We start from the raw sequence: 288,358 nt of genomic DNA on the forward strand, positions 1-288,358 counted from the left end.
AATTTTGTTTCTTTTGTTGCAAATCACTGATCTGAGTCCTGGTTTCCTTCCCATCACTGCTGGTTTCCTGTATATTTTCTTTATTTAACTTTGTATAGCCTTCATTTCTTCCTCTATTTTGTCACCAAACTCAATTATTTCTGTGAGAATCCTGATTACCAGTGTTTTGAATTCTGCATCTGATACATTGTCTATCTCCTCATCACTTAGTTCTTTTTATGGAGTTTTGATCTGTTCTTTTATCTGGGCCATATTTCTTTGTCTCAGTGCACCTGTTACATTGTAAGGGGCAGAGCCTTAGGTATTCACCAAGGCAGGGCAACCCTCTTAGCTGCATTGTGGTGCTGCCAGTCTGGATAAATATTTCTCTAGCTCCTTAGCTGTTGGACTACCATGAAGTTTGATTTTCTGGAAGTTCTGATTGTTTTTTGTTTTCAAATTGGTTGTTATTCTTCTTTTGGTTATGTGAGGAAGTGAAACGTTTCCACCTATGCCTCCATCTTGGCCAGAACTTACTTCATTTAATTAATTAATTAATTAATTAATTATTTATATATGTATAGATAGAGGGGAAGGGAAGGAGAAAAAGAGGGAGAGAAACATCAATGTGAGAAAGGAAAATCAGTTGCCTCTCCTAAATGACCTGACTAGGGACCAAACCTTCAACCCAGGCATGTTTCTTGACTGGAATCAAACCAGCAAACTTTCACTTTAAGGTGGGACAGCCAACCAACTGAGCCATGACAGTCAGGGCAAACACTGCATTTATACTTGAATTTATGTTTGACATTGTTTGTATTTACTTTAGAAATGTGTTCAATTATAGAAATCAGAGACTCACATAATTTAAAAAAAACTATTTTTAATACTGCAAGAAAATAAATTAAGCTATTTTAGAAAAGTTCTTATAAATTTTTAAGTTTATTATCTTGAAGTTAAAATTCAATCTATTATGTTTATCTGATGTCAGAAAATGATATTTACTGACTGAAAGAAAGAAGTAACTTTTACTAATCAAAGATATTAAGCATTACACTGTTAACATCTATGAAAAAGAACAAAATAATGAATGGAAAGTTTTTCTTTTTTGGATTCTCAATTTCGGTTTGGGCTGTTAATTATTTTTTAAATTAAATATAAAATAAAATTATGGGAGTCTAGAGGGTCAGAGAGTAGTATGAACCAGGATCAGAGTGTGAAAGAAGATGTGTATTTGGGTAGGAAAATGGTTGGATGCAGTAGTGGTTGGGAATTTAAGATCAATTCTCTTTCAAATGTCAAAACATAGAGGGTGGCATTTAAATTGCAAGTGGAGAAAATGGGGGACATCTGTAATAGTGTCAAAATATTTTTTTAATTACAAAAGCATGGTGAAGTTGTTCATTTTGAAGGTACAGAGGCTGGTCCTGGTTAGCAGTGGGAAAATGGTGGCACCAGGTGTTAACCTCAGTTCAGCAACCTTAATACTTGAGTTTTAAGAGAGGAACTCAGAGCCCAGACTCAAATTATAAGAGAAAGTTTATTTGGAAAGTCACAGAGGTAGAAGAGACCCTGTAGAAAAAATGGGTTCAGTAAACAAGTTATAGCATAAAAAGGACACTTGAAACTTGAGAGAGAGGCAGAGAGAGAGTGAGAAGGAGAGAGAGAGAAGGGGGGAGAGGGAGACGGGGAGAGAGAGAGAGAGAGAGAGAATGAATGAATGAGCCCTGGAGAAAGAAGAAAGAAGAGGGTGGGGAAAGATAAAGATGTGGGTGCTCTGTAGAGACAGCTGGAACTGCAATGGGTCCTTCATCCTGAGGGTTTTTATCTGAGGTCTCAGGGGAAGATTTCAATGGAATATGCATCAGCTTCTCCAGGTATGTCCCTTCAGGGTCACAGTTTTCACCGATAGGTTAGTACCAGGGCAGGGGTGTCATCAGTCATTGCATCTTGTCATGATGTCAGCCATGGTGTGTTCTGCCTGATTTTGCTGTTCCCCTGGACCTGGAGTTCAAACACAACTGAGGTGTATATGTCATCTCCAGGGGTTAGTGCCTAAGGGAGTGGTCATGCAAGGGCTCTTAGTCTTGCTGGCTGCTAGGTACCTGGGGCTCTCCACCCTGGTGATGTTCTGGACCTAGCCCATCATGTCTACTCTGTTCATGCTTATCTAACAATCTACTACACTGGTACTGGGGTTGGTGAGAAAAGCAAAAGAGTAATTTGGGGCATGGCATAGCATGAATTAGTAGATTGCAAGTACTCAGTAAGAATAGGCTGTAATTAAGAAAAATTAAATGATAATAAGACTAAAGTCTCTAAAGGAAATAGAGCACAAAGTAGCATGACTTCATGGCCTTCTAAAAAAGTACTTCATAGTAGATATTCATTACCCAGCAGAATACAGAATCAGTGATTCCACAGCAAAGTAGGCTAGTACCAAAAAATACTATCTGGAGACAGTTTTCTTCCTATCAGTTCACTAAGTGATTTAAATACACTGTTTAATAGTTTGTGCAATGGTGGAACTATCCTTAAATTATAATAAATAATCATTTGTCATTTTTACTGTTTCTAGGAAATTTCTTTCTTTTATGTATGCTTAAAATATTACAGAAAAAGTTGCCATCCTTTATGCCTCTGACCTTGAAACAAATGCTGCTGGTGACACAAGCAAGCTAGAGATATTCAATTGAATTAATACTGTTGTGACTCTATTGTACCATCCAGTTTGGGACAGCCAGCCCATTTAGATTGTGTAGGCATTTTCAATGTCAATAAGTTAACAACACCACACATTTAAAATCAATTCTAAGTTTAAATGGTATTCTAGAAAAATTTCCGTGCAATTAAGAAAAGTGTCAGTTCCCCTACAAGGGTTTTTACAGTTGTTATGACATTCTTTATCCTGGATTCCCTTTTGGATAAACTACCTATCTTGTCAGAGCCTGGTTTATATTGGCCACTAGAACATGTTTATACAAGTAACATAATTATATCCTGAACTCAGCTGCCAGCTGATTACATTTTCATTCATAATGTATCTCAAATGCTGCACTCATTATTCTAGGTTAAAAGGCTTTATATAAAGAAACCTTTCATTTACTTACATGAAATTAGATCTGAGTTTTGCATTCTAACCTCCATTAACCCGTTCTTAAGCTTACCCAGAACTGACATATGAAATCATTTTAAAGTCATTGATACCCATTATATACTCAGCAAAATATGTAAATAAAACATTCCTAAGACTTTTGAGATTTTACAAGGTAACAGCCTCTTTAAGATGTTGCATCTATTCTTTTTTTAAAATGAAAATGCTTTTAATTATAAGTGCAAATAACAATGATTTCTGTGTCTTTCACTACCTATCTCTTGTCTTTCTATAGGATCTCATGTCATCAATGTGACTTCATTACACCCACTTACAAGAGGTTTATTTTTTTTTTGAGGGGAGGAATTAATAGTGTCTCCAGGAAAAGTTATATAATATTTAAATTAGAAGACTTTTTCAAGCAGAGCTAACCTGGTTCCTTTTCTTAATACACTGTTCAAACAAAATGTAAATTAATTTATTTTTATTTTTTCAGGTATTGAAACTTATTTTTTATTATCGTTCAGTTACAGATAGCCCAGCATTTTCCCCCATTGCTCTACTCTGCCCCATTTCACCGCACCACACTCCACCTCATTCTGTGTATACATAAGTCCTCTATTCATGTTCCTTGATGTACCCCTTCCTCTTCTTTCCCCTGTTATCTCCCTCACCCTCCATTCTGATTATTGCCACTTTGTTCTCTATTTCCATGTTTCTGGTTCTATTTTGCTCGTTTGTTTTGTTGAGCAGTTTCCACTTACAGGTGAGATCATATGGTATTTGTCTTTCAACGCCTGGCTTATTTCACTTAGCATAATACCTTCTGGTTCCATCCATGCTGCTGTGAAGGGTAGGAGCTCCTTCTTTCTTTCTGCTGTGTGGTAGTCCATTAATTTAAACTTTCCATTTTCAGTATTCTGAAAAAATGTCATTTATAACTTTATTTTGTAAATATATATTAAGGTCAGCACTTTCAGATGACCTTATAAATATATATAAAATACAGCCATAAAAAAGGATGAAATCTTGCCATTACAACACCAATGAGCTTCAAGCTCATTATGCTAAGTGAAATGAGTCAGAAAATGACTATACTATATGATTTCTTATGTGGAATCCAAACAAACAAAAGCAAAACAAAAATAAACTGATAGATGCAAAGAATAGATTGGTGATTTGCAAAGGCAGGGGATGAGAGATGAAAGAAATGGGTAAAATGGGTCCTAAGTTAAAAAGAAATGAAAATCAATAATAAAGTTAAAAGGCAAACTAGGAACTGGATGACAAAATTTCTACATAACACATTACATATTAATTTTCTAAATGTAAGAAGCATTTGTAAATAAATAAGGAAAATTGGAAATAATTTGGCTACCCCAAAATAAGGAACGGATAAAATAAATTATGGGCACTCATATAACAAAATAAAAATACATGGATGGGAAAAAGTAGGCTTACAGTTTCATCATGACATTCTTTTGAGTTAATAAGGCTATTTCATTAATCATAACCTCTATTTCTAATAAAAAATCTATAAACCTACTTTTTCCACCCAACTCTATGTAGTCATAAAAATATGGTTTTATATAGGACATGGAAAGATATTCATAATATAACTAAATGACACAGGCAGTTAGCTCTGACAGTAGGCTGTATAATATGATTAGTATATTACTATTTGTATTAAATGTTAATTGACTAGGGTAGAATTGTGGAAAGGTGAACAATAAAATATTTATAATGATCATAAAAAGTAAGGGCTTGTTGAAGATGATACTCTGTATTCACAGTGTTGAAATTGAATATGACTTCAGTTTCAAAAATAGGTGGAATTTAAACTGTGCTTTGAGGGCACATTAAGTGGGAAAAACAAAAAATAATAAATAATATAAAATCATAAAGTAAAATGAAAAGCTAAAAGCAATATAGACAAGAATGGGCAAGACACAGTAAGGGCAGTGAGGGCAGTGAGGGCAGTGAGGGCAGAGACCAAATTGAAGAGAAAACATTGTTGGGACTAGGGGGTAGTGAAAAATGATACTTTCTAGACAGTGGTGACCTTTGTTATTATCATTTTGATTAAATAAAAATAAAAATAAAAATAAATAAAAAAACTAAGAGTGGCAAACATTATTTTGCTTTCTCATTTTGTTTATTTCTTTTTAAACATTTTATTTATTTTTGAAGAGACAATAAGGTAGGACAAAAAAGAGGGACAGAAGCACCAATACGTAGTTGCCTTTCACATGCCCCCATTTGGAGACCTGGCCCCCAATCCAGGCATGCGCCTTGACTGAGAATGGAACCAGCAAACCTTTGGTTTGCAGGCTGGCACTCAATCCACTGAGCCACACCAGCCAGGGTTACTTTCTCATTTCAAAATATGTTTTACAAAAATGAGGGCTTAAATTTATTTACATATACTCATATGAACTAGCCAATAGCATTGGTGCAATTAAAAATATGAATGAGAAAAGTGATCATTGAAGAAAAGATATCAGAAGAAAAGAAAGAAGAAATGATCATGCACTCCAGTAGGAAAAAAGCTTTAGTTAGGAGAGAATGTATAATACTGATTTTATCAGAGAAAGGAAGAGAAGAAACCCACATAAGATATTCTTTCTTTTTAATAGTTTATTATAGTGGGCATGCAATATTATATTAGTTTCAGATGTACAACATATTTGAAATATTTCTGATCTTAGGGGAATAGAGAGGTGAGTGATGTATTCAGAGCAAAGAGAGTAGTAGATTTTTATTGATTTGCAAAGAATAAAATAAGACAACTGAAGTGTATATAAAATATAAGTGAAGTCAATTAAAAATTAATAAAATTACTGCCAAGATGTAATGAAGTCTCATTCAATATTTGATAGGCTAATTTGTCCTGAGCAAATTGAGTATACCTTATTACATCTTTAATTAAAATAATATGGCCTTATTTCCATGGTCAAAATTATGCTATCATCCCTTACAGTAAAAGTCACAGTAAAAAATAACTGATTAACTGCTGTATATTAAAGGACAAGAGAAGTAACATCAGGGAGGAACAGTAGCCTGTGAGCTTAGGTGGTGGGGGTGTAGAGGAACAGAACCAAAAAGAGCATTGTTGCCAAAAATGAGTCTAAATATATGTGAGGAATTGTGAGAAAAGGAGAAAATGAGAGATAGTAAGTTTTAAATAATTGAAGTATTTCTGGTGGGTGATGAGAGCTGTTTGTTGAATGTTTGTTGTTGATTACTTATAATTGGCTAATGGACAGTAAAGACTGGTCTTGAAGTGAGGAGAGTGAGAGGCTTTGCCTATCAGTGAGGCCCTTCTGAGCTTCTTTGCATTCTGAGGATGTCAGTGCCCTCTGGTGATTCTGGGAATAGTATGTGAAGGCTCCCAATATCCACAGAAAACATCCCATTTGGAAAACTTTGGAGAAATATTTGGTGTGAGTGCAAGATCCTTTTGTGACTGTGACTACGCTCCACTCAATTTCTCCTTTGGATTTGTATATTCTCCTCATGATGTCAGTCCAATACACTTTGGATTTCCTACACTATATGGAATGTAATTTTTTTCTTTCCTTTGGAAACTTTAAGTAAATGATGGTTGTCAAAGACTGATTGCATTGGTCAGATTTCAGATTCAAATATTTGTTACCTCTAAAGTGAGTTTAAGTGAAAAGTGATTTTCAAGGTTTTAATTGGATTAAGAATCATGAGAAAGGTGAAGACACAAATTTGAGAATGAGCTCACAGCCAGTATATGACCAAGACCACATTATAAAATTGGACAGAAAAGGCATTGCTCTTTCTGTAATAATTACAAATCTTCAGCTTATTAAAGAAAATGAGACCACGGTTGGCTTTATCACCACGTCGTTTCTGCCTCATCTTTTATTTCTCATATCACTGTGCTTGGTTGCAGAATTGAAATCACATCCACAACTTCAGGGACACAGGAATTTAGGAGAGTTAGTATGTCATGTTCTGTCTAGTCCAGAAAGAGATTTAGGATTTTGACATTGATGTTGAAAAACTCTATGGTATCATTAAAATTTCAATAACCCTCAGTCTCATTTGTTAGTTCAGATTTTCTAAATTTCTTCAGTACTAGTCAGGGTTGTCCAGATAAATGGAATCAACAGAAAAGATAAATGGGTACAAGCATGCATACATACATTCAAGAGGAGATTTATTTCAGGGATTGGCTTTCAGGGGTGTCAAACTCATTTTTACCAGGTTTACATCAGCCTCAAGGTTGCCTTCAAAGGGCCAAATGTAATTTTAGGATTATCAATGTAACTGCTCCTTAACAGTTAAGGGAGAGCTCAGTGCTGCCACCGGATAGAAATAAGGTGCCAAGCAGGCAAAACAAGGTGAAGGGCCAGATTCCACCCACAGGTCTTGTGTTTGCCACCTGTGGCTTATGTGATTAGGGAGAAGTCCCATGAACTTCCATCAGTAAGCTGGAGAACCAAGAAAGCCTGTGGTGTAATTCTGAATCCAAAGGCCTGAGAATGGGGCTTAGGGGTGAGGGTGGGCCATGGTGAAGGGGAGAAAGTCCCGGTGTGAGTCAAAAACCTAAGAACCTGGAGCACTGATGTTTGAGTAAAGGATGCATGAGGCAGAGAAAAAAATCCCCCCTCCCTCTGTCTTTTTGTTCTCTTAGGCCCTCAATGTATTGGATGGTGCCCAGCAAACATCTGTGAGGCCAATCTTCCTTCATCTTTCTATTGATTCAGATGCTAATCTCTTCCAGGGACACTCCAACACAAAACTTGAAATAATGTTTACCAGCTCTTGAGCATCTCTTATCAAAGTCGACACTCAAAAAAATTAACCATCAATATCCCCAACAAATAAATCTATTAAGAACTCCACCTGTGTTTCATTTTTACCTAGGTAATCTAAGTCTACTCTTGAGGTGATGCTTCTTTCCAATTTGTTGGTGGCACCATGAAAAATAGCCTCTATGGTAACAAAGCTTTACAGTAAAGAAGTATCAACGATGTACTATTGTTTCTATTATTTGGTATCTGAACAGAATTGTTCTTAGACATTCCTTCCTAGGTTCCAGCTGAGAAACATAACAACATGTTCTCTTGTGGTTAGGCCAGAATGTGGTTGCTGATGTTATCATGCTGCATTCACCATTGGCACTCCACTTCTCTGTCTGAGGCTCTCCTGATGACTCAGGCTCATTATATGTGACTACTTCTTGCCTTAAAATAATAGCTCCAGAAAGCACATCAGAATTAATATATATTTATAAAGTTCTGGCAAGCTTAGCCTCTCAGGATGCTATACATTCACAGAAATGTTCTTTATATGTGATATCAAACAAAATAACCCAAATAAATGTGACACATAGTTCCCTTTGTCCTAAATATTACATTTCTTTGCCCTTATCAACTTCTTAAATCCTGGCTTTCATCATGCCTATATCTATACTCACTATTCTTGCTTCCAGACTTGTTACCAGGCTTGACACAAAAAGAAACCTTTTAATCATGTGTCTGGACAAAGGATCTATATCTATATCTATATCTATATCTATATATAGATATAGATATAGATATATATAGTTGAAGAGCTGTGGTATTCAAGAAACTTTGTAAATGCTGGGAAAATGCCGAACTTGGGAAGGTAGATCATTTTTTCGAGGGTCTTAAAATCCAGTGGAGAGGTTCATTTCAACTGTATTACCAACTCTCCACCTTTCAAAGGAAAGGGAACAAAATGTAGGAAATCAAATAGGAAACTTTTTTCACGCAGTAGTGAGAATGCTTATTTTGTATTATTTTCTTTTTATTTGGCAAAGAAGCAATTAAGCAGGTGAGAGACAACCCCATGTAAACTACAAATGGTAGAGAAAACCTGTCTAAAACATCTGTTTAAAAATTCTGAAGTCAGAAAATTGGAAGTTGATAAAGAAAAATATTCTGTGTAATAGGTTTAACACCTGCTCATGGAATCCCCTAATGCTCTTTCTTGTTCTGTGTAGTGTTCTGGAAATCATGATGTCTGTCAACCAGGAAATCACAAGTGAGGCCAAAACACCTTGAGGCAAAAACAAAAGCATTAAAAACAGCAGGGACCAGGGAACCCTGAAACATCAAAGATGTAAAAATAAAGAAAAAGTACAGACTTTCAGTTATATTTTTTGCAATTCTTAACCATTCCTTCTCTTACTAATTTATTTTCAACAGAAAAGATATGTTATTTTCCTATTGAGACTCTTGTTTTTCCTTCTCTCTTGACATGTTACTGTGAGTTATTCTGAGGTTCATAAACAGAAATGGTAAGAGTAATATTTTCTTTGTACAGTGATCATTTCCAACTCTTTCTGGGATTCTGGTCTGTGGGCCCACTGTTCAACTTTATAATGCAGTTAACTTTAAAAACTGTTACAAGAATATTAAAAACAATTTACATATTAAAATTTCTACAATTCAAAAAAATGTTGACTGGTTGTTTATAAAACATTTGATTAATCTTCATGTGCAGTTTTACTTATTTATGTTTTCCATTTTAATGTTAACAACTGCTGAAATTTTGCCACAAATATTGCCATTCTGATGACTGCTGCTTTTGACCAAAGAAAAATATGAAGTTGTGTCAGTTTTCTAACTTTGTAGCTGTTTTGACTGTTTTAATTCTATTGAAATAATGATTTGTTTGTTTGTTTTCTTTTGTACGCAAGCAACAATTAAAAAACAGAAAATTGGTCCTATCAACCTTTGCAAACTTAGTAAGATTAAACCTGAGTTTTATTCTGTAAATATTTTTTCCTGTTTTTCAATTTTCTTACCAACAGGTATATTGATGTTTAAAGAAATTCTAAATTGATGGCATTTGGAGTTGATGTTTCAGCTATGAAAAGACCTTAGTAAAGAACAAAAAAAAGAGTTTAAGTGTAAGCATAACTATTTAAAATTGTCATAGTTGTTTAAGTTGGTGGGAATACAAAGACATTTTTTGTCTTACATTTTGGATTTTAAATTAATATTCATTTCTGAAAAGTTACCAAGATTCATAGAAATGGGCATAAATGATGCCTGTAAAATAAGACTTTCAGGAGAAGAGGAATTACATTCTCTATAATTAGCTGAGTCCTTCAGTGGAATAAATGTGGTCATGAGACAACTATTGGCTAATGCAACAAACACTAAACTGATGTCAGAATCACTGTGCTCTGGTCATAGCTCTGCCATTTCATCTCTCTAAATCCTATTTCAGCAGCAGCAAAAGTAAAGAATTAAAGTGAAGTTGGGTTTTACATCCTGTCAATATTATATGTATTTACTTCCCTCAAGCTGTCTTTTCTAGACCATTTCTTATCGTAGTTGTTCAACATGAGCCCACAGATAATAGAGAGAGAGCCATGCTAGTCTACTAAGTAATAAATAAGTCATAAATCAGAATCACAGAATATAAAAAACTATCAAGGTTTTTGAAAACTAATCAATCAAGAATGGGCAAACTTTATTGACCTCTGGCTTACACTGATGGTGGATGACAATCCTGCAATATTCCTGAGTGGTGTCCTAGTTGAAGTTCATGAGTACACTGGGTTGATACCTGATCCACTTTCTGCTGAGCTCTATTCTCTCCCCTGTTTTATACTTCAGGAAACTGGGTAAAGCCTGCTTCCTTCCTCAATACTGCCAGTTTCCAAAAATACCACTTATTTAGTTCTGATATAAAATTTAGTTATCTTACATAGTTAAGGAGGGAAACATGGGTTGCATGTAGTCCTATTGAACTTTCCATTCATTGATATTATAATTGGTAAATAGTAAATTGGAACTATGGCATGTGTAGTTTGATCCTGATTATATGTGCTTTACCTTACCCAAGAGAATTGCATGAGGTATAAAACATTACTATGGAAAGAATAATGAGAGTTGGGCTGCCTTTGAGCACCACCCATATTTTACCTTTCTGAAAACTTGAAAGTGGCAAAATCCAAGTTTGGACATTGCCATCTGTTTGTTTCTTCACAAATTTATAACTGTGATAATGTCTTATTCTCTTGGAAAATGCTTAATTAGATTACAAAATAAGGAAAATAGTTATATAACATTTCATTTTTACAGGCACTCTGCCTGACTTTCAGAATGCCTCTAATCTTTCAAAGTAAGTGTTACTAAGTCTTTTGAGGCTCAAAAATAGACTAAATAGTCCTTAGCTAAAAAGCAACTTACTGGTCAAGCAGATATTACCTCTGTATCTTTTTTAATAACATTTGTGTTGTTTTCTACTACCAATTTTTTATTCATTTTGCTTTAAAAAATAACTTACTTTCTCAAGAGAACTACCACAAATCTTTTTTTGTTTGCTTTTTGTTTGCTTTAATCATAGCTCTGTGCTTCTAGCTAAGTCTCCCTAGATCCTATCATGATGACTAATTATTATTATTATTTGAAAGCCTATGATTTGTTGTTGTTATTGTTGTTTTTTACCCTACTCATGTCAGTAAGGCAAGATCTTGATTACAGCAGTCTTTGCTGAGGCAGACCCATCAAGCAGCACTCCACGCAGGGCGTTGATTCTAACTGCCCTCTCTGAATCATATGAAGCAGATGCATGAAACTCCCATCAGTCTGACCAGGCCTCTTCTGTCTGCTTGCTAATAATCTTCAACTTTTGATGTCCTGCTTTCTTTCCCAGAAAAGAAATGGGTGACATTAGTTGCTCTTCCACTTGTAATCAAGGTCAAATCATTTAATCTTTTGGAGCTTTTTCTCCTATATTGGTGTTATGTTTTTCTTTAGAACACCATGAGAAGTGATCAAAGAATATCATTTGAGTGGCCCCCTCACATTTCTCTCATCCAACATTTTTGCTCCTTCTCAGGTCGTCTCTCCATATTTAGGGTCTATTAGAAATACATTGTTTCATGGTCGCTTACAATCACTATTGGGGCATAAAATAATATCTGAATTAACCTGGTAACATTATAAAGTGATCAGGAATACTGAGGAAAAAAGTGTTGGCACAGTCGGAAATAGTTTTAAACATTCACTTTTTATAAAATTGTACAACAGGTCCAGATTAAATAAAAGTTTTAGCAGTGATAGAGATAGTACAAAAATTTCATTGACATAACAGAATGTTAGGAAAGTAAATGTCCACAAATTATTTTTAAAAGAAAGTCCTTTTGCTGCCCAAGTCAACAATTACATTTATAATTTAACACTTCGTTCTGGTGTCTTCAAAAATTTCAATGAGTAACAATTTCAATGAGAAAGTGGAGTGAAAGGAGTTTGGGGTTGGGAAATCAGAAAAAGCATTCTTCAGATGAAGAATTCGGGCTCGCTTATTTTAGGGCTTCCATAACAAATGACCACAAATGAGGTGGCTTAAAATAAAAGAAAACTATTCTCTAACGTTTCCGGATGCCAAAAGTCCCACATCAAGGTGTCAGCAGGGCCAAACTCCCTTTCAAGTGTCTTGGGGGAAAGCCCTCTTTGACTCTTCTGGCTTCCTGGAGTTCCAGGTGTTCCTTGTTTTATGGGCACAGAATCCTAATCCCTGTCGTCTTCTTCTTCCTAGGACTTTCTCTTTCTTATTCATGTGTCTCTCCTCTTTTAAAAATGCTGATTGGATTTAAGGTGCACATGGATGATGCAGGATAATCTCATGTTGAGATCTTTAATTAATTAAATGAAATATGCAAAAATCTTTTTTTAATTAAGTCACATTCACAGGTTCTAGATGTTGGGATATGGGGATATCTTTTGGGGGAATACTTTAAAAATTTGTTAAGTCTGTTTAACAAACAGATTGAGTGGCTTAAAGAATATAAATGTATTTTCTCACAGGTCTGGAGGCTAGAAATCAGAAATCAAGGTATCAAGAGGACTAGTTTCTTCTGAGGTCTCTCTCTTTCTCTTATAGATGGAGTACCCTTCTTGTGTCTGTGTGTTTAAATTTCCATTTTATATAACTGCACTAATTATGCTGGATCAGGGACCATCTATATGACCACATTTTCCTTAGTTACCTCCTTAAAGACCTTATCTTCTAATAGAGTGAAATTCTGAGTTATTTGTGTTTAGAATATATGCAATTTTGGGGGGACACATTAACTTGTAACAGTGATCACTCGAAACTTAACTGATATCTCTTATTTTCTTACTTTATATTTGTATGACCTCAGCCTACATCTATGAAGCTCTGAATGAGAACAAGGTAAGAATAAGACAGATATACTTACTGCCAGGGGTTCTGGGAGGATGGAATGAGACATTAGGATAGAGAATCATCTTTTGGATGAAATCTGTGTCCCCAGAGTTGTTCTCATGTATAGTATATAGTAGGTAATGAATAAATATTAATTGATGAATCAATGAAAGATGGGCCTAACAAATATTAGTGCTTGATAAATAAAAATATTGCAGGTTATACTCAAACCTGATTTTAAAAAATATTTTCTCACTCACAGACCATATAGCGGTGGCAAAACATGAAAATAAAACACATTATGTGGATTAGGCAAAGCCCATGACACTCCCTATACTGTCTCTTTATATATTTAATCAATCAGAGATCCATTTGGGATAACCAAGCTCTTTTCTTGAGTTGCAAATTCCCTGAAGATGGTTCAAGATATAATTCATTTGTATTTATGTCAACAGCTTTATAAAGTGAATGCAAAGATGGGGTCAGCTTCAGTGGAAGTAGAAAAAGAAGCAGAAAAAAATAAAGCAAGAAAAATGAGTGTTTTATCTGGTTTCCTTCCAGTTTTCTCACTCTATCATTATTAGGAATACTTGATGGATTTTCTTTTTCCAAAGAAAGAAAATTAGAAGTTATCTCCAGAATCTCTGATAATATTTGTTGTTAAGCTATCAACAAATCATTTAATATTATTTCTGAACCATATGTAGGGGAAATAAAGTCATAAAGATTGACACATTAAAAAACATTGCTATTAAAGTAAGGGTTCATAAAGGTTCAGTAATACATGGAGGAATAATTGTGGAATGATATATCTTGCAAGAAATAAAACAAGACAGGACTATCTGGTTTGTATTTTGGACTAAATGCTAGATTCTGTGTAACAGTTCATCTTATTGATTTCTTTGGATGAACATCATGTTAGGTAAGTGGGAAAACCTTTATTTATATACCTAACTAGGTTAGAGAATTAATGCTATCAAGTGGTATTTATGAGACATTTTGAAATTATTTATTCATTTATTTACAATTTTGTAATCAGCATTAATAATATGCCATAGAAGAAATATGACAGAGAAAAAGAGTGCTTTAAACTTTACAAACACCCCATTGTAACTAAGAAATATAAGTAATCTTATTACACTCTAAAGGTATATGCATGGAGACTGCTAACTCAGAGTTTAATTCATTTTGTTGTGAACAGACTCCCAGGTTATGTTAGCATGGGAATTTGATAATCATGAATATAATTCTTCTTCCATTTGACTTTTAGGAAGCTCTATATGTATTCTCAGTAGAAAAATCTGCAAACAATAAATGCACAGGACTGAAGTAACAAACAAATGTTTTATTTACAATTATCTCTGTGAGCACGAAGAATGAAATTTATGGCTTTTGAAGAATGGACTAAACCATGGTATCTCAACAGAATGACCATTGTTACTCCATATTCCCAAACATGGGGTGTTTCTAGTGAATCTTGGATTAGTAGTGTGTTGTATACATTGCTACCCTGGCTCACGAGCAACTTGTTTTGCTCAGTTCCATTTTGTGCAATCTTTCCTTTCATAGATTTATTCAGGCCAAAGGTATCTCTCTTCCCATCACACACACACACACACACACACACACACACACACAATATCTAGGATTATCAAATGTAAATTGTTCATAGATGAAAATCAAGATGAAATGTCTAGAATTGAGAATCTCATCTCTGTTCCCTGCTTCTATTGATAGAATATCCTTTGTTCACCTCACACTTTAAGAATTATAGTCCTTCTTTATCATCCTTTCCATTTTAAATCATCTCTTACGTGCCCACCCTACTTCATTTAAAGTCTAATATAAATTTTGGAGGTGTAAGTCAGTACAGCCTTGGAAGGAGAACCAGAACAACCATCATCGGTATTCAAATGGGCAGAGGAGAAATGACAAGTGGAGAAATGTACAGTTTAACCAATTCAGCAACAACGACAGGCCACAGCATATTCTCCCAATTTGACCACATCTTCAGCCACAGACTCCTTCTCATACATTTCTCATTCATTTTTAAACTACCACTTAAAATGATTTAAGTGACTAAACACCACTTTTCTGAGGCCAGACAAAAATCAAAAGAAGTAGAAGAAATGATTTCTTACCAAAGGAAATAAAATAATCATGGCAAAAAAGGCAGTAGGGACATAATTCTTAAGGAGCACATTAGCAAATATATGAGTCTTACCATAATTTTGGTATGTATGTGTGTGTGTGAGAGAGAGAAAGTACTTTTAAAATGTAAGGTAAGGGCCCTGGCTGGCATGGCTCAGTGGGTTGGGCATCATCCAGCAAAGCAAAAGGTCATCAGTTCAATTCCCTCTCAGAGCACATGCCTGGGTTGAGGGCTTGGGCCCAGGTTAGGGCAGTATGAGAGGCAATGTATTGATGTTTCTCTCACATATCATTGTTTCTCTCCTTTTTCTCCCTCCCTTCCCTCCCTCTAAAATTAAAAACATAAAACCTTTAAAATGTAAAGTAAGAAATGAGAGGCTCAGCTAAAAACCAACTTCATTAATAAAGTCTTTCCCAATCTATGTAAGTCACACTCTTTGTGTATGTATTGCAATTCACTGTTTGATTCCTTTATGTGCTTCACATTTTATAATTACTGCTCACTTCTCAATGGTATGTATCTACCAGTAGATTATAAACTTCTTTAAATCAGGAATATTGTTTTGTTCACCACTGACCACCTAGAACCCAGCAGAGTTTTTGTGGCAAATAGTCCTCGTTAAAGTGATTGAACTGAAAAAGACATGGAATTTTAAAACTCATGTGGTTTTCTCCCTTCTCTATGTTGTTTATACTTCAAATGAAGGTTCAGAACACATTCTTTTTTAAATCTTAAGGTATTTATGTATGTAGGAAAAAAGTCACAGGTATTGCTACAGCTGATAACCTATTGCTTTGAGTGAATGTATCAGTACATTCATTCCTTTATTGAGTACTTAGAAATGGTTAGGCTCATGCTGTATTCTGAGTAGAGAAACATGCCTTCGCCAAAAAATGGCCATAACCAATGGGGAAGATTTTTACCTTTACTTTTGGTTATAAATGTTGAGCAAATGTTTTACTAACAGAAAGTAAGAGAAAGCACTCTCCAAAAACAGGCAGAAGAGTAAAAGGTATATCATATGCTCACAAATACCAAGGAATCTGGTGCACATCTATGAACATGCAGGATAGGTGGGAACAAAAAGAAAAAAAAATGGTTTGCTCTTCAATTATATTGGTGGCATTAATCTGCTGTTTTCCATCTTCACTAAGATTATGATAACTAGAAATTATTCAAGGAGGGGGAAAGCAAGTGGTTGTTGAATTAAGATTTTAATGAAGATTTTAGACTTCTTATCATTGTTAATGTTAATGAGCAGGACAGACAATCAGCCTCTTGCTATAATTTAGATCAGCTTGATAACAGAGAAATAAAATTCATATATTTCATCGTCTTTATTTCTTTTTAATTTTATAACACCTTATAAAAATAACTGTGATCAAACATATGAAACTCAAAGTTTGGGATTATACTTCTTAACATGTGTATTTCAAAAAATTGAATTCTTATATTATTTTTCTATAGCTTATATTTACATAGAAGTTTATAACTTAATGGTTGGAGTCCAAAGATAAAGAGTTATTTAAAAACAAGTATAAATATCTGTATGTCTTTTGTCACTTTCTACATGGTTATTAAAAACCTGAAATTTCAGAGACAAGCACTAATGCACTAAAAGTGTCAAATGCTGATTCTGTAAACAATTTAAAACTTTTATATAGATTTTTAGATAATGAATTATGTTTTTTCATATTTCATATTTTTTAAACTGTGGGATAAATAAAGGTCACTCCAAGACTAAATTAAAAGATTAAAAATTTACTGCCTTATAGAAAAATGCTGAAAGGAAAATAAAAATGCTGAAAGGAAAATACAATATGAATAACACAAGGTGAAGCACTAATTTGGTAGAAATAAGCAGACATAATGTGGAAAGAGATTGGGGCTCCCAGGGCCTGTACTACAGACCCACATTTCAGATGATGCAGAGATTGGCTCTAGAGCCATCACCAAATGGTTTTCCTCTTTTTTAACTGAGGAGATTAAAGATACCTCATATAATGTGCTCATGTTCTGTATTCCCCACATGCAGATTTTCAGTATATCAGTTATTATACTGTATGTCCCACAGGTCACACATGCACATCTTGCAATGGGACCATCCTTGTACTGGGAGAGCTCGTGGAACCTTGTCTTTGCTGCTTGCCCACATCCCTCCTCTCTGACATTCTACTTTCTATAAAATTGCCTCCCCATATCTATAGATTTCTCAGAGCCAAGTTTATCAACACACTTTGTTTTGAGACCATATGTGATAAGGAAATTCTTATTTTTTTTGTTTTTAAGGATATTCCAAAGATACATAAAGGGAGTTGAAAATGAGGCTTCCTTCAAGGGTCTTCAATAGGGTTTCTGCAGCATGTCGGCTGACCTGGCCTTGTACACTACCCAGGAAGGGCACATCTTTACTCAAATATTTATTCTCTCTGAAAAGCAATCATTCTGTTCATTACTCTTTCCCGTTCACTCTTTTCTGGCTATTGCCTAACAGTTCAAACTTTGAGCTCTCATTTTCCCTAGGAGTGGCATATCTATGCAAACACACACACGCATGCTCACACACATCCCACTGTCAACATTGTGGGTTCCTCATGTCTCTCAGTTCCTCAGCCAAATTTCTCAAAAGACACTTCTCGTTTCCACCTTTTTTTTAAAACCATCTGTGGCCTCTATAATCCTCACCCTAATTCCTCTGATGCTTGTCATTCAAAAGAAAGCAAGTGACCCACAAACTGAAAATAAATCCACTCCATGTTTCTATAACACTGTACTAACTCCACTCTAAATATATAATCTTCCTTCATTCCTTTCTTCCTATGTTGGGAACCTCCCTGCCTGGTTTCAGAAGCTGTAACCCCCCATGGCTAAGACTGAGTAAAGAGACCTTAGGACATAAGCCACTAAGGAGGCAAAGCTTATCTTCCTGGCAGGGGCACTGCCTCTGCCTCCTTTTATTTCACCCTGCTTGGCCCCAGGTGGATGAATGGTTGGCCAATAACGGGTGAGATTCTTCAAGGGAGGGGTGATCTAAGACAGGAATGGTCACACAGGGACCCTCAGGGAAGGACTTGGAGAGCTATCAAAAAAGGGGGTGATGGACTCTCTTTCCTTGGTTTTGACATAGCCTGAGTCCTCATTCTGTCTGCAAGAAGTTTCCTAATCTCTTAGGTGCCTTACTTCCCCTACTTAAGCCTGAAGCAATGTTGGGAGGGTGGTGCAGTCCTGGACAGGAACAGGTTTCCTGGGGGAATCAGGCCTAAGAAATAATGCATAAAATCCTATGAAGCTTGCTTTCCTCAATTTTCTGATAAGGGTCCAAGCATGAAATGAGTTTGTTTCCCAAACTTTTAAGGTCTTTTAGCTAATTGACCCTGACTCAAAATAAACCCTCACAGTTCTTTGAATGTTATCTATTGTTTGATCATTACTGCCTGACAATGATGAATAAGGACCTTCCTTGATGTAATGCTCCCAGGAAGCAATAAAAGCCTGTCCAGGCAAGGGTCAGGGTGCTCTCTCACTCAGAGAGTGGCCATGCTGTCCCTTTTCTCCATGCTGTCCCTTTTCTCCATGTGTGAATTTTCTCATTGCACCAACATCGTGGACACTGCTGGTCAGGGTCCACATCACATCTACACTTTTCCTTGGGGTTCTAGGAAACCCCTTGACCACTGGTTGAAAACCACCTCTACAGGTATCTTTCCTTCATGTCCTTAAGAGAAGGCAGCATACAAACAATATTTTATCCTTGTTAGGTTTTTCATAATCTTTCCCCTCCTTTTAGAGGCCTAATAGAGGATTTAGAGGCTGAAGTCCAAGCTCCTGTAACTCTGTGGTTATATTGTGAATATTTTTGAGAGCAATATAACCAAATGTGGCAGAATCAATTATTATGGTGGTTACATTCTTACTCAGTTTCTCTGTGATGACTCAACTACCCAACCAAAAGCCACATCAGTATAAATCTGAAAGAAGTCTTTGCAACTCAATTCACCTTTATAATGATAAAACATTAAGCATAGTCTACCCCAGGTTATTTGAATCCTCACCTACATATGTGTTAAAACAGAAGACAGGCACATGACATTTTACCTGCTCTGAGTTGAAATGTAAAAACTAGATACACAAACAAAATGTAAGACCTAAACAAGATCATCAAATGGCATCCAGAGAAGACATATGTGCTATAACATGTCAGTGACAAGAAGAAATGGAATCCAAGAGGAATTTTTTAAAACATTTTCTCTTAGGTCTTTAAAACAAATTTCTGTTTTTGGCACTTAAGTTTAAGAAACTTGCTTCAAATTGACATTTTAGAAATAGGAAATCTACAATGATAGCCATCTGCTAACTTCATACAGGGACAGTAACTTGCTAGATTATATTCTTCCTCATGACCCAAATCACTGTGGAGACAAAGGACTGTGAGGTCGACTAACACATAATGAAGATAAGTTAGTTGTTCTGTTATTACTATTGCATTTTTGTGGAAGATGAGGGTGCCCTCCAATCAGGAAAAAAGCTGTGTTGTATTTGTTACTAGTACAACATGTAAAAATATTTCTTAGACATTCAAAAAAAACCTATGAACTCTTATCTTTGATTCTTTACTATTTAAAAATAATTAAAATAAAATCATTGTCCCATTATTGCAGATAAAAATAAATATCACCATTTTAAGCAATCTATGCAATAAAAAATTGTAAAATCTTTGAGACATCTCTTCTTTTTGTATGCTTGTTTAAATTTTCCAGGTGTTTTAAACCAATAAGCAGACAGAATTAATATAGGCTAATATAATATTATAAGCATAAATATTACCCAGAACTTTTTTCTTATAAAACAGTATAGATTTCAGGAAAAATAATGTGCTCTTATGTATAATCAATTTTGTTAGATAAGTTAGCATCGCTATAGATTTCCTGTATTTCAACTAGAATAATGAAAATCTTTAATATTATCTCAAGGGAACATTTACTTTCTTTTGAGTCCAATAAATTTAAAAATTCTCAAAATTACTTGTCTACCATATGATTTAGATGAAATACACAGCAATACATTGCTAGGTATCATTTGCACATTCATTTAATATTTGCTTTTCAATTAATCTTTTTATGAAGAAATTATGTAATCAAAATATGAGATAACTTTATAAAACCATCTAATCAGAGAATACACGTCTATGTTTAGAATGAGTAAGTATGGATAGGGCACCACTTTGCACAGAGTGATGCCTAAAAATATGCTCATAAAAAACTTGATGTAAGTAAAGCAGTCAAAGGCATTGTGGGAATTGTGATGCATTCTGACTTTAATGTGATCCACTTGCCCACACACATGAGTCCACTGATATTCACAAAATTCTCTTAATGTTAAAATATCTTAGTAAAAAACATATATTTGCTTCCCACTAGTAAATAGTGATAATTATTCAATTTCAGTTAAAAATTTTATTAACATGAATTTTATTCAGTGGTAGGGCTGTTCAACTAACTTCATGAAAAATAATGTATTGTTATGTATGATGTCATTGACGAATATTCTCAGCATTCTTTTGTACATAATACATGTCCACCCTAATTTATTTACTGGTAAAAATAAATATAGTACTTGAAAAGCATGACCATTATTTGTTACTAATTAATTTGATCAAATATTGACTTCATGTAATGTGATAATACCTGCATCTACCCAGCAAAGCTATCATTTAGAATGGGAGGGCAGATAAAGTGCTTCTCAGATAAGGTCATATTAAAGGAGTTCATAATCTCCAAGCCCTTATTATATGAAATGTTAGAGAGATTATCTAAGAAAAAGAAGATAACAGATATGAACAGTAAAATAACAGCAAACTAACAATTATTAACAGCCATACCTAAAACAGAAGCAAAAGCAAACTAAGCAAACAACTAGAACAGGAACAGAACCACAGAAATGGAGATCACATGGAGGGTTAGCAACAGGGAAGTGGTAGGAGGAGAGAGGGGGAAAAGGTACAGAGCATAAGTAGCATAGATGGTAGGTAGAAAATAGACAGGGAGAGGGTAAGAATAGTATGGGAAATGTAGAAGCCAAAGAACTTATATGTACGACCCATGGACATGAACTAAAGGGGGGGAAAGTGGGTGGGAGGGGGTGTGCAGGGTGGAGGGGAATGAAGGGGGGGGAATGGGACAATCATAATAGCATAATCAATAAAATATATTTAAAAAGACAATTTCAATATCTAATTTTAAAATAATTACACCTTTAGGGAAATTAAGCATGATATGCAAGTTAAAAGATCTGTGTTTGCCTCACTTTTGGTAACACCAGAGTTGAAAGAAAGAGAAGGGATAAACTTCAGATGTGTCATAAGAAGAATTTTGCCCCCACACTGCATGATCCATTTTACCCAGTTGTCTCCCAGTTGTACCTGAAGCCAAAAGCAGATAAAATGTGTGTTTAAAAGGATAGTAGACCAACCAATGCATTGATATTTGAAGACAAAAATTAACTTTTCAACTCAGTGCATATATTAATGGTATGAAATTTATGAAGTCAATACCCCTTTGTATCTTTTTTAGGGGGAGGGTACTATAGAGCTTGTTGTTGTCTTTGTTTTTTTTTTTTTTTTTTTTTTTTCCATCCTACCAGGATTTACATTCTGCCCTCTCTGGGTATTTTGAAGACAAAAGTTATCTGTTTGATCATTCAATGCTAAGATAGTAATGTAGTATTTGTGATAGTTGGGTTGGAGACAAATTGATTTATGGCATCTTTTCTTATTCACTAGCTATATACCTCCATCTCTTTCCCTTATCTTCACTATAACAATACCAATCAGCAGAAAGGGAAAAATTATCTGGTCTTGTAAGCGTGTCATTTTAAGACTATAAAGTTGTAACAGTTGTTTCTTAAGATAAAACCTCTTAGACGTAAAAATAAAATGTAGGATGATAATTATATTGGCTTCCTGCAGAAATATGAGCATAGAAGCTTTGTGGTCAGTTTCTGGTGTAGAAGAAGAAATGAAAGCAATTCTGATCTTACTCTTTCTCATGGGAGTGGATACTGACATCAAAAGATTTAAACCTTTAGTTCCTAAACAAAAATAAAGCATAATGAATAATTCAATTAGCAACACTTTTGAAATGATTTTAAATAAATTTAGATGCATATTAATTTAAGTAATTATATATATTCCAAATATACTTTGACCCCCAATGTTTTGTTTATAACTATAAATTAATAATTTATAATGCTAATTTATTGAATAAAATCTAAGTTAGGGGACAGTTTTCTATCCCAATATATTTCTCAAGTAAGGTTTTCAGCCCTAAGTGAGAGAAATGATCTATATTGTGTTTATGGATATTGATTTGGTGGTCAGAGCAAAATTCAACTGAGAATGTAAAGACTGGGCACAGAGACCAGTTAAAAGGGGTGGTGTGTGAGTTAAAAGGACTCTACAACTTGAGAAAATCAAATGGTCAAGTCAAGGTTGAATTAAAAATGAGAGCATACTGGCAGTTTGTAATGTAAGACCACACACAGGAAAGTAATTTAAAGATGAAAATAGAATTTTGCTTTGTTTGCTTTGATTATTAACAGACTGAAAAGAAGGACAAACAAAAATTTTATAGATATTTTGGCACAAAAACTAAAAAGAACATTTATTTTCCATTAGAATTTTTTATATAAAATAAAAGATTAGGATTACTGAAAAGAAACATTTTTATATTTTTCTTATAGCAAAAAAGAAATTAAAAGGAACCAAATAATTTTTGCTTTTGCATTTTTTAGTCTACTGCTTTACTGGAATAATGATTTTGCACATAAAAATCATAATGATTTCAGAAATAGACTGCTTTTTCAAATGTAAAGGATGAATGGTGGTAAGCTACTAATTGCTTTAAGTAATTGAAAAGTTCTAGAATATTAATTATAATTCCTTTACCTTTATTTTAGTTTTTAATGAAGTGATTACACCTAAGGCAATGGGTACACAATTAACTGCTCATGTATTTGTCTCTCAGGGGATACTCCAACTCTCCATATATCAACCTGGGTTACCTTTTTTGTTTTATTTAATTAAACATTAGGTTTTAATTCCTTTTTTTTGTCCATCATATAAATTGCATAGAGAAACTAGAATTGCTGACAATCACTAATTACTTCATTAGATTTGAAGTTAATTTTATTTGCTATTTTCTCAGCTAATTACAAATATAATTAGACTCAAATGAAGCAACAAAAATATATCTTTCTCTTTATTCAGAAATAATATTTTCAGGAATGCCAATATTAGAGAATAATGTAGCTTTAATTTTATTAGTTCAAATATTAACCTTCATACATACATGTAGGTTAATATTACATAAATGTGTACCACCTAATACATACATGTGTACTACCTAAACAAATTAATCATTTTTCTATTTCATGTATCATTTTATTTTTCAAATAATTACTAAAAATTAAAATAAAACCTGTGATTTTATTTAAAAATATACTGAAATATGAGAATACTGAATATAATTATGGAGTGAATGGGCAATAGGGTGGGAAAAGCAAGGGAGTGAGGATGCAAAGAGAGTTAGTGAAAGTAACGTGATAGTTTGAACTGATTAACTTTACACTGAGAAGCAACTCCATGCTGTAGAATATACAATTTGCACCAAAACACTCTCACTGTTCCAGATATTAAAACAATCATTCTGCAGAAGGAAATATTTAAACATCAATTGGGTGGAGGTAAAACCTTCCATTGGTAATGGTTCAAAAGCATCATTCTTGTGTATAGTGAATAAATCCAATTTTCATAAATCCCAAACAATAAGGAAAATATAACTGCAATCCACTTTGAGGACAAAAATGAAGTACAAAAAGTCATATAATTATTATATTAAGCTTATAAAATATATCATAAAGAGAAGAAAAGTATATGTATATTCATAAATATATGCAAATATATGTACATATATATAAATTTAAAGATTAATATATTGTAAGTAAAATTATTTGTGTGTATATGTACTATATAAGTGTAATACATACAATATAGCAGAGTAATATAAATAATTCAAGTATAATATGTATATAATTTTCTACTTGTGTTTATGTTTCATACATAAAAGAACATATATATGATATGTATATTATATATATCTGTGAAGAGTGTAGCAAAAGGAGGTTTACAGTTGTGAGTACACAAAACAGACTTTATTCTTGTAATATTATTGATTATTGTATTATTTTCCATACAAACAGTTGTACATTTACTTTGCCCAACCCTGTACATAAACACTTTATGATGATGCTCAAGAGTCTCCATATGGTGATCCTAACATAAAATGCCTTCCTAGTCTCATCTTCAATTCTGTCCTTTATATTTCATGATCCATTTTAATACAGTATCAGAATTTCTCTAACTGAAAGAATTTTCATGTTCATTGCTAAAAATTTTTATTGGCATATAATTCCCTACAATTCTGTAAACAAGTCAAAACAAAACAAAACAAAACGAAAGCACATTGTATAAATTGTTTGGCGGGTTTTCAAAGAAGTTTTGCTCACACATTTATCATATATTTTATTATGTTTTTATTTAAATAATTCTACTTACTTTCTGAGACCACACTTTTTATTCCTGTTTTTGTTAGAACCTCTCATAATGCTATTATATATTTATAATCAATCATATTAAATTAATGAAACAATTGTATATAGGATTGAATTTTAACAGCATTTAATATGATAACAGAAGATATAGTGCCATTAAAAGGGATGAAATGAATTGCAGTAAGGACAGAAGAGAGTTAAAATAATATAGGAAATTAAATTCCAATGGAATTTTTCACAGAAATAGGAAAATGTTCTAAAGTGAATATAGGACCATAAAACACCTACATAGCTAAAGCAATAATTAAGCAAGGAGAACAAAACTGGAGGTATCACACTCTCTGGTCTCAAATTATATTACAAAGCTATAATACTGAAAATGGTGTGGTGCTTGCATAAAAACTGACACAGAGACCAGTGTAACAGAATGGATATCCTCAAAATACTCTCACACAGGTATAATCAAAGACTTTTTTGACAAGAACCCTAAGAATACAAGACTGGGGAATGGATAGTCTCTTCAATAAATGCTGTTGGAAAACTGGATATCCACATACAAAAGAATGAAATTGAAACCATATATTAATACAAAAAATCAACTAAAAATGTTAAAGACTTGAACATAACACCTAAAACCATAAAATATCTAGAAAAAAACAAGGAATATGAATAGAGGACTCATGGGCCCAGACAATGGCAGGGAGGGGGGATTGACTGTGTGAGTGGAAGGGGGGCAGGGCAGAAGAGAGCAATGGGGGAAAAGGCAAAACAACTGTAAATAAACATCAATAAAAAATAAAAATAAATTTAAAAATAAAACATGGGAAAAATCTTGATATTGATCTCAGAAACAGCTTTTTAGATATGACACCAAAAGCAGAGGCAATAAAACAAAAATAAGCAAGTAGGGCTACATCAACTAAAAAGCTTCCTCACAGCAACAAAACAATTCACAAAACGAAAAGAAAATCTACTGAATTGGAGAAAATAGTTGCATTCCATACTATCTGATAAGAAATTAATATCCAAGATATATAAAGAAATTATAGAATTCAATAAAAAATAGCAATAGCCCAATTAAAAAAAAAACAGGCTAAGGACCTTAAAAGACATTTTTCTCAAAGAAGACATGAAAATGGTCACCAGGTATATGAAAAGGTGCTCAGCATCACTAATCATGAGGCAAATATAAGTCAAAACCACAGTGAAATATCACCTCACAGCTATTAGGATGTTATTTTTTTTAAGTATATTTATGGGTGAGGATGTGGAGTAAAGGGAATCCTGGTGCCTTATTTATAGGAATGTGAACTGGTACAACCATTATGGAAAACAGTATATACATGCAATGGAATAATAAATAATTTAAAAATAATATTTTAAAATATTAAAAGAGAAGAAAATCCTGCCATTTGCGATAACATAGGTGGACCTGGAGAACATTATGCTAAGTGAAATAGCCAAAACAAACAAAGCAGTACAGTATGATCTCACTTATATGTGGAATCTAAAATAGTCAAATTCATAGAAGCAAAGAGCAGCATGGTGATTGACAGATAGTGGAGAGTGTGAAGCAGGGAGGTGATGGTCAAACAATACAAATTTTGATTATGCAAAATCAGTTCGGGAATCTACTATAACTAACAATACTGTATTGTATACTTACAATTTTCTAAGTAGGTAGATCTTATGTTAAAGGTTCTGACGACAACAACAACAAAATAATAGTAACAGTAACAGTAATAGTAATCGTAACAATAAGTTGGAGAAAACTTATGAATATGTACATGGCCTTAATGGTGGTGATGATTTCTCACAGGTGTATGTTTATCTCCAAATTCATTGGGTTGTGTACATTAACTATGTAAAGCTTTTTGCATATAAAAAACAGAAAAATAATTAAATGAAGACAATTAGAGTTTTAGTTGAAGATAATAACTTTATTAGAGCTTTGTGTGAGCTATAGTTGAAGAGGTTAGCAAAGAATGATTAGGCTAATGTATAGGGAGTTCCGAGTTTTCAGAAAGATAGATGAAATAATATTGTTGTCAAAATTATCTATTCTTGGGAGCACTTCATTTACCTAAATTTTCTCTAATATAGCCAAAGCTCAGTGTGGATATATTATAATCATATGTCCTTAAATATGATTGTTGTAGACATTCTGTGGTTAATGGGGGATGCATTACAGCTGTGGAGATGCTAATGAGGGGGTAATATTTGAAACCGATATGCTTTATTATTTTTAAAAAAGGAGGAACCAATGTCTAAAGAGTGTCCTAGTCATACATTAATTTTTGACATTGATATTAAATTAGAGACTACCTTATTAGATTCTGTTTTACATATATGTTAAGATTTCAATGCTTTTCAAGTTTTCTTGTGTAGTTGTACAGCTGGCGGTACTCACTAGCCACGTAGTACTTCCAATACTGGGCCCTGAAGGACATGTTTATCATTCTGTAAGATCACCCACCCCACACCCTCTCTTCATTACATGGAGGGAGTTGGAACTGTGGTTGCTAGGAGTATTTCATGGAAACTGCTCTTATTCTTGAATATTTAGCAATAATCTAACTTAAAAGAGGAGGGATTGTGAACCACATAAACATATGATGGGGCAGAAGTTCATTTACAGTTGTGAGTGTGTGAAACACCAAGTTTATTCTGTATTATTATTGATCAATTATTGTATTATTTTCCATATGAACAACTATAAATGTCCTTTTGCCTCACTCTGTATATGAAATGAAATTCAAACAATATGAATCCTGAACTTTATTTTATCAGCAGCCTCTCTAGTACCATATAGAATTCAAGAAAGTGTGACAGAGAGGAAATTAGAGTATAAAGAAGCAGTTGTATATCATCCTAGCTGTGCAAATTTTATGAAAACATATGCCCATGAGAGTACATTGCTGGAACTCCTCTTTGGTCCTAGAAATGGACTAGCATAAGTAAGATTAAGCTTCTTTAGCTCCAGAGTAAACAGACCTCTGAGCAGGAGCTGAAAATAGCTTCATTATTGAAGCAAACAAGAATGGGGAAACCATGGAAAAGACAGCTAGCTGAAAGAGGTTTAAACAAAGCATCTTTAAGAAAATGAACCAGTGAGTCTGGGGAGCAGAGTCTGCACAAGAGTATCACAGTTGAGGCATTTCAATTCTGGCTCTTCTGCAAAATTGCTTGGGTCACCTGGACATCAGGATAACATATAGTTTGTAGATATTTATTGGGTGCCTATTATGTTCAATGTACTGGCTATTTTTCTTAAATCTATACAGCAGTTTAGAGTAATGGGATTACATATTACATAGGTTATAAAAATAAAGGTCTATGTTTTAGAGTCATCGAACATAAGTTAGGTATGACAGAGTTGATACAATAAAGGAAATTATTTCATCTATTTGAGGGGATCACTTTTTAGGTAGTATGAGGAGAGACCCCCAAAAGTGGAATTTATTTATAAAAAATATATATATTTGTTCTTACCTGTTTAAACTTCAGTCATTTTCAAAGTGCTCATTTGATGCAATACAGTTATCAAAGCTTTTATTCTACTGCTCAAAACAGTTTTTGAACTTGTTGATTGTGATGCCTTTTGGTGCTTCTGCCATTTTGTTTCACCTCTTCCATATTAGCAAAACATTTTCCTGTGAAAACTTTTCATCCAGGGAAACAAAACAAAAAATTTGCTCGGGACAGATCAGGTGAATAGGGAGGGTGGGGCTCTGGGGTCATGCCATTTTTAGTCAAAAACTGCTGAACACTCAGCATGGTGTGGGCAGGTGTGCTTGCAAATCACCTCTCATGAAATGGGCAAATTGGTTGAAAAAGTCTAAAAAAAAAATTCACTGGGGCCAAAAGTAGCTTCTCACAACCCTGGCTGGTACATTGATACAGATGGATTCCACCTAGTGGTGGAAGCCTATACTACAAGGGGCCTGCCCTCCAGTAGATAATTCCTGTTTGGGGGGGTCCCCTCTCGTAGATAAAGTTTAAGGGATCTTAAAAGTTAATATTTAAGAGAAGAAAATCCAATAAGGATAATAGAGACCAACATGAGTAAATTTGTTTTGGAACTTAAAATTCATAGAGATATAGACTAGTATCCAAGATTTTTTTTGCAATTTCTGGGCAAATATCGCTTTATTGACTTCCAGCCACATTAGTATCTCCCACACGTGTAGCTCGCCTTCATCCAGACTCCTATCTTTCACCTTCATTTCCTTACACCAGGAGGGCCTCTCCATCCAGCTCTACCTAATTACCTCCCGTTTATCCCTCACATTTCACCTCAGTATTGCTTTCACGTAAACTTCCGCTTAGTGCACAACATATTTCTCCCTCCTGTGTGCTTCCATAGAATTTCACATGCCACATTTTATTATGGTAATTTTGTGTCCAATTCTAACTATTAAACTGAAGTTGTTGAGGTTTCAGATAATGATTAATTTATCTTTTTAACCCCTATGTGCTTAGCACAGTACTTTGCATTCAAAGATATTCAATAAACATTTGATGAATTAATGAAGGAAAATAATGTAAAAATATGCAATGGCTTTGCAAATGTCCCTTAGGTGTCTTCCTTCATTGCTGTTGTAGTCCTGAGAAAAATTGCAGTTAAATTTATTTAACTTTACACTGTATCTCACTAAAAAATAAAAACATTAAAGTCCTGACTGGGTAGCTCAGTTGGTTAGAGCACCCTCCTGGTACCCCAGAGTTGTGGGCTCCATCCTTGGTCAGGGCACATGCAAAAATCAATCGATGAATGTATAAATAAGTGAAACAAAAATAAAAACATTAAAAAACAAAAGCAAAAAAAAAAACGAACATTGAGGAAAGTTTTATACATATGTATATACACACATATTTGTATATACTAAAGGTCTAAATAAAATGTGTATCAAGAAAACATTTCACATAAACCAAGAATAAAAATATATAAATTTGTTGAAATTGCTAAATACTACAAATTATATGCAAGAAACAACAGAAAATGTTTAGTGGTCAAAAGGTGAAACATTCAGATATTCAGAAGGTTGGTGCTGGATTTCTTAATGGTATTAGATTTTTTTTCATAATTCAAATGTAACTTTAAAACTTCAACTTATAAATAATAATGTGACATAAACTGCATTATAATTAAGTACATAGGATGCTGTATTACTGTTATTACTGCAAGTGTAAATTCTTTGAGCAATAATCCAAATGTTCACAAAACTGTCTTATACTGCTAGGTAATTGGTAACATTAATTTTGTGAACAAATTCTATTCCCACATTGCTCTTGCCATATATCATGGACCTTAGCAACTTTATTTCTACAACTATCCCCAATTATTTTTATGTATAATTTAGGGAAGTCATGTTGTTTAGCTTCAGTCTTCTCATTGAAGATCCGCTTCCAACCTGAGTTCACTTGGTTGCTTTTGCAGCTTCTAGTGCCCTTGAAAAAAATGTCAGCCTTCTGACAGCCATAATCTCTGACCTGTGTCTACTGGGAGCTGTAGATTTCCAGGGCACTAGCCCAGCCTACAGTGTGCCATACCAGGGCAATGGAAAAATGGTCCTGTTCCTGACTCTTTTATCAGCATTCAAATCAACAATGCTTGTGCTTTAGTTTCAAATGTAGTCATCATAGATTCACAAGTTCACTCAAACCAGCTGTCATATGGTAGATCCGCAGCTCTCAGGTTTAATTTGTTCTGGAAGGTTGTTCAAGAAGCCATTTTTTTATAAAACCAAATCATTTTATCCCATTAAAATAATGCAAATTGAATTAAACCATTCCAGACCCCCAAATGATTCCATTTTAACCTTCCTCATATGCAATGCATGTCTAATGTACTATTTAATCTATTAATAAACACTTTAAAAACAAAAAGGGCATGAAATGTAAAAGAAAATTTAATGAAAAGGAAAAATGTATGGTAAAAAATGAAAATTTACATACACATTTCAACTTACTTTTAATGTTGAGAGCTATTGAAGATTGAAAATAAAAAGGAGAGATGGAGAGATGGAAGAATGTTATTGCTTTTAAGGGGAGTCCCCTTCCATAAAAAAATCAGGTTACTGTTCTTCTCAGGTTCTTTCTCACTTTTGTCTCTTTGCTCCACAGAACTTGCTTCAGGCTCACTGGGCTTCTGTCTCACTAAACACTTACCAAATGATGTTTGTTTTTGCCTGCATTTTAACACTTGCCTAAAGTGAAAACACTGCATTGTCATTGAACAATGCAAGTTTATGTCACAGTTTGCTACTTAGTTAGAGTGATATATCTAAAAAAACTGCATTTCTTCCCATTTCCCAAGCATTTCCTTAATTAATAAAGTAGGAATATCCTCCCTCCCCCCCTCCCCCCAGGAGAGCTTTCAGCTGCCATCTGTAGCTGCTTCCTCTGAAGGTCTTGGAGCTCATTGGTGATCAGCTTGTTGGGGTACTCCACCAAACCCTCCACGTCATCATCATCCATGTCCAAGCCCATGCACTTGCCCAGAGACACAATATCATCCAAAACAGACATAGGCTCATCCTCAAAACCCTTAAAGTTTCTTTCAGTAGCAGACTCAGGCTACAATTTCTTCCAGGCTGATTGCATGGTCCTGGAATACACTCTCTACCACCCTTGCCTATGAGTCTCAAGCAAGTGAGAATATTAAAATGTTCCTTCCCAAACTCTCTGAGGAATAAATTAGTTTCAGAGGTCACCTCAAAACACCTCTGAAACAGTGACTTTGTGTAGAATTTCTTAAAATTAAAAATGACTTGCTGGTCCTTGGACTGGATAAGGGGGCTTGTGTTAGATGGCAAGAACCTAACAATGATGAAACTGTACTCCTTCACCAGCTCCGCCTCCAACCTGGAGGGTGGGCAGAGTGTTGTCCATTACATGAAGTGCCATGAGTGGCAATTGGTTTTCCTGGAGGTATTTCTTCACACTTGGGGCAAATACTTCATGATTCCACTCAATAAAAATTGCCTGGTTATCCAAGCTTTGCTATTAGCCCTCCATATCACATTCAAGTTGTTTTTTATGACATTATTTTTCTTGAAAACTTATGAGTTTTTAGAATGGTAGATGAGAGGCTTTGATTTAAAATTCCCATTTGCATTTTCACTCAACATTAACGTCAACATGTCCTTCGGTGCCTTGTGTCCCAGCAATGGCTTCTCCTTTTGTGTGATGTAGGTCCTCTTTGACATTTTCTTCCAGAAGAGGCCTCTCTCATCACAACTGAACACTTGTTGAGGAGCAAATTCCTCAGCCTCTAGATATTCTTGAAATTCTGTCATGAAATTATCAGCAGCTACTCTGTTAGAACTGGCAGCTTCCCCATATCTCACTACACTATGAATGTCTCTTCTTTTCCTAAATTAATTGAACTGCCCCTTAATAGACTTAAACAAATCACTTCCTGCACTCATTCTGGGGGTATCCTTTCAGTAGGTCCGCATGCAGCATATTCATTTTTCCACATATCATTGCCTCTAGAATGCTATCACTTGCTAACTGCTTTTCGTTGATCCAAATTAACAATTTTTCTACCTCTTCAATGGCCTGTGATTGTTGTTTTCTGAGCACATTCAAACCCTTAGCAACATCAGCAATCTTGACTTAAAATTGGCCTCTTGATGGTTTAAAATTGTGCTAATCACTGATTTCACCATGCCATACTTTGTAGCCAGATTAGACACAGGAACACTTCTATCATACTTTGCAATTATTTTTTTAAAAGATTTTATTTACTATTTTTAGAGAAGGAAGGAAGGGAGAGAGAGAGAAAAACATCAATGTGTGGTTGCTGGGGCCCATGGCCTGCAACCCAGGCATGTGCCCTGACTGGGAATCGAACCTGCAATGCTTTGGTTCACAGCCCTCGCTCAATCCACTGAGCTACACCAGCCAGAGCTATTTTTTAAAGCTCTATTGTTCCTACAACTTTCTTTTCCACTTTGCTACTATCACTAACCTTCTTAGAACCCATGGTTACTTATTGTGCATATTTAGTAATAACAAACAGAAGTAAAAGCAAGAAAATACACAGATACAGGACAATTTTCTAAGATGTTAACAATAAGAGATACAGCTATCAACTGACTCCTACACTCACATTCTCTCCTTTGTTGCCTGAGAGAAGTGTGACTCATCACACAGGTATCAATGTGATGGAGTTGTTGGGTTGAGAACTGAAGTTTTGTTAACAATCAAGACATTTATCTGAGAACAACTTGGTTGAGAACCAAATTGTTCAAGATGGGGGACATTGGAAAATCGAGGCTTAACTGTACTTCAAATCTCTATAATGTGGCTAAAAAAGTTACTAAGATAAAAAACTGGCAGAAATGTTAGTATAATTTATACATATTGTCTGCTATCTGTCACAGTTTTTGAGTTATTTTTACATAAATCAGCAAAAAATAATAATAACCAAGTGAATTGGTAGGTCCAAGAGATAAAAAATTCAGCTTTGTTCATATCCATATTCATAACAATTGTTACATAGGTTTTGTAAAAAGATTAAATTACTTAATATTCATTAAGTGCCTATAAAAAGTGTCCGGCCATAGCAAGAGTTGTATATATGATATATATAGCAATAGTCTGATTTTTTTTATGCAGCTACAGCCACCCAGAGGTGTTTCTTCATTTCTTTGTCTTCTTATGACACTTGTCCAGTTTTGACATTTTGCTTCTGGAGTTTTAAAAATTACTCTCAAGCAGCAGATAGTTAACCATTTGTTGCTTTTTTGTTTTCATTTGTTTTGTTTTGTTTCTTTTTCAAAACACACCATTTCCTCTCAGACCTCTAACTTCACAAATGTGATTTGAGTTACATCCAAAGATTTTCAAATAAACTTATTCCTTAAAAAAAGCTTTAAAAGTGTATGTTTTCACAGTAATTTCAGCATTTTACAATTCCATAAGCAACTTAAGAGAGTTCCACTTGTTTGGGATTTTTTATTTGGATAATTTGATTTAGTATTTTTTAATTTTTATTTTCATTTTTTATATCACACTATTAAATGCACTATTGAGAGTTTAGAGCAGATATGAAACCTCAAAATATAAACTTGAATAGAAGTCAAGAATAATGCAGATTGAAAGAGATTTTTATATTGAATAATATTTACTCACAAACTGTATAATTTATCCCAACCCTTCTTTTGAATATGTTGTCTTATAATTGGAAAACAATAATAAACCATATTTTTATTTTTCTTCATGAATGATTTTCACATATGAGAAATTCTTACTTTTTGTATTCTTCAGAGGCAAATTTATTTTCAAATTGAATGATCAGAATTCTGTTTGATAGATTATTTGCTATACATTTAATAAAATTATACCAAAGATCTATATATTCATATTTAGGAACTGTACAGAAATTAATTCAGAACTTTTTTACATCATGAGTATTCAAAATTGAAGCTTTGATTTTTTTATTGAAATGTTTTCTAAGGGATGTAAATTGGGATGTACTAAAGATTACAAACTCTTCTAGGGTAACACTAATGCTTTGGGTAAATCAGATTCAAAATAGTAAAGGGTAAGATGTAGAATGTGAATAAAAACAACAAGTAAATAAACAAAATATTTAAAATAAGCTTGAAAATGGAAAAGTATTTAGTTGAAAATGTCTTGAATAACTGATAGTTTATTTTAATTGATTTATAAACATTTCTGGTATATTTTAATTAAAAATTTTAATTTCTTCAAAACATATCTTGATCTAATACATTGAAGTTTTGCATGTATAAATGTAATTTTACACAAGCACATGCAAATGCAAATGTGAATATATGCTTTCAATATATTCTTATTTTCTCTAACAGGAAGTTGCATTAAAACAAGTTATGAGGAATCCGAACTGTTCCCTGTGAATGATGAATGAGGTAACAATTGTGTCTTATGCACAAAGTCATTATATAACAGTTCCCATGGAGCCATCTGTAAACTTGCAGTTAGGGCCACCAAAGTTGCCTAGGGATATGTCATTGGTATGAATGATCTTAAGTTATTTCCAACATGAGAAGCTTAACAGATCTCAAGCTTGATACACTTGTGACCTGAACTTTTTTGTATAGGTTGGAGATAATTATTTATTCCTTTGAGTCAAAAAAAATTCCTTCAAGTTGATTTCAAGGGATTTTATGATTTTTATGAGCTTTGCGCAATATTATTCAGGAAAGGAACAACACAGGATTCTGTCCATATGTCCTTGTACACATGAAGAGAAAATTATCTATACTAGAAAGTGTTATATCCAGCTAATTCTTTCATATGAAGGCAATGACTTCATCTGTAGAGGGACAGGAGGGAAAGGAGAGTGACCACAGTATCCTGTGGTACAATCACTGGATGTAAAAAGTGGGTCACTGCCCTGTGCAGATACCCCAGTTGGTTAGAGCATTGTCTTGATACACAATACACATAGGCTGTGGGTTTGATCTGCTGTCAGGGCACATAGAAGAAGCAACCAACCAATGAATGAATAAGTGGAACAACAAATTGATGTTTCTTTCTCTCTCTCTTTTCCTCTCTCTCTCTGTAAAATGAATGAACTTTTTTTAAAAAAGGTGACTAATAAAAAAAGTTCATGATATCAGCAGTGACGAGAATAACCATTATATTGTTTACAGTCAAGTCACATAAAGAAATGTATTAATTAACTTTTCTTCTCTAAAGCTTATTAGTATTTTTCCTTACTGTTTTCCCAGTTGATTTAAGTTCTGTGCTAGTCTTTTAGTTTGATATATGAGGATATATTATTTTATATATTTGCATTATAGGAGAGTATCATAAGTGTGTAATCTCCTTGATGTCTATAAAATATTAGAAAGGCAATATATTATCTTCTAAATTTCTTCTATTATTTCTAAAGAAGAAAACAAAACAAAAAATGCCTCTCATATGGTTTTACAATAAAAAACAAAACCAAATTAAAAGTGTTTTAATGCTGAGTTCCCATGTTGAATTCATGAATGTCCAAGGTGTCATTTTATATATACATTATTATACATCATTATATTATATTATATTTATTATACTATTACTATTATTATTTATATATATCATATTTTGTGTGTGTGTGTGTTTCCATTTGGGAAAAGGGCCAGACCAACCATATAAAATTACCACATTAAAAAGAGTTAGACTTCTTCCCCCTGGCAACCAGTTTTCCATTTCCTAGAGATGCTGGGTCTAATTGTCTCACTGTGTGAAAGAAATATTAGTTTGCCTATAACTTAGACTTGTGTAAAAATTGTAGAAACATTTCTTTTAAAATTGTCTTTAGCTATTCTGTAGAATACAGTTTGTACAACATAAATAGTGAAACTCAAATCCAGAATATTATAACACCACATGTAAGTAAAAAGTTTTAGATTGTGACATTGTACAGCCTGAATGTATTTAACTTACAAGTAGTCATAGAAGCCTATATATATTTTTGAGAACTGCTTAAGAGTTAAAAATATGCCCAGTTGTGCAGCTTTTGGGAGTAAGACCAATTTAAGGGGCATAACATCTGCCACACTGTTAAAGTCAATAATAATGTTATGAAAACTTATCTATAAAGTTCTATTTGTCAAACAGGGTACTGGGTACCATTTTTCAATCCCAAGACAGGACTCTAAATATTTTAGCCCATTGCATCTTGGTACTGGAGTCACTAAGAAAAACACAATGTAGTTAAGCACTAGATGGAAAAACGTATAGTTACATAGAGAATAGACCAAGCAAAATCGGATTCAGTATTGTGTGTGGGTCACCATGGCCATCCCATCTCTCCTAGGGTCATCATCCATGCAGGGTGATTTGCTCCCATGCACCCGTCTTATGCCTCAGTGGACGAACCCAGTTCTTTACCCATTAAAGAAAGCTGTAACAGTGGGGTTAGCCAGGGCTTGCTTCAAGCAGAGACAAGAGAGCATTCTCTAATCCTGAAACAGGGAAAGATATTGCAACACAAGGTGCTAGGCCAAGCACAGGTTGGTAGGATCTTTTTCTCTTGTTTAAGGAAGAGTTCAAGCCTACTCAAGACATTATTATGTAGCTGAGTTGAGGCCTAGAGACTGCAAGAAAGAGACTACCTTTTCCAACATGTTTTCTGTTACAATTTTCACAGATAATCATAGAATTTCAATTGTCATTATATTAATAAACTTCATATTTCTTTGGCAGAACTTGTACATAAAATTATGTGGATCTGGCATTGTGTATATAATAAACATGAACAGATTTTAAAATATTTATTGACTCAAATCCTTTAAAATTTTAGGATATGTAAATGTCCTAAAGTGTGGTATATTTTCTTTAAAAAATTCATTTTAGGTGATTTTTTTAATTATTGAAAAAAAGATTCCCATTACTTTTTTTTTCTATTAAAATCTATGCTATACATCCTATTGTATTTGCTTTCTCACTATTAATGCTGTGTTAGTTATATTTCCCTTCTCCACTTTAGTACTGATAATCCATTGAGAACTTGGTTTATTTCAGTGTTCACCAAAGATTTAACTTTGAAGATTGCTGATTTATTTGCAGTATTTTCTTTATTTATTAATCTTTGTCCTTATGTTAGTTCCTTTTCTCTATAATACTTGGAACTGGTTATTCAGGTTTTGTATTAAGAATGTCTTTTCTTCTGGATTCAAAATGGCGGCTTTACTCTAGGCAGCGTGTTTCTCGGCTTCTGTGAAGAAGAGGGAAACTCGCAGATCGGTGGAGAAACAGAGCAAGTGGACTAGGTTACTGAATCACTTTTGAAAGCAGGACATCAAAAATTATTGCGATCATTGAAAAACCAGATGGTGAGGAGACTGCTTCAGGACAAAAGGGACCCAGGGATCAGCTCGGGGACCAGGGGTGTGCAATCCCCAGGCCCGGTGCTCCCAGTCTGCCTCAGGGCTCCTGAGAGAGGGGAGTCGCTACTCCCTCCCCCGAATACGGGGGTTGAGCAACTCCAGGGGAGAACTTGTTGCTTGAAGGCACGGAGAGGCCAATTGGACTGGGAAAAAGTTGCCCAGGGACTATGAACACCCACCCAGAGACCTGGGAGAAGTGAGAGCCTCCAGCTGGCATGACCAGGGGTGGCCTGGAAGAGTGCCCGCACCCCTAGCCCAGTGGGAGTATGGATCGGTGGAAAACCCAGAGTTGGGAAAGAGCTCGGGCCTTCTCCGGTTTCGGGAGCCTGCGGTGATGAACTGTGGAAGCGAGCACCGCATTGGGAATCCAGACTCTCGTGCTATGAACCTGGAAGGGTCCCGGTGCTTAGGGCGTTCCTAGAGCCCAAATCTCAAAAATTTGGTGGAGGGGTGCATCCTTTTATGATTCCCAGAGAGGGCACGATGAATCCCAAAATGTTGCGGGTGCCTCCTGAGATCATAACGCTGGAACCCTGCAGGGACCCTGGAGCCCAGAGCCCAGAAGACCTTGGCAGTGAGCTCTGGACAGCGAGTGTGCTCAGGAGTGCCCAGGGTACCTGAGAGACATGCTGAGATCTGGCTGGGAAGAGAGAGAAGCATTTCAAAGGTCCCTCAGCCAGCTGAAGCCAGCAAGATCAGAAAAACTGGTCTGACCATTTAGAAACCAACAAGAGGTTTTTGTTTTGTTTTGTTTTGTTTTGTTTTGTTTTGTTTTGTTTTGTCTTGTTTGGTTTGATTTTGTTTTTGTGGCTGTTGGTTGATTTTATCTTGTGTTTTAAGTGGCATTTTATTTTTCAATTCTTCTTATTTTTATATCTTTCAATTCCTTATGTTTCTCTTCCATTCATCCTAATATTATTCTTTCCACTCCAAATTTATCTCTCCTGCACTCCATCTTCTGCTTTTTTTTTCCTTTTTTTAAAAATCTTGCAAGTTACTGTAAATTTGTATTATCTTTTTTCACTTTTCCAACATTTTTTATTTTAATAGTATTTTGGTATTCTTTTTATTTATAATCTTCTTTGCTTGGCTGGCCATACTGTCATTTGATAGGTTCTCCCTGGTATCTCAGTCACAGTGTGTTGATAATTTACTATCCTTCATCTGTGTTCCATTAATACACCTCTCAAGGTCCTATACCCTTTATTCCTGTTATCTAGATCTCATCGATTCTGCCACAAGACTGTCACTTTACTACTACTGTTAATAAGACCTACTCCATACAATTGTAAATACTTCTCAATACCCCTACCTGATCTCAGCCCACTTTGCAATTCCCTGAATTATACTATTGTGGGGGTTGTCTCTATTCTTTTACACGCTACTCCTATATACTAATCTTTAATCCAACCCTACCTTAGAATCTGACCTCCCACAGCCTCACAGCTTTCTAGATCCAATTAACAATCCTCTCGTCCCCAATAGGAGTCTTACCTTCTTTCCATCCTTTCTTAAACGTGGATAGTGAGGTGGAGGATCATGGTTAACACTATAAGGAGCCAAAGGATAACCCATCTCTTCTCTACTGGCTGCTAATGTAAATATCATAGTATACTGTCTTGCTGTCTTAAACCATTTCACCTTACTCCTCCAACTGATCACAAAAAAAAAGTAGGGGGAAGCTGTGAACACCAGGATACATGAAGGAGATTGCACCACTGAATCTCACAAGTATTCTACCACAGAAGTTCACACCATAATTACAGGGAACAAGAACAGATCAATTTAAGAAAGAGGCTAACAAGAAGAAACCCACGAACAATGAGAAAACAAAGGAACAATCCCCAGTTGAAGGGAAACAAGGAAGCCTCAGGGAAAATGCTAAATGAAACAGAGGCAGCTCAATTATCAGATAGTGAGTTCAAAACAATGATTATCAGGAACTTCAATGAACTCACAATGAGCTTTCAGAAATTAGAGGGAAACTACATCAATCTCACTGAAAACTACATAAACATAAAAAAGGAAATAGAAACTCTCAACAAAGGCCAAGAGGAAATGAAGAATACAATTTCTGAACTTAGGAACACAGAAGAAGGAATGAAAAGCAGGATTGATGAAGCAGAAGATCGGATTAGCAAGCAAGAGGACAAAGTAGAAAACAACATCCAGAAAGAGCCAGAAAAGAAAAAGAGGCTCAGAAAGAATGAAGAGGGATTAAGAGAAATGCAAGACAATATGAAACATAATAATATTCGTATAATAGGGATACCAGAAGGAGAAGAAGAAGAACAAGGGATCGAAAACTTAATTGAAAAAGTAATGAAGGAGAACTTCCCTAATTTGATGAGAGAAAAAGTCACACAAATCCAGGAAACACAGAGAGTCCCAATCAAGAGGAACCCAAAGAGGCCCACCTCAAGACACATCATAATTAAAATGGCAAAATTTCAAAACAAAGAGAGAATCTTAAAGGCAGCAAGGGAGGAACAGGAAGTAACATACAAGGGAGCCCCAAGAAGGCTAACAGCTGACTTCTCAATGGGAACACTTCAAGCCAGAAGAGAATGACAAGAAATACTCCAAGTAATGAGAACCAGAGGTCTGCAAACAAGGCTACTTTATCCAGCAAGGCTCTCAATCAAGATAGAAGGCTAAATAAGAAGTTTCCCAGACAAAAGAAGTCTAAAAGAATACACCTCCACCAAACCAGCTCTGCAAGAGATTCTAAAGGGACTGCTTTAAGGAAGGGAAGGAAAAGAGAGAGAGAGGAACACACGTACATAAAAGACAACAATAAGTACCTATCAATAATAACCTTAAACGTAAATGGATTAAATGCTCTAATCAAAAGACATAGAATAGCTAAATGAATAAGAAAAAATGACCCACATATATGCTGCCTACAAGACACCCACCTCAGGATAAAAGACCTACACAGGCTGACAGTGAAGGGCTGGAAACAAATCTTCCAAGCAAATGGACAGGAAAAAAAAAGCCAGGGTAGCAATACTCATATCAGACAAAATAGACTTCCAAAAAAGGTCCATAAAGAGAGGCCCAGAAGATCACTTCATAATACTCAAGGGAAGAATCCATCAAGAAGACATAAATATTGTAAATATATATGCACCCAACATAGGAGCACCCAAATACATAAAGAAAATCTTAGAGGACTTCAAGAAAGATATGGACAACAACACAATTATAGTGGGAGATTTTAACACCCCACTATCAAAAATGGACAGATCTTGGAAACAAAATATTAACAAAGATATTGTGGCACTGAACAATACCCTTGATGAAATGGACTTTACTGATATATACAGAGCCCTCCATCCAAAAGAAGCTAAATATACATTCTTTTCAAATGTACACAGAACATTTTCAAAGATAGACCACATGATAGGACACAAAACAAGCCTCAAGAATTTCAAGAAAATTGAAATCATACCAAGCATTTTCTCTGACCAGAAGGGACTGAAGGTAGAAACCAACCTCAAGGGAAAAAAAAACCAAAACACTCAAATTCATGGAGATTAAACAGCATGCTATTAAACAATGAATGGGTCAAAAATGATATTAGGGAAGAAATCAAAAGGTTTCTGGAAACAAATGAAAATGAACTCACAACAACCCAAAACTTATGGGACACAGCCAAGGCAGTCCTGAGAGGGAAGTTCATAGTGATACAGGCCCACCTAAAAAGTTAGGAACATTCTAAACAAACAACTTAACCCTACGTCTACAAGAACTCAAGGAACAACAACAAAGACAGCCCAGAGCAAGCAGAAGGAAGGAAATAACCAAGATCAGAGCAGAATTAAATGACATAAAGACTAAAAGCACAATTCTAAGGATCAATGAATCCAAGAGCTGGTTCTTTGAAAAGATAAAATCGACAAGCCTTTAATCAGACTCATCAAGAAAAAAAGAGAGAAGACCCAAATAAACACAATAAAAAAGAGGAGAGATTACAATTGATACCACAGAAATACAAAGGATTGTAAGAAATTGCTACAAAGAACTGTATGCCAAGAAATTTGAAAACCTAGGTGAAATGAACAAATTTCTAGAAAAATATAATCTTCCAAAACTCAATGAAAAAGAAGCAGAAAGCCTGAACAGACCAATAACAACAAAAGAAATTGAAGCAGTAATCAAAAAACTCCCAACACACAAAAGCCCTGGAACAGATGGATTCACAGGAGAATTCTACAAAGCATTTAAGGAAGAGCTAACCCCTGTCCTTCACAGACTATTCCAAAAAAATCCAAAAAGATGGGAGACTCCCAAACTCTTTTTATGAGGCCAACATCATCCTAATTCCAAAACCTGTTAAAGACGCAACAAAGAAAGAAAACTTCAGGCCAATATCACTGATGAATATTGATGCTAAAATCCTCAACAAAATACTGGCAAACCGCATCCAACAATACATTAAAAAGATCATACACCATGACCAAGTGGGATTCATTCCAGGGATGCAAGGAATGTAATACATCACATAAACAAAAGCAAAGACAAAAACCACATGATCATATCAATTGATGCAGAAAAAGCATTTGATAAGGTACAACACCCATTCATGATAAAAACACTCGGCAAAGTTGGAATAGAGGGAGCATTCCTCAACATAATAAAGGCCATATATGAGAGACCTACAGCCAACATCATACTCAATGGGAAAAAATTAAAATCTTTTCCACTAAGGTCAGGAACAAGACAAGGATGTCCACTTTCACCACTCCTATTCAATATAGTACTGGAAGTTTTAGCCACAGCAATCAGACAAGAAAAAGAAATAAAAGGCATCCAAATCAGAAAGGAGGAAACAAAACTGTCACTGTTTGCAGATGACATGATAGTATACATAGAAAATCCTATAAACTCCACCAAAAAACTGCTTGACCTAATAAATGAATTTGGCAAAACAGCCAGATACAAAATCAATATCCAGAAATCAAAGGCATTTCTGTACACCAACAATGAAACAGCAGAAGCAGAGATCAAGGAAAAAATCCCATTTGAAATAGCAAAAAAAAAAAAAAAAAATATATATATATATATATATATCTAGGAATAAACCTAACCAAAGAGGTAAAAGACCTGTATTTAGAAAACTACATAATACTCAGGAAAGAAATCAAGGAAGACACAAACAAATGGAAACATATACTGTGTTCATGGATTGGAAGAATTAATATCATCAAAATGTCTATACTACCCAAAGCAATTTACACATTCAGTGCAATTCCTGTTAAAGTACCAATGGCATATTTCACAGACATAGAAAAAAGACTTCAAAAATTTACATGGAACCATAAATGACCCCCTAATTGCCGCTGCAATTTTGAGAAAGAAGAGTAAAGTAGGAGGGATCACAATACCGGACACTAAACTATACTACAAGGCCACTGTAATCAAAACAGCCTGATAGTGGCATAAAAACAGACACATAGACCAATGGAACAGAACAGAGAGCCCAGAAATAAACCTAAGTCTCTCTGGTCAATTAATATTTGACAAAGGAGGCAGCAACATAAAATGGAGTAAAAATAGCCTCTTCGACAAATGGTGTTGGGAGAACTGGACAGCCACGTGCAAAAAATGAAACTTGAGCACCAACTTACACCATATACAAAAATAAATTCAAGGTGGATGAAAGACTTAAATATAAAATGTGACACCATTAAAGTCCTAGAAGAGAACATAGGTAGGAAAATCTCAGATACTTCATGAAGAAACTTTTTTACTGATATGTCCCCTATTGCAAGGGACATAAAGGAAAGAATAAACAAATGGGACCTCATCAAAATTAAAGCTTCTGCACAGATAAAGAAAACAGTATCAAAATTAAAAGAGAGCCAACTCTATGGGAAAACATATTTGCCAATGATACCTCAGACAAGGGTTTAATCTCCAAAATATATAAAGAACTTACAAGACTGCACTCTAAGAAGACAAGCAATCCAATTAAAAAATGGGCAAAGGACTTGAACAGACACTTCTCCAAGGAGGACATACAGAAAATCCAAAGACACATGAAACGATGTTCAATATCGCTAGCTATCAGAGAGATGCAAATTAAAACCACAATGAGATACCACTTCACACCAGACAGAATGGCCATCATAAACAAAGCAACAAACAACAAATGTTGGAGAAGTTGTGGAGAAAAGGGGACCCTAGTGCACTGCTGGTGGGACTGCAGACTGGTACAACCACTATGGAAAGCAGTATGGAACTTCCTCAGAAAACTAAAAATGGATCCGCCTTTTGACCCTGCGATTCCACTGCTGGGACTCTATCCTAAGAACACTAAAACACCAATCTAAAAGAACCTATGCACCCCGGTGTTCATAGCAGCACAATTGACAATAGCTAGATGCTGGAAGCAACCAAGATGCCCATCAGTAAATGAATGGATCACAAAACTATGGTACATTTACACAATGGAATTTTATGCAGCATAAAGAAAGAAGGAGCTTCTACCCTTCACAACAGCATGGATGGAGCTGGAAAACATTATGCTAAGCGAAACAAGCCAGGCAGTGAAAAACAAATACCATATGATCTCACCTTTAACAGGAACCTAAACAACAAAACAAAGAAACAAGCAAAATATAACGAAAGACACTGAAATAGAGCACAGGATGACAGTGACCACAGGGGAGAGTAGAGGGAATTTCAGGGGACATTGGGAAGGGTTCACGGGAACAAACTTAAAGGACACATGGATAATAACTAGGGGGAGGGTAGTAATGGGAGGGAAGTGGGGAGGGGTGGGAGGGAGGGCTGGATTGGGAGTAAAAGGGAGAAAACTGTATTTGAACAATGATTAAAAAAAAAAAGAATGTCTTCTCCTAGATTGGCAATCGAGGATTTACATTTTCTTATAAATTCCTATTGACCCATAAACCACAAATGAAAAATACTATAGCATTTTTATTACTGTTCAGTTCTAAATTTTAAATTTTCATCATGATTTTATTATACTTTTGAGTATTTAAATTATGGCACTTCTTTATAAAATATTTAGAAAATGCAATTTGTTGAAATTTGTCTTTTAAGTGATTTATATGTTATTACGTAAGACTAGAGATTGTGGTCTGTCTCATATAATTCATTTAGGCTTGATAAGAATAACTTTATAGTCTTGTATATGATCATTTTTGCTATTTCATTCTACATAAAAAGGCAAAGGTATCTGGTATCACCACATTAATTCAACAGAGTGCTGTGAGTTTTCTAACCAGTGAAACAGGTCAAGAAGAGGAAATAAAAGGGATAGAGACAAAAAAGCAAAAAATAAAACTGCCTCCATTTGTGCTTGACATAATGTACTGTAGAAAATCTGAAGGAATCCACAGGAAGAAAAGAAGTCCTTGCCCTGTGTGGGTGGCTTAGGTTGTTGTAGCATCATCCTGTCACCAGAAGTTTTGTAGTTGCATCCCCTGGCAGGGCCAGTACCAGAGGCAACCAGTAGATGATAGATGTTTCTCTCTTATATTACTATATCTCTCCCCCTCCCAACATACTTCCTTTCTCTCTAAAATCAATTGAAAATATATCCTGGAATGAGGACTAAAAAAATGTTAGAAATAACTTATGAGTTCAGTAAAGTTTGTTGGATATAAGATAAATATTTTAAAAACTATTGTATTTCCGTATAATATTAATGAATACATGAAGACAGAAATTATAGTATAATATAATTTTAAATCACTCTAAAGTTAAATACTTATGTACATCTAATAAAATAGAAGAGAATTTTTTGTTGAAATCTGCACAACTCTGATTAAGGAAATTAAGAAGATTTAAATAAATGGAGAGACATGTTACATATTGTGTTACTGCATTAGAAGACTGGAAAGCCAAGATGTCAATTCTCCCCCACTTGGCACACAAATAAAACATAATTCATACCACAGCAAGATTTTTACAGCTATTGACACTACATCTTTATAAAATTTATGTGAAAAAGCAAAAAGATTAAAGTAGCTAAAATAACTTTCAAAAACAATATCAGACTAATTCCAAGACTTATTATATAGGTACAGTAATCAAGGAAAACATGTTCACATAGAAACCTTTACACAAATGTTTATAACATCTGTATGCACAATAGTAACAAATGGAAAAGAAGCCAATATCCTTCAATAGATGAAGAGATAAGTAGCCATGGGGCATCCATACCAAAGAATACCACTAAGCTATGAAAAGGAAACCAACTAATGGCACAACCACCAACCTGAAGAAATTCCCAGAAAATTATGCTAGGTCCAAAATGTTATTCAGACAAGTTACATAGTATATGGTATCAATTATATAACCTTCTTGGAATGACAAAATTAAGAGAAGGTGGTGTATTTGGAGAGAATCAGGTGAGGTTATAAAAGGTCAACAAGAAGGATTCTTGTGATGAAAACTCTCTATATCTTTACTTTATCAATGTCAATGCTCAGGTTGTGATATTGCAGCATAGTTTTGTAAGATGTTAGCACTGGGTGAATGTAGGTAAAGGGTATACATACAGGAACTCTGTATTTATTACAACTACATGTCAATCAATAATTATCTCAAAAGTTTTAATTAAAGAAAAAGCAATATTTGGCATATCTCATTCATCAAAGAGTCTGTGGGAATGAAATTGTTTGGCTAAATACTCAGATGCAACTTTTCATATTTAGGCAAAACAATTCTTGGTAGGTTGACAGAAAACTATTCATAGCCTGCTATTCAATTTCCAGACATAACAGTTCACAGATAGTCCACGGTTCCTTTCAGGAGGAATTCAACATCTCAGCCATTATAGTATACCATACATGTAATCCTAGGATTACTCCAGAGGTACTTTGAATGAGTTACCAGAGAAATGTTGCAAAGAGGAAACATCTAAAATTTCTAAGTGTTTTGAAATGCTGGCTTTGATTGACTCTAATTTACGTTGTCCTGAAAAAATCACTGTGGTCCAGTAAAGTAGAACTTCTTTATCCAGATTTAGAGGGAATTGTAGACCCAAATCTATCCCTTCCTCTGTTCCTGGGACCACAGATTTATCTGATGGTTATTTTCCATTCAGAAGGTTTACGATGAAATAAGTATACTTAGTACCTGGCAGAATCCTGCATCCATCCCCTGACACCAGGCATGGTAGGAAGGGACAATTGAAAGCCTGAAGAAAAGTCCCCCTCAATCAAAATAATAATCAAAGCCAATTCTGCATCCATGGGGGTGATTGCAGAGTTTAGTCCTATGACAAAATTCTTGAACATTGTAGGAGTGGTTGATACTACTAAATACCTATTTAACATGACTAGTTAGCTAAAAAAAAAAAAAAGATATGTTGTGAAGAAAGTCTACCTATTGATAATCTATCATCAAAATTCTTCCGTTTCATAATACCATATTAACCTGTAGTTATGGAAGTGACATATTTATTACAGGAAAACAAAGCACACTTTGGAAACTGGAATGTACTTATTAATCTAGTTTTATCATTATTAGTAAAGAAAATCAGAAGTGCTTTGTTTCCATACAGTAAAAACAATAATATGCTTTTGTATAATTGTCTCAAGTCATTTCCCTGTGCTTCCCATGCCAAGGGAATTTTAATTATCATAATATTCTTTTTTTAAAGATTTTATTTATTTATTTTTAGAGAGGGAAGGGAGGGAGAAAGAGAGAGAGAGAGAAACATCAATGTGTGGTTGTTGGGGGTCATGGCCTGCAACCCAGGCATGTGTCCTGACTGGGAATCGAACCTGCAACACTTTGGTTCACAGCCCGCGCTCAATCCACTGAGTTACACCAGCCAGGGTTAATTATCATAATATTCTTGATAAAATGATGCAAGTCTATTTCATTGATGAGATTATGCTAAATCCTGGTGAACAAGAAGTAAGAAGCACTTTAACTGCCCTAGTAAAATACATGTCTGACAGAAGATCAGAGATGATCCGCTGGAAACTACAGCAACTTGACACATTAATTAAGTTACCAAGGCTCCAGGGGGTTGTAATATGTTGCAATATTACTTCTAAGGTGAGAGACAGTGATGAATCTTGCACTGCCCACCATGAAAAAGTGGCCCTTTTTGGAGTTTGATGGCAATATATATCACATTTGGAATAACCTGTAAGGCTGTCAGCTCTAAAAGGTACATTGAGAAGGGGGGAAAAAAAGAACGCTTTTCATCTGTTTTAGCCAGGGACAGAAACCTACATTTTATATGCAGGGATCACAGATAGGCTCTTCAGTGTGCCAGATGCCTAGATTATCCATGTAGGAATATTTATCAGCCACAACTTTTGGTGCTCCTATCAATATTTTCAGTGGATAGCTCCTCATGGGGTAATAATAACTGTGCAACTCATATGTTTAAGGGGCATTTTTCATAACGTGTCTTCAAAATGAAGTGGGTGTCAGAGTTTCAACATTGTGCCTGTTGGAAAACATGTTGTCCTCTTCAAAACTCTCTGTGACTTTACAAAGACTTTTGACTCTAAAACAAATTAAATCTGAGTCAGATTATCATCAGAAGATTTCATTTATACTCATATGAAAGCCACTTCATCCCCTTCATCATCTTGGCTGCCCTTCCGTGACCCTTCCCAACTCTATTACATCTGTCTGATGATATGGCATTAGTTCATAGTTTGATTGAGGGGTTTATCGATTCTAGCCACTTCTCTCTACTGTATATGAATAGGTTTGAAAGCAAGAAAATTTGAATTTGGTAATGGAAGAGAAGGCACATTCATGACATCCATGAGGCTTCTTTAATGGTTTATGTGATAGGCTGTCAAAAGAGAGCTACACCCAAGATAACTGAGCAAGAAAATGATGCAGCCAGTAAACTCCAGAGGTATAGGTGTAGGAATTTTATAACGTTTAATAGGGAACTGAAAGACTTTTTGACTGAAATGTATTTTTATTTCTTCTATATAAAAGCAAATATTTGACAGTGAAAAAAAAAAGCCCTTGTAAGAAGTGAATAGTTGAATATGAACTTTTTCTTATAGGTTTATGTTCTTTTTCAGTAGAAGCCAGACATGGAACAAAGCAGTGTCACCCCAATAAATTCAGAAAAAAGGGAACAAAAGTCATGAAGCTTTACTCTGTGTTAGATAAGAGCTGCCTCTGTGCTACTCTGGTCAAAGCCTGCTTGGCATTGCTTTGCTGTAACCAGGGCTGGACCAAGAGCTGGACCAAAGGGACTTCAGAAACAATATTGTATGTGACTCATAGAGTTTCCTACTTGTACAGATTTTAGAGCTAATCAATGTTTGATACTGATTATCTGAAGAATTCTGTTTATACTTTGTAAGCTGTAGGTGACCTGAAAAGAAATTTAAAATGTTTTGATACCCATACTTTCATTAAATGCCAGTAATATAAAATAAGAATTCACTGAATTAATCTAATAATGTTTTTTATTCAGAAAGTATTAGTGGGTATATATTTTCTTCAATATCTAGAATACATAAGTGGTAATCTTGGCCGTGGACTCCTTTTTCAGTTCATGAATCCTGATAGAATATTTTTAAAAAGTTTGACAATGTAATATATGATATTCTAGAGGCTATTAATAGTAGCTGATAATCACCAAACTGAATAAATTGAAAAATGATCACTATTATCCTGGGTAAATAATTGAAGACCCATTTAAAGTATGATATTTGAAGAAGATAACATATTAAACTAAAAATCATCCTAATGTTTCCATTTAGTAAAGTGGAGAATATAAATTATATCATTATATCACCTGACTCAATAAAATGGGATAATGAAGTGTTAATCTGTAAGTAGAGAAAATATCACTGCATTCATTATTGTTAAACAATCTCCCATGGTCCTAAAGAGTTTCCCTATCTAACTGTCCCCATATCCCCTTAGAATACCTGATACATGTAATACTAATTTCAGGTGATTTATTTAGTGAATTAACTAACTGATATATACATATTAAAGTGAATATATTAGGACTGTTATTCTAATGGACATCACAGACTACTAAAAGGAAACACTGAATAATACAAATACTGGGTCACTGATGCTCTTTAAACTTTAACGTATATAACAAGCATCTGTGGATCTTGTTGAAAGGCATTTTGTATTAAACACCTTTGAGATTGTTGTATACTCTCTGCTGTTGTCTCTTAAATTAATTGGTATTTGATGTTTTCAGCCCAATATTCCTGTTGGACACCCATTGTAATGCTAAATTAATTTTTTCATTTTTCTTAGAGTCATTACTATATAGCACCATCAAAGTATCATTTTTGCATATTCTCTTGACTATCAGGATTTAAGTGAGAACTGGCCCTAGGCTTAAAGTTTTGGCCTTTGCTCTGACACTTAAAGTCCTCCACATGTGAGACATATCTTTTCATTACTACATTTCAAGTCATGTGGTCCCTTGAAACTCCAACATAAACCTTACATTTTTTTAACATGTTTCAAAAGCCAGGGTAAGACACCATAACACTAATCTACAGCAATGATGGTTATATTGTACTCTACTTTCCTTTATTGACATATTTACACTTTAATGTTCTTATTCAGTCTCTTATAAAAGCTTCTTGATTATATCTAAAAGAAAGGACCAAAAATGATCAATATGCCTTCTAATTCTCATATACACTATGTTTTTTGTTTACTTTCATTATGTACCCTGGTAGTTTGTGAGGCCATGGCTGAAATGAGAGAGCATAATAATATTTATGATTGAAAAAATACTCTATAATCGGGATCTTACTTAAACTGTTAATTAAATCAATAATCTGATAATAAATTATGGAAATTTTATATTATAAGATTTAGTAAATAAAACCATATAAATATATGTTCACTGAAAATATTCAGTGCCCTAAAATTATAAAAGTATAATCTTACTGCAGATTGTTGAAATTATCATAATTAAATTTTTGTGGCAAGTCTTACTTGAAATTTAATTTTTTAAACTATGAAAACAAACACACTAACAATTAAAAAAAGAAAAACCCACAAACTGAAAAGTACTAAATCTTCCATGTACTATAAAATCTTTCAGTGTTAAGATGACATTGCAAGTAAACTGCCATTCTTTTGTAGATGATTTAGGAAGAAAATTAGCTATTATATTAAAATAGCAATGATCTCACAGTCTATTTTTAAAATTAAATTTCTAAATTTAATAAGTGGACCTTCCAAAAAATGTTTTAGATATATGGCAGTGGTGAGATATAAATTTTCATGTTAGAACTGCTGTACCGTCAAAGGGAAAATTGCCCCCTCTTGTCTTTCAGTTACTGGAGATCAAATTGTTGGCTCAGTGTCTCTGATCATCCTGGTGGCTGCACGCCAGATTAGCAATATTGTGAACCTGAATCTATCAGCTCGAGGTAGTATTGCTGGAGTGAGCTTCTACCGCACTTAATTTAATTAGAGGAAGCTCCCATTGTTGAAACTGCTGAACACAGTATTTTTGACCGAGCCAAGGAAGAATCTAATTTATTAGACCTTTGAAACTGTGCTGCAGAAGTGTTATTGTGGTGTCTCAGAGCAACTGCAATGTTTTGAATATAAATTCTAAATCCCAAGGAAAGCAGTATTTCAGGGATATATCCTGTCTTTATTGCTGATGTGCTAGGCATTTTCCTTGCAAGCTATGCATCCTATTATGATCTTGGCTATTGTTGGCTTGCAAGTTAGAATACAGTTTCCCATAATTATTCCACAAAGAAATTTGGTGTCATGATGGGAGTAGTGAACCAGGATTAAGGAGAACTGTATTTTATTTCATCTTTGTTTTATTGGGTGATGTTGAACCTGACATTTTATTCAAGCAGGCTTATAGAGAAGAAAAAGAAAAGAGATTTCACTGGAAAAGTTGTTAGAAAGCTTATAAAATAAATTTTGAAAGGAAATTTGAGATATATATGAAAAATTAAATTAATTTTTATTGTGCAGTTGCAGTAAACTTGCTATGGAATGTAAGGAATCAAACAAAATAAAAAGTAACAAGCAAAAATACCTCAGTTCTTATCCCAAAAGATGTTATACATAGAGAGGACCAAAAATTATCAACATGCCTACTAAGAATATAAATATTCTGTAAATGAAACTAAGAATAATTTTTGGATTATACTTGCATTTGGCAAAAGAAGAAACTTTTAAATTGAGGCTAAAGATAAATAAGAGTAAAATTGCAATTATAGGAATACATTTTGTAGTCTGCCATTAAAAGCACCTAAAAATATTTGATTCTGGAAATCAGTGTTTGTATACAAGATGGTAGATACACATGTTAAAGGTATAAGACTGAGTAAGAATGTTCACTGACAGTAATTGCACTGAAGTTCACTAAGAAAATATTTATTGATTGTATCATCTGTGATTTAGTCAGTGTCCTAGATCCCAAGGATGATGAAAAAACAAATTAAGACACACATTCTATTCTAAATCCCCAATGGGATATACAATCTAGCAACAACAATGACATATGTGAAAATAATGTCAAGTATTACATTACAAAGGATAGTATGTGAAATGAAGATATAATACAAGGATCTAACCTTCGCTGATGAGTTTAAAGCAGATTTTGCTACACAAATTATGTTAAGCTGTCTATCTGGGAGATGGATAAAAATGAGCCAGGTGAGCTTTGCAGTGACTAAGTTATTGTGCATTTCTGTTCTTAGTGAAACTTATATGCCTGTCTGTATTTTTAAAAGCTGGAATAGTTCTGTTCTTCATCAAAGAAATACGGAGTAAGTATAAAGAAAACTAAGTGTTAATCTAAGACTAAATGGCTATACAAATCTAAATGTTTTAGGTTACTTTTAATGGAAAAAATAATGAAAGTAAAAATTTGTATTAAGCACTCATACATTTTGCATACTTTTTAAAATTATAGAATAAAAACCATTGAAACATTCTAAATGTTTGAAAAAATAAGACAAAGTAATTTGCCATTAAGAAAATTGGAATTTCTGGTCAAGATGGAAGCAGAGACAGACATGACTCACCTCTTCACACAACCACATCAAACCTACAACTAAAGTATAGAATAGCCATTACTCAGGATCAGAAATTGAGCTGAAAGGAAGTTTGACAACTATGCAATCAAGTTGAATGGAAGTCTGACAACTACAGAATTAAAGAAATCACATCCATCCAGACTGGTAGGAGGGGTGCAGACACTGCATGGGCTGGTCCAACACCCACGTGGATAAAAATCTGGGAGAGACAACTTAAGAGCAAAGAGTCCTGACCAACAACAGTCCCCTCAGCCTAGGATTCCAATGCCATGAAGAAGAGTCCCCACAACTTCCGGCTGCAGAAAACAGTGGGGATTGAGTTGGTGGAAGACACTTCTGGATCCCAAAGCAGTTCCTCTTAAAGAACCTACACAGGGACTCACCTACTCAGACTTATTCCCTCTGAGCTCCAGCACCGGGGTAGCAGCTTCATAGACACCAGTAGTATAAAGGGATAAATTGAAGTGTCTGGCATTAAGGTGAGCCATTGTCCCTTTGCTAATCCCTCCAGCTCACACAGAGCCTATAAACTGGTACCATATCTGAGAATCCATCAATCTGGTTAACGCTGTTTGAGCCTCTTTGGACATCCCCAGAGGCTCTGCCCCACCCAATTTATGGGCCCACCCAAACTGCTCCTCCACAAGAATGGCTGATCTTGACTCCTAAATATTATCAAACACTGACAGCTGACTTCAGTGAGCCCTAGAAGCAGCCAAATTAGATTCACAGTTTACCTTCATCTGGGAATCTCCAAGCCCAGCACAAGTAGCAGCCATCCAGATTGCTTTACTTGCCTATGGCCATACCACCCTGAATGCGCTCCATCTTATCAGATTGCTTTACATTTAACAGCTCAAGCAGGCCCTGGGAAAAACAAAAGTGGGGCTGACCTTGGCCTGCACCACCCCAGGAAACCCCAGGGCCAGATATGCAGTGGAGAGCTACGGACCACATCAGAATGCCACCACCCTGCCCTTGTACAGCTGATCCTCCAGGATGGTGGAATTTGGTGGTCAGTGTTCATAGCCAGTCCTTACAGCTGACTGACCTGGGTAAATTCCTCCCATTGATCTGCCAACAGCAACCAAGGCTCAACTATAAGAAGAGGGTGTACTCAGCCCACACAAAGAGTGCACCGCTAGTACCCTTTGTGCTATAGGAAGGCTGTGCCACTGGACCTGATAGGACACCTACTACATTAGGCCACATTATCAAGACATGGAGTCAAAGCAGCTCTACCTAATACATAGAAGCAAATTCAGGGAGGCTGCTGAAAGGAGGAGACAAACATGGTCCAGATGAAAGAAAAGATCAAAACTCCAGAAAAAGTGCTAAATAAAATGGAGATAGGCACTCTATCAGATGCAGAGTTCAAAATAATGTTTATAAGGCTACTCAAGGAACTAAGTGAGGACCTCAGCAGCATAAAAAAGACCCAGTCAGAAACGAAGGATACACTGATTGAAATAAAAGAACAATCTACAGGGAAACAACAGTAGAGTAGATGTAGCTGAGAATCAAATTGATAATTTCTAAGACAAGGAAGCAAAAAACAACCATGCAGAAGAACAAGAAGAAAAAAGAATCCGAAAAAGTAAGGATAGTATAAGCAGCCTCTGGGACAACTTCAAGGGGTCCAATATTCACATCGTAGGGGTAACAAAAGGAGAAGAGAAAAAGCAAGAAATTGAAAATTTGTCTGAAAAAGTAATGAAAGAAAACTTCCCTAATTTGGTGAAGGAAATAGACATGCAAGTCCAGGGAGCACAGTAAATCCCAATTATGATAGATGCAAAGAGGCCCACTCCAAGACACATCATAATTAAAATGTCAAAGGTTAAAGATAAAGAGAGGCTCTATAAAGCATCAAAAGAAAAGAAATTAGTTACCAGATGGTTGCCAGATGGGAGGAGGGAAGGGAACAATGGGTGAAGAGGTAAGGGGTTAAGCAGTACAAAAAGTAGTTACAGAATAGCCATAAAGATATAAAGTACAGTATAGGAAATGGAGTAGCCAAAGAGCTTATGTCATGCCCTTGGACATGTACAATGGTGGGAGGATTGCTTGAGGGAGTAGGGGGCACTGGGTGGAGGATGGAAAAGGAGAAAAATCAAGATGTTGTAATAGCATAATCAATAAAATATTATTAAAAATAAATAAATAAAAATGTTAAAATGTTATAAATTACAAAAAGAAAATGTATATGATATTAAAATTAGAACATTTATAATTTATTATTTTATTATGTTCATCATTGCTATTGAAATAAATAGCAAACATTGCAATTTATGTTTTTTTATTCATCTGAAGAAAAATAAAGTTATTTTTTAGCATATTGGAATTGTTTGTTATTCAGTGGTTACATATGGGAAGATAGTTCACAATATAGGTAGAAAGGGGGTGCAGAGCAAAAAGCATTGAGGGCTTTTAACACCAGTACTTTCTAATTTCAGTGACAATCTGAGTCACTTTGGTATATGACAGTATATCCCAGTATATTCATAATGACACTGTATTACTAGGGTGGTGCCTGAGAATCTATATTTAGAATAAGCTCTTAGATGATATTTTCTCTCTATAAACCACACTTTGAGTAAAAGATGGTTAAACATGCTTTAGACTTTATTTTAAAACAATGGGAATGGGTCAAGACATTCTGAGCAGGGTAGTGACATGCTGTGATCTTTACTTTTAAAAGATTATTCTATGGGAAGACATAGAGGAAAATTAAATGCATATGGCTAAGGGAAAGAAGCTAGTGTGAAAAGGCTATGTACTATTTGATTCCAATTATATAACATTTAGGAATAGATAAGACTATGGAGAGTGTAAAAAGTCCAGTGGTCATGAGGAGTACAGGGGAACAATGGAATGAAGAATAAGTAGCATGGGGAATTTTAGGACTATTCTGCATGATATTGTAATCGTGGAATCACGTCATGATACATTTGTCAAAATCAATGGAACACACAACACAAAAACAAAACTCTAATGTTAACTCTAGAGCTTAATAATGATATATCAATATTAGTTCATCAATTATAATCAGTATATCACAGTAAAGGTGTTAATAATGGTGGGACTCTGCATGGTAGCTGTGAGAAGGGTCATATGAGGACTTTGCATTTTCAGCTCAATTCTTCTGTAAACATAAAACTGCTAAAAATGAAAAATATTAATTAAGAAAAAGATAAACTATGCTGCAGCATGACAAAAAGTTTACAATTTAAAATGTTATGCAATAAAGAAACATTTTACCTTACAATGATTTCCCAACATCAAATCAGAACAATGGTATCATAAGATATCCTAAATGACACAAAATACACATTCCTTCAATTCTTACATTAGTATGAAAATAAAACTACAAAGTAAACATAAGAATCAAATGGAATGGTTAAAAGGTATTTCACTGTACCCATAAATATTGATCCATGTTTTATTTATTTTGCACATTGTAGTTCCCCTGTGTATGGTTCATGTTATTTAAGTGAGAGGTAAGGATGGCTCAGAACACTGGAATAAGAATGCAAATATAACAATTAACAATAGATACAAATTAAGAATGTATTTATTGCATGAGGCAGAAATATAACAAGAGTGTACTTATTGTAGAAGACAATTATAGGACCACATGATTCACAGATTATAAGAGAAAATAGAGAATATGAATATCCAGGATTGCTCACAAGCACTTGACCTAAATAACTGATTGAGTAGATGGTGGCATCTTTTACAAATACACAAATTAGAAGAAAATAAGTTTATTACAAAGGCAATAATTGAAACAATGGCCTATAAAAACTTCCTGTTTTAAGAGACAAAACAAAACAGTGTTAGTGGGTAGAAAAGTATAAAGAAATTATAAATTTAGAAAAAGAAATCAAGCTGTAATTCTTGATAAATCAGTTAAATTTTATTAAGTATAGTTCTTAGTATAGGATTATAATGTTAGTGTATATCATTTAAATTATTAATTTCAAAGGTGGATGCACCTTGGCTGCTAGTAAGTTCCAATGCATAAACATAAGACTTTTTTTACCAGAAAATTGTCAGAAAAAATAGTCAAAGGAAGCATTTCCCAGATGCCTGAAAGATCAGTATGCTGGATGAGTCATATGTGGGGATGATGGACTCATATTAATGGATAGAAATGGTGACCATAAAATTAAGACTGACTCAGGTACTAATATCTGAAATAAGTAAAAGGGAGTATTGGGGGGTCAGTACAAAAAGAAGCAAGTGTTTCGTTCAAGGTTTACGAGTCTTAAAACAGTAGGATTTTTAAAATATGGCAGAGGCCCAATGGTAATGAACTGGCATTCAGAAACAAAGACCTTGATATATACGCGGTAAGAAAAATAAAGAAGTTTGCCTCCAAAGAAGACTTTATACATATAGATGAGGCTGTAGACAATGGAGTCAGAGTTGCAGAATAAGAGTTCCAAGGATTGGAACAAAAAGAGAGAAAATTATTTTAGTTAGAGGAGAGGAAGAACAAAGAGATTAAATCCTGATAACAAGTAAAAGACTCTTCTATTTTGAACAAATGTAGGAGACCATTCTGCATGGAGTGGGCCCAACTCCCACTCAAGGATACACAGGACCCACACCCACAAAAAGGTTCTCCCATGGGGAATCAGGATTGCAATGTGCCTAGACCACTTTGAGCCTTGCTCTTGCTAAAAAAGAGTTACACTCCCTCATCCTGAACTGAGGACATTTACTGCAAAGTAACTTCCTAAAATCCATGCTAAACCTCCCAAGGATGAATGTAACCAGTTCAACCATTTTGCCTTTTCGTTTACAAATATCCCTCTTCTGTGATGTGATTACCTGCATCCTCTCCTTTGTTTTCTGTAAAAGGTAACCACCTAAAGTGAGCCTGTGCATAGTTAATGAGGATTATCCTGTAATGTGCCAGGAAACCTAATAAAGGCCAGTCATGGGGTCATGGCAAGGACCAAAGCTTTTGCTCCCCTTGAGAGAAAAGCCATGCTATCCTTTTCCTCCACCAGACTCGGTAGTTTGTGTGAATGTCTCATTTCATCCATAATGATGTGGATGCTGCAGGCCAGACTCTGCAGGTCGGAGTCTGCATCAGACAAATACAAGAAAGAGGCCTCTATTTTTGTCAGCTACAGAAAATAAAAACAGGGTGGAAAAGTATAGAAAATATCACACCCATTAATCCCAAGAGAATATAGATTCTTCTGCTACTTTGTAAAGGAATCCCTATAGTTATAATGTGATCCTGGATGTCCTTCTACTTCCTTGCATGTTGGAAGCAACAATCAATGCAGCAGTGACCTCTGATAAGAAGCAAGCAATCATCATGTGATCATTCCTGATGAGAAGAGTTGGAGGTGGGGAAAATAGAGGAAGACAGATTCCCAATAGTATCATGTCAATGATCAACAATGGGACTGCCTATTTGGATGTAGTGGACAACAGGTCTGCACTCCGAATAGTCTTGAACTGATGGACTAAGACATATCAGTATTATATTTTCTATAGATTAGCTCTATCTTCTGACCTCATAACAAGAATATAAAATATGATTGGTGCAATTAGAGTTAACAGATATACTCATTTTAATATAATAAGCATTTAATAATTTCAAACTATGGAAGTAATCAACTATAAAAAATGTTTGTTACCCCTATTATCATAATACTTATTTGGAATTTGATCTTTAGAAGATTTACATATAAATAAGTATATTCCTATTTACTTTAGGTGACTCTTGAGAATTACATTAAAAGTTTCTTTCATTATATGGACTAGTGATTCAGAATATTTTTAAGGCATTGAAAGTGCTTTTTAGCAATTCTACTCATGGTGATCCCTGGGTCATTTAAAATTAATGTTATGCACTCAACAGGAAAGGTATCAGGATCCTGGGCTGTGCGAAAATTGATAACATTCATTGATCAATGATGTATGAACTGAATCTACATCTTGTTTGTTTGGTTCTACATATACTTCACTGATATTTTGATTCATATTCTTAGAAATAAAGATAAAAAGTCACCCACATGCTAGAAAATAATAAAATTATTTTGACACTCTAATTATATCTGACTTGTGCATTAGCCTCTGACTCTTAATTTATCCAGGGATCAAAATCATCTGAGTACCTTTATGTGGAGCATGTTCATTAAAATCATGGGAGGATTTTCCTGAGGTTTATACTTAGTAATACAGCTGAGGCAGGAGATAGTCAGAAAGGAAACTCCAGAGGACCCACAGGGCTAAGATAAAAAACATCCATACATGACAAAGACCCCCTAAGACCAGTTGTTCCTGTTTTCTGGGATAACTCTGAATCATGGAATGCGCCTGCTCACTACCCCTGATTCATTATAAGATCATTATAATGAAATGACATTGTGGGACTCCCTTCTCCAGTAGCCAATCAAGAAAATCATAGGAAACCACACATGGGCAGTAGCTTTGAAATCCAACTCCTTGTACCTGCTCAGAAAAAGTCCACCAAAGACTAGCCAGGAAGCTTCTGCCCTATAAAAATAGAATCCCTCCAGCCCACGGGACTCATCTCTGCTCAGAGTTGGCCCACTTCCATGTCCTGTGGAGTGTACTATCGCTTAATAAATCTTCCCTCTTTCTTTATGCTATAAATTCAGTGTGTTCAGTTAAATTCTTTGTCCTCGATTACTAAGAACCTGGTTACCTGTGCACACCTGTGACACAACTATCACAAATTCTATGCATCTCTAAACATATATACAGGTTATTATTTATTGATTCTATTCAGAGAATTTTGCCATAAATGTAAAATTGTGTAATACTCAATTGAATAAGAAAAATAATGGTCAACTGTGTAAGAAGTTGCTAAGATTATTGTATTAGAAACACTTGAAAAATCCACTAAACTTTACTTGCCATTGTCTATTTTTGTTTGCATGTTCTACTTGAATTCTGTACTTCTTATCCTAGCAGAAAGCTTCAGTGATTTCTAGACAATTTTTGTATCTTATTATATCTTATGTCTCTGTCAATAGGTTAATAGCTCACCTCTACAAAAGTTAGGTCGTCTCTTATCTTGGTATATTTGGTTTTTATAATTAAATTTTTGCTTTCTTAACCCATGACCCTCACCTTTATTTCTAAATAATTCAGATTCTGCTTTGGTTTACTAGTCCATCTCACATTTAAATCTTCTGTTGGTACCTAATTGTCCCAGAGCATGAATGTCCTAGCCCTACAACTTCAACTATTCAAACACTGGGACTTAAATGTGTCACCTCTATCCTGCAAGGTATTTTATAATCTCCAATGAAACTCAGCTCAAAATTCTGTGGCTTGTAGCCTGGGGCTTGGAAGTTTGAACTCTACAACAGGACAGACAGAATTTGAACTACTTAATGCTTATTTAACTTTGGATTATTTGCATCATGATTCTCTGTCTCTCCACATTTCCTCTCTGGAAATAGCATGATGTTAGTAGAAATGTCTGCCTTCTTCTTTGGGTTGTTGCAATGATTAAGTGAGTTAGTGCTCAGACAGTGTCTGGCACTGTGTAAACACTTCACATGCACTTACAAAATGAAGTTCCTAACCTAATTGCATACATATCATTTAAAATTTATTTATTTCATTTTAGGTTTTTTAAATAATGATATTTACATTCAACCCAGAACTCTTATCTACTACCACCCCTCAGCGGACTTATTTCCTCATGTACAACTCACCTTAGGTTTCATGACTATAAATCCTTTAAAAATTTTCCTGAAATGCCTCATCATTGGCTTTGTCTGCCCATTTTCAAATTGCTAGTGGCTGCATGAGTTACACACTAAAGATTTTTCATGCATAAAATATCTCTCATATAGCTCTTCAAGGGCAAAATAGATAATATATGGTAAACACATAGCAGAGTGCTGAGCACTCAGTAACGCTCAATAATTCTTACCTCGACACCCCATCTGCTATGCCTGTTTGAATGATAAGTTTCAGCTAGTCTTTCTGCAGACCAAGACTTGTTTATGACATTTATGTAACAGTGATTTAGAGCCAATAAACTTTGGGCCAGTAAGACCTGTTTATATCTACACCTCTGACAGAAAATGCTTGGATTTTTCACACCAAGCGATTTTCTGATTCTCTGCATACACCAAATGGGTGTCCTACAAGTCAATTCAATTCGGATGCTAACTACCCACAGCCAGAGAGAGACCCTCAGACTAAGGGCTCCGTCCAACCAGACCTTCCTCACTTTAGGTCCCAATCACAAGTCCCAGGTTTCTCATTCTTATGGCCATTGGCTATAAATCAGGGGTTCCCACATCCTCACTGTCGAGTTTAATAACTTGCTAGATTGGATCACAGAACTCAGGGAAAATAGTTTGCTTACTACTACAGGTTTATTATGAAGAATATTATAAAGGATATAAATGAACAACCAGATAAAGGTCCAGAAGTGTCCTGAGACAAGAGCTTCTGTCCCAGTGCAATGTGCCATGCTACCGGCATGTGGATATTCTCATTAATCTGGAAGCCCATTTATTTAAGGTATTTATAGAAGTTAAATTATGTAGATATGACTCATTATTAACTTAGTCCCAAGCTTCTCTCCCTTCCCTGGAGGATAGAGGTGGGGGTTGGGGCTGAAAGTTGACACCCCCTAATCCTGTGGCAACCAGTCTCATCCCAGAGCTATCTAGGGGCCCATTAAAAGTCAGTTCATTAGCATAAACTCAGGTGAGATTAATAGAGGCTTATTATAAATTACAAAAAATGCTCATTCCTCTCATTCTATGCCTTCAAAAATTGAAAGGATTTTAGGAGCTCTTTTTTTTTTTTTTTTTGTAAAGATTGCCAAGACCCAGAGCCATGATGAAAAACAAATATATATTTCTTATATCACAGTGTCACAGGCAGTGACTTGAACGACTATCTCATCTCTTAAATGTGAGAAACATATTATTTTTGGTTCTCCTATCTTAGGGATTAGTTATCCACCAGTTAGCTCTCAGTGATTTTGATCACTAGCCACACTGACCATAAAAATAAAGTGGACTAGGAGTCAAAAACACAAGGTAACTGAAAAATTACATAATTGAAAACATGATCAAAGAAAATTCAGAAAATAACTATAGTAATATTAGCAATATTTTATTTAAACAATCAAGGATAGGATTGTCTTATAAAATAAAAAAGAAACAAAGAAATAAATCTTTACAATTTTGCCAGAAAAGAACATGTATTTGAAGAAGGTTATATTGATTTAAATGGAAACCTTTATGGACAAAACACTCAATAAAGTGTATTTCTCACCATCTCACTGAAATACACCTGTGTTGCCTTAAATCCTGTGCAAATAGTAAGTCAAATTTTTCTTAATCTTTTTATGCATGATACATGTACAAGGAAATATTATATGCAATAAAAAATAAGATATTAGTACCTATCTGAATTCATACCAGGTGTCATAACTGAGTTTTAGGTATTTTAGAAACTGCAACAATTTTTGAGAAAGATTTACAGCCATGTTTCTATTTTTTCATGTTCTGATTGTGGATGATATGTTACCTAGCACATACTCACAATAGGGTATAGGAGAGAATTCACTGATACATTGTTAATTTAATGGTGTGGAGAAGAAAATAAAGCCTCCCACCTTCTCATTCTAAATGGACTAATAATTAAATTAACAGACAGATTAACAAGCAAAACTGAAATTTTAATATGTGCACAAGGGAAATTCACATAAGCATAAAAATTCCAAAGATGATGAGGCAGAATTGACTATATAAGTCATTTTGGACAAAGAAGAAAACGGGGCTTGGAACTTTAGATTTTAAATGTGAAAATGGGTGATTTATAGGTAGTTGGGGAAGAGCAGAACATACAATTTTTGTTTTGCAACTCAGAAACAATGGGATAGGGGGCAATCTAGCTAGCTTATGTGATTATGATAAGCTTCCCTTCCTGGAGCAGATTTTTCCATCTGAATTTCTTAACAGGAAAGGGGAAGGGAAAAGGCTCTTTCTGAGGGTTTGGGTTTTTTTTTGTTTGTTTGTTTATTTCATAATTACCAGCTTAAAATCAATACTCCAAAAGGCAGTTTTAGCATGACTATACTTTGATCCTCTTCAATGACTATAATTCAAAAAGTACTTTAGTAGTGGTTGAGAAAATTGCAGCATAATGTATAAGGAACAAAATTTCAGTTTTAAAAAAAGTCCTATGCTGATAATTTGCATTAAATATTTTTAAAAATATTTAAGAATTAACTGTGTGAATTGGTAGTTATAACATTTTGCACTTATATGTGAAATCTATACTTAACATCTATACTTAACCTATAAATTCTAGGTTAAATAAGTGTCAGTAAGAAATTATCATTTATTAAATATACCACCATAAAAAATCATCCACATAAAACCTTATAAACCCTTATGTAAAAATTGATTATTTTTCTCTCCTAATGAATTAATTAATCTTAATGTGTTATATATTTAATAATTTATACTAAGTGTAATAATTTACTCATTGTATAAATACTTGAGCAATTTATTATATGTTTAGAATTTCTTCTGTTTTGTATATGATATGCTACTGGCCTTACAAAGGTTAGGTAATATTGTTTTAGGTAAAGAAATAGATATTCTGCTTACAAAATAACTAAAATGGGAGATGCAAAATTACAGGTTGAGATTTATTGTGTATTGTTCCACATAATCTAATTCTTAATGCAATTAAAAATTAAAAGAGGATATAAGTTTTTAAAGATCATATTATGTATTTTAATGCCTAGAAAATTGTAGTGCACTGTTACAAGCATTAATAAAGAGCACAGGTTTAGTAATAATAGGTTTATAATGAATGAGATATGCCTTACATCTTATAGAAGCTAATTACAACACAGATGCTGAAATACTATGTCTTTATCTTTTATCTTAATATATGAAATTATCAGCAAAGTTCATCTCTACCTAATGCAATCTGTGTAAGTAAAAGTTCCCAAATACTAGTGATCTTATTCACTGAAGTATTTCTTATTAAATACCATATTTTGCTTTGTATACTGTGCACACTTTTGCCCAAATTTTGGAGGGAAAAATAAGGATGCAGATTATCCATGGGTATAGTGTGGAGGATACCGGCCAGCAGTATCCATCTTGGCTTCGGGTGTTCGTCAATACACAAGAAAAACATACACAGAGACAAACAGGTCCTGTGGGGGAATAGGAAACAGCAGGGCCACTCCTCACGTGGGGAGTGCGCCGCTTGGCCACCCTCCCTGGTGGGGAGAACACCCCGTTCCCCCTCCAGTTCCCCCTCTGGAGAGGCTTTTTATTGGTTTTGTCTGCATAAGAATTCAGGTAAAAGCTCATTACTCATTGCTAGGAAGTAAGGATCAAACAATAGATAACAAGGAAGTTTGAGGGCCTATTTTGAGTCAGGGTCAAAGAGCTGTAAAACTTTAAGGAACAAACTTACTTCTTCCTTGGACCGTTATCTTTCAACTGAGAGCATTCTAAACAAAGCAGGTTTCACAGGATTTTACATGTTCTTGCTTAGGCCTGATCACCCGGGGAACCCGCCCTTTTCAGCACAGAGCTGCACCACCCTGTCATTGTTTCAGGCTTAGGTGGAGCAAGGGAACTAAGGCAACCAAGAGATTAGGAAATTTTCTCCCAGACCCTGAGGACTCAGGCTACGTCAAAGCCGAGGAGCGAGGGTCCATCACCCCCTTTTGCTGTAGCCCCCAAAGTCCGTTCTTGGGGGCCTCCCACGTGATCATGCCTGTCTTAAGTCGTTCCCTCCTTGGGGAATCTTACCCATCATTGGCTAACCGACCAAGCTTTGGGATTCAGTTATGAATGAAGCAGCAGAAGCAGTGCTACCACCAGGGAGATAAGCTTTTGTCTTCTTGCTGGCTTACGGTCCAAGGCCATTCCCTCAGCCTTAGCCTTGGTGGGGGTTACAGCTTCTGAAACCAGGCAGGGCAGTTCCTAACAGTATAGTGAGTACGTACCATGGATGTAATGATGGGTATGATAATGATCCTGTGTATAATGCTCACAAAAACATGGTTTCACATGATACACAGCAAAATATGGTAATTTAACTGAATTTGTAATATGCCACTAAAATTATAATGTGTTGTATGCAGCAGTAAACTTAAAATGATTAAATGTAAAAAAAAAAAACCCTTGATATTCCTGCCCTGGCTGGTGTGGTTCAGTGGATTGAGTGCCAGCCTGGGAACCAAGGGGTCATCAGTTCGATTCCTGGTCAGGGCACATGTCTGGGATGTGGGCCAAAGTCCCTACTTGGGGAGACATGAGAAGAAACCACACGTTGATGTTTCTCTGTCTTTCTCCCTTCCTTCCTTTCTCTAAAATTAATAAATAAAATATTTAAAAACATAAAAAATATTATTCCTTCACATAGAAAGTAATTACATAGCACTTTCTGTAATACATGAATTTTGCCAGACAACTAGATGTTGAATATAAAAAATCATCCAAGTCTCCAAGATTAAACAAGGGTATCTAACTGAGGAAATACTTTGTGGCCATCAAAAAGGTTTAATTTTCCACCTTAAACTCTAAACAAAGGTTCTATTGTTGTTATCACTGCTGAATGTGTTCATGTAGCCAAGTCCAAGCTTCTGTCAATATTCTGAGTGACAAGGTGTTGAGACAAAGAAATCTACATTATTAACCCTAGACCATGGACACAGAACAGTTTTGAACAAGATTGAGGGTAAGCATTTCTCTCTGTTACATGTTTTGTTTATCTCTCACCCATACCCCTTTCTTCCTCTCACATACTGTGCCCATATCCCTTTAAAGCAACTATAGCTGTAATACTGCTTTCAAATGATTTATTAAGTGAATTAGCTAATTAATACATAAATATAAAAGTGAGTGTGTTAGGCATATTACCCTAAAGGACTTCACCATCTACTAAATCAAGGGAACATTGCATAATCTTGTGTCTTTCCAACTTGAACATTTGTACCAATCACTTGTATAACTTGTTAAATGAGTAATCTGCTTCAGTAAACTGGGGTGGGGACGGAGATGCTGCATTTTTAACTCACATCAGTAATTGTTGAAGCTGATCATTATTCTCCATTACTGAGATCAGATCCATCTATATACTCTCTCCTAAGTTCTGTGAATATGGAGAACTTTTGAGTGTCTGGACCCATTTTCAATGTGGGTACATTAGTCGGGGGATTCCCACATCAACAATTAGTTCTCAAAATACCAGCTAGGCATCCTAAAATTTAACTCAATTCAGGCACTAAGCATATTTTGCCATGTATAATGTACAATTTTTTATCCAAATTTTTGAGGGACAAATAAGGATGCATACTATACATGGGTAGTATTAATTCCATATTTATAAAAATGCTTTTAATTCTTTTATTTATGCTTATGCATTAAAAGTGAAACTCTAAAATGTGGGTGTACATTATATGCAACAAAATATGTTATTTACCTGGAGATAGCACCAAATTCCACAGGTTAAGAGACCATTCTACAAGACTGCCTCCCACTCCCACTTCAGATGTCAGTTGCAAGTCCAGGTTGTTACCTGTCTTTCTGACCTAGTGGCTATAAGTAAGAGATTCCTGCTACTCCCCCTTCAGTCTGATTAATTTGCTAGATTGGTTCATAGAACTCAGGGAGACATTTAACTTCTCAGTTATGAGAGGGAAGAATTGCATAGGGCAAGGCCTAATAAAAGGCTAAAGTTTCCACGCCCTATCCAGGTGTCCACATGCTCACCAACCTGGAAGCCTTCTGAACCTTGTTCTTTTGGGGTTTTATGGAGGATTTACTAAACAGGCATGAATGATTAACAATTGAGCATTGGTGATTGAGTCAACTTCCAGTCCCTCTTCCCTGCCTGGAGTTCAGGGGTAGAAGTTTCAACCCTCCAATCACAAAGTTGTTTCCCTTGGTAACCAGCTCCCATTCTTTTGCACTATCCAAAAGTCATCTCATGACAAAGCAATGACAACAAGAAAAACACCTCTATGGCTCTCCTGATATCATCAGTTGGAAAATTCCAAGGTTTTTAACAGCTTTGTGCCAGAGACTAGAAAAAAATTTATTATAAATGGGAATATCACCTGAGCTATCCAGTATGGCTGACAGCAACAGTACTTTTCTCAGCCTGTGTGACTCCTCTAATTCTTTCAGGAGATTATTTCTCCAGCCTTGAGTAGGTACCTATATTCACCTATGAACCAGTACTTAATATAGGAGTATAGTATCCTCCCTTATCCCAGGGTAATACCTTCCAAAGAATGCCTAAAGTCTTGGCTTGTACTGAACCATAAAGTATTCATCATGTCATATGAAAATTAGAGACATTTAATGGAGAAGATAAAAGATATAAGAGACATTGTACATAGGACAATGACACTTCAGTTCCCTTCAAAGTAGGCACCTTGGAACCTCACACCGTTCTGCCAACTACCATCAGCTTCCCTGTTATATTTTCTTGAATCACATCAACAGTCTGAAACCTCTTCCTTTTCAAAGGAAAATTTAGTTTTGGGGAAAGTAGAAATCACAAGAAACCAAATCTGGGCTTTAGAGGGGCTCATTCAAGTCGGTGATTTGATGTTTTACCAAAAAACTGCATAAGTTGGGAGCAGGCACCTTGTTGTGATGAAGCTGCCAATGATCGGTTGCCCATAGCTGCAGCCTTCTGAATCATCCAAATAGTTTCTAGAGAGGAATGCTCAAGCTTAATGTAAAAGTTGATGCATATTTGTTGTTCTAATCACTCAGTCATTTTGAATGTGTTGACCACACAGTACAAGTGCTCACCCAGTGGCATCTACCACCGCCACTGACAATGAAGTCATCATTGTTCCCGCATATGCATTCCAGTCCACTCTCCTTGGCTGCTAGCTTAGATGGATGCCATGCAAACCATCTCGTTATACTAACAATGGCTGGGCTTTTTCTGGACAGACCTTTATACACACACGTATACATATATATATGCATACCTATCTATATCTATATATGTATATCCATATATCTATATATGGATGTTGGTATAGATATAGGAATATACAGAATAAATGATGATATATATATAAATATAGAGTAGATATAGATGTAGATATGTGTAGATATAGATATTCTTTTTTTACTGCCCATACATACTCATGATAAAGTTTATATTTAAATTAAGCCCAGTAAGAGATTCACAACAATAAAGTAGAAAATTACAATAATACTCTACCGTGATTTTTATATTTCCAGTCCAAGTCTATTCGTAAATCTGTTCAACCATCCCTTACTTGACGTAAATGGCTTAGTGTCACTTTTTTCTGAGGATCTTTGCTGAAGTCTTCATATAAGCTCAATGCTTATAAGTCAAGAACTTTCACCTTATCACCTAAAAGAAGGATTTAATGACTTCTCTTTGGCATATCTGAATTGCAGCATCACTACTCTTGTACTTTGGGGCTGTTATTAAGTAAAATAAGGGTTACTTAAATGCCAGCACTGTGATAACAGGGCAGATGTTCTGACAACCCAGAGGGCTACTAATTCACTAAAGGTCAAGAAACGTGTACAGACTGGATATGCTGGTCAGGGGATGATTCAGGTCCTGTGCGGGAGGAAACATTATGGCATGAGACTTCATCACACTACTCAGAATGTTGTGCAATTTAAAACTTATGAATTATTTATTTCTGGTATTTCCCATTTAATATTTTCAGACAGTGGTTGACTTCAGGTAACTGAAACCACAGTAAGAGAAAATACAAACAGGTAGGTATTAGCTGTGGTTTATTTTCTTTACACATCCTTGAGGGTTTTGAGGGCAAAGAGGGATAAACTAAAGCACTAATAAACACTCTATTAAAATTTTTAAGGATAGAAGCATGCTTATTTTTAAGCCAACATTTCTAATACAATTATGAATTATCAGCTAATTTTACACACTTGAAAGACTGTGATATATAAATGTTTATTAATCTGACCAACAGACTCAGGTTCAGATGTTAATAATAAAAATGCCATACCTGTACTTGTCTTAGGTAACACATTTGCATTTTAACTAGATTTTTCAAAATATTAACTCATTAGTGTTACAGGAAACCTGGTCAGTTTTATAGAGAATAAAGTTGGGAGAATGATAATTGTGAAAACATACCCTACACACTTCATAAAGTACTACTATTTATCACCTTTATTTTAATAATACAACCTCATAACAGATATTTAAACTTTTCTCCTCACCCAGATTGCATGAGATAACCTCATTATTAATACAAACTATGAAGTACAAAAAGATATAATTGGGATTTCTAAAAGGAAGAGTGTCATGTAAAGCTGATGCTTCCCCAGTTCTCTAGCATGAGTCACAAAAGTATATCTTTTCATGAGTTGATTCATTACTCAAAGGCTTAGCTCCCCTTCCACAAAATTTTGAGAACACGATTACTCACAACACATTCATTATAATAAAGTGTAGACACTGTGAAATTTTACTTTTATTGCCAGTTTCAATGAAATAAAACTCCCTACTTAGATATGTTAACATCTTTGCTTTTCAGAGATATATGACCTTAAATTTGCTGATGTGTACATATCCAAACAGTACTTTGTTAGGCAAAATATATAATAATGATGTTATAGTTGAGATTTTAGAGGAGAAACACATATAAATCTTTATGTAACCAAACATGTTTTTAACATTAAGGATAAAAGATTATATGCAAGAAACTCTTGAAAAATACAGTTAATAAATTGTAATCTATTGTAAATTACAATCTATAATACAGTATAGATTGTATTGTATACATCTTATTATCTTAAAATTTATTATATTTATTATACATTTTAATATTATTGAAATTTTAGGAAATATAAAAAGTGCAAGAACAACTCAATGCTTACATTCAGTTTATATCTGTTACAAAAATAAATAAATGGATAGATAGATAATAGGTAGCTAGATAAGTGATAGATAGGTAGATATGCTTTGAAATAATTAACCTTTAGTTTCTAACAACACATTTTTAATTGTTTAATGTTTTGCTTAATGGATAGATCAAAATTTATTTCCCCAACCTACAGTTGAAAAAATCAAATACATTTTTAAAGTAATGCTATAAGTACATAATTTTTTCTGAATGTTTGTTACATCTTTAATAATATATTGAATGAAAATTACGAAAATGAAATTTCTGGAGTATCTACAGCATGTAAAGCTATTGGTTGGTGTTAGTATATAAACATATATAAAACAGTTGATTAATATTTTGCTCAGATATGATACTAAGTTCTGAGAAAATAAAAGTAACTAAATTGCATTCAAATAAACAATGCTTGAAAACAATTATTGAACTTATATTCTAGTGTATGAGTCAGACATATATTAAATAAGTAGTGCTTAAGTACAGACTGAGATGCATTCAGATCATTATGATGTCATATGTCAAAGCAAACTGATATTCTTAGAAGCCCACTTTGAAAAAAATAACATTTGAATTTTAAGATGTCAAGTTGAACGGGAGTTAGTTTGATGATGAAACACAAACTTCAAGGGATGGATTGTGCCATGCCATTGGTGGGAACAGCATATGCAAATTTAGGAGCCTAGAAGGAAAATGGTCCTTTGGGAAAATGGAAACAAAACAAAAGAGAATCCTGGTAGGTAGAGCACAGCCATGCAGAAGGTTGAGATGAGGCTGACCAATTAGATCCATCCACACTATGTAGTGTGTTGCATAACACACTTTAAGAACACTCATGAGGCAGAATTCTATTAAAGTCCTCAAAGGTGATCAATTATATGGACCCATTTAATTTAGTTCATGTAAAGAAGAAAATACACTAACCTAAGAACTTTGTTTTTGCCTGGGCTCAAGAATATGCATTTTTCATCTTCTCTCCTTGATGTGATTTCCATGACAGAATAATATGACATTGTATAATGACTTCCATATCTTTTTATTCTTACTTCATTCACACAGCATTTGAAATAAAGTATATTCTTGACTTAGTTCATCACTCAATAGCATTTAACAACATTAGTATTAGTGTCTATAAATGAGGTCTAAAAATAGCCTGTGTACACTTGATTTTAAGCTAGACTTTCAAAGCTTCAAATGTTGAATTAGAAATTTTTTTCCCCAGCCAGCACCTTTTTACAGTCAATTATAAGGGATGCACACAGATCTTAAGTTCTCTTCCATCTGACCTCCCTTTACCTAAATGACAACTAGTCCTGCTTCACAACATTTTTAATACTCTTAATTCTTTTATACTTCCTACTTTATTCAAAGTTCTATTCCTCTTTCACTACCATAACATCTTCTGTTGCGTCCTCTAAACCTCATGATGTGTCCTCAATGCTCCATTGTAACACATGCTCCTGATTACCATTTAAAAACTATCTTTCCTTTCATCTCTAGCCTTCTGTTGTTGAAGAAACCTCTCAACCCCTCAATCCCTATCGATTCACTAAAGAATTTATAACTCCTCACCACCATTGCTATACTTGTTATTGACAGAATCATCTGGTTTAAGCAATAAAAAAAACCTTTAAAATCTCCTATTAGTCATTTCAGTAATTTAACAAAATCAACAAACACCCACTGCACTGTTACAGTATTGTTACTGTATTTTCACTCTCATATTCACAGGTTATTCTCTTCCTCCTAGTCTACTTACTGATTGAGACTAGAAAAGGGTGTTACAGCTGGGAGAATTGAATTAGCAAGTTGTGTTTAATTGAATGTTGGTTGGATACCAGGGTGTAATATAAAAATGAAAATATGAAATGGGAAAACTGGTAGAAAATAAGTACAATTGTTAGCATTTTCTTCAAATAATGCATATAAGTCTAATTAAATTCTGTGGTGGAGGATTTAGTGGGAAAAGTCATTTTCTGGTACTTTTTAAAGAAATAGAGGAGGAAATAAGAAAAGTAGTGTGCATTTTTCAAGCCTATGATCTACCTGATACTAAATTTATACTCCAAATGAAGTCAGGACAACTGTAATGTTTTGTATAACTACTTTTCTATTTCAAAATATTTAATTTTGATGTGTTTTTTTTTGTTCAAAGTCCATCTTAATTTTTTTCCATAATGATTTATGAACACATTGAAGAATAGAGTTGAAATATTAGAATGATCTCAGATGATAATGAAGAAAAGTGCCATAAACTGACACAGCCTTTTTTTAAAGCAGAAACCAGATATTTAGTTTATTATTTACTTATTTCTCTCATTTAACAAATTATTATTGTTATTGCTATTAAAGCATGTGATTTTAACTGGAAATATTGCACAAACAAGGTAGTATTAAAATTAAAAAGATATGAGGAAGCTAAGAAATAAAAGAGTTTGTAGAATGTTTTGTTGATGGATGAGGTAACAAGAACCTGACAAAGACAGATGATGGAAGATGTTAAGGGACAAGAAGGGAAATGATGCAAAATAGATTACCTCTACTAATAAAATAATATAGAAGGCAAGACCAAAGTAGAAATATAATTTGATTAAAATATTCTGATTTATAACAAAGAAATGGCAATACTTAAAATGTAAGCAAGATGAAGTAATTTATAAACTCTGGAAAGTATAATATTCTAAAAAAGAGGGAATTGAATTTATTCATACAATAGAATTTTCTATTTCCTTCAAATTTAGTCAAACAGGAACATCATGAGGTCTTGAGTTATTTTGGGAAGTATAAGTAAATTAAAAACAAGCCAAGTGATGTAGATTTGTTTCTTTGTCGCATGTGGTTATTTGATGCATCTATAATGTTATAAGAAAACAGTGATAACAAAAACGAGCAATAAATGGCACTCCATTATTTTTAACTAAGTTTGAGTACCAGCAGAATCAATAAACTGGAAATTAGTGGAGAAACAGCATAACTACTTAATATCCTTTGAATTGCTCATGTGTTAAATTATTTAGTGTTTAATGTGCACATTAACAAGTTAAGGTTATGTGGCTTTTTATTGAACTTGCACCCAAGGTGTTATTTTTACAGAGTAAATATTTTATAATTTTGCTATAATGGTTTTTTCACAAAGGCATTAACTTATATACTAAGAATCTAATAAACCTAGGTTTGTATTAATAATTTTACCTTGTTAAGCACAACTGTCAGGAGCAGTTTATACAAATATACATTTGGTTTTTTATTTATATGTTGACTAAGTATTGAAAATTATTTATATTTTGAAACTAGTTATTTTAACTCAAAAATAGCAAGTATAGAAACTTAAAAGCTTATACAAATATAGATAGAATTTTTGTTTTCTTTGGTAAATATACAAAGATAACATAAAGTGAATTTTTAAAATTAGCATTTTGAAAAAGAGCAGTAAATAGCAATTTATATAATGATAATGAGACTCTTGATAACCCAGTGTATGATGATTTAGTAAAATGACTTTAAAGCAAATTTTAATATACTAAATTATTGATAGATATGAGCTTACTGTCATTTTATTATTCATATTTTTTATTTTTTATCTTCTCAAAGAAAATCCTTTAGTGTTTTATGTAATAGTGGTTTGGTGGTGATGAATTCCTTAGTTTTTTCTTGTCTGGGAAGCTCTTTATCTGCTCTTCAATTCTAAACTATAGCTTTGCTAGGTAGAGTAATCTTGGTTATAGGTCCTTATTTTTCATCACTGATTATTTCTTGCCAATCCCTTCTGGTCTGAAAAGTTTGTGTTAAGAAATCAGCTATCTCATGTGAACTCCCTTGAAGGCAACTATCTGCTTTTCTCTTGCTGTTTTTGAGATTCTCTCAATTAAATATTTAAAAAATAATAATAAAACATCAAACAGAACAGAAACAGACTCATAAGTACAGAAAACATTTTCATGGTTACCAGATGGGAGGAGATTGGGAGATTGGTAAAAAAGATGAAGGGATTAAGAAGTACAAATTGATTGTTACAGAATAGTCATGGGAATGTAAAGTACAGCAAAGGGAATACAGCCAATAATATTCTAATAACTATGCATGGTGTCAGGTAGGTATAGGATTTATCACTTATTAAATTATGCAATGTCTAATTACTGGAGCATGCACCTGAAACTAATACAGTAACATATGTCAACTGTCATTGAATATAAAAAATAAATAAAAGTAAATTTTAGTAGAGGGTATTTTGATATCTTGGGTTTTTTTTTTCAAAATTTTTTAGATTTTTATTTATTTATTTTTAGAGAGGGAAGGGAGAGAGATAGAGAGAGAGATAAACATCAATGTGTGGTTGCTGGGGGTCATGGCCTGCAACCCAGGCATGTGTCCTGACTGGGAATCGAACCTGCAACACTTTGGTTCACAGTCCGCGCTCAATCCACTGAGCTACGCCAGCCAGGGTGATATCTTGTTTTTATTTTCACATGAAATTAGAGTTGTAATCCTAAAAATAGTAGATTTTCTGTATTTGAATAACAAGTTTAATTCAAAGTATCAATGAAAAGAATAAGCCATCAAAATGATATACTTACTGGAAATTGCAGTCATAGAGTATGAAAAAATACTACTTCAAATATTAACTAGTTTAACTCCCTCACTGTAGAGATTTAAAAAAGGGAAAAGTAGTGGCTAGCTCCATTGCTGTTAAAAACTGCAAGAAATATCTTCTAGCTGGAGAATAAGAGTAGACAAAAAAAAGTCAAAAGAGTGTCTGTGAGATGATAAGAAGTTCTATGGGCAAAAAATAAACAGGAAAATGTAATAGGGCTTGCCTAACAGACAAGTTTTTGCTTTAAATAAGAGTAGGCCTTTCTGAAGAGGTGTTATGTAGTAAAGATCTACAAGCAGTGAGGAAACCAGCCATGTGAGTATCAGAGGAAAGATATTTTTAAATAGAGGGAATTGAATGTACAATGACCATAAGATAGGAGTACTGTTGACATGTACAAAGGATGACATTACATAGAGGGCAGTATTCTGGGAACTGAGTGAGTGAAGAAAGAGAGGGCAAGAGGTGAGGTCAAAGTAATACTTGCATGCCTTGTCTATTTTTTTTTTTTTACAGAGAAAGCAATTCAACCTAACTTCAAAAGTCTAATTGTGGTACCTGTTTTTAGAAGTTATTATAGGAGGACAAAAGCAGAAACTGGAACTGAAATTTATTACATATGTCATCAAAACTGTTAGATATACAAGTCTGAAATTCCAAAGAGAGGCTTACAAGAGAATAAACACATAGAGTGACAATTATTAAATGAGTTCTACAACCATGAAGTTGAATGATATCCTCAAAAAAGTACACAGTATAGACAGCAATGAAAAGAGGATTGAGAATTGAGACTAAGGCACACCAACCTTAGAGGCAGAAGGATCAGCAAACTTGATTGTGAAGGAGCATTTAATAAGAAGAAGAGAGAAAAGTGTTGTATTGAAAAAAAGTAAGAAATACTTGAGTGATTTCCTATGTAAAATGCTATTGATAATTCAAATATTATGAGGATAGGCCCTGGCTGGTGTGGCTCAGTGGATTGAGCATGGATCTATGAACCAAAACATCACCTGCTTGATTCCCAGTCAGGGCACATGCCTAGGTTGCAGTCCAGGTCCCCAGTAGAGATTGTGTCAGAGGCCACCACACATCTATGTTTCTCTCCCTCTCTTTCTCCCTCCCTTCCCCTATCCCTAAAGGTCTCTCTAAAAATAAGTAAATAAAATCTTTCTTATAAAAGCAAATATTATGAAGTGAGGACTGAATATTGATTATTAGATTTAACAACTTGGAAAGTTTTGTTAGCTGTTACTAGTACTATTCCAGTGGAGTAGAAGGAAGAAACTGTGAATGTAAGGAATTCAAGAAACAATTAGAAGACTGAGACTGAAAATAGTGTATAGATTACTTTTCTAAAGAGCTTTGATATAAAGAAGGCAAAAAGTAATTAATTTGCAGTAATGAGAGAAATATCTAAAGTAAAGAGAGTTTCTGGAGATATATATATGTATATATAAATAAGTGGCAATAATACATAATGTAATATATAACACATATATACAGTAAAATATTATATATAAAATATGGGAGAAATTGAAGCATATTGATATGCTTTTGGATGATATACATTAAAAAGTGATATGAATGATGTCAGAAAGAAATGGAAAAAATAGCATTTTTGATCCAATAAAAGTAATTGATCCTCAATGATTTGTCTAATCGATTTCACAATAGTTTTCCTTTATCCATGGTTTCTGCCTTAGATATGAATTATTCCTTTCCCAGTATTTCTAAGCTGTATAAGATACCCACCCTTAATCACTCAGTAGATATCTTGGTAATCAGATCAATATCATGGTATTTCAGTGCTTGTACTCAAGTAATCCTTATTTTACTTAATAATGGCTACAAAGCACAAGCGGAGTAATTCTGGTAATTTAGATATGTCAAAGAGAAGTAATAAAGTGCATCCTATAAATTATTTTTATTATTTTTAATCCTCACCTGAGGGCATACTTATTGATTCTTTAGAGAGAGATGAAGGTAAGGAGAGAGAGAAGGAGAGAAACATTAATGTGAGAGAAAAAACATTGATTGGTTGCCTCTTGTACACACACTGACTGGGACTGAACCTACAATCTAGGTATGTGGCTTGATTAAGAATCAAACCCACAACCTTCCAGCTTACAGGACAAAGCTTCAACCACCTGAGCTATACCAGCCAGGGCTAAAGTGCATCTTTAAGTGACAAGGTATGTACCAATATGTACAGCAGGAAAAACATAGCATATATGTTGGTACTACCTGTGGTTTCAGGTATCCATTGGGGGTCTTAAAATGTATACCCCTTGAATAAGGGAAGACTATTATATTATAATTTTATTTAACAGGGGGTTTTAGTGACTCAACACGAGGCTTAGATATTGTCTTATTCAGCCAAATACCTCCCACCATCACTTTTAGACCTTTATGTGTTGAAATCACATGGAGGGTTATGGGCAGGAGGAGGAAGAAGGAGAATAAGAGGAAAGGTTACAGGAAAATAAGAAGCATAAATGGTAGGTACAAAATAGACAGGGGGGGGTTAAAAATAGTATAGGAAATGGAAAAGTGAAAGAACTTATATGTACGACCCATAGATATGAACTAAGAGTGGGGGGATGCTGGTAGAACGGGGGATACAGGACAGAGAGAGGAATAAAGGGAAGAAATAATGGGATAACTGTAATAGCATAATCAATAAAATATACCTTAAGAAAAGAAATCCATTGAAATACATAGTGACATTAAATAGATGATGATGATGATGATGATGATGATGATGATGATAGTAATCTTTCATTTTATTCAGAGGCTGAGTAGATTGAGAAGGTCTAGAAATTGGAGGAAATGACAGAGTACTGATAAGACATTTGGATTGTGTCCTCAGTGATCTTAAGGAAGAGGCAGAAGATAAAAAACTAAATGACCAGAGAATCTGAACTAGAGTTGGATCCAATGAGGAAGTAAGTTCAATAGGTTAGAAGAGATTCCTTATCCTTACTTTTCCAAACTTGTCCTGGAATGCAGACAATCAATAACACTGAAAACAATTGGATAGTAGAAGTCTTACCAAAATCATTCAATATTACAAGCCACTCATAGAAGTAGCTATTTCTAGAAAAATTTTAGAGAGCCAGTTTTGAAAAAAATAAGGGCTCGGTAAAAGGGTAAAAACACCTGAAAATTACCCTTGGGTGGCACATTTATTAGGACAAGCTGAATGCCTTTTGAATCATGTATTATAGAGCATTATAAAGTCCAAGAAAAGTTATATGAAGTTAATCAGTAGCAAAGTCCTCACTGTTGTCCTAATTCACCAATCTCTAGTAAAGTACTTTTTCTTATGCATCATTTATAATTTTGCCTACAATATTTTATTTTCTTTTAGCATTTTATTGTTTTGCTTATCTTGTAGTATTTGGCAGTCTTCAGTCTTCTCATTATATCCAGCTCTATTCCTTTCAAGTTTGATGATACATAAAACCAGGTTCATGATCCAAGAACATGTCTTATTTATTTGTTTTATTTAATTTTTCTTCCAGTTAAATATTTATCAATTTCTCACAATGGTTCATATCCTTACTCATAAGAGACAAAATGATGATTTAAATTTGAGTATAAAAGGAATTATAATTTCTGAAGGCAGAGAGATCAGATTGTCCTAAGACTGTCAGTGCAGAAGGAGGCATAACATTCAAGAAGTTGAATGTGCCAGTGTGTCTCTAACTGCTGACAGGAAGAGGAAATATGGGGCCAAAAAAGGTGTAGAAAATTAATATAATGATAAGGTATTTAGGCTCTGGATCCGGTGCAGATTTAATTGGTATCCTAAGTGCTGTGAAAAGTCATTGAAATATTAACCTCTTCATTTATTTATTTATTTAATGTATACTTACTGACTGCTTGACATGTCCTAAGCATAGTGCTAAATATTGAGGAAATTCAAAGAGAAAAATTATGGCCCCTGCTTCAGGAAACTTAAAAGGTTGTTAAAGGAGAAAAAACACTGATAACTAAAAACACAAATAAATGCAAGTGTTTAGTGATGCCACATGTTTTGAAATAAAGACCTATGGCACCAGGAAATTTGGTCTTATGTAAGTCTTCAGTTTGTAGACAGCGACTGAGGTATGAGGAGAGAATGAGATCAACTAAAATGAAAGGAAGGTAACATTGGCATAGAAGAAAGCTTTTAGTAATCTCATCACTTAATTACTTTGATATGGAGACTCAGCAAAGGAGACTGTGGGGTGGCCAGAGTATATAGGAGAGCATGATATTATGGAAGCCAATGGAAAAGTTTTCAAAAAGAAAGGCATGGTAAAATGTGAGTGTGAGAGAAATGTGAGTAATAACTTCTGGATTTAGTAGCAGGAGGGTCAATAATGGCCTCTGCTAAAGATGTTTCTGTGAAATGAAATGAAATGAAATGAAATGAAATAACTGAATATTAGAAGTTGGTAAAAACATGAAGTCATTATGAGTAGACATTTCATACAAGGTCTTTCCATATCAAGGTAAGAAAAAAAATTGGGTAGTAGCTGCAAGGAGTTATACAGGTTGAGATTTAAGTTACCTTTTTAAAGGAAAGTTTGTAGATAGTAAATGAAGTGTGAGGATGATTAAGTAAACAAGGAAGAGAGGAAAGGGGTCAACTGTTCAAATTTCCAAGGAATACTACATCCAAAGTGAACATGATGGTACCTAACTTTAGGTGGTGGGAGAAAAAGATCTCCTATAATCAAATAAGAACAATGTATATACAATAAATTCCAATGTTTTTAGACTTGGATTAGAGAAATCTGGAATTTGAGAGAGGTCTTTCTGAATTTTGTGGTAAGGGGATGGATTAATCTGTCAGACAAATGGAGAAGAAGGACACTCAGAGATTTGAGAAGACATGCAACATTGTTTGCATTGATGGGGAAATATATAATATCTATGGCTGATTTGAAGTTGATGGTCATGAAATTGTAGTGGACTAATCTTTTCTGATATTCCACTTACTCCAGTAATGTTTCTCCAGTTGGTAGAAATGTAAGTGGCTTGAACATTTTCTAGATGATAACTTGGGAAAAAAAGCCTTTCAAATGTCTCAAGACACATACTAAAAAACTATGTAATGCAACTCTTAGAAATATATGACAATAATATAATCATCAATAAAAACAAAAGTTATATAGACAACCATGTTCATTAAAACAAAGTTTAAGCCCTGGCCAGTGTGGCACAGTTGGTCAGAGCATCTTCTGGTAAAAATAAAGGTTGAGGGTTTGTTCTCTTTTCTGGGAGCATTTGAGAGGCAACAAAGGGATCAATGTTTCTCTCTCACATCGATGTTTCTCTCCCTCTCTTTCTCCCTCCTTTCCCATCTTCCTAAAATCAATGAGCATATCCTCAGGTGAGAATAAAAACAAAACAAAAAAATGGTTTGAGACTTTATTTTAGAACTGTGACAAATATCCAAAATTAAACCATCATTTAAACAATGTTTATTATTTCCACCCAGGAAATGTTCTATAAATAAGGCAAGAAAGGTAACATAGGGAAGAGAAGCCCCAGGATCTATCCTTCCCCTTCCTTTCTCATTTAGAACACTGTGGACCTGATGTGTGGCTAAACACCTGCTCCCCAAGGCCCCCGCCCAATTTTCTGAGGTAAGACATGTTTGACACAAATAAAGCCTGGTCTCACCCTGAGAGGGTAGCTCAGTTGGTAAGAGCATATCTGATAGGCCAAGGTTGTGGGTTTGATCTCTGATTAGGCCACATGTAAGAACTAACCAATGAATGCATTAATGAGTGATTTCTCTCTCTCTTTCTCCTTCTCTCTCTCCCTCCCTCTTCATCTCTTTCTTTAAAATCAATTAAAAAAAATGTCTTAGCTATGTTGACCTATGTTGTCACAGTTTTGGAGGCACTCTGCCCTCTAGATCACCATGCTAATATCTGGAGAAGATCTGGAGAAGATGGAGTAAGATGAACTGCACAGATGACCCTCCACCCACTGAGTCCAAGCATCAGAGCCCACGAAACATCCCTATTTCCTCTCCTGCCAATAGTTGATAAAAACCTCCACCCAGACCCCATTGGTGGGACTGGCTCTTTGATTACATCCTTCTTAAGTGAGTACTGTCGCTTTAATAATAATCTGCTGTGCTTTGCACAGCTTCTCTGTGTGGCTCTTGAGTTCTTCCTATGCAGCAAGAAGAATCTGAACAATGGGTTGAGGCCTTCTTTGGCCTCTCCGTGAGCCTCTGGCATTATAAGCATTAAGATGAAGTCTTCTATTTCATAATATTGAATGATATCCCTCATATTAAGTATAGAAAAATAAATCCTAAGATGCCGTATACTGTTTGATATTATTTATTTGAAATGTAAATAAAAATGAAGACAAAAAATTTTCAGGGTTATATCCCAGGGTATATTGTTTGTTCTTGGGTTAGAAGATTATTAATGACATGCTTTGTCCTTTAGCTCCACTTCTGATTTCAATTCAATTTTGGTTTCTTTCTTTCTTTTTTTTTCCACATTATCTAAATTATTTCTCTATGAAAAGTGGTGTACCAAGTACATTGTTTTCTCATCACTTCTGAATTGGTATTTAACAGTAGGTATATTTTCCCCTAAATAATCATTCCATTAATAGTGTAGTTACTTATTTGATTGAGAATTCAAATAATTGCAGCAATGATCGACTTTGCTCTTTTCGATTATAAAAACACAATCAAGATTGTTTTCCTACTTTCTGTTCCTCAATTATGTGCTTCACTGATCTCTTTCTGTTGACAGCATTGTCCTACTATTATATTTCTCATTTCCTAGGAGACTCAAAACCAGTATATTGAAAAATTCTTAGTCTATAGCACAAAACTGAGTTAAGACTTATAGACAGAGGAAATTATATTTTGCTACAGCTGAGGAATCATAAACAGTTGACACCAATCTTTAAAAATGAGAAAAGGCAAGGAAACATTGCATTATTATTAAAGGAAGAACTATATAAATCTGCTTGGATGCCTGACTCCCAAGTGTCTGCTAGTCTACTTATTCTGTACACTATGCTATAACTTAGTGTGGGCTTGTATAACATTTTATTTAAATCATTTTAGTGGCCTCCTAATACTCATTTTGTCTTTAGTGTTTTTCTATTTCATCATTCACAGCTGATTCATTTTGCATAGTGTTAACAAATTAATCTAAAATTAATGAATATATCAGACAAAATGTATTCCCACTCTTTACTGCTTACAACAAAAACACCACATCACCATCAACCAAGAAATAAACAAATACAAAAATAGTCCCAGATCCTTGGTTTGGTTTTCAAGTGCCTATAAATTCTCAGTTACTTCACAGTCACTCCCCAGCACAAACACTACAGTCCTTCCAGTTTCATCATTCTTCCATCAGAAATGTCATGCTTTGCTCGGCTCTGTGAAGTCTTCATTGTGCACAATGACATTTCAGTTTCTAGGGTATCTGTAATTTTGGGGTATCTGCATTTATTAATTGTTGTGGCCTTAATTACTATTTTCTCCACCTTTCTAAAGAACACAGCATCTCTTCTGAAAATTTTTATTTCTGAGCCTGGAGACACTTGCATTTAGAGGTTGTATGCTGTAATTTTGTGTTTGTAGAGAATGTCTGTCATACATATGTACTCATTTTTAAACATGTATTGACTGCTAGATACTGTGCATTATAAGCCCTGGGCTAGGCTTTGAAATTAAAAAAAAAAAAAAAATTCTCCCTTGCAAGAAGGGTTAGAGACAAACAAAAACAAAGCAATTATAAAAATTTGAAAAGAATGCACTCAGATACTGGTAACGTATGTATACACTGATTTGATCAGTCTGAAGAGAAATTTATTGTGTATCAATAGCCTTGAAAAAAATATATAATCTATGGTTCACCAATTTCACTTCTTGAATTTCAGAAAAAATCAAAGTTGATAACAAATAAAGTATTCTGAGCATAGTTTACATTGGAGAATCTTTTGAAGTTGGAGGCTGGGGTAATTGTATCATTTGTTTCCTGTCTTGCAAAGATTACCTTTGCTGTCTTGAATATCTTTGTTTAATATAGTTTATCTCATTTACAGTTGTTTTAAGTAGTAGGATAATCTAGTCATTTTTTTCTATAACTTGGTCAGGAATTGGAATCTATTATTTTTATTTTTCCTCTGTATGTAATGATTGTTTTTATTCTTGTATTTTTGTGCTTTTGTGTATTCTTGTATTTTTGTAGTATTTTTGTGTTTTTCTCAAAAGTCTTACTGTGATATGCTTTTATTTTTTATTAAAATTACCTTGCTTGGAATTCTCTGAGCTTATTTGATCTAAAATGTGTTGCTTTTCATTAATTTAGGAGAATTTTTAGCTAGCATCTTTTATACATTTATTCTACATCATGTTCCTTCTGAAACAAAATTATACATATTAGATATTTGATATTGTCCTCAGGTTCTCTGATGTTTTGTTTGTTTGAATGTTTGTTTTTTTTTATTTTCTCATTATAGTTCAGTCTGCATAATTTTTAATGACCTATCCTCAAGTTGACTAATTCTTTGCTCTGTTTCATCCAGTTTGTTGATAACTCCACAACAATAATTTTTCATTTCTGATATATTGTCAGTTTTAACATTGTAACTAGGTATTTTATTTATTTTATTCTGATACAATTTCTTACTTGTTTTTCCATATTGTTCACTTTTTCCACTATTTCCTTTAATATTACTTAGTCACTTTGAAGACCACGTTTGATAGTTTCAACATTTGGCCTTATCTGTTCCAGGTTGTGTTGACTATTTAATGCATAGTTTGATATTGCTTATTATGTGTGCTTCATAGTATTTTTGATGATGTGTGTGAGAGAACTCTAAACACTGAGTTGAATAGCAGGTATGTTTTCACCTGGGTTCACTGCCTCTAGGGATTGAAATCAGTCTGGAGTGTATTTGATGTTGGGCTGAGTTTTATTGTTGCTATGACTAACGTCCATGTGCCACAGACTTTGTCTTTTCCATGGCTGACAACCACTAACTGCTTTTTAATGTGAAGCCTAAAGTGCCACATGTTTTTTCCTTAATATTCCTGCTCTACATTCAGTTTTCAGCAGGCTTTGCATATCCACTGCTCCACAGACCTAACCACTCTCCACACACTTGCTCCTCTGTGGATGTGAGTGGGATTGGTCAGTTCAGTGGTGCTCAATCCCAACAACAGTCAGATTTTGCTTCATATCAAAGGCTCATGGTGCTGGCAGATTTCTTCCCTATAACCAGCTGGTCATTACTCTGCACTTACCCAGGGGCTGGAGCCGTATAAATAGGCACTGTGTAATACTCCTCTTCCAATCATAAAACTCAGCGGCCCTACATGTCTACATTATAGGGGCTCTCAGGGCAACTCTTCTGCTCATAGGCACTTACTGGAGGCCCACTGAAAAAGGCTTGTGAGTGGTTGAGGACCTTTCTTGTGTACAGGATTTCCACCAGTTAAAAACTGTCATGCTAGTTCACATTTGGCCTTTCAGAACTCAGTTAGTTTTCAGGTATTTTCTTCTTAGGCTATCTGATATGATCTGCCAAAGTTAAAACAGTTCCCATGTTCCTGCTGTCCTCAGAGTGGCTCATTACCTGTTGAAATTCAGTTCACTGGTTGTTCTGCAATCTCAGCATCTCTTGTGGATTCAAAACATGTGATTTTGTCAACTATGAAGATTCCTCTTTGTTGGGGACCACCCTGCCTGATTTCAGGAAGCTGTAACCCCCTGTGACTTAGGCTGAGTGAGAGACCTCCGGAACAGGAGCCACTAAGGAGACAAAACTTATTTCCCTGGCATGGACATTGCCTGTTCTGTGACTGACCTCCTAAGCTTGATCAGCTAGACAATGACGGGTATTTCCCACAGAGGGAATCGCCTAAGACAGGCACGATCACGTAGAGGCTTCTGGGAAGAGATTCAGAGCTGTAGAAATGAAGGGGTGATGGACATCAACCCTTGCCCCCTCGACTTTGTCAAAGCCTGAGTCCTTGTTCTTAGATGTGAGAAATCCAAGTCTCCTGGCTTGCCTTTGTCTTCTCTGTTAACTCAGGCCTGTGGAAAAAGCAGGGGCGATGTAGCCCAGACCGGAAACGGCGGACCCCCAGGGTAATCAGGCCTGGGACATAGAATATGCAAGATCATGTGAGATGTTTGCTGGAGGATGTTATTAGATTAGAATTTGAAGGCACAGACAGTAAAATAAAACTGCCCTTTGAGCTCTGTAGTGATAAAACCCCAAACTCTGCCCAGTATCACAGCGGGGGTTCTGTCTGCACCTTTATAAGTCACCTACCTCTTTTGATCTTTTCTTCCAGACGGTGAATCCACAAACTAAGTCTGTGTTCTCAATAAAAATCTGCTTGGGAATGGAAACAAGGTGCTCTCCACTAGAGAGAGTGGCCCTTCCATTCCTATTTCCCCACAGGACCTGGTTGTTTCTGTGTATGTTTTTCTCGTGTTTCCACAAGCATCCGCAGCAGAGATGGATACTGCTGGCTGGTATCCGTCACACCTCTTATTGTTAGGGTGAGAGTAATCTCATCATTCAGCTTTCTACATTCTAGGCTAATGTAGAACTCACACATGTGCAGAAGATATTGACTGGAACTTGAACATTGTAACTTTTACATTCTTGAGTTGTAGGTATTGTTGTTTTCTTTAAAGAGTATAGGAAGTTTTTGGTTTTTTTTTCAGTCAGGCTCTTAGGATTCTTGTCATTTATCTGGATCCTTTTGAGACTCATGTTAAGCTGTTACTGTGAGTTAAGGAGAGGCTTTATTCTAAGAATAATTAAAGTTTACTAAGGCATGATTCTTATCATGTATCTACCAAATGCACCAGGTTTCAGTGAGGATTCTCCACCCTGACTAATGAGCACTTGAACAGTTTCCAGCCCAGTATGAGCTCTGGGAATTGCTCAACTTTTTTCTCTAAAGCCTTTCTTTGCTTATTCTAATGAGATTTTATCCCACTCATCTGCTGCTTGTTATTAGACAATAGTTCCAAGGGTAAACCCATCCAGTTTTTAGAAATGCTTTTTCTCTATATTATCCTCCTCTCTGGTCCTCTATCTAGCAAACTACAGATGTGTCTGCTTTCTCAATCTCTGATTATCTCCTTAATTCAGGGAGGATGCTATTAGTATCTCCTCTATTGTTACCTACTTCCTGGCAGAAAGCCAAGGAAATTGTAGGTCTCACCAGGGATCATAAGTGAGTCTTTTTTTTCCTCAGGGATTATTATCATATGTTACTTATTGTTTGAAGATACAAATAAGTTGTATTTTTAAATGTATTTTTTTCTAGTTTTCTAGCTGCTCATAGAGGGATATAAGTATGGTGCCATTAACTACATCATGTCCACAAGTAGAAAACTTAAATGCCTTGCATAAGAATTTGTCTTCTCTGTTGAAACTTTCTCAAGATAATGTGTAAACATTTTGAAAGCCTTTGCTTGACTTTGCAGATCTGCCTAAATTTCAAAATTAGTCTCATGTATTTTAGTGAAGTAACTATTACTCTTTCTGTAGTTTAACAGGAATCTCAAATTCAAATAAAGCATGAATTAGTAAGTAAATGCCACATTAATTTACTAAATAAATGACAACTTTTTGAGATATTAAGTCTGTTTTGTTTAACCTTTAGCTTCATAAGTGATGCCAATTTATTTTCTAAAGATTGTACAACTGTTATCTATAATTTTAATGTTTTTTGTGCAACAATGAAACATTTCTTGGATTTGTCTTCCAGTCAAATAGATATAGTTTTTGACTTTATAAGGCTTATACACCATCGTTTTGCATGAAAATATAATGGCAGGCAGCCATTCATCAATTTGCAAGTGAAGTTTGGCTTATGAAGGTAGTGCACTTACCATATTAAAATGTTCCTTTAAGGCATTACTTAATCAAAAAAATTGAACATCTGGAGAAACAAATCTCTGGCACTTTAATTTCATTGTTACAGAAAATACTATATTAACTGCTGATCCTTTGAGAAATTTAGAAACAAGAGAAAATATTACCTCTCCATAAAAGCACTGGCAACTTCCTATTGGGTTTGGAAAAGCAGCATACATACCCATCAAACAAGCATTCATTTATTGGATCATTAGGTAAAAAGCAATAGTTATTTGAATAGAGTGGTATGTTATCTATTTTGATTTCAAACAAGCTATAGTATAGTAAATTAAAGAAAAAAATAGATAATTGATATCCATAAAAAAAGATCTTCTGTGTTTTAGAATATGGCTATTCAAGTAAACTAAATTATGAAATTGATACCCTGATGAGTTAAGTCAGTGTGGCATGACTCTATGGATGCCAAAAAGCTCAAAATGGATTTTTTACTATGAAGGCAAGTTTGTTTAAAGGTTTATTAGTGCAAATATGTATGTGGCTGTGTTGTTTATTTTACTCATGTGAATGCTTCTCACAAACTTCAGTTGCTTTATATCCATAAGCAAAGGAGAATAACCACCAGTAATGTATTATAAATACCTACAAGTCATTTAACAGTGTTTTTTCTAATATCTTGTAAAAATTTTAACAGGACAGAACTCTACACTCCCGATGTGAACCTCCTCCAACTAGGTTAACATGCAATACATTTTTAAGAAATAATGTTCTTAAACATAATAATACATGAATGTCTAACCAATTGCTCCCCACACAAAATTATTATGTGGGAATGTCAATTATTTAAAATTTGTGTTATTGACTTCATGATATATAAAAGGAACAAAAAAAGAAAAGGGACTAGAAAATGACAGTGAAATTGCACTATTAGGAGAGTTGACAATTATCCAGTCAGGTAGCAAAACCCTTATATAGCCTACATATTACCTTCACATTATCCAAATGAATGCCTGTCTTATATGTAACTGGCATCATGTAAGTTTGTATGACTAATGCACAGGGACACCAGGTAATAACTTATCCTTTGCTAAAGTCATCGACCCATTCTATGACACACAATTAACCATTTCTGCCAAAAATAATTGGTTATAATTTTTCTAGTTAAAAGCCATCCCAAGAATAAAATTCAGACTGGTCAAAGAATCCTAAGTGCCAGCATTTTTTCAAAGCCATGAATTTTATAATTTGAATCTAATCTCAAAGTTTTGTAGCCAAGGAAGATTTTTGAATAAAGATATTCTATAAATACTACATATAACCAGTATCTTCAATGTGAACTAAAAAATGATTAGGATTTTTTCTTCTTCCGTATGTTTTATGTGCATCTTATTAACAGATGAATTGACAATGTCAATACTGAGGCTATACTTCCTTAATGCCTTCAAAGTTTTGTTAAATTGACAACCCACAATTAATGAATGATTCTAATCTGCTAAACTATACATGCAATGCACTATTGTTTTTAACAAATCTATTGAAAATGTATTAGTACCATTATTGATTTATTACTATTTATTTTTTAATTGTATTTTATTGATTGTGGTATTACAGATGTTTCCATTTTTCTCCCTTTTCCACTGCTCCACCCAGCTGCCCCCACACCCTCAGGCCATCCTCACAACATTGTTCATGTCAACAGGTCATGCATATAATTTCTTTGGCCACTCCATTTCCTATACTGTACTTTGCAGCCCCATAACTATTCTTTAACTACCTGTTTGTGCTTCTTAATCCCATCACCTCTTCACCCATTCCCCCATAACCCCCTCCATCTGGCAACCATCAAAACACTCTCCATATCCATGATTCTGTCTCTGTTCTTGTTTGCTTAGTTTGTTTTTTTAGATTCAATTGTTGGTAGATGTGTGTTTATTGCCAGTTAGTTGTTCATAATTTTGATCTTCTTTTTCTTAAGTAAGTCACTTTAACATTTCATATGATAATGGTTTGATGATGATGAACTCCTTTAGTTTTTTCCTGTCTGGGAAGCTCTTTATCTACCCCTCGATTCTAAATGATAGCTTTGTTGGGTATATCAGTCTTGACTATAGGTAGGGTCCCTGCTTTTCATCACTTTAAATGTTTCTTGTCAATCTCTTATAGCCTGCACAGTTTCTTTTGCAAAATCAGCTGACCATCTTATGGGAACTCCTCTGTAAGTGACTGACTGCTTTTCTCTTTCTGCTCTTAAGATTTTTTCTTTATCTTTAACCTCTGCCATTTTAATTATTATGTGTCTCGGAATGGGCCTTTTTGCATCCATCTTGTTTGGGACTCTCTGTGCCTCCTGGACTTGTATATCTGTTTCTTTTTTAAAAAAGATTTTATTTATTTGTTTTATAAGGGGGGAAGGGAAAGAGAAAGAGAGGGAGAGAAATATTAATGTGCAGTCGACTCTTACAAGCCCCCTACTGGGGACCTGGCCCTCAACCCAGGAATGTTCCCTGACTGGGAGTGGAACCGAAGACCCTGTGGTTTGCAGGCCATCACTCAACTCACTGAGCTATACCAGCCAGGGTGCATATCTATTTCTTTGACCAAATTAGCAAAGTTTTCTTTTCGTTATATTTTCAAGTAAATTATTAATTTCTTGCTCTTTGTCTTATCCTTCTGGCACTCCTGTGATACAAATATTGGAACACTTGAAGTTGTCCTATAGACTGCTTTCACTATCCTTCTTTTTTTTGGATTCTTTTTTCTTCTTGCTGTTATCATTGTTTGTTATTTGCTTCCTTATGTTCTAAATAATTGAATTCATTCTCAACTTCATTCACTCTAACATTGTTTACCTGAAAATTGTTCTTTATTTCAAATAGTATATACTTTGTTTCTGACTGGATTTTGTTTATGCTCTTGAGGTCCCCACAAAGTTCCTAGAGCATTCTTATAACCAGTGCTTTGAACTCTGCATCTGATAGATCACTTATCTCCATTTTGTTTAGTTCTTTTTCTGGAGTCTGTTTTTTTCATTTGGGCCATGTTTCTTTGACTCCTCATTTTGGCAGCCTCCCTGTGTTTGCTTGTATGTATTAGATAGAGCCACTATGATTCCCTGGAATGGTAACATAGTGTACTGGCACAAACTCCCCTATCATCCATGCTGGGTATTCAAGGTGTGCCCTTTGTATGGGCGGGGTACACCATCCTCTTGTAGTTGAGCTCTGACAGCCATTGGCAGGTCAATGGGAAGGATTTATGCAGGCCAGTCAGCTTCAAGAACTGACTGTGACCAGTGATCACCAACCTCCACCTTCTGTGGAGGATCAGCTGAGCAGGGGAAGGGTAGTGGTGCTCTGATGTGGTGTGTAGCTTCTATTATGTGCACAGTTTTTGGCATTTCCTGGACAGTGCGGGCCAAAGTCTGCCCCAACCTGTGTGCTGCCCAGGGCTATTCTACATGAAATATAAGGCAATCTGAAGTGGTTCCCACTTGTACTGGACTTGGAGATTCCCAAGAGAAGCCAAGCTGTGAATCCAGGCTGGCTGCTGCTAGTTCCAGGAGGGGGAATACTTAGCTGTTGCTTGTTTAATATGATTTAGGCAGTTGTGAAACATGAGTCAAAACCAGCCATTAATACAGGAAAGTCATGGTTAACACTTGGGTGGGCCTGTAAGTTGGATGGGATGGAGTCTTAGAGGATCTCTAAGATGTAGCAAACACTGTTAGCCAGATTAATGGAGTCTCAGATACAGCAACTGTTGGCTCTGTGGCTCCATAGGGGAAGAGCTTAGAAAAGTGACAATGGCCTCTGCCCACCTTTCTGTCTAGAAGAAAGCTGTCCCCCAGCTCCCACCTTAATGCCAGATACTTCAGTTCTCCCTCTATGCCACAGGTGTCTTTTAAGTTGCTGCCCCAGTGGTGTTGGAGCTCAGAGGACATGTGTCTGTGTAAGTCCACATGTGGGTTCTTTAAGGGGAACTGCTTGGGACTTCAGCATTTTCTTCCATTGAATGTTTTACCTACACTGGTTTTCACAGCCAGAAGTATGGAGAATTATCTTCCTGGCACTAGAACCCTGGGGAGGGGGCCCTATGTGGGGCCTGGACTCCTAACTTCCAAGATATCCTTACCAAAATTTTATCCACCACATGTGGATGAGGGACCAGTCTGTTCCACATTTCTACTTTTCCTATCAGTCTGGATGGATGTGATTTCTTTAATTCTGTAGTTCTCAGACTTCCACTCAACTCAATTTCTGATGGTTATGAGTGATGGTTGTTCTATACTTTAGTTGTAATTTTTATGTCATTGTACAAGAAGACAAGCCATGCTTACATATACTACCACCTTGACTGGCAGTCTGTGTCATTACTGTTTTTTAAATGAATGGATAAGAGCATATATAGATAAGAGAAGTATAACTTGAGGAAAATACACAGACAGTGACAAAAACCAAGTCTGTCTAACAGTCAAGATTTGTCTTTAATCCTCATATTAATTTTCTTTGATTTTTCCTCAAGGTAAACATTTCACTGAATTAAATTATTGTTGTACAATGCTAACTGACACAGAGTAGATGCTCAGTTCTGAATAAAATATTTATTTCTCTGCATGGTTATTGCAGTTATTGAATTCATATGCATTGAGAATAATTTTTACTCTTAAGTGGATACATTATGACAGACAGAAAGTACCAACTCAAGGTCTACCATGGCATTTGGTTAGCTCAACTGCTATTGGAAATTGAAACTTGTTTTTAAAACAAAATATTGATTATTCATCAGTACAATTTGAGATATAGTGAGAAAATAAGAACTAACTGATTCTTGCTAATGTAGTAGCTGTCTTATGATGTGGCATGCAAGGTAACTTATAGATCCTTTTTTAGCTATCTGCCCTTGAAATGTTATTATTTTTGAGTAACCTCATTTTAATTAGAGTGTTTATGCATCCTTTATTTTAATATATTGATAATAAGTTAAAATTATAGTCTGCTTTATTGATGAATTATATTGTATTTTATATGACATTGCTGCTAATTTGTTTATGAATTGGTGCATGTTATTGTGGCTATTTTAATGTCCTTTCTAAGAATGCTCTTTTTGACCTTTATCTCTTTGCAAAATATGTATGCAGTCTTAAACTTTCATTTTGTCTCACTGTTCATATTTTATTCTCTTTACACTGTCTTACTTACATAAATCACTCTCCTTATATTGGGTATTAGTAATTTCACATAAGACAGGAGCAATTTGATGAGCAATTCAATCTTATTTTTGCAAGGTTAAAAAAAGCATGTATCTTAGAAATTTGTCTGAACTAATTTGAATGATCTCATTTTAAGTGTAACCCAATCAAGGCTCTTCTGTGTTACTAAGTATCAAAATCCCAATGCCTAGTAGATTTTCAGAAAATATAAATATTAATTGCTGTTTTTTAGTTTCTCTCAGCCAAATGTGCATCTATTATCCTTGATAACTCACCTATTGATGCCTTGTGAATTGGCATGCTTTAATGAAGAAAACATAGGTTCTATACACAAAGTGATAAAGAGAATATATTTATAATGGTTATAAAAGTGAAAAGGTAAACATGTTAACTATAAGTTAATAAAGTTTAGAGTCAAAAGTAATGGACTCAGAGCCAAATAGCTTCTTAATATTTTATGATATTGGATACTTAATAATACTTTTTAAAGCAATTATTTCTTCATCTATATTTGAAACCATTATTGTAGCTAGGTATTAATAAACAAGATAGAAAGTATAACAAATGATATTTTTGAAAAAAAACTATTCAAACTAAATGATTTTGTTTTCAGTTGACATTGATAGAACAATCAATATTATGTTACAATTTCTGGTCTTTCATTTGTCTTTGTTGGTGAAAACAAGAATGGACTGTCAGAGACTGAGCGGGTCAAGCTCAACAAATTTAATGTGACTCACTTTATCTCTGTCTTGAATGGGATTTCACAAGATGAAGTATTACATGCACAGAGTAGGGGTAGCTCTTTCTTTGTATTCAATGAAAAGTTTGTAATTCCTTGTTTGACTTTTAATATTTGACAAGATCATAAAGTAGACACAACTTGAGAAAAAGGAATGATAGTCTCAGCAATAAAGTCATAAAGACTTCTTTTTGTCATTTGTATCTTTGAATGTCTTGACATTTTGGAGTTATTGTTTATTAATTATTAAGATGGAGAAAGATTACATGCCCATATGCATAATATTGTTAAATAATTTTAAAAACATTAAAATTGTGTGAATTTTATTTATAATTCCTTAATCACTGTATATCATGAGAAATTTAGTGGCATTCATAAAAGTAACAAAAAAGAATAAAACAGAGGCATAGATACATGGAAGAGGCTAACAGCTGTCACGTGGGAGTGAGGAGGGGAAGAATAGATGGAAGAAGGTAAAAGGATCAACTGAAGAACATGTATACATAGCCCAGAGACAGACACATCACCTGTCTCTGTGATGTGTTCCCCAGAGAAAAACAGAGGTGATGGTGGGGAGGAAGAGGGCAAAGGGGGAGAAAAGGGAACATCTGTAACAGTGTAAACAATAAAAATAAAGTTAAAAATATTTTTAATAATATTACTGAGATAATTATATTTATTCACATGTTAACAGTTCATTAAAGGTAGGGCTTCATATATGTAATATAATTTACTTCTAAATCTCAATATAGTTTAAATATATTTTTATTATTGCACATTGTTACTGCCTCTATAGATGATTACCTAAAATAAAGTTAATTTTAAAAATCAAAGAACTGCCCTGGCTGGTGTAACTCAGTGAATTGAGTGTGGGCTGTGAACCAAAGGGTCACCAGTTCAATTCCCAGTCAGGGCACATGCCTGGATTGCAGGCCAGTTCTCCAGTATGGGGCGAGGGAGAGGCAACAGCACATTGATATTTTTTTCCTTCTCTTCCCTTCTCTCTAAAAATGAATGAATAAAATCTTTAAAAAAAATCAAAGAACTACAATGATTCAAGAATGTTTACCTCATTTGACATCATTTTCAATACAACTTATAGAAGTATGAAAGTGATATAGTCCATGTTTATAACATAATTAAAATTTTCTCTAAAATAAAGACATACATATATATTCACATTATGGTACAAACAATTATTAATTATAAATTTTATTTTGTAATAAACCAAAATATAACTGCCTATAGAATAAACAATCAATAATGCGAAATAATGATTAAAATCAGTTACCTCTATTGTTTTACCAACTTTCAGGCATATGGATATAAGTATATGTATGAGCATAAATCTGATATATAAGTACATTCTAAAAGCTTCTCAAATTTAACGATGATGTAAAGTATAGATATATATGTGTGTATACATACATACACACACAGACATATCTATCTGGAAAAAGTCCAACCCTTGTTAATATAATGATTTGAGTGCAGTCAATGTATCCTGGCAGATAAGGAGAGTGGACTGGAATGCACATGCATGAACACTGATGATGTCCTGAACTAGTCAGGGGGGTGGGGGTAGATGCTGTTGAGTGAGCATGTGTACTGTGTGGCTGTGACATTCAAAATTACTGAGCATGTACAGCAACAAATCTACATCAATTTTGCACTAAGCTTGAACATTCCTCTGCAGAAACTGTTCAGAAAATTCAGAAGGCTGCAACTATGGGTAACTGATTATTGATAGCTTCATCATGGCAACATGCCCTGTCATGCATCACATCTCATTCTGAGTTTTTTGGCAAAACATCAAATCACCCAGGAGACTCAGTCCCCTGACAGTTCAGATTTGGCACCCAGCAACTTCTGGCTCTTCCCAAAACTAAAATCACCTTTAAAGGGAAGAGATTTCGCACCATCGCTGAAATTCAGGAAAACACAACAGGGCAGTAGGTGGCGATTGGAAGAATTGTGTGAGGGGCGAAAGTGTATACTTTAAAGGCAACTGAGACACCATTGTCCCATGTGCATTGCTTCTTGTATCTTATATTTTCTTCAACAAATGTCTCTATTTTTTATATTACATGCCTGGATACTTTCTGGACAGATTTTGGCGTGTGTGTGTGTGTGTGTGTGTGAAAGTGTTTTCAAATTTGGCAAATAACTCAAACCACAGAGTCAAGAAGCTCAGAAATCCCAGATAGATACACACCAAGAAACATCATAGTAAATATCATATATGCATATTTTTGAAAAACATATACAAAACTTTAATATAGTACTTGTCAGGGGAGTGATTATTTGAATGACCATACATTTTTATCAGAACCCATGAAGGCCAAAAGGATATCAAGCAACATTTTAATATATAAAAATAAAAATAAGTTAAACCAGAATGGTATGTTTAGAAAAAAATGTCCTTTGGAAATAAAGTTTAATGAAAAAAAAATAAAGTAGAAAAGTAAGAGAATTTCAAGCCAGCAGATATGTTACAAAGGAATTGACATTTTTCTCTTGAGCTCTTCAAAATACATTTGTTTCTTGAAAGTAAAACTTAACAAAAATCTGATGGGACTTTCAATGAATAATGATATAATATGTAAGACAACTGAAATATAAGTAAAGGTGTGCAAAAAGACCCTTTGGTGGTAAAGTTTCTACATTTCACTTTAAGCATTAAAATGTTGATTTTAAGTAGACAGAGATAGATTAAGTAGATCACTACAAACAATAATACATACAAATATGTACAAATAGATATAACAAAAAACAGAATGTGTTAATTAAAATAAAATGCTAAAAATTTTTACATACGAGAGATGGGTAGGAATGGACAAATAGAAATGAAAAAGGTAGAATAAATAGGAAGTGAAAAATATAATGGTACATATAAATCAAAACACATTAATAATTACAACAAGTGTAATATAATGTGCTTAAACATGATTTAAAAGAAAGAAATTATCAGGCTGAATTTAAAAGACCATAATCCAACTAATGGTATTTAAGGAAACTCACTTCAAATATAATGTGGTAGGTAGAAAAAAGTAAAAGGATACGAAGTGCCATAGCATGCACACACAAATCAAAAGCAAATCCTTCACTGTAAGTGCTTGTTAGGAATTAGGAGCATGTGTAAATTCTTACCAAAAACAGATAACAAGGAGTGGGTTTTATAGAGTGAAGTAGCTGTTCTATGTCCTGTGTGGGTGATTACATGAATATCTGTATGTCTTAAAATTCATGGAGATATATACAAAGGTGTCAAGTATACCATATTTTAATTAAAAATGAATATTAAAATATCAACTGGTAATGCTTATAATAACAGAAGAAAATAATTTGGAGAAGAATTTATAGAATTGTTTCCCTACATGAATAAGACATCTTAAGTCTCAGTTTAAAAAAAACTCCCCTAGATTATTACATTTTTCTAAATATAATTGCATTATTTTTTATGATAGCAAAAAGGATTTGAATTTTCTCAATAAGAAAATAAGATGACACATCTAATATTTGATGATTTTTTCCATCTGTGTACAAATATTGGTGATCAGTGTTCTGAGTATATAAACAAAAATAACTGTAAACAAATCCAATTTATTTTATTTCTTATATCTCATGTGATACTCTGAATGGCAAAGAGCAGAGAACAAAATTTGTAAATATGAGTTAGGTGTCTTTTTCATTCATCTTCTTTGTAATTATAGCTCTGTATTATAATCTAAATTAAGTTACCTAACATTCTGAATGTTTTGTTGAAATGTAGATAAGCCATACTTCTCTGGGTTACTGTGGGAATTGAATGAAGAAACATATAGAAACTTAACCTACTTAGAATATGATATTTAACAGAACCAAATAAGTAAAACTAAACAATCAAATAGAATAGCTAAATAAATATGAAGTCATAATCTTACAAAGAATTTCAAGGGAATTCCAAGTGGGTTTTTTTGTTTGAGATGGGAAAATAATGAAATTGAAATGACTGTTACAATATAAATTTCAAAGATGTGATACTGTCTGTTAATGCAAAAACTTCACAAGCAGTGTCCCTAGTTCTGTTCTTCCTATTCATGTACACCTCCACATTCTCTTGCCTGCCATACACTGAAATGAATCTGTGATGCAATTTCAATCAAAGTCAGCTTTTAAAAGTAAAAATCAGGCATACCCACACCCCCTCTCATATACTCCTAGGACTATCATCCTGTTTAGGGAAAACAACTGATTTTTATGTCCCACAATTAACTTGAAGATTCAGCTTTTTTTCCCCTTTACCTTTGTCCTCTTGTTCTTTGTTTTCCAGCTACAGCAAGGCTTCCTTCCTGTACATTCCTGACCCATGCTTTCTACTGGGCCATTGAACATATCCTCTCTGAAATGCTTCCTCATGATTCTTAGTCCACATGATTCCCTGTCATCTTTCAGATCTGGGTGTAGATGGTCCCTTATCAAGAGGCTTTGACATTCTATTTAAAGTGACTTCTAGTCACCATCAATTCATGCTGTGTATTTTATTTGTTTGGTTTAACACCATCCATAATTATGTTTCATTTATATTTATATCCATTATATGTCACTCCTATAAGAATATAAACCCTTGTCTCTATGGTCAATTAATATTCAACAAAGGGGACAGGAGCATAAAATGGAGTAAAAATAGCCTCTCCAACAAATGGTGTTGGGAGATCTGGACAGCTACATGCAAAAAAAAAAAAAATGAAACTCAACCATCAACTTACACCACACACAAAAATAAACTCCAGGTGGATAAAAGACTAACATATAAGGAGATCATAGGCAGTAAAATATCAGATATTTCACACACCAATATTTTCACTGATATGTCCCATAGAGCAAGGGACATAAGGGAAAGAATAAACAAATGAGACTTCATTAAACTAAAAAGCTTCTTCACAGCTAAAGAAAACATCAGCAAAATGAAAAGAGAACAAACTGTATGGAAAAATATATTGGCCAATGATACCTCAGATAAGGATTTGATCTCCAAAATGAATAAAGAACTCATAGGACTCCACACCAAGGAGATGAACAATTTAATTTAAAAATGAGCAAGAGACATGAACAAACACTTTTCCAAGAAGGGCATACAGAGGGCCCAGAGACATATGAAAAGATGCTTAACATCATGAGCCATCAGAGATGCCAATTAAAACTACAATGAGATACCACTTCACACCTGTCAGAAAGGCCATCATAAACAAATTAACAACAAGTGCTGATGAGGTTGTGGAGAAAAGGGAACCCTTGTGCATTTTTGGTGGGAATGCAGACTGGTGCAGCCACTGTGGAAAACAGTGTGGAGTTTCCTTAAAAAACTAAAAATGGAACTGCCTTTTGACCCGGCAATTCCACTGCTGGGATTATACCCTGAGAATCTTGAAATACCAATCCAAAAGAACCTATGCGCCTCTATGTTCATAGCAGCACAATTTACAGTAGTCAAGTGCTGGAAGCAACCTAAGTGCCCATCAGCAAATGAGTGGATTAAAACTGTGGTACATTTACAAAAAGGAATACTACACAGCAGAAAGAAAAAAGGAGTTCCTATCCTTTGCAGTGACATGGATGGAACTGGAGAGCATTATGCCAAGTGAAATAAGCCAGGTGGTAAAAGACAAATACCATAAGATTTCATCTTATAATTGAAACCTAATCAACAAAATAGCCAAGTAAGCAACACATAACCAGAGACAAGGAAATAAGGAATAAAATGATAGTGACCAGAGGGGAAGGAAGAGGGAGAGAACAGGAGAAAAAAGTAAAAGCATCATCAATACGCATGTATAAAGGACCTGGGTGGGGGGTTAGGATTAAATGTGGGAGGTGGGGTAGGTAGGGCAGGGAAGAGTAATGGGGGGGTTAGGGACAACTGTAATTGAACAACAATAAAAATTTTAAAAAGTATACATTTTATAATGTCTGTCTTTAATTGTAGCACTTAGAGGAATGTTTTGAACATAGAAGAGAGATATTTGAAGCATTATTTTTGCTTTGAATTCCATTCATCTCTAATTTTCCTTCAGATAGTTCAGTATTGAATGGCTCTAAATAATACAAAATATATAAAAAAGAATGAATCCTGATTTTTAATAATGTGTAGAATCCAGGGAGAAAAATGTGATTAAATTATGTTCTATCAGCACTGACCTGAGAATCAAAAAGCCGCTGATTCAATTCCCAGTCAGGGCACATGCCTGGGTTGCTGCCCAGGACCCCAGCAGGGGGCATGTGAGAGGCAACCACACATTGGTGTTTCCTTTTCTCTCTCCCTTCCCCTCTAAAAATAATTAAATAAAATATTTTTAAAAATAAATGAATAAATTATGCTCAATCAAAGGTTGATTTCTCTGCAAAAATCAAGACTATATTTCTAGTAAAATTTAAACTCATTGTGAATTTTGTCATATTTAATAGTGCTAGCTGAGTTTTTTATTGATTTTCTTTTCTCGTGCCCTAAATATGCCCTAACATCTAAATCTCAGTATTCCAACACATGCAAATTCTCATTGTAATAACATATTTCACTTTGCAAAGGAGAGAAGAAAATTCTGCAATTAGTGACATCATTTTTCTCAGAAATATGATTTCTTTTTAAAATATCCTGGTGATTATATTACAGGTGGTTTAATCAGAAAACTCATCCAAGGAACTGGCTTCACAGACAAATTAATTATTTGTTTAGAATAAACTTCTTTAATTTTTCTTCTTCAAGCATTAAAAGTTCAATAAATGAAATTTACCAAAGGAAACATTCTCTTGGATTACTTTGATTATATTCTTTTGCATGAGCTTCCTGGAGACAAGGGCGTTCTTCTCCCTATATAACACCCAGATGAATCTGTCATCTCTTTTATTTAAACAGGCAACATTGAAGATTTTTAACAATACCTCTGACCCCTGAGAAACAGGATATATAGCAGACCATTAATTAGTTGTTTGAAATGAAGGGATATGTGGCACACTGAACCATGCCTCTCTGCTCCATTGCACAGTATATCTACACCTCGTTGTCCATTTATATTTCTGACGACTCCCAGAGAACCAGTACCCTTGAGAAACATCCTAAGTTAGCAAGCTTGATTGATGTACATTAGGCAGTCAATGACTTGTTCTTTCCGGAGTATTTCCCTTTTTGCATGAGGGAAACATGGTCAAAATATGTATCAGACCTTGAATCAAATTAAAACCCAGAAGATTTCATTGCAGTGCTGCTTTTTGTTTCATACATAAATTTACATAAAATTGAGTTACTTAAGATTTCATATCTGTTTCAATTTTACTTCTATTCTAGACCTGTCTGAAATGAAAGTGGTTTCATAGAGCACTGCATTAATTGTTTCAGAGGGTAACACAGTCAACTCAGCTATTCTATAATTTCAGTTCAGGAGGTGCTATTTTTCTTTAAGATTTTCCTTAGTTATGAATTTATACATTATTCACATTTATAGTCACTAAAAGAAACATAAACTGAAAGAGTATTATCAAGAGGCAGAAAAATGACAACTGAAATGGCTACCTCTCCTTTAATATTTCTAGTGATCATTTTGACCTTCAGTAGAGATTTTCCCTTACCCATACTCATTCTATAGGAATTATTATGATACTGAGTACCTTAAAAGAGAGCTATTTGAAGCCACATTTTAGTTGTATTTTGTTATGACACAGGTATTACAACTATTCATAACATCAATACTTTGCTACATTAAGAAAAATACAATTTATTAGAGATATTTAAAAGTGTGGAGCTAAATTAGTTCTTAAACACATTTATAAAATGTCATGTCAACTTAATGACCTATATCATGAAAATCTGAAAATGTGACACCTCTAGGACAATTAAATGCTCTTTTTAAAACATAATAATTTTGATTTTCTAATAAAAATATTTTAATATTTGGACATAAAAACAGTATATAATGGTCACTTTTGTCCTAAATGTTTTATGCTATTCTACTTTACTAATCATGTATGGTTGAAATTTAAACATATCCCTGTTGGGTGTGTTGTTGTACAAATAATTCATTACTTTTGTCTATGGCCCATTTGTTGCTCTTTTCCATCTCAATAACTTGATCAATTTCTATTCAGTATTAGGACTGAACTGTTAAAAGTTCTCAGATATCTCTTCTATTAATTCTTGCATTTTTCCTCTTGATGATCTCTAATGTAATACCACAGCTGCAGTATCCTGCTCTCCTGTACATTTTGTAATACAGTCCTCTCCCACAGACATATTTGGCAGCTGTTTTCTTTTTCTTATCATAATAATACACTTCTGATTCTTTCCTTTTGGTATTTAGAGATCCCTTGAATTCCTTTGGATGAGATGGATGCATGTCTCTTCTGTTGAAACATAACCTAAGGGATCAAATGTACTTTTAAAAAATATATTTAAAAAGGTTAGTCTTTTGAGCTGCTAGTTCATTATCTGTTTCATTCTATTCTGTCCTTCAGTTGAACTGAATAAAAGATATTTTCAAAAAATGAATCTTATAAAGCAGAATAAGTTATCTTTTCAAGCAAATGGAATTCAACTCATACTTTACTACAAACTCTAAAAGATAGCATAACATCCAAATTGCATATTTTTCTCAAATATGCTGAGTTAACAATAATCTTAATTGTAATATAACCCATTCACCAGCTATTGCTCTGATAGTTAATACAGTGATCCTAATTATTGGGGGTTGGGAAAGCAAGAATAAAACAAAACAAAGTAAATGAATGAAGAAAGTTTGAGTTACTTATATTTGAAGTATACAAGGCCCAAAGCTAAATATTATGACGTATGCATCTCCTTTTTCAGTGACAAAATGTATGTCCTTTAAATGAGGTAATAGAGTGCTCTATTCAATAATTTCACATGTTGTCTTTCTTTTCTCCTAGATTTTGATAAACTCTAAAATAGTTTTTATGTCATATTTATCTTTATAACTCTGAGGCTTAACATGCTGTCTTTGCTTATTACATGCTGTTAGAAAAAATAGGAGAGCCCTGGCTGGTGTAGCTCAGTGGATTGAGTGCAGGCTGTGAACTAGACATCACAGGTTCAATTCCCAGTTAGGGCACATGCCTAGGTTGCAGGCCATGGCCCCCAGCAACCTCACATTGATGTTTATCTCTCTCTCTCTCTCTCCCTCTCTCTCTTTTTCTCTCTCCCTTCCCTCTCTAAAAATAAAGAAATAAAATCTTAAAAAAAAAAAGAAAAAAATAGGAGCAACAAGTGTTGCGTGGGTCACCGGCCAGCAGTGATCAAGGAACGCTGCAGAGGGCTCGTCGAAAACATGCGAGATAAAACATACACAGAGACAACCAGGTCCTGTGGGGGAATAGGAACAGCAGGGCCACTCCTCATGTGGGGAGCGCTTGGCCACCCTCTCTCCTGGAGGGCGCCATGGCCACCCTCCCTGGTGGGGAGAGCACACTGTTCCCCCTCCGGAGAGGCTTTTTATTGGTTTTGTCTGCATAAGAATTCACGTAAAAGCTCATTACTCATTGCTAGGAAGTAAGGATCAAACAATAAACAACAAGGAAGTCTGAGGGCCTATTTTGAGTCAGGGTCAAAGAGCTATAAGACTTAAAGGACAAATTAGCTTCCTCCTTGGACCCTTCTCATTCAACTGAGAGCATTCTAAACAAAGGTTTCACAGTAATTTACATATTCTTTCTTAGGCATGATCACCAGGGAACCTGCCCTATTCAGCACAGAGCTGCACCACCCTGTCCTTGTTTCAGGCTTAAGTGGAGCAAAGGAACTAAGGAAACCAAGAGATAAGGAGATTTTCTCCCAGGCGATGAGGACTCAGGCTATGTCAAAGCCGAGGAGCGAGGGTCCATCACCCCCTTTTGCTGTAGCCCCCAAAGTCCTTCTTTTGGGGGCCTCCCATGTGATCATGCCTGTCTTAGATCATTCCCCCCTTGGGGAATCTTACCCGTCTTTGGCTAACCGACGAAGCTTTGGGTTTCAGTTATGAATGAAGCAGTGGAAGCAGCGCTCCTGCCAGGGAGATAAGCTTTTGTCTCCCTGCTGGCTTATGGTTCCAAGGGCGTTCCCTTAGCCTTATCCTAGGTGGGGGTTACAACTTCTGATACCAGGCAGGGCAGTTCCCAACAAACAAGGAAAGAGGGTGTATAGAAAGAGGCAGGGAAAAAGAAAGGGCAGAAAGAAACAAATTGGCATAATAGCTTACCTACCTCACAAATTCATTGAGATTTTTATCTGTTTTTCATGTCCAAGCTCATTATTTTTTTTGGTTTTAAGATTTCATTTATTTATTTTTAGAGAGAGGGAGGAGTGGGAGAAAGAGAGGGACATAAACATCAATGTATGGTTGCCTGTCATGCACCCTCTACTCAGGATTTGGCCCACAACCCAGGCATGTGCTCTGACTGTGAATTGAACCCTTTGGTTCACAGTCTGGCACTTAACCCACTGAACCACACCATCCAAGACTGAGATAATTTACCCTGATAATAGATACTCATAACTTGTAATTAAGCCAATAAAATAAACATTTAATGTAATTTTATTAACAATTATATTGATTTAAAGAGTGGTTTGCTAATATATTCACATTTTGATAATGTGTATATGTGTGACATATACATTCCTCTTGAAGAAATATTATATGTTTAGCAAAAGATAAAAATGGATTTTATTGAAGTGTTCTAAACATATATCTATTTTAAAGGAAGGACCATCACAATATCTCCACAACTAGTCAAAAAAGTCGCATATCTCACATTTTTCTTTGTACACATACTGTAAATATCTATTATGTATTCTCTTTTCTACTAAACAGTAGAAGACTGAAAGGAAAGGTTATGGTCTATTCTATACTTTGTGTCTGGTAAACCATAGCTGCCAGCATTGTACCTACATTATGTGCTTACTTATTTTCACTACAGTAAACTCAAGAACAATTGAGGCAGTTCTACAATAAAGCCATAAAAACAGATTTAGTATAGATAAATTTTTAAATAAGGAAATGGGGAGAAATTATAACAGTAAATGTAAATTAAAAAGCTTTCACAAAGTTTTCCTGTAAGCCAGAAAATGGATAAATGTACAGAAAAGAAATATTTTATAGATTTAGAAGATGTGTTTTTTACATTGATTATTTTATAATAATTAAAAACAAAACATATTGGTAAATGTCCTTCACCTCAACTTTTCAAAAAATCTACCAAGAGTTGTTTACCCTTCACTAAGTTATAGAAGTAAAACATTAATAAACTATTTCCTGATATTAATTAAAAGGATAGATAGAAGGTGATTTATATTCTCTATCTTTCTGTTGAACAGATTGGATATGAAACAAGTGTTAAATTTGATAAATCACTGGTTGGCACATTATTTTAGAATTACTTCTTAACTATCACTAGTTAGCACATTATTGTAGAATTACTTGTTAACTATCAATTTTTTAATGTTGATTTATGGCACAGCTATTCTCAGCATAGCCGTGACTGTTTTGGAATAAATACATACACTAAATAATATCAGCATTCTAGTAAAAAGCCCTCCCACAGTTCCCCAGATCCCTCAGGCCCCACCATGGCATACTAGTTCCTGCACGATTGTTCCCAGTCACCTCTTTCATTTCCTATCACACCTGCTGTCTCTTCACTCCCCAGGCATCAATCATTGGTCTCCTTCCACATCCCTGAATATGCCAAACCTACCTTCAACTCACAGCTTTTATATTTATGTGTTTCCTATGGTTTGAATTTTTCTCCCTAATGTATTTGAATCTTTCATTACTTCATTCAGATCTCTGCCCAAATGTTTCCTTGTATGAAATAGTGCCTCATTCCACCCCTACTATTTCACATGTTATTAAACAACTCTATTCTTCCTCAAAGCACCTAACACCCTTATATAATACACATTGACCTATTAGTTTCTGTTTGCTCCAAGGTGAATGTTAATTCCATGAAATCATAGATTTATTTCTCAGCTGTATTTTCAGCACCTAGGAAAGTTTCTTGCACATATACTTGTGAAATAAATATAATCTGAATGAATTGAATGACTGAATAAATGAAGAAAGCATCAACACTTCAAGATAGTCCAACCACACAGCTACAATCATTTCTAACCAAAATAAACAAACAAATGCCTATATATAGACAGGTTGTGATATATGATTGTACCTTGATAATTAAAGCAAAATTAGGCAATCTTTCAAAACTAAAATTCCAGGTTATCACATTTCTATTTTCTATAGACATGGATATAGCTATTGACATAGATATATTTAGACGCATATACACAGATATTTAGTTTTAATAACTAAAGTAATATAGAAAATGTGCCTATATTCCAAATCATAAAATAAGATTTAAAACAAAGAAATATGTCAACAGCAAGGAAAACTATGTAATTATGAAAAATGTAAAAATTCAAAAAATATCATTACCCCAGATTATAGAAAAGAATGACATTTTAAATTCATTTTTTAATACCTTGTAGAGAACATTAACCAGGATATACCAAAGAAAATTAAAGGCCAATTTTATTTGTGAATATAAATAGAAATAATTATAAACTATTTGAAATAATAAGGTTAAAATAAAGTTTATTTTAAGAATATATATTCTGATGCATATTAGGATGCATAATTATATGATTTTCTAAAGTAATAGTTTAAAAGGAAAAACAAGTGTAGATCATATTAATAGATGCTGAAATATCATTTGATAAAATAAGACATGTTATAGAGAATAATACAAGTTAATTGGTGCATTAAGGAGTCTTAATATACATTGAATTTATCTGAAATCAACAGCATAGATGATGTACTACACCTGGCTTTTCAAACTCAAATACTTACAGATCAGGCAGGAAAATAAAATATGTAAGCTAGTTACTTGAAAAACAAGGTTAGGAAGATAGTTTATATTATGCCTAAAGAGTTATATTTTTATTTTATTTCATTTTATTTTATTTATTTCATTTCATTAACAATCTTCTGGCCAAAAGATAACTGTGTAGGGAAGGTGGAAAAGGGTGGCTACTATTTATTTCCATCATCCATATCTCTTTTCTCTAGAATGTCTATTAGATTTTCTGGATGTATTTCTGAAGACTTTTGATTTTTATTCAAACTGAGAATTTTTCTTTATATTCTGGGAGATAGCCTCAATTTTGTCTTCCAGCTCCTTTGCTATTTTTTCTTAAGTTCTAGTAATCAAATTTTAAATTTCCAATATTTTTAAATAAAATTTTCTCTGATTTTCTTTCAATAGCACTGTCATTAGTTAACCCCACATTAACTAACTGTTGATCCCACATTAACTGTTAATCCCAAACATTAACATATGTTTGACCCACAAATTTAAACTATCATTTGTAATCTCAATTTTGCTGATGTGATAACCAAGCGAAAGCCCCTTTGTCAAATATAATCTAAGAAGATTCTTTCCATCTGCTCCATTCATAAACTACTGTTCATCTTCCTAACACTGATTCCCAGACATCATGAAGGAACTGATTCCCCTTCATGTCCACTTACAGTCTTCTCTTGAGACTCACAATTCTTTAGTGATCCTTGCTTCTCATAATGTCTGTCCATGACTCTACACTACCATTGCAAGCCTACCTGAATGTTTTCAACTGTGATCATTCATTACACATCATCACTCTGTCATTGTACCAATAAAGTAACAAGCATTGTCATGTCTTTCCAGGAGAGTGAGTTTAATATTGCACAGTAGCTTAAGCAGCTTACTTTTTGTTGTAAGTCTTGCTTTTGGTGGCATATTATTAGATACCCTTTCTGCCATATGCTCGGCACATATTTGAGTGTATACTAAGCAATAGAAATTTACCAATGACAGATCTCATTTTCCTTTTCCAAAGTAGGGATAAAGCAAAAATGAAAAGGTGGAAAAAAAGAGTTATTACAAACAGGAAAAGCCTTGAACAATGTAGATGGGCATTTGGAGCTTAAATGTAGTAGGGCTATGTCTAGAGGAGAACAACACTTAAGAGAGGAACAGACACTTAAAGCCAGAGAGCCAGAGGTGACCAGAAGAAATACAATCCCTTCCCTCACCCCAATCCTATCAAAATTCCTTTGAGAAGAGAAGGGAATCAGGTTTCCTATATGTCAAATGAAACTCCCATCAATTTTATGTTACTGTCAACAGATAAGGTAACTCAATATAATGACTATGTTAATATACACAACCTCTGTTCTTCCAAGACTCAAACCTAATCATAAGCCTAACCTCCTTGTATCTGCAATTTTACACTTCTTCTCTTCATGGAATCTTGTTTTGTGATTTTTTTCAGTAACACCAAATCTCACAAACAAAAAATACAAAATAAAGAAAAAAATCTTCACAATTTAAACCATATAGCTGCATGACACTCATAAAAGGAAGTTATTAAACAATGAGACAAAGCTGCTTCTTTCTTCACATCTCACACTTCTGTTGACATCAAACCATAGCATAACTTTTGAAAATGTAAGCCATGTTGTCCAGTCAGACACATATCACTGATAATAAGTTATATTACAGCTCAATCTCAAAAATGTCATGTCAGATGAGTCATTCTACATAAGAGGAAATCCTCTCCTTGCAAGGTCCACTCACCTCAGCAGTCACCCTTAGACAACCAATGTCTGCAAACTTGGTCTGTAACTGCACCCATAACTCACAGCTTTCTTTTTCCTCTCTGTCCACTAAACTGAAGCTTTGCAACCGCAAATCCTAGAGACCTGAGGACAAATTTCTTAAATATCTGGGATTCCACTACTTATAGGTATGTTGTGGAGTTTAGAATACACAATTGCAGGACTTTCTTCAAAATATTAATCTTAGTTCTACTGCACCAGTGATAAGAGAATACCTGTGATTATCCTTATTATTAACATGCAATAATAATATACATTTATTTTTTACTATATTATTGGCATTCTCTTGAGCACTCTACATAAATTGTTACATTAAACAGTCTAGTATATGTGGTAGGCATTAGTTTTCAAATAAAATTTTGAAGTTCAGAAAGTTTAGTTTTCTAAAGGTCTCAAGCACATAAGTCATAAATCTTGTCTTTAGGTTTTCTCCTATTTGTCTCTAAAAATCTGGCTGTTAGTCACTAAGCAAACCTATTTGCTTGTCACTACTCAAGAAGGGCATATGCAGTATTTTCTGCAATAGGAAATTAGAGGTTTGGTAGGAGCTGTTTCTTCTTGGAGTATCCTCATATTACCGTATAAATTTGATTATCAATAGGCTCTAGTTAAAATATTAAATGGCCCCACCTTGTATTTCTTAGCTCTTTCCAGGAAAATCTTGTCCTGTCCATCACTCTAGGTTCATCACTCCACATCCATCATTACCCTACTCTTCTCTTTCTCCATGACATATCTTGTTTGTCTTACACATGGTTGTGAGTATACCCTTGCTTTAATACTATCACTGTATGGTAACCTTCCCTTGCAATGAACCATAGCTTTGTCGGAATTGTCCTTTTCTGTCCTATCATTGAGCAATTAAACCCTATGAATCTGCCAATATCTATACAAATATGTAAACATTTCTCCAGTGTCTATAGAAGAGAAACTGATGACACGTTTGTATTTGATGAATATTTCCTAACTGGTCTCCACTTATCTCTAACTTTCTCAAGCAGTAAGTGAGAGTTCTCAGTTCTCTAAATATTGCTAATTTTAAAATATTTGCCAAGCTAATGTATAAAATTATACCTAATTTTTGCCAAATTTATACTTCCTTAATTACTCATGTATTTGGAAATCAATTCACATATTTATGATTTATTTATTATCTATGCTTTTCATTGGCTGAAATGTTCTTCCAAGTTTCTGTATGTTCTGCTCATTCTCATCTTTCAGTCCTCAGTGCAATGACATTGCTTTAAAGAGACCACAAAAGTTCACCCTTTTTGTGACTTCTAATTACTTCCCCCTCTCTCTGAAAACAGAACATAACACTGATCACAACCTACACAGTCTTGCTTAATCATTGTTCATTTACTGCTTCTGTTTTCCAAATCCCAAATCAATGTACTGCATGTGGACATGTGCTCTGTTTTCAAAAAGGACCTCACACAGAGCACATGTTAAATAAGACCTTGTTGAAGCTAATTAATTGGTTAATTAATTCATTAATTAATTATAAAACAATTACATGCTAATTGCAGAAAAATTCCATCAGATTATAATATTCAGGAAAAGAGAAATTTTTTTTGTTTATTGATGACCTAAAGCAGTGCCTGGCAGATAATAAGTATTCATCATATATTTGTGTAACTGAGTTGTATTTGGTTACTCAGAATTTGTTTCTGGTTAGCTGCTGTTTCTATTTATGCAATATATAGTCAGAGTTACTAAAAGTTATAAATATAATCATCATTATTGTTTCCATTAAAGCAACTATCTGGTGTTACATATATCATACACCCTTTATTTCAGCAAAATATAATTGGAAGGCTAATCTAAATCATAGTAAACATTGTCCTTTAAACAAGAAAAAAAATAGGAAATAAGGCAAATTCAATACTAATATATTAAGTCTGTTTTAGTGAGCAGCATTATGAAAAAACATATCTAAATTATACCTAAGCATTATAAAACAACTCTGCCATTTTGGCACACACATAAAACAGTTTACAAATGAGTTGACGCTTTGCATGTAGCTATTGCCATAGGTGGGAAGTTTAAATGTTTCCTTTTCTCTTATGAACTGTGAAAGGATAAAAGTCTTCACATAAGTAAAAAAAAAGATAATAATGTTTACAATAAAATTATAAAGAGCCATATGTCTTTGAACAGCTTCCTGAAATCCTGGCTAAAGATCAAAACACTCATCTACAAAGCACATCTAAATAATGTGTGTTCTAAAAATGGAAGGAGTTATACTACCTAATCTCTGCTGGTAGTAGAGCCTTTCCAAAAATTATGTATGTATGTATGTATGTATGTATGTATGTATGTAGTTAGAGTGGTTACTTCGGAACAACAGCAACAACAGAAAGCTGATTATGTCTCTTCCTGTAGGCAAAAGAGTGAAGTAGATCAAACTGTTTAGCATTATTTGTTTATGTGGGATTGCATATATAAATACCAGTTTCTTAGTGTTTAGCTACATCTGTATGTCACTATTGTACACTTTTGAAAAGCCAATGATATGCTGTATTACCTGAGGCACCAGCATTACTAGACAGGACTATTAATAACTTGGAGAACAAACTGAATGGGAAAAGTTAAGTTATTCTGCTTAGCTGACCTATCCTGAGAAACAAGCTAAACTAAGTTCTTCCCTATGCATCTCACATCCTCCCAGGACAGCAAAATCATAATGGAATTCAACTCATAAAAAAAATCTCCTGAAGTTTAGGATTAAAACTTTTATTTCTGCTTCAGATTTTTGAGCAAAGCACCCACATGTCCAAATCCAGAGCTGAGGAGTTAAGTCCTCCCTGCTCACGAGGAAGGATACTGTCATTTACTCACAGTGGGCAGGGTGGTAATTGGGTACAAACCAGAGAAATATTAAAAAAATATTTTCATCAGTTATTTGAACATTCCTTTCTATAACTTTTTCCAGCATGTTTTCTGATTTTGTAAAGCTAATATGAGTTAGGCCAGAGAGCATACTTTAGAGAATTTAGGCATCTTGCTGTCAGGTGCATGGGTCTTGATACTTGCATTACAGTTATACCTACCTCTACAGTCTGAGTATTGGGGTCCTCTGAAAACTTATAACTTGTAATCCTAATGCCCAATTTGATGGTAGTAGGAGGTGCAGCCATTGGGAGGTGCTTAGGTTATGAGGGTAGAGCCCTCATGAATGGGATTAGTGCCCTTATTATAAAAGCTGAACAAGCTCCCTAGCTTCATCCACCATGTGAAGACACAATGAGAAGTTTGTTGCCTGGAAGAGGGTCCTCATGGACCATGCTGACACCTTGGTCTCAGATTTTCAGATTCTGGAACTGTGAGAAATAAATTTCTTTTTACATGCAATCTGGTCTGTGATATTTTGTTATAGCAGCCAAACTGACTAAGACACCTATATTAGCAGTATAATAGATTTTGTTAGAGATAATTTTTTTTCAATTTTAATTACATATCCTAGGCTTTCCCAGGTGTAATTTCTTTTTCTGGGGTTGTATGATTAAACTATTACAGGATATCAAGTGGTTTACAAAAATGTATTAGGGCAAACATTATCATTAGAACAAAGGAATCACAAATTAAAGATTGAATTATTGTACAATTGATTTAATAAAATAAGTGGATCAAAAAACTATGGTACATTTACACAATGGAATACTAGAATACTATGAAGCAAAAAGAAAGAAAGAGCTCCTATCCTTCACGACAGCATGGATGGATCTGGAGAGTATTATCCTAAATGAAATAAGCCAGGTGGTGAAAGACAAATGCCATATGATCTCACCTATAAGTGGAACCTAATCAACAAAATAAGGAAGACAAATATAACCAGAGTCACTGAAATAAATAGCAAACTGAGAGTGACCAGAGGTTAGGGGAGAGGGGATAATCAGGAGAAAAAGGGGAAGGGTCATTAAGAAACATGTATAAAAGTGGTGGCAGGAAAATGGAGACAACAGTACTTGAACCACAATTTAAAAAAAAAAACCTTCTTTGTAATAAAAACATGATGACATTCCTCACTTTTCTGAAGTTTAATTATTATTATCTACTTTTATAATCTTATTTATTTCTAAGAAAATGGGCACAAGGCTCTGAGAAATGCAGTTTTCTGTTTCTCTGCTTTCATACAATAATCTCTAAATGGTTAAATACCCCTCACTAAGGTGAGATCTTTGACACATACCCCAGAACTAAGATCTATAATTTAAGGAGCCTGATATATGCTTCCTTTTACATGACATAGTCACCAATATTGACTAATCAGTCTAAAACCTAGGTACAAAATTTAAAAAAGAAACATTTAATTTTCAGTAATGTATTACTTAATATGTTTGTATAAAAATATTTCCAATTTTTTTTACATAATGCTGTTAAATCAGAAGTTTTAGTCATCAGGTGTGTGTGTGTGTATATATATATATAACTTATATATATATGTTATATATATATAAAATTTCTGAATCATAAAAGAAAAGAGAGCCAACAGATGTATACATTTTAATAGCCCTTTGCAGGGAAAAATCTGAATTCTAACCTTAGTTCATACAGCTTTAATAATTTTTTTGTTATAGAGAAAGCCAGTTATTTTTTCCTTTGGTCAGTGCAAAAAATAAGGCAGGGAGTTAAAACAAATACAAGAGATTAAGTATCAGAATAAAACACATTATCATGCATATGTGAGTTGTGTCCTCTTTTAGCTTTCACAAAATGTACCTCACATATGGTATAAGCTTAGTAATATTGTAATGAGTTACTCAATGTCTTATGCACCAAAATATTACAAGCATTCTTTCTTTTGAAACTACATGTGAGAATAGGGAAATTAATAATATTAAATGTTCATATTACTCAAAGTAATGTGAGTATCCATCCAACCTCTATCAAAATTCCAATGCCACTTTTTCACAGAAATAGAACAATTCTATAATTCGCATAAAACCACTTACACAAAAAATACCTGAATAGCCAAAGAAATCTTGAGGAAAAAAGAACAAAAATAGAAGGAACACTTTTCATGATTTAAAACTATATTACAAAGATATAGTAGTCAAACAATATGGTGATGGCATAAAACACACATAGAAAAATGGATCGGAATAGAGAGCCCAGAAATAAACGCATGCATTTATGGCCAATTAATTTATGACAAAGGAGTCAAGACATCTGATGTGAATAGGTGTCTTCAATAAAAGCTTTTGAGAAAACTGGTAAGCCACATGGAAAATAATGAAACTACAACATACACAAAAGTCAACTTATCTGTATTTTGCCATGTATATTGCACACCCATTTCTGCCCCATATTTTCAGGAAAAAATTCTTTCATTTTAATTTTTTAATCCAATGTCTTATTTATATTTAAAAGCAAAAACAATTATTTTATTGGGGGTATTGTTTTGCTATGGATATCATTATTGCTTTCTAGAGTTATGTTTTTAATTCATAAGTATAAATAAAATAATTAAAAGCATTTATATAGATATTGAATTAGTACTACCCATGTATGAGTCCATCCTTATTTTTCCCTCAAAATTTTGGGCAAAAAAGTATGCATTAAACATTGCAAAACCCAGTAAAATGTATTAAAGACTTAAACATAAGATGTGAAACCATAAAACCTCTAGAAGTGAACATACAGGGTAAGCTTCTTTTTTTTTTTTTTTTTTGGAGGATTTAATTTATTTATTTTTAGAGAGAGGAGAAAGGAAGGAGAAAGAGAGAAATAAATATCAATATGTGATAGCCCCTCACATGCCCCCTAGTGGGGACCTGGCCAGCAACCCAAGTGTGTGCCCTGACTAGGAATTGAAACAGCAATCTTTTGGTCCATAGCCCAAGCTCAATCCACTGAGCTACACCAGCCAGGGCCAAGCTAAGCCTTTTGACATCAGTTATGGCAATACCTTTTGGACATGACTCCAAAGGCAAAGGCAATAGAAACAAAAACAAATAGATGGAATTATGCCAAAATAAACTTCTCTACAGCACAGGAAACCATCAATAAAATGAAATAATCGCCAATTTTATGACTAACACAAGATTAATATCCAAAATAGACAAAGAACTTGTACCAGTTACTAGCAGAAAAACAAATCAATTTAAACATGGGCAGAGGCTCTAAATAGACATTTTTCCAAAGAAGAAACACAAATGGCCAACAGGTACCTAAAAAGTGTTCAACATCATTAATAAACAAGGAAATGCAATGATATATCACCCACACCTGTAAGATGGTTATCATCAAAAAGCAAAAACATAACATGTTGGTGAGGATGTGCAGAGAACTCTTGTGCCTTACTGGAAGAAATGTATATTGGTGGAGTCATTATGAAAAACATTATGATCATTTTATTATGTTGAGTGTATTTTTTCTGAATAAGCATATGTACCTTGTGGTATTAGTTTGAGGGTTATAAACAGTGTTTTAGGGAAATTTATATTCTTTAACATAAACATAGTTAATAATATTTTTACCAAAATGTTATATTAATTTTCTTATCCTCTCTCTTTATTATTCCATTTTTACTTTTTATTGAGAGATAATGTATGTATAAAATTGTATTGATTTTAGTTATAAAACATAGTGATTATATATATATATAAATGATTACCACAGTAAATTTAGTTACCATTCATCATGATACAATTTTATTTTATGAGAATTTTTAAGATCTACTCTCTCAGCAGCTTTCAAAGATACAATACAGTATTTCTAGCTATAGTTGCCATTACAATAAACCCCCTATAGTTTGTACCTTTAGACAATCTCTACACAGTTTACCCATTCCATACAGTCCTGCCCCTGATAACCACAAATCTGTTCTCTGTATCTGTGAGGTTTATTTTTAAAATCCACATGTAAGTGATATTATACAGTGTGTTTCTCTGTCTTATTTCACTAAGCATAATGTGCTCAAAGTCTATCTATGTTGTTACAAATGACAGGACTTCTTTCTCTTTTATGGCTGTATAACATTCATATATATATATATACACACACACACACACACACACACACACACACATATATGAATACCATATATATGCCACATTTATATATAATATGAATATATGCCACATTTTGTTTACCCATTTATCCATTGATGGACACAGATTATGTCCATGTCTGACTATTGTAAATAATGCAGTGATGAACTTTGGGTGCAGGTGTTTTTTTAGATAGTAATTTCATTTCATTTTGATAAACACCCAGAAATGGAATTGATTGATGCTGATCCTGGCCAGCAGGATCCATGTGTTGTGGTGGCTATGAGCAAATACACAAGGACTATGGAAGTCCTGTGGAGAAAAAGGGACGGCATGGCTGCTCTCTAACTAAGAGAGAGCACCCTGACCCCTGCCTGGACAAGATTTTATTGCCTTTCTGGGTACATTACAGTGAGGATGATCTTCATTTACTATGCATAGGTTCACTTTAGGTGGCTATCTTTCAGGATAACAAAGGAAAGAATGTTGCCAATTCAAAGAAAAGGATATTACAGATCAAGGGGAAAAGTGGTTGAACTGGTTACACTCTATACTTGGGAGGTTTAGCTCAGATTTTAGGAAGTTACAGTAAGCACTTGCTGCCTCAGTTCAGGTGAGGGAGTTTTAGCAAAAACAAATCTCATAGCAGCCTAGGTACAATGCAGGCCTAATTCCCCACTGGAAAACCTCTCCACGGGCATGGTCCTATGTGCTGACTAGTTTCCCATTGGCCTTTCTGAGTGGGGGCTGAGCTACATTCCCATGCCACTTGAAATGTCTCCCTATAATTGACGAATCACATGTAATGCATATCAACATAGAATCACCATGTTGTACATCTGAAACTTATATGGTATTGTAAACCAACTATGCTTTAATAAAAATAATTTAAAAAGAGAGACATCGTTCTTTTTCTACTTAAGGCCTTGATTGATTAAATGCAGTCCATCCACATTATGGAGGGTAATCTGCTTTAATTGATGTCTATTGATTTAAATGTTAATTTCATCTAAAAAAATATAAAAAAACCACTTCAAAGCTACTTATCAATTAGTGTTCTACTCAATATCTGGTCTGGGTTCCATGGCTAACCCAAATTTACCAATAGAATTAACCATCACAACACTAGAAAAAAATGAAGTTCGAAGGAGGTTTGAATTAGTTTAGGATTCTTTTGTTAACCATTTGACTAACTCTTCGGGCTCATTCTTTCTAACACACAATCGATACAAAAATCCAATTTGGAAAAATGAGAACCCTGGAATCAACCCTCTCACTCCCATCTCCTACTAAAGAATTAGTGGTTAATTTTATTGTTGTTAATTTGAGTAAATATTTGTCATATTTTGTCTATATCACAGACTTTCAGGTGATATAACCAACTGCTTCCTATTTACTTATATTCCAAATATTTAAGTCTAGTAAAAAAAATTAGTAAAACATTTCTAACCAAATATTCAGTGAACTCCTAAGAGCTCCAAGATAGTCCTCAAAAATCTTCAGAAAAGCAAATGAAAATGAAACATTATAATTGTTATAAGCTAACCTTGAATATAAAATAAAAAGATGCTTATAAAAAACTGGGACCAGTATATGAAAGAAATAAGCTCACAATGAATTTTACACTGTGATTTTACATTTTGTGAATTTTACATTTTGATTATTGTATTACCTTTCTTTTTATAGAGCAGAAAAGTAAGAAAATAAGGCTATGAATCAGATCAGTCTGTACGAAGGCCTATCTTTATCCCAAACATGTCCTAACCCATTGTTTAAAATGCCTTTATTCTTCCCATGTTCTTGAATGGAGGACCCACATAAATATACTATTTAAAAAAAAACATCAACAGCAACAACAAAATCATCAAAATAACTCTAATATTCCTTTTAGGGAAAGAAATTGACTTCTGAATAATGTGTACCAGCTTCAATGGATACCTTAAAGTTATATATTTCTTATGAAAATAGACATCGCTTCATAATAATATAGCCACATTTAAGTCTAACTTGTCAGTGTGATATGCCATCAGGAGAAAGAAAAACTACTTAGAGGTACATTGGGTAAAGAGCTCTTCAGGCTGACCTTTTGCTGATAAGTTGATGATGCTCTCATTAGAAGCAACCCTGCTGTTTGCCCTCGATAAAAGATAACATCCTGCTGTTAACATAATTTCCATTTTTGTGATTTAGCGATACAATTATATTAAAGATACTTTCTCAAATGGATTAGGGTTTAAGTGAAGATAAAAATGTTTTTATAAATTTTCATTCTGTTTCCCGAAAACCAAATAATATTTTTCACATTGTGTGATTATATAGGATAAATATTACAAAAAGGTTGACAATATTCAAATGACATTTTGTATTATATAAAAACAATTAAATGTATTATAAATACTAAAAACCAAAACATTATGGCCCCTGTATAGTATTCTAGGCTTATTACTTATCACTATCTCTACCCCTACTCCTCGTCTTCAAAACACACACAGCAAGCACAGACACACATGTACAGAACTAACTGCAACCAGGTCACATTAAATGTGTTTCCTTGCCATCTCTTGTCTTTTGAAGTTTTCCGTCCTGCTGCTCCCACCACTGAGGACAATTTTTCTTCCTGATCTCATCTATTTCTTTTTCCCTGACCTTATCCCTTTTGACCTTTAATCACTTTTGAATATCTGATTTTTAAAAAGAGATAATAATTTCCCTTTAGGAAGAGTAATCATGAAATGAATTAACACACTAAAACAATTAGAATAGTGATTGTGACAAATGAAGGGCCATATATATCATGATTTTTATTATATTTCATTGATTATGCTATGGCAGTTGTCCTGATTTTTCTCCCTTTGCCCCCCTCTACCCAAAACTGTCACACCCTCAGGCACCTCCCCACACCATTGCTCATGTCCATAGGTCATGCACATAAATTTTTTGGCTACTCCCTTTTCTATACTGTACTTTACATCCCCATAACTATTATGTAACTACAAATTTGTACTTCTTAATCTCTTCACCCTTTAACCTATTCCCTCAGTACCCCTATCCCTCTAGAAACAATCAAAACATGCCTTGTATGTATGCTTCTGTTTCTGTTCTGCTTGTTTGCTGCTAGTTTGTTTTGTAGATTTAATTATTGATATATATGTATTTATTGCCATTTTATTTTTCATAGTTTTGACCTTCTTGTTTTTTAAAATAAGTACCTTTAACATTTCATGTGATAATGGTTTGGTGATAATGAATTCCTTTATTTTTTTTGTTTTCTGGAAAGCTTTTTATCTGCCTTGTAATTCTAAATAATAGACTTACTGGATAGAGAAATTTTGGATGTAGATCCTTGCTTTTCATCATTTTGAATATTTCTCCTCGATCCCTTCTACCTGCAAAATTCCTTTTGAGAAATCAGCTAACAGTCCTATGGAAATTCCCCTGTAGGTAATGAACCACTTTTCTCTTGACGCTTTTAAGAGTCTCTCTTTATCTTTAACCTTTGTCATTTTAATTGTGATGTGTCTGGTTTGGGGCCTCTTTGCATCCATCATGTCTGGGATTCTCTGTGCATGTCTATTTCCTTCACCAAATTAAGGAATTTTTCTTCCATTATTTTCTCAAATAAGTTTCCAAATTTTACTCTTTCTCTTCTTCTGCCACCCCTATGATGTGAATGTTGGTACATTTCAAGTTGTCCCAGGCATTCCTCACACTATCCTCATTTTTTTGGATTCATTTTTTTCTTGCTGTTCTGATTGGTTGCTTTTTTTTGCTTCCTTATGTTCTAAATCATTGATTTGATTCTCATCACTGTACTGGTGATTACCAGTAAATTGTTCTCTATTTCAATTAGTGTATTCTTCATTTCTGACTGTATACTTTTTATGCTGTTGAGCATCCTTATAAGTTCATTCAGCATCCTTATAATCAGTGTTTTGAACTCTGCATCTGATAGATTGCTTGTCCCCATTTTGTATGGTTCTTTTTCTGGGGTTTTCTTTTGTTCTTTCATTTGAGCCATGTTTCTTTGTCTACTCACATTGGCAGCCTCTTTGTGTTTGTTTTTATGTATTAAGTAGAGCTGCTATGACTTTCTCTCTTGATAATAGGTGTCCTGTGGGGTCCAGTGGCACAGCCTCCCCTATCTCCCAAACTGGGTACTTGAGATGTGCCATTTGTGTGGGCTGAGTACACACTCTTCTCATAGTTGAGCCTTGATTGGTATTGGCAAGTCAATAGGAGGGATTTACCCAGGCCAGTGAAGTGTAAAGACCAACTGTGACCACTGACCACAAGTCTCTGCCCTCCATGGAGGGTAAGCAGTGCCAGGGCCCACTCCACAGAGCAGAACTTACTTCAGCAGGGCTCTGGTGCCCAGAGTCCACACCTGGAGTGTGTTGCTTGTGGAGATGGTAGTCTGTAGCTATCTACTGGGTGCACAGGCTCTGGGGTTCCTCAGGAGGTGCAAGCATAGGTCAGCCACCACCTGTGTTCTATCTGGGGCCACTTGGCATAAAATATAAAGTGATCTACAGATGGCTGCTCCCTGTGCTATGCTTGGAGTTGTCCAAGTGTGGCCAGACTGTGAACCAAGGCCAGTTGCTGCTACTGGAAGGCCTGGAACCATTTATCAAGAAATATGGGGGCTTATTGAGGCCAGCTACTGCATGTCTGAGATGATTTAGGAAAATCTGAAGCATGAGCCAAGGCCAGACATTTTTTAGGGAAATGCCAATATTACCAATTTGGGTGGGCCAATAAATTGGATGCAGTGGAGCTCCAGGGAATCACCAGGGTGGGACAAACTGTGTGAGCCAGGTTGATGGAGTCTCAGATATGGTACCTGCCATTCTGTAGGGTGAGGGCTCAGAAGAGAAACAACGGCCTCTGTCAGCAGTTTTCCTTGGGAAAAAGCCATCCACCAGCTCTCACCCTGATGCCTGACACTTCAGTTTCTCTCCATATGCCACTGATGCCTTTCAAGCTGCTTCCCTGGCATGGGAGCTCAGAGGGAGTGAGTATGAGTAAGTCTGGGCCCTTCAGGAAGAACTGCATAGGAATCCAGCAGGTTCTTACACTGAATCCATCCCCACTGGTTTTTACAGGCAGAAGTTATGGGGACTTATCTTCCTGACACTGGAACCCTCAGCTGGGGAGGCTGGTGTGAGTCTGGGACCCTTCACTCCTGAAATATCCTTCCTGATTTTTATCCACTACACATGGCTATAGGACCAACCTGTTCTGTATCTCCATGTCTCTGCTCCTTCTATCAGTCATTATGAATGTGGTTTCTTCTTTAATTCCTTAGTTGTAGGACATCCATTCTGCTTGATTTCTGATGGTTCTGAGTGATGGTTGTTCTATAGTTTAGTTGTAATTTTGATGTGGTTGTGTGAGGAGGTGAGGTATTTTTACCTAGGCTGCCATTTTGGAGACTCTCTTAATTATTAATATTGTTACCAGGAGAACAATTACTTGTTGAACTATTACACACATTAATAACATTTTCTTTGTGCCATAGCTAACATTTCCAATCAAAGCACCCATCTACTTATTTTTTACTCTGAAAAATATCGCATCTCTTTTATTGAAACCCAGGTAAATTTGTTGTAATTAAATTAAACACTGATACTGCAAGAAACTTGTCCTTGAGATATATTTTCCATAAGTAGGCATCCTTCCATTGTGAGAATAGAAAAGACTTTTAAATCTGGCAAATCTATGTCAGGTTTTTCTTCACCATTTTGTCTTACATTTTGTCTTCACCATTTAATGGCTATATGACCTTGAAAAATTTATATTTCCTCCTGGAAAAATATCAGCTTTTCCAGTCAATTAAGTAGTGAATGGGATATTAGATAATAAATATTTTTAAGAAAGAACTCATGAGCACAAACAACAGTGTGAGATTTGTAAAGGAGAGGGGCATGGGTGGAGGTAGAAGAGGATACAAGGGGGATAAATGGTGATGAAAAGAATGGCTTAACATAACTATTGCCAAAACACAGATTTTTTAAATTGGGACCTCTAATGTTTTAATAAAAGAGCATACTAAGGCAAAGATTTTTTTTTATGGTTGAGTTTCTGACCTTAATTTGTGAAATATTTAAATAGCTTGTAAATTATGATATATAACTTTTCCTATGGCAACATTTAAGTTTATTTTTATTGTCATTCAAATTTGTGTCTATAAAATACTATTGGGATATTTTTCAATGGTACTGACTGATTTGTGAGAAAAAGATACAAAGAAATACAAACTGGAAAAATATGGAAATATCAAACATATTTTAGAGCACAGGTGGCAAACACAAGGCCTGTGGGCTGAATGCAGCCCTCCACCTTGTTTTATCTGGCTGGCACTTTGTTTCTATCCAGCGGCAGCACTGAGCTCCTTGCCCCTAGGTAAGGAGTAGTTACATTTATACAGCCCTAAATTACATTCGGCTCTTTGGAGGCAACTGTGAGGCTGATGTGACCCCCAATAAAATGAGTTTGACACCCTTGTTTTAGAGTATTGGGCACCCTTAATAGATACTAAAATGAAGATGAATCCATTATTGCTCTGCCTTCCCACTGAACACACACTTTCCTATTCACATGAGAACCCCAAGAAGTGACAGTTGACTTGGGGAATTATTTTAGTCAGAGGAAAAACATGAATCCCTACTATGTCAGACACTGCAGGAAGGAGTTGTGTCTCCTGCAGTGAACAAGAACGTCATCTTTGACTTAGAGTACTGGGAGTCCTGATGGAATCAGACTCTTCTGTGACCCAAAATAAGGACACTTCAGATTTTCCCAGAAATATTGGGGGTCAGATTTTGCAGAGATTCAAAAGTTTTTCATAACCAATTAGAGACAAAAGGCAGGGTAAACCTGAAAATGTTTGTTTTTATGTTATATAACCATCTAGAGTTTTTGTAAGTATTATATGATGTATTACCATTGTGCTATGCTAAAAACAATGATTTGCTCTTCAAAAATAGCACATATAAACATACATATATAAAATACTAATATCACATAATATAATGTATAATATTATAAATATTAAAATATCAGTATTTCATATTGATAATGAAGTGTGTGGATCTGGAGAAAAAACTCAGCAGCAAAACATATCTTTAAACTATTCCTAAAAGTTTTAATTCTACACCTCATTTTCATGTACATCCATATCCTACACATTAATATTCTAATATATTTAAATTGACTCATTCTAAAATCCCAAGTGAGCTATGGCAGGCATATTGTTAATACCTTGATTAACCATACACATTTTAATTTATTTTGTTTTTTACATAATATTCTTTGAACTTACCAAATTATTACAGTATTGTATTTATTATATAAAGGTAGATATTTTAGTCATAAACACTGAAAAAGTTATCTTTAATTCTTTCTGAACTTGCATAAAAACAATGATGGTTATTTATTTGTTTACATTACTTAGTCTGCTCATTAAACATTACCAAGTTTGAACATAATTAAAAATTCCCCTGTAACTCATTAATAAGACCAATAAAATATGTTACATTTTTCAAAAATATGTTACATTTTACTTAATTCAAGGATAATAATTGAATATTACTTCAACTTTAAATGATACTTTTAAACAACTTTCCACAGCAAAAGCTATTAAAAATTAAATAATGGCCATAGTTACATTTTGTTACTTGAACAAGGCTTTTATTTTTTCAATGTAGAGCTTAATTTCACTTTGCCAACTATCTTGTGTTACCTATAATATAACAAAAACAACAATTAAAGTGGACTTCCTAACAACAACATATGATAGCTGTTTTTAACTATTTATAATGACTCCTTTTTTAAAATGTATTCTCACATTTCATCTCAATATTCTCAAAGTTCCTGCCCCTTTTTATCTTCACCCTATGTATAAAACTGGGCATTTTATTCTCATACTCAGCCTGAACTCAGTGTTCTCACTGTTCCTAATCTTTCTCTCTCTCTACTTGTAGCCAATCTAGCTTTACTGATGACTATCACCACCAGACTCTCCAGTCATTCTTGAATAAATGGCAGTCCTGCACAGCCATCAAAACAACTGGAGAGGTAAATGGGAAATTTACAAAATGCATTTAAAATAAGAATAATGAGAAAATGGAGAAGTGTCATTTCCTAAACCAGATTTCCAGATCTTCAAATTACTGAAATGCATAACAGATAAGAAAAGATCTCACAAGATTTTATTTGGAAAATCCACCTAGCATACAAATTCCACTTTGTTAATGCCATAATATATTATTGAGGCCGAATTAATTCAGAGTTTATAGAAACTCTATAAATAATTATCCAGTCATAGAATCAATATGCTATGAAGACATTATTCTGAAAATATTCAATTAGGTCATATGCATGAGTGAATAAATATGATATAAAACTTAAATTATATATCAATTTATCACACAAATATAAGTATATATTTTCATATGAATTAATATAAATATTCTTTTTATTTATATACCAAGAAGGAATAAAATACAAAGGTATGATGAGGGCAGGAAAAATGGTCAAAGATGTGAGAAAGGTAGGGCTCAGGAACTTCAGAACATTAATGTCCATATTATACTAGGGTAGTATAAATATAGAATAATCCTAAAAGCTAATAATTTAGTTACTGTTATAAGGTAAAATTAAGTAAAATAAAAGATGAAGACAAAAATGAAATGTAAATATATAATACACATAAGAGATAAATGAAATTAAGTAAATACTTCATTTCTTGCTTGGCAAAAAGTAACAATTTACTGATACTGGGAAGTATGTTTATAATATGTTTTAAAATATTTTAAGTGAGGATATTTTAATAAAAATCAAGTATAAATTTCTACATGTCTTATTTTTTCAATTATTTACACATATTTCATCTATCAATTATATGTCTGAAAATTTTCTTAAGATTTTAGGCAAATGATATTTGTTTATAATAGTAACACAATGAAAGTAACATACTTGTTAATAAAATACAAATTTGTAATTCATGATGCATTCATAGTTGTTTCTTTATATAACTAATAATATATACAACTAATCAGATATATACTGCCAGATACCAGAATGTATTGCTGTATATGGTATATTTGGATGATAAAAAGGCATTTTATATAGTGAAACCTTTAATACTATTTATAAACATATTTATACATGTTAACAGATAAATGAACATCTCCCCAAATTATGAATCAATCTGTAGTTATTTTTTCATGTTTTAAAAGTTAACAGTAATCATAACAGTAAAGTGAAAATATAAATAATTCAATTGTATAAAACATTAAAATGAAGCTAGAGCTTTATAAAACATGGATTAATCTTAAACTGCAAAAAATATTAAAACAATCTATTCTGTTTCTCACAGAACTGTTATTGCTTTTCAAAACCATATATAGAATAAAGAAAATCAATTTTAGAGACTTAGATAAGTGTTTTATTCCAAGTTGCTTTACCAAATAATGTCAAAAAGATGTAACCTGGAAATCAGACCTCCTGCCTGCTATTATTTCTACCTTTAGCTTTGTTAAGTATACATATCATACTTATAAAACCCTATGATTATTTTTCCCTTCCTGATTTTTAATTTACCTTCAAGAGTTTTCTTTTTGTTATTCTGGGTCTAGTGCATTTCCATGAATGTGAATTTTTTATGATTTAATTGGCAGTTGAGGTTTGAAGTGGCTTTGATTTGTGCTTGGCATGTATGTTTGAAAATAGAAAATACATGTTCTTTGACTATAAGATTGGCCTTTTTTTTAGCAATGTATAAAGTTAAATAATCAAAAATAAAACAATTTTAACAGTATATGTTTAAAGATTAAAAAAGAGGAGGAAAATATATGTGTATATAAGTGTAACCTGTACAGTTTTCCAGTTGCAGACAAAGTACTTTTCTGGGGAATGTGTAGAGTCAAAACATGAGAAAATATTGGTGTTTGTTGAAAACATTAATGATGCTCACCAATGATCAGTTTTTTTCTCTTAATAATAATAGACACTGTAAGTTGATGTTCAATTTCCATTAAGCAGGGTTACATAACTAGATCTGTCCAATGAAATGTGAGTAGAATTACATCTTTTCCAGTTGAGGTTGGGTAAAATTCATGTGGAATTCTATCTCTCTCTGTCTCCCCATGATTTTGAAGACTCTAAGATTATTTGTTACTTTGTCAATATTTAGTCTATACTGACTGTTACATTTTTAGTCTTCATTTCCAGCATATGATATGATGATGAAAAACATGGTAAAGGCACTCAAAGGATAGAAATCAAAACTTGGCAGGATCTTGCCCACATAAAGATTGGGACAGACAGAAGAACTGAAAAATAGTAATAGAGATTAGGAGGAGTAATAGATATTAGGAAAAATAGTAATAGATATCCTCTTAACAAATTAGGAGGATATGAGAAAATAGAGTACATAAAATACACACACTATTCAAGTTATGATCTGTGCTAGTGTTGAAAATAAAATTATGTCAATGATAAGAATATCAGAGTCAGAAGAATCAAGAGAGCAAAATAACAATCACAGAGAAGGACAGTGATTTATTATAATTTCTTATCTGGCCAGAATTATTATGAAGTCATCTATAATTATAAAATATTTAAATTTTGTAACACTATATAAATTTTATCATATTTCATCTCCTCCATGAATAAATTCCCAGTTTTAGTGGAGAGAAAAAATATTATCACCATTATACCTACAGGCTCCCCTCTATGTCATATCCAATTTTTACTCAACTGCCTTGGTGAGTTCTGTGTTTGAATTGGCACCAATTTCTTATTTATGAGTACAACATCATCTGTTTTTTTAGCACCTGCTATTTATGTGTCATGAGTTCCTTTAATCACCTGAGCAGTTTATAACTTTAATTTCCAGAGAATTAGATTCCCATTTATGCTTTAAACAAGCAATTGACATTTATCCTACATCATACCAATTTACTGGACTTTCTTTAAAAACACACATGCATGTGTGTATGTGCATTGTCCCAATTCTTTCACTTTGCTTTGTTTCTTTTTGAGGGAAATGACTCTAGCACTGTAAGGTGGATGAGAAAGTAGGACTCAGCAAATTGACATGTAACAGGTACAGAGAAAAACAGGCAAGAACAGAAGATGAGCAATTGCCCCTAGGGAGTCAAGCTACAAATCTTGGCTTCAGGTGGTTATGAGACTTTACTATAAGACTTCTTTTACAAATTGAATGTGAGTAATGATAAAAATCTAAATTTGACATGTATATTATAATAGCATTTTTGAAGAACACAAAAACATTTTTAAGTATATTCTTGTTAAGTATATACTTATTAAGTACATGCTTGTTAAGTATATTCTTGTTAATAGGGAGTCAAATTTATATTTAAACCTCTATTTAGCTACTGTATAGTTAAAACAGTTTTCCAGTATACTAACATCAAGAAAGGAAAAGACCATTTATTTTAATAGGAAGGATACACTTCATGAGAGATCAATAGGTAATTTTATCCTTGACCCCCTTATTGTCTATTTGAACCAAAGAAAAAAGATAAAAAGAAAATAGTTATATGCTAAGGCAATGGTTCAGTTTTTTATGTATTACTGTAAATACCTTAATTTAAGCATTTGTCATATTATAACTAATGTATGTAAATGTTCATTTTTCTAAATTCTCTATCTTATAAGGCAAAAATAAATACAATCAACACTAGGGTTTCTTTTACTTTGCCAATTTTGGTATAATAGAATATCCTTTTTAAGATTATGAATGTTGGCCTATTGGCAAAGAAATGAATACCAGTATATCTTGATTTGAAAGATATTTGGAGGTTCTGACAAATTTCGGACATTTAGACAAAGGTAATTTTTATTCTTATAAGTTATTGCATATTGTACAGCAGTGTTTAAAACACTTGAATTGTATTTGTGACACTGTTGTTATTAAACACAAATTTAAGTACATACTTGATGCATTAAAGAAACAATGATCTAGTCATAAGTTAAAAACCAGAGCCATATAAGAACAAAGGACCGAAGAACAAGGAGAGTGGGATGAAAGTCTAAGGAAGTGCACTGTGAAGAAGAGAACAAGATGAAGGGCTAATACAGCAGGCAGTGTGACCTATTTCTGATTTGGCCCAACACAGACTGAGAAAAGCAGTGTAAAGTTTGTTTTATTTAAAATTCATACTTCATTGGAGAGAACTCTTCAAGGGCATATAACAATTAATTAAAAATAAATAATTAATTGATCTGGCTTGTGTGGCTTAGTTGATTGAGCTCAGGCCTCTGGACCAAAAGGATCATTGTTTCAATTCCTTTTCAGGACACATGGCCGGGTTGTGGGCCAGGTTGCCAGATGGAAGTATGTGAGAAGCAACTGACTGGTATTTCTCTCCCTCTCTTTCTCCCTCCTTTCCCCTTCTCTAAAAATGAATAAATAAAATATTTTTTAAAAGAATAATTAATAAATAATTGACAGAGAGTCCACCATCTAAAGAACAGAGATAATGAAGTAAAATGGTTAAAACCTCAGAGAAAAATGGGTCTCCATAAGGTGTATCAATATACCATAACAGGAGTAGTATTAGAAGGGAAGAAAGACAGAAAAAGGTAGGAAAGTATTTGAATAAACAATGGCTGGAAAATTTGCAAATTTGATTTTAAAAATTACAATATCCAAAAGCTCAACTAGTATAAATGCAAAGAAGTCCTGTGGATTCAGGTATAGGATAGTAAAAATAATGAAAGAAAAAGAAAATTTTGGGAGAAGGAAGAAAAAAACAACTTGTCACATGTAATGGAACCAAACTAAGATTAATAACTGACTTATCAAAATAATAGAAGCCAGAAGAAAGTGAGATGACATTTTCAAAGTGCCAAAAATAAATAAATAAATAAGAGAAAGTAACTCCAGAAATTTCTTCAGACTAAATGTACCTAATACCAAATAGTATTTAAATATCACATAAAAACTAAAGAAATACAATAAAACTATTATTTAGGTAAATTTGGAAAATATCGTATTTGAAATTTCTTTTCTCTTCTAGGAACAGACTTATAAAGCAATTAAATAAAGCGGTAGGTATGTTATACCTACTGGGCCTCTAATAACATAAATATAATATATTTTATATTAACAGCACAAAAGATATGAGTGGGGACAAAGCTGTGTTGGAATAAGGAAATGAAGACAGATGATAACAAGAATCTATTGGGACCAATGAAAGAGCCAGAAATTATATATAAAAATTTTTATGTCAAAACACTTTATAAATATACACTGGCTCTTCTTTCTTCTATTGGTTTTGTTAAAAGACATAAAATTATATAAAGATAATACAAATGTATTATACTTTTAAAAAATATAAATATATACTGTTGGGTTTTAATATATATGGATAGAATATAATAATAACAGCATGAAAGGGGAACCAGAAATTGAGCTTTATAGGACTAATATTTTCATATGTCATTGGAATTAGGTTAGTATAAGTCTGAAGTAATTTCTGATAATTAAGGTGTTCATTTTACATCATAGAGCAAACATGGAAAAGCTTAAAAAATCCTTAAAAATATTAAAAATATTAAAATGTTACAATAGGAAAACAGAGGTTAGTCACAAAAGATATATATTAATGAGTCCAGTAACATGAAATGGCACATCTTTAGATACAGAAGTAAATTTGTGGTTGCATTAGGATTTGAGGAAGTGGGCTTGAGGGGTATAGGTGAAACTGCTAATCGATATAAAGTTCTTTTTGTAGTGACCACATATTCTAAAATTGTGGTAATAGTTGCACAATGCTGGTAATATACAAAAAGCTCTTGCTTGTATACTTTAAATGAATAAATGAATAAATGTCATGGTATGAATCGTACCTCAGTAATGTTATGAAAAAAGAAACATAATTGGCACTTTTATAGTTATAAGTTTTCTATTTTATAACTTTCAGAATTTTTTGTTTAAATTGACTTTCATGAAATGCAGAACATAAAAGAAAGAAGAGAAAACTTTGGCTGTGCTAAAGACAAAGGTACCAATATAAATATAATATGTGACCTCCAGTTGCATACTAAGATAGATATAGATATAGATATGTGTACATACATATATGATTTTACTAATTTTTATATTTTTACCTTTAACAATACTCAAGAATATTCATTTCTTAAATAGTGTTAAACTTATTCACTCAAAATTAATTAAACAAACATGCCTGAATAATGATGAACACCAGTCTGTGAGTGAACATAACATTATCTGGCCACGGAAGGCGGCTGTCAGTGCACACATACTGAAGTCTTTGCTGGGATCGTTCTGATGTTGGTGGCAAGAGAAGAGTAGAAAACAAAAAGCATCAACATTTCTAGACACATCTCAAATTCTTCTGTGGTTAAACTAATCTAAAGAAGGGGTTTACTAGCTGTTAACAAATGGAGCTCTCACAGCGCATCCAGCTGCAAATCATCTATATGTAAAAATTTTTATGTCTCCTTTGTGGGCAACAAAGTTGAATACTATCAAGAGGTCCAGGGGAATCCGTTATTGCCAGACAAAGAGAGTTGAGAACAGCAGTGAGTGTCAGATGCCTTTGATAACTGTGTGAGAGATAAAGAAATGAGAAGTCATTAAATGCTGGATGTAATCTCCTCATGGGACTACTTTTAGGGAGAAAAACAAATACATGACTCTATGTATAAAGCTATTTGTCCCAAGCAATATAAAGTTCTTAAAATAATCCAGTCTCCTATATATCATATATATCAACCTGAAGGGCCCATTATTCTTCATGAGGGATTTAAACAGCATTCTGTATATTTCTTTCAACTGTCAATATACTTACATACAAATGAATCATAATAAAGGAGATTTTAATAATAATAATGCCAATAAGTTTAATGTTATTTGTACTTTAAAGGGGTTATTTTTCTCTAGCTAAGAATTTTATGCAGTTTATACTAAAAATGGATTAGAAATTAACATTGGAATTCAATTGAATGTTACAGTTTCCTTTCTTAAACTATTTATTCTTAAGTTAATTCATGGTATATTAAATCAATACTGTTTTCTTTCTAAACTCTTGCTTTTCTATTTTTATTTCTGAATCAATATTAATAAATTCAGTTAAAACTAAATGTGTATGTGTGTGTGTTAGTAAATATAAAGACATATAACTTACACCTTTATATCACATACATAGACAGAAATGATAGAGATAACCACCTTTTATAATTTGATATGTGTTATTTATCTAATCAGTGATTTTATCCCAGTAGGTTCCATGTAAGATTTCTAATCTACAGAACTGAAGATAAATTTCTGTTGCTTTTAAGTTATTATGTTTGAGCCAAGTTATTATAGCAGTAACAGAAAAGTAACATGCAGGTGCAAGGCCTTTTCTTCTACCAGGACCCACTGTGACTTCTAAACTGCTGAGCTGTTCTGGAGACTTGGTGCTCCCTGGTCTATGTGTTCCCTGAGTCAGCTTCAAAACAGAAGAGGAGAAAGTTGTCATGAATGTGCCACCCACAAAGTCTAAAGATTAGAGGGTGATTGTGACAATCTAGTGTGAATTTCAACGTTTAACACGTTGGATTTCGAATTTAGTTCTTTTAGTGTATTTTATGTCTCAAATTTTCATTTGTGTCAAATTTAATTGACCTGTGAGAAAAGAATTAAACAATTTCAATAAACACAATTCTAATATTGAATACTTTGCTAAAACTAAGTACTTCATAAAATCTCCTCTTGAAGTTTTAGAACTCATAATTGAGAAAGGTCATGACATGTCAAACATCACTGGACCTCCAACCAGAGAGCCAGAAATGAACATTTCTTCAGATTTCTCAAAATTCTCTGAAACTAATATCTTAGGCAAATAATGTAGGCCAATTTAGGATCACCCAGTTGTAGGTGTTTGGCAAATCCAAAATCTGATGGTATGACAGGCTAAAGACCCAAGAAAGTCAGTTGAATGCAAAGGCTATCTGCTGGAAAGCTGGTTAGAGCCAAGGCTGCAGATGAACCACCCCCCTTGTCTTGTTCTGTTCAGGCCTTTGAAGGATTGGATGGCATTCAAGAACATTATAGAGGGAAATCTGCTTTGCTCTAAGGTCACAGATTTAGATGTAAATCTTCCCCCAAAACACCTTCACAGACTGTCCAGGATAATATTTGACCAAATATCTGGACTGTGTCCCAGAGAAGTTAACACTTAAAACTAACCATCAAAATAACCAAGAATTACATTATTGATTAATAAAGAACAAAGGAATAGACTGATTGAGGGAAGGTGAAAGGATCAGCCAAAGAACATAAATGAAGGACTCATGGAGATGGACAACTGGTGAAGGGAGTGATTATGAAAGTGGGTGGCAGGCTGAGTGGAGGGAGCAAAGGGGGGAAATGTGGGAAAACTGTAATAGCATAAACAATAAAATAATTTTTAAAAGAACAAAAGAATAACAGCTGTGGCTTATCAAGTAGCATTGTCAGTTACCCCAGTGCTAGTGCAATATTATCTATTGATCTTTTATTTTGTTTAAAAGTACTCTTAGTACATGTTTATTTAAGAATTTATAAAAATACTTTAAAGAAAGAAAATAAAATTCTATATCCAGATTTGCATAGCTTGAAGATCATTGCGTTGTTCTAAATCACTTTATCTAAAGAAATGCTCTCAGTAAAATCTGTACTTTTGATCTTTACTGTTTAGATTTTTTCACAATGTTAATTCTTTTTTCACAGTGCATTGTCTTTCATAGGAGTAGTTGAAAGTGCACCAATTAATTACTTTTCTTTTTATCCTACTTCACAATGAGAGTTTTTTTTTATTTCTTTTCATAACCTCATGCTAATTTTCCACTTCAGTGAATGTAACACAAAACAAATCGATTCCTTTTCAAATAGGTAAAAATCTTCTAACCCAATCTTTCTTTTTCTATTAAAAGACACAAACACTCTCATATATTTCAAGTTATTACATATTACTCATTTAAATTCAAATTTCATCCAGTAACAAAGATTAACACTCCTGCATTATTCCCATTTATTTTAGGCCACCTTCTTAAAACATGACAAAGTTCTTAAATGTAATGTCATTAAAGCTTGACAATGACAAGACTGAAAAGGCCAGTTATTGCCACTAAAGGTTGAATAGAGGTCAATTTCTTGATGTGTTCACCATACACCAGAGTGTACCTCCCTAGCCCTCTGACCATGTTGCAAATTCAAAACTTGTGATCTAAATCCAGGAGTGTTCTTCTTTCACTCATTCAAGAAATATAAAATAGTGTCAGCTTGAATATTAAAGGAAGATGTATAGCTTTCTGATAACCAGATTACTAGTGCTAGGTATTAAGTGCTTCTACCACCTGAGATCCATAGACTTTGGAGACTAAAATTGTGCTTTAAATGTTGATTTGTAAACACAGAATGAGACTGTGCTGAAAATCATTTCAAACAGTTGGTTGTCCTGCCAGGCTCTTCATATATTAGCACAGAATAAGCTCTCTGTTTCTCAGAACATGTGTCTGCCAGATTCCAAGTCTTTCTTCCCTGAGTGGACTTAGATGTCACTGCCAAATTTGATTCTCTGGTTTTATCTTTGAGAGATCCAAGCTGAATATCCCTGTTCTCTAAAAGTGGTTTTTCTTTCAACTGGGTTTGCTGCAATTGACTAAGCAAGTAGTATTCAAAATGAACAAAGCACTAATCTATACAACAATATCCGAATATAATTAAAACATCACTAGATAAAATTGAGAGTTTTAGCATTGATTGAAGACATTATCAGCCATAAGTTTAGAGGTGTTATATCAACTGTGTTGTATCATTTAATTGTCTACAAATTAAAAGAAGCTAATGCACTGGTAATCATTAACAAATATAGATATGTATCTATAGAAAGAAATTAATTTATACATGAACTCCTACTTAGCAAATAATGACTCACGAGGTAATACTAATATATCCAGAAGTTCCCCAGTACAGAAGTAATGCTGAGCAGAGGATCGATAAAATTATCCAAGAGAAGTAAAAGCTCCAGGAATTATTATATTGAAGTCCAAACCCCCGGTACTTCAGAATGTGACCTAATTTGGAAATAATGTAATTGCTGATGTCATTAGTTAAAATGAGGTCACAATGGAGTAGGGCAGTTCCCTAATCTAATGTCATTGGTATCTTTTACAAAAGATGGCTTTGTGGTCTTATGAAAAGAGAGAAACACAGGGAGAACCCCATGTGAAAGCAAAGTCAGAGGTAGAGTTATACAGCTGTAAGCCAAGGAATGGCAAAGATTGCTATTAAACCACCAGAAGGGAGAAAGAGAAAAGGAAGAATTATATTGCAGATTTTGGGTACACCTTGGTTTTGAACCTGCAGGTTCCACAATTGTGAGAAAATACATTTATTCTTTCTTTTGCTTTGTTTTGTTTTTTAAGCCACCCAGATTGTGGTACTTTGTTGCTGTAGGCATACGAAATTAATATAGGATGTAAAATGCTTCTCAAGAAAGTTCTTAGTCATTAATGATAACATCTAGTTAAGTGAAGATTTTCTCAACTCTTTTGAGGGAGAATTGTTTCCCTTCAGAATTGACTTTATCCCATGGAACCTTATGTGCTTTAGCAAATATGTAGTGTTACTTGGTATGTATGATACTGCTACATGGATGAGAAAAGAAAAAAGACAAAAATTATATATAAATACATACATGTATATATAAATATATATGCATACATGTATACATAAATACACATATGTAAATATAAATATACATATATATATTTAGATCTTGGTAAAAAGTGCATCTCAAAATCATGAAAAGAGAGTATGCAATAACTAAAATTTAGACAACTAGGCCACCTGGATAAATTATATAAAGATTTCATATCTTATACAAAAATAAAACTTAAATTTTCTCATAGATGAAACTGTTTCTAAAAATTACAAGAAAAGGATAAAATCTCTGTTTAATGTCACCAGAATGGGATCTATTAAAATATGTAATGGTTCACAGTGAGAAAGAGAGATCCAACTCATTGTCAATTGTTCCACCCAGAACATCGGTATTAATTTAAGAACAAACTTAGGAGCTTGAAACAACCCAACTTATTTACTTACAATTTTGAAGATTAAAAAATAGAAATCAGTAATAATAAGCTAAAATGAAATTGTCAGTAGGGTTAATTTTGGGGGCTCTGAGGGAAGAGCCTATTCCCAGGCCACCTACATTCCTTGGCTCCTAAACACTTCCTTCCTTAGATTATCACCATCTCAACCTCCACCTCCTTGTCACATTGTTTTTCTCACTCTGTCACCTCCATCTTTTAAGGACCCATGTGATTTCACTGGGTCTACTCAGGTAATCCAGAATATGCTTCACCAGTTTAGGATTCTTAAGTTAACCATAGGTGCAAAGCTCTTTTTGTTATATATTCACATGTTCCAGGAACAATTAGGATGTAGACATCTCATTTTGTTTTGTTTTGTTCATTTGTTTGTTTTTTGGTAGGGAGGTACAAGACACATAAGTATGTTTATATGTAGACTATCTTGCCTATGCAGCCAAGTTAAGCTTTCAGATGACTAAAGGTTTAACCAACAACTGACAGAAAACATATTACAGATTATAGGAGAAAGATCTGTTGTACTTAGTCCGTTCAATCCACAGAAATATGAAAGATAATGTTAAATTATTATTTTAAGCTGCTAAGCATGAGTTTGTTATAAAGCAACAGATAATCATAATTTTATAATTTATAAGACCAAAATATCCTCACCAGGTATCCAGGAGAAGAAAAGAGGCAATATGAGTCTTAGGTAAGTTGGGTTAGGGGTGAAAAAACAGTGCTCATTTGGGATTCTGCATATTGGTGCTTAAAATAATTATTTTCAGACATTATAACAAGTCTCTCCTGATTACATAAGAGAACTGTGAATGTGAAACAATCTAAGCAGAAATTAGCATGTATTCTGAGGAGTGTGTTGCTATTCCAATAATAGAATGCTATTGGTATGTATACAATGAATGGATAAAAAGCATTGCCACTTCTACCTAAATAAATAGGTTATGGATATGCCCTTTGCCTGTATGCAATTTGTCCTTCTGAGTAGGAATATATAAAGCATGCAGACTGTGGAAGTTATGAAACACTATAAATTCCCTGGAAGACTGCTAATTTTTCTTTAGTATCTGTTTTTTTTTTTTCCTTTTCTGTAATAATATTTGAATGTAAGCATATGAAGTCTGCCTGGAAAAAGTCCAGTCATTTTTAATATTATGAAAATGGGTTGTATGACATTGATGTAACCTGGCAGCCAAGGAAAGTAGACTGGAATGTGCATGTGTGAACAATGATGAATTCCCTGTACCATTCAGTGGGGGCAGTAGATGCTATTAACTGTGTGGCTATCTCATTCAAAAATGAGTGAATGAGTAGAGCAGAGAATCTGCATCAAATCTTGCATTAAGCTTGAATGTTCCTCCATGGAAAATCTTCAGATGATTAAGATGGCTGCAGTTCTGACCAGCTAGTGACTGGCAGCTTAGTCAGGACAACATACCCTTTGCCATCACATGTCATGCAGTTTTTTGGTGAACCATCAAATCACCCAGGTAACTTATCAGATCACCCAGGTGACTCAGCCCCACTACAGCCCAGATTTGGCACCCTGTGTGTGACTTCTGGCTTCTCTTAAAACTAAAACCACCTTTGAAAGAAAGAGATTTCAGACCATCAGTGAGATTCAGGAAAATACAACAGGGCAGTTGATGGAGTTTGGGAGAACTGTGTGAGGTTCCAAGGTGCCTACTTTGGAGGGACCTTAGGTGTCACTGTTCTATGTGCAATGTTTCTTGCATCTTGTACCTTATTCAATAAATGTCTCTATTTTTCACAGCACATGGCTGTATACTTTCTGGACAGACCTCTCATACACCCATCATGAACTATGTTTTCCAACTAGACTAAAACAAAAAGGAACAGAGGCTTAAGGACTTATAGGACAATAACAAATGTATGCCATCAGAATCCCAGAAGGAAAGAAGAAAGAAAGTAGGACATGAAAAAGCATCCGAAGCAAATAATGGATAAAAGCTTACCAAGTTGGTGAAAGACATAAACCCATATGTGCAACAAGCTGAGCAAACCTGAAACAAAATATATCCAGGGAACAAGAAAAAAATATTATAATTAAACTTTTGAAAATAAAAACAAAGAACAAATCTTAAAAGCAGCCATAGAGAAACAACACATTATCTATAATGGAATATCACCTCTAAAGACAGCAGATTTATCATCTAAGATTAAAAGGAAGCAGCATAATATGTTTCAGGGCTGAAAGAAAAGAACTATCAATTTGGAATTCCATAGCTGGCAAGACTAGCCTTCAGGAATGAGGGGAAATAATGGCACCCACAGACAGAGGAAAACTCAAAGATTTTGCCACTAGCAAACAAATGATGAAAGAATTTTGGGAGCATTCAACAAGAAAAAAAGAACACCTGAATCAGCAGAAATATGTGTAAGTAGAGTAGATTATTCTCATTGATACTTAGGATAATAATATTCTCTTAATAATAATTAAGAGAAAAATAACACCATCCAATAGTCAACATAATTATATACTTTTTAAAGATTTTATTTATTTTATTTTTAGAGAGGGGAGGGAGGGAGAAAGAGAGAGAGAAACATCAATGTGCGGTTGCTGGGGGTCATGGCCTGCAACCCAGGCATGTACCCTGACTGGGAATCAAACCTGCGACACTTTGGTTCACAGCCTGCACTCAATCCACTGAGCTACACCAGCCAGGGCTAAAATAATTATATTTAATAAAAGGGAGAATAAATGAATCTAAGTGTATGATACCCACACTTCACTCAAAATGATAAAATGTTTATACTTGTGGATTATGATTAATGGTTTAGGTATATAGCAATGCAAAGAGCAACATCTAAAGAACTATGGAGCTCTCAAGAGAGGATTCCCTCACATATTCTAGTAACCCATAGAAAAGCAAGAAAATGGATACATATATTGATAATAAGTAATAACTGAAAACAAACCATATGTCCTTCAAAGTGTGAACAACTTACAAATTGATATGTCCATATCATGCTTAGCAGTAAAAAGGAACAACCTGTAAAACATACAACTTGGCTAAATTTCCAGTTAATTGTTCTGACAGGAAAAAGTTACTTATTCTGTGATTCTAACTGTGTATCCTTATCAGAAGGACAAAGTTTTAGAGTGGAGAACATATTAGAGGTTGCCAAAAGTTAGACATGAAGCGGGGTGGGTGTCTCTGCCTGTGAAACAGCAACAGGAGGAATCCTTGTGGTGTTGGACTGATTCTGTGTTTAGGCTGCATCAATGTTAGCATTCTTGTTGTGATATCTAACTATAGTTTTGCCAGATGATACCATTGGGGAAAACTGTGTAAATAATAATGCGCAAGCAATGTCTGTATTATTCTTACAACTGAATGCTCTATGATAATTGATGAAGAAATATATACAATTTACCTCCACCATATTTTTCATGAGTTGTTAATACCTTTCTTTTTTTATTTTGTATCTTTACAGCACTATCTTAACATTCTTTTTGTGTGAAATGAAAATTATTCTGTATTTGGGCAAGAAACTGCAAAAGCTATTGATTTTACACAAAGAAGTTAAAGATGCCATCCCAAATCTCTGTGGAAAAGATGCCTGGAGACCTAAGTGTAATTTTCGTAAGTCCAAACATTTGTTGAATTGAGGCAATTTTGTAAATTAAACATGAACTCAGACTTTCCTTGCCTCTCAGGTAAAAAAGTTATTTTCAAAGAGCAAACCATAGTTACATGAAAAATAAAGATATGAAGACCTAGAAAAGAGACAAAAAATGTGCTGAAATTGTAATGGTCTTAGATAGTCTGTAATGTTTTAGCTAAAACTGTTTCATTGTAAAATTTGCAATATAAAGTATGTATATTGTTGCAGAAAATATCACTTATGTTCTTATAGTTTTTCTATAAGAAAAAGTAGAACGCATTACTATAATCCATAAGTAATTCAATAATCTGTATGAGCATTGACACTACTAAACCTTTTCATGTCCTATAAGTGCTCAGAAAAAAATCATCCAGGCTTTTAATTCCAAAAACTAAAAAAGCAAGACAGACTTAAATTTCCACATTAAGAAAAGCATGCACCATATGTATACTGATATAGTCAATAACTAAATTATAAATATGAAAAAATAATTACTATTTTAAATCTCCTTCTAAATTATATGTGGACAAATAATTTATTATATGACAAGCCGATGATTTACTTAGATAATACTTTCTTCGTTCCAGTGGACTGTCTAATGATTTCAGCCATGTTAATGTTTCATAACAGTGGAGGGATCTTGAAGAATCACTATCTCTGTGTAGTTACTGATTTATTTATGCCATCATTTAGTAAACAAATACTTACTTCCTCAGAGTATGGCATTTCATTATGCCAAAGAGGTAGATAAGAATAAGACTTGGACTTGACCCATAAGCAGTAGAACATTAAATGTTTTTTTCTTTCTCTTTCTTTCTTTCTTTCTTTCTTTCTTTCTTTCTTTCTTTCTTTCTTTCTTTCTTTCTTTCTTTCTTTCTTTTCTTTCTTTCTTTCTTTCTTTCTTTCTTTTCTTTCTTTCTAAATTATTTTGTTGTTGTCCAATTACAGTTGTCTGCATTTTCTTCCCACCACACCCCCTAACCCCAACCAAACCCAACTCCCTCCCTTTTTTCCACCCTCCCCCTTGGTTTTGTCCATGTGTCCTTTACAACAGTTCCTGAAAACCCTTCTCCCCACAAACATAGATAGAATGTATTATGTATATGAAGCTCCTATTAGAATTTAGAAAGGGAAGGATTCTTCATAATGGAAGGATTGAGAGATGATAGGAAGAGGTTAATTTATTTTAAATATACTATTTAATGTAAATTTGACCTAGAAAAAAATTATCCACAGGCTATCAATCTTCCTGTGCAATTAAGTTCAGAAGGAAGCTTGGCAAGAATATTTCCACATAATTCTCCTTGCTGGATTCTCAAAATAGAGAACTTTAAAGTCCAGTGGCCTCAAACTGGTAATTGAACTAAAATATATGCAATGCATACAGGTATATACACCTCTCTACATGCACAGATACACATGTATTAATCTAATACAACTCTGTACAATCAAAGATATACGATGTACAATTTGTAAGTCTATAATTAAAAGTTATTAAGCAAATGTAGATAACCTAATAATAACTAAGCAAAGAAAAATTACTGAAGATGGAAAAACAACCAGTAGAAAGTCTTATTACACATGGTGTCAAAATCTATGGTATTTGCACATTAGTTTTTGATAGGTTTGGAGGAGCACATCTACATTTTTTCTGCATCTTATTAGGAGATAACAAGTTAAATAAAAGCTTACCTTAAATTAAAAAAATATGATATGTGATGTTCTTTTATTGTTTTTAGAATAATTTAAAATTATTATAATGTATGTAATATAGTATGACAATACTGTACAATATATAATAATTTTAAATTATTTAAAATAATTTAAATTATATCAAGGTAAATATTCTTTAGTAATATGCATCTTGACACCATCTTTCTGATTTTTACTTTAAACTTCTTCATAGAAAGAAGGGGAAGGGTCATCAAAGAACATGTATAAAGGACCTGTGGACAAAACCAAAGGGGGTAAGATTGAAGGTGGGAGGTGGGGGTGGGGGATGGGGGAGAGGACTGGGAGGGATGAAGACAACTGTACATGAATGACAATTTTTAAAAAGGCTAAAGATAAAATAAAATTCTTCATGGAATTATGTAAGATATATTTGAGCACAACAAGGAAAATGACTTTTACTCTGCTTTTTAACATTCATAATACAATATACACTATTCCAGACTGACAGTTATGACTACCTACCTAAATTGATCTGACATGAAAAGGTAAAATAAATGTAAAGAGCTTTCCTTTTTCAGAAACTTAAAGAGAAGCAGCTGTTCTAGCCAGAGTAAATAATTATAAATTAGTGCCAAAAGAAGACGTGATTCTCATCCCCTGATTAAATCTATACAAAAGATCTTCAAGCACAGAGTTCACCTGCCACCAAATGACAGATCAATCAAGGAAGACAATACAAGTGAATGATTAGGTTGTAGGCAAAAGACAATGGTATGTGGGTGGCATTTTTGCTCTCATTTAAAGTCCTGTTATTAATCAGAAAACAAAGTGATCATTTATTGAATCTACTTTTATTTAAACATTAAAAGGTTCCATTTTGAGCATTTTGTACCCTACAAACACTGAAACAGCAGACAACAAAGGAAAAGTTTCCAAATGGCTTATAAATGTTTGCTTAAGGAAAAAATATGTTTGCTCAAAAATATTCAATAAGGGTGTGTAGGTAGAAATTTCTTTGAAGCAAAAACAAAAACAAAAACAAAAAATCCCAACCCCCAAACTATAGATCATTCGATTAAACAACAAAAGATGTCACACTTCTTTTTTTTTCACATTTCTAGAATGATTTACACTCTTATCAAGTTGGTTGTCATGTCCAATTGGGTTTGATTTCCATCACTAAAGTCAAAAGACTTCAGGCAGCAAGATGAATGAAATCAGAAAAATGCTGGTGACATTGAATTCAGAGCTCAAAGAAAAATTTTGATTTTAGAAAATTAGGCACGTGCTATTTTTATTTTTATTAGTGAAATTTTTGAGAGGTCATTACTCCTCTGACATATTTTAGTAGCACACATTCTCAAGATATTTCTGAATATGTATTATGTCAAAAATAAGCTCGCTTTATTTCAGAAGAATTTATATCTAATATTTACACATCCATTATGTCATCTAAGTATTAATAACTTAGTTAAAAATATTTTATATCTAATTTTAAGAGTAATTTTAAATTATTTTCAGAAAGTTATGGATAAGATATTAGTATGCAAAATACTAATAACTAATGATCTAATTGATAATTTCTGTTTAAATTTAAATTTTTTAAAAAAAGGTAGAGATTTTATGCATAAAATATATTGACAGGTTGCAAATATTTGTATAAAATTATTTTTGTGTTTGAAGTAAAAAGTCATATTAATAGTACTAGGAATGGTTTAAACTACTATCAAGCATTTACTTAAACTCATTAGTATTAACAATAGCTTAAAATAAATTATTATTTTTCTTTCATACATGAAATGACTGAAGTACCATAATTTTCATGGTCACACTGTTATCTATTGGCCTTATCTTAACTTTTCTTTTAAGTTATCCATACTTCTATTTTTAACATTAAATAAATCATAGTGATTTCTCTAAAACTGTGAGCAAATAAGCAATATTTAAGAATACTTGAGTTATTGCACTTGCATTTTTCCTGAGATTTATTAAATGCCAACAGATCCTCATACTATTTTACACACACTTCCCCACCTACCATATTTTTTAATTAGTCTCTTGGACGAGCATTATCAGACCATGCTAATTCATCTGCACTGACTTATGGAACTATTTCCACACTGTTTTTCCTTTTCTGTATATAAAAAAAGGAAGACCTAAATTCCACCTATTTGTTATCCTTCAACAAGGATAACAAATAGGTGGCATTTCTCTAAATGTTGTTAATTATTTTTTTCTCAGAGAAATCACTAGGAAGTAGTATTAATGTGAGTTTTCAGGTTTTATATGCCTAGAACACAAATAAATCTTTAATATGTATGTATATATGTGTGTTTTTGCACATTTTGAAAAAGTGGTTGTGGATTTTCCACAGAATGACTATCCTAATAATCAATACTTTATTTCATTTACATTTTAAAAAATATTTTACTTAGTTTTTAAAATGTTTTTATTGTTGTTCATATATAGTTGTCTCCATTTTCCCTCCACCAATTTCCCATCCCCACTTTCCCACCCCCAGCTTCTACCCTCAATCCTTCCCCACTTTGGCTTTGTCCAGGGTCCATTATACATGTTCCTCGATGACCCTTTCCCTTCTGTCCCCCATTATTCCCCTCCCTACTTCCCTCTGGTCACTGTCAGTATGTTCTTTATTTTCATGTCTCTGGTTATACTTTGCTCACTTGTTTGTTTTGTTGATGAGGTTCCACTTATAGGTGAGATCATCTGGTATTCATCTTTCACTACTGGGTTACTTCACTTAGCATAATGTTCTCCAATTCCAAAACGTCAAACAATTTATTATTTATTTTTATGATAAATGTTCTCACCACTAATTCTATCTGGGCTATATACTGGCATGTATACTTTATATGAAGATGGACACTAACCTACAAAATTTGAATTCCACCATATCTGACCTGTCATAGTAATAGACACAAAGCAGAGAAAAATATTGGCTATTCCTAAATTATCAATTAGCCTTAAAATAAAGCTTGCAGGCAAAATAATTACACCCTCTGTATAACTTCCTATGCATCAATAAGTTTCCATGTTTTGAACTAAATGACTTGGAAATATATCTCTTTGGTTTTTATATGCATCATTTATTATGTAGAAAATACATTCTCTCCTTACTGATGTCAAGATTGGTCTACAGAGTGTGATCTGTAGTGATTTGCCACTTCTGAATAGAAGTTTTCAAATATGCCACCTAGTTCCAATAACTTCTCTTCCCTGAGTCGGAACACATGCAATGCCCCAGACACTGGCTGTATCTTCAAGTAGCCTCCAAACAGCGATGAAATGCAGTAGAACCTCTACTTACCCAGGACAGATAAGCGTTTTTTGTTGAAAGCCCTTGAAGTCTGGGTCTGTTTGTGACAACATAACCCTAGAATAAACTGACTAATACAGACAAAAGAGACTTCATTCACCAAGACAACAGGAAATATTTGAGTGCCTACTATGTAGAAAATACTGGACTAGGTTTTAAATTATACAAAATGTATAAGCACATGCATACAGAGCCTAACACTATGGTTTGCGTGATAAAGTAGAAAGAAGAATTCTAAGAAATGTCAAAAAGCAATGTATAATTCCTTGCAAATTGAGTTGAGAAAAACCAGAGTCCTCATGGGTTGGAGAGTTCTTTATCAAATATTCCTGAACAGTGTGGAAAGTTAGCAAGACTTTAAGCAATGTTAAATTTTAAGTGGGGAGAGAGTACATTGAGTGGTTAGTAGAGTAAAGAAAGGCATAGATGTAAAAATTAGGTGTGATCCGGGTTAAATCTGGAGCTCTTTGGGACAGTAAGACTGGAAACTTGATCTTTTAAATTCTTATTTCCCCCATTCTACCGCACAACAGTATTTAACAGAAAATTAATAAATGTACTATTCTCAAACTAATGTAGAAAATCCTGAAATAGGGAAATGGTGAACCATTTTATTCATACTGAGTTTCAGAGGCTGTAATATGCTGATACGCATTGTGAATCTCCACTGTGGAAATAAATATTTCAGGATTTTTTGTGATATTAAATGGCCATTAAACAACTCTTTTATATTGCATCTTTATTAATATTTGAAATAACACCATTTGGAACTCAATTTGGGACGTGATTATTATATAACTTTTAGTGTAATATTAAGGGTAATTAAGTGCTTAATTTTTTAGTCTTGGCTTCCAAACTTTTTTTTTAAGATTTTATTTATTTATTTATTTATTTATTTATAGAGAAGGAAGGGGGGGGAGAGAGAGAGAGAGAGAAACATCAATGTGCGGTTGCTGGAGGTCATGGCCTGCAACCCAGGCATGTACCCTGACTGGGAATCGAACCTGCGACACTTTGGTTCACAGCCCGCGCTCAATCCACTGAGCTACGCCAGCCAAGGCTTCAAACTTTTCAAGTACAAGCATATTCCTAATGACAAAAAGCTGTGTTGACCCCCAGGAAATAGTAGCTTTAGTAGGTGTGTGATTAAAAGTATTTATAGCTGAGTTAAATACATGGATTCAAACCCCAACTTATTTCTTACAAGACATATATTACTTTGTACAAGTCTTTTAACTTCTCTTGGTTCACTTTTTCTATCACAAATTGAAGACAGTGGTTGCATGTCTCATTCTTGTGTCAGTGTTTGAGTGCATGTGTGTGTGTGTGTGCATGTTTGTGGGTGAGAAATAAATGAGATCACTCTACTTAAAGCTGGCTAGCACAAAATAAAAACTCAGAATATTAGGGTAAGTTATTGAGAAATATGTATAATCTTTAAAACTTAATAATTGAGTAGCACTTTAATTAATATTTAATTAACATCACCTTACACATTTGGAAAGTAGAGAGGTACCTATTTGTGCAATGTATATGTACACCATCAGCGCGTGGTGTCTACATGGTTTTATAATTCCTCTGGAGAGTAACTGCTTTAGGCACTGAAGAATGACTGAAGGTTTTTGAAGCAAGAAATGACAGAAAGAAAGGTGTATTTAAGAAGATAAATTTTGTGGGAAGAATGTGAAAGGATCCAGGCAATGAGAGAGAGGTGGCAACAAGATCAGTGAAAAAACTATGCTATTCCCCAAGAGCTATGTGCATGAAAGCATTATTTCACTAAAAAGTCAATAAATGGCTCCGAGGCAAGAATTTTATCATATGCTTTAGGAATGCTCAACTGTTTTTACTATAAATAGTATAAATCAAAGCAGAGAAAGTTCCATAAAGGAGCACAAATGCAGAGATTAAAGAGAAAGTTATGAGCTATACAATTCTTAGCCTGTGAAACTAGCAATGAGACAATTCTTCACTACCATTGCAGTCCTGCTCCCTCTGGAGACCAGGGTCCTATGTGGCCTCTGTCATGCTGACATGAATGGAAGTTGTAGAAAGGTATATTATCTATAAATTGCAGAGTAAAAAGGCCTAATATAGGTTCCTGACAGATCACTTATATTAATTGCTATCCAAGTCTTTGGAAATTGTTTATATTCAAACAACATTTTAAAAACAGGTACGTGCACCATACTTATATTTAGTATTTTCTCAAAGCATCTTCTAAAGTAGGTAATTTGGTTCAATGTCAACCAACATTTATTTGGGGATAAAGAAAAGTCTGTGATTGATCTTGTTTGCTTTTTGCTACAATATGGATTGGAAAAGCAGATAAGGTTGAAATTCAATGGGAATTCGTAGTAAATTAGATTTATATAAATAGTGTAAAAAATATAACAAAATTCCCAAAAAAGAGATAACTGATAAATATCGCAGTATTGCTAAATCCAGGTTTGTTTAATTAAAGATTAGAGCAATTTATTTTAATTGCATCTAATTAAGATAATTTAGACCCCAGAGTATTCTGTGTTGTTGAAAAGAAAGGAAATTAGAATAAAGGATAATATTACCAAAGATTGCGTCTCTATATTGCACAGACTGTTAAAACCAATAATTTAAACATTTAAATTAAAAATTTTACATTAGAATAAGTGTAAATTAGAAAATTGGGGATGAATTACACTTTTATTCTAAATTCTTGTTTTGAAACATAAATACATGTGCTTCTCATATGTTATTACAATACCTTAAATTTTATTTAACAATGTTTTTAATTTCTATTCTATTCAAAATAGCAATCTGCTAGAAGCATCTCACTAAGTCAAATATGGGATTTTGTTTAGGGAATACTCTTGTGTGTAAGACATAAATTTTCTTGAGTTATCTCTAGTTAGGTGGAATAGTGCATGTGCAGAGGAAACCAATATACAACATATTATTTCTCAGAGAAGACATTCTAGTAGCTAGAAGTATGATTCATTGAAACAATGGTACTCTGGAACACAAAACAAAACTAGAGACCCATTTCTAGCAGGTCTCTTTACTGGTTGTGTACTAAAAGTTCTATCTCACAAAAGATTTCTCATGAATTTATTCTTCTTCATTGACTTTTCCCATAAATTTGTCTACATAATAATCTTAATGCATATATACATATATATGTATATTTCACACTAGACACTGAACCAAGAATGCAGTATGTGTTATCATTTCAAACTATATATATATAGTTGTTATATATATGTATATACATATATAGTTATTGTGTGTGTGTGTGTGTGTGTGTGTATAGTACTAAGTGGTTTTGTGGTATAACATGTGGATATGTAATTAATATAACTCAGGAGTAGTTTGTGTAAAGCAATATTGTTAAATAGGGTTGTGGTTTTATAGACAATACCATAATGATAGAATATAATATGGTTCTAGTGCAGGCTGAGGTTTTAAGATTTTTAACGAGGATCAATTTTATTCCAATTAGAAATTGCATTTTAAAACAACAGCAATCGTAGGGCATTAAAAAAACACATTTTCTTTTAATTATAAAAATGGAAAAAAAATATTTCTAAGAAATTTCAGTCTAGTTAAAAAGTGATATTTTCAAAATTTTGTTTAATAAAAGTCGTTAGATACACTTATAGCTACCCAAAACTAGACATCCATCATTCCACTTTTGACCATCATTTTGATACAATAGGAAAGAAAAGGAAGAAGAAAAGACGGATAAGAAAGAAAGAAGAGTAATTCCCTAAAGAAGAAAGAAAGAAACGAAGATGCGGAGAAAGAAGAAAGCAAAGAAAGAAAGGAAGGGGGGCCGCGTAAAAAAATAAAGAAAAGAAAAAAAACAAGAAAAGAATAAAAATAAAAAGACAACAAAAAAAAAACAAAAAAAAAAAAGAAAAAAGAAAGAAAGAAAAGAAAAAAAAAAAGAAAAGAAAGAAAAGAAAGAAAAGAAAGAAGGAAAAGGAAAAAGGGAGAGAGAGGGGAAGGAAGGAAGAAAAGAAGGAAGGAAGGAAGGAAGGAAGGAAGGAAGGAAGGAAGGAAGGAAGGAAGGAAGGAAGGAAGGAAGGAAGAATAGGTTTGGGTTATTTATTTTGGCGCTATAGAGTAGATGTAAAAAATGGAAAGAGTTCTATTAGCCTTACTACAAAGGTGTTCTAATACTTTTGAACTATTAAAAACCCATAAATGTAAAATAAATATATCTGATTTTTTTAGCACATTAAATCCACACACACAAAAAGGAAATCACCATACTCACCAACTACAGAATGGAAATAGTGTAAAAGTGCAGAAATCAAAAAATGCTATTTTGATACATTCCTTTAATCATATTCATTCAAAAAAAGTTATTCATCACCTATTTTGCTCCAGACACTGAGCCAAGCACTTAGCATGGGTTATCATTTCAAACCTCACAACCACCCTATGAAGTAGTTCACTTTCTAATTTCATAGATGAGGAAACTAGACTCAGGCATGTGACAGTTGCCAATATTATGAGCTAGTGTGTGAAGCCAAGACTTTATGTGAAGCCTGTTGCCAAAACTATCTGCTCTCCAGCATAACTTACGATACCCAAGAAACATGGGTAGAGAAAGTGAGGAAATTTATATGTATATAAAATCTGTGTCCTCTGTTGTAGAAACTATGAACTTAAAAAATAGGCAGATGAACTCAAAATAACAAAGCAGCATATCTCAAATGGAGACACCATGTAGAGAATATATGCTCTGAGTTTGAAGAATGGAGATAGATGTTTGAGGTGATTTAAGAAAAATTTAATGAACAAAATTGTTGTTTCTTTTTATTTTATTTTTTCCCAAGTCTATATATCAAATAAAAATGTGCCTCAGCTTTCAGAAAGCAATGTTTATACATCTTATTGTTGAGAACTAATTGACCTTAATTGCCTAGTTAAAAAAAAAAAAAACATAATCATGGCAAAAATAAGATCATTAAATGGACATGTAATCTTTAAAAAATATTGAATTTATTGAAGTGACATTGGTTCATATAATTATATAGATTTCAGGTGTACAACTCTATAATACCTCATCTGTGTATTGCATTTTGTGTTTACCACCCTAAGTCAAGTCTCCTTTCATCACCATTTACCCCGCTTTACCCTTTTTTACCTCCCCCACCCTCCATTCCCTTTCCCTCTGGCAATCACCATACTGTTGCCTACATCATGGGTTTGTTTTTCTTGCTTTCTTTCTTTCACTTTTATTTTTTTCTTTTTTGCTGAATTCCCTCACCGTTTTCACCCCGCTCTCTCCCCTTTGACAGCTGTCATTCTGTTCTCTGTAAAAATCTCTTCACTCCATCCTGTACCGCACACACGTCACCACCCTACAGAGACCTATACAATAACCCTCACAGTAGTGCAGACTCTGAGCAATTTGAGGAGACTTGAGGAAAGTCTGAATGAGGAGGAAATTCCTCTGCCAGTCATTCTTTAAAAACACAGAAAATGGAAAGAGAATGGTATTCAAGAATTACTGTGTCTTTCAGAGCCTCTTAAAAAAATACACAGCGATATATTGCCAATATCATATACTTGCAGGTGAGGAATTCAAGAGAGATCAGCCTGTGGGTTTCAGAAAGTATGGTAGAGAATGTTAGTGCACGATATTCTACTGTGTCTATCACTTATTTTGGTTTCTTTGCCTTCTGTAAAGACTCAGCTGGGCTGCGTGGATTTGATTGGTTCTGAGAATGCGGGGTGTGGAGCCTGGTAGAAGAAGCACCACTTGTGTTACCAACCCCACACAGAACGATGCGATGCAGGGTTGCAGGGACAATTAACAATAAGTCTCCGGGGGAAGCAGGCTTGGGCTTAAAGTAAGTGCTGCAAATTTCAACAATTTCAAAATGGAGTTCTCTGTTTGGCATACTAAGCAACCCTTTGTTGAAGAAAGTGGCAGCGTCTTTCACTCTGAAAAATGATCAGTGTTTTCTGGAAGATCAGTTTCCCAAAATTAAATGTTTTCTTTTGGAGGAGAGGATATTTACCACATTCAATCCTGCCTTTTCATTAATAAAGTACATGTTATTATGAAATATTTCCCATGATACAGTAAGATAAAAGTGAATTATTTTTATGGAATATTTAAAATGAGTATGCGACTCATTCAGTGTCAATCCAAGTTCCAGAAAATATCAAAGTCAAGTTATTTGCTCAACAGGGTCTCCCTCTTCTTTGTAATAAAGTAAGACACTTAGGGAGTTCCTGTTTTATGGGATTCAATTCATAGATTTGGTATGCAGATTTAGATTTGTTCCTAAACAGCAGCTGGAAGTTTTGCTTTTATAGACACCTAAACTAGACAGAGCTGACTTTGGAAGTAGCTATTGACTTTCTGTATCCTAGGCAGTTTCATATTGATCTCGAGGCAACTCAATTACCCACACCTGGAAGAGACAATGAATTTGAATAGTGTTCATGGCTTTTTTTAATACATCTTTTTCCCCCTTGTGAAGGGCAATGGCTCAGACTTTACAAAATGAATCAGTAAGGAGATTCTCTTGTTTTCCCTTTAAAGGTAACAGAAAAAGAACCTTTAAGATAAGAATTTGCTGATCCAATGTAAAGGTTATTTATAAGTACTTATTCTATTCAATTTTCATAGTCTAAATGATTAAAGTTTTTTTTTAATTGTAGGCTAGTTGAACCTCAAATAATTGAGATTTTAAGGAGCAATTTGTGTCTCTTTTTCCAAAAATAAATTTAAAAAGAAAGAAAGAATATTCAGAGAAGAGGAGAGACATATTGCAGGACAATTGAATTACTTTTTATTGAAAAATTAGTAGGTAACATACATATATGCACACACAAACACACACACATACAGGGGTACAGAGGTGGGGGAAGTGAGTTTACCACTCGGTCTATGTCTATCTCTATATATAATATCTATGTCTATATAGGAATTAGATAGATAGATAGATAGAAATAACTATAGAATTTCAGAGGTAGAAGGGCATTGCAGAACGAGCTTTCTGATGTGTGTAGCAAGTTACTTGACCCCATAATTTGAGTAACTCCAGGGCTCCTGAAAAAAATGTGGATAGTTGCCACACCATCTCATAAGGGTTTTCATAAAGAGTAAATCAGATAATGTATACAAATGTCCTATCCCAGTGCCTGGAACAAATCAAATGATCAAATTTGTAATTCACAAGTTCAACTCTAAAATTTTATAGAAAAAGTGAGTAAATGAGACATAGTAATGTTAAATTGTTTAATTAAGGTAATAATGCTAATTAACAACAAAACTGAGATTGAAATACTGTTTTAAGCATACTGAAACTCATCATTTTAAATAATTTAATTCTCATATTAATGTCTATTGACACTTTTTAAGTTAAGCATCAGTATATTCAGTGAACCTCTCTTCTGTTAAAAGCATTGACCTAAACACTGTGGGAGATATATTCATCAATCAGTACTCTCATGAAGCTTATCATTTAATAGAAAAAAAATAAAAATAAAAGATCAGAATTATAAAATAGGCACAACATTCTATAAGAAGGAAGATGACTTTAAGTTAAAGGCAACTGGGAAAGAATTACTAGGTGAATTGTTATTGAGATATATTTTTTAAATAGAGTTATCTTTTTCCTTGACAAATGCTTATTATAATTTATTGGGCTACTTGAACTTTTTTCTAAGAATATGTCAGTCTTATAGAGCTGTGCAGTAGCACATGTTATCCCTTATGCCTTTTGGTCGTTGCAACTGATATTTTTTTATTTTCATGCTAAAGATATAATCACCTAGGAGTTTCAATATTTACTCCAATCACATCTTGTAAAAACATTTGAAAAATATAATAAAACTGTATGGTTTCAGAATTTTTTGTAGCATTTTATTTTTTAATTAATTTATTCATTTTTTTAAAGATTCTATTTATTTATTTTTTAGAGAGGGAAGGGAGGGAGAAAGAGAAACAGAGAGAAACATCAATGTGCGGTTTGCTGGGGGCCATGGCCTGCAACCCAGGCATGTAGCCTGACTGGGAATCGAACGTGTGACACTTTGCTTTGCAGCCCATGCTCAATTCACTGAGCTACGCCAGCCAGGCAATTTATTCATTTTTAGAGAGGGGGGTGGGAAGGAGAAAGAAGGGGGAAGAAGCATCGATGCAAGATAGATACATGTATCAGTTGCCTCTCTCCCATGCCTGGACGAGGGACTGGACCAGCAACATAGGCATGTGTCTGACCAGGAATTGAATAGGTGACCTTTTTTTTTTTTAAGATTTTATTCATTTATTTTTATTTTTTTAGAGAGGGAAGGGTGGGAGAGAGAGAGAGAGAAACATCAATGTGCGGTTGCTGGGGGTTATGGCCTGCAACCCAGGAATATACCCTGGCTGGGAATCGAACCTGGGACACTTTGGTTCCCAGCCCGTGCTCAATCCACTGAGCTATGCCAGCCAGGGCCTGACCTTTTGCTTTGCAGGACAACAACCAACCAACTGAACCACTGGTCAGGGCTAACCTTTTATTTTATTACATTTATTTTTGAAACATTTTCACAAAATCCACGTAAAGGAAACAACTTTTCCTTTATCTCAATTATCTGTCCTTATATATGAACTGATTATTTTATTTTAAAATAATTATAAAAATAAGAAGGCTTGTCATAGTGTCTGATAAACTTTTGAACTGTTCTTTACATCTTGCTTAGCTCTAACCCTCGTCCATCTCACTCCACTCCCCGTAGCTCTCCTTGTGTAGGGCCACAGCTAAGGAGTTTCATCAGCACTTTGGGTCACTGTACTTGCCACAGGGATTTGTGTTTATATGTATTCCCATTTTCTCCCTACTGCAAGGTGAGCTCCTGGAGATCTGAATCCAAGTCCTTTACCTTTGACATTCAATGCAGGTTTTCTGAATGAAATCAATCAAATGGAGCTCTTTTACAAGGAGGGAAATTTACCCTGTATAACTGGAGTACAAACAAGGTTTAAAAAAACCAAGAGTATTCAAGGGAGCAATTTATACAATATCTTAAAAAAGGAGATAGAAAATTACATAGAGATTGTCCTCAGGTAGGAGCAAAATGTCAAAGATATGAAGAAATCTAAGATGATAATAAGGAAGTCACTAAAATGGCTTTTTTGCCTTAACGTTGTCATGCAAATATAATATTTCTGTTTGTTTAATATCCTTGAATGAACCTTACTTTTAAAATATGTTTTATAAATATTAAAGCAAACATGAGTAAAAATATAAAGAAAAAGTTTTAAAAAATAAAACTCACTTTAAAAGGAAATTTGTAAAAAAGTTTTGAATAAAAGCTATGATGCCCTCTTGTGTACATACATTTTAAAAACACTTTAGTACATGCTTTTCATATTCTCTAAGCACTAATTGCTAAAAAATTTCCATTAGTTAGTGCGACAATTTACAACACATTTAATTTAAAAAGACCCAAAGTACGAACATGAAGATATTTAATGAATTTTTAGAATATAAATGCAAATCAGCCTCATCTTTTTTGTTTGTGGGTGAAGGTAGTAATTTCTGAATAAGTGCCAAAGCCTTAAGTTCTCTTTGAGCTTGTCTGCAACTCATCACAGGATTATGAATAAACATGACTGGGAGAATATGCAGATTTGCTAATAGAAAACTCATGAATGTTTTAGCACCCAGGGGTTCAAATTATAATAAAGGGATAGCACCTGTCACTGGAGGCAAACTACAAGATCACCCTGGCAGTCCCTGGAGCAATGAAATCACCAACAATTTAGCTCGTCTCTGGCAAGTAGAGACTGCACAGACCTCTACGTATGTAAATCTCAGAGGGCAACATGTAGGACAGTTACCTTACATTATACTTGTGGGATTTTTAAAGTACAATTTTCCAAATATCTCATCAAAATTTTATCTTCATAGAAGCTTGAGGTGATTTCCTGTATTTTGTCAAATTATAAGAGATTATGTTACATGTAGATGCTATTTCTAATTGTTACAGTTGATCACCAATATGATATGTTTATGGCCAATTGCTAACACTTACTGAATGAATATAGTTTTTATGTGCTGCCTACTTTGCATTTTATACAGCAATTTCCATTTATTTTAAATAGAACCTGGAGCTTTTCCATACTAGGTTGAGAGAGGCTGATGATTTAAAATATTTTTGTAAATATGATCATTGATAAAAGAATAAAATCTCAATTAAAAAAACATACATTTGTATACATATGTGTGTGTACAATAAAAATGTTCAATTTAATCACTGTTTAGTAGGAAATTAAAGAATTTGTTACTTAGAAATGATAGTATAGTTGAGAATATTTAGCCATTATGGCTGTAAAACTTAACAAAGATGTGCCTTTCCATGTATGTTATCAGTGTCAAGTCAGAATGAGGAATTTAGTTATTTATATATGTATACCAACTATATTGTTTTTAAAAAATGCTAGTTAGAATAGGATTCCCTAAGTTTCTGGGCCATTATAAATTCCTAAGGTTTCTATTAAAATTTCTCACTTCTGGGCTGTACTTCAAATGCACTGCATGAAAATTTATCAGAATGAGATTGTGATCCTGTATTTATAATAATTCTGTATTTGTAATAATTTTCCCAGGTAAGTTGTATGCTCTGATAAATTTTGAAAACTTTTTCTAAGGGATAGAAGAAATACATAATGATTACCATTCCTTTATAATCGTTGACACTGTTACAGATGTCCCCCATTTTTCCCTCTTTCCCTCCTCTGCCAGGCCCTGTTCCCCCACCTTCACTACATTGTTGTCTGCGTCCATGGGCTTTGAATATGCATATATGTACTTTGACTAATCTCCTCCAGGACCTCCTCCCCTCCTCCCCTCTGACAGCTGTCAATCTGTTCCTTGTGCCTATGCCTATGTTTATATTTTGTTTTTCAGTTTATTTTCTTCTTTAGATTCCATATATGAGTGGGATCATATGGTGTTTGTCTTTCTTTAAGTGGCTTATTTCACTTAGCATAATGATTACTTTTAATGTTGTTTCATTGGTCGCTAATAATTAGAAAGTTGCTGGATGAGAAGGGGAATGTGCATTAAAGCATTGCTTCTCAAATCTTCCTGCTTATTAAAAATAACCTAGTATGGGGCCTGGGAGTATAAAGGAACCATCTGTACTTTTCATCCAATTTTGCCATGAACAAAAAAATAGCCTTAGAAAATAAATTCTATTTAAAAAGAAACAAAAAAAAATAGCATGGTAAGTTTTTAAAATACAGATTTGGAGAACTTATAGCAAATGTTATTTGCTTAAGAAACTTCTTAAAAATCTTCCCAGATCAAATTTTTATTAGCATTTTATGGGAATCTCACTCTGAGGTGATTTTGTAGAGATGAAGTTAAAAAAAATGCTGTGGTAAACAAATAACTAAATTTGCATTGCTTAAAATACTAAGTTTTAAAATTTATCTTCATCTATATTTTTAGTATTTCACTACTATGCTTTTAATTTGCTTCTACTCTACAATACTGTCCAAGTTATCTTTGTAAACTACAAAGCAATTCAGCTCATTTCCCTCTTAATAATTTTCTAGGGGTCCTCCAAGTGTACACACGAAAACCTGAAACACTTCCATTTTTTGCTCATTAACCTATGATTTTACCAAAGATTTGTTAAATATCTATGTGCTGGGTCCTACATATCGACAACCAGACAAAAAAAAAAAAAACAATTCTGTGTTCTCATGTTTTTTTTCCCCATCTATAGGCAGGGAATATAAAATCAGATAAACACCATCAATATATATTGATAGAGAAATAGAGAATTATATTTCACAATTCACTGGAGAGCAGTAACAAACCCAATTATAGGCATAGCCTCTGAAGCCCATTGAACTCTAAGAAATCCCTAAATGAGTAAAATTGGTATATGTTCACTTATGAAATTGAATGCAAAAATTTGTACAGATATACCTGTTCAAAATTTTGGGGGGAGAATGTCAACTGTTCTCATCATACTGGTCAGAGGAATCACTAATTCTCAAAAGTTTAGAAAACATCTTGTAGAAGATGTGTCTTACAAATTCAGAAGATTTCCATCTCAGTCACAAGATGTATGTATTCCACTGCTGCTGTAACAAATTGCCATAAACTGAGTGAATTAAGATCATACATATGTATTCTCTTGAAGTTCCAGAGGCCAGATGTCTGAAATCTGTTTGAGTAAAACTCAAGGGGTGGGCTGGATGGTTCCTTCTTGAGGCTCCAGAGGGAATTCATTTCCTCACTTTTTCTAGATACTACCTCTGTTCCTTGGCTGTGGCTCCTTTCTCCATCTTCAAAGCACTTCACATAAAACATCTGCTTCTGTCATCACATGTCCTATGACGCACTCTGATTTTACACTTCTGTCTTATGAGAACCTTTGCTATTATTACCTTAAGGTCTTGCCTAAATAATCCAGGATAATTTCTCCCATCTCAAGATTCTTACTCACATCTTCAATGTCTTTTTTGCTATAGAAGTAACATTGACGGATTCAAGTGTTTAGGATGTGGACATTTTGGGAGGATTTTATTCACCCTGGGAAAGTATTTAGTCTTGTAGACATAAAGTCACCAAGTCATTTTGTACACAGAAACTTACATGGCACAATATAGTCTATATCAGGGATGGCAAACATTTTTCTGTAAAGTCACTAATTTTGGTTTTGTGATTTAACCAGTGTACTGGGAAATCAGCCACAGGGAGTATGTTAATAAATGGGCAGAGATGTGTTTGAATACAATTTTAATTATAAAAACAAGTAGTAAACAGGATTTGGTCCATAGTCCAGACCTGGCTGACCTCTGGTTTAGATAAATCCAACCATATTAAGTATTCATTAATCATATTTTATTTGACCTTCTTAGGTAACAACATTGTAGGATGCTGAGAATGCTGGTGCTTAAATACAAACAAATGTGGGTCCAAATTTTATTTCTCTCACTTATAAGCATTTTAATAATAAATTAATTAATCTAGCTAGACCATCACATCTGTAAAATAGTCATATTTACTTAGTTGGTTTGCTTTTAAGATATGATATTATATTTGAAGCACATGGTTTCTATTTTAAAATTTTTGTTGTTGTTCAAGTACAGTTGTCTCCATTTTCCCACCACCTCCCTCCTCCCCCGCCACTCACCCCCTTTCATGATTGGCACATATTAAGTATTCAATAAATATTATTTTATATTATGCCTACACAAAGAATCTGGGGAGCTAATCAATAAAAAATAGAGTATATGAAAATTTACACATGGGTATTAAATTAAGTCACATTTAACATTAGATATATTAAATTAAGTCACATTAGCATTAGATATATTAGATATATTAAATGTGTTTAAAACATTGCTTAAATAATTATTGAAAATAAAATTAAAAGCTAGACTTCTTAGTTATTTATATTATAATATTAAAAATCATTTATGTATCTAATTTAAGTATAATTCAAGTCTAAAGTGTATATACACTTGAGTTCATTGAAAACCCCAAATGTTCAGTTGTTTATGGTTTTACTGCTCAAGGAACTCAAGTGACATTATGAAAGATGGGTTTGGCAATCAAGTCAAAGTCAAATTCTTTTTGATCTCATGATTATTAAATTCTTCTACATACTTTCAAGGATGATTTTATTTAGAGTACACAGTGCTGATTGGTGATTTGGTATTTAATATGTATTCTTTTCTAATCCAAATGTCATCACCCACTTATTCAAATTATTTCATTATTCGCATGAAAGTACATTTCATACATCACAAATGAAGTGAAAGTTTGAAGATGTCCAATTATTCTTTAGAGTTTGTAATATATATGAGCTTATAGAGAAAATACCCACTTTTGTAATAATAATTTATGAAATTATTTTGATCAAACTATCTAAAACATCAAGACTTAAAAGAAGACAGTAAAGGATTTTTCCCACTTTTCCTAAAAAGGGGAACTATTAAAAACTTTGTTAATACTTTGATACTTATTATCCAAAAATGATAAGTCAAATCAAACTACTTTAAGCTTATTTATAGGAAGCATTTTTCTTAATGCAAACCTTCTTATCATATAATACCTGGTGTGGAATATAAATGATATAGGATTTATTTAATTTTTTTTTATTTCAAATGTCAGATTAGACAGTTCCATTTTCTCTTTTGCTCTCCAGTGTTCTAGATCATACTGATAAATATTTACTAATTTTAAATCATTATAAAAGTGTTTGCTATAACTTAAACCCAGCTAAAAATATAAATGTACTTGAACATCTTACAAAAGGGAAAGTACTTGATTTAGATACTAATTCTAAAATATTACTCTTATAATATTTATCTTCTAATAATAAAAACTGATATTTTAACTAAAAGTTATATTAAATTTTTCTGTGATTGCTTTGTTTTAATTTTATTAATTACCATTTGTTCTAAGTATGTAAAAATTACTAAAATAGAAACTATTATTTTCATATTGCATTTGATGCTGTGGATACCAAAGGGCTGAGTAAGCCATTACACTATCACTTGTCAAAATAATTATAACATAACAGAAAATATTAAAATGTACAATATGAGGTCTGTTTGGAAAAATTCCAGCAATTATTAATATAACAAGAACCATTTGCTCGACATTAATATAACCTTGCAGCCACAATAAGTGGACTGGAATGTGCATTCATTCACTGTACTAGTCAGTGTGGGTGGTGGATGCTGTAGATTGAGCCTGTGTACTGTGTGGCCATGGCATTAAAAATAGACTGAGTAGAGCAATGAATCTGCATAAAATTTCACGTTAATCTTGAATATTCCTCCATGGAAATTACTCAGGTGATTCAAAAGGCTTTTGGGGACAACGCAATGAGTGCAGAGCAAATAAAAGTGTGGCACACATGCTTCGAAGACGCTCAAGAATCTGTTGAAAGTGATTCATGTTCTGGAAGGCATGCAGCAAGCAGAACATCTGAGAAGGTGGAATGTGTACTGGCTGCAATTAACAAAGATTGGTGACTGACAGTGCAATATCTAGAAGCTGATTTGGGATTCCAGGAACTAATGTGTCTGAGATTTCAACGCAGGATCTTGGTACAAAATGTGTTGTGGTAAAATTTGGTCCATGGCTTGTACCATCAGAGCAGAAGGAACATTGTACTGCAGTTGCTAATGATTTGATTCAAACCACTACCAATGAACCAGATTTCCTCAAGAAAATCATAACTGTATTTGGATTGTGGGTTTACAGCTATAATCCAGAAATGAAGGCCCAGTCATCCCAATGGAAGTTGCCTCTTTCTCCACACCTGAAGATGGCAAGGCAAAGTCCCAGCAAGATCAACACCATATTAATTGTTTGTTTTAATTTAATCTTTAAACTGTGTGTTTTGATTGGGAAGGTGTTGTCCATCATGAGTATGTCCTTCCTTGTATGTCCAGGCCAAACAATTAATAAAGAGTACTACCTCAACATTCTTCATCAGAGATGCAACATGATGAAAACAACCCTAGCTGTGGGTAACTGGTGATTGGTAGCTTCATCATGATAATGGTCATGCTCATGCATCCATCACTTCTCATGCAGAGTTTTTTGGTGAAACATCAAGTTAACCAGGTGACTTCAGCCTCCCTACAGCCCAGATTTGGTGCCCTGTGACTTCTGGCTTTTCCAAAAACTAAAATAACCTTTGAAAGGGAAGATATTTCAGACCATCAATGTCATTCCAAAAAATATCATGGGGCAGCTAAGATGATTCCAACAAAGGATTTTGCAGAGTGTTTTGAACAGTGTGGAAGAACTGTGTGAGGTCCCACGGTACCTGCTTTGAACGGGGCTGAGGTGTCATTGTCCTATGTACAATGTTTCTTGTGTCTTGTATCCTTTTCAATAAATGTTCCTATTTTTCATAGTACATGGCTGGATCCTTTCTGGACAGACCTATATTTCATTTATTGTTAATTTATGCAAGGTGCTAGAAATGCAGAAATGAGAAAACAAAATCTGCCCATGGACAAGTTATATGCTATGTAAGTAGCACTATTGCTGAGAAGGTAAAATTAGAGTTTTATGAATATTGTGTGTTTTTTGCTGCATAATTATTTTTAGATGATAGTAGATGTGCATTTATGATTAATACAATGATAAAACAGAAAAATATTTTATATGAATTGAACTATGGAAGACATATACAATGTAGAATATTATATATACATGACTAAATACATGGTATATATAAACATGAGAGAAACATGTCTCTGGGAGATTTTTGGCATGTTTTATAAATGAGATAGTGCTTTTGACATGAGGCTCAGAGGATAGACAGTATTTTTATAAAGTAAAGTAAACTGGAGAGATCTCCCAAAAGAAGAGCTGGATTAACCAAAGCTATGAAGGTTTAGAAAATAGGTCAAATTGAGAGAAAGGTGAATGGTTCTGCTTTGTTTGTGTAGTCTCCGGATACATGGGGATACATCCGGATACAGCAAGTCAGGACAGAGCTGATTAAAAGAGGCTCATGAAACATTTGCACTTCACTGGATATGGAAGAACAATTCTTAGAGTTTTTTGAACAAAAAATATGTTATAGAAAGGTGATTCACACAGAATTTACTAGAATGGATTACAGTAGTAAAATTTGAGATAGAAAAATAACTTTTAGCCCTGGCTGGCATAGCTCAGTGGATTGAGCGCAGGCTGGGAACCAAAGTGTCCCAGGTTCGATTCCCAGCCAGGGTACATGCCTGGGTTGCAGGCCATAACCCCCAGCAACCGCACATTGATGTTTCTCTCTCTCTCTCTCTCTCTATCTCCCTCCCTTCCCTCTCTAAAAATAAATAAATAAAATCTTTAAAAAGATTATTTAAAAAAATAACTTCTGAAAGAAAAAGAGAGAATGGAGAAACACCAATAGATGGAAGAGAACCTTTATGATAGAATACTGGTAGTAAAGCATTATATAATAATTAAAACTATCTTGGAGGCATATAGCTGGCATTCAGGGCCTTGCTTTTTATTTATTTTCTGTGTCACCTTAAATTTATTTTTCTCATCTGAAACCGGGAATTACCTCATAGACTTTGGAGAATGAACTGATATATTGTATAAAAAGTTCTTAATGTCTTTTAAGGGGTGGTAGTAAATAGAGGAGTTAGGTAATGATGACAGATAAATTGAATGGGAGAGGCAAAAGAAAGAATAAATTGAATGTGGTTCAAGTTTGCACTCTGATTAAACTCTTAACAGAAACAGAAAAACCTGGAAGAGAAAAAGGGTGGTAAAACATAGAGCTAAACATAGAAATAAAAGTTTACACCTATTCTTCAAACATCTTGTACTGCTAGTTCTTACCATATACTGATTATATTTATTTGGACTTTCTATTTTTTTGTAATTAACTAAGTTATTTTATTCTAAGATAGAATTGTTTCTATTTAAAAACTTTCAATTTTTTTGTCTCACATTTACTGTCTTTAAAGAGCAGTTGGCTTGCTTCTGTCCCCACAGGTTTACTTGTCATTCATCGCCTTCTGCTCTATTGATTAAATGACTTTTTTTGTGAATTTGTATTCAATCCAACACCTCCCTTTCTAAAAGGTAGAACCTAGAAAAAAGATGCAGTTTCTAGGGCCAAATAGATTGTGGCACAGCTGATGCTTTGTTCAAAATCTATACTGATTGCAATAACTAGATCAATCATGTACCCATCTGCATTGATTGGTAAGACTGCTGACAATTTGAATAAACTCATTTGCATTGTAAACCGTTGCCAAAACCTCTATGATTAAAGCAACTTCTTTTAAATAGAAAAAAGAGTAAAACAAAGAATATATCAAGGAAGGAAAATATAATATCTAGAAATAAGAAAAATAATACCACTACTTTAACAGCATTACTATAACTACTAAACACACTTTCATGCTAAGGCTGTAACACTGTTAAGGGAATTTGAATACAATATGTGCAAAATCATAGTTTGAAAATATGTGAATAAATGAAAATTAATAATAATGAAAGGTATTTAGAAATATAGAGTTTTACAGAAAATACACAGTGAAATAAACACAGATTAGACATGTCAATTCTAAACCACAAAATGTTTACAATTGTTGAGGAAAAAAATCACAGTTGTGCTTGTATTTTTTGCTTACTAAATTAAGCGCATGTTCTACCTAAACACATCTAAATGTATATCTTAATTCTAATGTATAGAAATTATTTTTTCTATGTAATGACTAAAGTTCAAAACTAAATTTTCAGAACACTTTGGTTTATATCTTAATTCCTTCTATTGTTTATATATGAGAAATTATAATACATTTATCAAATATTTAACTTAAGTAAAAAACATTTTGTGAAAAGAACTAAAGTAATATTAATTTTTACTTGAATGTGTTAATATCTTCATCATTCACATAATAAAATGACTTCTGAAAGTATCAATCTGAGCTGAAAATATAGGTTATGCCTTAAATGTTCTTACCAACATCTTTAAAACAACTGAATATTCAACACCAATATAAATTATTTTCTTTGATTTTATTAACAAAGATCTGTTCATAAAAGTAAATAATCCAAATACTAACTCCTTCACTTACTTATTTCTAAAAATATTTCCACATATGTTTTGACTGGCTAGTCAGCAAACTTTTAGCATTATAAATAGAATGGATTATATAATTAAATTTTCTGAATGTTTCAGATGTGTCATAAATTATATGTTTAAAAGTGACAATATCACTTAATAATCAATGTTTTCATTTTAAGCAAAGAAAAACCATAAATGCTATTACTATAATAATAACTAAGAAATATGATGCATATTAGTCATAAGCATTATTTTTAGAAGTTGAAATGCTCAGCATTCCAAACAATCAGTGGAAATGAGTATAAGAGAATTTTGGTATACAATATTAACTAAATATTTAACTATTAATTTATAGTTACATTAGTGGATATTTGCTTTTCTACTTTTCCCATGGTATTGCATTCAAAGATTAATCTCAAAATTAAAAAATTAGTCTTTGAATAAATTTTTAGTTAAAGCCAGTCTTTGTTGTTCTGTAGAGATCTTTGAATTTATTCAATTATTTAGAAATCAATGCATTCTAGGTTAAATATAGGGTTCAGCACAAATAACAGCCCTTTTTATTACATAATTTTTATAATATCATAAGCATGTAATTCTGTAACATAACAATATCACACTCAAAACACACCATATGACATTTTATGTGAAATGTTCAAATTGCTGTCCATCTCATGTGAGACATTTATGTACCCTACCAACCACACTCAATGGCATTACTTCTGCCACACCCTATATATTACCTATAACACTCACCATTATATTTAAACTTTAATGGAAAACACTCTCAAACATTTATATTTTCAATTACATATGTATAACTATCACTAATGGTGAATTTATTTTCTTTATTTAAAAATCAACATGAAATATAGAAGTATTAAATAATGACTTACTAATTTTTGCTAAAACTAAAAACTTGAAGGTCACAAGTTATATACTCACTAATTTCATAAGCTCTGCTGTAAACAGAATATTAAAAACTTGTGTTTATCTTCTGATGAACATATATTACTCTCAAGTCTTATAAATAGATAAAAATATTTTATTATATATTTATTAAAATACTATTCTTAGCATTCACTAATTAAAGCACAATTTTATTACAAAAAGGTGACATCCAATTTCAAAACCCTAAGAGACTGAAATGATTCATATGGTATAAGCCTGTGGATAGCAGGTTAATAATACTCACTCTTGTTCTTTATTAGATAAATAAAATATAATGTGGACAAAGGCAATTATTTAAAGCTAAAATAAATGCACAAATCCTAATCAAATTTCATATTAGATTCCAAATCTTGATTTTAGTGGTTTGCTGAAAAGTCATTATTTTCATTAAAGGTTCTGTTCTTTTCAATATGTTCAAAGAAAAGTCCCATAAGAACCTTTACATCAAAAATTATTTACATCTTTAAAATCCTCTCTATGTTCCTCTCTCACACACACAAACACACGTGCATTCACACACACAACTTTAGCTGTGTTCAACAGATAAGTGTAATTATCAAAATTAAAGTTATGTTTACTCAGTTCTGCTACATAATTATAAAGATTATTAATAATTATACAGAGAAGATAAATATTAATGGTGATAATATAAGTAACTTTATAGGTACATAGTTATATAGAGAGATAAAAGATGATTGATGGCTAACTTATTGATAGATATATGACAGACTGAGGGAGATATAAATAGGAGGACAGATTTTTCACATATATTTTATTTAATTTTATTTCATAACTATTTCCACTTCAAATATTTCTCAGTTCAGGTTCTGCATTTGGGGAGAAAAGAACATTTTTCCCCTTTTTCTTTTCTAAATAAACTGACAAAGCAATACACAATTATGGACAAATGTACAAAGGAAATTATTTCAGCTTTTCTTCATAGCAGGAAATGGGTGCCCTCTGCTGTCGATTTGTAGATTATTTTAGCTTGTATTTTCCTGTTATCTTTGAAAATACTAAAAACTGCAAAAATTTATCCTTGTACCATGGAACATATATTATTTATATGTGTTATTTATAAATAATATATAATATTTAACTCACAAGATGATAAATTTTCCAGAATCCAGATATGGTGATGATAAACATGAGAGAGACAAGCTGAAGAATTGGGTGCAGATTGTTAATTGTGTTGGTATTTACACAAAAATAAGCAAAGACTCCGCAAACACAAAGCTAAGTGAATGAAATAGCAAAGAACTGGGTTTTAAATGAATATTGAATAATTTTTTTAAAGAATTGTTAATTTTCCACTATAATCAGCACCTTAAATGTTGTATAGCACACAGAGCCTTTTTTAACTGAGTATTTTATGAAAAGAAAACAGAGGAATATTACAGGATAACTGATGTTTATTGTTTCATTTTTTGCTAATTCTTTTCTCAGCTGCACAAAATGTTTTTAATACAGCAATGTAAATGTTATACAATATGTTGTAAGGTTATGAAAACTGTTTTGTGCATAATTCCATTTTTAGAGGATATCATTTGCTCTCAGGTATTCTATTTGCTTCACGTCATATTATAAATTAGAGAAGATAATATAATGAGTAAATAAAACATCACATTTACTGAGAAATTACCAAAATATATTATTTAAATACACTTAAAATGCTTGGCTGGCTGGCATAGCTCAGTGGATTGAGCTTGAGCTGCGAACCAAAGTATTGCAGGTTCAATTCCCAGTCAGGGCACATGCCTGAGTTGCAGGCCATGTCCCCCAGCAACCGCACATTGATGTTTCTCTCTCTCTCTCTTTCTCCCTCCCTTCCCTCTCTAAAAATAAATAAATAATATCTTAAAAAATGTATCTGATATTTTAAATACACTTAAAACAATTCCCTTTCTGTAATAATGAACTTTTTCACTTACTCTCATATTAAATCACTGCCCATTCATTTTGGTTTATTTATATATTGAACTACATTAGACTCAATACCCTGATTTGATGCTGTGAAAAATTCATAAAAGAATTATGGACTCTGAATTAAAATATTTCAAACAAGAATCATTTGGATAGCAGTGGAGATAATTTAGTGTTTTAAAATAAGATAGTAGTGAATGGTCCAGCAGAAGTATGCTAAACCACTGGCAAATAGATGTGTAATTCAGAAACTTTAAATACTGGCATTTTTCTTTTAAAATTAAAAAAAAAATAAACATATTTGAATGATGTTCAATTATGCCTGCAGAACTAAAATAGTGTCTTTGTTATAGATTTGGTAATTCCTCAAAAGTTTCTGACTATGATGATGTTTTAATAGTGTGTCTGTGCGTGTGTGTTGGGAAGGTGGTATTCTCTGTTTAAGTTTTTGATATTAATTCCAGTGATCACAGTAATATAAGTTATGGTATAAATAACTTTTTCTTTTTATTACTTTTTCCCTTTTTACTTTGTTCCTTTTTTTATTTGTTGCATAATTTCTTATAGTACTTATATATACTTGGTTCCATGAACACTGATCATAAAGAAGAGAAAAAATATATTTTGTATTTCTAATAAATTATTTTATTATAACAAAATAATTATTGTTTCAGAAAATATTCTTTCATTGTAATAGCACGAGCCTGTTACTTTCTATGACAGTTGGAGCAAGAAGTAGAATAATGTTCAAATTGCCATTTTTTGACATATCCAATGGAATGCTAGGAGTTCCTACCCTTCACAAAGCATGGATGGAACTGGAAAGCACTGTGCTAAGTGAAATAAACCAGAAGGTGAAAGACAAATACCAAATGATCTCACCTATAAGTGGAACCTAATCAACAAAACAACTAAGCAAGCAAAATATAACCAGAGACATTGAAATAAAGAATAAACTGACAGTCACCAAAGGGGAGGTAGAGGAGATAACATGGGGAAGAAGGGGAAGGATCATTAAGGAACATGTATAAAGGACCCCTAGACAAAGCCAAAGGGGGTAGGATCAAGGGTGGGAGGTGGGGGAGGGTGGAGTGGTGGGGGACTGTTTGGGGGAAATTAGGAACAATTGTACTTGAAAAACAATTTAAAAAATAATATTTGAAAATGTAAAAACATAAGTAAATTACTTAAAATTGGAAAAAACGTGAACATATAATTGCTTGAACTGCTGAAGTTTCATATAAGAATGAAATAAGAAATGTTGCATAATATGACTATTCAACAATTTTATACACAGACTCTTATTTCTAAATGTGTTTGTTTTTTAGGCTACTTTTTAAGTTATTCCTCCAAGCCTTACACTGACCAGACTTCTGATCTCCAGAAGTTTTGTGTTGGTGTCTGGTGGTCAAGATGACTACCAATGAATCCCTTCCACACAAAACTAATGATGGTGTGCAGTCATACCTTCGAGATATTGTGGGTTTGGTTCCAGACCATTGCAGTAAGTCAGGTTTCATGATAAAGTGAGTTGTACAAATTTTTGGTTTCCCAGTGTTTGTAAAAAGTATGTTTATACTATACTGAGATCTGTTAAGTGTATGATAGTATTGTTAAAAAAATGTAAATAGAGCTGTGAACCAAAGTGTCACAGGTTTGATTTCCAGTCAGGGTACATGCCTGGGTTGCAGGCCATGACCCCCAGCAACTGCACATTGATGTTTCTCTCTCTCTCTTTCTCCCTCCCTTCCCTCTCTAAAAATAAATAAATAAAATATTTAAGAAAAAATTACAGGTTTGTGTTTTAAAAAATGTAAATAGATTAATTGAATACTTTATTGTTGAAAAATGTTAGCCTGAGCCTTCAGGGAGTTTTAATTATTTTGGTGTTGGAGGGTCTCACCTCAAAGTTGATGGCTGTTGACTAATCAGCATGATGGTTACTGAAGATTAGGTGGCTGGGGGAATCTCTTCAAATAAGACAATCATGAAATTTGCCCCATCAGTTGAGTCTTCCTGTCATGAACAATTTCTCTATAGCATGTGATTCTATTAGATAGCATTTTGCCAACAGAAGAACTTCTTTCAAAACGAGTCAGTTCTCTTAAAACCTGTCTCTATTGTGTCAACTAAGTTTATGTAATACTCTAAGCTTTTGTTGTCATTTCAATAACCTTCAAAGCAGCTTCCAGTAGACATGTGATTATTCCTTTCATTTAAACACTTAGAGGCATTGCAGGATTATTAATTGGCCACATTTCAATATTGGTGTGTCTCAGAGAACAGGGAGGCCCAAGCAAGAAGCCAGTTCAGGAGAGAGACAGTTCAAAGGCCAGTCAGTCGAGCAGTCAGAACACACATAACATTTATCAATGAAGTTTGCAGTCTTATTTGGGCGTGGTTCATTCCACCCCCAATTATAATAGTAATATCAAAGATCACTGATAACAAATCATTATAACAAATATAATAATAATGAAAGATTTGAAACATTGCAGGATCTAGCAAAATGTGACACAGAGACATAAAGTAAGCAAATGCTGTTGGAAAAATGCCACCCATGGATGTGCTCAACACAAGGTTGCCACAAATATTAGATTTGTTAAAAAAAATGATTTGCAAAGCATGATAAAAAGCACAATACTGTGAGGTATGCCTGTGATCTAAATAAGAGAGTGTGGCAATTTCATTGGGAGGCAGAGGATCTCTCTTTAATGCTACATAAATGCACAATGAAAACAAGGACCTTACCCTGGCTGGTGTGGCTCAGTGGATTGAGTGCAGGCTGAGAACCAAAGTGTCGCAGGTTCGATTCCCACCCAGTCAGGGTACATGCCTGAGTTGCAGGCTATGACCCTCAGCAAACGCACATTGATGTCTCTATCTATCTATCTATCTATCTCTATCTCTATCTCTATCTATCTCTATCTCTATCTCTATCTCTATCATCTCTATCTCTATCTCTATCTCCCTCCCTTCCCTTTCTAAAAATAAATAAATAAAATCTTTAAAAAAGCAAGGACCTTTAGAGTAACTGTTAATATAAGCTGACTTGAAGCAGCAGCTCAGTACTCTGGCTTTTTCTACCTACCTATTCCCTCTGCTCCCTCTAGATTCTCAATGTCCTGAAATTAATCAGATGTCTTCAGAATGAAAATTGTACATCTCAAATTTGAGGAGCTATGGTAAATTTTAAATACAAATTTGACATCTTTAGCAATATAGTGATGTTAATAGCTTGAGTCAAGAACTAGACTGCCTCTCATAATCCTCACTTTAAATTTTACTGGTTGCAACTATGAGCATTTAAAAAAAAATTCAGAGCCTCAGTTTCCATTTTTGTAAACTTAAGGCCCATTGAATTACTGTGCATTTCAATGATGTATTTGGGTAAAGCTCTAAAAACAAAACAAGCTCTCAATATATGTTAATTGTTATAAATTACTGTTATTCTTATTAGCCTTTCAGTTGACTACTGAAAAGAAAATAATTAAATCAACTGGGGAGATTATTTAATTGCAACTTTGTGGTAGAATGTAAGGGCTTTCTAGAACAGTATATGTGAGAATTTGGATAGTAAAAGGAGGCAATAATATTTTTTACATTGTTGACTGGTTTGGTGTTAATAACTTCAAAGGAAAGTAGTTGAAATGGGCCTGTATTTGAGGATAGAAACAGAATAAATGTGCTTGGTTTAGACTCTTCTGGGTTTGACAGCATCATGAGACACTGAAGTAGTCAACTCTGGTAAATATTAGAAATACTTGGCTGGAATTTTATGAATGCATTCTTTTAAGTTGATAGAGAATCCTTCATGGTATGCACATTGCTTTTTTGTGTCACATGAACAAATATTTTTGCTTAATTTTTTTCCCATATGCCTCCAAACTTATTTTTTTTTATAAATTTTTTGTTGTGATGCTTAATGAAAGTTTCCATTTCATTTAAATCCCTTGAATTTGTTAAGCAATCCCAGTATCCTCTGGACTCTCACAGTTACAGCTGTTCTTACCTGATACTGTATGGCTGTAAGAAGATAACATGTCCTCCAACAACAACAATATTTTCCCAGTTTATTTTTGAAAGTTCGTAATAGAGTATTATCTGTCACTGGGAAGAAGCTGACATAAGAACCTTTACCCTGGAGGAGGTACAATAGTTATTTTTCAAGTCTTCCACCAGTGTTTCTTCTGGCCACTCCAAATGTAAAGGGATTATTCAGTCAGAAAACATTACCTTTAAACTCTCAGGTTACAAAAAACGCACTGTTCTAAGACTGGGATGTTGAGGAGTAGAAAATTATACCCTCCATTTCGTGTGACAACTACTACCCCAGGCTGTGGGTCATTATAGTACAATCTTTCAAGTCCTAACAAAATGTTCAAGCACATTAGATTTTTAAACACTTATTCATTCATTCTACAATGAAAATAGTATCTATAATATGTCCAAGCCTCTGATATGCTCCGGTTAAACAATAATAAATGAAACAATAACAATACCTCCTATTGTTATAGAACTAGCCTTCTACAAGTGAAAGCCAAAGTTAAATAATGATACTTAAAGTATTTATTTCCTCCATCCACTCAACAAATACTAAATAAGTTTTTGTATTTCATTTGACACATATTTATCTAGAGATATGAATAAAAACAAAATCCCTTTCTTGCTAATTTAAATTTTAGTGAAAAAGACAATAAAATATTTACAAAAAACACATAACATTCAACAATGCAACAAATCCTATAGAAAATTAAATATGGTAGAAGGTTAGGAAATGTAAGTGGATGGAAGTTGCTAAATTAATTTGTATTAGAAATGAATAGATAATAATTTTTAAAGGGCTATAAGTGAAAAAATTACTTTTGGAAAGAAAAGAGTATGACAAAGGGAAATTTACTCATGGGGTAAGAAACAGTCATTTTTTAAAAATTAACATTCAGACCATGAATCACTTCTAACCATTGTTTATCATTTTATCTCTGTGGCTATACTTCTTAAAAGATATACAGAGGTTTAATATCTTTTAATATCATGGAGAAATGTGTGAGCTGAACACAATAAATAGATATTTAAGTGCAGCATTATTAGCTTGGTGATACAGGTTATATATTCCCACTTCCTCAATGAAGTGAAGATTTCTTGACCTAGTTCTAACCTGTTATAAAGTGAGACATTTCCACCAGTCTCATAATGCTACCTGCCCACATGTCTATTCATAGCTTGGCAGTCAGATTCAGATTAGAGTCCTCTTTAAATTACCCTATTTATCATTTGAAGCTGTTTATATAAACTCATTTTTTAACTGCACTTTTGGCTTTACACTTTTGCTTTCCTGATAAAAACGGTGGCTCTATCCTTAACAAAAATTGGTTCTTAAAATAATTAATGAGATCATCCATGTGATAATAAATCTGAAAGGACTCCAATCCTGTAATCATAAAATGTTGAATTTTATCTACATTGGTTAAAAAAGCCAACTTACCTTTTTCCTCTTATTTAATTATTCTCATTTATTTACATTCTCTCCTACTCCTGTCTGTTCTTGAGGGTAGAATTTGTATTCACCAGGTAAATTCCAAGCCATACACAGTCCCTGACTATTGAGGAGAAAAATCTGTATTTCAACTGCATTTCATATAAAATGCTATTTGATTCTTCATTATAGTACATTGTAATTATTAGGTTCCAAGTCTAAATGCAGGAATAATTATGCCTGCAAAAATAGGTGACAAATAAGTGTTGCTTAAATTAGTAAATGAATAAATCAATATACACAAAAAATCCTCCCAAAATTACTTCTACTATAGTTTGAAATATGACCTGAAATTATTTATTCCACGGTGTTAATATATTCCTACTCAAACAGTCCTCTCTTGTACTGGCTTACTATTTAATATATGTCTGTGTTTTATCAATAAAGGTCAGCAATTCACTAAGAGAACATGAGTATATGCTCCTGCCTGGGAGAACTCGCTTAAGCTGTGAGTGCTCTGGAAATACAAAGAACATGTAAGTTAGAAGAGTATCACTACTTCATTTTGACTTTTAATCAATTGTTTTCTCCATTACATTCATCTTTCTCTACTGTCTCATTGCATGTAATGTCTGTCTGCTTCACTAGATAGATCTCAGAAGATAGTTTCTCTATATTGCCAGTATGGTAAGGGAGCAGGCTGCGGGGAGAAATGTGAAAATACAGAAATCTAACTGGTGTTCTAACAAGCTTTCATCACTCTTTCTATTTTCATATTTGTTCCCTTTAGGAAGTACTTAGGAATTTCCTTTGCTGAGACATTCTATTATTCAATGTGCATATAATTGCTTTTTGTTTGGTCCCTATGTGTAAAAATTAATTTTCAACTTTCCTTTCCCTGCTAAAGTCAATACCACTTGCTTGCTTTCTTCAAACATCTTTCAACATTTTAGTGATAGCATTTATTTGGTATTGCTACTTGGGCTTGGTTCTTTTCATCAATGCAGTAAAGAATTACAGATCAGTGAGACAAAAGTAGATGAGTAATTGAGTAAGAGTTTTATTAGTACGTCCTCAGGGGAGAGGGCAGCCTTACAGAGTGGTGAGTAAAAGGCTTAGCATAGAAAAAGCAACAGGAGAGCCTAGGTGGGGCTGCCTTAGCTCACTGGGAAGTCAGAAAAAGGGGACTTAGAAATGGGTTCAGGGGGATATGCCTGGGACAAGCTGCCAGCTGCCCATTGACTTACAGTTTAGGAGACAAATGACTAGGAAGAGAGGAGAAGGGTTGGGGGGAAGAAAGGAGAGGGAATGGCATTGGGTCCTTTTTCTTTAAGGCTTTTGTTTCTTTCTTGCTAGCAGTAATCTTAGGGAAGGTTTTAGGGGAGGGTTTAATAGAATATCCATCTATCTCCAGGTATTCCCTTTCAGGATCACAGTCTCCTTTGGTCAGTGGCAGAGTAAATGGTTATTAGTCACTGCTGTTGGTTCTGGTGTCAATGGCTTCACCCACCTGGTTTTGCTGCTTTTCTTGGGTGTGGAGTTGAAACACAACTGAGGCCTAGATTTTATCTCCAGGGAGGAGACCTTTTGTATCTGGAATATTGTGGTTGTATCTAGATTATTGTGTTCAGCGGTCTCAGTTTCCCTATACCACTTGCTAAGGAATTTTCCTAGCTTTTCACTGTCCTTTCTCAGTATCATAATCACCCATTTTATTTTCCCTTTTGGAATTATATTACTTATCCTACATTAGCTTCATTTTAGTTAGAGAAAGCAAAGATGTATGTATATAACCTGACTTCTATGTTTGTACAGATATATATGGTCATGTACAAGTAATAGTTATTAACAACCAGTTCACCATTTTTATAGTTTTCAGCTACCACATGAAATGTTTGATTGTTACAAGTCATTCTCATAGATGCTTGAGAAAAAAAATAAATCTCCCCATGCCTTTGCCCCACTCTTCCTGTCATAGTTTATTTTATATGTCAACTTGACTGGATCAGGGGATATCCAGATAATTTGTTAAATATTATTTATGGGTGTATCTGTGAGGGTATTTCTGAAATTGATTAACATTTGGATCGATAGACCCTGGAATAAAAGCTGATTGCCCTCTCCTTTGTGGGCATCAGGGCATCCTCCAACCAACTGAGGGCCTAACTACAACAAAAAAGTAGAGGAAGGAGGATCACTCTTTCTTTGCTTATCTGCATAAGATGAGACCTCCTGCCCCCAGTGTTCCTGGTTCTCAACCTCTAGAATCAGAATATATGTGAATATACATATATGTGTATTCATATACTTTTCTCTGGAGAACCCTGATTAATGGACACCTCTCTACCAAACCTAAAAAAAAAGAAATTTGGTAGAGATGCCCCTGTAGAGTTACCAGTCAATACTATAAAACAAACATAAAAACAAAATTTACTGCTTTTTTCTCTTCTTTTTCCCTTCTGGAAATTTCTGGATATACTGAAACAAGAGAAACAGACAATGTTCTCCTTATTTTTTAAAGTATCCAAAATGCAATATTTTTATTGTATAGGCCATGTAAAAATAAATATGAAACATGCAACTGTTCAGATCTTGTAAATAAACTTATTTAATGATACATATGACTACCATTTTTATAATATGTATTCTAGTCCAGACCATAGGTCTGACCTAATAAGTCTAAAATAAAAAGGAAGAAGATTTAAAGAATGACATTCTTGTCAATTACTTTACCAAAATATAATTTTAATATATTAAGTTCAAATGCATCTTAGTTCTGTTCTGGAGAGATCAAACAACAAAGCATATAATAAGGTGTTTTGTTCACATCTATATAGCATAGCTAAGTGAATATTTACACTTATAAAAATTTATTTTTCAGTCTTAAATTATTTTAATTTTCAGTTTTCCATAGGATTGTTTTCCTTCCCTAAATTATCTAAGTTGGATATTTTAAAAACTCACTTAAATTATTTTTGTAATTATCATTTATAACATTACCATCAACCTTAGGAACTTCAATGGATGCAAATCAAATTTTTTGGCAATTCATTTATATGTAAAATTTCATTCATGCGCATTTACATTTTAGATTATATTTTTGAGATAATGAGCTCTTGGTGTTATACAAAGAGAATGTGGAAATTACTAGTGCATAAACATTTTAATTTATGATTATGCACAAAGTAACAGTATAATAGTTTCACTCTTGCTTTTTGAGTATTTTTTCATTGAGTTTTACTGAATTAGAGAAGCATTATAACCTCATTTTGGTTACTGTTAAGAGCTATTCATAGCCCTGGCTGGTGTAGCTCAGTGAATTGAGCACAGGCTGGGAACTAAAGTGTCCCAGGTTCAATTCCCAGCCAGGGTACATGCCTGGATTGCAGGCCATAACCCCCAGCAACTGCACATTGACTTTTCTCTCTCTCTCTATCTACCTCCCTTCCCTCTCTAAAAATAAATAAATAAAATCTTTAAAAAAATGACAAGGAGCCTAAATTAAAAACACACATTTTAAAAAAAAAGAGCTATTCATGTGTCAAAAATATTTTTTGAACATGTTGAACATAAAATGACTAAGTAACAAAGGAAGAAATCAGCAGTGGTTTGGGCTATGGGGCATAGTTCCAGAACCTGCTGGTTCACAAAAACCTTAAATTATCCAACAATATTATTTTATCTATGTCTTTAGTATTGTTCATAACATGAACATTGTTTCAACACTGTTTATATTCATTTGAAACTTAGCATAATTACACTAAGATGTGAATCTTTAAAAAAAAATGATGATTCTTCTTTAGAGGTGACTATATGTCTTATGTATTCCCTTACTCTTACTAGAATATGTGGTGTGTCCAGAAAAGGGCCAACCATTGTTAACATAATGAGAATAGTTTTGTGAGACATCAATATAATCTGGCAGCCAAGGAGAGTGTACTGGAATGGGCAACATGTGAAAAGTGATGACTTCACTGTACTAGTTGGTGGGGTGGTAGATGTTGTTGAGTGAGCATGTGTACTGTGTGGCCCTTGCATTCAAAATGACTGGGTGAACAAAGCAATGAATCTGCATCAAACTTTTGTGAAATTTGAACATTTCTCCATGGAAACAATTTGGATAATTCAGAAGGCCACAGCTATGCACAACTGGTGACTGGCCGCTTTGTTATGACAATGCACTCCCCACCACCTTGCCCCCTGCCATGCATCACATCTCATGCAGAGTTTTTTGGAGAAACATCAAATCACCCAGGTAACTCAGCCCTGCTATAGCCCATATTTGGTGCCCTATGACGAAGGCTTTTCCCCAAACTAAAATCACCTTTGAAAGGGAAGTGATTTCAGACTCTTGATAAGATTCAGGAAAATAAGATGGGGCAGCTGATGGCAATTGGGAGAACTGTGTGAGGTCCCAAGGTGTCTGCTTTGAAGGGGATGGAGGCATTATTGTCTTATATACAATGTTTCTATGTCTTGTGTCTTCTTCAATAAATATCTATTTTTCTTATTGTGTGGCTGGATACTTTATGGACAGACCTCATGTATCAAGAATCTCAGTAATCAAGGATCTTTTAAAATTTATCCTCCACTTCCAATGCATAACAGAAATTGAGCCATCTCCATTATTAAATATATTTGTAGATTCCCTTCTTCCTTTTTTAATCCATAGTTCTTCAATTTTCTTCTATTTTTGGATTCTCTTTAATTTAGTTTATTCATCATGTATCTTTAAAATTGATTTTGCCTTACCTAATAGAGATATTTGTATTTCAAATCTTGTTTCTATAAATAAATATGTATTTTCCGTGGCTGGCGTAGCTCAGTGGATTGAGCGCGGGCTGTGAACCAAAGTATCGAAGGTTCAATTCCCAGCTGGGGCACATGCCTGGGTTGCAGGCCACGGCCCCCAGCAACCCCACATTAATGTTTTTTTCTCTCTCTCTCTCTTTCTCCCTCCCTTCCCTCTCTAAAAATAAATAAATAAATCTTTAAAAGCCCTGAAATACACACTTCCATGTACAGATCACATTTTCTAAATAAATAAATAAATAAATAAATAAATATTTTGCAATAAATATATGTATTTGCCAACCTTACCCCTGATATTTACTTAGTAGGCTCTGAAAGTTCAAAGGAAATAAGAATTTATCCACGCCTTTCAGTATGCCCAAGTGCAATGTAGTAAAGAATTTTCCAGAACATTGTATGAGAAGGTCATAGAGATGCCCCACTCATCTTTCTCATCAAGAAAACCTGCTCTGAGGTATATAGTTAGCATATAGCACCCAACTACCTGTTATAGTTTTGGATCCACTACAAGATTGATTTTAAGGCTATAGTCTGCCATGGATGTTCCCAGCCAGTGAATAAGCATGCGTGGTTAATAGAACCAGGCTGTTCCTGCTGAATGTTGGACTCATCTGATGGGAAATCTTGGCTCTGGGGCTCTCCATGGACCTGAAAAGAAATAATCCTAAGTTGTACTACAGAGCCAGGTAATCTTAATATTTTCTCCTCCCCTCCCTCCCTCCCTCTCTCCCTCCCTCCTTCCCTCCCTTCCTTCCTTCTTGCTTTCTTTCCTTCCTTCCTTCCTTCCTTCTTTCCTTCCTTCCTTCCTCTCTTCCTTTCTTCTTTCCTTCATGCCTCTTTTCAACACTGTCTAAAAATCTTTCTTGCCCAATTCTTCATCCTCTCCCCTTTATTTTTCAAAGAAAAATTTTAAACATTGTACATGTCTAATATGATCTTGGTGTGTGTGTACTGAAAGATCCAAACTGATGCACTAATGTTTTATGTAATAAAATTATAAGTTATAACTGAAACAAGAAGATATGAAGCTTAGAGAGACGAACATCTTGCATTACTAAAACTCTGAGAAGTTAAATTGAGAAAAAGGTATATTGTAGTATGTCATGGGATATTGAAAGAGAGGACATTTGAAAATTTGATTTTATATTAAGGATTTGGGATATATTCACCAAATACATCTGGTTGATTTGGGGTCACCCTATATTTTTATTTGTTCATGGGCTTTGTGTGTTTACCTCTTTAACTTGTTAAAAGTGGCTGTGGACATTTAAGATAATGTATGTAAAGCACTGAGCTAAGTTAGACATCTGATACATACAACTGTTCTAATTATTTTTGATTAAGGAGTGCAATTATAGTTTGCTTTTATGTGAATCAAACCCATTTCCATATCAGTACATATATGTTCACAATTGAAAGAATATACACTGGGATAAAAATAGGTTTACAGTTTTTCATATGGAAAATAATGCAACAATGAATAAACAATACAATAATAAACTCTGTGTTTTGCATACTCACAACTGTAAGTAGTGAACCACCCTGTATAAAGAACACAGGAATAACCTGGAGCAGTAATTTTTAAACTTATAAAATTCAAACAAAAAAAAATCTAGGAAGCCATTTGAAATATACATTCCTGGGCTCTCATATGTATTTATTTATTATTTCTGGGAAAATTTCCAAAAATTTGCCTTTTAAATGAGAATCAAAGGAGTTTTTAATGTTGATAGTTTAAGGAACAAAATTTAACCAAAAATATACTCTATGTGTTTAACATATTTAAATGTTTTGTTGATTAATTTAACATGAATACATAAATTTACTTCAGTTGTTCAATTTTGAAATCACCTAGGTTAATATATAATTTTTTCATAAGTAATATTTCTCTTAACTAAAGAAATGCATAGCATTATTAAATAATGAAACTTTCAGTACTAGTTATATTATTTTCATGACTGCAGTTTTTAAACTCCAATAAAATTTGAATGTGTAATTATTTATTCCAGGTGGCATAAATAATATTTTAATTGTCAAAATCTATGACAACACATTTGATGAAATGTTAGCATCTTTTGTAATATGAAATTCAATAATTATATCAATATAATTTTACTTTTCCATCTCTTATGTAACTAAAAATCTATTTGTTTTTATTTTAACATATGATTATAGGGATTTAAAAATTTTCATTTATGAGAGATTAAGGTCACTGTATTTGTACTAATAAGGCCTTTCATAGTATTGTAAATAAAGCAACAGTTTGATAAGTCTCTAAATGAAAGAATGCCACCTTTAATATTAATTAACTCTTTACAGGATCATTCATCATTAATATGTGGCAGTGTTTATGGGAAAAAACATTAGCCTAAGATTAGCAAACAATTTTCAGTCACTTTTCCTACTTTTCTTTGTGTAAGTAAAATCATTTTGACATTCAGATTGTTAAGTAAAGTGGATCAGTATAAAATCCTTTAACTAGAACTTTTGATGGACTATAATAACTAGATATTACTTATTAAATTTATAAAGCTGCAAAGATTCCTTCATAAACCTACAAATGAACTGACTATACAAACAGAATCAAACAAAAATAAATCTAAACAAAAGTACAGAAAATAATTCATTCTATAAATAAGTCAAACCAAATACCATTACATAGAGAAAAAGGAAAAGGAGATAATGCTTTGAATGGACTTCTCTGATACAGTCAATCAATTGCATGCAGTATCTATTTGTCACATGTGTCTTCACTGAAGCACTTCGACACACATCTGGTATGAAGGTTAACAGTGTGTTGGGGACTGCCCTGCCTGGTCTCAGGAAGCTGTAACCCCCCATGACTTAGGCTGAGTGAAAGACCTCCGGACTGGGAGCCATGAATGAGACAAAACTTATTTCCCTGGCATGAATGCTGCCTGTTCCAATGCCTGGGTCCCTTTGAATGATCGGCAGTCAATGACAGGTAACAATTCTCTAAGAAAGAGAATAAATCTAAGACAGACGTGATCACGTGAGAATGCCCTAAGAGAAGAGACTCGGGGCTGTATAAATGAAGGGGTGATGGACAACCCCTGCCCCCTCAGCTTTGTCAAAGCCTGAGTCCTTGTTCTTAGATGTGAGAAATCCAAGTCTCCTGGCTGCCTTTGTCTTCTCTGTTAACTCAGGCCTGCGGAAATAGAAGGGGCGGTGCAGCCCAGACCAGAAACGGCAGACCCCCGGAGTAATTAGGCCTGAGACATAGAATATGCAAGATCCTGTGAGATGTTTGCTGGAGGATGTTATTAGATTAGAATTTGAAGGCACATACAGGAAACCAAAACTAGCCCTTTAAGCAACATGTTAAAACTCCAATCTCTGCCCAGAATCACAGCAGGGGTTCTGTTTACACCTGTATAAGTCACCTACTTCTTTTGATCTTTTCTGCCAGACTGTGAATCCACAAACTAAGTCTGTATTCTCAATAAAAATCTGCTTGGGAATGGAAACGAGGCGCTCTCCACTAGAGAGAGTGGCCCTTCCATTCCTATTTCCCCACAGGATCTGGTTGTCTCTGTGTATGTTTTTCTCATGTTTCAAGGAGCATCCACTACAGAGATGGATACTGCTGGCCTGTATCATCCACAACAGTGTAGTTGTCAGTCACGAGGAGTTTGGAAACAAATTCCCTAAATAGCATAGGGAACATATTCTGTGGCAGGCAATGCTATTCAAGATGCATATCATTCATTTATAAAATGATTTCCTTTAATGATATCTGATAGCTGGTTATGTTTACATCTATGGTCACTAGTTTCTTTGTGTTCTTAACCTATTATTTCAAGGTTGCCATCATTCACCACAGATTCTATAGATAACGTACTAGAGAAGAAAGGTATAAGAAATTTTCTTATTCATTGTCACAAATTTGTCAAATGAAAAAACTAGTATGAAAACTAAGAAATATTTGCTGTTGATGATTCTTTTTTATACAATTGCATGAGACCAGCACATTTATTATGATAGAATGAATCCTGATACTATAGTATTACCATACTATAGTATGGTAATAGTTCCCTTAATGCAGATAATGTTGAGGGAGATCATAATTGACTGAGAATATTTAAAAATGAAATAATAATTAGAAAATCAAGATTACAGCATACATATATCCTTCCATAGAATAATATAGAAGAACCTTGCATAAAATGGTATATGACTTTTTTATATGAGTATATTCACATTGTGAAAATTAATTTTTATTATAAGCTACACCTTTCAAAATAAAATTGTAATTTTATACTAATATCCTCAAATATAGAAAATAAAGGCTTTTATGAAGTTTGTTTTTACAGAACCAATAAAGAGAGAATATTTGTCGTCTACTATAAAATATTTGAATAAAGAGGAATATGATTATTTTACTATAGTAAGTCAACCAAGAATAATTTAAAATATATTTCTCAAACCTGGGTCCAATTGTGACATTAAAGTACTACATTCTGAAGAGTAATTTACATATAATCCAATAGAAGATTAAGTTACTTAAAAATCAGAACACAGTCATTATACACATTACAAAGTATCACACTGCTTTGATAACAAAATTTACTACGAAGTACTTTTTAACTTTAGGATCCATGGAGTAAAGCTGAAATAGCTGAACCAAATGAAAAGTGCATTTGTGACTTTTTGTTTTGTTTTAACTTTATTTTTATTATTTACATATTACAGATGTCCCTATTCCCCTGCCAAACTCTTTGCCCACCTCCACCCAGCTCTAGCCCACCCTCCCTTCTATTAGGCATCATAGTCTGATGCTGACTGATAAAAAACAATGGATAATACCAGAACTGCAGAGGGCATGGACACATGTTAGGGAGTAGTTACAGAGGAAAACAATAGGGTTTTTCCCTTTCTCTAAGTGAAAGATGGCATTAAATATAAAATAGCATATGATCTCACTTATATGTGGAATCTAATGAACAAAATAATTAGCAAAATAGAAACAGAGGCATGGACACAAGGAACAGACTGATAGCTGTCTGGGGGGTGGGACGTACTAGATGACAGAAGGGGAAGGGACTAGCCAAAGGACATACATGTGTGACACATAAACTAAGACAACATGTGATGGCCAGAGAGAAGGGGGGCAGGGGACTGGGTGGACAGGGGCAGGGGAGATGGGGACATCTTTAATAATTTCAACAATAAAAAAAAGTTAAAAACATTTTTAAAAAAGAAAAAATATTTAAGTTGCACTCTCAAAAACTACACATATTAAATATTTGTTTGTATATGATGACTCAAATCACAAAGAGAGAGGGTATGATTTATAAAGAATTTACAAATAATTTTACTACAATTTTGCTTCTAAAATAGATGATTTTCTATTTTTCTTTCACTCAATGTTCTTTGTTAAATGTCTCACACTGTGCAAAAAGAGTTTTTGTAGCTTATTTCAAAAATTTAATTTTATTCTATAGTTAAAGAAGAAAACAGTATGAGACTCTATTCATTTCAGCAAAACTTCATTTGAACTTTGAAATGTAAATTAAAATTTTAAATAATTCCTGTTACATAAAATGATTCTCTAATGAACATAGATACTAAAACCCTCAACACAATATTGACAATCTGGATCCAGCAATTATTAAAAAGATCATACACCATGATCAAATGAGATTTATTCCAGGGAAGAAAGGATGGTACAATATTCACGAATCAATAAATGTAATACACCACATACAGAAGGTGAAGGGCAAAAGTCATGATCATATCAATAGATGCTTAAAAGCATTTGATAAATCCAGCATCCATTTGTGATAAAAACAGCAAAGTGAAAATATAGGGAGCATACCTCAACCTAATATAGGCCATATATGAGAAACCTACAGCCAATATCATACTCAATGGGCAAAAACTAAAAGCTTTCCCCATAAGATCAGGAGCAAGCCAATGGTGTCTGCTTTTACCATTCTTATTCAACATAGTACTGGAAGTTCTAGCCATAGGGATCATACAAGAAAAAGAAATAAGAGTCATCCAAATTGGGAAGGAAGAAGTGAAATTCTCATCATTTGCAGATGACATGATAGTGTACATAGAAAACCCTATAGACTCCGAAAGAATGTACTCAACCTAATTAAAGAATCTAGCAGAGTAGTGAATACAGAGTTGACATTCAAAATCAATGCCATTTTAGTACACAAACAATGAAGTATCAGAAAGAGAAGCTATTGAAAAAGTCCCATTTACTATAGCAACAAGAAAAATAAAGTACCTAGGAATAAACTTAACCAAGGAAGTAAAAGACCTATACTAGGAAAACTACAGAACACTGAAGAAAGAAATTACAGAAGATACAAATAAATTAAAGCATATACTGTGTTCATGGATTGGAAGAATTAACATAATTAAAATGTCCATACTACCCAGAGCTATCTAGGGATTAAATACAATCTATATTAAAATACCAATGACACACTTCACAGATTTAGAACAAATATTTCAAAAATTTATATGGAGCCAAAAATGATCCTAAAGAGCCTTAGCAATCTTGAGAAAGAAGAACGAATTAGGTGGGATCACAATACCTATTATCAAACTATATTACAAAGCCACTCTAATCGAAACTGTCTGGTATTGGCACTAAGAACAGGCACATAGATCAATGGAACAGAATAGAGAATCCAGAAATAAATCCATGTCTCTTTGGTCAATTAATTTTTGGTAAAGGGGGCATGAGCATACAATGGAGTAAATATAACTTCTTCAATAAATGGTGTTGGGAGAACTGGATAAGTACATGCAAAAAAAAAAAAATGAAACTAGACCACCTACTTATACAATACACCAGAATAAACTCAGATAAAAGACTTAAATTTAAGTCATGATACCATAAAAGTCCTAGTTGAAGGCATAGGTGATAGAATTTCACATATCCCACAAAGCAAAATTGTTTCCAATATATTTCCTAATACAAGGGAAATAAAGGATAAAAGAAACAAACTGGACTACGTCAAATTAAAAAGTTTCTCTGTGACTAAAGAAACCATCATCAAAATGAAAAGGGAATTGAATATATGGGAGAGCATATTTGCCAACGACACATCAGACAAGGGCTTAATTCCCAAAATATATAAGAACTCATACAACTCGACACCAGTAAAACAAATAATTCAATTTAAAAATGGGCAAAAGACCTGAATAGACACTTCTCCAAGGAGGACATACGGATGGCTCATAGACATGTGAAAAGATGCTCAACATCACTAGACATTAGAGAGATGTAAATTAAAACCACAATGAGATATCACCTCACACCTGTCAGAATGGCTATCATTAATAAATCAACAAAAATCAAGTGCTGGAAATTATATGGATAAAAGGGAACCCTAGTGCACTGTTGGTGTTAATGCAGACTAATGCAGCCACTGTGGAAAACAGTATGGAATTTCCTCAAAAAAATTAAAAATGGAACTGCCTTTTGACCTAGAAATTCCGTTGCTGGTAATATATTCTAAGAATCCCAAAACACCAATTCAAAAGACCTTATGTTCATAGCAGCCTAACTTACAATAGCCAAGTGCTGGCGACTAATGGGCATATTTTAAGCCTAAGTGCCCATTAGTAAATGTGTGGATCAAAAACCTGGGGTACATGTACATAAGGAATACTAAGCAGCAGAAAGAATGAAGGAACTCCTACCTTTTGTGATAGCATGGATGGAACTGGAGAATATTATGCTAAGTAAAATAAGCCAGGCAGTGAAAACAAATACCATATGATCTCACTTATAAGAGAAATCTAATGAACAAAATAAACTAATGAGCAAAATAGAAACAGAGACATAGAAATAAAGAACAAACTGACAACAACCAGAGGGGAGGGGAGAGAACAACAGGCAAACGAACAAGAAGGGACAACTGAAGGAACAAGCATAACGACCTCGGGACAAAACCAAAGTGGGTAGGATTGAGGGTGGAATGTGGGGGTGAGTGAGGTGGGGGAAAGTGGTGGCAGGAAAATGGAAACAACTGTACTAAAACAATACAAAAAAAAAAGAATTCATGGACATGACAACAGTGTGGGGATTGACTGTGGGATGGGGCAGGGAAGGAGGACAAGTAGGGAATAATTGGGACAACTGTAATAGAACAGTAATAAAAATAAAAGATTAAAAGAAAAAATGTTAAATAATTCCCTTTTTATAGGATGATTCAATATATTTAGTTGACTACAGATTAAATATCATTGCTTATAATCTCTTCTATGCAGTACCTTCCATTTCTTGTTTTGTCTCTATTTAGCAGGGAACTAATACTGGTCATACATTTATTTACATAAAATTATTTTGTTATAACATGTAAGTTTCTGGAATTTACTTTTATGATGCTAGACATGATGAATCTCTATTGTTTCTGTTCAGGAATCAAATTATTTCAAACTCTCTCCTCCCAAGAATACTAGAATCATGAGGAATGTATAGATTGGCCTTTTTCTTTAAATTTAACAAACAAGGTTGATGGCTAAAATAATAAAACTAAGACATGGAGTGAAGAGTGTCAATAATAGAAAACCTCCTAGAGACTGTCAATTTAACAAATGATTTGTAAATTACAAAATCTTTCATTATCAAATGTATTCACCCTATGTCCTCTGACATGCTGTTTGAAAGCAGTTGCTTTTGAGTGTTTCCCTGTTGGTGTCATTCATGCAATCACAAAAACATAACATAAAATCCTTCCATGATTAAGAACTGTAAAGATAATTTTCTTCTGAGGGTTGTTTTTGGAAAAAAATTATATTGCAGGATGTGCATGTTAACATTCAAGAGAGAACAATGATGCTGAAGGAGTGCTAATTAAGGATATTTTGATTTGCATATTCTTCAAATAACTCTATCCAAAAGATCAGCCCAAAAGGGCTATTACTTGCAGAACTCTGATTGGCAGTAGCCTGGCCCTCACATCACCACCCTTACTAGTACACAGATGGCCTGGGAAATGGCAAAACCAAGAGCTCATATGACTACCGTCACTACTGCTCTCTGGTCTCCACCAGTCATACCAGAGGTATAATTAAGATAATGCCCTTCCTGCCATGACTTCAGCTGCTGCTTGGCAAAACTATCTGATGTTTATATTTTCACAAATTAAGCAATTCTGAAAGAAATCAAAAGTCGTAGTACTCACTTCTGGGCTCAATTCTTTCTGCATATCTATACATTCATGGAGGTTTGTATCTGCCTGTATGTACACACACACACACATTTTACCTTTTTAAGAATCAATTTCTACAAAGCAAAATATAATCACTTTCTACCCCACATCCTGTGTGATGAGGTCATTTTAGCTAGAACATGTAACGATATTATTTAAATGTACTTTGTTACTGTAGAGAAATAGTCTTGAAGTTCTATAGCTAAAAAATCATCAATCATTGTGTGCTTGTGGAAGATATATTTTTTAATTAAGTACAAGTAAAAACAATCTTATAACCCTTTTTAATAACATTTATTCATTCATGCGTTCATTTATTCTTTTTAAAATAATTAGTAAGTGATTTCTGTGCTTCAGCCTTCAGTTGGTTCTGGGATTCAGAAACTAGTAAGAAAAAGTCCATGTCTCTGTGGAATTTTCATTCTAGTGGGAAAGACAGGCTATGAACAACATAATAAGTATATACTAAAGAACCTGGCAGTGATAATTATTAAGAAGAAAAATAGACTAAAAGAATAGTGAAATTAGGATAAGATTGGGGTGTATATTGTAGTTGATCCTCAAGAAACAACTTTCTGAGGAGAAAGCATTAAATTCAGTAAGGTTAAAACACTTTCCTGAGGTGAAATTGTAAATTTGAGTAGAACTCAGATATGCCTATGACTAAAACAATGCCATAACAATTGTATGATACTGGCTCCCAATGCAATAGTAATAAAATATAAATGGGTATGTGATTATTTCATCAATATGTGCTAGAGGAAGAAAAATCACATTTCTATATTATTGAATTTCCTCTGATACCCACTGATGGCTTATTTTTTCAGAAGTTAGGAAATATTTAGAACATTTCTATTTCTTAATATACTTTCTTGTACACTATTTTGATACTTAGCATGAAGAAAAATTCACTAATTTAAATACAATTATATAAAATGCACACAATCCCATTTATGAGAGAACATGTGATCTTGAGACTTAGCAGAAAATTTAATGTAAATTTACAAGGCAATTTATAGCCCTAGAAATATAGAGACCAAGGGAGTAAAAATGTTCTGAATGCTTCCAGGTCAAGATATTTCATACCATTTAGAAGCACTGTAGATGAACTTTGAAGGAATTCTCCATTCCAACGCTGTATTTAAAGGATGATTAATAAATATCTTTTCAGACTGTGGTTGGTTATTCTTCTTTTCTTGCTGGAGACTATTCTCTAATAATTCTTTCAAATAAAGATTTCAGGTCACTTACTCTTTGATTACCTAGTTTCTATCAAAGTATCACCATTTTGTCCTCATATTACAGTAATAGGTTTTTTTGTTTTTGTTTTTTTAGTTTTAGTAGTCTTTGTCCAAAGTTATCTCCCCTCAGAACTCTGAAGATGCTATTCCATTCTCTTATTATGTCATGAATGAAATCGGTTGTTACATGTTTTGTAGGCAACCTTCCCCCACATGCATTTCTCTGGTAATACTTAGCACTTTGTTTTCTTTCTTGATCATCTGATATTGAACTGCCATGCAATATAGGTATATATGTGTGCAGAGTATTATGGGAATGTGTGTATGTGTGTATATGTATATATCATATAGGTGCATGTGGATGTATATTTGCATATATTTTTATTGCAGTCATACATCACTATTTGCCTCACTTTATTTGCTTCAAAGATATTGTGTTTTGAAGGTTTATGGTAATCCTGTGTCAAGCAAGTCTATTGGTACCATTTATTAAATAACATTTGCTCAGTTTGTATGTTTGTGAGATATGTTGGTAATTCTAACAACATTTTAAACTATTTCATGATTGTATACTTGTTATGGTGATCTGTGATCAGTGATCTTTGGTGCTACTATTGCAATTCTTTTGGGGTGCCATGGACTGTTCCCATATAAGATGGCACAGTTATCAATAAATATGTTTGTTTTGACAGCTCCACTGAACTTCTATTCTATCTCTCGCTCTCTCTTCTTGGGCATCCATACTCCCTGAGATATAATGATGTTAAAACTTGGCCATTTCATAAACCTACAATGGTCTCTAAATGTTCAAGTAAAAGGAAGTGTTGCATGACTCTCACTTTAAATCATAGCTAGCAACATTTAGGTTTAGTGAGTAAGGCATGTCAAAAGCCTTGATAGGTCCAAAGTTGGGCCCCTTATGCCAGACAATTAGCCAAGGTGTCACATCCAAAGGAAAAGTTCTTGAAGGAAATTAAAAGTGCTACTTTAGTGTATACAAATGACAAGAAAACAAAACAGCCTTGTTGCTAATATGAAGAACTTTTTAGTGGTCTGGAAAGATCAAACCAGGCACAACATTTTTTAATGCTAAAGCCTAGTCCAGGGCATGGTCCTGACTCTCTTCAATTCTTTAAAGACCGAGAGAGATAAGAAAGCTGCAGAAGTTTGAAGAGTAGGTTGGTTCATGAGGTTTAAGGAAAGAAGCCATCTCCATGACATAAAGGTGCAGGTAAAGCAGTTAGTTCTGAAGTAAAATCTACAGTAAGTTATTCAGAAGAACTGACTAAGATCATTAATGAAGGTGGCTAACTTAACAACAGATTTTCAGTGTAGACAAAACTGCCTTATATTGGAAGAAGATGCCATCTAGGCCTTTCCTGGCTGGAGAAGGGAAGTCAATGCCTGGCTTCAAAGCTTCGAAGGACAGGCTGAGTGAAGGACAGACTCTCTTCCAGGGCTGATGCAGCTGGTGACTTGAAGTCAATGCTCATTTACCATTCCAAAAATCCCAGGGCTCATAAGAATTAATTCTACTCTGCCTATGCTCTCTAAATGGAACAACAAAATCTGGATTATAGTACATCTGTTTACAACATGGTTACTGAATATTTAATCCCACTGTTGATATTTACAGCTCAAAAAAAGGATGTCTGAAAATATTACTGCTCAATGACAATGTACCCAGTTGCCCAAAAGCTCTAATGGATATGTGAAACTAGATTAATGGTGTTATCATGCCTACCAACACAACATTAGTTCTGTGGCTCATGGATCAAAGCGTGATTTCAACTTTCAAAGCTTATTGTTAAGGAAATATATTTCAGAAGACTATAGTGCCATAGATGATGACTCCTCTGATGAATCTGGATGAAATAAATCAAAACCTTTAGGAAGGGATTTACCATTCTAGATGCCATGAAGAACATTTACAATTCATGGGAAGAGGTCAGAATATCACCATTAACAGGAGTTTGGAAAAAGTGGATTTCAATTTTCATGGCTGACTTTGAGGGTTCAAGACTTTAGTGGAGGAAATAACAGCAGATTTGGTGAAAACAACAAGAAAACTAAGATGAAAAGTGGAGTCTGAAGATATGACTGAATCGCTGTAATTTCATGATATAATTTGAATGGGTAAGGATTTGCTTTTTATGGGTGAGTAAAGAAAGTGGTTTCTTGGGAAGGAGTCCACTCCTGATAAAAATGCAATAAAGCCCTGACTGGTATGGCACAGTGGACTGAGCACTGGCCTGCAAACCAAAGAGTCACCAGTTCAATTCCCAGTCAGGGCGTATGCCTGGGTTGTGGGCCAGGTCCCCAGTATGGGGCACTTCAAAGGCAACCATACATTAATATTTCTCTCCTTCTCTTTCCCCCTCCCTTCCCATCTCTCTAAATAAGAAAATAAAATGATGTTGTAAAGACCGTTGAAAAAACAAAAGATTTAGAATACTACATAAACTTAGTTGATAAAACAGTGACAGGGATTGACAAGATTGAGTCCAATTTTAAATAAGTTGTACTGGGGATAAAATTCTATCAAACAGCATCACATGCTTCGGAGAAACCATTCATAAAATGAAGATCAATTGATGTGGCAAACTTCATTATTGTCTTATTTTTAGAAATTGCCCAGCTGCCCCATCTTTAGCAACCACTGCCCTGGTCAGTCAGCAGCCATCAACATTGAAGCAAGACCCTCCACCAGAAAAATCATTATGACTTTCTGAAGACTCAGATGATGGTTAACATTTTCTGGCAATCAAGTTTTTTTTTTTTTAAATTAAGGTGCATACATTGTTTTTTAAACATAGTGCCATTTGACACTTCACTGACTACAATATAGTATAAACATAACATCTATATATAAACAGTAAATTATAAAACTTTTATGACTCTCTTTAGAATAATATTGCATTATTGTGGTGGCCTCGATACAAACCTGCAATATATCCAAGGTCTGCTTTTGTATTCTCTTCTTTGGGGCCTACAATATACTTGGCTATTACTTACTCAAATATTACTTTTTATCTAGTCTCTATAGTGTCTCTTCTAACACTTCGATAAGCTAGATGTTGATATGTTTAAACATCTAGTCTATATTGATTGGGGAAAATATTTCTCAAAAAATGTTATATCTTTACAAGTTAAAGAAATAAATTTTTGGAAAGTGCCTGAATAATTTCAACACTTCTCCCAAGAATAACTTACTTGATTTGTGAATTTTTGGGAAAAACAGATTATTTTATCTCTTTTTTGTACTTGGGACCTAATTTGCCCACAGGAAACAAGTTCTCTGACACTCTTGGTCATACCATAAACTGTCAATAAAGTTGTGTTTATAGGAGATGGCCTACAGGGGTCTGTGTCCCCTGCCATGGGGTGATTAAGTTGTCAGAGTGGTGTTCTCAAAGCAGTAGCAGCCTGAACATTAAACTCCATACCTAACATGGATATTATTAGTTAAAAATGTGATAATTTGTCCTCTATATACTTCACTTCTCATTTTATTTCTCAATTATTTCATACTCAGAGACAGAAAAAAAAGGCATACTAATTATTGGCTATCCACAGAGATTCCAAATATGTGCTCCTTAACCCTTCTTTAAAAATATTTCCTTTGTTTTTCTTTTGTGGTACTTTCAGAGGCAATTCCCCCACCTAATATTTCATCTTCACTTCAGCTGTCTATTATACTGAGTGATTTTATAATTTTTTAAACTTATAAATTGTGCACATAATTCTTATGATCTTTAGTTTGTTCTTTTACATACATAAATTCATTGTTCCAATCTGCATATATTCTTCTGGGATACCTCCAATATCTACCTTTATTACTTTATAAATAATAGTTTATTTTGTTTCCTCTTCTGATTACTCTATTTCTGGTTTGCATTCTTCAGTTTTTATGATTGATCTCTGTTTTTCACAGTATTAACTTTTACCTTTTGCTTTTGACCTCTTGAAATTGTTAGACTGTCTTGTACCTATATATTTATGAGGTTAACTAACAATCCCAGGGGAAAAAAACAGACATCCATGCCCAGAAGTCCGGAATTTTAATTATCTTGCCAAGAAGCAGAAATCCTCCATCTCAGTGTCCTAAAAAAAATTCTTACCAGTGACCTGGAGCATTGCTCTGTTGCTCTCATCATGCTCCTCATTTACTCTTTCTGTGCAGTGACAGGCCTTCTTCCTCTTCATCAGTGCCTTTACTACAATAACCAACTAAGCAGATTGTTGGGCTTTTTTCTGCCCCTATCCTGACTTCCTGTTTAATTGCTTTTGCACACAGAACTACCTCTGCTTTCAATCTACATTTAATAGATTACAACTGTACAACCATTATCAATATCAGGATAACATATGATTTACTAGCTGCAATGATATTAAAGTAATTATTACAGTTATCTATTAAATTCTTTCATGTTTCTTCAGTAGTAACATGCAACTTCTATACAATGACAAAGGATGTTGAGATGAAGTTATCAGAAAAGAAACACAGAAGTCCTCTTAGTTAATATTTACCCTGTATTGTGGAGTTCAATGAATTCCATATGTCCAACATGCACAGACTTTTATTTGGACTTCAGTTTTCAAGGATTTCTATAAAACCAACATACTCTTGTAATATCTAGAGTTAATTATTCAGAAAGTTTATTCATTTGATTATTAATATAGAACCAATGAAACTTAAAACATTCATATTATGATAGACTTTACAAAACATTTATTTCATAAGTAATTTATGGTAAACTGCTCCAAATAACAATTATTGATGAACATTGACAATTATAGTATATGTTTCAGCATACATTCAATTACATATGAAAGAACTATCAATAATTTCAACATTTGTCAAATAAAGTCATATATAAGATATATAAGGTTTAAGGACCCATGGACATAGACAGTAGGGTGGGGACTGATAGAGGGAGCAGGTGTGGTGGAGCAGGGGAGAGCAATGTGGGAAAAATTGGGGTCACTGTAACTGAACAACGATAAAATAATCAACCAATGAATGCATAAATGAATGGAAAAACAAGGCAAAAAAATAATTTAAAAAGGTATGTAAGGTTTAACTGAATGGAAGGAAGTACAAATATTTTTTTTTAAATTCTGAATGAAACTAACCAGCAGCATCTATGTAACACTTTTATTCTATTAAATAATGTGAACTACCGAATAAAATATAAAACTTATAAGCACAATGGGTACAATTGAATTCAAAAGTCAAGTGATTAAAATAATGACTTCTTAAGAGTTATGAAATTATTATTAGGTAATTCATTTTCCTTGTAATAAAAAATAAGAATAGAAGCTTGAGATTTTAAAATGTTTGGACTAAAAGGACGTTTCTAAAGAAAATAAACATTTATTTGTTATTAAACAATACATTGATCTTGATTTAAGAAATATATAGTATTTTTATTTGTTTAAAGTTACTTGACATAAATAGCCTTCGAATTTCACAAAAGAAGCTAAATCATTTCAATTACTCTTTCCTACAAATGAAGTTATGTTTCTGACAGAATTTTGAGATTTGAGAAATATGAAATAAGTACAATATTAATAGTTTTTTAAAGCCCTGAAATATAGTGAACGTTAGTGTATGAGTACACGCACGCACATGCACACGCACACACACACACACACAGAAATATGGCAGATAATTTATATCCATTTAAATCACTTTGTTGACTTTTCTCAATAAGCTGCATGGCTGAATCTCCAATATCCCAGGGATAGTCAGCTCTGGTTGCACCATTTTTGTAATTGACTATTGTTATGCTCAGTTTCACCCAATTGAGAAGCCTATTGGAACAATTTTAAACTCTTTACATTTATTGGCTTTTTATTATTATGATTTTCTACATTGCAACCACTTATAGCCAGATTCATTATGTAGATGTATAAAGCCACAGCTTTAATTGGTTTCTCAGAAAATTGTTTTTCTAACATTGTGATATTATGCAGGTCACATGGATTTTTTAGAAGAGAATTTTCACTATGAAATGACACAAATATATAGGCTTATGCCCAAGATCACAATGTCACAATTTAGATAAACTGGGTCCTCACTTTCCTATGTTCTTTTATTAAAGGGAACAGCAGAAACAACAAAGCATATCCATTCAGATATTTTTTTTTATTTTGGTCTATAATTGCCTTCAGGAAATAATTTTTTAAACCATACAACACTAAGTAGAAGAACTTAATATCAGCATTGCTAAATAATAAATCACTGTTATTTCTGATATTCTGAAACATCTGTATAATCATTTTAAACATATTTTATGAAGTTAACACATACATTTTAAAATATAGATCTACATTTATACAAAAATATGTTTATATTAACATCATATTAAAATTATTTCTAGCAGTTCTACCTGAGCTTTGGCATCAAATGCCAGTTATGGTTTCTTAGTTGATCTCCTTTGTATTTCCTGAAGAAGTTACAGAGATGTCTGCTCAGAATAATATTTGACAGTTTAATTATATAGAAAAAGTGACAACTTGGTCAACTATGTAATTAATGCACAAAGCATACACTTTTATGTTCAATCACCTGTGTGGAATTCTATAATATTTACTAATACTTCTAAGCTTGACTGAAATGATTTGTATTAAAATTGTATAACTGACATGCTTTCATTTTATTTCTCCAGAGTTTCATGTATTCTTCTTACTGTATCAACTCAGAGCATCCAAAATTTCTAAGCCTATCATATAATATGCCAGTGGTCATATACCCAAAACTCAATTTGATAAAGTTTATTTAGAATTAATATTTATAATAACAATAACAAATTTATCATTCCCAAGTAATTACTCTAGTTTGCATTTTATTTCTATATATTTTGAAATAGAATTTAATGAATTAGAAAATAACATTTTATGTTCCAGTTAAAGGTGAGATCATATGGTGTTTGTCCCTCACTACCTGGCTTACTTCACTTAGCATAATGCTTTCCAGTTCCATCCATTCTGTCACCAAGGACAGGAGCTCCTTCTTTCTCTCTGCTGTGTAGAATTCCATCGTGTAAATGTACCATAGTTTTTTGACTCACTCATTTACTGATGGGCATAATCAACAAAAGAAAAAAAAACAAACAAAATATAACCAGAGATGTTGAAATTAAGAACAATCTAACAATAGCCAGAGGGGAGGGGGAGGGTACAGTGTGGGGAAGGGTTTTCAGGAACTACTATAAAGGACACATGGAAAAAAACAAGGGGGAGGGTGGAAGCAAGGGAGGGAGGTGGGTTTGGCTGGAGTCGGGGGGACTGCTAGGGGGAAAATGCAGACAATTGTAATTGAACAACAATAAAGTCATTTAAAAAAGAAAATAACATTTTATGTGTATTATCTGCACAAATGTAGATAACTACATTGAAGTCACATTTTACAGATGTATTCAATTAATTTATATGATTTTATCTTAAATATAATTAATTTTACAGTCTGGCAGCCAGAAATATCTGAAATATGTTATGTGTTTATTTGCAGAAAAACTTAACCTATATTGTCTTGTGTTTCTTTTTCCTACTCTGCAATTCAATCGCATTCCCATTGGTCTTGGATCTCTTGATTTTAATAGACTCTTTGCCATCAGTTAGTACTGTTCACCATCTCTTATGTCTCACAATTCTCTTTTCAATAAATTTCCATGTTTTTCTTTTTTATCACCTCTTACATCTTTCAGAAGTCCTTCCTTGGGAATTTTTATGGACAAAAAATAGAACAATAGATACTTCATCAAATGTCCTATTTCAATCATTTATCCTCATCTTCCACCCTTTCTCTCCTTACCCTTTCTTTCTCCTTTCCCTTACCCTTAGACCCTTTCTCCCATTTACCCTTACCCTTTCTCTCATTTTTTAAGGTTTTATTTATTTATTTTTAGAGAGAGAGGAAAGAAGGGAGAAAAAGGAGAGAAACATCAATATGTGAGAGATATATTGATTGGTTGCCTCTCGTACACCCTCAACTGCTGACCTTGCCTGCAACCCAGGCATGTGCCCTCACTGGTAATGGAACTGGTGACCTTTTAGTTCACAGGCCAGCACTCAATCCAGTGTGCCACACAGCCAGGGCCCATTCTCTTGGTCTTATTAAGTTTTTGGTAACTGTTATTATTACTATTTTTACTGTAATTTGTCACCTTTAATTCATTGATATATTTTTATTTTTGTCTTTCTGGCCATATTTTGTCCTTCTGGCCAACTTCTCAGTGGCAAAAATAGTTCTATGGCTCTATGTTTATTTCTTCATAGTTAAAATGCAAGGCAGGCACTAAGGTTTTTGTTCTGTGTTTGTTTGATTTTTGAAATAATTAAGGTAGGAATTATTGCCTCAAAATTAGCTGATAATTACTGTTGAGTGTTATCATTGACACTCAATAAATTTTTGTATTAAACAGAAAAATCTTAACTGGAACTGTTAAATTCTTTCTAGTTTAACCTGTGGTTTATATGAAGTTTTAGTAAGTATAATCTGGAAAATACCAACCCTATTACAATTACAGGTTGCACTAAGCCTTTTAACAAGACTGTTTGATGCTTTTACTTACCTTAAAATGGAGGGAAAAAGAAACAATTTTTCAATTGATCTCTTTTTAATTGATAAAACAGACTTTATTTTATTTTTTAATGTAATCCCAGATGATAAGATCTTAAAAGTCATTAATTTGACAAGTTTTAGTTTTTGTAAATAAAATATTAATAAAAAAGCTACTGCCATTTTGATATAATTTGCACAATGCTTCCCAAGAAAAAAGGGGGAAATTAAGAAAGCAGATAGGCAATTTAAAGAGAAATAAGTTAAAGCTGTCCAAGAATATTTCCTCTTCATTATGTCTAACCACAGGACTTTCCACTTCTTGCAATATAGGCTAAGAGGTTTGGCTCTCATTGTTGTGCATATAGACATTAATGCAATTTACGGTTAAAAGGGTTTTTTTTTTTTTTTTTACTATTTTATTGCTCATGAGTTGCCAGCAAAGGAGAAAGAAACCACAATAGTTCTTTCAATTACAAGAACATATAAGCAGGAGGTAGAGAACTGAAAAAGAGCAAAAGAGAAGACTGCATTTATGGTGTTAGTAACTGAAAAAAGCAACAATTTCCCAAAGGTCTGGGAGAACAAAAGAGTTGAGGTTGTGTTATCTGAACCTAAAAGTCTAGTAAAGTGACGCTGTAGAGTTGGGAATCAGACTGCAGAGCAGGGGTGCCATGTGGCTGTCTCTGGAGCTTGGAGAAACGGACCACCAATGCTGGGACTTAGGCCTTTAAGAGGCAGCACTACACAGCTGATGAGTGCAAGGACACAGGCTCTGTTAAGATGGGAAGAAGTAGGACACTGGAACAAGCCTTTGCTGTCAGGGAAAAGTGTTTGCTCTGACAGTGACAGCAGGGACGGAAGACACAAAGAAGGAGCAACTCCCCTTTCATTTTTCCAGCCTTTGAGATCTCACTCACTACACTGTACTGGTAGACCCTGCCACTGACAAAGAAGTACCATTTGGAGCTCGGAAACCATGGCTTAATGTTCCATATAAAATTGTTAATTATATGATTATTCCTGAGGTTTTCAACTGATGTGAGGCTGAGGGTGACTGGAGTTGATAGAGGCAGTAATCACAGGTCAGGATTAATTTAAACCATGAAAATATCAGTATATAATGATAAAGTGTAACACTTAAAATGCCCAGGAACAATGTGATACATCAACTTCCAGTCTCATGCATATATTTCAGTTAGTTTATATATTAACACAAAAGAATACTTTAATCACAAATTTAATTAAATTTGTGGATCATAAAAATTAATCACTAATGGAGAGTAAGTTTTACATAAACCAATGAGTGATTTTTCTTAATTTAGGTATATTATTTCATGGAAAAAGCAAATTTTATGTGTGGGTTTTTGAGAGTATGTGAAATATTATGAAATAATTCTACTTTCTGTATGGAGCTGGAGTCCTAGGTAAAACAAAATCTTTTTCTTTGCAAAAGTTGCCTTCAGATGGGCTTGGTTTATTTGGACAAACCTCTACTAGAAATTTTTAGTAGTTTTCTGCAAAACAACTTTTAATCTTATGAAGGTAAATAATAGTTGTCACAGCGTTCATGAGGAAAATGCATATCAAACTTCTTGTGAATTTACCAACTATAATCTATTTTATACAGAGTTGTTTGCTCACTGAGGAGATGAGCAAAATTTTATAGGCCAGGAAGCTGTCTCAGATGAAGATAAAATGATGAAGATCAATTTATTTTTAAGCTTTAATATCATTACTGAAAACTGATAAACTGAGATGGTTCCAACTGGTAGGTATCATTAGCAGGAAAGAGTTAAACAAATTCAAAAGTGGTGCATATTCAGAAAGAAGACTGTTTATACTGACTTGAGACACAATCCCAAAGCTTGGGTTTATAGGAAAAAGTTAGTTCCAGTCCGTATGTACTTGTGGTGGAAAACCTTCAATGTTCAGATATACTGTCATTGAATTTATAGTATGGGATTACATAGCTAAACATGACTGTGTAAACTAAGACTTCAAACCTTGGAAACCTGAAGCTTGAGATAGGACAAGGAGGAGGAAGAGCAGTGGAGGAGTCTGAGGCTGCGAGTGACCAGTTTTTAATAGAAAAACAACAATAACATAAATATAAAAGCACCAAAAATCTGGACCAAATGTATTTGGCTCATGAGCATGAACAATGCAGGGTTTAGGGGCACCAACCCCCACATTAAAAAATCCATGTACAATTTTTTTTTCAACCTCACCAGATGATATGTTTATTGATTTAAGAGAGAGGAAGAGAAAGAGAAAGAGAGAAACATCAATGTGAGGGAGAAACAGAAGTAGATTGTCTCCCATACACTCCTAGTCTGGGATGGAACCTGAAAATCAGGTCTGTGCCCTGACCATAATCAAACTCTCAACCGTTTTATAGGGGATGATGCTCCAACCAACTGAGCTACCCAGCCAGGGCAAAAAATCCAACTTTTGACTCGCCAAAAAACTAGTTATCCTCCAGTATCCATGTGGCATTAGTTCCAGGATCCTTGTGGACACAAAAATACACAGATGTTCAAGTGCCTTATATAAAATAATGCAGAATGCCCTGGCTGGTGTGGCTGAGTGGTTGGAGCATTGGTCCCATAACCAGAAGGTCCTAGGTTCTATTCCAGTCAAGGCACATTCTCAGATTACTGGTTCATCCCTTAGACTCAGAGCAGGTGCCTGTGACCCCAGGCCCTGATACATACAGTCATCAGGAGGCAACCTATGCGTCTCATGATTCTCTCATATTGATGTCGCTCTCTCCTTTCCTCTCTCTCTTCCTCTTTCTCTCTGTAAAACAAAACAAAAAAAAAACAAACAAAAAAGCAAACAAAAGTGTCCTTAGGGTTAGGATAAACAAATACATAAGAATGAAATAAAATAGTGCTGAACAATGCATACAGTCAGCCTCCTGCATCTGTGGATTCCCAATTACACATTGAAGATACTACTTTCATCTTTAGTTGGTAGAACCCATGGATATGAAACCAGGGGATACAGAGGGCCGACTGTATATTTATTAAAAAAAGTTAGCATATAAGTGGATCTGTGAAATTCAAAATTGTATTGTTCAAGGGTCAACAGTATATTCATAAAATTTTACTCTGTTTGGAAATTAGAAACTGGACTAACATTTATGGTCTAAGTAAGCTTCAGTATTTTGAGACAGTTTGGAGTTGTGAGGACTTCTAATAAGATACATGGCAAAGACTGAGTTTTCTTATTTTTAATAAGAAAAATAAAATACATACAATTACATTAGTATTTCAATCTAATGAAACATATTCTACCAAGCAGTACAATGGATCCTTGATACTAATTTCAGCATTACAAACTTTGCTCGCTGTAATGATTTAAGCAAAGCATTAATTTCTTTTCCAAGTCTGTAAGTAGATGCGTAGAAGTTAGAAGCCTGGCCAAGTAAAAAACTTAGGGACAGAGATGGACTGAAAAACAAGAAAAACCTAGAAAGTCACGTAAAATCTATTCCAGAATAGTCACCTGGAACTCAGTATGATCAGTAGAAACACATAGTTTATAAATGCTATTCAGTATCATCACTCTTTGACATAAAAAAGAAGAGTGATGATATAACAACTTAAATTTCATGTGCATTAAAGTTAGGACATAGGTCACACTCTTCTGGTATAAATATTTAGTATGTAGAGAACAAACAATAAATATTTGTGAAAGGAAGGAAGGGAAGGAAAAGGAAAAGAAAGATGAAATAGTTCAACATTGTTAATTCAGGATAAATCCACACCAAAATAGTTATAATTAAGCATTGTTTATGGTACTAAATCCTTATGCTTAATACCTATGAGCATCCATATTCATTTTTGAGGTACTTATCAATTTATTACACATTGAATAGCTGAGGAAATGGTACAAAAGGCATAAGGATAAAGATAATTTATTTTACAATATAAAAATCCAAACCTTGTTCATAGAATTTTAAGTAATATGATATAAAATTAAAGATGAAAATTACAACCTAAATGCTGATAATTGAAAAATATATGACAAATATGATAAAGCATTCATATATAAATGACTTTCTTTTATTTCAATAAAAAAGGGAACAAAGCAAAGAGTGTGCAGGAGATTATTATTATTAATAGTTATAGATGGCTGTTGACGTCTGCCCTGCCTGGTCTCAGGAAACTGTAACTGCCTGTGACTAAGGCTAAGTAAGAGGCCTCTGGACCACAAGACACTAAGGAGACAAGACTTATTTCCCTGTCATGAATGCTGCCTGTTCTGTGCTGGCCCCCAATGCTTGATCAGTTAGCCAATGATGGGTAAGATTTCTCAAGTGGGGAATTGCCTAAGACAGGCATGATCATGTGGAGGCCTCAGGGAAGAGACTCAGGGGGGCTGTGGAAATGAAGGGGTGATCAACATCGACCCTTGCCCCCTTGGCTTTGTCAAGGCCTGAGTCCTTGTTTTTAGTTGTGAGAAATCCAAGTCTCCTGGCTGTCTTTGCCTCCTCTGCCCAACTCAGACCTGCATAAATAACAGGGGCGGTGCAGTCCAGATCAGAAATGGCGGGCCCCCCGGGGTAATCAGGTCTGGGACATAGAATATGCAAGATCCTGTGAGATCTGCTTGCTGGAGGATGCTCTTGAATTAGAACATGAAGGCACGGGCAGGAAACGAAACTAGCCTTTTAGGTTCTGTAGTCTTTTAAGATGATAAAACCCCAAAATCTCAGCCCAGAATCCCAGCGGGAGATCTGCCAGCCCCTTTGAAAACTATCTACTTGTTTGACATTCCCTGCCAGACTGTAATCCACAAACTGTATGTGTATTCTTAATAAAAGCCTGCTCGGGCGGGAAAACGGGGCACTCTCCACTGCAGAGAGTGGCCATGTCATCCCTATTTCTCTACAGGACTCGGTCGTCCATGTATATATTTTCTCTTGTTTCAACAAGCATCTGCAGCAGTGATGGATACTGCTGGATGGTATCTATCACAGATGGCTATAGATAAAACTTAAATCTTTATAATTTTTAAAGATATCTATGATATATTATCAAGTAAGAAATGAGAGATTGTTAAGCAGCATGCATAGCATCAGACACATATACATTTTCACAATAATCTCTGAAAAAGTTAAATGTCAACAAGATGAATTAACATAATGTTATTTTATGTTATTGTTATTACTATTATTATTTTTGTCCCTTCCTTTTCCTCTGTTTCTCAGCAAGTATTTCTTTACCAGGGAAAGAAAAGTCATAACATAAAAACTTCAGAAAAGAAAAAGTACTGAATAATGAAAGACTTTAATATGTAGTCATCTTTTTAAAAAAATTTTTTAAAGATTTTATTTATTTTATTTTTAGAGAGGGAAGGGAGGGAGAAAGAGAGAGAGAGAAACATCAATGTGCAGTTGCTGGGGGCTGTGGCCTGCAACTCAGGCATGTGCCCCGACTGGGAATCAAACCTGTGACACTTTGTGTAGTCATCTTTTGATATTGATATTTATAACTCAAATGAATGGAATGAACATAAAGGAGAGTTTTGTATTAGTGAAGCATTGAGTCTAATTAAAAAAGAATAATTGATATGGTGTCAACTAAAACTGGATTCAAAATATATTTTTACACTGTCTAACTATGAATATTGACACATTACTGAAAGCCCCTATTTTTTTGTGCCACTCCACTGTAGTGCCACTACAGTCTCTAAACTTCAGGAGTTGTTTGGGAAGGGGATAGTATATTCAATGATTTTGTTTTTTCTTTGCATTTATTGTGTTTCTTTAAAGTGTTTTTTAATTACATTTTTCCTGGTTTCTGTCCTCTGTGAGGTTTTCCTTATTGATAGTAAATTTTAGCTATATTTTCTTTAATGATTTAATTATATTTTTCCCTCTGTGTTTTTATTATTTGTTGACTTAAGAAAGTCATTTTTCCTTCCTGGTTAAAAAAAATTAAAAAATAGTTACAAACCATTGTCAAGTTTATATTTGTATATTGTCTTCCATTACAATTAAATTTATTTTCCTTCATGGTGAGGGACCAGATTGTATATTTTTAAAATAGAGAAATTACTTCCCAGCACCAATTTCAAATTAATATTTGTGATTTCAAAATATTGCATAAGAAACAGGAAAATGATGAATATATTTTAGGGTAACATTATTAAATAACATTATATATATATATATGTGTGTGTGTGTATATATATATATATATATATATATATATAAAGAGAGAGAGAGAGAGAACATATTTAAGTGCCTAGTACATAATACTGTTCATTTAATTGTTGTTATATATGAATGACTGATAACTTTATGATGATCAATTAATTATCTTTGAGGAGTCATAACATATGCTGTATTTGATATTTGAACCTTTGGAAATAGTATAGTATTTTTTAGTCTGTTTTTCTTTAGTTATAAACAATGTCTAAATTTGTTTAAAATAATTTGGCATATGGTCTGAAAACATCTTGACTTTCCTTTGAGCTTCAGAATCTACAATTGTATAATTGCTTTAAATCACCAAGACTTCAACATATTCTGAGATATTGTAGTGAGTTTATATTTACATCAATTTACAGTGTCATCAATACTTTGTTAGTCTGTATGGCTACTTATAACACTGTTAAGTGGCCACATACACAAATATACCCCACATACTTCACAGGTGCATGAATGTACTCTATAGCAAACACCTATGAGGTGAATCTTTTCCATGTCACTCTTGCTTATATAAAACAAAAGAGGCAAAAAATTAATAAATGAGTTCAACTTTTCTAGATAATGAAGTTATCTGGAGTCATAGAACATGATAAATTCTTTTAACTATATTTTAATTTTATCACATTCACCTTTCACCTTAATTTATTCAACAGAATCTTTTCTAAACCATAAAAATTGAGTCTTTTGTCATTTACTACTAAGGTTAAAGAGGGACAATTTTTTTGCCACTATTTCCATGAAGAAAAGTGATCTTCCCCTCCTGTGAATGTAGACAATATGAAACTGTAATGTTCAATAGTGTGGAGACCCTATGTCATTCCCAGGATAGACAGTAAAAGGACCAGAAGCTTCTCCGTTGGCATCTTGGTGGTCAAACTGCCATGAAAAAGACAACATGAAGAGACCTGGAGATAACGCTGAAGGAAAAGCTACACAGCTGAGTCCAACCTTCCAGCCATGTCCTGTAAAGCACAAGATATGCGAGAGAAGAAGCCATCATAGAAATGGATCTGTACCTCCAGGCATTCCATTCCAGTACATAAACACATAAATTAGACACAAACCATCCAGCTAAGCCCTCTCAAAAAATTATGAGCGTATTTGTCTAAACTCATACAAGACCAACAGGGAACCATTACATAAACTATAAACTTTGGGTGATTATGATGTGTCAACATAAGTTTATCAATTGTAACAAATGTGCCTCTCTAGTGTAGAATGGATGAAAGGGGGCAGGTGAGCATGTGTGGAAGCAGGAGACCATATATATACATACATATATGGAGACCATATATATATGGCATTTGTACTTTCCTCTCAATTTTGTTGTGAACATACAACTGCTCTAAAAATAAACTTTTAATTTAAAAATCATTGTGAACAAAAAATTGATTTGAAATCAAGTGCCTAATGTGTATATAATTTTAAGATAGTCTATTCTTGCTAAAGCATATTAAAGGGATAAATTTTGAAAGTGACAGGTGAGAATCTGATTTTTGACATGGAAAAATATATATGAAATGCATAGATTACCTTGAACACTTGGAACATTTTATTTATGATAATGTAATATAAAATTCAGATATATGAAACTAGATATAATTAGTGTATGTAGTCTAATTAGATGTTTCTACTCTTATAAAACTAGTAAGCTATGTCAAGCATATAAATCATTATCAAATAAACCCACAAAACATATACTAATCCAAATAATATTAATACTGTAGTTCACAAAGTATTTATGAACTCTAGTTTGAGAAACTGTTTCAATTAATTTAATTAATTTACAAAAATCAAATTATTTTTATGGAACATTTTTCCCAATAAGTGGAATGTAATCTTTCATAATGCTAATTATAAATAAATAAGAAAGCAGGAATGTTTTCAGTCAGTGAACTACACATACTGGACTAAATGCCCCATCAAAGTACATCTGTTTTCTTCCTCCTGTCACTGGTAACATAACTATAATTGCTGAAGGTGGATGTTTCTTAACATGTAAAATGCATGTATGTTGTCAGAAAGCAGAATTTAAGAATGTGGTTGAAGAGTAATGACTCTACATGAATGTAAAAGTAAGAACAGGGTGACAGTTATCTATCTGCTCATTCTGATGAACATGGGATGGGGTTGATGACAGAGGGACAGTGAAAGCACTGTAGTGCATTCATCAAAGGCAGCCTCTGTCTTGGCAAGTGAATCAACATCTGTGTAGTTGAATTTCACATAGATATTTAAATCAAATTTTACGCAAAAGAGACAAATTATTTTTGCATTTTTACATTAGGATGTATTTTTCTAATAGGTAATGAAGTAGAATATTTTCATCAGTTCCTTTACATTTCAAATAATACAAAGATCATAATATAATTTTAACTATATTATCAATATGGTTAAGGGTCATAATCACACAATTTCTTAATTTGCATAACTATCTTATTAACTACTTTCTAATGTGACATGATACTTTGATAAAATTTGACTACAGAATTTATTATTAAATTTTTACTGTCTAAATCATTTAATGTGCTTTCACCATATAACATATTAATAGAAATTTGTAATGTAAATGATCAGTGTGGGTTTCCTAAATATGAGTATTATTTTTTAAAGAGTCATTCTAAATACTTTGGCAAATGTGTTTCTCCTTCCGGTTTTCTTGGTAACAGCTAACAAAACACAAATTATTCCTGGAAGCATTATATATCTATCGGTATCATAGAACGAGCTGCAGCAAAGAGATACATATTCTAATAAGGTGTCTAGATTATATTCCCATTGCATGCATGCAAGTGTTTGCTGAAGTAAGTTAGGCTGGAAAGCTATCATTTTGTCATTACTGATTAAGTTCATCTATATTCAGTTATATTTTCTTTTTAATATACCTTTGACTATCAAGCTTCTTTAATCTCTTTTCCTCATTCAAATAAATCTTCTCTTAGTGTCTCATTATAATGGTCTTAGAGAATAAAAATATCTCATGAACCTTTACAATAGTGTGCAAAATAATAAACTACAGTTATTTACTTTCAAATGTTAATACCCATTTTAATAAACATAAATCAAATATTCTGTTTTAACATTTTTAATTATTTAATGTGCCTTAGTCTGGAATGTCTAATTAATGTCTAGCACCAAGGGCATCACATTTTGTATAAAGCTTTACGAGTATTAATAAAAACAAGAGAACTGTATGAAGTACTATGGTAATTATCATCATATTGTTTTCAAGTGATTTACTTGTGTGTTTCACATTTCTACTGTCACTGACACCTCCCATGAAGAGACTATACTATGTTATTCATAAGGGTATCATGAGAGCAGCCCTCAGTGGCTGCTACAAAGGGAGTTCTCCCAAATGTATGGCTGAATAAATGGGTGGGTGGATAGATTGATGATTGGATAGAATAATGTATTATCTCCTCCCAAAAGAAAATTATGATGAAAAAACTAGATATCAGACATTTCAAAATGCTTTATAGCATGTTACTATTTGATAAATAGTGTATTAATACAACATATACTTGGCCTACTTTGGTTCAGAATTAATTGTGTATAAGAAGGTATCTGAAAAATTCTGAAAGATACTGAATAAATGATGTCATCTCTTAAGAAACGGTCCTTAGACATGCATACAAATATGCAAGTCAATCATTTACATAGAGGCATAAAAGCACCCTACAAAGGCAGAAAATTAATATGAATCAACAATTAACTTTCTATTCAAACATCTTAGATGCTTCAGTGTAACTTTTCATACCACACAATAATGCTTGAAATTTAGAATAATGGCATTAAGGAAAAGGACCTATTATCCTCTCCATTTAAAGATATTAGAAGCAAGAGCAGGTATCAGAGTGGTAAATATAGTTTTAAAACCTGTTGGCACATCAATGCATGTCAGCTCATTGTTCAGCATTCTTTCTACAGGTCACATGTACAGCTCTCTTTTTCACTTTCACCTGTAGTTCCTTGCTCCTCACAATGTGACTCACTGATGAAGCTGCATTCTGCCCTTATCAATGCTCATTGGTAACAATCCTGGCAATCACTGCAAATGTGATTTCTCCAGATTTTATCAACAAAGCAACTATTAACGTGTCCACCTTGCCCAAGGTGTTCAACTTAGACACAAGGAGAATGCTGATTCCCATTTTTATGTTAAAATGCACAGCAAATTAATATTGTTTTGTCTCTATTTCTCACAAATTAGAATTGACTCCACCTTCCTTCTTCCCTCCACACAAAGTAATTTATTCATTTTCTTCATGAATCTTCATCTCTCTCTAGGGACTGACTGCATGCAAGTTCTACAAAGCTTGGCTGAAGACAATTACTGAGAAAGACTGTTGGATCCCTTCTGCCCAAGGTTTTTAGTCAGCCACCTGCAGGCAAAATAACTTTCTCATTCTCTTTCAACTGAAAATTCTGATGAAGCTTGATTCATAAGAGGCTTAATCACCAACTAAAATGACATATACACTTATTTAACAAATGTTTAATACACTAGGCATGTGTTAAACATATAGAACACAATATTAAACCAGAAAGACAGTTCGTTGCTTCCTGGAGCTTACATTATTACAACAGAGTGAGTGTGAGAGAGATAGATAAGGTAACAGAAAAAAGAAATAACACATGGTGATCAATATTTGGAGGAAAAGAAACAAAAGATGAGAATATCTTTGGAAAAGAAAATATGGATACTGAGGTCTAGAAAATATATGATTTGTTTTCTCTATCCCTAAAGCAAGGGCCATTTTCAGACCTTAAGTAATTGTAATTTACTTGGAGAAACAAAACCCAGCTCAAAGATGAGAAAGGACTATTTGTCAGTAGAAAAAAAAAAAACAGCATCATTGCCAGAATTTAAGTATCCTTGGCCACAGAATTTGAGTATTCTCAGCCACAGCATTGAAGAAATATTTGTCTAAAAAACTAGAAGGGAAGTTACCAGAAAACAGCATAGCCCTCCAATAGTAAATGAACCTAAATGAAATTATAAATATCCTTATGTATGAAAGAGGAATATCTAAGCTGAGAAATGAATGACTAAAAAGAAAAAGCTATATCTTCAGAAAAGGTAAAATGGCCTTTCAATAGAGAAAGAGCATTATAAAGACCCTAAGTAGGAATAAATTCATTGTGTTCCAGAGACATAAAGAAGGCCATTGTATCTAGAGTGTGATGCTTAAGAATGGAGTGGTGTTACAAAAGAGTTAGAATTGGTCCAAGTACACAAGATAAGGGATGAGGTTTATTTTAGCATGATGGAAAGCCACTGAATAATTTTAGGTATAGTTATGATATAACCTGGCATAACAGTTTAAATTAATAAAGGTCACTTGAGAGACTGTACATGGGATGGATCAGAGTGGGACAAAGAGGGAAGTAGGATATCAGATAGGAGGCTGCTGTGAAAGTTCAGGCAACAAATAATTATAGCTTAGCAAGGGGAAATGAAAAAGAGAAGACAATTTTGGAGATAACATTGTAGGACTTGATAATTTACTTAGATATTGGATGGGAGGAAATAGTAGAATCAGAGATAACTCTCAGATATTTGGCTTTAACACTGGAGAAGATAGTGGTTTTATTTTCTGAACCAAGGAGGCCTGAGAGAGGATTTTGGCCATATAAAATTTAATTTGTGTCTTAGACATTAAAGATGAGATATAAACTTGGTAGTTGTAATATATGAGGTTAAATTCAGTAAAGGTCAGATGTGGAAAAAAATGTTTAACTTCATATAAATGGGATTGACCTTTACAGCTGATGCATTTACTAAGGGGGGTGTGTAGACAGAAACTCGAAAGAGGTCCCAAATGAGTCATACGGCAGTACATATTAGACATTATATTAGGTGTGTGTTTTTTATTGCACTATAACAAATCACCACAAACTTAACATCTTAAAACCACAGAAATTTATTATCATACAATTTTGGAGGTCAGAAGTTTATAAAAACAGGTCAGCAGAGCTGCTTCTAGAATCTTTAGGGGAGAGCTGTTCCCTTGTCTTTTATAGCTGACACAGGCTGCCCTCATCCCTTGGTTCATGACCTGGCATTACTTCTACCTCTGCTTACATTATCATATTTCCTGTACTGATCTTGATTTGGACTATCTGCTGCCTTCCTCTTTCTCTTGTAAAGTTGCTTTTAATTTCATTGGGCTCACTTGGATAAATCAGGATGATCTTACCATATCAAGATCCTTAATTTGATCAAACCTACAAAGTTCATTTTACCATATAACATATTCACAAGTTCTGGGATTTAGACAGAGACCTTCTTGGTGGTTATCATTATGCCTACTACACACAGGTAGTAAAGTCTGGATTCAGAGTCTATATGCCAAAGTCTTTCTGGGTATCATTAACCCTTGGAAATTACTGTGGAAAAAAGTGCAATTTGGGAAAGAAATTATACTGGATAGAGAACTACATTTACAGGATTTTTTTTTAAGTGAAAATTGCTGTTCATTTTTTAAAGATTTTATTTATTTATTTTTAGAGAGGGAAGGGAAGGAGAAAGAGAGAGAGAGAGAGAGAGAGAGAGAGAGAGAGAAACATCAATGTACGGTTGCTGGGGGCCGTGGCCTGCAACCTAGGCATGTACCTTGACTGGGAATGGAACCTGCGGCACTTTGGTTCGCAGCCCACGCTCAATCCGCTGAGCTATGCTAGCCAGGGCCATTTATAGGATTTTTAAGATGAAGGAAATATTAAAGATCACTTAATACCCCCACCCAAATCTTATACAGAAGAGAGAAATAATACTGGGAATAATTAATGGATTTTGGTCTCACTAATTTGTGGTAAAACTTACATTCACCACATCATTTTACATGCAGTTTACCGCACTTCCCTCTCCATAATGTAATGTCTTTTAACAGATTTGTGTTTGATCGCAGACCAGAGCTTGCAAGATTACTTGGGTTTGAATTCTGGCTCTATCCTTTGGTTATCTTTGTCCCTTGTTTCCCCATTTATAAAATGAAGACAATAATGGTATTTACCTATTGGTATGCTTATCAGGTTTCATCAAGAGAAGAGAACCAATAGGAATGTTATCTAGTATGAGATCTGCTATTTGAATTGATATACTTTTGAAGGAGACACTTGGGAAGTTCAGGATGAGAAAGAGAAGTCCTATCCAGTAGGAGTTAACCATTCAGCCAGTCTGAGAAGTTAACCATGTCAGCAGCTGAAGCAGGGCTGGGAACACGAGTTTGTGGGTTCATCTGTGGGAAGCTACTATATGTTGCCTCAGTGGGTCTACAATCAAGCCTCTGGAGAAGGACCTAGAACTGCTGTTCATCAGCAAAACCAGTAGTAGGGAAGACAGCTTCTCAGCAGAGTGTCATAGAGAACCTTCCCGAACTCACCAGGCAATTTTGTCATGTTTGGCATCAAAAAGACCTCCCAAAAGAAACAGCCATCATTTCACTTCACTTCTGCCTTTCATTCTCTCAAAAGTTTTTATAGAGTCAAGCCTAACTTAGAGTGACATAAGGAAGGGCACGCTGGAAAATTTCTTCTCTGGTTTATACAAGTTGGCACATTGAAAAGCACATACTGCTTACAATGGCACATGCACATTCTTTTACAAGTGATAGTCCAAAAAAATTTATGAAAAATTCAAATTTCAATATTGATCCAAATTGTTAATAGATGACATTCTTTAAGAGTCAAAAGACCACTTAGAATTAAATTGCATATAGAGCACAAATACATGAGCAAAAATTAAGAAAAAGAGCTATTTATCTATAAAATGACATTGTTTAGGAAATGTTCCATATTTGGGAAGATGTTTACTTATGTGTAACTACGCATCTATCATTTAATTTCTATTTTTTAAAAATCACATTTTTAAAACTTTAGAGTTACTAGAGATACAGAAATGCCCAATTATGTATTATATTTGATGATTCAATATTCTTTTTTGTTTAGTTATTGATTTAGAACTCACCTCTCTAAATATAGAATGGAATTGGCTTGCTATAATTTTTCTCCAAGGGCCAATTTTTTATCTAAAATACTTTATTTTATAAAGTAAGAACAATATATGAATATTTTATTCCTCAGATGCAGTTTTTATGGCCTTATTATTTTCTTGTAGTTTTTTTTATTTTTAAAGATTTTATTTATTTACTCTTATAGAGAAAGAAAGGGAAGGAGAAAGAGAGAGAGAGAAACATCAATGTGTGTTTGCCTCTTGCGTGTCCCCCCCCTACTGGGGACCTGGCCTGCAACCCAGGCATGTGCTCTGACTGGGAATTGAACCTGCGACCCTTTGGCCCATGCTCAATCTACTGAGCTACACCAGCCAGGGCCTCTTGTAGTCTTTTCTAATCATATACTAAATAGTCTTTCCAATTATCATGACTTTAATGAAAATGATTATTCTGATACTAAATTTAAAATATTTAAATAAAATATTACTTTAGGATTCAAAATTAGATAAATTTTTAGACTTTGAAAGCTTGGTAAGTCATTTTTTACATATACCACAATTTTTTTGTATAATGATTTCTTCCACAACTTTCTTTCTAAATTCACTTGTTTTGTGACATGTTCCCAGCCTGTAATACTTTTTTCTTAGAAGAAAATATAATTACTAAAGTTAAGTTTATATACATTCATTACATACTCACAATATTTATTTATATTTTATAGTATGTTTTCATAGTTTAAATAAAAATAATTCTTTTTCGTTTCACAAATACTGGAATTGAATATAGAAAATATTCCAGTCATATTCTGACAAGTAAATTCCAGAATGCTAAAAAGTTAATAACAAGTTTACTATCTTTTATATTGTGCCAAGTGCAACTTTGTAAAATTGGACTGTATTTTAAAATGAATGCTTTACCTCCACCATATTTACATTGCTCTTTCCACTTACAGAAACATAACATTTCTTCCACATTTTTACATATGAAGTTTCAAACTCCATTTTTCAGTATCTGTGTACTTTGAGGAGTGATATTCACAGCTCACTGAACAGCCAAGTACGTTCCTAATTTCCTGGCCTCCCTTGCAGTATTGAGAAATGTTTTAGGAAGATGTTTAATATAATGAAATGCTAATTAGTATACTATTAACTGTGAAATTGGCTGCATTTAGCTGAAAATATTGTGGTTTAACAAACATAAATCTTAAAAATCATCTCTCAGTTATTTAGCTACATTTGAAGAGAAATGGAAAAGAAGAAGAAATTATAAATTAAGTAAAAATGAACATGCTGAATGTGTGCTGATCTTTATTGCAAGAATAATCCAGAACCCAAATTTATAGCTGCTTTTCCAAGACCTTTTTTCCCTGAAGATGTTTTTATGGAATATCAATAAAGGGAACTAACTATTCTCAATTACAATGTGAGGAATTCTGTTTTACATTTCTCTTTTCATAATATTTTATTTTACCTATTCCAATACTGTAGAAGTAGAATTTGGCCAGAATGAATCTTCCATGTGGGAACATGATAACAATCAAAGGTTGGAAAATCCCTTTAAAGTCATCTGAAGGATATACTTGCTACTAGAAGCCTACATCCTCAGTATAGCATTGCTACCAAGTGGCTATCCAGAATATATTTGAATATTACAGAGGCAGGAGAATCACTGGCTATGGGAAAAGATTTTTCTCCCTTTGCACAAACAAATCTTTATAAAATTTCTCATTATTTGAAATCTTAGTCGTTTTACCCTGTGTCCACAGGACTTGTTCTGCCATTGAAAATACATAGAACAAGTTAGCATTCCACATGATTCTGTGTAGCAGAAATGAAGTAATATGTGTACATGTTTCTCATAACTTAAACTTGTACCAACATTTAAGCATGGCTTTCTATAATATCAACTAGTCTCACTAAAAAGTTCCAGGCAAATTTCATCTAGTCTTTTTATTTGCCACCTGGTTAGAAAGACAGATTTGTAGTGACAATCTTTCACTAACAGAACTTGAAATAGCAATTGTCTGTCAGGAAATATGATTTTAAAAAGAGAGAGAGAGCACTCTACCTTTTCAGATGCTGTATCCACTAAGCTACACCAATAAAAATAAATAAATAAAAAGTTAAAAGACAGAACTAAGATAGAGAACTGTAAATAGGACAAATTCATGAATTCATTTATGCTTTTGGCTAAACTACATTCCTCATCTAGTCAGTTTGAAGCTGTTTGCACGGTAGGGTGTTTCACCTCGTAATGATTTTGCAGCCAGGACGTGCATAGCATCAGTGTTTATTGGCATCCTCAGTGTCAGTTATTTCTAAGAAGCTCTTTTCCAAGATTCTGAATAAATTATCTCTCAAGTGCAGTGAGGCATGACAATACCCAAGATACAATTTGCAGTCTTGCACAGGCTTTCATTATTTGGTGTAAATGAAATCCCAAGTCATTATACTTTAAAAAATATTGTGGTTTTATTAAAAATGTGAGCAATTGAAAGCCCTCCTAGGTCATTCGTTTAGTCCGTAATATGCATAGTAATGAGAGTGGAAGTAGGTTCAATCCCTCTGCAATTGTTTACTTTGCTTTAAAAGACTAAAGTTTCTGTCAAACATCATAAAAAAAAGTTCATGCAGGCTAGTTACATCTGTTCCACTGGGAATGAACCTAGAAAATTGCCCAAGAGAAAAGACAAAACAAGCAATGAAGACAAGAAATAACACCCTGAAATTTACAGTTATAAGTCAACAAAATATGTAGGGTATCTGCTGAATAACTATAAGCAATTCACATTTCTATGTGTCTGAAGATTTTTCTCTCCCACATATATGGTAAACTTAAAAAAAAGTATATGGAAAGACATTTTCCTTGATCTATTTATTTGGGCCTTATCAATTTCAAGCAAAATGGCAATGCTTTTTTTGACAGTGAGCTTACACATATCTGCCATCCTTCTTGCTATGTTTACTATGAATTTTGATGATGCTTTTTATGAGCCTCAAAGCTATTTGATGTTGTACTTTTAATCCATGAACTAAGAGTCATAGCACATCAAAAAACATTTAGTCACAAACCAATATGGAGTAAACCTTATCTACCACAGCTGATTTTGCCGTTCATTTACCTGTGTAATAAACACATGCTATGATACAGTGTAACATCTTAATAAAGTGAATGCTGAGGAAAAGCATTAAACACTCACTTATAAACTAACCAAGCTTAAGTGTGATTTCACTCTGCATTAACAGTATGTTTTAGATAAACTTTAACCCCTGTGGTGTATTTGAATCTGTTATATTTAAAAAATGAAAAGAAAAAGCACTAATGGCTTTATCCACACAAGTTTAAATGTAAATTAAACATTGGATTCTTGTGGTTATCCCCCCTTATCCTTCAAGTCCATGAGTGAGGACATTTTAAATTTTTTTCTTCAGTTTAGTTTCATTAAATTATGAAATGGTAAATAATATTTTCATTTCATGGTAGTTACTCAACAAGTATTTGTTAAGTGGATGAATAAATAAATGTAAGTAACTGGTATAGTCAAATTCTTGAGTCTTTGTGAGGAAATGGCCCTTTGGAGGCAGGAGTTACTTTAAAACTCTCTCTTGTAAATAATCACAAAGCAAGCTTTCCGATATCCCAAGTATTTTGATAAAAAAAATAATGAAAAAGCCCTGGCTGGCATAGCTCAGTGTATTGAGCATGAGCTGCAAACCAAAGTGTCCAGGTTCGATTCCCAGTCAGGGTACATGCCTGGGTTGCAGGCCATGACCTCCAGCAACCGCACATTGATGTTTCTCTCTCTCTTTCTCTCTCTCTCTCTCTCTCTCTCTCTTTCTCTCCCTCCCTCCCTCCCTTTCCTCTCTAATAATAAATAAATAAAGTCTTTTAAAAAATTAATGAAAAAGCACTAGTACTGAAAGAAATGTAGAACTGAGCTGGTTTAAGTTGCTAACCAATTCTAAAATACTCTTTGCAACAGCTCATATTGTGGTAGGCAGATTCTAAGATGATCCCAGTGTCTTGGCACTAATGTTTTTGTATAAATCTTTCACCTGAAAAGTTTGTCTTTCTACTTTGAAAACTCATTTTAAGATAGCAAGATTATTTTCCTGCCTATGTTCTCCTCTATGACTTGTATGGTGCCGCAACTTATACTTAAATCTTTCATCCATCTTAAATTTACTTTTGTGGATGGTGTAAGTTGGTGGTCGATTTTCATTTTTTTTGATGTAGCTGTCCAGATCTCCCAACACCATTTGTTGAAGAGGCTATGTTATTCCATTTATACTCCTGCACCCTTTTTCAAATATTAATTGACTGTAGAGACTTGGGTTTATTTCTGGGCTCTATTCTGTTCCATTGATCTATATGTCTGTTCTTATGCCAGTACCAGACTGTGGCCTTGTAATATAGTTTGATACCAGGTATTGTGATCTTTCCTACTTTATTCTTCTTTTGCAAGACTTCTGAGGCTTTTTCAGGTCATTTGTGATTCCATATAAATTTTTTATATGTTTTCCCTATATCAGTAAAATATGTCACTGGTATTTTAATAGGGATTGTATTGAATCTATAAATTGCTTTGGGCATATGGACATTTTGATGATGTTAGTTCTTCCAATCAATGAACATGGTACATGCTTCCATTTATTTGTGTCATCCTCAATTTCTTTCTTCAATATTCTGTAGTTTTCTGAGTACAAGTCTTTTACCTTATTGATTAGGTTTATTCCTAGGTGTTTTATTTTTCTTGGTACTATGGTAAATGGGATTTTTTCAATAATTTCTCTTTCTGATGATTCATTATTGCTGCACATAAATGCCTTCAATTTCTGAATATCCACTTTCCATTCAACTGTTTTGCCAAATTCACTTATTAGGTCAAGTAATATTTTCACTGATATGTGTTCCCTAGACAAGGGATATGAAAGAAAGAATAAACAACTGGGACTTAATCAAATTAAAAGGCTTTTGCATGGCCAAAGAAAACATCAGCAAAAGGAAAAGGGAACTAAAAGGAAAGGGAATTGGGAAAATATATTTGCCAATAATACCTCAAACAAGGGTTTAATCTCTAAAATATATAAAGAATTGATACAACTCCACCAGGAAAACAAACAATTCAATTAAAAAATGGAAAATGGACTTGGACAGACACTTCTCCAAGAAGGAACTACAGAGGGTCCAGAGACATGAAAGGATGCTCAACATCACTAGGCATCAGAGAGGTGCAAACTAAAACCACAATGAGATATCACTTTGCACTGGTCAGAATGCCCAGCATAAACAAATCAACAAACAAGGCAAGGCTGTGGTGTAAAGGGAACCCTAGTGCACTGTTGGTGGAATGCAGATTGCTACAGCCTCTGTGGAAAACAGTATAGAATTTCCTCAAAAAACTGAAAGTGAAACTGCCTTTTGACCTGGCAATTCCACTGCTGGGATTATACACTAAGAATCCTGAATCTCTAATTCAAAAAAACCCTATGCACTCCAATGTTCATAGCAGCACAATTTACAGTAGGCAAGTGCTGGAAGCAGCCTAAGTGCCCACTGGTAAATGAGTGGATTAAAAAACCATGGTACATTCACACAATAGAATACTATACAGCATAAAGAAAGAAGGAACTCCTACCATTTGCCACAGCATGGGTGGAACTGGAGAGCATTATGCTAAATTAAATAACCCAGATAGTGAATGACAAATACCATATGATCTCACCTATAAGTGGAGCCTGATCAACAAAACAAACAAGTGAGAAAAATAGAACCAGAGACAGTGAAATAAAGAACAAACTGACAGTGACCAGAGGAGAGAGGGGAGGGGGATAATGGGGATAAAAGGTAAAAGGTCAAGTCAAGGGACATGTATGAAAGACCCATGGACAAAAGTCAATAGGGTGGGAAGGACTGAAAGTAAGAGGTAGAATGTGTGTAGGGCAGGACAACTGTCATAGAACAATAAAAAAAAAAAGATGGAAAGGTTATAAGTACTGAGCTGGATCTTAGAGAAAAAGTTCAAATGACATGTTTTTACAGATGAAGAAAAGTTGGTAGAGATAAGTTAAAAGATTTGCTTATGGGCATATATCTAATTCAGCTGATCTGGAACAAGTGAAAAGTGTTTTTGCTTTTTGTTCATTATCATGTGCTATTTCCAGTTCTCCATAGATTCTTTGCCAGTCTACATCTCCAACAACCTTGACACCATCATCAGTCATCATCTTCATTTGTAAATAATTGACTATATAACTATATAGTATGCAAATAACTGAGAAAATGACTATAAACCTCAATTATTTCTTTCTTAGAATGTCTCAACAGGAAGGAGTGGAAAAGACAATGTGTAGGGACTCATTTAATTAATATTAGATGCTATCATGTTTATAACAATGTATGGCTGGATCTCACAGCTCCAGATCCTGCACTCTTTGAGTCTGCTTTAGTTATCCTCTTTGTCATCCAAAATAGTATAATGTCCTATAATTTTTTCTGCATTTCTGACTATTCCCTCAGAATTAATTACTGGGTTATCTTTTTCCTTCATTACATTGCCAATACTACTCTCAAAGAATGGATTCTCAACTTTGCTTCTCCTTTGAGCCTGGGAAGTATAATCTAATATCATAGCTTCAATGCTGCTATTTGTGTGAATTATCTATTTCTGTATGTGTATGTATAGCCTTCCATTTTCACATTTTGCATTTCCTATTGAAATATTCACTATAAATATTCTGAAAAGCTATTCTCTCTCACACATACACACATACACCCCCATGCACACATGCATACACAATGCTATCATAGCCACATTTAAGTATGTAAATAAATAGCCCCACTGACCTCTTTATTATTAGGACTGTATCTCTTTACTCACTACCATACCTACGAACTGCTAATTCCTAACAATTTGCATAATATCTTTCTTCTCCATTCTATAATCACTACCTTAATTTTGAAATTCAGTAATTTTTCATTCAGTTTTTATGATATATTGAAATCTACATGTCCTTATTTAGCTTCCCTTGACTCCAAAATAACTCACCTATCAGTCTTTTCAAAGAACATATTACTTTCTTCTCTTAACATCCTCCCCAGTATAAGCAGCCACAAATCTACTCTCTGTCTCTATAGATTTGCATATTCTGGACATTTCATATGAATGCAATTCTCCACTACTTAGTCTGTTGTGACTGGCTTCCTTGACTTGACATAATGTTTCAAGGTTCATACATGTTGTAGAATGAATCAGTACTTCATACCTTCTTATTACTAAATAATATTCCTTTGTATAAATACAGCATATTTTATGTATCACTTTATCATTTGATGGACACCAAACTCCATTTTAATTAAGGGGTCAAAGAGAAAATGATAAAAAAATTACTTGTAAATGTTTAAATGTTAGTATTTATAATTTCTTTCATTTTGTCTCATATTTTATGTTCATGCCTTAATAGTCTTTCATATTAGGGCAAGAACAATAAAACAAATGCACCAGTTCCACCTTCATTTATTGGTAGTTATTGAAATAATTTACAGAGATGAAAGCTGAATAAGTTTTCAAAATGTGAAGAAACAACAGAGAGATTTAGTATAGGGAGGCATTCATTTCTATTACCCCTTTTTATAAATATGAGAGTTAATAGTCCAACACTTTAAAGTTTCTACCATGACAAGAGTAATGAACAATAGCGATATAGCAATCTTTGTTAATAAAATACTGAATTCGTTCTTAGTGGTAGGCTGAGTCATATGAAATTGCTGCCTGTGTAGAGAAAAAATATTGTTTAATATGGTTAACCCACCAGAAATGACTGAAATTCATTGATGAAAAGAAATACTCAAAAGATTTATTTATTTTGCTAACAGTGGTAGATTGCAATTAAAATGAAACAAATATAAATACTGTGGTTATAATAAAGAAATACCACAAAAAAATCACTGTAGAATATTAAAGTGTCTTTTTTCCTCCATTATTCTTCCTGGGAGTGTTTATACTCACAGCTTGTTTAATGTGAGAATTCAATGTTCTTGTCATGAATTTCTCATCAAATCTCTGAAAGTCTTGGTTGCATTGACCATTTTTTAATTTATAGGCTAGCTAGTAACTATGATTTGGCTCAGAATGACAACCTTAGATAAACAGATTTACCTACAAAAACTTCAAACACCAGGAAAGAAAAGAATCAGGAGTAAGCAAGATGAAAGTAGCTCATACCTAGCTAGATCCACTGTCTTTTCTCTACTACGTAAGCATAGTTTCACTGTCTTCAAGAGGTATCCATAAAGTTTGTATACCCCCAAAATAAACCTACATTTTCTTGATTGACTTATCTTTACATGTATGTCAAAGAAGCTTCTCTGCAAGATGATTATAAGGGGCAGAAGATAATTTTCAACAATTTTAATACTTTGTCAAACATAAAGTTTAAGGGAAAACAACCTCTGCTTTCAGGATCATTTGCCATTGCTGACTGAATTCACTTACTCTTACATAGATAATTTATAAACTATTTTAGCATGGTTTTCTTTAGAAAAAAGACTTAAAAATTACATTTTCTACAATTTTTTTGCCCCTCTGTATACAGCGTATCTTAAAGTGATTATATATGCACATTAATACATAAAAGAAATACTGTGAAAATAAAACTGCATTTTATATTACCAAATGAATAAAGATGGCATGAATTAAATAAGGTAATTAATCTCTTTTCACATTTAATACATAGATTGAAAGTGTCATATATACACACTATATGATAAACACTTTGCAGGTACAGTACTGATTAGAATGTAACAGAAAACAATAGAGATACATATATTATAGGTATTGCCATTTCATTCTGATAACAATGCACAGGCAGAAGAGCCTCCAGACCATGGACACAGAAGTTTTGATGCATTATACTTCATTACAAAAATAATAAGATTTTGTAAAAAAGTTCTACTTGCAAAAATTATAAAAATAATTTTCAATTATACACAAAGAGAATTTACTCTTTGTGTATGTTAAATCTGAAAGAACTTTGAAATTTATTATTTGTTTAGGAAATCTTTGTGCCCTATTTACTAGCTATAAAATGCCGGGAGGGTTTCAGTGTAATGGCAGTCAGTGTGAAAGAAAAAAATCGGGGGACATAAACTTGATTATGAAACAGATCTATTATTCTTTTTTTTTAAAATATATTTTATTCATTATGCTATTACAGTTGTCCCATTTTCCTCCTTCACTCCCCTCCCCCCTGCCCATCCCCTCCCACCCACATTCCCCCCGTTTAGTTCCTGTCCATGCGTCATAAGTTCGTTAGCTTCTACATTTCCCACACCATTCCTACCCTCCCCCCATCTATTTTCTACCTATTGTCCATGCTACTTATTCTCTATACCTTTTCCCCCCTCTCCTCCTCTCACTCACCTGTTGCTAACCCTCCGTGTGATCTCCATTTCTGTGCTTCTGCTCCTGTTCTCTTTGTTTGCTTAGTTTGCTTTTGTTTTAGGTGTGGTTGTTACTAACTGTGAGTTTGATGTCTTTTTTTTACTGTTCATAATTTTTATCTTCTTTTTCTTAAGTAAGTCCCTTTAACATTTCGTATAATAAGGGCTTGGTGATGGTGAACTCCTTTAACTTGGCCTTATCTGAGAAGCACTTTATCTCCCCTTCCATTCTAAATGAAAGCTTTGTTGGATAGTGTATTCTTGGATGTAGGTCCTTGCCTTTCATGACTTAGAATACTTCTTTCCAGCCCCTTCTTGCCTTCATGGTCTCTTTTGAGAAATTAACTGACATTCTGATGGGAACTCCTTTGTAGGTAACTGTCCCCTTATCTCTTGCTGCTTCTAGAATTCTCCCCTTCATTTTTTATCTTGGGTATTGTAATTATGATGTGCCTTGGCATGTTCCTCCTTGGGTCCAACCTCTTAGGGACTCTCTGAGCTTCCTGGACTTCCTGGAAGTCTATTTCCCTTGCCACATTAGGGAAGTTCTCCTTTATTATTTGTTCAAATAACTTTTCCACTTGTTGTGTTTCCTCTTCCCCTTCTGGTACCCCTATAATTCGGATCTCAGAACATTTAAAGGTGTCCTGGAGGACCCTAAGCCTCTCCTCATTTTTTTGAATTCTTGCGTCTTCCTTCTTTTCTGTTTGGTTGTTCCTTTCCTCCTTCTGGTTCCCTCCATTTATTTGAAACCCAGTTTTCTTTCCATCTCTATTGGTTCCCTGTGCATTTTCCTTCATTTCTCTTATTGAATCTGTATTTGTTCATCTAATTTATGTCCAAAGTCCACCAATTCTGTGAGCATCCTGATCACCAGTGCTTTGAACTGTGCATCTGATAGGTTGGCTATTTCTCAGTCGCTTAAAAAAATTGGCTCTGGGGCTTTTAACTCTGTTTGAGCCATCTTTTTTATTTTATTTTATTTTATTCCTTTGGTCTGGTTGTACCTGTTACGTATTAGGGGCAGAGCCTTAGGTGTTCACCAGGGCAGGGTACCTCAGTCGCTAGGTTGTGACGTGTATGTGGGGGTGGGGTCCGAGAGGGAACACCGGCGCCCGCTCCACTCTCACCAGGACTCCAGTCCTCCTGGCCGCTTCCGTTAAGCAAATTGGGCCCTTCTGGTGCTGGCTCTTAGGCAGGTAGGCTTGTGCACTCTCTTGGACTCTGTGGGTTTCCCCAAGGAGCCTCCTGTGAGGCTGAGAGAACCTCCCGTCCTCAACTTCCATAGGTGTTTTCAGTAGGTGCCTTTAGGCTTTGTTTCCCAACGCTGGGTCCCTGGGTTGCACAGTGTCTCTGGGTTGTGTGGTCGTGTTGCTGCCCGTTTTAGCTTAGTTTGTCTGCGTGTGAATGTGCGGCTGCAGACAGCCTGCTGCCTTGCGCACCTCACTGGGTCTGCATGTTGCATCCCACGCCCAGGGTCAGCCACCGGTCTGTCAGCTGCCCCTGCACCTCTGGGGTCCACCAACTGTCATCTGCGCCCTGTGTGCCTGCATCTGCCAGCCACCAATTTTTCTTGCCGGGACCCCTGGACCCCTCTCCGTAGGCCTCCAATTTCATCCTTCCTTACTGGACTGGATGTATGGTATTCAGACTTCCGTTCGGTTCATTTCTCTCTGTTCTGGTTTTTTTCTTGTTTGTAAATTCTTGTTGTCCTTACTTCTGGTTGTGTGAGGAGGTACAGTGCGGCCACCTATGCCTCCATCTTGGCCAGAAGCCCAGATCTATTATTCTTAATGTTCCATGTAGCACAAAACCTTCAGTATAATTCACAGCCAGTGTATCACATTGTAAAGTTATTGGTGCTTTTCAACTAAGTATGACCTAGCACTCATTTTATAAACATGGAATAAAAAAATGAAATACTTATTTTTACCAAGTTTTCCTGTTTGGAATGTACCTTCTTGTCAACAGCTATAATAACATAGATTACTATAGGCAGATAGTAAACTACGGGCCCTGACTGGTGTGGCTCAGTGGATTGTGTGTCAACCTGCAAACCAAAGGGTCACTGGTTCAATCCCCAGTCTAGGGCACATGCTTGGGTTGTGGTCCAGGTCCCCAGTAGGGGACACAGCACATAAGTGGCAACCACACATTGATGTTTCTCTCCCTTTCTTTTTCCCTCTTTTCCCCTCTCTAAAAATTAAAAAAAATATATTAAAAAAAGAAAGAAATACTAAAACATGGAACTATTGTTGGATAGCAAGAGCAAACAAGATGAAGCCAAATGGTTTAAACAGAATGTTTTTTTAAAAATTAATAGCTATGTCAGAACATTTAGAAAGTAACACCAAAATAAAAGAAAAAATTTAGGTGGATCATCTAAATCTATTATCTAGCCCTACATAAGTGCTCTTATTATTTTTATGTGTACCCTTTTAATATAGTATGTGTATATGCATTATTTATTGGTACACATATATACACATGCATAGATATACACATTTTTATGCTGTTTACATATGGAATAATACCTACAAATGCCTTTCTTTTTCCAGAATTATATAAATAATCATTCATATCTTTTTTATTTTAATTTTTTATATATTATAATAAATTATCAATGCTTCTGGAATTTATTTTTTAATGAAGATATCATTTTATTTTCATCCACAGCACTCAAATCTAATAATTTCTGCCTTAGTCCAAAATAATTTTATTAATTTTTTCTGATCCATTTAAATTTCACCTGTAGTTGCAATTTCAACTGTATAAGAATATACAGTATCAGTTTCTGTCATCTATAGACTGTTTCAGTTTTCTTACCATTTATTCTTGTACTTATATTTTGGTTTATACAGTTATAATTTAGGATGATTTTAAATGACTGAATAACAAAGAATACAATCAACATAAATTTAATTTCACCTATTTTGTCTTTCACCATTTATGTAGATGAGATACTGAAGTTGAAAAGACATTCTCTCTCTTTCTCTCTCTCATTTTCCTGAATTAGCTCTGATAAAGCTTCCAAAGACCTCACCATTCCATCTAACATTGTACTACATTCCAAAGATCCTTGCTCACTACTCATTACTCACTTATAGATTTATTTCTCTGAAATTTTGGTTAAGAATTTATCCATATTAAAGGCCACATTAGTTTTCATAATTCCAGATTCAAAAGAGTTTTCAGAGGACATTTCTTTTCTCTTTGACTACATTAAAACAAAGATGCTAGAGCCTTTCAGGACACAAATTTTGTTTTCCATTTACATGATTCAATTAAAATTGACTCTGTCTTTCTTGGCTAGAAATGACTAGTTCAGATGCTATTGAATTTTTGACATGATTGGAAAAAAAGAGCTTGTATAGTACAGAAAGATTTATTTGAACAAACAAACAAGAAGAATAGAACCAGAGACATGAAAATAAAAAACAAACTGACAGTAACCAAGAGGGGAAGGGGAGGAGCATAATGGGGGGAAGAAGGGGAATTATCATCAGGGAACATGTATAAAGAACCCATGGAAAAAGACAAGGGGGATGGGGGAAGGATTGATTGTGGGATGTGGGAGTGGGGAGGGCAGGGGAGAGCAATGGGAGAAATGGGGACAACTCAAATTGAACTAACTAACTAAATAAATAAATACACTTAAAAAAGAGTTATTTTTAGTAAAGAGTGGTAAATTAGAGAAACTTATATTCCTTTCATATGTCCTTTCTGTTCCAGGATTAGATTTCTCAGAGTCACAGAAAAAATAAAAAGGATTATCAATAAAATATAAATGTTGAACTAATTGCATTGATCAAAATACATCCAGAGTTATATGCATAAAGTTTCAAGTCAAATTAAGAGCCAGTACTAAGTAAATGCAAGTATTTAGAAAGTATATTTACTGAGGGACCCCAACAGATGTAGAAAGTGACCTCCAGAAATTTTGTCTCTGAGTGACTAAATCCATTATCTGTCTAATCATATAGGAAAACTAGAGTTAAAATCTTAGATTACTACATTAGTAATTATGGTCAGGGAACTGGTGCTTTATAATTTTGTAAGTTAATAGAGAGAAACTTTTTCATATAATCTGTGATTAGCTCTTGGTTTTGTTTTTGTTTTGGTACATTTAAAGTAAATATAGTGTTCTGTGTAATTCCAATAAGTATACTATAAAAGGATCAAAGGGGGAAGATGACTCAGCAGGGATTAGAAATATATCTCTTCTGTTCTCTGTCCTATTCATTCCTACTTGCCTCATTGCATTATGGGAATGACTGTCCACCTCCTATACAATGGCAAAGTTCTTAACAAAGCTAAATTGCATTCTTTGCAAACTATCATTAAAAGTTTAAGAGACTTCAGCTGGTATATAGAAAATAAGAAAAATGGATTTGGGGTAAAGAATAAAATGCAAATAAAATAAGTAATTTTGCCAAGACTGTATTAGTTCATTATATTAAATCAAGTCATATTTTATCTTCAAAGTTTAGCATTAAAAAATTGAGTCAACTTTATTTTAAAGTTATTTTGTGTTAAATCAATGCACATATTTAAAATCATTAAATGCTGTTTTATAGATAAAATAAAAATTTAAACTTAAATTTTTGAAGCATTTAACCCTGGAGGGCGAAAAAACTAAGGATAACTGGTTATCAGTGTGACAATGTGATAATCTAATCAACTGGAGAGGCATAACTTTTTTCCAATGTTTAGTTAGATACCATAAAATAATTTCAAAGCATCACAGTAAAAGATTTAGCTAGTGTTTATGCTGCAGGCTACAAGCAGTGACTAGAATATTCCCCGCTATTTATCTGTGCATTTAGGCAACCTATTTTTTATTCACTAAACTACTAAATTTCATAATAAGCTTGTATTTTTCAATCATAACTTTCTGCGTGTGTGTGCTTTAAAGCACTTCCAGTTAAGGAAGTCTATAGTTGATAAAAGAAAATCTGGTATTATAGTAATGTGTTCATGCAAATTTTAAGGGCTGAAATGTATATTATGAAAATAATAAAATTATTTTCCTTCCCTCTATGGAAAACTGTTTCAAGATGTTTAAAAAATCATTCTCGTTTCTTTTCCTGAAACGATGTGAATGATTGAAAACATCAATAGAGGGCACTAAAAGGCTGCTCTGGAAAGCCTTTCCTTTCATTGCTGTGACAATGAAGGCTTGCTGAGAAGCCAGTACATTTTAGCTGCAAAAAGTTACAGATGGAATTTTGGAGAGGGAAAAAAATACAGCATCTACATTGTCCTTGACCCAAAAGATAAATTCACAAACCTAATCCATTCAAATGTGATTTACTTTCCCTATATCAGATCTTATCTTCTAACTTTATATATTCTCTCTCTAATGCCTTATTTGTTTGTGGTCCTTTCATAAAATGTATTTCTAGTTTAGATCTCATTGAAGATGACTAAATTCAACCCTTGAGAATATTTAGTCAGGCAGTCAATTTTTGGTGTTCTATATTGACGGGGGTGTATAAGAATATTCCCAAGTAAGAAAGATCATGTTTATATATTGCTTTTGAGGTTATTTTTGACACTAAGCCAAACATGATTATAAAAATCTGTGGTAATATACAGACTTAGAACAAACAAATAGTAATTTGTGGATTACCATAGTAATGGTGATCCAGAGAGAGTTTGGAACGAGAAACATGGGCAAGCTAATGAGCAGAAGTTGCTCTATGGGTGATTTTAGGAACTTCAGAAGAGACTTTCTGATTTCAAGGGCTTTGGTAGTTCAATCAATCCACATGTCTAGGAGCAGGAGAAATAAACATTTGTGAACTGTATTGGAAACTACTACAGGAATTATAAGTACAGAGACTAAAAATTATGTTATGGGATCACCATGATGAAGCTAGAGAACATTTAAAGTTTATACTCTCCTTTATTTAATAAAATCAACTTACTTTGATTTCATTTTCAATTTTAAGCAGTTTGCACCTTTGTGTCTAACTTAAAAATCCTGGTAAAGATTCCTTGATATATTTTTTTTCTTAGAGTTTTGGGGAACTGGGTAAGATTTCTACAAGACATTACCTAAATACAATATCAGCTGTGGAACTACACCCTATTAAGAATCCCATTAAGATTCAGGGAGGCAGATCTTCATTTATACACAATCTATACAATGTTAAAGAAGTATAAAAATAAAAATAAAATAAAAGTATGTGACCATTAGACGTATAGTTAATAAGCCAAATTTTCCTTATCTTTGTTTTTTTAATCTTCATTCAAACCCAAGGATATGTTTCATTGATTTTTGAAAGAGGGGAAGTCTAGAGGCAAGGGGTGGGGGGAAGAGAGAGAGAGAGATCCATCAGTTGCCTCCCATGTGCACCCCAACCGGGAATCAAACCTACAACTTAGGCTTGTGCCCTGAATGGGACCAGGGATCACTCCCTCAACCATTTTCTTTTTCTTCCTTTTTTAAAAAATGTAATGCTGTTTACTTCAAAAACATTTCAGCATTCTAAACATACCAAAAAAACCCCAAAATGTTTCAAATTGTGTTTAGTTCAGAAGGTTCTTGAACTTTCAGTGGTGTAGCATACTCTTCACTTTAATGGCAATGAAAGTTCTATGCTTTGTTTAAAAACAAACAGCTTAAAACAACTGCACTTAACTAAAAAAAGACCCAAACACTTCTTATGTCAGCTGACCCCCCTTTCCACAGCTAAGAATGGCAGAATGCTACATCATTATGTACAAAAACAAGAAAACCCAATGCTGAATGGATGCCCACTACAGTGTCCACAGGCACAGCCTCACAGTGCAGTGCACCCCCTGAACTGCGGCCCATCCAAATCATCTTCCCCACAGCCTCAGCACCAAGCAAAGCCATCTAGAGCTTGTCTAGGCTGTTTTGTCCTTTTTACAAACGATATGTACGTACACTTGATAACTCAGGATTTCTAGCCAATAACCATATAGTTAATACCACTTTACATATTAAAAAATGAGAATGCCAGGAACATCCTTAAATGTCATGTCACCCCACGAGCAAAGGACACAGTGTGAGAACACGAGAGCCTTTCCATTTAAAAATGTTTGTAAATATGTACAACTTTGATACAGTTCAGGGTGCTCCAGACACACATTGTAAACCACTGACAATTTCTAGAGCACTTTGAGAGACTGCATATGATCATGATCCAACTGTGTAATTAATACTAATTTCGGCAACAGACACCTCTCAAATAAGAGCTGTGTCAGTTACAGCGCTCCTCTACCCTAGGCTGTTCACAAGGAGGCAGATAAACAGTTTTCTGTTCTTCCTCCTCCTCCAGCCTCCCCAATCCTGTTCCTCTTACCCCCCTTCTCATCATTTCATATCTTAAGTACTATGATGCAAAATAAATAATAAATATGATAATTAGTCAATATATCTTATATTAAATGATAATGCAAAAAGATAGAGAGGGAAACACATTTTCTATCTACATGCACATACATACACATTCACAACAAAAGGAGGATACTCATAATACTTACAGCTGTTATTTCTGTAGCCAGTTACCTGGTTGAATCCGGTATTTATAACTACCGTCTGCTACTACCCACTCTGTATTTTGTTTGCTTCCAACAAGCACCTCAGGTGATCATGGTTCTTTACCTGGTGGAGTGACCCATACCTTCATTTCTGAAGGATCTGGATGACTAGTAGTCCAGCCTGGATTCAGTTGTTGTAGTTTTTCATTGACCTTAATCATGGGACATAGTAATACTAAATCATGCCCTATATTCTTCTGAATTCTAAGCTTAAACTTTCTTACCTTCATTGTGGAATAGCAGTCCCTTGGTAGCCAGGATCAATCACCCCACCCAATGCAGTATCTCCTCTCCTTGCCTATTTTTTCAGAGGTGGCATGGGTCCAGGGTAGCCAGATAGCAGCCTTAACTTCCAAGTCAATAGAATCACTATAACAATGACTCCTGACACAAGCATTCTTCCCTTTGGAACAAAGATTTCTAGGCCAGCATGGCATCAGGTCATGGGAACAGAAAGCAAAAATCGTGCTAGTGGATCATTAGGGAGTAACAGTAAGTGGTCTCATTCTCATTTTCACTCCTTCATCCCCTTACCTGTATATCCTGGCTATGGAAGAAAGAAACGTGGCCATACATTGCACACTGAATCAGACCATGTATAGTTTTTTGGAGGATCTTGCCCCAGCACTACAAGGTAATACCTAGCTGGCTCTGTAACTGGGTCTTCAAAATGCCATTCCACTGTTCTATCAAGCCAGCTGCTTCAGGATGTTGGAAAAATTTCTGTAAAGTGAGTTCCTTGATTAGATGCAATGCTTTGTGAAAGTGCATGGTCATGGATAAGGAATTTTCCAAGTGCATGAATGGTAGTTTTGGCAGAAGCAGTGCACCCAGGGAAGATAGACACATATGCAGAATCTCTGTTCCAGTAAGAACAATTGCCCTTTCTATGACAGAAGTTGTCCAGTGTAATAAAACATGGCTGATCATCACAGGGAGTAGTGACACATCTGGGACTCAGTGTTTACCTCTGCTGCAGGCAGATTGTATACTCAGCAGTAACCATAAGCAGGCCTGCATTGGTGAGTGGAAGTCCCCACTCCCTCTACCTTCTTTGTCTTACTCTTCCACTATTTTCCAGGCAACTGTAGCAGGGGGACCCTTTGTTCCATCAAATTTTCCTTTAGACTTATAGTCAGCGAAATCCTTCTCATACTGCTTTTCAGTTTTGCAGCCTTATTGTTGTAAGGCTGCTTTTCACTGTAATTTAAGTTACTCCGCACCCTGCCCAGCTTCTTTGCCATGTCTCCAATAGAGATGCCAGGGTTTGTGTTTTTGATCTTGAGGCAGAATTCTGAACAAAATAGGAAGAATCTAGCTGGTGGCCTTTGGGGGGCATTAGGGTCCTTCTTCTTGCCTCCCTTAGATGGTCCATAATCCTTCATTTTCCAATCATAGTGTACTTTATCACCTTTGTTATCTCATCAAACTTAGATTTCTCTTTCTCTGACATTGTCTTCCACCTCTCAGAGCACTTCTTGGAAAATTCTGCAAAACTAACAGGAATCTCGGTTTTTCTTCTTCTGTCCCTCTCTACATGTCTGCACAAAGATGGCATAAGCAGACATCTTGCCCTTTGACTTCTTGGGATGACCTTTAACCATTCTGATTGTATTGTTCACTCATCTGGGCACCTCAGGGCACTGTGGGAGGCTCAGAGCTCCCTAGCCTCGTGCTAACTGCCTTCAGGAGAGCCTTTTTTCTTCCTTTCCTTTCTTCTTCTCCTCCTCCCCCTCCTCCTCCTCCTCCTTCTTTTCTTCCTCTTCCTCTTTTTTTTTTCTTGTGTGTGTGTGTGTATGGGATGATGCTCCAAACAACTGAGCCCCCAGGCCAAGGTTCCTTAACTATAAGATGAATATATTTTCAGCTGTTTAATTTGAACTGAGAATTATATATATATTACCTGTTGTATTTTGATGTTCAATAAATGCTTCTTCACTTTCCTTACCCCCTTCCTTTACTTTTAGTTTTAATTCCTTCAGCTACACAAATTTTCAGTTAAATGTAACATGAGTTACATAGACAGTATTATTACTGTAATTGTTAGTAAGATAGATAGAAAACCAAAGCAGAGAAGAGGGGGGAGACAGGTCTCACTCGTTAATCAGCAGTCCTGAGCTGGCCAGATAAGATTGCCAAGTGTTTCAAAAATCACAAGAAAAACCATGATAGCTCAGGAGGAGGGAGCCCTTGAAATTCTGCATGTATCATTTCCACTATCTGGGAAAGAAAGCCTTTAAAACTGTGCATTCATCCCAATGTCTGGAGAGGCAAGGAGAACCTGGGCTACAAGCATAAAATCCTTAAAATCCTAGTAGTTGGGGCTCTCTACTAGCTGTATGCCCACATGTAGCTTCCATTTCAAGTGTACTTCATGAATAAACTTACTTCTCATTTTTACTATATGTGTTGGCTCTTACCTGAATTTATCTCTTGCTAGTGAGACAAGAACTGAGGAGGAGTCCCATAACTCTGGGGTGTCCATGGTAACATAATCTCTTTGCCACAAAGTATGCCATTTGGTTTAAGCTAATGTTTTATTTCCTATTGTCTGTTTGCTAAATATGCATGAAGTTAATTTTACTTGCATCACCTAAAATACAATGTGAAAGCGAGTGGATCTGGAATTATATAAAAGTTCTTTGTTCCACTTAAGATTCATTGCTAAAATTTTAAGAACTCATATACACACATGTATGTGTAAACCCAATTTATAATATTATATATATAGATATGTCTCTTAATAATATAGTGAATAATTATTGAGAAGCCAACAATATATTGATGTCCATAACTAAATACAATTTTTTGAAAGCTCATTGAGGATCAGTCAATAAATTTGTCTATATGACTTGGTAATGATCATTAAAGTGTTTAAATGCATTTTAAAAGCCTTATTTTGAGTGTAAAAATATAAAATATCATGAATATTTGACTAACTAAAAGCATATAATGCTCACAATTAATTTTTTTCTTATAATCTTACAGTTTATTTATAGCCTATCCATTATTTGCATGTGGTATTTCCATTTGATTAACCTTAAAAAGTTTTCTCTCATTTCAATCACTATTTTCTTTTATGTGTAGTTATATTATATTATGAGGTAGTTATATTTTCTTCTAAAAAATTGTTAACTTTGTATCTTGACTTTTTAAAGATTATTTCTATATTACTAAGGTTCTTATATTTTTGCCACTATCCAATTTGTATTCATTTTACCTTTAAATTAATTAAGTAAATAAATGTTTAGGCATGCATAAATATTTAAACCACACTTGGATTCTTCCTGTCACCTTTTAGTGTCAACACTTGAATATTTAATAGATGGTTCTGAAATGATAGTTGGATATTTGCATGTTTTTTTTTTCTTACACAGGCATGTGGCTATCATAACCAGAGAAATGTATTTGAACATTACATAGATAGATTACACTACAAAATACTCTGCAAATTGAATTAATATTACCAATTTAAAAATTGACATTGTGAGCAATATTTTTCTTTTTAGTAGGTATCAAGGTTTTTGCTGGTATTTTTGTTTACATTTTTTAGTATGTTCATATGCATTTGTATATGTGAAAATTTCAGCATCAACTTCATAAATTTGGGAGCAATGCTACCTTTCTCATTTAAGTTAATCTTACTATTTATAAAACCCAAAAATCAAAAAGCTCACAAAAATCTTATATGTATTATATTCTGGGCATAATAATAGATCATATTTTAAAAGAAGTATAAAATAAAAATTACTATTCAGTTATAGTCTACAAACATAAAATTTATTTAAAAGATTAAATTAATAATTTACAGAATAAACAATCTTTGAGAAATTAAGTGATAATGTACTATATTAGAAGAATATTATTAGATTCAGCAAAATAATGAGGGATGAGCAATTAATATTTATAAACCTTGGTTTATGGCTTTGATTTCTGTTCCAGAAAGATGCATGGTTGATGCTCAGAAATGTTTTTTGTTAAAAAATTAATACACATTGTGTCAGAAATCATGAGAAAACTAATTTTATATGTTCCTTCCACATATAAAAATAATTTTGTAATCTCCCAAAAAATTTTTAAAGAAGATATATTGTCAAAAATGACACATATGGATTAGAAATTATACTAATTGTTAATTTTTATGAATATATATTTATATGAGTACATTAAAACACAAAGTAATAGAGCGTGAGCTATTACAGGGATACTCAGAGGAAATAGAACCACAAAACTTGTGATTTAAAGTTAAAGAAATAAAGACATAAGAATAATCTTTACAGTATAAACCACAACATTTAACAAATGAAAATCTTACTTATTTTAAATGAAAATTAATGATATATGAGCTATGCATTTTATAAAGCATGGGTCATAAGAACCTGTATAATTTTGAAATATAGATTTTAAATGCTATGGATAATAACAAGGGGATTTTTTTCCAGAAAACAAAAATTACAGGTACAATCTTTACAAGGTATGAAAAAAAAAGCATTTTTTATATCTAATTCAAAGGAAAGAACCATACAATATCCAATTTTTTTAGAAAGTTCATAGTACCATTATATGAAACAAACCAAAAAACATTATTAGATTCTTTAATTTTTGTATTGTTATTCTATTATAGTTGTCCCAATTTTCCCCCTTTGCCCTGCTCTGTCGCACAATGCCCCATTGCTCCCACAGTCCGTCCACACACTGTTGTCCATGGATCATTCATTCATACATGATCTTTGTCTAGTCCCTTCCCCTTCTTTCCATGATCATCCTCCTCTGGCTTCTCCTCTGGCCACTGTCTGTTCCACGTTTCCATGCCTCTGGTTCTGTTTTGCTCATTTCTTTATTTTGTTTATTAGATTCCTCTTATAAGTGAGATCATATGGTATTTGTCTTTTGCCAACTGGCTTATTTCACTTCACTGAACTCTTTTGCAGAGTAACTGGCATTTAAGAAAATCTATCTATAATTGTGCTAATAATTTCACAATTTAGTTGGCAATATTATAAAACTGTCATATTTCCATAATGGCTCTGCACACAGAACTACCTTATTAAACAACCCTCAGGAATGGAACTCCCACAGTAAGAAGTCTGCTCAGATTGTGTCTTTGTTAACATCATGGCTGATTCCTTTACACAAAGGATTTACCATCTTATAATTCAGGGATTAATAACTTTGTATTTGAAATTGCTCATCTTTAAATATGTTTAATAAATCAGAACTGAACTAAAAATGAGAGCTTCTAATAAGTTTTGGTATTTTTTATTCTAATGCTATGTTAGGTAACACATTAATGATGCCAGGAAATAATGACCCTGAAAACAACTTCCTATTTTTACTCTTTTTTAACTTATAAATTTAAATATATCCTCTATATTTGTAGGAAGAAAAAATCACTGTAGAACACACAGTATAATTTTGTGACTCATTTCAATCTTCTAAGTCTCCCACTTTCTCTAAATTATATACTGCTAAATGATTGTAGCCTATTAATCTGTTTTTAACATTTATATTCATGTAGCTTATTCTTAACATATATCATAGTTGCTAAGCCATTGGCTAAATTTTGGCAAATTTTGCCTGGTTATGGCTGTGCTTGATTCTAACCTGAAGGTCAAGTTCAGGTGTCCTTTGCATGCCTCCTTCTAGAAACCATTAGCTACTAACATACTAATGACAAAAAGTGCAACAACTCTGACCACATAAACACATTTAAAACTGCTCTGTGAAAACACTGGGTATATTTTCCTTCACATACCATTGACTACCAATTAAGTCACAAGGCCATCTCCAGTAGTGAAAATGTGGAAGGAAAAAAGCAGATTTATTAACAAGTAATCTGTTATATTATGCTGCTGTGAGTATATTCTCCACATCAGTTGCACAGGCTTTCATTTTTCCACAAGTTTTAAAACCTATACATCCTAATAACCTATTCCTTTGAACAGTCTGGATTTTGTATTGTAAGTCTTCATACTAATCATAAATAATTTGCATCTTATATTTTCAATTTAGATCCTTGTTCTATTTGAAAGATTTTTAATGTGTACTTTTGAACCAAAACCAGTTTTTATGGACTTTATCTTTCCAACTCTGCCATATAACTTTTATTAACTCATTTCTGCATGAATTTGAAGTGCCATCTATTTCGCATACTAAATTTCCATGTATACATTGTTTTCTGTCTTAATTCTTTATTTTTTCTCCTAGTCAACTTTGGTATTTCTTCATCAAAATCACATAGTTTTCATTTTTATAGCTTAAAATAAATGTTTGGTTACATATTAAGTTAAGTCCTACCTCACAAGTCCTAATTTTTTTAACGTTTCTTGGTCTATTCTGTATATTTTCTCTTGTGTTAAGTTTCTCTTAAGTTCTCTTTACTCAATTTAAAAATACTTTTGGAATTGTGAAAAAATGTTTATATTGAAATATCTGAAATTGCTAATCTTTCCTGTTCTTAAACCCACAAAAATATCAACTAATTGTGAATCAGCCTAATTATACATATATTTTAAATAAATGTTAATTTATAATAAATTACATCTAAAGACTATTGATTGTTCCCATCCAGGAATATATGTTTTTTTCCATTATAAATTTTTTGTTGTTTGGTTTAGTTTTCAGATAGTTTTTGTTTTTTATTGTTGTTCCATTGTAGCTGTCCCCATTTCCCTCCATCACTCTCCTCTCCACTCTACCCACCCCCACATCCCACAATCAATCTTCCCTCCTTCCCCCTTGTCTTTGTCCATGTGTCCTTCATACACATTCCTTGATGACCCTTCCCCTTTTTCCCCCTGTTATACCTCTCCCTCTGCCCCTCTGGTCACTATCAGTTTGTTTTCTATTTCCATGTCTCTGATTCTATTTTGCTAGCTTGTTTGTTTTATTGATTAGGTTCCACTTATAGGTGAAATTACATGGTATTTGTCTTTCACTTCCTGGCTTATTTCACTTAGCATAATACCCTCAGATCCACCCATGCTGTGGTGAAAGGTAGAAGCTCCCTCTCTGTTTCTGCTGCATGATATTTCATTGTGTAAATGTACCACAGTTTTGTGATCCATTCATTTACTGATGGGCTCTTAGGCTGTTTCTAGCTCTTGGCTACTGTAAATTGTGCTGCTATGAACATTGGGGTGCATAGGTTCTTTTGAATTGGTGTTTCAGGATTCTTAGGTTATAACCCTGGCAGCAGAATGGTTGGGTCAAAAAGCAGTTCCATTTTCAGTTGAGGAAATTCCAAACTGTTTCCACAGTGGCTGCACCAGTCTGCATTCCCACCAACAGTGAACAAGGGTTTCTTTTTCTCCACAACCTCACCAGCACTTAACTGCTTATTGATTCATGTATGGCCATTCTGACCAGTGTGAAGTGATATCTCATGGTGGTTTTAATTTGTATCTCTCTGATGGCTAGTGATGCTGAGCATCATTTCATATTTCTCTAGACCCTCTGTATGTCCTCCTTGGAGAAGTGTCTGTTCGGTCCTTTGCCCATTTTTAAATTGGATTGTTGGTCTTCCTGGAGTAGAGTCATGTGAATTCTTTATATATTTTGGGAAAACATAGCACAGCAATATTTTCTCCGATATGTCCCCTAGAACAAGGGATATAAAGGAAAGTATAAACAATTGGGGCTACATCAAATGAAAAATGCTTATGCACGGCTAAAGAAAACATCAGCAAAATGAAAAGGGAACCAACTATATGGGAACATGTATTTGTCAATAATACCTCTGACAAGGATTTGATCACATAGGTTTTTTACCATTTTTTCTTAGGTATATTAGTAAGGTTTCTAAAGTTTAATTTGTTGTTAATGAATAAGAATTATTTTACATTGTAAGCTTATACATTTATAGCTGATTTATAGAAAAGATACTGCTTTTTCCAAGATGCTGTTGAAAGGAATTAAGTGTAGTGGTTAGTATCAAATCCTCCAAAGCCAGACTACTTGGGTTCAAGTACCAACTCCAATACTTATATGATGACTGATATTAGGAAGAAAGTTGTTTGCCTGTGTCCTTCTCTACAAAAAAGTGACCATAACATCTTCTGCCATGAAGTGTAGTTTCCCTAATTCCTTACTTGTATTTTCCTCTTTAATGATCTCCTCTTCAAATCAGCAACATGTATGTATGTATGTGTGTTTATATGTATACATGTATATGTCTAAGGGGAGGTTTCATAATGGAAGATATGTGGAAAGCAAACCTAAAATTGGAAACTTTGCTCCTACAAGATAGTTTCATTTTCCTTGATTCAGTAGTTCCTCTCTGCTAAATGACTGAGCAAAAGTCAACTAGCAGTATATGAAATCTTCCTAAGGGTTAGAGTAATATACAATCTTTCTTTAAGTATTAATGAGACACAGAGACAAAATGTCATCCCATCATCCACAACTCAGAAACAGTACTGTACAAAATGTAAGATTAAAATATTATATTAACTAAGGCAGTAAAGAATAAAGAAAATTAGTGAGCTGGAGTATCCAAGTTAAATAGAATAAGGCAATGTAAATTGAGAAAATTGAGAGAATGTCATAGAAAAGAGACAGATACTTAAGTGAGCTTTAACCTTTCACCTTTAATGGGAAAATAGAAAAACTAATGTCAGTATATCTTTTTTCAAAATAACTTTCTATTATTATGTTTGTAAATGTACAGTTCAATAGTTATTACTACATTCACAATGTCAACCTGAATAAAGAGGAAGACTGACGCAAGCTCAAACTACCAAAAATTTAGTTTATTTGTGAACAGTGGAAAAACTGCTGTTTGGGATATGCAGATTAAGCATATAATCTGGTATGTTTTGGGGCAGGCTGCATTCATGGGTAGAAAGTGAGAAGAAGGGATGGGGGGTTCAGCTAGAGTCCAAGCAGCAAGATCATTGGTTTCAGAGTGGGGAGAGGTTCTTGGTAGAGTTTTACTAGTCGAGTGATTAAGTTTCAGTTTTCTGTCAATAACAAGATTATGGGAAATTGATATCTTAGTTCTTAAATTTTATTTTACTGAGGTTGCATGCATGAGATTCTCCATTTTATTTCCTCTTTTCAGGTTCCATTTTAGGTTGAAATCCTTTAATAAATGATAAGTGTCATCATCACCACAGTCAATTTCAGGACATTTATATCACCTCAAATAGAAATATCATCTCATATATAAATACTACATGTATCCTTTAGCTATCACCCCACCACACTGCACTCCCTAAGAACTAAGCAATCACTAATCTGTTTTCTGACTCTATTGACTCACCTACTCTGGACACTGCATTTAAAAGTTTAATGTAACATAGGTCTTTTGTAATTGGCTTCTTTCACTTAGCATAATGCTTTTGTTTTGCATACGCTGTGGCACACATCAGTACTTTGTTCATTTCATTCCTTTTATAGCAGAATAATATTTAATTACATATATGCACATATATATAAAATACATATATGTGCATATATATAAATATATATACGCATTTACCACTTATTTCAATCATTCATGAGTTAATGGAGATTTTTATTTTTTCCATCTTTTGTTTATAATGAATAATGCTGCTATAAATATTCATGTTCAAGTTTCTGTTTGGACATATGTTTTCATTTGTCTCAGTATATACATAGGAGTTGAATTGCTGGGTCTTACAGTAACTTTATATTTGATTATTTGAAGAGCTGCCACACTGCTTGCCAAAGTGGCTGCACCATTTTCTATTCCCATCAGCAGTGTAAGAGTGTTCTGACTTACCCACATCCTCGCCTGGTTATTATGTTTGTTTGTTTGTTTTTCATATTAGTGGATGCAAAATAGTATCTCATTATGTTTATTTGAATTATTCCTGGTAGATAATAGTATCGAGTACTTTTTATGTGATTACTGGCCATTTGTATATATCCATTGGAGAACAGTCTATACAGGTTTACTGCCCACTTTTTAGTTGGGTTGTTTATTTATTGCAAGAATACTTTATTACCTTTTAGGTAAAAGGTCTTTATTTGATATATGCAAATATGTTCTTCCATTTCATAGTTTATCTTTCCATTTTTTTAATAGCGACCTTTGAAGCTCAAAGCTTTTTAAAGCCATCTTCATTTTCTTGGTGTTTTTTTTTTGTTTATTTTTATAAGTAACTTGTTTCATGTAAGATGCTGTGTTGGATTGTCAGGACTCATATCAAAGTCCTGCAAACTAGGTGACTTAAATAACAGATAATTATTATTTCATAGTTCTGGAAGCTAAAAATCCAAAATAAAGATGTCTGACAGTTGATTCCTTCTGAGGAATGTGAGGAAGAATCTGTTTCATGCCTCCTGTCAGGCTTCTGGTTGTTTGTGGGCTATATTTGGTGTTTCTTGTCTTGAGAAAGCAACCGTCTGATCTCTGCCTTTATCTTCACATGACATTCTTCTTGATTGCTTCTGTGTCCAAATTTCTCCTTTTCAGAAGGATATTGTTCATTTTTAATTAGAGGCCCACCCTACTCTAATCTAACCTCGTCTGTCCCTAACTAGTTGCAGGTATGACAATCCTGATTTCAATTCAGAACACATTCTGAAGTAACTGGGGTTAGTACTTCAACATATGAATATTTCAGCAATATAATCCAACCCATAACAGATGCATTGTCAAATAAAAAATAGTTATCCAAGACTTACTTAGACAGTACTTAGTAAAACATTTCAAATTTATAGAACGACTGTTTGCCAGGTCTTTCCCACACCTTGCCTCATTTATTTTTCTCATAATCATGTGATGCAATAATCCATACTTTTATTTTATCTCTATTTTATAGATAAAGAAACTAACATTTAGAGAGATGTTGATTTGTCCCAGTTTATTGTATATTGTTAAACTACACATCCTCTCCAAGAACTTTTGCATTCCTAAAAGTAATGTTTATGACAATATCTATCAATTTTAAGGAAAGATAACATCAATAAAAGACACAATGTTCACATATTCTGTGAATTTATGAGAAATACATGCTCCAGGAAAATGGCATAAAAGTTTATCCAATAAGCCTGTGAATTCTATTCAGCTAGATAACCTAGGAAATGCCAAATGAACACAAAGTATTAGTCTTGTTTTCAATAATTATTTTCTATTAGCAAAGTTAAGAATAATATAGAAAATAATGAATAAGAAAACAAGATCAGAGAAACTATGATGTATTATTCAGCTTGTGATTCAGATACCGGTCAAAAACAATTAAATTTGGGTGGATTAGAGTATTCTGTAATGCCTTTATTAAGAAAATTAAACTTGAATTGGGGACTGAAGTAAGGAGATGGGCTTAAAGTCAGAGAAAATAAATTGCATTCCAGATGCAGGCAAAAACATAAACCAAGGTAAGGATTAAAACTGTGAATCTTCTCTCTGAGGGACAATTCAGATTACAGTGGCTGGAGAAAAAATAATGATGGACTTAATAATAATTAAAAAATAAAACTTGCCATTTGTCCTGTTTCATCAGTTATGTTTGTTAACTAGTAAGTGACTGCACTACTCTAGCCGGGTTGCTCAGTTGGTTAGAGCATCATCCTCATGTGCCAAGGTTGTGGGTTTGATCCATGGTCAGGGAACATGCAAAAACCTACCAATGAATGCATAAATAAGTGGAACAACAAATCAATGTTTCCCTCTCTAAAATCAGTAAGGTTTAAAGAGTCTTTAAAAATAAACGACTGAACTAATAGCACTAACATTTCATGTTAAATTCAAAGCATTCATCCAGCAAGAAGAGAATCTCTCTCAAAAATAACATCAAGTTTTTATTTCATGGTATTAGCAGAGCATATTTAAAGTTGTGGCATGAGTTCCTTAGTAACCGTCAGTGCTTCATTAGTATATCTACTGAGTATGAATGAAGTGTGGACCAGAAAAGAGCAAAGTTCTCCCTCAAGGGAAGTCACCCTAATCTGGCAGGTCAGTACTTTAACCTCACAGCCTACTCAAACCATCTCTATTTTGGGGGAACTATCAACACAGTTGCCAAATGTGATCCATGCACTTGCCCACTAAAAACTGAATGGGATTCATCAACTCATTTCACACAGGTCAGCAAACAGTAACCAAAGGCTAATGGCTTTCTCTCACCACCAACCCAGGGTAGGTGCAAATGCTGACCTAGAGTTTAGAGGCCCTGCATCCCATTACCTATCCCAGGAGATATCCGGTGCCCCCCTAAAAAGCAATTTGCTCAGTGCAAAATTGAAAGTACTGCCTGATTTGCTGTTTTCCCAGAATTAATTTTAAAAAATGTTAGAAGTTTTTGAAGTGGCAGAACTGACAGGCAGGCCTCTTAGTTAAGTATTTGTCAGGTAGAAGCAGCAGTGGTGAGGGAAAAAACAAGGTATATTATACCAATAGGTGAATCACCATTCAATGCATGATGGAGATTCTTGGGCTAAAATACTCTCACACAATGGTTAAATATAGAATATAGCCACACAATAGTGTTTTCAAGGAAAGCTTTTCTTCCACAAAGCAGTCCCTAATTGATACCAATAATTAGAAATACATTAGTTAAAATAATTACTTTTCTGGCTACATAGTTAGAAAATGGAATTGTATGAAGAGTAGCTGACTTAAAACAATATTTAATATCAGTGTAGTATAACTCTAGAAATGTTTATTTTTAGAAATGGTTTGCCCCAAACTGCTAAGTAAACAAATACCATATGTCTTGCCTAGATTTTAGGATAGCTTTGCATTAAAATTAATAGAAAAACTGTCAATGATGCAAAATAAAAACTGTGCATGAATATACTCTGAAATTCATGAAGATTAAGCTTTAGGCACCCCAAAATACGTAAATCACCTAAAAAAATGTAATAACTTTTGGTCGATTCATTTTATTTTTCTTCAAGAAAGTTCTTTGTCACATTATATAATATTTAGAATCCAAATAACTTGGATACAATCCTATTAAATTAATAATCATATTAAGAATCCATAAAAAACCTATAAACACTATGTTTATCTGTGCTTCTCCACATACACAAAAAATCACTAGAAACAATGTTTGAAAATATTCTTCTCTGTGGGCCTCTGGGGGGAGACACAGCCCCAAAAGTGGCTGCAGCATTTTCTCATGCTTATTCACAGCATAAATACCCAGGGATGCACAAACACACAGAAGTACAAATGCAAATACAAAGATAAGGGTGAAGTGAAGCAGATGCTGAAATCAGAAAAATGCTCAACAATACTACTTAGAATGAAACTAAACTATCACGTTCATTTAGATGTCTAATCGCATTTAGCAAGACATGAAATTACATTCAGTGAGCACAAAAATTACACGACTTTCAATAAAAATGTCCCAATCATGCTTTGTAGTGTGAAAGAATTTTCAGAATTCACAAAGACCTTATACATCCTATATTATTTTATTTTATACTTTGGTTGAAATAATAGTTTAGTTTCAATACTATCATCAGCTTCCCCATAAATAGCATATGTCTGTGTGTATATGCTATATTATTCAAAGTTAATTAGGTATCACCAGAAACATACTGGTCATTTTTAACATATTATAGAAATCTGTTCTTATAATTATTTATAAAATAGTACTACATTAAAAATATTTTAAAGTCAAATCAAAGTTTAGGAATTTCCTGAGACATGTTTTAGTAGAGAAAGAAAGTGTAAATTTTAAAAGAACTAGCCTTGAAAACTACTTTTTTTGCCAATACTTTAAAAAACATTTTATTTAGACACAGAAAAGTTGAAAAAAAAAGTACAGAAGGTTCTTGTACACTCTTTACCCAGTTCTCATAAATATTAGCATCCTATATTATCACAGTCATTTATCAAAATCAAGAAATTAAGAGGGTCAGTACTACTAAGCTACATACATTATTCGACTTTCCTTATTTCCTCCTACTGTTCTTTCAAGGATCTAGCCCAAGATCCTACACTGTGTTTCATTTTTGTCTCTGTAGTCTCCTCCAATATGAGATAGTCTTTCACGCTGCTGTTTCCCTTTTAATAAGATTTTTATTTATGTTCCAAAAAAATTGGGCATTAATATCCACTAATTATCTGTTGTCATAATGATTTCATTATTATGTGAACCAGTAAGTTAACTTTGAAATCATCAATAATTCCGTGAAAATATTTAAAACCACACAAACATTTAGGGTCATGTAAATACGAATAATTTAAACATGCATATTATTCACATATAATCATATGATATATATTTTATATTATCTCATCACAATATCTATAAGAAATAAGTGTTGTTCAATACCATTTTATATGTGATGAAATTAAGGCTCAGACAAGACAAGGTACTCTTCCCAAATCATTTAACTGATTAGCAACAAACCAATATTACATAGATAAATATAGATATATGTTCATGCATGTGTGTATGGGTGTGCGTGTATATATATATATATATATATATATATATATATATAAACAATTCATGCATTCTAGACAATCTCCAGTGCATGAATTGTGCTAACACCTACAGGTGATTAGATTGTGACAGAATGTAAAACTATCTCTAAACACTTTTCAGCAGTTCTGTACAGCTCCAACTGCAGACTCACAATAAAATGTGATACAACCTAATAGACATTGGTTGTCAAGCTCTAGTGTGATCAGTAGAACCTCAAGTTTGCAATTTCTTTTTCTTTTTTTTTCATTACACAGGGTCAAATGTCACATATACATAAATATGTAATTGTATTTTACTAAATTTAAGTGAGTTCTATTAAACTATTTCTATCCAAATATAAATATTACATTTCCCTCTTTATATTACCTGTCAGTTTTGAAGTAAGTCATATTCAGAGAGGTCTAACCACATACATCATCCCCAAATTTTCTTGTCAACAAGTTACCATGCAGTTTGAATTATTCATCAAGAACTAGGCGCTAGTTGACTTACTAAGTGGTAAAGTGGGCATGTACAGCAATACTCCTTCATCAAATAGAAGTGGCATATCCTTGATCGAGTGGGATATACAGACATGAGCAGGTCCTGAAGACACAAATAAGGTACATGAACAACTAGCCAAAATGTTCATGATGCTCAATCTTGTCAACTACTCTTCCTCTCAGCCTGCATCTAAGGCTCCAAGAGCAGTTCCCTGCCATCAAGTGACAGAAAAAGGAAAGACACAGCTTGGCTTAGAGGTGCTTCTGCATGATATGTAAGCACTGCCCAAAAGTGGACAGTGGGAGCACACAGCCCAGTTCTAGGACATCTTCCCAGTGAGCAGAACATCAAACAATGCACCTATTTAGTTTGTCACTTTGCTTGAAAGTACAAATGGCCAGATGCACGTGTATATCAGTTCATGGGTAATGGACAATGATTTGGCTCAACAATGGTCAGGGACTTAGAAGGAACATAATTGGAAAATTGGTGACAAATTTGGAGAAGTATATGGATATATCTCTCTGAATATATGAACCATGTAAAGATATTTGTATCTTATGGGATGCTTACCAAAGGGTGACTAAAAAAAAAGTATTTTAATAATCAAGTGAATCTGACCTTTTCTATAGATTTCAGCCAGCCTCACCCCAGACACCCCTGTTACCATGCAGTGGGCTCATGAACAAATTGGCCATGATAGCAGGGATGGAGGTTATGCAAAGGCTCAGCAACATGGGCTTCTACTCTTCAAGGCAGGCCTCCTTATGTTTACTGCTGGGTATACCATCTTCCTGCAGCAGAAGTAAACACTGAGTCCCAGATGTGTCACTACACCCTGTGATGATCAGTCACTTTTTTTTTTACACTGGAAAACTTCTGTCATAGAAAGGGCAGTTTCCCTTACTGGAACAGAGAGATTCTGCATATGTGTCTACCTTCTCTGGATGCACTGCTTCTGCCAAAACTACCATCCATGCACTTGGAAAATTCCTTATCCATGACCATGCCCTTTCACAAAACATTGCATCTAATCAAGGAACTCACTTTAGAGAAATTTTTCCAACATCCTGAAGCAGCTGGCTTGATAGAACAGTGGAATGGCCTTTTGAAGACCCAGTTACAGAGCCAGCTAGGTATTACCTTGTAGTGCTGGGGCAAGATCCTCCAAAAAACTACACATGGTCTGATTCAGTGTGCAATGTATGGCCATGTTTCTTTCTCCCATAGCCAGGATATACAGGTAAGGGGATGAAGGAGTGAAAATGAGAATGAGACCACTTACTGTTACTCCCTAATGATCCACTAGCACGATTTTTGCTTTCTGTTCCCATGACCTGATGCCATGCTGGCCTAGAAATCTTTGTTCCAAAGGGAAGAATGCTTGTGTCAGAGTCATTGTTATAGTGATTCTATTGACTTGGAAGTTAAGGCTGCCATCTGGCTACCCTGGACCCATGCCACCTCTGAAAAAATAGGCAAGGAGAGGAGATACCGCATTGGGTGGGGTGATTGATCCTGGCTACCAAAGGACTGCTATTCTACAATGAAGGTAAGAAAGTTTAAGCTTAGAATTCAGAATAATATAAGGCATCTTTTTGTATTTCTATGTCCCATGATTAAGGTCAATGAAAAACTACAACAACTGAATCCAGGCTGGACTACTAGTCACCCAGATCCTTCAGAAATGAAGGTATGGGTCACTCCACCAGGTAAAGAACCATGATCACCTGAGGTGCTTGTTGGAAGCAAACAAAATACAGAGTGGGTAGTAGCAGACGGTAGTTATAAATACCGGATTCAACCAGGTAACTGGCTACAGAAATAACAGCTGTAAGTATTATGAGTATCCTCCTTTTGTTGTGAATGTGTATGTATGCTCATGTAGATAGAAAACATGTTTCCCTCTTTATCTCTTTGCATTATTATTTAATATAAGATATATTGAGTAATTATCATAATATTTATTATTCATTTTACATCATAGTACTTGAGATATGAAATATCAAGAAGAGGGGTACACATAACTCAGGAACTTTACCTCTTCTTCTGGAGGAAGGATTACTGCTTTTTAGCTGTATGCTGGATAATTTGATTATGTTAGGCAAAATTCTGATATTGTTAATGTCTTTCTTTGGAAATTAAATATGATTAAGGATACATGTATGGGTGACAAGTTGACAAGAGATGGACTTGTGATGTTTATGTCAACCTGACTGGGCTCCTGCACAGATATTCAGTTAAATTTTATTCTAGGTACTATATTTTTTGGACTATAAGATGCACTATTTTTACCACATTTTTTGCTTCAAAACTTTTTTTCCTATTTTCCTCCTCTAAAACCTAGGTGTGTCTTATGGTGCTGACCCCAGTCCGAAAAATATGGTATGTCTTTGAGGACTGCTGCTACAAAATACCACAGACTGGCTAGTTTATAAACAAAACATTTTTTCTCACATTGTAGAGGCTGAAATTCAAATATTAGGATTCCAACATAGTTTGGTGATGGCCCTCTTTTGGATGCAGACTTTTTATTCTATCCTCACCTGGTAGAAGGGGCAATGGAGTTCTGCTGAATGTCTTTTATACAAATACTAATGCCATTCTTGAGGGCTCCATCCTTATGACCTAAGTGCCCCCAGAGGCTCTATCTTCTAATATCATTACAGTGAGCATTAGTATTTCAGCATACTAATTTGGGAGTGGGGTACACAAACATTCAGACAATCACATATAAAAATAAAATCATATATGTATATATTCTTCTAAATACATATATTTAATTTATTTCTTTATAAATATGTAGATTCCGTTGAATTTCTTTCATTGGGGGACTTTGACTACTACAGATGACCATGTAAATATACAGTAGAAGGTGGTCATTAGCCAGCTAAAAGGAGTTGTCCCTAAAGGAACCACATCTGCTGACCCTTGATCTTTACTTCTGACCTCCAGAACTGTAACAAAATAATCTTCTATTAAAGCAGCCATAGTAAACTAATACGATTTTTATAATCAATGAAATACCAAAGGAGATCAATATGGATAGAACATGAAATATATGGAAGAACACAAAGTGAATATTTACCCAGTGCATGATAGGTTCCCTATTTATTTTCAACTTTCTAATTAGTTGACCAGGCACTATTACATTATATAGCTCTTTAAATTAACTGACTCAATGTACATTTGTACTTGAGAACTTATTGTCCCAAATGTCCTGAATATATAGCTGCATACAACAATGAAGAGAATAAATGGAACAATTCCAAATGAGGCTATTCCTGATTGTTCCATACATCACACTTTCATCTTATGTTAGTTTTCATTGCCACATAACAAATTTACTATGAGCTTAATGGTTTAAAACAATATGCATTAATGATCTCAGCATTTCTATAGGTCAGAAGTCCAGGCCCTGGTTAACTGTGTCCTCAGTTAATGGTCTACCGATGCTTCAAGGTATGATCTCACCTATTAATGGAACCTAATCAACAAAAGAAGAAGGCAAAATAGAACCAGGGAAATGGAAATAAAGAACTGACAGTAACCAGAGGGGAAGGGTATGGTAGATAATAGGGGAAAGAAGGGGAAAGATCATCAAGGAACGTGTATAAAGGACCCATGGACAAAGACAATGGTGGGGGAGAGAATTGAATGTGGGAGATGGGGATATTATGTTGAAATACTAATGTTCCTAGGGCAGGGGAAAGTAATGGGGGAGTGGGGAAAAGGGTAATTGAATGACAGTGTAAAAAATTAAAAAAATAAAAGAACTAGAAACCTAAAAAATAAATAAATAAATAAGCAAACAAACAAATAAATAAATAAGGTAAATTTCTAGTAAGTAAAAAAACAAAAAAGATTTTGCTGAGGTTGCTTCCTCATCTGTAGCTTGGTATCTATCCTCTTTCAGTCAAAATTATTGGTGACCTTAAGCTCCTTGCATTTGTAGGATTAAAGTTCTTTTTTTTTTTGATGGCTAATGTTTAAATATTGCTTGAAGCACTTAGGAACTTTTCTCAGGTCTTGGCTTTACGGTGGACCCCTCTCTCTTCAAAGCCAGCAGTGGAGAATGTTTCTATTAGAGAACTTGACTTTAGGCAGACTCCTCTCTCTTTTAAAGGGTCACCTGTGTAGGCTAGTAACAGCTCCACAAACTGTATTTTAATGACTCTAAGTCAACTGAGTAATAGTCTAATCATAGTAGTGATATTTCATCATATTTACAAGAAAAGAGGATTTTACAAGTCATATATATACTCCAGAGGGTGGAAATCTTCAGAGGACAAATTAGACTTCTGTCTACCATCCACATAGTGCAGAAAAAATATATCCTGGTGGATAAGAACACAAATCTTCCATCTGTACATCCTGAATTCAAAAAGCTGTATTTGTTGCTTGACTGTGCTATCATGCACAAGCTACTTAAATTCAATGGCTCTTGTGCCCTTATATGTAATATAAAAATTATAATAGTGTTTTGTGAGGATTAACACTTACATAGACAGAAAATGAGAAAAAGTTTTAAATATTGTGTGGTAAACAGAAAGCACCGTATTTATTACTAGTCCAAAAAGAAATATGTTAAAACAAAATAAAATTATTATTTAATTAAGCTTCCCTGCCTTGGTCTGGACCTCAGAATACTCCACAACTCCCTATTTTTAATTTTTTTCAGTGTTGTTGTTGCTTTATCTAATGGCAATTAATATTTTCTAACATGTTTGCTAGTTAAATAACTATTTATCAAGTTATATCAAGATCTATTTACATTTTTTAAGAAGAAGGTGGTATTTAAAGACCAACAAAACTGCAATGATCCTAAAGAACTCTCATGATTTAATTTGATGCTTCATAATTGATGCAAATAGTGCATTGAAGTAAGGGTTCCTCATTCAAATATGTGATATTGATTGAGACCATATTATTCATACCAAAATTGGAATATCAATAATTACCTTTAATAGGATATCATTGCTTAATGTTTGATATGTATTATGAAAATATAACATTAGGAGTGGTAAACATGTTGTTGAAAAATAGGGAATTTAGAAATTAAAGCTGCATCTAACTTCTAAAGTTGGTTCCTTATGTAACTTTCTTTGTGACATGGTAAAAATTTCTAAACTATGGTGCAATTCTTCACACTAACTCCAAAGAACAAAAGAACAACAAGAAAATGGTGGGCAAGTTTTGAAAACTCTTTGAGGTATAAATTATTTATTTTATAAATAAAAGTTAACATCAATTTTAGCTTATAAATAAAAGTTAACATGAATTTTAGCTTCACTGGTTAAATTTATAAGAGATCAGCCTCTGTTTTTTCAATTTGGTCCATAAACCCAGATCATTCAGAATAAACATTTTTTAAGTAGTTAATGTTCTCATTTGAGTATGTTATTAAAAATAGCTTTTACATTCATTATCTCATTTAAACTTTTCACATGCACAGACATAGAATGTATATATAGAGTAGGTGATTATTATTCTTTGTAAATAGAATAAGATGATTCAGAAAAATTATTTGCAAAAGACACACAATTTATGAGTACTAGTGCCATGTTTTAACTTTAGGTTTCTGTTTGTTTTTTTTTTTTTTAGTACATCATGCTACTCTTTTATGTCATTTTTACTATAAAATGACATAGTCAAACACATATACTTTTAGTCTTCAGGGCAAATAAGACAAGTAGTGTCACTCATTATCAGGTTTGAATAGCACAATATGTACACTATTCTGTCCACTTGAGTGGTCTTTAGAATCACAGATTTGGCCATCAATAAACAGACTTTCATTGACTCTTATTTTCTAGGCACCAGGCTGAACAACATGGAATGATGAGATATATAAAGCAGAGGGAGTTTTCTGTGTTCCCAGAAGCATTTGTACCTAGCAGGGGATATCAGTGAGAAGGGGTATGAATTATTACCCAAACTCTAATTTTATTTATTCATTTTTTATTTTTAATTATATATTACTGATTATACAATTACAGTTGTCCCAATTTTTCCCCCAATACCCTTCTCTACCCAGAACCTCTCCATTCTTTCAGCCTCATCAGTTGATTTATATTCTATGAAGCATTTTTGTGTCTTAGCATATTGACCAGATAATGTTAAAAAGAAAGAGAGTGCCATATAGGAAATGAGAATAATGATATAGTAACTGTCAAACAGTTTGAATTTTTTTGAAGAAATATATGAAACAATTTGAATCATTATTTACTGAAGAAGTTCTACCCATAACTCATGTTCGTATGGCATAACTATGTAAATTATAAATGGGTCTTTTTGTTTTGGATAGAAAATGAAAGGTAAAAATTGTCATTCATCAACAATGCAATTTATGAAAAGTAAAGAACCTAGCTTATCTATTGGTTTAATAAGCAAATCAACCTGAGGTTGAAATGTCTTTCAATGATAAGAAAAAATTAATTATACTGATATTTTGCCTAGCTCTGTGTCTTTTCATTGTTAAAGTAAATGTTAAAGTAAAATACTTCATCCATATTTTAGTTGTTTCCTGTCTTGAAATAATATCATTATTTACACACTCAAACTTAAGTAGGAACCTTTTATCATAGCTGTGATAGCATTACTTCTTGAAAGTCTTAGTAGATATTTCAGCTGATTGCATACATTTTTAAATAAATATGTATTGGTTACTCATTAAATGCAATGAACTAGGAGTCATGAGCCTTTACAAAAGTGGATGGATTAAAGCTTGCTAACTATGATACATGGCAGAAGGTTGCCTCTGATATTTAACACCACAGCAGCAGGTGTAATCTAACTTAATTGGGGGAGGGGAGAAAGGTGGTCAATGAGGACATTTGGTACAAGTCTCTTCAGGTAGTCTCCATCTACATGAAAAGAACAGGAATCCCACAATTTTTCCTCCTTTTGTCCTTTCTACCTTAAAAACTTCTATTGAAACTGGATACTCAGGAAGCATCACACTTGTTTATATATTCAATACTTTTCTCTGTCACCCTAGTGAAAAAAATGAAGACTTGGTTTGCTATTTTAGGAAGGTGCATTTTTCCTAATTATATATTTTTATACAACTCCTTTACTGGTTGATGAAAATAATACTCAATTTTGAATTTTTAGTTAACACAAAGTTCACACCATTTCTGACTCAATATCTTGTCATATAGTGGGGAAATTACTTAATATTTATTCACCTTCTAAATAATTCACTTGAATAAGGATGAAATGAAAAGACTTTGTTAAAACAGCTTAATTAATAATTTGTGTAACATTTTATTTGCTATTAATGACTATTTTAGTACATTTTATTATGGTATTACAGTTCCACTTTTTCCCACATTGTTCCTTCTGCCTGGTACCCCACTTTGTTACAGCAATTCCCCTCATTTAGTTCATGTCCATGGTCATGCTTATGAGTTCTTCGGTTTCTCTACTTCCTATACTATTCTTGACATCCCCCTGTCTATTTTGTACCTACCAATTGTGCTTTTTAATCCCTGTTCCATTTTCCCCATTATCTTCCTTTCCCCTCCAGCTGATTATCCTCCAAATGATCTCCACACGTATGATTCTGTTCCTGTTCTGGTTGTTTGCTTAGTTTGTTTTGTTTTGTTTTTAGATTCAGTTTTTGATAGTTGTGAATTTGTTGCCTTTTTAGTGTTTATAGTTTTACTCTTCTTCTTTTTCTTAAATAAATTCCTTTAACATTTCATGTAATAATGGCTTGCTGATGATGAACTCCTTTAGCTTACCTTGTCTGGCAAGCACTTTATCTGCCCTTCCATTTTAAATGATAGCTTTGCCAGATAGAGTAATCTAAGTTGTAAGTCCTTGCTTTTCATCATTTTGGATACTTCTTGCCCATCCCTTCTTGCCTACAAAGTTTCTTTTGAGAAATTAACTGATAGTCTTATGGGAACTTCTTTGTAGGTAACTTTCTCCTTTTCTCTTCCTGCTTTTAAAATTCTCTCTTCATCTTTTACCTTTGGCATTTTAATTAAGATGTGTCTTTGTGTGGTCCTTTTTGGGTCTAACTTACTTGGGACTCCCTGTGCTTCCTGGACTTGTATGTCTACTTCCTTCACCAAATTAGGGAAGTTTTCCTTCATTACTTTTTTTCAAATAAGTTTTCCATTTCTCACTCTTTCTCTTCTCTTTCTGGCATCCCTATCATTCAGATGCTGGCACATTTAGAGACATCCCAGAGATTTCTTACAATATCCTCATTTTTTTGAATTCTTGTTTTTTCTTTCCACTCTGATTCAATGCTTAGTTTTTCCTTATGTTCCAAATCATAGATTTGAATCCTGGCTTCCTTCCCTTCACTATTGTTTCCCTGTAAATTTTTCTTTTTCCTTAATGTAACCTTTATTTCTTTCTTTATGTTATTCCATACTCAAAGAATTCTTTGAGCATCCTGATCACCAGTGTTTGAACTCTGCATCTGACAGGTTGGCTATCTTCATTTCATTAATTTTTTTCTGGGGTTTTGTTTTGTTCTTTCATTTGGGCCATATTTCTTTGTTTCTTCAATTTGTCAGCCTTTTGTGTTTGTTTCTTTGTACTAGGCAGTGCTTTGACTCCCTGTAAAGGGCACCAGTAAATTGTGTGGGATGGAGTTTTAGGTAATCACCAGGGAGGGGCAACCTGCTTCACTGCTTTGTGACTGTGTGGAGGGAGGGCTCAGAGAAGGGACCATGCCAAGGCTTGGCATCTGGGGGTTTGCCCAGCATTCATCCTGTTTCAAATCACTTCATGCACTCCCCATATGTGACTAGCGCCATTCCAAATACTCCCCCGGTGTTGGATCCCAGAGCGGTAGGTTTGCATATGCTTCAAGACCTCATGGGCCCTTCAAGTGAAGTTTTCTGAAATTCTGGCATTTACTTTTGCCTCCCTAACTTCCACTGGTTTTTACAGCTGCAAGTTATGGGGTTTCATCTTCCAGGGGCTGGAATACTGGCCTGTGCAGTTTGACCTGGGACTGGGATCAAAACTCACTCCCAAAGTATCCCTCCTGAGTTTTATCCACCACACATGAATGTGGGATCACCTCTGTCCCTTACACCACTGCTGCCACCTCTTTGAGCCACAGTGTGTCTCTTTGTCTCTCCACTCTGTCTCCACATCTCCTCCCTTCCTAGCCATCTTGATGAATGTGGTTTTCCTTGTTTATTTAAATCCTTGGTTGTCAGGCTGCCACACAGCTTGATTTTTTGATAGTTTTAGGTGTTATTTGTTTTGAGATTGGATGTAATTCCTTTTTTTGGTTGCATGAGGAGGCAAAGTGTGTTTACCTACATTTCCATCTCAACCAGAAGTTTAACAACTATTTTCATAATGTTACTGTATATGCAGAGCTCTCCATAAATATTGCCATGAATTACAAATATATGTATACTTGTAATATATATATGCATATATCTCACTGGTTCTCTGAGATATATATATCTCACTATATATATATATATATATATATATATATATATATATATATCTCACTGGTTCATACTCTCAGAAAGCTAATAGTCAAGTAGAGAATCTGACATACACAGTGTGTTACAATGACATAGCAAGTATATTTTATATACTTACTACCTGTGCAAAGTATAAATACCAGCACTGAGAAAATACAAATTCTACCTGAGGATCAAGAATATTTAATGGATGTTATTTCTTGGGGCAGGTTATAGAGATTGTGGCCAGTCAAATAATTAGAACTATTTCCTATGGCAACTTTCACACTTTAATGAAGCTATGGTGGAGAAATCACATGGGAAGGAACTGAGGGTTAACACCTGCAAATAGCCAACAAGGAACTGGGCCTGTAGTCTAATGCCCCTTGGGCAACTAAAATTTACAAACAGCCATGTGAGTTTGAGAATAGGTTATGCCTATAGGAGCACTGAGATTATTACAGCCCAGAGCTCCTTGAATGCAGCCTGAAAGTACAGCATTCACCCAAAGTATGTGAGATATGAAAGTACAGTATTCACCTGAAACTTGCTTAGATTCCTGACCCATAGAAAGGGTAAGATAATAAATGTATGTTGTTTTAAGTCACTATGTTCGGGGATAATATGTTATGCATTAGTGGAGATCTAATATAGTTTTTATACACTTTGTTATTATTATATTATTCCTATAATGTCTTATTTATAAATGTTTTTATAGTGTCTTAGTTGACTGAGACTTCCTAGGTGACTACATTTTATTACTGATTAATATCTCTTTTCATTGGCTAGAAAGCTTAAAAGCCCTTGAAAATCCTAATGTATCTCTTTTTTTGACTGCACATATAGAAAAACATTTTTTGCTGATATAGAGATCTTATTTCCCAACACACTACCTGCGAAATTTAGATTCTCCACCATTTTTTTAGCATTTATTATTTTGGTATAGCTGTGTATTTTTAAATAATTAATATAGTTATAATTTTGTATGGTTAAAAATATTGACTATAGTTGAAGAATGATATAATGTATGAAAGTAATGCAAAATACACCAAGGTAAAGAGAAAATGGGGTAGAGCCATATAATGAGGTCAGATAATAAATGGATCACATTTCATAAAGACTTCATAAAGTCTTAAATCATTATTAAACATTTGTCACAAATTCATCCTTGAGTTTCCATGGAGCCAAATTTGTGGGACAAATTTTGTAGGATTACATGGACATCTTTAAGACAGCAACATGCTAAATTTACTAATTTCATCTTTTAGGAGGATTAGCCGCTAGTCACTATTCCATTCCCAACCATTCTTTGGTTAAACTGTTTATAAAATGGATCACTTTATTTTTAAAAATAGTTACTGGGTACTTGACTTGCCTTTTTGAATTCTGGATTTACTTTTTTTTTCCTTTGAAAAGTTAGTTTGTATTATACTTGGTTTTATTCATTGTTCCGTCCATTGAATTTTCCCCTTTTTCTTCTAATTTGTTATATAAAATATAAATTTTTGAATCTATGAACCCTGTTATTTCTTATTGTTTTACTTGCTTCCTCATTTTCTTATTTCTGATGGAATATATTAGACTTTTTCTTTACCAAAACTTGTTTCTGTTGTGTGAAATGTACGATAAGTGGCACTGATGTAGTTTTATTTCAGCAATTATGATTTTTATTCTCTTATATTTTTCCCTGACAGAAGATTGGTGCTTCTTAGCTCTAAATTCATAGACGTAATGCAAGCTTAAATTTCAATCTAACATAAATTAGAAATTAGGGTAAGTCTATACAGGGAGTAATTATTATTATTATTATTATTATTATTTAAGATGGGCTCTACATTTTGAATTGTAATGTTTTTATAGAGCTTGCGGTATTTCACTGCTTATTTTTTAATACGTACTCTATATTTGCCTTTTAATGGCTTGCAATTAAAAAGGATCTGAGGTGGTTTTTGCCAACCATTGTTGGCAACATAATAACCTCATCATGGCCAGAGGAAAAAGAATAAATACTGTTTAGATTGGACGAAAATTCACACGAACAATGCATTGATCTCAAACCTTTGATTTATAAGGAAAGAGTTTGGGTTAAAACTGGGAAAGTGTTTGAAAGTCAGAACCCTAAGCCATCTTTACAGGATAATTCATGTCTAGGCATATTGTTTACCCTCTGGGTTACCAGAATCACAAATGCTAGAAACAAGTCTTGACAGTTCCTATTCTATTCCCTTTTGTTGTAAACTGGTCCAGAAACAAGACCTACAAAGATGGTTACAGCTCTGGGAGGAAGTTCAGTCTAATGCTTATATGAAAGATTAGGAGAACTGCTTCATTCCAGGAAAAAGTTCTACTTCCATTAAAGGTGTAAAAAACTGGAAATAGTACCGATGCCACTCCAACAAGAAAAAAAGTAGTCTGGAATTTTTCCCTGTGAGGAAAGACAGGACACAAGCACTGTCCCTCCCTGTGGACAGTAAGGAAAGAGAGATTCTAGATGACATACCAGCAGGTATGAAGTACACAATGAAGTTTTTTTTTTTTAATTTTATTTATTTATTTTTAGAGAGGGAAGGGAGGGAGGGAAGGAGAGAGAGAGAGAGAGAGAGAGATCAATGTGTGGTTGCTGGGGGTTCTGGCCTGCAACCCAGGAATGTACCCTGGCTGGGAATCGAACCTGGGACACTTTGGTTCCCAGCCCGCGCTCAGTCCACTGAGCTACGCCAGCCAGGGCTACAATGAAGTTTTAACAAATTCTGCAGTCTCAGATAGTGTAATCTGGGAATACAAAGAAACTTAGTAGCCACAGACCTAAGAGAAAGTTGTAGCAGTCTTATACTTTTGTCCACCAAACTCACTGGCTCTTCACATGAAAGAATGGAAACATGGTAGAAGATAACAAAAATCCCCCAGTGATGGTGAAAGCATAAAGTTTGCTGACTACCTCTGGGAAAGACACAAATCCCCTCCCAGACAACTCTACCATAATAAGGAGGTAAAAGGCTTCCTGTCTGCCCCCCCAGAGACATGGGGTTATGTTGTGGCTGAGGAAAGAGCACAAGTCTACCATATGTCCAGACCATAAAAGGGCTTCTGCTGGTGAGAGATGAGTAAAAAAACACTCTCTCTAATAAGATCTACCAAAGATACAAATCATAGTTTGACCATGAATAGAGTTACTGAGAAAATGATCTTAAGATGCAGAACCGGCTAGACAGGCTAAAGCTGAAGTTGGACCAGTACAAGAAAGAAAGTACCCCCACTCCGGTACTCAAACATTCATATGCATGCTCACACTTTCACATACAAGCACTAACTATTAAGCAATAATATAACTACTGAGGCAAGGGCAAGAGTATGAGGAGAGATCACATCTAAATCATATTCACACGGGAAAGATGGAAAGTTAAGGGTGAAGCCCTGAGAGGGATTATTTAGCATGGTAACCCCCACCATAAACATAACTGATTTTTTTACATATGATAACTGATTTTTATTAAAGTTGAAAAGTAAGTTTATTAGAGAAAGAACAGGTTTTTGTTAAAACAATTAGTGCTAGCACAATTAGACATCTGTATGCAAAAAGAAATAAAAGAACATGATAAAGGGAAAGGGAGGGAAGGAGGAAGGAAGGAAGGAAGGAAAAAGGAAACTTAGTTTCACTCTTCCAAAGACACATGTTAAAAAATTGAAAGACTAGTTATAGACTAAGGAAAAAAATTTAAAATATATACCAGATAAAGGAATCATATCTAGAAATGTGAAAGCCCTAAAAATCAGTAAATATACAATCTAATTAAAATGGGAAAATATTTCAAGATACTTTATCAGAGATTTAACAATAAGTGAGACATCAATAAAAATGATATATGTAATTAGTCATTAGGAAAATACAAACTGAAACCACAACAAAATGCCACTACACCTTTAAGGATGGTAAAAATTCTCATAGAATACTGGTAGAAATACAAAAGAGTACACCCACTTTAGACAACAGTTTGATAGTTCATTACTAAAGTTAATTTTCAAAATCAAACAATTCTCATTTTGGTATTTATCCAGGAGAAATAAAAACTTATGTTCACTCAAAAACATACATACAAATTTATATAGCAGTATATTCATAATTGTCAAAATTGGAAATAACACAAATGTTCTTCAACTGGTGAAAAGATACACAACTATACAGTATGTCTACAATGAAGTACTATTCAACACTAATAAATAATAAATTATTAATTGGGGAATAATATAGATAATTCTCCAATGCATTATGCTAAGTAAAAGAAGCTGATCTTAAGCAGCTACATTCAGAATGGTTTCCTGTTATGCCATTTGGGTACACTCAAACAGATTGATGGTTGAGGTACAGGGAACAATTGATACAAAGGGGCAGGAGGAACATTTTTCCAATAATGGAAGTGTTCCATATAATTTAGTTTCATAAGTCAATACATTTGTCAAAACTCATAGAACTTCGTACTTAAAAGATTAAATTTTGGATCATTAGTGGCATCTTAATAATCTAACACAAAAACAAGTGCTAACGGTAAGCACAACTGAATCTTTGCAAGGGTTAAATGTAGGATAATATTTCAGACATCCTTCTGAATATTAAGCATAGACTATAGTTGTAAAATATGATAAAGCCCACAGTAATGGAATTTTAAGTCTGCCTGGTTTCAATGAAGATTACATAAGATTTTCTTACAGTAGAAACCTAACGTTTTTATACTCCACAATAAAATCATACCAATTTTATTCTTACAGAATTCAGGTCATAACAATGAATAATAGTGCATTTAATAGAAACAAGGCACTCATATTCTATTAATATTTAATTAAAATACATATGCTAACTCTTCTATAACAAACTTTAGCATTATTCTTTTTTAAAAATGACACTGAAAATATAAAGCATAAATCATTGGTTAAGAATAGACCATACTAGGTTCACTCTGAATTAAAATAACACAGTATAGATCACATCATAACCAATGATCGATGACTAAACACATATCCCACACAGGGCTATAGGACTGCCTTGTATTTGAAAATTGTCTGTCGAAAGTTAACTTCATTGAGATAATTAATGTTAAACATTAATGCAGATATGTTAACAAATGTACATCAGCCAGAAACCTAACCTTAGTACTTCACTTGTTCTTTTTATTTAAATAACTATTAAATTTATTTTTGAAATGTGAATTAGTTTTGTCATGAACTACATTAAGCTCCTAATAATACCAGCAACATTAAACATCTTTTAAGAAGTCTGATTCCTTGTGTGTATTTTATATCTTTGGGCAAGGATGCTAGACTGCCTTTGCATAGTAATAATATTGTTTTAAGAAATTCTGTAGAATAATCATGCCATGAATCCCATTTTATTTTTTAAACACATTCAGTGAAAAATAATAAAACAAAACAAGATGCAAATCCAATCATCTAAGCAATTGTTTTTTAGAATATTTTATTATCTTATTTTATTTTTTCCTGAGGAAAAGAATATTTAAGTGCAGCTAGAAAGTCTTCTGATTATGCTCATATTTCCCCAAAGTATTGCAAAATAAAGGAGCTAGGGATAAAATGACTTTTCCAGTAGGTATTTTGCTGAGCTATTTCTTTGGATCACTATTTTCAGCATTACAAAGAAAGTTACTTTTTCTAGTTTGACATATGAGACATTAATGCCTTATTGATACCAATAGCATCTTTTTATGGTTGTCTTAAAATATCAATTTTGGCCCTGGTTGGTATGGTTCAGTGGTTTGAACACTGGCCTGTGAACCAAAAGGTCTCAGTTTTTTGGATTCCTAGTCAGGACACACACCTAGGTTGCAGGCCAGGTCCCCAGTTGGGGGTGAGGGAAAGGATACAGATGTATATTTCTCTCACACATTGATGTCCTTTCCCTCTCTTTCTCCCTCCTTTCCCATCTCTCTATAAATACATACATACATACATACAATTTTTAAAAAATCAATTTTGTATATTAGGAGAAGTTCTAACCAAAGAGTTTAGAGATATGAGACATGAGTTCAATTTGCTTCAACCTAATGCTTCTGTAACTCTGGACTTAACACTCACTGTAATGTCTTTATATCTTATTGCAAAGTGAATGGCTTTGAAAATGACAGAAGTTGTGAATAATTTTGATGAATTTTTGATTCATCAAGTATCATAAACCATATTTTTACAATTTTAACAAGAACATATTTACTTTTTATATGAGTTGAATTTAAATACAAAATATAAAAACACTACAGATTTTAAAAATTACATACTATAAGCCACATCTCAGAAATGTCATGTTCCCACAATTTTCTAAATAACAGCTACTGCTATGGGACCTCCTAAATCATGCTTTTGTAGGTGTTTAGATGTTTGTTTAGTTCTTTTAATACTGTGTTTCTAACTGTGTGGTTCTCTAATAACTACTTTTTTTTTCAAATAAGTGATTCTGGTTGTCCTATCCCTTCAATGCTCTGTATTTATGATTCCAAGATTAACAACAACAAAGGCTGGGATATAATTTGGTCTAATACATTTTTAGTTTACACTCAAGTTTTAATTGATTAGAAAATTATTAGATTTTAAGGATTTTTTTTTAAATTTCACTGGAGATTTCCCATGAATTTCTGCAAAGTGATTTTTTGTATCTAATATATTCTATTACAGTTATGAGTTAAAATGATCATTGGAGAGAACATTTGAGGAAAGAGAAAACTAGTTTGAAGAAAACTCTGGAAAAATCATCAAGGAGTAAAATTGAAGCTTCATTTTTCCTTTCTGCCTGCCTTCTTCTGAAAATGTAATATCTAATTCACTTCACTTGATAGTCTAATTGCAGAGTGAACCTTCTGCTAACATTGACCACTTCTGGGATAAACTTATGGGTTTTAGATTGCATAAGGTAAGCAAAGCCTCATGAGTAATCAGTTAGGATATATATTATCATACAGTTACAGAGTAGTGTGAAATTAAGTGTAAATTTAAGTTTTCTGGGAGTAAATTTAACTTTTCATTTTATGTGTTATGACTTTTTGAGGAATAGAAAGATTGGTGCTTAATTAAAAATGCTGGACATGAGTGCACAGAATAGGAAGGATTTATTCAGATAAGAAAACACCTCAGACTCTAAATTCATGACATACAACCTGTCTCTGCTATACCTATGCTAATCATATTTATTTTCATTCACTATTCATTGACTCTTGATTAAAACATTTTCTATAACTGCTTAAAACAGCATCCATCAGAATTCTATATAAATAAGTTATCTATCACCTTCCCCTACCCATCACCCAATAGGAAAGACCCACCCTCAAGTTTTGTGTAACAGCTTTTAATTGAAAGGATATTTACAGAAAAAATGTGTACTTGCTCTAAATTTCAGTAAACACCAAGAAAAAATCTGCCTTCATAATTTAGTGTGCAAGCTAAGTAAAAAAACAAAAAACAAAAAACAGAATCTGTGGTAGATTATTGTCCCCTGCAGTCATAATGTGCCTTGTTTTACTGATCATAAAACAATATGAAAAGTGGCAGTGTGATGGATTCAGTAGTTACACCATATGCCAGAATATTTTCCTGACAACATCTCTTCTTAACTGCCTAACAAAACAGGTAGCTTATGAGCTAATGCATATGTAAGTCTAAAACATGCTCTGCTTACTTGAAAAGGCCTCCAAATTGTGTTTTTTAACTAAAGTTTGCGTATGTTAGGTCACAATTATACATTCACACACCATTAAATTGTGCCAAAATGGTGCATGACTAATAGTTTATTGTGCATAAAATGTGGAACATGAAGGTTCGATTTATAGCTATTTGCCTATTGGTTGTTCTGTCTTTATTTAAGCTTCTGAGCTATGTTTTTTTTTTTTTAATCTTTGAAATGGGGATATCATCAATATGCTTTTCCAGAATTATTGTGATGATAAATAAGATGGTGATAAAGTACTGTGTGCACTTTAAATGGTAAAATAAATGTTTAGTAAGAACAGACTTACTTTCCAGAGCTGGATAAATTTAGACCGTATTAATTTAGATGTCTGAGGTTCTTGGCCATTTTCTATCAAATGATCATGGAAATGTGTATTTGGCCAAACAAAACATAAACTGCAATTTAGAGAACATAGTATCACAAAGCAAGGGCTAATCAAAGTCCAAGATATAGTTAATATTATACATTAGATAGCAACATTTTTATAGAGTTATATCCTGTTTCATGTCATGATATGTTTGCCACTTTGTAGTATTTCTTTTATTGAGCATTGAGGAAACCACTTTTTTCTGCAACCCAATCCCAGAAAATAAGAAAGGAAAAGACATAATAGGATGTCCTATCAATCACTTTGGGTTTAAAGAAGACTTCCAAGTCACCTCGGCTTTAGGAAAATAGTGACTATATCTCATGCATGAAGTCTGTCAAAAAACTTTACATTATCTGTTCCTCCTAAGACAGTAAGAGAGGGTTCTCCATTGTTCAAAGTCTTGAAGAGTTTGAAGAAATCTCCCTTCTCCAAGTGACATCAGACTATAAATTATTATGATTCTCAGTAGAAAAAAATTGGCTTTTCTGAAAAATACTTTAGACTGACATTTATCTATTATAGTGTTAAATATTTAACTGACTGCTTCATAAAAATAAACAATTTAATTGAGGCATGACAAGGAGTGAATCTCTCCTTATCTGTGGCCAAAATTCCCTTAAATAGTTTCTTGGTCATTTACAAATAATTGTGAGTGTCTTTTTATATTACAGTATTATAGTCCTGTAGTCATTGGTCTGGCAATAGTGCATTATTTGGACAAAATTGATCCTGATATTTTAAAGTTTAACAATTTTGTAAGTATTCAAATAAACCCAATTTGGAGAGTTTCAATCTTGGTTTAACCTTTTATATGATCATATTTTCTTATTCCTGAAATGTGAAATTTCTTCATTTTAAAATTACCCTTTTTATTGAGGATTCCTATGAATGTATTTAAAAAAAAACATTAAATATTTTATTTTTCTAAGTGAGCAACAACTTTCAACAGGACTGGTAATGTAGGTTGTACTGTGTAACTATCTATTTACAAATTAAAATACCAAGTTTGCCTTGATTTGCCATTTGACCCCATTTTAATCCCATGCGTATGGGACTGTATGTCTTAGTTACATAATGTTTATCATAATAACATGACTTCCAGATCTTGTTTGGAAGCCCACTACTTCTCTCCAAAATATTCATCTAAGTTTATCAGTCTATTGAAATAGATCATAATAAGATTTAGAGTTATTAATAGCTGCAAATAATATATCTGTTATTCATAATAAATCACTTTACTATAAACTAATGGTCATTTGCTATAATAACTAAAATAAATTGAGGTAAATTCTTTACTGGTGCCCAAAAAATGAAGCTGCTAATGTAAGATTAATGAGATTTATAACATGTATATTTCATGAGGGAACCTATATTATATCATCACACTTTGTGTGCTGATTGCTAATTAAAAGCAATGTTCATGAAAATTATTTCTGATGTTCTTTTGCATTTGTGTAATTTAGAAGTTGATTTGAAAGTTGTAAAACAAATACATCATTTTACTTTCCTTTTTTTCTTTACTCCTAATTTTTTGACATGAATACTACTAATTCAGAATGGAAAATGCTTAATATTCTAAATTATTTTTTCTAAAATATATTTCTCATTACATAAAAATTCTGGTGTTTATTAACTTCTTAATGTTCTGAAAGTTAATGGATTTTATTTTGTTCTTAGAATAAAATGCATTTAAGAATTTGCCCATAAATGCAGTTAAATCAAAATTATATTTAAAACTGTATGATCAGAAAAGTGTGATTGTTTACTTTGTTTTGATCTCAAAAACTCCATTAATAGTTCAAAGAATTGTGAGTCAATAAAGTAAGTCCTATATTGGTGTCTTATCTTTATCACTAGCAATATTAGAGACCTTGAGCAAGTCACCTGTCATCTCTTAGGCATTTTTATTTATAGATGGACTGGAATAAATTCAAATGTTTTAATTTTTATTAAAATATATATGAGTATATATTGTTTCCTCAGTGTTTTTCTATGTTGTTGGTAGGAAGAGAACAACTGTAAGAGATTGCTAAACTTCAAAATATGGGAGGGAACAGATTTATCATCTCTCCTGAAAATAACTATCAACTAAATAAAATTTAAGAAACAGTAGTATGTAGACTTGGGACATCAGGCAGTAAAGGATAGTGACTTGACAGAGGGCCAACCATCGAGGTGAGCACTATGATTGACCCTGTTCTGTCCTATAGGAGTCTTCAACTGGCACAGAAGGACAGGGAAGCCTGGGAGGAGGCTGGTGACGTCCTTGTGTTGAGGATATCAAGTGGGCAGCCTGAGAAGGCACAGGTGGCTGGGGTTTGCATGGAATAATATCAAAGAGGAGTACAATGCACAGAGATCTTCAGCCCTCACTTCAACAGACATTTGTGTATGCATATGAGGAAATTACGTGAGATTGGGGAGAGAAACACATGAAAGAAAAAGAAGGCACAATCCCTACTTTCATATGGGCTAAACACAGTCTGTGATCTCACCAGTAACAGGGAAAAAATCTATATAATCCACATGGCATTGAGTGAGCATTCAGAAAGTTATTGCCTCAGTAGTTTGGAAAAATGAGCTTTTAATTAAAGGCTTCTCTGGGCCCTGCCTAATAGAGTTTATTTGCAAGCTTTTGATGATCAGTTTCTAAATAACTTAGCATACTTCAAAGTAAATTTAAAAAAACTATTTGTAAAAATACAAAATCATTCAGTGTCCAATAAATTAAAATCCACAATATCTGCCATCCAATTAAAAATTACAAGGTGTGCAAAAATGCAGGAAAATATAACATATAATGGGAGAAAAATCAATGTAAACATACTGAAAGGAATTAGATTTAGTAGTTTAACAATATTGAAAATTATTAATTCCATGTGTTAAAAAATGTACAGGAACTAGTGAGCATGGTAAGTAGAAGCACAGTATAAAAATGGCTGAAATCATACTTCTGGTGATGAAAATTACCATGTCTAACATTAAACAAATATACCACATGGTATTTGACAGATGAAAAAATCACCCAAAAAATAGTAGCCAACCAAAGCTGGTCACATATAAATAAAAACAGACACAAAAATCAATTGACTAGAATTAAGAAGCAAGTTAATTGAGTTTACTGGATACATGTCAACATTAACATTGTATCCCTATATAATGATAGAAAAAATATAAAATAATTTTAATAAAATATTTTATTAACATAAATACATAAAAATAAAATAATGAAGAATAAATTTAAGACAAGAAGTGAAATTATATGTAATAGAAACTACAAAATCTTACTAAAATAAAATTTCTAAAAAATAACTAAATAACTGGAGCCACAGTGGATTTCTATGGGTCAGAATACTCATTTCACCAAAAAATTATATGACACCAACAACATTAATATTAGAAACTGTAAATCAAAGCCATAATGAAATACTACATTACAAGCACTAGAATAACAACTATGAAAAGAAAGGCAATAACAAATATCAAGAATGAGGACAAATTAGAACCCTTATACATTGTTAGATACATAAAATGTTGTAGCCCCTTAAGAAAATATTTTGATTGAAAATACTTAAAAATAATTTTTCATATGACCAAGCAATTTTACAGGTAAGTGTTTACCCAATAAAATGAAAACAAATTTTCAGAAAAATAGCTGTGTATACAAATTTAAAGCACAATTATTCATAATAGACAAAAAGTAGAAACAACCCAAATGTTTAAGACTTAATGAATAGATAAACAAAATGAAGTATATCCATACAATAGGATATTACTCAGACATAAAAGAAAATAAAATACTAATACATATAAGAATTTCAAAAACATGTTAAATAAAAAAGCCACACATACGAAAATCCCTCATATCATAAAATTTCATTTATATGTAATGTTCATAAAGGCAAATGTAGCGAGACGTAGAGAACATTGTTGGTGCCTGGGGTCAGGCGTAAGAAAGGGAGGGGACTGCAGAGGTGCATGTAGGATCTTACAGATACAAAATATTCTAAATGTGGATTGTGGGGGTGATTTCATAATTCTGTAAATTCATTAAAATTTTTCAATTGTATGCTTAGGAACACCAATTTTGTGATGTAAAATTATACCTTAACAAAATTAAAAAAATAAAAAAAGAACACCAATGAGTTCCAGGTTAACTTCAACCTGCTAATTACAGTGTGTTGGGATTCCCTAATGAGAGGAGACAATGGATAAAAATAACACAGTTAAGAAAATAATAGCTGAAATGTTCCAAATTTGATGAGAATTAATAACCTACACTCCCAAGGAGCCCAATGGATCCCAAGCATAAGAAAAATGAAAATAGCTATATCATAATCAAATTGCTTAAAATTAGTTGTAAAGAGAAAATTTTCAGAAGAGCCAGAGTCAAAATAAACATTACATGAGAATAGCTACAGGATTCTGGACAGAAGCAAAAATGACTAGAAGATCATAGAGCAACATATTTAAAGTATTTAAGTAAGAATTGAAAAAAGTCAACTCATAAATCTCTACCCAGCAAAAATATTTTTCAAAAACTAAAGAAAAAATAGGACTTTTTACAGACATATGAAAGTTGAACTAATTCATCACCAGCAGTCCAGCAATACAGAGAGTTAAAAGAAAAATTATTCAGAAAAAGAAAAATAATGCCAGATGGAAATCTGGTTCTACTCAAAGGAATAAAACTAACTGCTAATGGTAATTGTGTGAGCAAACATAAATTAACTATATTTTTATGTTACTCTCTCTTTAGCTTTGAAATTTATAGATAAAATAATGACAGTATAACTGAGGTTTATAGGCTATGTAGAAATAAAACATGACAAGAATTACACAAAGAACAGATTGGAAAAATAAAAATATACTGTTGTAATGTTATAAAATATATGAAGTGGGATAATATTATTTGAAGTTAGGTTTTGATAACATACAAATATATACTCTAAACTTTAACCATAAAAAAGACAATGAAGAAAGAATTAACAATAATAAGCCAACAAAAGGAAAAATGCAATAAAATCTGTCATTAAGCCAAAAGACGACTAAAAAAGTGGGAGAAAGGGGAACAAAGAGCAAATAGACAAATAGAATACAACTAGAAAGACGGAGATTTAAACTTAATCATAAACAATCGTACTACACATAAATAGTCTAAACAACCCACTTATAAGGCAGGCATTGTTGTATTGGACTTAAACTAAATCTCTGCCACATGCTATCTATAAGAAACCTACTGTAAATATAAAGACACCAACAGATTAGGAGAAAAAGGATGGGAAAAGCTGTGTCTGGTTATCCATAATGAAAAGAAAACTTGATTTACAAGAGGGAGGCAAAAATCTTGGAATTTATTCATAAAATTTGTGTATTTGTTTTCACATGTTTAAACTTCAGTTACCTTGAAAGTACTCTCCATTTCATGCAATACACCTAGTGAGATGTTTTTCCCACTGCTCAAACCAGTTTTTGAACTCATCAGTTTTGATGCCTTTTAGGGCTTCTATCATTTTTTGTTTCACCTCTTCCACATCAACAAAACGTTTCCCTTAGAGTATATTTTCATCCAGGGAAACAAATAAACAAACAAAAAAGTCACTCAGGTGAGATCTGGTAAATAAAGATGGTGGAGCATGGGGGTCATGCCAGTTTTAATCAAAAACTGCTGAACACTCCGGGCGGCTTGGGCAGAAGCACTGTACATCACCCATTATGAAATGTGCAAACATGTCAAAGAGTCTTAAAAAAAATATTCCTGAAGCTGAACACGGCGAACATTGGTTGTCCTGCCTAGAACCTCCAGTAGAATTAAATAGAAGTTGTAGCAGATAGCCTTTGCTATTTTATTTATTTATTTATTTATTTATTTATTTATTTAAATCTGAGGGGAAAGCAGTTTTTTTTTCAACATTAAATACATTGATTTTAAAAGTATGTTGTTAAAAATAAAAATACATTGATTAAATGTATGATGTTAGCTTTGGGTCATTTGTTGAAACCTTTGTGACGTTGAGGTAGTTCTCCAGTTTTTGAATATTCCCACCATAAATGCCATATTCTTTTTCAATGTCTATTATAATTATCATGTGTTTTTGTCCTATATTTTATAGGTATAATGTATTAAATTAATTGATTTTGGATGTTTTATCATATTCATTGGATATATAGTACTGTTATTGATTTATTAACTGGCAAAGATAGGTGATGTTTTCAGAGATTTGCTATGATCCTTCCTCACAGTGATAACTCTTACAATTACAGACCAGTATGATGGTTATGTCAAATGCCAAATGTACCATTTCAAAGTGTGCACTCACAGACAGAGCAGGTGGTCATTGGACAAACCTGCAGAATCTGTGAACCCAATGTGAGTCAAATGTTTGTCGGGACTCTGTTACTTGGCCTCTGTAGGCCCCAACTCTGATACGTGGGCCAAGATTCTTTGGGTATCAGTGCTAACTCAGTAGTGCTAGAAAATTGTGGATCCTAGAAATTTCCCTTTTTACCAGTGGTTTGTAATCTCAACAAGTAATGACCGGTCCTTTGGAGAAGGACTCTGGAAATCATCTGGTATATATTCTGCAGAGTGCTGTAGGGGCTTCTCCTAGGAACTTAGCCAGCACTTCAGGCAATGGGTTCAGAATCCAACAACTGGTTCATACTTGGGAACTAAAAATGGGATTATTGAAGAGCAATTTCCTATAGCTCTCCTATTTTTACACAAATTTGTGAAGAGAAATAATGATTACCTTTTGTATCAGACTATCTAATCTTTTCAAGGGTGTTTCTATAGCAAACAGACTTTAAAGATGAGGTAGTGTATCCCTCCATAGCAGAGGGTAGACTTGTTTAGTTCCCATAATATAATTTAAAAAATAATTCGATTTCCAAAGTTCAGGATTTCCCTCCTGTGATGCATTATGTATGTTGTTCGCCTATGCAAACTGGGACATAAGTAATTTCACCCAAAAGGCTGAAACTCTAGTGGCTATGACTGTTGCTATGGGTAATAAAGTTTCTTTCATCCATGCCCCAGAAGTTTTGTGTCTCTTACTAGCTTTCATAGAACTGTGACAGCATAACTTGCCAGCTTGTAAGTACAGCAAAATATTCCATTTTTCAGTTTTTTATGACTTTCCCATTCTTCCTTTTTTTTTTGATAGAGGTTGAGCACGACCTTTGTTGGCTGCCTATGCAAGACACAGGTTTACATCTCTAGGATGGTTTGAAAATAAGAGGTAAGGTGGGGATTTCATCTTACTTCAACAACTTATTCACTTGTAAATTAGAGAAAATATCAGTTCTCTTCTTATAAAGGTTTTGTATGTGTTAAGTAATATATTACATATAATATTTGAGACCAGTGTGTGGTATTTATGAGGGCTCAATATATTATCACCTGTTTACTGATATAAAAACTGAAAGTAGTAAGTTACCTGAAAAAAAAATGTAAGGCCAATGTTAGGACTAATCTTTCATGGTATCTTCAATACCATGAGATAAAAAAAGTATACATGAACTACCCAGCACATTGAGGTTGGTAAATAACTATTGACACTTCCTTTCTTATATGTACCCATCACACTTTTAAAGAAGAATATGACAACTTTAGCACAAAAGCAAAATGATCTTCTCAGTGAAAATTTCCAAAATTAAATGGGTAGCAAAAATTTTTGTCCTTATTATTTTGAATAAATATCATCAGAAAATTTGTAAATTTTTATTAAAATCCAATTGATGTATGATTTTATGGGCAATGTATAACAAAACTATAATTATGAAATTAAACAATATTTAATATAACTACATGTCTTGTGAACTTTAATTTTCTAATACAACTGTGAGTAGATATTTGAGAAATGATGTGAAATTGACTTTTTGTTCCTGTCATCATTTAAAGATAAACTGTATTTTTCATATAATAATACCTCTGTTCCTCCTTAAAAATCATGCACCAGATTAAAAAGAAGTAAAAGAAAAGCAGATAGACATATTAACTAGTAAGGCTAGTACATCCTTCCATCTAAATTTCAGCCCCCGACATTATTGATTTTAGGCCCACGGATAAATCCAGTCACCATGAGTGATAAACTACCACCAAGTCCCATTGACTTTTTTCTCTCTTTGCTGTAGTTTTTGTCAGGTCAATGAATTATCTTCGGCTGATACTTTGTTCTCTAAGGCATTAATCAAGATTTTAAAAAAATGTTGGATCTCACAAGTTTGGAGAGATAAAGCCAAATATATCTTGAAAAGAATTCCTAAGCTATTATTTACTTAAAATGTCTTCCTGTGATTAATAGAATGTCAGTGAAATTATTTATTAAGGATCACAAGTGGTTTATTTTTATTAATTTTTAATTTTTTCATGAACAAAAATAAGAGCTTTTGTTTTCTTTGGAGATTTTAACTTAAACAGTCATACATACAAACTGATACAAATTACTTCTGTAATTACAATTAGTAAAGATCAAACCAGGTAGTCACAATGACATTATTAATAATCAGAAACTAATTAAATGCTAAGCTTTGGCAGATACCATACCAAGTAATTTCTATCTATTTATTTATGTAGCTATTGAACTAAAATCATTATACATAAACATAAGAAGTAGATACTATTCTTCATTTCATAAAGGTAAAAATTGAGGCATAAATAGGCTATATACTTTCTCAAGTTAATAAATATAATATGTAGTGAGATGAAAATCTGAATCCAGGTCATCTTATTTAGAGTCTTTAGACATACAAGGGACCACCAATTAGATTGTTATCATATTTCTCTATAGAATCATTTTGGGTCAGAAGGGAGTAGCATGAAATATTCAAGATGATGAAAAACAAGGACATACAACCAATCTAATTTACCCAGCAAGGCTAAAACCACAATGAGATATCATTTCACATCTGTCAGAATGGTCATCATTGATAAATCAACAAACAAGTGCTGGAGAAGATGTGGAGAAAAGGGAATCCTTTTATGTTGTTTGTGGGAATGCAGGTTGATGCAGCTTTGGTGGAAAGCAGTATGGAGATACCTCAAAAAATTGAAAATGGATCTTCCTTTTGACTCAGGTATCCTACTTGTAGGAATATATCTCAAGGAACCCAAAACACTAATTTGAAAGAACATAAGCATCCCTACATTATTTATAAATAGCCAAGATATGGAAGTAGCTCAAGTGTATATCAGTAGATGAGTAGACAAAACAACTATGAGACATTTACACAATGGAATACTACTTGGCCATAAGAAAATTTTACCCTTTGTGACAATATGGATGCACCCCCAGAATATTATGCTAAGTGAACTAAGAGAAAGATAAATACCATGTGATTTCACTCATATGTGGAACAAACTGAACTAACAAGGAAAATGGGGACAGACTTGGAGAGCACGGTGACAGCTGGGTGTGGGTACAGTTAGGGGGTGAAGGGATTGAGCAAAAAAGATAGAGGGCATATGAACATAGACAACAGCATGATGATTTCTGAGGGGAGAGGGGTATAAGGAGACTAAATGATAATGGAAAAATACATTACAGATTAAATTTAAAAATTGTGTATATTACCTCCTTTAATGTAACTACAGAGTTATATACAATAATTAAATACTCTCAAATTTTAAGATTACTGACATTTAGCTTAAGATCTCTCAGAATAGCCTTTTATTATGAGACATACAAAAATAACAAAATGCACTAAAATGAAATATAAAGTGATTTAATACAAAAGAAAATATATTATTTGGGGGAACTTAAGTTGATAGTTATAAGAAACTGGTACTACAGTGGCTTCAGAGACCTTAGAGAGTGGGTATAAGATTTGATTATCAGGTAAGGCAACTGTTCTAACCCTCTTTCTCACCCAATAAGTGTCTCCCCCACTACACTAGGACATTCATATTGTTTCCTTGTCATAGTAATGTTGCAATTTCAGACTAAAAACTACATTTCACATTGTATAATTTTTAGCAAATAAACATAACTCACTGAGAAGAATAATATACAGTTAACCTACTTTGAACTATAAATTATAATGAATATGATATTTTGACTTTTTGCAACATATCTCTCATTTCTATCAATGGGACAAAGATTGTCCCAAGTATTTCCAACACCATACCAAAAGCTCACTAAAACATACACTAATTATAACTTTCTAATTATCTTCAATGATATTTCTCACAACCAGTGCAGTTAAGACACTTAAGTGCTAATCAAAAGCAAAATGATTTTTTTTATAATTATAACATAAAGCCATATTATAAGTCTGTGTGATATTTTGGTCTCATTTAAGGTTTTTCAAATAGATCTTGAATTTCTGTTTATATTTTCTCAAAGCTTATATTTTAGGGATAATAGGCAAAGAAAAGATAACATAAGTTTAATATGGAGTGTATGAAAGAGAGAAAGAAAAGAAGGAAGGGAGGAAGGGAGGAAAGGAAGGAAGGAAGGAAGGAAGGAAGGAAGAGAGAGAGAGAGAGCGAGCGCTCGATCTAGCGTCGCTCAGACGCTATAAGATGAGATCTACAATAAAGACAGCCATGAATGCCAGAAAGAACGACAAGCAAGAAGCAGAAAAATAAAATAAAGAATAAATAATACTAAAGCACGAACAGACGAAGTGCAAGACAAGAAAAAGAAGAGAGGGAGGGAGGGAGGAAGAATAGGAGAAAGAAAGAATCAAAGGACAAAAAAACAGGAAAAATGTATTTTAAAAAGTGTAACAGAATTTGAAACAATATATTAAAATGCCATGAAGTACCACTTGGAGTCATAAGCAACCTGATAAATGCTCTTTTGAAATCATGTCATGCATGTCTCATTCAAAACCTTTATATTTTTCCACTGTACTTCAAATTAAACTCTAGTCTCTATTTTAGGAAGCAAGGCTACAAGTTTTCTGGTTTTCATGTCTCCTGTACTCAGCTTTTCGATATTGCTTTCTACCCTATGGCCACAGTGGCCTATTTTCTCTCGTCAAGCTGATTCCTGCCTTAGCATCCTTATTCCTGGTATTATTTCTGAAAACCAATAGCTCATTTATTTGTAAGTTTCTTGCATGACTGATATTTGTACCATTTTAGATTTTCTATTGAATGTCAAGTCCCCAGAAAGGCTTTTTCTGAATATCCAATCTAAATAGTCCCATCTAGCACTATCACATTACTCTGCCTATTGCCTTAATTGAACTTCCTGAAGTTATCATCCATTTCTTTCCTTCTTACTGACTGTATTTTCACCTCTGTAGTGTAAGTTCTCTGAGAGTATAGATCTTGCATATCACATTCACTGTTCTATCCTTAGCATTATGACAATTGAAAAATACCTATGTGCTCAATATATATTTGTAAATTTATAATAGTCATTTAAAAATAGGCCATGTTTTAATCTACCATCATTTAAAAAAATATATCCTTTACCTACTCTTCTACTTTTCTGTAACATAGGTTTTAAGGCCATGATGATTTTTGAAGACTGACATTTGGAATAATAAATCTTAAACAAAAATATTAAGATCTGTGAAAATAGTGTGAGTTGTTATGATAAACAACATGGATGATAAATTGTTAACTTTTTTCACACTAATTAGTTTTTTAACAGTTGAGGGATTCATATAAAAAGAAACATTTCTCTTTGAAGTTAAATAGCATGTTTTATCTTTTCTTTAAAAGAAGGAGTATTATTTTTTATTGTTGTAAAATAAATTATCAAGAACTCAGTGACTTAAATAATACCATGCATTTGCTCAAAGTTCTGTAGATCAGAAATCTAGTCATGGCATGGGCCTCACAGGAGCAAGATCAAGGTGCTAGCAAGGCAGTTGTATCATCTAGAGCTGAGTATTCTCTTCTGCTCATATGGTTGTGGAAGAATTAAATTCCTGTGGTTACAGGACTGAGGTCCTTGTTTCCTTGCTGGTTATCAGATAAAAGCCATTACTAGGCCTCAGATGCCATTCTCATTCCTTTCCATCTGGTTTCCCTTATCTTTGAAGCCAACTATAGAGAATCTTTCTCATTCTTCCTCCTGTCAAATCCCTCTCATAATTTTAAAGTCCTTAAGGGTTTTCCTTATTAGGCCATTCTCACAAATAACTCTCTCTCTCTCAGAATCAACTCTTCCTGTAACATAACCTAATTAGAGGAGCTATCATAAATATGGTTATCATGAATACAATTTACTAGTTCCCACCCCCTTGAAAGACAGGAAGCTTATTTTGTGTTTGTCAACAGCAAGTGAAAATATTAGAGACTAAGTTAGTATTATGCCTCTATAAAAATATTTTTGTTATTGAATCAATGGATAAATTTTATAAACAATGATTTATAAATTCAGTCACGTTTAAAAACAATTAATAAGATTGTTACACTGCAGGTAATGTTAAAGCAGTGAATAACAAATCCAACTTTTACAGGCTTATAATTTATGCATAGATTGTTAACATTTTAGGCAGAGGACTAGTTGATTGAAAATTGAACTATTCTCAGCTACTTGTAAAAGATTCTTAAGTGTAATTTGCAGTAAAGGACATTTGTACTGCATTTCATTTTCTCACTGCATGAGTACCTAGAGATATTTAATTAACATACAAGAGATAATCAGTTTCTTTTTTTTTAATTTTATTTATTTATTTTTAGAGAAAGAAGGGAGAGAAAGAAAGAGAGAGAGAGAGACATCAATGTGTGGTTGCTGGGGGCCATGGCCTGCAACCTAGGCATGTGCCCTGACTAGGAATTGAACCTGAGATGCCTGGTTCGCAGCCCGCACTCAATCCACTGAGCTATGCCAGCCAGGGCCAGTTTCTTAATAATTAACTGAAATTTAGATGAAATTTCATTTTATAATTAGATTATAATTTATTCATTAAATTAGGAATGATGAAATGTTAACTGTTTGTTAAGCATAGAAGTAGGACAAATGGTTTTGAGCCAATTAGCCATGTAAAGAGCATGTAATATACTTTTATTTTATAAGGATATACTATCTGTTAAGTTGAGAAGAAACCTGCTAAACTTTCAGCCCATTGCAATTATTTTTGGTGGGCTAGACATAATAACCAGAGAAAGAAACCCCTAACTTTACCATTTGCTACTTATATGGTCCTGGGCAAGTATTTCTGCAAGATTTCCTTTCAATATTCTTCTTTTAAAGTGTATTAGAGTATTATTGTTTTTCCCACATGGTCCCCTTTGTCTTTGAAAAATATAAAAAAAAATAAATTACATGTTCTTCACATGGCTAATTGGCTCAAAACCATTTGCCCTACTTCCATATTTTAAAGATAAATAGAACCATGTGGGAAGAAGCACATCTTTCTCATCTCCCCAAAATCTTTCACCTCTACTCTCTGCCACGAGAATACTGACTTAACTTTTCAGCAAGAGAAAATAACCAAACTTAATACACATATATTTATGCAAACTCCATATACAGGAAAGAGTCTGAGACTCAACATGATGGAGAGGTTCAGAAATAGAAAAGGGGGACTGAAATATATGAAACATCCTAAGCTAGGAATGAGGTTATACATCTTAGGGGATTCAAAAGGTCAATGCAGCATGATAAGAAGAATGGACATAATAAACAGATGTTTGCCCTGACCTACAGATAAGTCAAAAGAAGTTATCTCTGATAATCTCCCATTATGAGCAAAGCCCCTAATTCAAGTTCTTCCAGGTAATCATAGAAGGGGCAGAAGTTACTGTTGAGCTTGTAGCTAAAAGTCACCATCAGCTTAAAACAATCTGTATACCATGGAGGCATATCCTGAGGTGACTCATTCTGGACCCCACAATTCCCTTCTCTGAAAGTTACCTGGAAGTTTCACATTCCAGAAGTTAGGTTGGTAAATTGTACCCCTGAGCAAGAGCTCAGGCTCATACTCATCCCTCACATACTAATCTCCATATTCCTATGGGTATTGCCTATTTTAACCTCATCTCTTAACCCTTTCAAATTTCTTTTCCCTTTCTCAACTTTCCTTCCTTCCTCCCTTCCTTCTTCTCTCTCTCTCACCAAAGGATTTACTTATATTTATTTATTTTCTTTATCTAATTACTTATTCATTGTGCTTTTAAAAATTAACTGATAAATTTGATAAATTCTCCAGTAAATTTTATAAGATACAATGAAGGAGAAATCAACATTCCTGACTTCATGGAGCTTATAATCTAATGGAGGAACAGGTGTTAAAAGCAATAAGTGCCGTACACACAAATACTGAAAACAATGAATGCAAAGGACTGATTTGTGAAGTCACTGAAGAATCAAATTTAAATTTAATTTAATTAACAAGGCCTATACCATTAAAATCAGCCTGTCCCTTTGAAAGGTAAATAAAGCAGTATCTGCATTTTATGTCTTACTAGTTTTAATTTTCAAGAAACTGAGGGTATTAGTATCTGAAAACAGGTTGCCTATTTCCCAACTTGTATCTTTAAACATGGATAGGAAGCCTTTTATCAACCTTGAATTTATTTTTGTGTATGATATAAGTTGGTGATCAAGTTTCATTTTTTAGCATGCAGCTGTCAAGTCCTCCCAATACCATTTGTTTAAAGGGCTATTTTTACTCTATTTTATGCTGCTCTCCCCTTTGTTAAATATTAATTGACCATAGAGACTTGGGTTTATTTATGGGCTCTCTATTCTGTTCCGTTGGTCTATGTGTCTGTTCTTATGCCAGTACCAGACTGTTTTGATTACAGTGGCCTTGTAATATAGTTTGATATCAGGTATTGTGATCCCTCCTACTTTGTTCTTCTTTCTCAAAATTGCTGCAGCTATTTGGGGTTGTTTATGGTTCCATACACACACACACACACACACACAAAAAAAAAACTACTTGACCTATTCAGTGAATTTTGCAAAACAACAAGATACAAAGTCAATATTCAGAAATGAAAGGCATTCGTGTACACCAACAATGAAATATCAGAAACACAAATCAGGAAAAAATCCCTTTCGATATAGCAACAAGAAAAATAAAGTGCCTAGGAATAAACCTAACCAAGGAGGTAAAAGACCTGTACTCAGAAAACTATCCAACACTGAAGAAAGAAATTAAGAAAGACACAAAGAAATGGACATATGTACCATGTTCATGTATCAGAAGAATTAACATTATCAAAACATCCACATTATCCAAAGTAATTTATAGATTCAATGCAATCCCTATTAAAGTACCAATGACATATTTCACAGATCTAGGCATTAAAATTTTGATTCTAGCAAATGAAGTGAGGCAGAAATCAATTAATTAATAAGTAAATAAAATAAAAGGCATAAATATTTGGAAAGATATATAGATGTTCTTTTTGCTGATGACATAATTATCAACACAAAAATCCAAAGGGATCTATAGACAGCCCACCCAAAATACATTAATTAAGCAAGGTCTCAGAACATAAAGTCAATATTTAATTTAAAAAATTATATGCTAGCAACAAACAACTAAAAATTAAATTTAAAAACACCATTTATTATATTGTCAACACTTAATACCAAACAATAAATTTGAAAATTTATAAATTTAAGAAAACTCAAATTTAACAAAAATTGTATAAAATGATTTTACTGAGCACTATAACATTTCTGAGAAAGATAATAATAGTAGGAAGACTCTATTGTTAAACCTATGCATAAAGTGTCACCACAATGCTATATTTTTGTAGAAATAAACAAATATGAAAATCTGTATGGAACTAAAAATACCTAGAAAATATAAGAATATTGAAAAAGAGGGGTGAGTCAGAAAAAGAATGAAGTTGGAGGATTTGCACTATTTGTTTTCAAAACTCAGTATAAGAATACAGTAATTAAGAATTGGTGTATACAATTGGTGTAAAGAATGGAACATTGTGGAGAGCAAAAAAACAAACCCACTTATGTGTAGTTGTTTGTTAAACATGCCAATGCAATACAATGAGAACTTGAAAGGTTTTTTCTCTTCTACATTGTGATGAATAATTGGACATCTTCATGGTTAAAAACAGACCCAATTTTATGTACACAAAATTTAATCTGAGGTAGACGGTAAATCTTATTGTAAGTGCACAGACTTTGACACTTATAGAATGCATAAAAGAATATCTTCATTTACTTCACATGGGCAAAGATTTTTTATATGAGATAAAAAAGGTACCTTACACAAAATTAAAATGATAAATAATGTATTAAAATAAAATGTATTATTTATTAAATTTTCCTGTAAGGAAAATAAAAATATCAAAGAAACACCAGGAATATTTGCAATTCATACATCTGACAAAGGGCTTATATTTCAAATATATGCAGGACCTGTCCAGAAAGTATCCAACCATGCACTATGAAAAATAGAGATATTTATTGTAAAAGATACAAAAATACAAGAAATATTCTACATAGGGAAATGATGCCTCAGTCCCATTCAAAGTAAGCACCTTGAGACCTCACACAGTTTTCCAGTATCTCTTCCACTGCTCAAAACACTCTGCAAAATCCTTTGTTGGAATTACTACCATCAGCTGCCACATCCTATTTTCCTGAATCTCGTCAGCAGCCTGAAATCTCTTCCCTTTCAAAGGTGATACTAGTTTTGGGAAAACCAGAAGTTTTAGGACACCAAATCTGGGCTGTAAGGGGGCTGAGTCACCTGGTTGATTTGATGTTTCACCAAAAACTTTGCACAAGACATGAAGCACACGCAGGCACATTGTTGTGATGAAGCCGCTGATCACCAGTTGCCCATAGCTGTGGCCATTTTTGTCATATGGCATCTCTCAACTGACAAAGAACATTGAGGTAGTATTCCTTATTCATTGTTTGGCCTTGTGGGGTGTACTCATGGTGGACAACACCTTCTCAATCAAAACACACAGTTAACATGGTCCTGACCTTGCTGTGACTTTGCCATGACTTCTTCAGGCATGGAGAAGCAAGCGACTGCCATTTGGACCACTGGGCTTTTGTTTCCAGATCACAGCCATATGCCCACAGTTCATCTCCAGTTATGATCTTCTTGAGGAAATCTGGTTCATTGGTAACGGTTTGAATCAAGTTATTAAGCAAATGCAGATAATGCTCCTTCTGCTCTGGTAGCATAAGCCATGCAACAAATTTTGCCACAACATATTTCATGTCAAGATCTTGTATCAAAACCTTGGACACAGTAGTTTTGGAATCCTCAGATCAGCTTCTAGTTCTCTCACTGTTAGTTGTTGATTGCAGCCTGCACACATTCAACATTCTCAAATGTTCTTCTCGTCGTAGGGCCTTACAAAGCACAGATCACTTTCAACAGATTCTCAACCTCTTTGAAGCATTTGCACCACACTTTTATTTGTGCTGTATTCATTGCATTATCCCCAAAAGCATTTCAGATCATCTGAATAGTTTCAGATAAATGGTTTCTGTGGAGGAATGTTCAATCTTAATGAAAAATTTAGTACAGATTTGCTGTTCTACTTGCTCAGTCATTTTGAATGTGATGGCCACACAGTACACATGCTCATTCAATGGTGTCTATCACCCCCACTGACTGGTAAAGTGAAGTTATCATTGTTCACACACTTGCATTCCAGTCCAGTTCCTCCTTGGCTGCCAGGTTACATTCATGTTACACAAACTGTTCTCCTTATATTAACAATGGCTGGACTTTTTCTGGACACACCTCATATATCACTTCTTGGGTTTTTGGCTAAAATCAAGGTCATAATATACAGTTGACCCTTGTACAATGTGAAGGGTTAGGAGGATTGTGTCTCCACACAGTTGAAAATGTGTGTCTACCAGTTGTCCCACTGTAGATTTGTCCAGGATCCCTATGGATACCAACATCTGAGGATACTCAAATCCCTTATATAAAATGGTATATATGTTTTGCCCCTCCATATCTATGGACTCCTAACAGTAGATTGAAAATAATATTTTGGTCCATGGTTGGTTGAATCCACTGTTGGAAAAATCAAGGGCTGTATATATTTATCTTTAAAAATCCATGTATAAGTGGACCTGCACATTTTAACTTTGTTTTGTTCAAGGATCAACTGTAAAAAAAAACTCACAATTAAATAACAAGAAAACAACACTTAAAAATTGGGAAAAGTCAATAGATGTGAATGACCATTAAACACATTAAAAGGTGATAACAGCATCAATCATCAGATAAATTCAAAATAAAATCACAATATGATACTACTACATACCCACTAGATGGCTAATCTCTTAAAAAATGAAGTAAGATTATTAAAATCTAGTGTTGATGAGGATATACCTAAACCTGAACTCTCATATATGTCTTCTGGGAATACACAATGGTCCTACATCAGAAAACTTCATGGATGTTTCTTAGAAAGTTAAATGTACAACTTAGCAGATAAACCAGGCATGCCACTCCTGAGTATATAGGCAAGATAGTTGAATTTCATTTGCATTCACAAAAATTATCCTACAAGAATTTTCATAAATTTCCTATACGGGAAAACATTATAAAGCAATGTACATATTTATCAACTAGAGGATAAATAAACTGAAGTGTTAAATTAACTAGACCAGAAGGCCATTAGACTGAGGTGGCTCTAATGCTGTAGTGGCCTACATAAGCAAACCCCATATAAGCTTGTAATGCCTCAGGATTACAAAATCAACCAATCATAGTCAAGTAGGCTTTAAACTATAAACAATAATATAATTTTCTTTACCACACTTCTACCACACTTTCTCTATATGGGTATCTCCTGCTTTCTAAAAGCCCATGTTAAGGCACTTTGCTTTTACAGGAGACCTACATTAGTACAGTAATAGCTTTTTTCATAAGAGGAAAAATTCTCTTTTCTTTAAATATGGTACATTTCTTTTGGTTAGTAAAACATGTACTGAGAGTACAGTAACAGCATTTTTTCATAAAAGCAACAATCCAGATTTCTTTTCATTAGCAAAAACAGGTACTAATATAGGGCTTTCATAAAAATTATTTGTAAAAACTTTCACAAAACTATTTGTAAAAACTATGTGGAATTCTCTTTACCCCATTTAGGCTTATGAAAAGTTTCATATGAACCCTCTCCTTTTGGTACGTGGAGAAACCTGTAAATATTTCTCCTGGCTGCTGTCTGGATCACTACTAACCACTTTTGGTTTGGTGCTGCCCAATGTGAATGAATTTTTACTGAATTTTTAAATTTTAATAAGCTTCAGTTTATCTTTCATCCACATGATTGTATACACCTAAGCAACACAAAGAAACTAATGATAATGCATCAACATAGTGGAATCTTCATAACATTTTAATTGTTCTTAAGAGAATATTTTTTAGTCTGTTGAAATGAATTTCAGTAACAGATAAAGCTTATTTTCAATGATGAAATATGTTAATGTTGCCTTTTTCCAGTGGTTGAGGTGGGAATGGGAGTTTAGATATTGATTGTGGGTTCAGTTGCATGGATGTAAATATTTGTCAAAGCACATTTTTTTTCGGATTTCAGCTATTGAAAACTAAACCTCAATAAGAGATATGAAATAAATAACAGATGCTTTTTTACTTAAAACTATATAAAAACAAAAATGCAAATTCTGGAAAATAATGCAATCTAGCAACCATCCTCAGTGACAACTCACATTACAGAAAGAGGCTCAATTGTATATTAAGAACCTTTGGTTGAAAAATAAAAACAGCACCATGAATGAAGTTTTTTTTTTCAAAACAGAGAATATTTGTATGATTTAATTTAGAGCTAGCTAGCAGACATAGAAAATACACTATTTAGAACATCATGTTAAACCACAAGAATGAAATGAAGAATTACTTAAAATATGAGAGACTGGTTTCAGGGTGCCCGTGGATACCAACATCTAAGGACAAGCAATAGATTCATTCCACAAATAAATTTCAAATTAATAATTGAGCATTGTGGAATCTGTTGATAAAAATATATATATTTAGGAGACTTTAAAGCGAATGCAATGTATAAAAATGATTGGATCCTGAAAAGTTTTTAGGTGCTACATAGTATCTATATATTTTATAGGTAGATGATGGATAGGTTGACAGACAAGTAAGTAGACAAAAATTATATATCTTTATGTATATATAAGTATTAATATTGATATTATATATTTATAAATAATCTACATAAAACATGATACAAAGATACAATAGGAATTTCACCATTAGATATTTTATTATATTAAAAGTAATTGTTATTTTTTAAAATAATAAAACCATATGTACATTAGAACATGTACATACGCATAATTGTCATGTCTAAGACCTTTTAGATATAATCCAGTAGCAGGAATAAGAAAATGGAAATTATAAATGAAATGAGATTTACTAGAAATTAAATTGAGTAAAACGAGATGATTCACACTTAATGATTCTTATACAGTGTAGGGGACCAGTTTGTTTTGATCTGGCAAATGTGACTCAGCTCTGTATGGAAAACTGACAGAAGCGAGGTGGTGGGCAAGAGCCAGCCAGACCTTCACACTGAGTTTTCCCTTGGGAATCAAGCCTAGAAAATGCATACAGATTGTTAATGGCTTGCTCTTGCTAAAACTCTCTCACTCTGGTCTGAAACAGTAAATGTATATTGTCTATCTTCAAGGTAATTTCCAAAGCCTGTGTGAATTTTCCCAAGGACAGAGCTAATCAGCTGGCTGTCTTTCCCTTCTTCATGTGTTATTTTCATTTCCTTGATTGTACCTAAAATGTAGACGATAGTATTCTATGTAATAGATAACAAATCCTTCTTTGATGTAAGACCCAAGAAAAACAATAAAAGCTTGCCTAGGCAAGGGTTGAGGCCCTCTCCTCTCGAGAGAGTGGCTGTGCTGTCCCCCTTTTCTCCACAGGACTGCTGTAGCCTGTGCATTTATTTTCATCTTCAGTCACAACAGGTGGACTCTGTTGACCAGAGTCTGCCGCAATATAGATCTCTCTACTTTTGAATATTTGAAATTTCCACAATAAGTAGTCAAAATGTCAGCACAATAGAACACACAATACTCCTGGGCAGCAATTACATCCAAACACTTCATGGAGTTCTTTGGAAACTTTTTTCGTATGACAACAGTCCACAGTTTAAATGAGTAATAGCGGTTCTATGACTGGCAAAACATTCTATTCCATATACAAATGCCTTTGATTATCTGTATAAATAAAAACTTTTTTGAAATTTTAGATAGGTGTCCTTTGAAAAATTCCATTTAGGCCCTGGCTGGCATAGCTCAGTGGATTGAGTGCAGGCTGCAAACCAAAGCATCGCAGGTGCAATTCCCAGTCAGCGCACATGCCTGTGTTGCAGGCCATGACGCCCAGCAACCCCACATTGATGTTTCCCTCTCGCTATCTTTCTCCCTCCCTTCCCTCTCTAAAAATAAATAAATAAAATCTTGAATAAAATTCCATTTATATATCTGTAACTTAGGTATTGGCATACAATATCAATAATCAAAGGTTTAATTATAATATTATCAGTCTTAATTTTTTCTCTCATTTGCTGATAGTAATATGAATGCCTAGCTATTTTCACACATATTTCTTTTCACTTTTCTTCCACTTTAATGACAGAGTGCTATACCCATTGCCTATACTTTTCTTCCCTGAATCTTAAAACTTCTGTTTGTAAAATGAGGTCTGCAAAAGCAAAATGTCAACCTTAACTCAGAGTAGGGAAGAAAAACAAGACTCAAAACCAGTGTTGCTGACCAGACTATTTTGATGAACACTGGTAAACCCCTGCCACACTCAACCTCTATTCTAGTATTCTAACCTAATCATGCTCATGAGGGAGCTCAGGATGTCATTATGAAAATGCAAATAAATAAGCAATACTTTGAATGCTTGTAGTAGTGTTGTCTCAGGCACCTTATACATTAGTTAAAATATATACTTTTCAAACACACGGAAGGCATTGTGATGATTGGCTCCTGAGATACTTTTTGGAAAGCAATGTGTGATAAAATCTTCTAAACCTCTGATGGAAGAATACATTTCTTTAACATATTTATCCAAGATCCACCTGAAACAGGGATCCTTATATGACTAACATCAGGCACTGGTTCTCTCTAGCTGATCCTCTAGTAAGTACTGGCTGTAATTTAAACTCAAAATCATATGTTCTAACAAGTACCTAGTATAAAGTTACTCCGTATTGTTAAAGTGTTGTGCTTTAATAGTCTAACATATAGATTAGAATTGCAAACATTCCTTGAGAATTTTCAGAAACCTACTACATTTCTAGAGAAATGTAGCCCAATAATTCTTTCATAGGTAAGGAAATTATTTTCCTCAAAAACAATGTGCTTAACACTTTAATAGAAAAAAAAAAAAGAATCAAATTTCCAGAGTTCCTTTTTAATGGAAAATAAAACAAGAAGTGATAGATTTAGGTAAGAATTATTTTGAAGTACATGCTACCAAAAGCCTTTCTTATCCAGTACAATCCTCAGTAATGCATTCCCAATTTTCTGCTTGTGAGCACTGGTGACTTCCAACCAAGAGAATATCATAACTAAGTTTATGACTTAGTAATGCAAATTAGAAGGCTGCCAGTTTTTCTTGATCTAAGGTCTACTTAATATTTCAGGGTTATCTTTTGAAATTGATAACCTTATTTTTCAAACATTGAGTGTTCAGCCAAGTTAAATTTTTTTACATAATCAAAAATTAAATAATATTTGTTAAATATAAGGCCTATCCAGAAAAAGTTCAGCCATTGTTAATATAAATGGGAATGGTTTGCATGATATCAATGTAACCTGGCAGGGAAAGTGGACTAGAATGTGCATGCATGAACAATGATGACTTCACTGTACTAGTCAGTGGGGGCAGTAGATGATGTTGAGTGAGCATGTTTACTGTGTGGCCGTCACATTCAAGTTGACTCAGCAAGTAGAACAACAAATCTGCATCAAATTTTTCATTAAGCTTGAACATTGTTCCACAGTTATGGGCAACTGGTGACTGGAGCTTCATCATAACAACGTGCCAGCTCATGATGCATCACATCTCATGCAGAGATTTTTGGCAGAACATAAAGTCACCCAGGTGACTCAGCCTCACTACAGCTCAGATTTGGTGCCCTGTGACTTCTGGCTTTTTCCAAAACTAAAGTCACTTTTGAAAGGGAAAATATTTCATACCATTGATGAGATTCATGAAAATATGATGGGGCAGCTGAGAGCAAATGGGAGAACTGCGTGAGGTCCCCTACTTTGAGGGGGACTGAGGCATTATTCCCCTATGTAGAATGTTGCTTGTATCTTGTATCTTCCACAATAAATGTCCCTATTTTTCATACTATGTGGCTGGATACCTTCAGGACAGATGTCATATATCTTGACAAAAGCTATATTATTCCCCTGTTCCCAATCTCACTGACTCTCTCAGGTACATGATATTTTACATGCAAATGTATATTTAAATGTGTGCATTAAAACTAATGTCTAACTTTGGATTTAAGGTAAAGGAGGACATAGTAAAATTCACAATTAATATTAAAGTTAACAGTAAATTTATATAAAATAAATTTTAAAAATTAATTCTTTTTATTTTCCTGCATACTTATACCCAACCCCGTCATGATAGATTTCTTATGATCTGCTCCAGTGAAGAGGTATATTTCTTAGATCTCATGATCTATAATTAGGCTAATAAGCAAGGATTTTCTTTTACTAATCAATCCTCTTTAGATTTGATTCCCTTAATTTGTATCTCCTTTTAACAATAACAACTCTGGTAATTAATGAGTTAAAAAACCCTCTAGAGTATAGAATGTTGAGCTCTAATATGGATAATTAAGTGGCCAACTCTCTTATATATAAAATACAAATGGCATCCTTCTCCCAACTAGAACAAAAAATTCTAAAAATTATATGAAATCACAAAAGACCTCAAATAGTTAAAGCAAAGTTGAAAAAAAGAACAAAATTGTAGATTTCATGCTTTCTGATTTCAAACTAAACTACAGTGTTATAATAATCAAAATATTAGAGTGCTAGAACAAAAACAGGCACATAGACCAAAGGAATGAAATAGAAACTCTAGGAACAAACCCTCACATGGGCAACTAATCTATGGCAAAGGAGGCAAGAATATGCAATGTGGAAATGACAGTGTTTTTAAAAAATGGTTGTTGAAGAAACTGGAGAGAGACACACAAAGCAAATGAAACAGGACCATTTTTTATACCACATACATAAATAAACTCAAAATGGAGTAAAGACTTAAATGTAGGACCTGAAACCATAACATCTCCCCCAAATAAACATAAGCAGTAAACTCTTTGGCACAGTTCTCAGCAATATTTTTTGGACTATATCATCTGGAGCATGGCACAAAAGAAAAAATAATCAATAAGACTACATCAGACTCAAAAGCTAAGGAAACTGTCAACAAAATGAAGATACAACTTACTAAATAAGAGAATATATCTATAAATGATATACCTAGTAATTGGTTAATATCCAAAGTATCTAGGTCAACATGGACAAAAACAAAAAAATCCAATGGAAAATGGGCAGAGAACCTGAATAGACATTTCTTAAAAAGAAGACATACACATGGGCCAACATACACATCACAAGATGCTCAACCTCTAATCATCTGGGAAATGAAAATCCAAACCACAATGGCAAATCATGTTACACCTGTTAGAATGATTATTATCAAAATGTTAACACTAAAGTGTTGGTAAGGATGTGGAGAAAACAGAGCTCTTGTGCACTATCAGTGAATTATAAATTGGTGCAGCCTTGATGGCAGGCAGTGTGGAGGTTCCACATAAAATTAAAAATAGAACTATTATATAAATCATCAATTTCACTTCTGAGTATTTACCCAAAGAAACAAAAACACTATTTCAAAAATATATATGCACCCCTATGTTCATTGCAGTATTATTTATAATAGCCAAGGTATGGAAGCAAGCTATCCAGTTCTTTGCTTTTTCTATTGCTGAGATTCTATATATCTCAGCAATAGAAAAGAATGAAACCTTGCTATGCTGGGACAACATGGATGGACCTAGTGGGTATTGACAAATACCGTATGATTTCACTTACATGTGAAAAACTAAACAAACAAAATAAAATAAGAATAAACTCATAGGTACAGAGAACAAATTGATGGTTGCCAGAGAAGAGGGTGGTGGGATGATGAGTTAAATAGTGAAGGAAATAAGAGGTACAAACTTCCAGTTAAAATAAATAAGCCACAGGGATGTAGTGTTCCATGAAGGGAATTCACTCAGTAATATCATAGTAACTTTGCATGGTGACCAGTGGTTACTAGTCACAGTGGAAAATTATATAATATTATAATAATATATAATAAATAATATGTAATATTGTATGTCAAATATAATTTAATAAAAAATTAATAAAGAGTTACCTCTATAGCTTCCTCCTCTAAATTAAAGTTTACATCTATCTTTTAATTTTATTATAAAATGATATTATCCTTTTAGTTTAAACATATAAAAAATATTCAAGCAGCTGCGATATCCCTGGATCCTTATCACTCTTCTTTGCTTTTGTTGAATTAGTTCCAACATTCAGGCAAATTTTTTTCCTCCTCTCTGTCTCAATAAATCTCCCAAGATCCAGTGTAAGTACAGACTTCTCTGCAAAATTTGTTTTCTTAATTTAAGTATAGTTGGTATATAATTTTTTCATTAACTATAATTGGTTTTAGATATACAATAGTTTTTCTACAGTTTTGTACCTTATAATGTGATTGCCCCACTAATTCTAGTAACCACCTGTCTTATGCAAACTTGTCACAATATTATAAAATATATTCCTCTTTCTTCCCCATTTCTCCCATCCCACAGCTCCTTCCCTCTGGTAACTAGGCACCTTTATTTCACTTATCCATGAAAGTTGCTCCCCACCAAATTCATTGTCAGCATGAACCCTACTGTCAAAGAGATTCAAGTCTCCTGGTGTTTCAAAAAAAGCATGCCAGAAAATGACTAATGACATGAGCCATGGCCAAATGAGTGATATAAACTGTAGAGCATTCCTGAGGCAAAATATATCACCAAGGGTTTGTATTTATTGAAAAATGGTGAAACAGCCACACAGAGGAATGCTCCAGATTTTAGGGATAAGATCAGGAAATAATAACTTTTGAAATACATGTAATATTTTCTAGAGAAAATTTCAATGGGAATTCTAAGTCTATCCCAAAATAATTTCAAGGAAATACTATGCCATACTTTAAATAAAATTATATGCAATTTAAATAATTTTAACTTGGAATAGGAATTTTTTAGCAGAAAAATTTGTTACATTAAAAGTATTACAAACAGAACTATAAAGTGAAAGTTTATCTGGTTTTCCTAACATTAAGTGTGGATGATACCAGCCTGCAGTATCCATCTCAGCTGCGGATGCTCATTGAAACACGAGAAAAAAACATACACAGAGACAACTAGGTCCTGTGGGGAAAAAGGAACAGAGGGGACACTCTGTCTAGTGGGGGGAGTGCATTGGCCACTCTCTCTGGTGGAGAGCACCCTGTCCCCATTCCCAAGCAGATTTTTATTGAGAAAACAGACTTAGTTTGTGGATTCACAGTCTGGAAGAAAAGATCAAAAGAAGTAGGTGACTTACAAAGGTGCAGACAGAACTCCTGCTGTGATTCTGGGCAGAGATTGGAGTTTTAACATATGAAAGGCCTACAGGTTCCAAAGGTTTCCTGTCTGTGCCTTTAAATTCCAAGTTAATTAACATCCTCCAGCAAACAGATCTCACAGGATCTTGCATATTCTATGTCCCAGGCCTGATTACCCCAGGGGTCCGTGGTTTCTGGCCTAGGCCGTTTCTGGCCTACACCGCCCCTGCACGCCTGAGTTAACAAAAGACAAAGGCAGCCAGGAGACTTGGATTTCTCACAAAGACTCAGGCTTTGACAAAGCTGAGGGTGCAGGGGTTGATGTCAATCACTCCTTCATTTCCACAGCCCCGTGAGTCTCTTCCCTTAGGACATTCCCATGTGATCACATCTGTCTTAGATTCATTCTCTTTCTTAGAGAATTGTTACCTGTCTTTGACTGACGATCATGCAAGAGATCCAGGCTTTAGAACAGGCAGCATTCATGCCAGGGAAATAAGTTTTGTCTCCTTAGTGGCTTCTGGTCTGGATGTCTTTCACTCAGTCTAAGTCGCGGGGGGTTACAGCTTCTTGAGATCAGGCAAGGGGGTCCCCAACAATTAAACAAAGGAGAAATAATTTGATTCTTTATGATTTGTAACACTTATTCAGACAGGAAATTCTCTAGAAGAGAGAAAGTATATTCACTTTATCACTACAGCATGTTAGAAATATTTCTTAAAGAACATCAAATTCCCTTTGTTCCAGTTCAATGCTCTCCAGGTAACAATATTAACCAAATTTGTTTTCCTAAGTATATACACTGAACCCCACTAGGACAGAGTTTCTAATGATCCACACTTCAGTTAATTTGGCAATATTGCCCACTATACATTAATAAGTGGACATTGCACTTCATTAATCAGCCTCCTGTGAAATTGGTTCACTTGATTTGTAACTAATTTTAATGACAGCAGTAAGTAAAACAAATTCGTAAAATGGAAACCTAGAATAACTATATCCTTACAGCCTTCTTTAAAAAAATGATTTAACTCTAACAGTTATTATCTTTTTTAAATCCTAACCTGAGGATATGTTTTTATTGATTTTTAGAGAGAAAGGATTAGAAAGAGGGAGACATTGATTGGCTGCCTCCTATATATGCCTCAACCCAGGATCGAACCCACAATTTAGATCTGTGCCTGACTAGAGATCAAACTCACAACCTTTTTACTGCACGGGATGACAGTCCAACCAAGTGAGCCACCTGGCCAGGGCAGCAGTTTTTATCTTAAATGAACTATTTGAAGTACAATGTTACCCCATTACTCATTGTTAATTCATTCTGCAACTTGTACCGAGTGCCAAAACAGGCATCAATATTAAAGCATTTTCTTTTGTGGGGCAGTGTCATGACTCATACAAGTTCTAGCAAGTGTGACAAGTCTTGAACAAGCCCTGAGAGCTAGTACATTTTTTTTCTCTTTAAAATGAGACAAGTACAGGATTTGAGGAGTTCTGAAGCCAATGAGTACCAAGGTATGACCATAATAAAACTGAAAATTAATTGTTAAGGGATATAGAGTACATAAGTTTTTAAAATTATGTTATGGTATTTAATTTAATAAATGTAATGGAACATTACCTTAGCCTTTTACAATTAGTTTTGTGATCATGAGGCAGGAGATAGTCAGGAAGGAAGCTCCAGAGGCCCCTGCAGGGCTGAGGTAGAAAACATCTATACATGACAAAGACCCCCTAAGACGGGTTGTTCCTGTTTACTGGGATAACTCTGAATCATAGAATGCACCTGCGTGCTACCCCTGATTCATTATAATATCATTATAATGAAATAACATTGCGGGACTCCCTTCTCCAGTAGCCAATCAAGAAAATCATAGGAAACCACACATGCGCAGTAGCTTTGAAATCCAACTCCTTGTACCTGTGCAGGAAAAGCCCGCCAAAGATTAGCAAGGGGGCTTCTGCCCTATAAGAGTAGAATCCCCCAGCCCACGTGCCCTTTTTTTCTCTGCTCAGAGCTGGCCCACTCCCATGTCCTGTGGAGTGTACTATCACTTAATAAATCTTCCCTCTTTCTTTATGCTATAAACTTTGTGTGTTCGGTTCAATTCTTTGTCCTCGATCACTAAGAACCTGGTTACCTGTGGACACCTGTGACAATCATATGCATTAGTGTTAAAGATGAACTAATTTGAAAATAAAATAGGAATTTTTAAAAGCCAGTTTTTATATACTTATACCTAAAAGGAAAAAATTATAATTCATAAAATTGCTTATATAAAATAAAAAAGTAGAAAAATATTAATGGACATTTAGGTCTACAATTTACCAATAACCTTATAAACAAGGAAAAAGCTTAATTAAATATTGGTTGTTCTTAAGCCTTCAAAATAAATATCACCTAATTTAAATACCCAAAATCTTCCTTTCTACGAAAGACTTGGTCTGATGAAATTACCCATTTGTCCTATCATTTCAGTATTTCAAAAACATTAAAGATCACTGAAATTCATATTTGGGTAATGAAAATGACTTGTCATTTAGTTAATAGAGTGACTTTTAGTTTGCTCATTCCTTCCAATTTTATTTTTATATTTAGAAAAACACTCAAAGTAAAAAAAGTAAACAGATGGAAACTTAACTCATAAATTTCTTCATTGTTTTACTTCATTGTTCATCACTTGGTTTATTTGCATGAGAACAGTGCCTCTGATTGTTAAGAATTCATTTGCATGAACTGTCTCCACACAAAATCACAAGATCCTCATTAACAAGTACAATCGAATAATCATAGAACAATAGAATGTAAAGATGAATGGGACCCTACAGATAATATGAGCTACCCTTTACATAAATGAAGACAATAAACTCCAGAAAATAAAAGATTCTGCCAAAATAACTTTGTAGTTTTAACAAAAGCAAAATTTGGCTTAACTCTTCCTGAATTCCAAATAATTATTTCTATTCCATTACAAAATAGTGTCACCAAGGTGCTAAAATCACATACTTTTAGATCTCAGGATACAAAAATATTATTTTGGTTATGTTGCTTATTGATGATGTTTTGAACATAATTCATTTTCTTCTGGTATTATAACCACACAAAAGAAAATAGCTTTAGGTAAGGGAGGTTGTTCTATGCTGTTCTCTTCCTATTTTAATAATTCCACTTTACACAAAATGAAAAAAGCAGTGAAGAAATTATAAGTAGCCTTGTTTCTAGGTATGAGCACTTCTAAGTATAAAGGTTTGGAAAATTTTTAAAATATATGAATAGTGTAATAAATGCTTACCCATTTTAAAGTGTTATAAATGGCCAATAATATTTTGTATTAATAGACTTTGCTTTTCAGAGAAGGCTTAAGTTTACCAAAAAATGAGTAATAAGTACAGAATTCCCATAAACCTCTCTCTCTACTTCCTCCTTTCTATCCCACCATCCCACACAATTTCACCTATTATTAATATATTTTCTGTGATATGCTTGTTACAATTGTTAAACCAATACTGATACATTATTGCCAACTAAAGACAACAGTTTACATAAAGGTCTAGTTTTTCTATGTATAGTTTCATAGATTTTGACCAATGCACGCCATGTACCCACCAGAACATCATCATGCCATTATGTTATAATTGCACCTCTCTAAATATCCCATGCTCCACCTATGCATGCCTCCCCTAACCCTTCCTTTACCCTGAAGTCCTAGAAACCACTGATTATTTTTACTGCCTCTAAGGTTTTTCTTTTCCATGAAGTCATATAGTTGGAATCATATTGTTTATAGACATGTCAGATTGGCTTCTTTCAATTACTGATATGCATTTAAAGTACTCCCTGTTTTCTCCTGGTATGATGTCTCACTTTGTTTCGATCATTGAGTACTACTGCTCCATTGTAGGGATGCACAATTTCTGTATCCACTCACCTATTTGAATAATATGTTGGTTGTTCTTTAACAAAGCTTTGGCCATTATAGATAAAGCATCCATGTGCAGGCTTTTGTGTGGTCATGTTTTCAACTCATTTAGGTAAATACCAAAGAACATGATTTCTGGATCATATAGAATGATTATGTTTGCTTTGTAAGAAACTCCCAAACTATCTTCAATATAGGGATAACAAGACATTATCTTGACAGAATAAAGACCACATACGAGAATTCCCTAACATCATATTAAATGGTAAAAAAATGAGAGCTTTTCCTCTAAATTGGAAACAAGGTCCAACCTTACCACTTCTATTCAACATATAAAACTTTTTTATCCTGAAAGCCATAGCCAGAGCAATGAGGCAACAACAAGAACTAAAAGGCATCTAAGTCAGAAAGGAGTGAGTATATTATCTATAGTTATAAATGCCAGGACATCACATACTGAAAAGACAATGGGGGGGGGCAACCTGTTATAATAAATGAATTTAGTAAAATTGCAGCAACAAATAAAGTCAACATACAAAATAATTTGTTTCTATACATGAAAAAACTATATGAAAAAGAAATGTTAAAATAATTCTATTTACAAGCCCTGGCTGGCGTAGCTCAGTGGATTGAGTGTGGGCTGGGAACCAAAGTGTCCCAGGTTTGATTCCCAGCCAGGGTACATTCCTGGGTTGCAGGCCAGAACCCCCAGCAACCACACATTGATGTTTCTCTCTCTCTCTCTCTCTCTCTCCCCCTCCTTCCCTCCCTTCCCTCTCTAAAAAAATAAATAAATAAAATCTTTTAAAAAATTATATTTACTGTAGCATCAAAAATAATAAAATACTTAGAGATAAATTTAACTAAGAAGATAAAGGACTTGTACACTGAAAATTATAAAGTAGTGATGAAAGAAATTAAAGACTCAGATAAATAGAAAGACATTCTGTGTTCATGAATTGGAAAAGTTAAAATTGTTGAATCATTCATAGTACCCAAAGTGACTTACAGGTTCAATGCAATTCCTATCAAAATCCCAATGGCATTTTTTTTACAGAAGTAGAAAAAGATTTCTAAAATCTATATGGAACCACAAGGGACTTCAACTATCCTGATTAATTTTGAGAAAGAAAATATAAACTAGAGGCTTTGTGTCTTCTCTCTATCTCTCTTTTTAAAGTTAGTTTGCCTGGTTAGAGGTTGATCAATTTTTTTTTTGATATTTACAAAGTACCAGCTTTTGGTTTTGTCAATTTCCTCTATTGGTTTTTCTGCACCAATTCTATTGATTTCTGCTTTAATTTTTATTTTCTTTTTTCTGCTTAATTTGAATTTAATTCACTCTTCTTCTACCAGTTTCCAAAGGTGGAGTTTAAATTACTGATTTTAGACTTTTCTTCTTTTCTAATATGTGCACTTAATATTATAAATTTGCCCATGAGGATTGCTTTGCTGCAGCCTACAAATTGTGATAAATTATTATTTTTATTTTCACTTAGTTACAAATTGCCTGTTTATTTCTTTCTATTAAATTTATTGGGGTGACATTGGATAATAAATTATATAGGTTTAAGGTATACAGTTCTGTAATATATCATATGTATACTGTAATATGTGTTCACCACCCTGCCAAGTTTACTTCCATCACCATTTACTTCCCTTATACCCTCTTCTCCTTCCTTCCACAGCTTGCCCTCTGGTAATCAATCACCCTA

At 33.8% G+C, this 288,358-nt stretch overlaps 1 pseudogene; it reads right to left on the reverse strand.

Moving 5' to 3' along the window:
• Nucleotides 1-223,334: 223,334 nt before the first annotated feature.
• On the reverse strand, nt 223,335-225,278 carry LOC114488226 (annotated as a pseudogene).
• Nucleotides 225,279-288,358: the final 63,080 nt, after the last annotated feature.

The sequence above is a fragment of the Phyllostomus discolor genome, chromosome 2 (assembly GCF_004126475.2).
Source record: "Phyllostomus discolor isolate MPI-MPIP mPhyDis1 chromosome 2, mPhyDis1.pri.v3, whole genome shotgun sequence".
Taxonomy (NCBI): Eukaryota; Metazoa; Chordata; class Mammalia; order Chiroptera; family Phyllostomidae; genus Phyllostomus; species Phyllostomus discolor.